Genomic DNA, 247,732 nt, shown 5'->3' on the forward strand with positions numbered 1-247,732 from the left:
GCCGATCTGGAGCCGCATCGCCTTGCCTACATGGAAATCTGCCTGCATCGTTTCTGTGAGCTTTGAATATGCAAAAGGATGCAAATATGAACTTAGTTTAGCTTCTGGTATTGCACCGTGTGCACCCAAGTGTGCATATGCTGAAGACTTTCTCAGGCCGCATGATAAGCTACAATCACTGTTCAATCTATTTTTAATTGTTGCTAATGAATTCTCAAGGCCTAGTTTAAACCTTGTGAATGGGACAGATAAAGCTGCATGGAAGAGAGCCTGTCTTTCACCAGCCTTACCAATTTGTTCTCCGAGAGCTGTAGCTCATGCCATTAACTGTGCGTGCCCAGGCATGCATCTTTTAAAATAATGTCCTTCTATGAATTGTGCTTCATTAGTGGCTGTGGTACAGTGACCACTGAGCTTGGTTAGTGGTCCCAGGGCAAAAGATACCTGGAGGCATGCTCCCTGTGGGTTTAGGAGTTAGGCATTTGCACACAGTCCCGTGAGAGGAACTAGTGGCACTAAAAAGGGGGTGCCAGCAAGGGGTTAGACTGGGAATCAGCACGTGTGGGACAAGGTCCCATGCCAAAATTGTCTGGCCTGCTCTCGAAAGCCACGACTGCAGCTTGAGTAGACCTATCTGAGTCAGCTTTAACCTGAGTACCTGGGGCATCGGCGATGGCATTGCTGTGGCAGTACGGCTTGCAAACCCCTCCGGGCACCCTGGGTCTGTCCTTGGAGGGTAGCTGTCTGTCTGTGCAATGGGCACGCTGTTTATCCCAAGAGGCAGATGTTGAGGTTTCAGCCAAGTGCTTTGAGTCCATTGATGAGGGACTTGATAAATGCTCCATTTGGGGGTGGTATTCCTGCCGCGACCCTGACTGCATGGAAGCACAAAGCTGTTCGTGCTAATCGCTCACTTGGTAAATGAGACCCCAACTCCTGAGCGCTCAGCTGGTGTCAGGGAAGGCAGACGCAGCTTTTGTTAGTTTTGGGGTGTTCAGCACTTTGGGAATCAGGCCTCTGTGTTTAGGCATCTACACATGGGCTCTGGAGCCCAGCTCAAGATACCTGGGTTTGAAAACACTGGTCTCCGTACGTAAGCTTAGCGGGGTTTGCTTCCGAAGGTTTTGTGAGTCTTTGTGCTGTGGCTTTCTGTTCATGGAGACCCAGGGGCCTAACAGGAAGGGCAGGGGAGTGCCATTTAGTTTCTACCAGAGATGTCTCTTATGACCTTGGGTGAATCACTTAACCTCTCAATTCATGGGGCCTGGAAATGTAAGCAAGGTTGGTAAAGCACATCTACCGGTGTAAAGCAAAAGGCAGAGACGTGCAGCTCTCTCTGTTTAGCCATGTGGACTGCAGCGGGAGCACAGGCCACAGCCAGCCTTTCCTCCGACGGACAGGAAAAAGGCACATTTCTTCTTTAGATGTTCTGCTGGATAGATGTCTCACTTGATTAAATCACATCTTGCCAGCAGGGGCCACTGTGCGCATATACATGAAGACAGCCAGCTAAAGCTAAAGAACATGGAAGGATTAAACCTTTTTAAAGGCATCTTTTCCTAAGGTTCGCTGGCAGCATTGAGTGACTGACTCAGCCTGGACATACCTGGACATCCAGAGGTGTGCATGGGTTAAAGATCAAGGAGAATGTTTTTTTTTCCTCCAGGCCCTCCTGAAAAAATAAAATTCTCTTCTTCCCCTTTCCCCCCAACCTGTGCCCTCCAGTACGTGAGCTGCTGCTTGGTGATGGAGAAAAATCAAAGCTCCTGGCTTTTATAAACTTCACTTAACATGCAGCACTTCATGGCGGTGTGATGCTACCAATAGGTTTGACAGACAGCTCACACAGCCCTTCCCCCAGCCTGATTATAACATCAAGTGCCAGATGCATATACCTGCAGAGGAGCAGGGGGAAGGAGCAGGGAGCCTGCATTCTGTATTTCCCTGTTCTGCTTAAATAAAGGCATTTCCCACGACTCTAATCGGGACGTGCAGATACGATGGCCTGAAGAAAGCATTTACCCGAGACTCCAACAAGGGGGACGATCCAACCTTACCCCTGGCACATGAAAAAGATCCATAACATCACTAAAGTTCTGCTGCATGCTGGGCAGGGGTAGGATATGATAATATATGATGCTAGTAAATCGGGGCGGGCAATTATTTTGGGTGGAGGACCGCGTACTGAGTTTTGGCAAACCATCAAGGGATGCATGACAGGCAGCCAAGGGCAGATAAATATTAATTTTTTAAATATTTTAGGGGCCTCATGGGCTGGATAGAATGGCCTGGTGGGCTGCATTCGGCCTGCGGGCCACATTTTGCCCACCCCTGTAGTAGATGATGGCAATTAAGGCTGGAAGAGAAGGGTCCAGCTCAGGCTGGTTAAGGTCTCTCGCCTACTACCCCAAGGAGGGCAGGGGGTTGTGAGCAATGCTACTGTCCCTTGGGAGAGCGGGGAAGGGGAAACATTTCTCTCTGGTGTGGCTGACTGGGTGCTCTGTGGCATTGGGGTGGAGGGGAGGTTTTTCATATCCCAGCTCCTGCTGTTCTGCTTGCTAATGCTCAGCTTTGTGCGGCTATTGAGATTGTCACCTGATGTGAGAATAAGGCAGGGACTTAACATCCTCCTGTATTTAATGAGCTCATGACCTTCTCGTTTTCTCCTCAAGACCATTGTGGGAAGACAGTGACACCTGTGAAATCGGCTTTCTGAAAATTCATGCACTGTAAGGTCGCAGGGGACCATTAGAACAGCTGGTCTGACCTCCTGGGTATTATGGGCTGTTATATTTCACCTTTGCATTGAGCCCTTTCTTTGGCATAGCACAAAGCAAAGTGGCCAGAAGGAGCTCAGCACAGTTATGAGTGCTGTGTCTTCGCTGTCTCTGCATCCTTCCAGTTCTGGGGCTGGTGAGAGGCCAGTTCATATTCTTTATAACGTAGAGCCTCCTAAGGGCTGTTCGGGCACTCAAAGATCATTTATGACTGGGAATACCCTGGCATAAATACTCTCCCTCTGGAATACCCCCTATGGCAGGGCTTAGGGTGTAGGAGTTGCTAGGGTGATGGGTAAGTCAGTTTTCCAGCTGATTTGAGATGTCCAAGTTCCCCAAGAATCCAGGTCCATGCCTAGAACATCATTTAGAAGCATACACATGTAGATCTGTCTCTATGGATGCTGAGGCCTCATCTTCACCACCTGCCACATGTTACCATGTAAAAACCACCAAGAGGAAGAAGTGCTCAGATGGGATCAGCTATGGTAAGCAGCAAGGAAAACATTTTGAGTTCACGGCCATGGGGCAGTCCTTTTGGAGAAAGGCACAAACCCCTGCCTGGTCAGCTCTGTCCTTCATGGCATGTCTACATCACCTTCCTTGTGCTCTTGGAGAATGATGCTCCTGAGCAGACCCTGGCCAACCACTGCACTTGAGCATGGTTGTGCTTCTCTGAGACATATCTGGGTTTGGTGTGTGCATATAGGAGCAGGGGTATGAGGCATACTGGAGCAGGTCCCAGTACAGCCATACCCTTAAGTTCATCTGATGAGGAGTTCTTGCATAGAAGCACCTGTGACAAGGGGAGCTCAAGAGCTAGTCCAGCTGGACTGCTCAAGGGCTCGGCCTGGGACAGTGATGGTGGTGGTGGGCAGATGGGTTCCCTTCCCTGTACTTACTTCCAGGATGGCAGGAAACACCCAGGGGGAATAGGCAGAGAATGGGAAACTGCCTCCTGCTGCCACTACTGCCACTGTCCCAGGCTGAGCCCTGTCCTTACACAGTGACTGGAGTGGTTGCCCTGGGGACACTGGCAATAGCAGGTGGGGGAGCAGGGAATGGGAATGAAGAGGATATGCCTCTGAGCATGAAAGGATATGTCTCTAAGCATGGATTTCTTACATTTTTCAGGGACTTAAAGTCTCTGGCTGCTGGTTCTGCCATGTGGTTAGAAATGCACCCCTTTTGGATGCGCCCTTGTGTACTCAGCATCTCAGGCTACTGCATGTCCATCATACCCATCCTCAGCTGTTTTTATGGAACTTATATAGAATATGCATGGGCCAACCCAGGATTATCGCAGTGAGGGTGCAGCCATATCCCCTTTGGGGGCAGGGAAGAGCATGGACACAGCGAAGAGAGCTCATTGTGTATGTGCCACACAGCTGAAGGGGACATAGCCATAGCCCCTCACAGTGATCCCAGATGCCAATGAGGTCTCAACAGCTCCTTCTGGAGCTCTGCATGGTTTGGGAGCTCTAAGCTCAACACTGTGGGATCTACCTGCACCTCCTGCTTTCCAATGACTCTGGAGCCTGCTGTTTTTTACTCTTCTCCTCCCTCCACCCCTTCCTCCCTTGCTTAATTTGGCAGCAGGGAACGGAGGAGATGTGACATACAGTGGCCACGTGGAGCCTGCAGAACCGATCCCTGGATCCACCCCTGGGAATTTGTCTAGAATAGAGTAGGAAGAAGATGCGTTTATTCCCCTCATTGAAGTACGATCATCAACTTGAGGTAAAATCCAACCGACTACAAGGCAAGTGCCGGTTTGTGGGTGTGTTGGAAAGTTGAGGGAAAGAGTTTGGGGGAGCTTTGTGTTTAAAGAGGCCAAATCCTCATCATAGTTACACTCCTGCAAATCCAGCTTAGCTCAGGGGAGCTGATCTGGATTCACCACACTCTGGCAGACCTTGGCCCGAGGCCCCTTTTCAGGGAACCTCTTGCTGAAATCCGCAGCGAGAACATAAACTGATATAAATGCCGTTGACAGTTTTAAATAATGGTTCTCACCAATAACTTGGTAGCATTCCCAGTTCTTCTTGATGCACCAATAAACCCTTTTGTACTTCTTCCAGCTGTTATTCAAAGAAAGAACAAAGGATGCTGGACTGTTCTCAGCGCATTACTTTTCATTTAAGAAAAAGTAAATATATAGAATGAAGTTTAGACGGATGAGGGCATAAACATCCTCCCTCCCCCCACAAATCAGCATTAATCTACTGGGTGTCGGAGGTCTTTTCTGTTATGTCTAAGAGCCTGCTGGGCTGGGAGTGTAGCTCTAGAAACACCTTTGGTTATTTCGGGGGTTCTCCTTGTCTCGTACTGTAGTCAGCGGTGTAATTTCCCCCATTGCAGGGTCTGGCCTACCTTACACACATTGGTATGGTACATCACATATGTAAACATTTACGGATTCGAACAACTGCAGATCTGCGACTAATGCATCTCGGTGGACTTTGCTGTTTCCACCTACATCAGTAATGTGCCAGCTGTGTTCAAAGCACTCCTCCTCATCATCGGCTGCCGCTCTAGAGATCACAGGGATGGGACAACCTCAGCCTTATGCCGTGCGTTGCTTTCAGAAGTGTGCTGTGCAATATCAAATCATGGCTGAAACTTGATTAATGTGAAGTGGACCATTGTAGCCGTTGGAAGGGAGGAGTAATTCGATGTGATGTGAACAAAGGTGTAGGGTGGAAAGATGATTAAAAAAAAAAATAAACCTGCACATGAGGTAACTTGCTCTGTGTATGGTGGGTTAGTAGGCACCCTAGGGGAACCGTTTGCAAGCCAGAAGAGGGACCTTTGTAATCCAGTTTGAGGAGCTCTCCTTATTCCTGGCCTTTCAGACCTGTGCATTGTTACAGGATTGGCAAGCACTCCAGTGCTTAAAACCTAAGAAGCTGAGGCTAGCAGAATGCAAACTTGGGTGCTCAGATCCATATTTTGAACCTAAACAAGTGGCTTAATGATGACATGTTACATCCTTTAACCACACAGTAGAGGAGCCCTGCAGTTTTCACCTGTCCAATGGGTCTGAAGGGGTTCTTTTTGCACCGGTGATTTGTAACCAACCATCAATTTAAACCAAAAAATTTCTGCCTATAATTGATGTTGTGTTTTGGGTCATGGGAGATGAAGGATAATGACGTTTCTACTCATTTGTAGTTGGGTAATGCACTTGCAGCATGTGCAAACTAATTTCCCAAGGGGTGAAAATTTGTGTTATCCATTGGATCTCCAGTTCTCACAGGGATCAAGATCCAGATAGTCAGCTGCAGATTGGCACAGCTTCGTGGCCATCAGCTGAGTTCTGCTGGTGTAGACTGCCATGCCTTGTTGTTGAAGGTGACTTGCAAAGGGGGCTTGTGTCTTTGGTGCTTCATAACAAAGAAAGCCTGATTTTTTTATTTATTTTTTTAATCCCTCTACCTACAGTCTATGTTTATATTTGCATTTCAGGTCCCGTTTAGGCTGAAGAACTAGTGAGATGGTGACATACCAAGAGCTCAGCATATACGAGTTGAGCCATCTTGAGGGCCAGCCTTTAATCTGACTGCTTAGAAGTCATTAATCTCTGTTTTGCCCATAATCTGTGTATTAAAATACATTATTCAAAGATAATTTGATATTTATGTTATGTATCCTCTTAGCAATAGACCTGGTAGAATCCCAATGCATTTTTTCATTAACTTAACATTGAAAGAGACAGTATACTTAATGGACAGCTGATAAATACCATGCCCACCTAGAGGGGGCCAGTTGCCTGGGAATAGACATGCAGTCTAGGTGCCTATTTCTGCTCTGTCCTTCCTAGGCAAGATTCCTCCTTTTCCGTTTTTTTTTTTTAATTTCTTTCTCCTGAATCATGAAAAAGCAGGGCTGGAAGGGACCTCAGGAGATCTAGTTCAACCCCTGTTCATGGTAGGAACATCCCTGTCTACACTACCCCATACAAGCGATTGTCTAATTTATTCCAAAATGATACAAACAACCCTGTAGCAATCCTACAAGGCAGAGTGCCTTAAACATCATGAGCTCTCTAACCTGCCATAAATAAAGCAGGGGGACAAGGGCACTGTTAATGTCTGGCCACTGCAAAGACTGTTAAAATTCACAGTTGCCTCTGGCAGTAATTCCCCCTCGCTGGTGAAAGGTCCTCGTAGATGTTTCTCTTGTTGTCTGCTAACTTACTGAATCCACAGTAATTGCCTGGTATGAATCAGTGTCATCTAACATTGACTTCCTACAGAAATGGTTCTCTGGTGCATTCAGGCTGGTTTCCTGTTCTAGTCTGGCTGCTAAAATGTTCAGTTTACCTTGCGGGAGGTTGTGGGATTTTTTAATTTTTTTTTTTTAAGATTGCACCGCGCCTTCCTCAGACCTGATGGTCGGAATGAGTGTATAGCTGAGCTGGCACGTTTCTGTTTCCACGAGCGCATCTACACATGCAATGAATGTACGGCAATAAACCCCAGTGCACTTTGTGCCAGAGTTTATTGCTCCTGGGCACCACGTGTATACATGCGCCCAGGACTGCAGGACGTTGAGCCGAGAAGTCCCAAATGTGTGCCTCTGTGCCATGCTGTGACAATTTGATGGCAAACAGTAAGAGTCACCTTACAGATAAGAGACATCTCAGTCCTGGTGGTGGTAAACTCCGTATCAGATCAGACTCCACAACAAAGAAAAAAAGCAGGATAAAAAATGGGATGTCCAGTGAACGCTCCACTGACAGCTTCCTTGGGTAATGCAGGTCATTTGCCCTTTGTGGTCATGATGTGTATTATGGACCGCAGTCACCCTGCACGAAACATGATGGAAAGGGGTGGAGTTGCACCAGGGCTGAACTGGGGTGTTGTCTGTTTTGTATTTCATTGCTTTATTTTCTTCTTTAATGTGTCAAATAAAAATGATTTATCAAGCACTGGCTGTTCCTGTGCTGTGAATTTCTATGGCGTATCCTCAACTAACTTGCATTTAATTTATAATTTGGGAAGCCACGTGAAACTGCAGGAATTGAGAGCATTTTCTCTGAACTGTAGCAGATGGCAGCAGGAGACTCCTTATTACAATCCTATCATCCTCCCATCCCACCTGCCATGAATTCAGCTCCCACTCCTTTCATTAACGTGATTTAGCGTCCTTGGAACTAGCGGGCTTGGTTACATATAGTGGAGCTATACTGTGGAAATTCAATATAGCTTTCCATATGACAACTTTAAATACATTTCACTGTCTGTGACCAAACCAATCAAAACACCTTTGTATAAGAAGAAATGTGATTTTTTTTCTCCCCTTTCTTTTTGCTTCAGTCATTCATTCTTGACTGTGACTCAAGTTCACAGAGCCTGAAATGATTTGTCCCATATCAGAGGAATATATTTTGAAAATAGCCTCAGTGTCCGAAAGGATGGTGTGGTTTGCATTGTTGTAAGGTACCAACTGTGGAGGGATAAACGCTTTGCATGCAAACAAAAGGTGTCCCTCGGTACGTGGCTTAGCACAACATAAACTAGAAAGATGAACCTATTGCGGCTATTGCGGGCCCATGGGTACAACTTCTGCTGCAGCATCCCCCTACTTTAAGGCCACCCTTCCATTCCTCTCTCTTCCCCCCTGAAACCCACAATAAAACTACAATATTTGCTTATGATAGCTACAAGAGCAGCCCATTAGTACTAAACCAGTTCCCTTTACCTTACTGGGGTTGGCCAAGGTAGGTCATTAGCAGGGCACTCCGTGTAAAGTGAACGCAGCGGCTTCTTTTGCCTCTTGTATTTAATTTACTCAGTGTTGGTGTTAATTTGATTGGAAAGATGGCACAATAAGTGAGGGGGCTCAGTAACTCAATCCTGTAGTGGTTTATGATGCTGCTTGCCACTCCAGGTGGAGCTCATCAGAGTGCTTGTTGCCTACCCTGGTCACTATTGTCATGATATCTGGACTGGTCAAAAAAAAAAAATCCATGTAAAATTGAGAGGTGTATCTGTAAGGTGATCCTCACATCATGAATAATGGAGAGGAAATGCAGACCAGTAAGATAAGGTAGCTGGATGGGGTCTCCTTTTTCACTTGCCTGTCTGCCTTATGGTCACATGACCTTAGTAACAGTAGGTAATTTTTCATGAGGTTCCTGAAACTGCTAGCGATCTTGAGGGGGAGAGACATGTAAGGGTTTTTTGTTTCCCTTCTTCTGAGCTTGCATGCATACTAAGGACAAGGAGCAGTTTGACCATGTGCCTCTGCCCTACCTATTTTCCAAGGAGCTCTTACCTTGATTGGCCAGGTCTGATACTGTAGACCCAGATTGTTAAGTGATTCTGATCCAGGGGCCCCAAAGGCATGAAAAAAAGACAGTTCTCGGTACAGACCAATGAATAAATAATATCACCGAAAAAGGAGAAAACCCAAAGGCAAGAAGAGACGGAGGAGGATGAAGAGGAAAGTGCATGGGTCAAAGAAGTGGAAGAAAGGGAGGAGGTGTTAGAGGGAGAGGGCAAATCACTTGCTAATGGTTCAGGAAGGAAAGGCAAGCCTACGCTGCATCAGAGCGTAGCTGGTGAAGCGGAAAGGTGTATAGGCACTGAAGAGTTAGAGGAACCCAATCAGACAAGGAAAAAGAAACAAGGACAATCAACATCAGAAGGAAGATCGAGGGAAGAGTGGCTGTGGTCCAGGACGGACGACAGTTGTGCACCTTGTTAAATGCACTGAAGACAAGACTGATAATGTCATGAAGGAAAAGGCCGAAAAGAACAAAGTGGAGGAGGAGGGAGAGGAGGAAGGGGAGGAGGAAGAGGAGCAGGAGGAGGAGGAGCAGCAGGAGGCAGGAGAGGAAGAAGAGGGGGAGGATGAAGCCGCTGAGAAGGAAGAGATATTGGAGTCCAAAGAGGAGCTGGCTGGTGGCAAGATGAAGAAGAAAAAGCGGACAAAGAGAAATGAAAATGACAGTGAGGAAGAGCACGAGAGGGCAAAGAAGAAGAAGAAGAAGAAGAAAGCCAAGAAGGACAAGAAGGGGAAGGGAGACAGGAAACAAGACGACGAGCCGGATTATGCAGTGCTGTATGAGCAGGAACTTCGGGACTATCACTCTGATTCTGGCAATGAAATGGAAGATGAGTATTACAAGAAGAGAGGTCAGTGGGGTCCTTTCTAATCTCTCCATGGGAGGGGGCTTCTGGTGCTGCCTGTTTGCACTCCTGAGGTCTGGGAAGTCTCCTCTTCAGGTCTGTTCCTAACCACAAGTGTTGGTCTTTCCTGCAGGAGGATGTATAACAGAACCATGTAGCAAGGGTTATGAATGTGGAAGAGTCACCACACTGATGATGTAGTGCTCAGGGTGTGTGTGTGTGTGTGTGTGTGCGTGCGTGTGCATGTCTTTAGCTGGTGGCCATCAGAGTAATTTGCTGTATAATTCCCGGCTCATTGCAATTATAATTGGCATGATAGTAGCACCTGGAAGCCTCAGCTAGAGATCAGATGCCTGTTATGCAAGGCATCACTCATACTTATGACCAAAGATAGGGAGCTCTCTGGAGCACGAGCAGAGTATGCAGTGGGAAACGACAGGCAGTTTCAGCAAATGGATGAATGGGACAATTGGGCTTGATAATACTCACACCATGTGTTTGAGATCCTCAGAACTGCCTTCATTTCATGACTTAATGCTGGCCCGCCTTGGACCTGTGTTGGGCCATTCTGGAAATGGTTGCTGACCACTGCTTTATAGCTATATGACACCACTGAATCTTTGGCTTTACTAGTGTGTTTAAGGGGGTGACAGTGATCACCATGGCGAGTCCGGGAACTGTGGGGGAAGACCCATCCTCTAAAAAATAATTTTCTGACTCCTTTTGGATGTGGATGTGTGAAAGAGAGTAGATGGTGGGGGACCTGGGTTTGCAAACGTGGAACCAACATGGAACTCCAGACTGCATTATTGCACCAGAAAAAGAGAAGAGGTCTTTGGCATCAAGAGTATAAGTACTAGGTTGCTTCTGGATGAATACAGACTGTTTGTATCTCCTCTGAACCAGAATCCCTTTTTTTGCTTGGTTTATGCCGAGCTATATCTTTTCCTTGCATCACATGCATTGCTATTGCTTTTGATTTGCCTTGTTTTAAGCAAGCGTGTTCCTCTAATGCATGATTTAGTGACACCTTCATTACTGCTTTTTGGTGACATTACTATTGACTGAAGCGTGCCCTGTCAAACACCTCAGTGCAGAGATTGTAAGCACTGCAGGAAAACCTCTGGTTCCTCCAAAGTACACTAATGACCCGTAAAGCTAGTAAAAATACAACAGAGCTGGGTGTTTGTGTGCTGATTGCCTTATTTGTTAAAAGAAAAGGCAGCTGCCATAAATGTTTTATAAGCTGGGAGTTGATGGTATCTATTGCACCTAATGTCCTTGATATCTTACTTTATCAGTAACAGGGAGGAGGAATTCCACCCCTTTGGCACATTACAGTGATGAGTGAAGAACAAGGTGAATCTAATTCCAAGGGACAGGAAAACAAAAGACATGAAGTGGTGGGGTGATGTGGTACATGGGGGAATCCCAGCCACGTGTAACTGAATTGCAGCTACCGTCGCTTCTGTCAGCATTAATGTTAACTGAGTTATTCACTACATTTTACAAAGTTATTTGTACAGTGTACGTTTAGGGTTAATAGGTGCAAAATCAATAGGTTTTAAAGTGAGTTTTGGTCAACTCTTCATCTACATTCATACACCCGTTTCTATCTATCTATCTATCTATCTATCTATCTATCTATCTATCTATCTATCTATCTATCTTCTGTACGTGTATATTTAATTCATAAGAGAGCTGAAATTTGAGAGTGCTTCCAAATCCCCTTAAGTGAGCTGATGCAGAAGGGTAGTTGCTTGGAAGTTACTGGGCCAAACTTTGCTCTGTTAATACAGACACATTTTCTCTGACTCCCGTACAGTCTAATCCAGGCCTAGAGCTATACCTGTGCTTCCAGGACCTTGCATTGTAACCCAGACAGCCAATGTGAGTCTATGGACTTAATTCCATGCAAAATGCGGGGTATCCTCAAAAGAAATTGGAAGCCGTTTAGGAGGTGATAAGAAGGCAGACTCTGAAGCTCAGCTTGGAAGTTTGTGTGTATAAAACCCAGTCCTCCAAGGGAGTGCCCCCTGCCTCCCCTTCCCTTTCCCTATCTAGCCTCCTGGCCTTGCCAGCTATAGTCTGCTAAGGAGAAGGCAGACAGTGGCCTCACTCTTCATTTTTCTTGCTCAGTTTTGGGGTAAATTGGCCACTTGGTGTTGCCTCCATGTTCCCACAGCCTTCCAACCCCAGACTAGGCCACCTGCTGAGTGTCCGCTCCTCCTCCCCCAACTTATCCCTGTCTCACACCAAAGCCAATCGGTAGGTAGTACCAGGGCTATTTGCCTCCCTGCCTTTCCTCAGACATACATTTAGAACCGCCAGTGAAATGTTCCCTAAACAGGATGTACCAGTACATCTCATCTCAATGGATAAGGAGCTGCTTATCTCTCCCTTTTTAACCCTAATGATTACAGACTCTTCTGCATACACGTACTATGCTGTCAGTGGAATTAAGTAGCATCCCTTTGACCAGTTGTGAGCTCTCTAGAGGACCTAACTGTCTTCTGCGCGTCAGAACCATATTGCTAGACCTTATATGCATCTAGAAATGTATCTCTAGGGCTGTTATTGCCAGTCATTCAGACACTGTGGTGGTGGCTAGGCCACAAGAACTGAGATGGCAGATAGAATAGCAAGGGCAATGCAGAAGTCTGTGTAGGAAAGTGTCCTCTTGTGCTAATCAGCCAAGTAGGTAAGTGATGGAAGGTCCCAAGCTACACTTTTCTTTGAGGCTGGAGTATACTCTTCCAGTGGCAACCTCTGAGCTGTTTCTATCTCTCTCTGTTTTCTGTGCCTGCCTATTATCCAAACACATGGGAGAGTGAGCTTCTGATGTCTCTAGATATTTTCCCTGACTCACCAAGTCATTGTATGGCTGTGGGCCAATCCTTTAACTGCTCACGGCCACAGTTCCCTGGTCTGGTTAAGTGGATTTCTAAACATAAATACTTACATGGCAGGGGAAACACCATGTATCTGGGTCCATGAAGGCAGTTTTCCTTAAGTGTTCCCGGGGATAACTGTTCTTCTGGTGTGGCTTAGTACCCGCCAAGGTGGTGGAGCTTAAAGCCCTTTTTATGGAAGTGGGAAGCTTCTCCTCAGCTTGCTTCTGCGGCCATATGGCTGAGGGCAGGCAAAACTTGGGGGCGTCTGACCCCCAAGCCTCCGAGCTTGGGCTTGCACATAGGATGCCTGCCAAAAGACTTTGGAAATATCTGAAGCCCCTGGTGGGGGTGGAGGTCGTTTGCCAGTTGTAGGGCCACTTATTGTTCTGGACTCACAGATTTGGACTCGATTTGGCTTGGAACACGAAAAATGTCTTTAAAAAACCCACCAAAAACATAAATGCTTTTGGGAAGATCCTGTTCCATCTATTAGGCATCTACATATGATATAGGAGGGTATGTCCTACCCTTCCTGAGTCCCTAAAATCTTTTAATGCATTGACTTAGCCTTATAGTGAAGTCACAAAAAGCAGAGAGGAGAGGAGGACCCACCCGTCTTTTGCAGGAGCAGTTTTTCAGGGACTTGGATAGGGTGGAATTGGATCGTACTTAGAGCTTCTGTTGACTCAGGGACCGGTGGAAAAGCATCTAGCCTTCAATGTTTAATGTCATTCATTGAGGCATTACTGAGTATCTGTAAACCATGTGGAAATTTTGGTGGGAAGCTGCTCTAGAAATTCATGTGGTTGGCGAAATGGCCACTTGCGAAGTCTTAGTTATAAAAAACCAAGACCCTTAAACTGCAGTCTCTTTGAAGTCAGGCAGTCTGTGGAGCTAGCCAGCTACGGGGCGTCATCTCCTGGTCGATGTGGCTTCTTCAGCCAGATGGCCTGAAGTGAAATGCCTGAGAAATCTTCCCTCCCCATATGGAGAAAGGGATCTCGAGCATTTTTCCTTGGTGAAGACCAGAGTTTAATGCTCTACCAGCACCTCTCCTCCCATTTATAATCCCATAACATCCCTTGAGCATCTACAGCAATTGCTTGTATGGATAAAAACATGAGGCAGGAGTTTGAATGCATGTTTAGCTGTCTTTTTTTCATGTGATTTAGCAGCTACGGTTGAAAAGAAACGCAAGCAATGTGTGACCAACTACATCTTGTCCCATGTGTATGTTTGGAGATAAATGTCACATACCTGTATGATGCACAGGTATTCTGTTCCAAAATTACCTCCTTCCCTCTTTTTCACTGAAGCTTAGATGAGTATTCCCTACCACTCCTACTAAACATGACAAGTTTGAGGTCTTGTATCTCATGGTTTATCGGGACTAGTAATCAGTGCCTCCTGCTAGAAGAAGGAGCCAGACTTTCAGGAACAGTGGAACAGCACATATTTCCAGTGCTGGAAAGCCCTGAGGTGCAAATAAATGACATTTATTTATATACAAGGAAAACTATTTTTGGTAGGGCTGCAGCTAGACACACATGCCTATCTAGGACTCTTCACTTGGGTGCCAGGACTGATGGTAGATGTTGGGCCACAACAGATTTCTCTCAGATCCGGATCCACAAAGATATTTAGGTGCCTCACTCTTGGGGGTTTTGCCCTCAAGCACCAGCCTATTGCAGCATGATGGCATAAGCAGTCTCTCTGGGGAATGAAGTTATGGTAGGTTGAGGCTCTACATAGTAGGGAAGGAAAATTCCCTCGGCCACAGGAGTTATTGGATAAATTCAACTGACTGTGTTATGTGTAGGTGGTAAGACCAAATCAGAGTCTACTGATGTGTAGCATAGGAAGTCATAATCTTAACAGAGATGAGTGTAATTACCTAAGATGTATAGAACAAACACTGTGGAGTTTAGCCAGTCTCAGTGTTTAGGCCCCGTTGTTAAAGTTTTTATGTCCTGTTATTCAAGTTCTTCTGTTGTTAAAGTTTTTATGCACTGTGAATACTTTCTTCACTTCAATGGGCCTAATCATGGTATGCAAAGTTAAGGCTGTGTGCCAGCATTTACAGGCTCTGGCCCTTAAGCTTTTTAAAATCCACAATAATTCAACAGTCAGAATAATATTTAAAAAGAGCACTCGTTGCCCATTAATGCTCCATTTGGCCTGGCTTGGCTCTGATGGCAGCCCCAATACACAGCATCAAAACCCAGCTGTAGTAGCAAGCTGCCAACTGAATTCTACAGCGGATACACCATGGGATATTTTGTCTGACATACGGCCATTGACATGAAGAAGGGCCAGATTTTAAAAAAATGTTTCCCTTCCTTCTCCCCCGTATGCCCACAATATTTGGTTGAAAATAATTGCAGGTAAAACTGCACATGGAATTGCCCGAATGTCTTACAGGTGCATTTTAGGTTATTAAGGTATCTGATTTTCTGACTGCAAGAAAATTGAGGATGCAGAAAAAGATGAGCAGAAAGATGAGCTGAAAGTAAAACTCTTTTTTCAGGAGGGCCTGCCATTCAGTGCCATTCAAGAGAGCTCTCTTTGCATGTCAGGGTAACGTGCTTCAGGAGAGGAGACATTGGAAAGGGGTCAGGGATAGAGAGAGTTTAAATGATCATAACTAATTTTTTTAATTATATATCAAGACTAAGTACAGACAGACAAAAAGCCTGAGGCTGAATCGATTCAATCTTTGCAGGTTAGTTTAAGCTGCGTAGATTGAACTGATAAGCAAGCGAACAGACATTCATTTTGATTCTGGAAATGCAGCTAGATATCTGCAGTGGCCCAGGCAAGAACCTGGGGGATGTGAGAGCACGCCTTCCTGTTTTGCTGGAACAGACCACGTGAGTCAAGCCTAGCCCATTCACCCTGCAAGGGGGGAGGTGTTGTGGAAGAGGTGCAAAGCATCCTGGGATGCTGGGGGACTGTGAGTTAACTTGAATCTGGAAGGGATCTGGGCTGGAAGTTCAATAAACTGATTTAATGTAAACCAATTAAGCCTGATACTACATCCATCATCCAGGTTTATCTTGAGCCAGTTTCAGCCATTTTGAAAGTGGTTTACGTGCACTGAACTTCTGTTGTGTTACAGGTCTGAGCAAGTTTCCAATCACCTAGACCAGTTTATGTGTAACTTCTGCCCCTAGCCTAAAAATCTTGCTCCTCAATATTTTTTGGTTTTGTTTAGGGGTTTTTTTTGCCATCCCCAAGTACATCTCCACAGCATGACATTTCCTCATCGTCGTGTAATTTAAACCATTTGCAATTTGGATTATTTTTCTCCTAGTTGTGAACAAAAAACAGCCTCTTCCTCCCTGTATCAAAGCAACAAAGTACTGGTTTGTTAAGAACTGCACTGGTCTCCAGGAGCCCTGGCAGGGGAGATACTATGATCAAGTGGTTTTCAGCCCAGGTGGTTTTACTTACCTGGCAGGGAAGATTGTGACAGGACACTGTTGGTGTCTGCCACTTTAAGACTGGAGCCAAGCAGCCAGCAGGTGCTTGATTGCGGTGGCCATTTTAGATCTCTGGCCACCTATATAAACAGGGCAGTTTGCTGCTGGCAGGCCAGGCAGTAACATCGCCTGGCTGCAAGGCTCCAAGCAACATCCTAGAGATGAGGGCAGGAGCTGTAGGGGATGGTTTGGAGGCTCCTGGTCCTGGGCATGACCTAAAACTGCACCCTGCCTGGAGTGGGTGGCCTGATGGGGCTCTCAGTAGCATGGGAACCCCTAGGAAATGCCAGGCTAGTTATCACCCCAGTGAAAGGCAGGTAGGGGCGCCTTAACCCTAGCCCTCACCATTGGGTGGGTTATGTAACATTGGAGGCAGTGGGGCCAGGCACAGCTGTGGCCGCCTGAGCCCTGTGGGGTGCAAGACCCCGAGGAGCAAGAGTAGGGAACATGCACAGCTGTGGCCACCTGAGCCCACAAGGGAGGGAAGCCCCGTGGCCCCAGTGAGGGGGTGGAAAGGAGGACCCCAGTGAGGGGATGGCCCCAGTGAGGGGATGGAGATGTGGAGCCCTGGTGAGGGGAGTAGGCCAAGGTATGTCTCCAGACATCTGAGGCTGTAGTTTGGGCCAGAGGCCAAGTAAGGGGGGCTCAGTCCAAGAGAGGGGTGAGTCCTGATCCCAGTAAGTCCTCCACCACTGGGAGGCCGAGTATGGGTTGAAAATGAGACCTATAGCTGAGCACAATGGCTTGCTGCTCTGGGGGGGGGGGTGAGATTCCCCATGAGACCCCAGAACCTCAGTCGTGGTGTGGGTTGAGAACGCCCCGGTGAGACGTGGCCCTAGAAAGGGGGCAGAGAGGAGGGACCCCAGTGGGGGAGAAGAACCAGAGGACTGGGAGCCCAGTATGTATGAGTGTATAGAGTTGCCCTGGGAAGAGGCTGGGGCAAGCTTAGACTCGGCTGGGTAACTGGCTGGCCACTACCCCAGCGAGGGTCACGGGAGAGGCCCAAAAGACGGTATGTCTGCCACCCAAGGTATGAACTAGGTAAAGCCTATGGCCTAAAGGGCCCGCTCCAAGAGGGAGCAAGGCAGTACAAGCTGTCGTTGTGAGAAAGAGACCCTGTGAGAGAGGGTGGAGTGGATGCTTCCCTGGCAAGAATAGGCAGCCTCCCACCTTAATTAATTAACAACTTAATTAATTAACAACAAGGCATGGAAGGAGAGTCAGGTGGGTGGCGTGCCCAAAGGCAAGTGGGGAAACTAGCACTGTGGCTAGTCAGGGAGCCCCACTTTGCTACAAAGATACCCTTCTTCTTGGCTTCAGATGACTTGGTGTAGTTAGAGGGTGAAGGCTTGTCCCTTGCACTGTGGGAAGGCTGACCCCTGTGAGTCTATAAATGCCTCCAAATGCAAGGATCTTGCCTATACAATTTCTTATTTCTCTTGAGCTTTCCCCCTAACTTGCCCCTTTGGCCTTTTGAGGGCATCTTTGAGACTAGGAGGCGTCTTAATTCCAATGCCTTTGGGCTTGTGGCTTGTACTTAGGATGCCTGCCATGGATTTGGAAGTATCTGAAGCCTCAGACGGAAGAGTCTGGGAAAGAGGATACTTGCCAGTGGCAGCACCACACGGACTTGAACGACTGAGCTCTGCTCAGTTGAAAGAGTTCAGAACCAATTTGGCTGATTTGACCCTAAACAAGAAATTAAAACAAATATCCTTTTCTTTGCCACTTATGAATACCTTACTAGCATTTAAGATTACCCATCACCAGGGTCTTTGGATCCTTTCTTTCTGGCTGTTATTTAGTTAAGAACTGAGTAATAAGAATTGGTCTCATTCAGCAAGTAGAAAACCTGGACCACATGGGACTTGCTAGTGGAATAGCCGTAGAGCTGGGCAGAGTGGGGTTTTATTCTGGTTCTGATTAACTTTCCAGACTTGGGCAAGGTAGTTAATTTAGCTGTAGCCCAGGAGAGCAGGGATTTGCAATGGAACTGGTGTGAATGTAATGTATAATAGCATAAAGGAAACTCCTCTAATATATGATGCAGCTTCATTCGTCGAGAGCTAAGGACGTGATTAGCACACACGTTCCAGCTGTGTTCGCAACACATTTTCGGTCCAAATAGGATTTTGCTTTCCTCGAACTCCTGCTTCTTCCAGGAATCCCTGTTTGCTGTTGCTGACCTGTGGGTGAAGTCTTTCTTTAGGCATTTTTGGGTGGAGGTCCTTCAGTTTCTGTTCCTGGTCTGTAACCAGCATCTTCTATTCCTGTTGTAGGAGAGACGAAGTGTCAGGGAGATTAGTCTACGCTAATAGAGTCCAGGGCATCCAGCTGCTGCATATGCTTATGTGTCCAAAGAGACCTAGTGGGGATGCATGCCGTGTAATGCTAATATCACAAATACCTGCAAGGTGATATTTATTTAAAACCAGGCTTTGCACACACAATAATTGAACAAGGGAGAGTATTTTACCAATGAATTCAGGAGTGTAGTACGGCTACAAGGACAGTCATTACAGTGCAGTGGCTCTTTCTGTTTGTCATCTGCTTTAGTAATCCTTTTCTTCACATTCTCCCAGATGCAGGTGCATATTTGTTTTGCTGTCTCTCGGGCATAGGCATTTCATTTCATAGATGCTTACGGTATCTCGGTATCCCGTGGAAAACCTGGTAGTGAGTGCTAATTACATAATGCTTGTAAAGACAGAAAAGGTTGGGGAGGCTCATATTGTATTAAGGTCCTACTTTCTAAAAAAGACATTAAGAGGGCTAATTGGTGATTAGTAGATGTTTTACTAAGCAGTTAAACAATTGTTAAAGATACCGTGCGTATCATCATCATCATCTATAATCTTCCTTAACAGCACCTCTCAGCAATGTGCTTAAAACATACCGCACACTAGTCACATCTGTAATACGGTTATGACACCACTCAATCCTTCTCAGACATTTATACATGAAATGTTAAAGGGCGGCATCAGTTCATGTGGACTGAATGTGGTACATGTAGTGGCAGATGTCAGGTGTAGTACAGGTGTCGGCACTATCCCATGGTTAATTTTTGTTCTAGGTCAGGTCTATCCTAGTGGTGGCCCATGCACTGCATGTGGCCTGCAAGGGGTTAAATTGTAGCCCGTGCAGCTCTGGAAGCCAGGGGGTGAACACCATCACCACTTGCTCCCTTCACTCCCTCGACTGCTGCCAGATTTGGGCTCTTTCTTTGGTCACTTCTGGTGACCCAAACCAGTGGCAGGGGACGGGGGTGGGGATTAGTAGCCATGTTCACCCACTGGTTTGGGAGCTGCACCAAGGCAGAGGCTTGGGCAGTCACATGCCAAAAGCTGCCTCACTGCTGGAATCAAGTCATCCGGCCTGCGAGAAACCTTGCAGGCTGAATCTGACCCATAGGGCCAACTCAGTTGTCCAGCCCTGTTCTCAGCACTGCCTCTAGCTGGGTTGCCTGACACTTCCCACTCGAGGTCTGTCTATATGGCAGCAGCAGCACGCTCCGGTTGGGGTGTTGCTAAGCATGCTCTGCCCACGCGCTCCCAGAAGACGCTCCAAATGGAGAGTGTGCCACGCAAGGTATCCCAAAGTGTCTCTCCTCTCGAGACTGTTGTCTCTGCTGTGCTGGAAAGTGGCTGCTGGGGATAGCTGCAGGGGGGTGTCTTTGATGTATTTCTGAGCTAGGAGCATGTGAGTGGGAGTGGGTGGGCAGAGCTTGCTTATGGCACCCTGCCCCTGGGCCATACCGCCTCAGTGGTGTCCTAAAGGATCCTGGTTTTGTGTGCTCAGAACTTATCCAGTCCCTAAGTGGTTGGAGTAGATGTGCCCATGCTGGCATCTCTGCCTCAGGCTGATTGCTTTTGAAAACTCGCAGCAAAAAAGTACAATTTGGCCACTTCTCAGAGCAAGGTGAGGGGAAAATACATTGGTTTTTCCACTTTAAATAAACCTTTAGGTCGTCTTCCTGCCAAGTCTGTGGAGGCTAAGCAGGGCTTTTCCAGGAGGTTTCTTTCTCCTTGTCCAAGACCATTGAGATCCTAAACAGAGGGGCTGACTTTCCTGAGCTCTTACTGCTCCTGGTACCAGAGCCCAGAAAGCAAAGAGGAGAAACAGGAAGCATGGCCGGGGGCCTTTAGGGTGTGTGGCAGTGCACTATGGGCAACTCAGGGTGAAATACCCCATTTGAATTGGGCAGTGCAGGTTTTGTAGCTGGGTGTACCACAACCCAGGGCAGTGCCCTCACTGCCACACTATTGGCTTCTCTGGAGTGGGTCTTCATCACGTTTTGCCTTCCTCTGCAGTGGAGGGTGTGACCCTCTTCTTTGGATCTCTTGAGTGTATTTATACAACCCTTGTACAACAGGACATTAACCTGTTTTACCCGTGGCAGGTTAGGGTATTAAGTATTGTGGTTGTGTCAAGGTTGACCGTATAGTTTTACTAATAAGTTAGACAATTATTTGTATAGGATGGTTTGGATAGAGGTGATTCTGTCTCTAGCAGGGTTTGGACTAAATGACCTCCGGAGGTCCCTTCCAGCCCTACTTTTCTATGATTCTGTGTTTTGCTTGAAATATTTTGCCAACCTTTGGTTGATTCTGAGCTGGGATGGGAATAGTTTTTGAAGTTTTGAAGGGATGGAAACTTCCTCTGGAATTTTTGCGGAGGAGAAACTTATTTCTGGTTCAGCAACTCTCAATATCCCAGACAGATGAAACCCCAACGATCAGAAAGTCACATATTATGTCCCAAATGCAACTTCTTCCCCAGACAGATCTTGTGGGTATAGGTTTTCAGTGTAGTCTTTGGCCATTCACTGTGTGGCAGTGCACTTGCAATACCTGCCACTTTAAGGGTTGAGTCAAGCAGCCAGCCGGTGCTTGATTGCCATGGCTACTTAAAAACCCTGGCTGCCTATATAAAAAGAGCAGTTCACTGCTGGCAGCCCAGGCAGTAACATCGCCTGGCTGAGCTGCATGGAACATCTAGCAGGCAGGAGCTAGAGGCTCTTAGTCCTAGGCATGACCTAAAACTACACCCTGCTGGGAAAGAGTGACCTGGTGGGGCTCCTGGTGGTATGGGAGTCCCCAGGAAATGCCAGGCCAGTTACTTCCCTGGTGAAAGGTGAAGAGGGACACGGTAACCCCATCTTTGGGTGGGCTTTGGAGGCAGTAGTGGGGCCAGGTACGGCTGCGGCTACCTGAGCCCATGAGGGGGGTGTAAGACCCTCGGGAGTGGGAGCAGTGGGGCCAGGCACGGCAAGCAGAGTTCCACCTGAGCCTATCAGGGATGCGAGATCCCGGAGACCCCAGAGGGAGTAGCATGAAGAGAGTAGAGTGTGGCCCCGCACAGACTAGGGCTGAATGGGAGTTGGCCTGAAGGGCTGTGTGTGATGGGGAGGCTGAGTAGGGTGGACTGAGGAGTAGGCCTGAAGGGCAGTCCCGGGGTGCAGCAAGTTGGGCCGAACTGGGAATAAGCCTGAACAGCAGCACAAGGGCCGACCCTGTGAGTAGTTGATTGAAAAGACAATGAGCAGACCCCAGGGTGGGCTGTGGTGCAGAGGCCCTAGAGAGGGCATGGTAGGAACCCCATGTGAGGGGAGTAGGCTAAGGTATGTCTTCGGATGCCTGAGGCCATAGTTTGGGCCAGAGGCTGAGTAGGGGAGCTCAGCCAGAGTTAGGGGCGAGTCTTGACCCTGGTAAGTCATCTGCTGCAGGGAGGCTGAGTGTGGGTTGAAAGTAAGACCTGTAGTTGAGCTGCTCCAGGGGGGGAGTGAGAGTCTCCATGAGACCCTGGAGCACCAGTAGTGGTGTGGATTAAGAACATCCTGTGGATGCCATCTGCGAGACATGCGCTGCAGTGTAGGGGAGGTCGGAGCCACAGATAGTGCCCCCTGGCATCAGGGCATGTAATGGGCAGTCTTCTGCATTTACCACCCAGTTATGGGAACACCAAAGTCGTGGCAGGTGAGACAGGGTGGATTGCCCCATAGAGACAGATAGGTGGGCTGATATGGGACCGGGCCCCTAGTTTGCCCCCTGTCACATGCTGTAACATCTAACGACAACAAAAAAAAGTTAACCTCACATTTTATCCAGGCTGAACTGCAAAGCTGATTGCATGTTTTCTATCGGGCAGTCATTTCTAAAGTGTCTGGCCAGAGACATGAAGCACAGGGAGCCACATGCTCCAGCAGGCACGTTGCTATCTCCAGCAGACATTGAATGTCATGTAACAGATTTCTCCTGTAGCAAGCCCAGCCAAGCGCCTTATCCCTGCAAGGCACAGTGTTTTCCTGGGTGCGACTTCAACCTCAATAACAAACGTGTCATTTTCTAAGCTAATTCAGCCTCATTGTTCCAGCGCAGTACCAAGATGTTTGTGCTCTGGCACTATGAAGGCAAAAAGCGCTTTTACCTTTTAACTGGAGCACCACACGACCAGAGATTGGCCTCCTGTGGCGCATCAGAAAGAAACACTGACTTTGTAATGGCTGATCAAGCATAACAGACTCCAAACCGTAACAGTCCTCGCAGGTTGGAACAGACAAGATTCTGCTTTGTTTTCAGTTTGTCTGTAAGCACTTACAATAATAGTATTTGTATTAGCACCAAAGGGGATACATGTCTAATATGAGCCTGTGCTGTCTCTCTGAATCTAAGTCATTTGGATATAAATTCTGCAGTTCTTTATATTATCCATTTGTTCTAGTCAAGGATTACAGAGTGCAGCAGGTCCAGAGATTCAAGAGGAAGAAACCCTTCCCTCTTGCTTTGAATAATTAATTTGGCATCCACCACTGGATTCCAAAGCTGCTTTCTCTAGTGCCTGTAAGGGACAGGAAATCTCTCAGGGCTGACACAGGAAAAGTCTGTGCTGAGCTGCACAAGTTTAAATCCAGGTAACTGCCTGGGAATTGGTGGAGTTAGTTGGGATTGATGCCAGAGTAAATGAAAGCAGAACTTGGCTTCTTTTGTATGTGGCACAAAAGTGTCTGCTCAGGATGAAGGCCCAGAGGGCCAGCCTTGCCCAGTAATTTCCAAGGCCAAGTTTGCAGCAACAAAGATGAGAGGGGGTGCTGGGAAATACAGCATTTGTGACTCTTGGACCAATATGTGAAATTATCCTTAGTAGGAACACAGTAGCAGAAGGGGCCTCCTGTCTCATTGCATTTAGTCCCTTACTATTACAGGCAGCTATATCGTAGTACTGCCCTAAAACCTTTACCAGTGCTGTAGATCATTTCTGGAGGGATTCTTCAGTTGATTGTATTTGAACAAATGCTTAATTGCTTTGTTTGATTGGGGCTACAATGATTAGCACCTTGCAAGATTTTGCCCTCAGTCAATATTAGCACTACTCAATGGATTACTGTAATGCTCGAGTAAATATAGTAGCTGCAGTACTATAATACCATATTGGAGGAGCAGCGTGTCGTAGCTGTCATGGTCCAGGGAATATGCTACAAGCAAAGTTTTTTTGGTAATAGCTTTTATTGGACCTTGAAGAAGCACGTTATGGGAAGTGGTTTGAGGAAGGAAGGTGGGTTAACCCATGGCACCCCAGGTCAGAAAGAAGGGGTCTGGATATAGTGTTACTGTTTCCTGCCCATCTACTTCTGAAGTGCAGGCTGGTATCACAGTCATCTGCCTCCTAACCACCTGTGCTCAAGTGCATGTTACAGCTTCGGGGTTCTCCTGGATGGACTCAGGAGCACATGACATCATCCAGGAGAAGACAAAGCAACAGCAGACTCTCCCAGTGCCTGAAGAAAGGTGTTTGTGCCCAAAAGCTTGCAAAGAACAATTTTTTCCATCTTTACTAGTTTATCTAGTAAAAAGAGCACATTTACCCAAAGAATAGTATCTACATGTGTCCTTAGACCAGCACAGCTACAACTAACACCCCTGTTACAGCTTTGTGATCCTTTGGCTGTCCAGGGCCATCAAGATGGTTTGACTAGTAATTCTTTTCTTGCATTGTTAGGTGGACCCATTCAGGCCTGTACTGACTGAGGCTGTTAATTAGCCAGTGTGAAATGAGCTGGCTACTTTATTTTCAATTCAGACTTAAAATCCCACCTCAAAGTTGGTAGTGATGGTTCCCACTCACCCTGGAGATGTTTTCTCCAGGGTTGCAGTTGAGGTAGTGTTAGCTGTCCTGTTCACTAAGGGATTTCCGTTTTCACCAATTTAAACCAGACGTTGTTTCAGAAGTACAGAGATCATATCAGCAAGGACTTTAGGTTTCAGCATTTCTTCCTGTCTGACACCTGAGAATAGTTGGGTTAATAATAACCTCTCTCTTTAGACTAGATTAGTAAACGGATACAAGCTCTTTCTGTGGCTCTGCAGTGTATCTTTCTTCACTTATCCTGCACTGTTTGTGTCCCACTCCTAAAATATCCAGTGTTGGTTGCTGGCCTTTTGACAAAGAGTATGTTGCTTCTTTTCATTATGCACTGTTCAAAAGCTGGACTTGTTTATTCTCATGCAAAGCAGTAATGTGTCTGTAGTTTATAGCAGATCGGTGGGATTCAGTCCTTTTAGCCTACATTATACCTATGAACACCTGTATGCCATGTAGACTGATGCTGCCAACCAACTGTATACATTGGGATTGGCGTGTTTGCCAGACTTTCACCAGGGTTTCTGAAGTCATATCACTGATGGATTTCATAACAGCTTCAGCTGGGGTTCAGTATCTACCAGATGGGGTGGGCTGAGCCAGATTTCACTTGCTATTAATAACATATTCAGTAATAGCTATGGTAATTGGAAGAGAGGCTGAGTGTTTGTAGAGAGAGGTTCTCAGGCTATAGAAAGGCTCTTTTTAGCTAATTTCCCCTAGGGCTGATGTGAGGTCTTAACACCAGACAGAGCAAGGTGCTCCTGAGTTTAACAATGGCTGTGACATTGGTTCCCTTTGTCAACTTGGGCAAGTTACTTAGCACTTAGGCACATGTGCAGTTTTTAGACTCCAAATCTGTAAGAGTGATTCAGTGACCACCTACCCTAGAGGTGCCTAAATTTATCCCATGCCTGCATTCTGGACAGAAAAAGGACTTGGGTATCTAGAGTTAGGCTTCAGCACATACCCAGAACCATGCTGCCCTGAATAGCCAGGAGCCCAGTGTGCTGCTAAGCTCACTTCCTAAGATCCTGAGAGACCTGATCCGTTTGGTATGGTCCGAACACACCAAACTCACACCAATGGCACTGAGTATCACAGGCCGGCTAGGCGCTGTGAGTGTATCAGCCGTGAGGCTGCTCTGTTCAGGATCGAGGAGGCGAGTCAGGGGTGAAGTAAAGGCAAATTGACTTATAGCTTAGCATACAACAGTTAACAGAAAGGTTAATGGAACAAACAGACAGTACAGTAATAAAGAGCTAATAGTGAATGATAACAACAGATAGAATGACAAAGAGTTCCCACATGGGGTTGGCAACTTATCGGCAGTCCCTCTATGCCAGGTGTGCGCCAAGTTGTTCCAGCAAAGTCAGGTGTCCCCAGTCAGCACTGTCTGAGGGGTCACCGGGAAGGTCCCTTGGTCAGGATCTGGTACTCACTCGCACTGGGAGTCTGGGGTCCAGGCATGGTACAGCGATGGTCCTTCTGTCCTGTCCTTCATGCTGGTCACCTGACATACGTGCTTCTTTATACCTTATCTTATGCTAATCTGTTGGCTTTAGAGCCACTCACAAACTTGCCCTCTAGCTGTTACCCTATGGGATCAAAAGGCGTTAGAAATTATCAGGAAAGGTTACCGCCCGAATTCGGGTTCACCCAATAAGCAAATTACACGTTACTTTGAGTTTTGAAATCAGCATTACCCACCTAAGCTCAACTCAGTTTTTTATTCCTGGATTCCTTGGAATTTGCTGATTATATTAGGTGGTCAGATCTTGTTATGGCTTGACCTTTAAAAAACCTGTTAGATCAGCTAATCTTGTAGCTCTGCTTATTTTTGGGGCTCAGTGGTCCCATGATCAGTGGAAACAGTTAGATTCAACACTTTGGTTAAATTGTGACAGCCAAATTCCACTTGCAGGTTGCAAACTGCAGACTTACAAGATTTGCATTAGTTAATCTTAATTTGTTAGACAATTACCAGATGCTTCCAAGAGCATATATTTTTTGATTTAACCCCTCTGGTTCTGGCTACCACAACTGAGCTGAGCATATCCCTGTGCTTAGTGGTTGCCATAGTTTAGCTGTAATCTGTCCCTCGCTCTAAGATGCCCTGTAGAAACCCCTAACTTCTCTCACTGAGGCAGATGGTAAAGTTAAGCTTCTTGAATCACCTCCTGGGGCCTAGATGTGAGTGTTGGACTCACCTAGAGTATCTTTCTGGATCTTGTCCTTGGGACCCAATTCTACATCTCTTTAGTGAATGGCAACATTCAACTCCCCAGCTTCAGTTTTCCCAGCAATAAAATTCAGTATCAGATAGAGCAGTGGTTCTCCAACATTTTTTTTTTCATGGACCACTTGAAAACTGCTGAGGGTCTCGGCGGACCACTTAATAAACTTTTTTGTTCTAGTGCAAGGAACTGGAAAGCAGCCCAGCTAGGCTTCCTCCCGCCCCGGCATGATCTAGCCCTGCGGATGGGAAGTCAGCCCAGCTGGGCTGATTTCCTATCCCCAGTGAAATATCGAAACAGTGTTGAAACAGCCTTTCTGTTTCGACGGAACGGAACAGCTGTTTCGACTCAAAATGAAATTCAAAACAGAACGCTGTTCCATGGAACGGTCGAAACTCAAAGCCATTTCGCGCTGCCCTAGTAGTCTCCCACATTTTCCACCAGTTTATGGAACAGCAAAGTCATGGCAGGCGAGGCTGGGTGGACTGTCCCATAGAGACAGATGGGTGGGCTGGCATGAGACCTAGCCCCGAGCGTGCCCCCTGTCACACAAGCAAAACTCCCAGTGGGATTTGGACAGTTGTAGCTGATTGAATTTCAACATAATGAAGAATTTCTTTCTGTTCCTTTTTCTTGTTACTGGTTACGGGTGAGTTTTATACAGTCTCAGTGTGCAACCTCTATTCCCCCTTGGTTTGTTTTATATGAAACCCCATTACTGCTGCCTATATTTATCTGGAACATTTTAAACAATTGTCCTTCCCCTTGGTATCTGCATGTGTTTAAAATTGTGGACAAATTGATGAGAGTCTTGAGGAGAGCAGCAGAGATAATTAGAGGTCTAGAAACCATAGTGTTTGAGGAAAGGTTTCAAGAACTGGAATTATTTAGTTTAGATTAGGTGGGATTTTATAATAACATTCAAATGTTAAAAGACCTGTGATAAAGAGGATGGTGATCAATTGTTCCTTCAGTCCACAGGGAACAGGAAGAGAAGCAGCAGGCTTGAATGGCAACAGGGAAGATTTAGGTTGGAAACTAGGAGGAACTTTCTAACTTTCAGTGCAGTTCAGAACAAAGTATGTAGACAGGAATTTTCATCTCTGGGAATTTTTAAATTCAGGTTAAACAAATATTTGTCTGCAATAGTTTAGACATGGACTAGCTTGTTATGAGCAGGGAATTAGTGTAGATGACATTTTGAGTCCCTTCTAGCCCCACCTTTCTGTGACTTTGTGTGACTCGCTCTATCCCCCTTCACCGCTGCAATTGCCATTCAACACAGCTATGGAGTCAGCATTTAGATAGGTTGCTTTTTGATTCTATTAACCAGAACACTTAGGAAAAGATACACAGATGATTGGGATATTCTATGGAGCCATAACTACAAGAAGCAGATTGGTTTTGGTCCACCAACAAGGGGTCCTGGGCGTCAGATGAGATCAATCTATAAGCAATTTGGACCCAAATCTTGGGTGGAGCAGAAGGCAGGATGCTGAGGGCATTGTAAGTCATGTGAGCCCCCTCAGGAGAGAGCAGAGGAACTTGGTAGAGAATAACTGAGCTTGATTACATGGGTGTTAAATTCAAGATATTTTCCCTATGTCCTTTGTAGAACTTCATTTTTCTCTTCACCAGCCATGGCACTGAAGTAGGAAAATTGATCCCTGTGGACCAAATTCTACTCTGGGATATCAGTGTGGCTTCCACAGGGATTAAATTTCAAGCTTGTCAGCTAACTGAACTGTTTTGTCCCAAATAGTAAAGGACAGGATATTTATGCTTTGGATTCACCAAGGCAGGGCTTATTTATTCAAAGCCAGACTATCTAATTAGTCAAGACCTATAAGAGAGAAGTTATCGAGTAATTTTGCTTTATAAGAAATAACATTGAGTTGGAGTTTTGCTGCTTTTTACATTCCGTGTTGCCATTTTGTCTGGAGAACGGAAGACCGCGGGGTGATGTGATAAGTCTTCAAATACCTGAAGTGTGATTATAGAGAGGATGAAGACAGATTTTTCTCGGTGGCTGTAGGGGACAGGACTAGCAGCAATGGCTTCAAAGTGCAGCAGAGGAAGTTTAGGCTGGTGTTTAGGAGGAACTTTCTGACGAGGAGGGTGGTCAAGCATTGGCACAGACCAGTGAGAGAAGTCGTGGAATCTCCATCCTTGGAAGTCGTCAACAGCAGGTTAGACAGACATTTGGCTGGGATGGTTTAGTCAGGGATGATCCTGCCCTGAGCAGGAAACTGAACTCGATGAGGTCCCTTCCAGCTCTAAGATCCTGTGATTTATACTTGAGCACTCTTAGTGCAGACTGGATGCAGAAGGCTGCCCCACTGGAACCACAGCCCGCTCTATCTACTTTCCCCTTATTTCACACAAGTGGCGCAAGGCAGTGGAGAATCAAGTCTGCTGATTTTCTTTTTTTTAATTATTTTTTTTTTATAGCCAGTAAGAACAACAGCTTTAAAAAAAAATTCAAAAGACAGTAATGACTGAACAGTACCTGGATCATGAGGTTGCTGAACTTTCTAAAGGGAAATATCTCCTCCTGTCTAATGCACTGTGTTCTTCTCTTTGCCATAAGGATCTGGGATGATAGCATCCTGGCTTCTGGCTTCAAAGGAAGGCATGCGACCTTGTTCTTCTGATGCTTCTGTCCTGATTGACTTACACAAATAGAGGCCCTGGCTATAGAGCAGTGTTCTTCCTTTTTTGTAGTGCACTGTGGGATTTGCCTCAGCAGATCATGAAATGGCATTCTGATATACATTCTTCATGGCTGTGCTCTCTTGTCACTATTTTGTCCCTCTGTCACGTATTAAATGACATGGGCAGCCAGGGTGGGTAGCAGTAGCATTTGTCCTCCAAGCGCAGTTCAGTGCACCAGACTTCTTCCCCTCAATAATTTTCATCTCTGTTTTGCCAAGAAGTGAACTTTGCCTAGACTCTGCTATGTGAGCAAGTCATGGTCTGTGCCATACACGTGTAATACAGACTAGTTAGCATTCACTGAGTTGTACTCGCTTCTACCTGGCTTCCGTTGTAAGAAATATGTCATTTGTTTTTTGACAGCTACCAGTTTCTTTTATTCCACCTTGATGTCCTCTGGTCTAGTTTCTTAGAAGTTATGGAGGGAAAGAGAAATCAGCCTAGACTACATGTGCCACAGAAAAGACCCTCCTCCATTGTGTGGCATGCCAGTTATGTACTTAAGTGAAGATAAAATGTTCATCAGTCCCGCTCAGGAACACAAAAGGAACAGTTGCTTAAGGAGACAGACGTAGGCAAGTATAACTTATCCCTCCTGCAAGGTATAATTTGTGACTATTCTGAACACTGCACCCATTGTAAAGTCATGAAACAACTGTTGAAGTTTTGAAAGAATATATGCTAATCTCTGGTGTAACAGCTGAGAATTTAAGGGGTGAAATATGTGGCTATGGCTGATTTTAAAAGCCAATAGTTCTCCTTTCATAGCATTGCTTTGCAAATCATGGGTGAAGGCACTTTTTATCGGCGTGCTCCCACCGCTACCACAAACAAAGTGTGAAGATAGGCAGGAAGTTTGATGTCGCCCCTAACAGGAAATCGGTGACTAGATGGTCCCTAGCCTCAGCGTGGAGTGGGCGGTCTTCCCCATCTAGCCTTTCTGACTCTTCAGATGACCTGGATGCAAACACTGGTATTGCTCCTGAGCTGCTTCCCCTGGCAGACAGTGGGACATGTCACTGTGCCAGCCTGCAGGCTGCCCAGGCTGACAGTGGGGAGTATCACGACAGAAAGGACAGTACCTGGGACCTCCAGTAGGTATAACCCCCCTGCACACACACGCATGCACACATGGCCCTTGCTAGGTTGATGTGGCTGTGTACAAGTCCTAGTTTACATTTACAAATAACAGCCATGATAAAGCTCCAGGCTTGCCTGGCACTGGGTACCTTGGCCTTCATCTCTGGTTGCAACTGAAGAAAAGCTGGTACGGCTCAGGGGCGGAGGTGTGTGTGCGTGCAGGTGCAGAGACATATTGAAATTTAAAACTTTATTAGTGAATATTAAAAAGCATGGGTATTTACATGGCTTTGTAAAGCTGGAAGAGAATATAGGACCCTGCACATGGCAGCTACATACCACATAGCTGGTGTGTGGACACAAACTAGAAGATGCAGCGAGTCATGCAGCCTGGGTTACATCTGTACATAGCCATGGCTCCCAGTGTCCCCATAACCAGGGCATTCACACTGGGATTGCCCAAGCAGGCTGTAAATCCATTCTGGGGTGGGATTAAGCACCACTTGTTTTAGGGATGACATATTCCATTTTCCTCCTTACAGCTCTCTATGTAGAAACTAGCCCAGTTGCTGTCTCTGCAGTGTGCCCCATGGCCGGAGATAGCATCCTCCGCTGGAACAAATGCATTCCTTTCCCCCTCAAAAGCAATCGGTGGCTTATAAGGGCAAGCTCCTTAATGAAAACAACAACTTCCCCATTGCCCTTACGTGCCCTTTACAAAACAGACAAATTCTTATCGAAGCCACTGAAAGGTAACTGCGCTTTCAAATACATTTTTAATTACATTTCTTCCTTGAGAGACTTCTTGATTTATTGTTGGTTCCACTGTTTGCAACCCAGCGCATGCGATACCGCCGCTACTTCACTTCATCAGCCGCTCGTCTCAGATTCTCGTTGTGATATTATTGCTGTACAACGGGGACCGGCATGTAGCAAGGAGAGTGGTCACGGGGAATCAGGACTCCGGGGTTCTTCCTCCCCCGGCAGCTGTCTCGCCGACTTGGTGCGTGACCACGGCAAACCTTATATTACATTCGATTCTCCTGTTCACCTAGTTGTGAAATGGGGAAATTACAAAGGTTAATTAGCTCATGTTTAAAGAAGCACATGGGGATGTTAAAAGCTATTTCCTGTCAGTGCTAAATATTGCAGGTTGATCTGAGCTCACTGGAGGAATGGCCCTGCACAGGTGTGCAGGACTGCTGTCATTTATTTTAGGAGGCAATTTTGCTATTTTGAAAATAACAGCGTTGAAAATAGGAAAATAATCAGGGGTGAATCACCAGAGCAAGGGGATGATTGGACATAGGTTGCATTTCCATAGGGTGGGAGCGCGGCTAAATGTTCTTTCCATTAGCCAGGCGTTTGCTGTTTGTGTCGGTCACTAACAGCAGGAGGAAGCCGAAAGGGAGGAACTGCTATTTGGTGACAATAAATAAATACATACATAGCCCTTTACATCCTTGTTATACTGCTTCCGTAGAACCTCATTTTCTTTCGGACACGTGTTTTGGACACCTTTAAACCAGGTATTTCTGAAACCATAACCGAGCACAAGAACTACATCTTAATAGACTGACCCGTGCGTGGTCCACTTCCTGTCTAGTCTGTAACTGCAGATCACTCTGGCAAACAGCACCGATTGCCTTCAGGGAAAGGTGATAATAGGAAACTTTGGGTATTTTTAGCAGCATCTTTACCAGCATCATAAGATTTAGACAGAGTCCAGCTAGCGCTTTGCAAACTGATCTGGCCCATTTCGACCACCTTGGTCACCAGCATTTGCTGCCCATAAGGATTTGGTGCTAAACCAGCTGCTGTTTTCTTATTCAACCCCATGTCTCCTTTCTCATGGGCTAAGGCTGTGAAAGCATTGCTTTCCCTTTTTGCAGAGTGATGGCATGTGAATGCTACTGTTGCCCAACATGGGCAGTCTTGATGAAGGCTTCTGTTACTTTTTCTGAACACATGTAAGGCAGCTCAGCAAGTGGGCAATAACAAAATATACACTAATTATTAGACCCACGCCAACATGAACGCACTATTATTACAGCTGAGAAGTCGAGCACTCGGCATCTATAGACTGCAGAGTTAAAGCCTGAAAGCTCAGCCTTTGCTCTGCCTTCTTATGCCTGCTCCTGACGATAATAGTTAATACTGAACATCTCCGCCTTGCAGCTGTTTTAAATCCAGAAAAGACTGTTTGATCTCTTAACCTGTCCGGTGTAACTGAACCCATAGTATGTCATCCTGTCACTCTTGTACTGAGCAATGTGTTTGCCTAAAATATATTATCCAGAAAGGTGCTCAGTCATGATTCAAAGAAGCATAAATGTACAGAATCCTATTCCATTGGTTAATCATCCCCACTGTTAAAATTTGTGTCTAATTTCTCATTTCAATTTGTCTGGCTGTAACTTTCAGTAATTAGTACCTGTCATGTCTTTCTCTGCTAGATTGAAAAAGGCCTCTAGGATCCTGTGTTTTCTTTCTATGAAAGCATTGCTATGCTGTAATGATGTCGATTCGCAGTCTTCTTAAACTAAACAGATCAAGCTCTTCAATATTCCTACAACGTCATTCTTTCCAGCCTTCAAATACTTTTTCTACCTTTTCTTTATGTTCTCTCCATTTTTTTTAGCATCATTTTTTACAATGTGGATACCATGTATAGAGGTAGTCTGCCCACTTTCCCCTATTTTCCCTATTGCATCCAAGCATTGCTGTAGCCTTTTTGCACCAGCATCACCCTGGGTGCACATGTTCGGTTGTTTGTTCTTTCTGACCCCTTAATATTTTTGGCATCATTGATGTCATGGATACAATTTCCCGGTCTCTATGCATGACCTACAGTCTAGGTTCCTAGACACATGACCATGTGTTTGATTGCATTAAAATTAATTTTGTTGGAATGGGTCCAGATCGCTCTGGATGGCTGCCCTGACTTCGGTGCTCTTTGCCGTTTTGACTTGAGTGAAATCAAGTCAAATTTGAATTTTCTGGGTTTAGTTGCTTGTCGGTTAGCCTGATGCAAAGATCTCATTGCACTGCGTGGACCTGCATGTTAATCAAAATGGTTCCATCAGGCTGGCTTAAACACTTCGTGAAAATCCACCTGTTGTATAGCATCTACAAATGACACACATCGAAGTGCACATAATCACAGAGAACTTTTTTGGGGGTGCAAACTCTGTCCTAGTTCAACTGCAGGTAGGTAATTTCAGTCTGACTGTTTCCAGCAATTTTAGTTGGGCACGATATTATTTATTTCTTGGTCTATCCTGCAGTGATGCTCTTCTGCCTGAGAACCGGATTCGTTTCAGTGGTAGGTGAAACGATCCCTGAATGTAGTTTGTATTTTACTTTAGTCTGGTCAAGCCCTGTTGGATCCTTTAAAGGTAAGATAGAGGGATTTTTCTGTTGTCCTGATCTTCCTTTTCTTCTCCCACAGTTTATGAGGTAGTGACTGTGACGGGAGATGTGCGGGGAGCAGGAACCGATGCTAATGTCTTTGTTACTCTCTTTGGAGAGTTAGGGATTACGCCGAAGACTCATCTCACCAGCAAGTGAGTACCAGAGAGAATTTAATAATCCTAAAGCTGAGCTGCATAATTATGTTGCCCTTTTGTTGAAATCATACACTGTTTCGCCAACAGATTCAGGTAGAACAGGGCCAAAGGCATGCAGGCGCTGTCAGGGAAATGCTGGTTTATGCTATGTGAATAGAGACCACCCTATTTATCAGGTGTACCGCACATTAGCCCCGCATCCTCCCAGAGTGCCACGCCGATCCCTTTCTTCTGCTCGATTTGCTGCTTTGCTTTCTGTTCCCTACTCTGTGCACCCTGCCCAAAATCCAGCTCTGCTTTCTGTTTCTTGTCCTGTGCTCCCTGCCTGATCTCCTGCTCCACCGTCCTGCCCTCTCTGCTGCTGTGTTGCACGTCCCTTCCCTGATCTGCGCCATGCTGCGCACCGAGGCTGCCCGAGGCACTCATGCCACAGGTTGGCCACCCCTATGATATATGAGATATTCCTGGCTCTAGTGCCCTACAAACCTTCGTTGCTTGCTATGTGTGAAGTTGTGCAGACCATGCGCTGTAAAACCCATGTGTACTCTCAGCTGTCACCATGCTCCTAAGAAATGAAAGTGCTCAACCAGTTGTACCCATTACCGAGCAGGTTTGGGCCCTGTCTGTGGGCAGTGCCTACAGCTCTTTCACATGCAGATCTGAACAGCCTCCCTTGGCTAGTAAGATATATGCCCTGGCCCTTTCACTACAGTATAAGAGTTGATGAAGTCAACATTAGGCTAAAGTTAGGCTTCTGGCTTTGTGTTTAGATACCTGAGCATCAGTGGCCTAATTTTCAGAGATGTTAATCCTGCCCCCACCCCCAAATGACCAAGGGTTTGAAGCACCTACAGTCATAAAAGGTCTATGCTTTGGGTGCAGGGATGACTGTAGGGTCTGGGCCAGCAATGACAGTGGCCACCATTTGTGGATCCAGGGCTAGTGCCATGGTCACCCACCACTAATTACACTACTGGGTACCCAGCACCCTTGGACACGGAGCCACTTTTATTTAGGAGTCTAAATATGGATAAAGGAGCTTAATTTTACCCACAAAAGTGAAAATATGTTGTCCTGCACATTTTAAAAATGATGGCCCCAAACATGTCTATACAGGCAGGAATGCAAATGCTGAACACCAGGCAAGTTATTTGAATGACACTTGTGACAACTGCAAACTTAGACTTAATGGTTCAGGAAAGTATGGGCCAGACCATCAATGGAGCCAGTTTCTATCAGCCGAGATTTTGGCCTTGTGTCAAAAGCGTTTCTAAAGATGGCTAGTTCTTCGTTTAAAAAATCTGCCTGTTTCTCTTTCTGAGGACCGGCACCAGACTGGGGAAGGCTGGGAGGCATTTTTGAGGAGGTACTAAGAAAAATCAAGGGATGCATCACAGGGCTTCAGATGCCACAACAGGCTGTTATCTTGCAGTAAAAAAGTATACACATTTTTCCTTATGGCACAGGAAGAAAAGAAAAAGCAGCTAACTTGTAACAACGACACTTTATTCTAAATATGTGCTGCTTCCCCTCAGCCTGCCTTGCATCTTAGTGGCTCTTTTTCTGAGAGGAGAAAGAAACCTAGTGTTAGAGAAAATCCAGTGATAGCCTATTGATTTTGAAAATATCTTTGATTGATTTGCATAAGAAAAGAAGGCCGGGCTTGAAAGATGTGTGTTGCCAATGTTGGCCTGTGCATTACAGAACTGCTAGGCAGATTCTTGGTTTTCCACATGCAGATGCACATGGTGTCACAGGCAAAATTGCTCCCAACAACGCAGAGACTATTTATAAAATAAAATAAAAAAATAAAGAAACCATCCTACTACTAGCAGTGGTTATTTGCATTGCTGAATCTCTCCAATTTGACATTAAAGCTCCATTTCTTCTGGATGTTGAACAAGTGTTACAGGCACTATCTTGGGCGTTTATACACGTGCTTTGGGAGTGGGTGGGGGCACTTTAATTAGAGCAGCTCTAATTAAAGCGCCCAGGACGTCTCATGTATCAGCATCCCTGTGCTTAAAAATGGTGGTAGGGTTACTTTAACTAAAGCTCATTTGACGAGCTTTAGTTAAAGCACCCCTGTCACCATTTTTAAGCGCGGGGTTACTGATACACAAGACGCTGGAGTCTGCTGGAGTGTAGTACTTATCACGCTCCAGCAAACTGGATTAATCGAGCCTGCTCTGTTGCACTGGAATTACAGTGCATCGGAGCAGCTTTGCTGCTCTTGTATAGGCGCCCCTTAATTAAAGCCAGGGACCGAACGGGGCCTCGCCAAGCTAGAAGCAAGAGCTGCTACAGCTTGAGCTAAAGAACCGCGGTTCTTGAAGTGGAGCTGTAACAGATCCGTCTCCTTCACCGAGCGGGGGACCAGCAAGCAACACAGGAGTGTAGTGAGTAACAGACCTGTCTCTGAAGAGCTCATACTCTATAAAGAGGTCAAATAAATGGCAGGGGGAAAAAAAAGGAAGCACAGGCCACGTCTACATGAGATGCTGACTGCGCTGTATGTAGCTCATTACTACTGCGCAGTAGCGTTGCATGGCACGAAGCGTGATGTGATGCTATTGCACAGTAGTAATGAGCTACTGCGGTCAGCATCGCCAAAAAGCCGTTCGGCGAAGCTGCTGTGCAGTGACTCTGGTTACCGCACGGTCATTTAGTACTTGTGTATAAAAGTACTAGATGACTGTGCAGTCAGCGTCTCATGTAGACGCGGCCACAGAGGCATAAACCGACTTGTCCAAGGTGATACAGCCCCAGGAACGGAGTCCAGACCTTCTGTCCTCCAGGCTAGAGCAAGGTCTTGGTAGAAAACAATACTAGTTCCCCCTCACCTCTGGAGTCTGCCAGCGCCTCCATCTCTTGTTGTGCTTGTGGTGTTTAAATGTTATTGAAAATGTGCTTCAGAAGATATTAACCCTCTGTTAATGTCATGCGGTAACTTCACATTTTCTCCGTTTCTACAGCACCGACAGGAGGTACCTGCAACTATTTTAAATTTTACCCTCAAAAGAGCTTCTCTTCCCAGTGAAGCAACTCAAACATGAGACTCTGTAAAGAAAATGATATGGGAATGGTAAAGAAAATACATGAAATTTCAGACCTGTTTGCCATATTGGATATTCTAAAATCAGAGCTGGCCCCGAGATTTTTAGTATTGCAACCATCATCACCGACAGCGGTGAGAACTTGCTGCTTATGCATTTATATCAGACAAAACAAACCAACCCCCCCAATTATGTAGCACTTTTATCCATAGACCTCAAAGTACTTCACTCATTAGGGATCATCTCCCCAGTTTACACACAGGGAAACTGAGGCACAGGGTAGCAATGTGACTTTTTCCCAAGATCACACGGCAGATCAGTAGTAGTTCTGGAAACATAACTCATGTCTCTCTATTCCAATCTAAAGCTTTGGCCATTAAGTGCCACCGCTTTAACAGAGCTTCACTCCTATCTGCCTATAATAACTACAAGGCCATTAAAGGCTTTTCATTTTGGTGGTTTTTAGTTGTGGTCAGCATTTAGGTGAAAAAGTCCTTGAGAGGCACCAGAGTGCTGCCCTGCCGGTGACCTTAGCAAGAATAACGCCCCCCTCTTTTTTTAAATGCTGCATCCCCTTTTGAGATGAAATCAGGATATCCTGGTGACTGTTTGTGGCTATTTGTTAATCAGCTGTGATCATAGCTGATTTACAAGTTGCATAGTCCTCTTTGTGGATGCTCTTGTTAATTATTTTTTCCTTCCAGCCACATGAGCACTGTTTCTTGGAAAAAAACCCAAAAACACAATAGCTTATCACAGCAACAGAAGAAACGTATACAAGCATTTTACTGGTTGCTGTTTTCAGCCTTGTCCTCACTATTGAGGAAAGCAGAGGGTTAAAGGGACTTGGAAAGGGAATGCGAATCATAGCAAGCAAGTGCCTCGTGCAATTGGAGGTTTTTAAACTCTGGCCTCCTGAGAGTTGACCATTTCTATCCAGACAATTTTCTACTCATAGTTTCTGAAGCATCAGCTAAAATTTCAGCATCTGTAAGCAAATGCTTACTGCACAGTGGGTAGTTTATCAAACAAATACAAGAGAACGCTATTCAGGACACAGGTTATTGTCCTGTTGTTTAATTGACTGATCTTTTCTTCCCCCCCTAACTATGACGCCAACCAGAGAATACGTGGCCTGTCTCCAAATGTGTTATGCCGCTTTGTGAATATGGCAAAAGGATGGAATCTCATGCATCTTCCAACTAAATGTGTATATAGAGTTCACCAGTGAAATGACTGCAAATGCATGACATTTTATAGGTATTTGCTTCATGGCATATGATAAGAAGATAAAATACCATGCATTTCCTAAAGAAGGTACTACCATTTCAGCTTCTGTTTAGAACAGGTGGTTTTTTTTCTCCTTTTGTGATTGTGTGCTGGTAGTGAAATACATGACATTTCAGAACTTTTTGTCATGTAAAATTATGACAAGGCATGACAAGCTGATGAAATAACATGTGTTTTTAACATTTGCCTGGCAGTAAGGCAATTGTAAAAACACACATGAATTTTCATACTGTCTTGTCATAAGAAACATGCATTCTGGAAACTGAAGCCTGCCAAGTCTAGTGAAAGGGATCTCTTATTTAACCCAGGGATAATCAAGCAGCATCTGCTGTCCTCCATGCATTGGGCTGACTTCTCCTTTGTCTTTTCTGCCAGCCCAAAGCATTAGTCAACCTGGTGGATCTGGGCATTGGGGAAGGCCACCGGCGTATGCAGAATTTTAGGCAGCTTGGACTCAATATAACAGCTCTGAGACCAACAGCCCAAAGCTTCAGCATAAAATAAGCTGTCGCTGGAGTTATGGCAGAACAGTGGTAGGTACCTGAAAGGAGGCTGGAGCACCCATAGCCACCTGGCCGTTCCCAAATGCAAGGACGCTCACAAGGCCACCCATTGAGGAACTGTATGTGTGGCATAGCCAAGGAGTAAGACAAGAGTTATGTTTCTGTGGCTTCCAGACCTGGTTTGCCCACTGGGTCTGCCTGCACAGCTACGGATTCCCAAGGCATTTCTGCGCTGCTGTGAAGTACGCCCTGCTCGCTCAACACATTTCCAGAAGCGAGTGTAGTTGCTGGAGGGCAGCCTTGAGCATACAGCTGGCAGCACTGCAAGGTGCTCCTCTGCCCAAGGTGCCCATTGCCTCCTCTGGTACGGGGCAACAGGAGCGTGTGGGCAGGCCCTACCTCATCATGGCACTTGCCAGAGGCAATATAACATTAGCAGGCCCTCTCCATTGCCTCACAGAAAATCATGGGTTGCTCCTGCCTTTGAGGCCTCTTATGTCTATCTTGCAGATATTGGCCTTGTCCCCAGGGAAGATCTCTGCACCGTGGGTAGATTTGTAAAGGTCCCCCTGAAATTTGAGTCTCAGGTCCTTTTGCTCATGATGTCCTGCTTAGTGGCTTGTACTGCTCATGAACTAAGGTCGATGGGATGGGGTAAATAAAAGAGATGGTTTAACTTGTTGGAAATGCTGTTCTCACTAAAACATTCAACTAGCAATTTTGCCCTTGTTCATAAGATAAACTAATCTGCTTCTCAATGTCAGTCTTATGCAGTCCTGTTTAAGTCAAGCAGAATATCCATCTGTTTCCCCCCCCCCCTAAAAAAATTGGGTTAGCAGTTATTACAACTTAAAAGAAAGCCTTGATAAGTGGTAGTATGGAGTTTGAAGGATTATGCTCTAGACTGATTTTTTTTTTAACATGTTGGGGGTTTTTTTTGTTTTGTTTTGTTTTTCTTTAAATCACCAACCTCTTCTACCTGGTCTTGAATTAGTTTCACAAGGTTTTTCCTCATTCATAATTCAGCTAAACAGAGATCAGTTCAGGAACAGCTACATGTTGGGACAGATCTTCAGCTGATAAAAATCACGGTTGCTCTACAGAAGTTTGTAGGGCTGTGCTGAATTACATTAGCAGAAGAGTCTGAGTTGCCGTCAGCAGGAGTCTATCGGCTAAAGACTTCAAAAGGATCAGGATTTCATTATCATTTTTATTGAGTGACTCTTAAGATAGATAAAGAAATTACAGGGAAAATAGGATTGTTAACTTCAGCAAATATAGTAATCTAGATTGTAAGAAAAAAATCTTTATTATAAGAAAAAAACAAGCTATTTGACATGCTCAGTGGAATGGTTGGATATGGAGAGCCATGGAAGAAGAAGAGTTTTCCAGACTTAGGAGGCCCAGAAACAGTGGTGCAAACAAAGGGCTTTCCACAATGCATTTCTTTTGATAGCATACTCGGGCTAAGTACAGACAGTCAAAAAGCTGGAGGCAGAATCAAGTCAATCTTTCTCTAAGCTCTGTAGATTGGATGGATAACCTCCTGAACTCCTGGTCACTTCTCAATTGGGAAAGGCAGCCAGATGCTTGCAGTGGCCCAGGCCAGAAGACTGGGAGGGCATGGGGGGTGCTAGAGCATGCTCCCCAGCCTGTTGGCCATTGCCAAGCCCAGCCAAGCAGGGGCCATCCCCTGTTGGGCCATCCCCAACTTCCTGCCCACCCCCTTTACCCCATCCTCTCAGCTAATGAGCTGCTACAGATCAATGGTGCTGTAGATCGGTATTTCCCAACCAGTGTACCACAGCACAGAAGTGTGCCATTAGACATGAACAGGTGTGCTGTGGACTTTTGCCATGGCCATAAGCTACAACAGGTATGATGCCTTAACAGGTGTGCCACGGGAAACTTTTATTACTACAAGTGTGCCTTGAGCTGGAAAAGGTTGGGAAACCCTGGTGTAGGAGCATGGTTAGGAGTTGGGGAATAGTCTACATTGGTTAAAAAAAAAAAAAGATTGAAAAAGGAAGTTGTCTTTCTCTAGCCCTAAATGTGTAACCCTATGAAGGGTATCGGGAAGAATGGGGTTTCACTCTCTGGTGATACGGGTGTGCTGTTACTCACAAGCGCATCCTGCTTGGCTCCTGGGGAGAGGAGATGCACACTTCTGCACTTTTACACTGTACTTGTTACTATTTTAAAGTAGAAATATTTTTTTTTAAATATCTCCCTACTCTCCACACCCCACCCCCCTCCAGTCTTTTGTTAACCTAGAGCTAAGATAGCTCAGAAAAACTGGTATCAGTTTGCTTAAAGCTGCAGAGTTAAACACAAACCGCTAGGAAACGTCAGGAGTGAAACGGCCCCTGCAACTTGAATTTGGGCCCATTTTGGGCATGCAATTAAAAAAAGCCTCATAGGCTGCTTACAAATGTGTGCATGGGGGGAAAAACAGTGCTTTACTTTCATCTTGACACTGCACCTCCTTCCCCGGGCACAGTGCATGCTTAGAAGAGAAATTGCATCTGTTTGACCCGATTTGCCCAGTGTCTGTATAACTCACGCCCTTCAGTGGGGCTTTCTGGCGTTTTCATCTAATAACTAAATCGGCTATTAGATAAAAGCTCTGCAGAAGTGTGCGAGCTGTACAGGTGCTAGGTAAACCAGGTCAAATTGACACAATTCCTCTTTTGGAAAAGTGCTGACTTTTTTGGTTCACCCCACCCATGTCTGTCAGCAGCCATAAAGCATGTGAGAAGCAATTGTAAGCAAAACCAATCTCAGTCCTTGAAGGCCTGGGATACTCTCTACAGAAAGACTTGTCACCTACCAAATGAAGTCTTGAAGGAGCACGTGCACAAGGTGCCAAGTGGAGAGGTTTTTCATGGGGTATACTATAAGTCACGCTACCAGTAAAAACAGAGTCCCCCCTTGCCAAAGTTCAAGTCCCTTCTCCAATCAAAGAAGTGCTCAAGCTTCTTATCAAAATGGTTGTAAGGGTATTTAAACATGGGGATAATCACATAGTTTGCAGTAATCTCAAACACCAAAATGACTGCAGCTTTTTTTTTTTTTTTGAAATTGTCTTTTGATGAATCCAGCCTGAGGCTAATGCGCAAAAGGGAAATTTTGGCCCATGCGGTTAAAGTTTGGTACTTATGAGCAATTGATAACATGATCTTATATAATGAAGGTGTTGAGCCACCTCAAGCAGAGGAGTTACCAGATCTACTTATATTTTCTGCTACGAATAATACCAGCGTACTAACGTACAAATCACACAAGACCACCACTATTGACAAATCCCTTCCCCCTTAGAATATGGAAATAATGACCTAGATTTAACACCCAAATATTTTATTTAATTATGTAGTTCACACATCCATTTTATAACAGCCTTGTCAGGAAAATTCATGACAAATATTATAAGAACCTTAACTTTTCCGTGTAAACCTTATGCATATTTAAGCACCAGCTTGTGTGTCATGGTTAAGGTCACTTAAATGCATTTTGCATGTAACTGGTAAATAGGAACTGCTAACTGTAAGAGACATTTGGATGTCTATCTTGCTGGGATCCTATGACCCCTGCTGACTTCCTGCCCTTTGGGCGGGGGGCTGGACTCGATGATCTTCCGAGGTCCTTTCCAGCCCTAATGTCTACGAATCTATGAAACACTTTATATGTTACTTTAAGTCATCATTTCAATGCTTTGGAACTATGATCTCCAACCTTTTTAAGCACAAGATCACTTTTTGAATTAAAGTGCAACCCAGGATATACCTCCACCCCATGCACAGATCAAGGGGGCACATGCCCCCCCAGGCCTCCATCAAGGTGCGCGCAATGGTGGGAGCCTCCCCACACCCCTGAATGAGCCACCTGGGCTCTGATTGTCCCACCAGCAGGCCCAGCTGGGTCCCCACTCTATGAGGGTTACCATATTTCCAGTACCAAAAAAGGGGACACTTGTGGGTGGGAGGGGCAAAAGAGGGCAGCGAGGGCAGGGGAGAGGAGAGGAGGGAGGGGTATAGGATGGCGGGGCAGTGATATGCCTGTGCCCTGCCTCTGCCCCTCACTCCCGACCTGCATCCCCCTGCCCCCCCAGCCCTGCTGGTGCCCCTCACTCCCGACCTGCAGCTGTGTCCCCCCAGACCTGCCATCCGTGTAGCATGCGTGTGCATGGACACACATACAAACATGCACAGAAACAATCAAACCATCTGTATCTCTTACCTGGGAGCAGTTTGCTGGGGCCTGTGTGCAGACCATGTGACCCCCGGCAGCCAATCACCTTGCCTGCTGCTCCCAGCCCCAAGCAGCTAGCCTGGGAAAGCAGAGGCAAAGCAAAACCCCCGACATTTGCTAGCATTTCAAAAATCCACCCGGACACAACAACAGGGGGCTAAAAAAGAGGACATGTCTGGGAAAACCCGGATGGATGGTAATGCTATGCGTGCACGTGCCCACACTCAGGCCCCCCAGACTGAGATCGACCATTAGAGGCTGCGCGATCTACCAGTCAATCTTGATCTACCAGTCGGTGACTACTGCCTTGGACAGCTTAGGTGTAAATGAATCACACTTTTGTGTGCCAGCTCATACCTGCAGCCAGATGGCAATTTGGCCTGGTGGCCCTGTTTCTTTGGCCCGTAGGCCCCGCCATTCCCTTTTAGCACCTGTCAAGTGCTGCAATCATTTCTAAGATCTATTTTGCAGCTGGATTTAGGGCTGAATTCTTGCATTTGTTCTTCTAGGACAGCTTCAGGAGTTGAACTGGCTTTTTAAACTGATCCTTAGCGAGTCCATTGCTGGTGATAAGACAGTATTTGAGCTGTCAGAGATTTGGCCTAGTGCTGAGCTATCATGATTATTACTGATTACTGGTAGCCATCTTCTTTCTATGGACTCACCCAGCTTAAATGCAAGGAATTGCAAGCAATTGAGCGTGCCCATTACATCACTGTGCAAGAGGCAGGCACCGGTGTTTTTATGCTTTGTTTAACCAATTTGCCAGGACCTTGCCATCTGATAGCAGATTACTCAGAGCAAAGGGAATATAATGTCCTTGTTTCATGAACGCTTGCAGTTGGTGTGCTTTTCAGCTGGTAATTTTCCCATCTGGAGTATTTTCCGACGCGTCTCTGCCTTCTGCAGTACTTTCAGCAGATTTCTGATTTGTCGTGATTTTGTCAGCAGAATGACAACAAGCTTGGCAGAAGATCTGAAGGCCAATTTGTCTGGGTTATTTATCCCTCACAGAAGCATATTAATGACAGCACTGTAGGCTACAAGCAGAAAATTGTGTTGGGGGGAAAAGGGTTGGGTTTTTTTAGCCAGCTATTAGCTAAGTCATAGTAACAATCATATATTGCAATTGGAGGAAGCACAGTGCTTACCTGTATCAGCCAACATGTGAGAAAACGACGCCTGCCTTGTCCTCATTAGGATTTCACCGTGTGTTAGCTAACAAATGATTTAAGGAGCACTTTTTCCCCCCTGGCCTTCACTGTGATCAGTCTTATTAGACCCAGGATTTTCTAGCTTCTGTTTCAGGGTCTTCTAAAACATCAATAGCAGCAATAAAAATACTAAAATCCATGTTAAATAGATGTACCACTAAAACAATAACGTCTCAAAGATAATCCTAGCGGAGCATCTTTTTAATCTCCCCCAAATTAATGTTTTTACTGCACTTGCTTGTGACCTTTCAGACATGATCTCCAAATACCTTTACAGATTGTTCAGTGTGGGCATGCCATATGGCTTAGGAATTTCAATGTGCAGCTTGCATTGCCAGGTAACACGCCCCATAAATATTGCCAAAATGATAATTATACGGGTTTGTGCTTTCCCTTCAGAGACAACTTCATTCAGTTTATTTCATTAACACTAAAGACTTGTTAGGCTCTATTCTTAAGCCTACCACTTTTTGCAAACGGTTCCTAAGATTTCCTTATGATCCTAAAGCCTCACCAAATATATCTGGTGAATATATTATTTGTGGTGACTTATCCACTTAGCTCTAGATTGTATAGCCTGCTACCTACAGAAATGCACTGTATTACATATATGACAAACCATAGCCAGAAATGCAACATATAAATGACATGACTCGAAACCTAATCCTATTAGTTCCTCTTAATTCAAGATAAGAATTAACATTTCAAGAGAAATTATGCAAGTCACCATGTCAGATGCTAACCAGTAGGCATATCTAAAACTTCACTATGTTTCAAGCTTTGGGTCTTAGCAAGGTACAGCTGGAGTTTCTAGTTCAGGTGTTTTGTACTTTATTTATCATCAGAGGCTGGGTAGTTCCAGTTCCCCTGTTATCCTGTGATATCAACCTCCTTATAATAACAGGTCCAAAAATGTTCTAGTTTAAATGCATCTATAGCAGACCACCTGTAATTCCCCTCTTCCTTTTTTGGTGCAACCTATGTAAATAGTTCACTGGTTGGATCTCTTTTTACCCTAGTGATTGTGCTGTATTTGAGCAACACCAATAACAAGAACTTGGGTTTTTTCCCCCAAACCATGCAGATTTTCCCCTTTGCTGTCGCATATGCAGTCCAAGACTTTTCATGCTCGTTCAGTTTTGCCTGCAGCTTGCCAAGGACACTCTCCAAAAGTTTGCCTCCTGGGCTGCAGACACAATTGCAAATCCCTTCCCAAACTCACTCGTTCAAGACCCGTAATGCACACACACTGCAGTTGTTCAAGGCAGTGATTGCAGACATGCGCTCTTTGCTGTTTGATTATTGAGTTTTCTCTCTGTGTCTTGAAACCACCGCGTCGTGCCAGTGTTACGAACATAATGCTAGAAATCGAAACCACACGTAAACTTAATACAGTATTCAAACACTTAGAATTGTCATGTGTGCGCCATAAACCAGCAGCACACAAAATTAGTGTACTAAAAGCTTTTGGATAATTACCTGCCGTTAATACTTCTACATCATCCCTGTAGTACTTTGGATAATCTGCAATGGTGCACTGATCTCCAGGGTAAAAGCAGGGAGAAACCACTGTCATTACAATGTTCACTCAAGCTTGGCAAACTAATTGCCTTGCACTTGCTCACTGTTTTTAGTTTGACAGCCAAGTTGCGGATGAGGAAAGCTTGACTGGATTTAATTGCTTCTTGCCAAAGCTTTCTGACAAGGTTAACTGTTTTAGCCTCTTTATGTAGTAACAATTGTTCTAGCACAGTATGAGCAGTGTTGCTTCTCGGGGTGAAAGCTACATGTGTATTTGCACAATATAAAAAGACAAGCTTGAAACAAAGGCAGGAGCATATCGCAAACGCGCAGAAAACAGATCTGAGCAAAGCTGGACACTGGTGCTCACATTATTACTATTCGAGCTGCTTGTTGCTGCAGCATGGCTGTGCTCCTATGTGGTGGCTTCTTGTTTTTGAAATATGACTTCTGTTTTCTGTATACTCTTATTTGTGTTAGTATCTGCAAGTCCTGGTAGAGACTGGGTCTCACCTTTGCCATGACAAGATGTAAGAGAGAAATCTTGCCTGGAAGTTGAAGTGTGGATGAGGGAAACAAGCTCAGAAGGATGAGTGGATTTGGCCGAAGACACGCCATGGCAGAATTGGGAAGAGAACAGGGAACAGAACCCAGTCTGTCTTACACACCCAGTCTATCTTACACACTGGATTATATTGGGCACGTCTACACAAGATGGTTAATGTGCAGAAGACTATTTCTACTGCACTTCAGCATGGCGGGCAAAGCCCGTGCTAATGTGCTAATGTGCAGTAGATTTAGTCTAATGCGCAGTAGTGTCACAAAAAAACCCCAACTTTCATCTGTGCTAATGCACAGTAGCACCGATTACGGCTCATTATGTTAGTACCTGTCATTACAGGTATTAAACTTAATGCACCATAATGACAGCACATTAATGAGTGTGTAGACACCCCCGCTGTATTCTACATATACCTACAAAATGCTAAGGGTACCTAATATTTTAGAAATGACGTGTCCTACAGACTAATTCAGACTCCTATATGGGACAGGAAGGTGGTGCAGGAATGTAGCAGTGGTTACTTCTTTAAAGTCTTTTTATGTCAGAAGAAGTAGGTGGCAAGACTTCCATCTTCCACTTGCATCCTCTCTTATTCCCACCTGAGCTCCAGAATAGCACCATCTGCCAGAGTAGTGTTGGGCCATGGAGTTTATTCAAAACACAATCCTTGCTCCATTCTTGTTCTGATGTAGGAGACGTGTTGAGAAAAGCAGAGGAAACCTTTCAAATAAGGAGCAACCCTCTGCCACGGTGGAACAGAGAAATGAGTCGAGCTTCTACAAGGCAGCCAACAAGGAGGTACAAAGGACTGGGTTCACCAGTGTTGCCTACCTTGTAGAGCAGCAAGGGTGGGGTCGAGTGAGATGCCTTAACAGTCGGAATTTGCACGTTACATAAATGACTACCCAAAGGGCGAGGGAAGGAAGAGCCATGCCCCAGCATCAACAATATAATGGATTCTACATCTGTTCAGGTAGTTTTAGGTGAATTCAAGAACAGGAGAAGAGGAAATGTCCAAAAAAATATTTAAAACACCATCTTCAATGTTATGTCTAAGTGGTGCCTGAGGAAATTATTTTGTGTTATTTCCAAAAGCCATTTGCAAAACATCCCTCAGTACTGCAGCTCTTCATTAATTGATAAAAAGTGGATTTTTGGTTTGGGTTTTTTTTGTGTGTTTTTTTTTTGAAGCAGGGAGGGAGGGCAGTGGGGAAGATATGGAATGTGACCCAAGGTTTGCATCCACTTGGGCTAACATTGCATTTCTTCCAAAGTCCGTATACCAGTTGCTGGGGAAAGGCTGTCAGACCTGTCAAAATGTGAGAGTGGAAAAAGGATCAGTTGGTTTTTAATCCCAGGACATAAGACTGTTCAGAGCTTTTAACAGGAATGAAGACATTGAAAAGCAGGTTAGCTCAATGGCAGACAATGATAATTCTTCATTATTAAACCCAGATCCTCAGTGGATCTCTGGCAGTGCGTTTGCTGACACAATTACTATCTGCTTAATATGGCCTTTGATGTATGTATTTGCAGGAGTAGAAGTGCTTTTGAGAGGACCAAAACAGATGTGTTCCGAATCAAAACCTACAATGTTGGACAAATAAAGAAAATAAGGTATGAACCTAACATGACTGTCTCTAGACAGAGTAGGCGCATCTACACATGCAATTAATGTGAGGAGATAAACTCCAGCACATTTCACACTGGAATTTATTGCTCCCAGGCACTGCTTTTTGCATGTGTGCCCAGGACCACAGCATACTGAGCTGGATTGGAGCAGCCCCAGGTTGCAGGAGGCCCTGGGCATCAGCCTGCCAGCCCAGGTCTGCTCCGACCTGGCTCAGCGTGCTGCAGAGGGGCTGCCTAGGGCACGAGGGTGCTCCAGTGCAGGGCTAGCGGGCAGACAGGCCCCACTCTGAAGCACCCTCATGCCCCAGCCAGCCCCGTCAGCATCTACACGTGCATTGCTGACGAGTCAAGAACTTGTGTTGACAAGTACTATCCTAGTTTACTGTAACCTAATAAGGCCACATGTGTAGACAACTGAAAATTTACTGTGGAGCTAATTAGGCAGCTCTGCAGTGAACGTTTCATGTAGACATGCCTAGTATAGCAAGATGCTTATCTAGTACTGAGCAGGCATGATGGTTGGGATTGAGGATCAGCTTCCAGTTGTGCCACTGCCAGCAGAGACCCTGGGCACAGATTTGCAAGTGCTGGCTATGGGGAGTCGACTGATACCCACTTGGCACCTATGAACCCACAGGCTCCCTGGGTCCTGGTGAACCTTTAAAAGCTATGTGTAGAGCTGGGGGCTGCACACTGAGTTTTTAAAGATCCCAGTGATCCAGGACATTTAAAGCCATATGTGCAGCCCAGTTGCATGTGCATTTTTCTGATGTCCTGGTGCACGGGGACCCAGGGATTAGGAGGCCTCTCCCTGATCCCAGGGTCTTGGCATGCTGGGAACTTTGAAAATCCATGTGTGTAGTTGAGCTGCAAGTGTGGTTTTTAGACATCCATGGCATGTAGGGGCCCTGGGATTAAATATCTTGCCCCACAGCCCCTGCGGGGATTAAAGAACAAGGCAGGGAAGGCGAATGGGAACAGGGATTGCCAGGTTCCCCATGGGATTGCTCCTCAGCTCTGCTCCGCTGTGGAACCCGTAACCTGCTTCTTGACAGCTTATTTTTATCATATATTGTGGAACATCTTTGTAGCACTATAAATCAACCGCACATGTAGCATGTTACTATTTATGGTGTAACTAACACATTAACGTGATAAAACATGTGCCAGGGGGCCTACTTACACTTGTAGCTTTTGTCTCAGTGAAGTAATTGGGTTTGGTGTATGACTTGCTGTAACACAAATAACAGCTATCGTAATAACTATGTTTAATCAATGCCAGAATGATCTGAATGAAATTAAACATTAGGGGGGAAAAAGAATAAGAAATGAAGTGGAAGAAACAGAGATTGATGTAGACAAAGTAAGAAAATGAGAGAGGTGAACGAGGCAGCACAAAAGGGGAAGGAATAACATGGGTGCTAATTATGTAGATAATTTAATTGTTTATATATATGATTACATGTTTCTGTGAACCTCTGTGTGTGTGTGTGGATGGAGGGTTGTAGGGGTGGGTGTATATTTAGATATGGATTTGTATGTGTGTATGTGAATATGTATGTATTTTTTTGTGAGCAGATGTGCATATGTTCGCACACACACACACACACACACACACACACACACACACACACACATGCACATGCACGCAGACAGGCACCTTTTTCTTGAATGGGAGGTTGTGACATCATTAAACAACAAATACAGGGCCATGAAGTGTGAGATTTAAGTACATAGGTCATTGCAATAAGTTCATTTACTCTTAATGTTGCCTCGTGTTGGTCCTTGTGATATATTTTACGTGCCAGAACTTGTCAGAATCAAACCAACCCATCCCAACTGGCCCATGCATTTTGTTCCTCCTTTGTGCCATAGAATTGAGCATGACAACACCGGAATGAATGCAAGCTGGTTCCTTGACCGTGTGATAGTGACTGACATGAACAGACCTCACCTCCGGTTTTACTTTCCTTGCAACAACTGGCTGAGCAAGGATGAGGGAGACCGACAGTTCACCAGAGATCTGGTCGCCACTCTGAACCCTATGGACGTGCCCAAAAGTAAGTGTTTCACGATAAAACTGAGCTACCTGGTTCCTAATTAGTAGAGGACCAAGTCCAACCCAACCCAAGTATGTCTTATCTGAAGAGAGAAAGCGGTCTCAGTTCTGTGTCTGAATGCTAAATATTTCCAGATGATGGTAGCATTGTATATTAGGATCCCAGCCCATTCTCTCAGACTTGACACCAGCGCTCCAATGCTTTGTGAAGTACTGTGTATGATATCATTACTCAACTGGTGCCTGTTTTGCAGAGTGTTTTAAGCTAATGATGTTGAAAGGGAGGCAGCAAAGCTTGCAAATCAGACGTGTACTCCTGGTGCACAAACCATGCGATGATGCATATCAGTAACATGAGTGGAAATATGACCTGGTATCAGGATGTAAAAGCTGAGCCTGGAAATAAACTTGCATTTCATTTCAGGTAGCTCAATGGTAACAAACCTGAGTTTTCCTATCCCACCCCAGGAATATACCAACGCTGTTAATGATCCAGTTTGGGGCATGTAGAATACAAAGTAGTTGTTCATCATCACACACTGCTTAGAGGGAAGGCAAATTAGTTGGGTAGTGTCTGTGTGGGCTGGGAAGGGAATCATGTACTTCTGTTACCTGGCATATTTCTTCCGTGGATAATGAGAGGATTTGTTGCATCAGTGCTTTCAGTGTGGCTTCTGTGTTGGTTTCCTGATATAAAAAACTGGCATAATTCTTACACTTAACAAGTGTTTTGAGATCCTCTGTTGATAGAGGGTGTATAATGGCAAAGTATTATTGTTAAGATTTTACCTGGCCTGTGCTGATGAAGGTAACATTTTTCATGCCATTGTCAGGATACTAGTCTCAAATTGTTTTCTTCATTTGTTTTACTATTAATGAGGTGTCTCTATCTAAGGCAGTTTTTATGAATAGAAGATATAGAAGGTATCCTTTAATACTCTTTTTGGTGTATGTGTATATTAAAAAAATTCACATGAAGCATGAGTTGTCCTAGGAATGAGGCTACCTCTGGAGGTGCTCAGCCAGAAATCCCTCCAACCAGTCCATTGTTGGACTGTTTTATTCTTTCTGTATCCCATTTAGCCTGTGACACAGAAGAGTTAATGATACTTCTGAGGGACTGGGGGAAAGTATTATATAATTCACTGCTGTACACTGTCAAAGCTAGGTCCCTCAATGGGAAAACCCACTGGTCAAATGATTTCTCAGTGGATCTTTTAAATGGCACACCTGCTTTTGGGGTTGGTTTTTTGTTTGTTTTTAACTGTTATTGCTTCTTTCTGGATGAGTTGATTCAATTTGCTTTGTATTGTATCGCATCCTTTTTAGAGACCTGTTTCCCACTATGTGTTGTCTCACACACCCAACAGGGAAATAAGGTCATGGTCCAGATCCTCAGCTGCTGTGAATTAACATAGCTTCACTTGGTTGGAAGGAATTTCAAGGGTTTTCTAGTCCAAGCTCCTATATAGATGTAGTAGTCACTATTCTTAAATTAGCTAAGACTCATTACTTGACCAACATTGCTTTTCACTGGATAAAGAGGCTGGCCCTATGCCCTTGTCATTCTAATGAAGCAGTTTTGAATACTGGACCGGCCAATGACATCGTGTTGGCACTGTAAGTGGAGAAAGAATCGTAGGATGATAGAAAATAGAGCCGGAAGGGATCTCACAGATTCATCTTGTCCATCCTCCTGCTCAAGGCAGGATCATCCATGACTAAACCATCCCAGCCAAGTGTCTGTCTTCTCAACTCTGCTCTTGAAAACTTCCAGTGCTTGGCCACCCTCATAGTCAGAAAGTTCCTCCTAATCTCCAGCCTAAGTTTTCCCTGCCGCAGCTTGAGGACAATGCGCCTAGTTTTGTCCCTTACAGGCACAGAGAAAAGCTCATCTCCATCCTCTCTGTAATATCCCTTTAGGTATTTCTGAAGACTCTTATCAAATCCCCCTCAGTCTTCTCTTTTCCAGACTAAATAACCGTATTTCTTTGAGCCATTCCTTATAAGTCATGACTCCCAGGCCCCTAATCATTTTTGTTGATCTGGGCTAGACGGTTTCTAAACTGTCCGCATCCTTCTTGAAGTGTGGGACCCAAAACTGGACATAGTACTCCAGATGAGGCTCACCAGTACTGCAGCCTAGCCACTCATTCCCTAGTCTGCATTTGTGCATGCCATTATGTCCCAAGTGCAGGACTTTGCACTTGTCCTCATTGAGTCTCATCTAATAATTACAGACAATTTCTCCAGTCTGTCAAGGTCATTGTGGATCCTAGCCCTGCCCTCCAGAGTGTCTGCAGCTCCACGCAGCTCAGTGTCATCTGCAAATTTGCTAAGTGTGTTTGTGATCCCATTATCCAAATAATTAATTCATAGATTTCATAGACGTTAGGGCTGGAAGGGGCCTTGAAGATCATCAAGTCCAGCCCCCTGCCCCAGGGGCAGGAAGTCAGCTAGAGTCAAAGGATCCCAGCAAGATAAGCATCCAAATGCTTCCTGAATGAGCCCAGAGTGGGTGCCTGCACCACTTCTGGAGGGAGTCTATTCCAGACCTTGGGGGCTTGGACAGTAAAGAAGTTTTTCCTTACGTCCAGCCTAAAACAGTCATGGAGGAGTTTATGACTGTTGGCCCTTGTTATCCCTTGGGGCGCTCTGGTGAACAGATGTTCCCCCAGATCCTGATGCACACCCTTTACATACTTACATAATTATAATATTAAACAATACTGGACCCAGGAGAGACTGCTAGAGAGCCCCACTTGACATCTTCTGCCAATTAGACATTAAGTCATTGAAGACTGCTTATTAAGCATGATGATCCAGCCAGTTATTTATCCATCTTACAGTGGTCTAGCCCAGTACTTCTAAACTTCATTGGACTCAAGGCGCCTCTCCATAACATTTATGAATCGAGCAGCACCTAGTTTCAAAACATAATATATATATTACAGTGCTTACTTACTTGCAGAGGGGTTGGGCAGCGGGGTGGAGGATCATTCAGGTAGAGATAAGCCTGAGACTGCATTTATCTGTTTAGCTTATCTGCTTATCTCCTTACCCTTCACTTATCTCCTCAACACCCCCCCCCCCAAGCACCCTTGCAAGGATCTGATGGCACCTCAGGATGCTGTCCCCCAGGTTGAGAGTCATTGTTTTAGTTCAGCGGCTCCCAAACTCTGACATTGCCCACCACCAATTTAAAAAGATGCAACCTTAAGTACCACCAGCAAATGTTTCACACACATAGGTGACAGACTACGTATTAAACCAACGTCAAAACCTTTTGCAATCATAAAACATTGTTTTAGCAGTTACAGTAGCCACATAAAACAACTGTAAATTGGAAAAAAGGCCATGTAAACTTACCCATCCAGAGATGCTTTTGGGGATGTCTTCAGTGGGTCTGACTGCCGAGTCCCACAGCCCACATGTGAGGCAGAGGAACAGAAAAGGCAGCATCTCAGGGTGAAGCAAACTAAGGCACTTGGGGAGCCCTGGACAGCACTGGGAACTGAGGCAGGTCCCGTGAGCCTCACTCAGACCTGGCACCATCTGCCGTTCCCCTCTCCTTTCCCCACCCCATGTCCAGGGAGAAGACAGCCCTGGCCCTGGTCGATCCCAACATCTGTCCAGCTTCTCCCGGGCTCTGCCCTCTCCCATTCCTGCAGCTGCCTATGACATTTAGTACTGGCCCAATGCAGCTTAGGAAGGTCTCTGCAGGTGCCGCTTTCTGGGGACCCCCAATTGCGCACCCCAAATCCCTGTGGGACTGAACTGCCCTGGCAGTATGGGAGGGACCATGGAGCTCCTCTTTCCCGAGGCTGTGCAAGAGGTGGGGCTGGGAGGTGGTTTGCTGTGGAGCTTCACAGTTTGAAAAACTCCTGGGCTTCAAAATCAGGGCCCTGTTAACATGTACCGCTGATAAGTTGTCTGCGTACCACTGGTGGTACGCGTACCACAGATTGGGAACTGCTGGTCTAGTCTGTATTTTCTTAGCTTCTTGATGAGTTCAAGATCCTCAAGATTCAAGACCTCAGACCTTACTAAAGTCAAGTTATGTCACATCCGCTGCTCTTCCTCGTCCACAGAACCTGTCAATTTATCACAAAAGGCAATCAGGTTGATCAGGCATAACTGATCCTGGTGAGTCCACACTGGCTGTTCCTGATCCCCTTGTTCTCCACTACGTGCTGTTTGTCCCCTTCCCTATCTCTGCTACCAACTGTACTTGTCATCTGGTAGCTGCCCCTGTTTGTGAAGGCTAAAGTAAAAAAGTAGCTTTTTAATACTGCAGCCTCCTTTGCATCATCCCTAACTAGACTGTCTTCTGCATTTCATAAGGGACCTGTGGTTTCTCTGGTCTTCTTCTTTTTGACATACTTGTAGAAAACTTTTTCATTGCTTTTTATGTCCGTGGCCAGATTATTCCCTGGCCTTCCTAATTTTCTCCTTGCATGCCCATTCAGTTCTCTTATACTCTACTATTATATCTACTCTATTCCAATTTTTATTGGATCCTTGTTTGAGTATGAGTGTACTGAAGAGCTTGCTGTCTAACCAGGCAGGTCAACTTCCCATTCTTCTGTTGTATCAGGATAGCTTACCCCTGGACCCTTAAGAGGGTCTCCTTAAAGTACAGCCAGCTCTCCTGGACTCCTTTTCCCTTCAGACTTGCCTCCCAGTAGATCCTGTCCATTGGGTTCCTGAGTTTGTTAAAGTCTGCTTTCCTGAAGTCCTGTGTCCTTCTGTTGTTCTCCTTCTTCATCATTTTAGGGCAACTTCCACCCAAGATATTTTCCACCTGCACATTCTCAGGGTGTGAATGCCATGTTCCCTTTCCTAAAGAATTCGCAATGAAAACGGAAGGAAAGATGCGTCTTCCAAAATCCTTGCCGTTGTCTCCTCTATTTAGCTTGCTTTATCTGCTAGAAAGCTATTTTTTGACATTCTGCAGCAGGGAAGCTACACAATTGTCTGGACAAATGTGGGGAACTGGCTGTCCTCCAGAGACATGGGTGAAGGGCTGGATGTCTGCCAGGCGCCAGGTATGAATTTGTAACAGAAGAGGACCCGCTCCGCTGTCTTAAGTTGCGGCTCCCCTTGAACCATAATTAATGAAAGAGAAACATTCACAGACTGCTGAGGTGAACTGTCAACCACAAATGTAAATTTACCTGAATGTATTTTGCTCCCTCTGAATCCATAATGGTCTGAAATGAGATTGTGATAGGACTTTCCTGGTACATGCAAGCTGCTTGCCCTAAAGGTCTCTCCTCCCCCTGCCCCTCTTTGCAACTCTTAAATGGATTAAACAGGCATTTCACCTTGGCACACTCATGTTTTCCACGCTGTTAGGCAAATGAATAATTGTGTGCTCAGGTGATTTTGGGGGTGTTGGTTGTGCTCAGGTGATTTTGGGGGGTTTTGGTTGTGCTCAGGTGATTTTGTGTACCTGTGCTTAAAGATTAATGATTCCCAAATCTGTGTTCTGATTGGCTGCGTTCAAAATCGGCATTCTTGTTTCCCTTGTGGTCTTGTTTCTTGTCAGACTTGGTATCTGAATGCCCATCCTCTCTTTCTCTCTGTTTGCTTTTGCACAATTGGATGTCTCCACTAGTCTTCGGAGGCTGCTAGCTGCTTCCCATTCTCATGATTAATTTTCCCATCATGAATACATAAATGACTGCTAAGAGGTTCAGGTTTTTTATGGAGTGTGAGAGACCTGGAACGGTGATGGAGAGATGGTGACTTTTGCAGATGGGGTGATTGTGATTTGTCTTTCTGTAGAGGCTTTGCCCTTCACCTGACTCCTCTGTGCTTTATGTCATCTGCTTGTTACAGCCTTAACCCACACATGCTATTCCTTGACTTGTGGAGCTGTTACTTCTGGACTGAACTCACTCTCAGGCAGAGATTTGTACACCATTTCATCCTCAGAACAGGACTGGCCAAATCAGTTGGCAGGCCATATTGCCCATCAGCTCCCAAGGGGTTAATGCTGCTGCTATTCACACCAGTCATTAACTGCAGCTGATTGAAAACACTAAATTTAGCAGCAGGAAAAGGCTGTGTGAGAGGGTACCTACCTACAACAGCTGTGTTAATGCACCGGGTGCTGGCTGGGCGGACCCAGCAGCTCTGACAGCTGTGGTAAGAAAACCCACAAGCTTAATGACCCACCTCCATGGGCTACATGTTACCCATGGGCCATGTGTTTGATACGCTTGTATTTGATGAGTACAAAAATGATTAACAACAGATCTCAAAATGTAAACAATGGGGAGACATCAGTAAATGGAGCCATTACTGGCAGGATCCTTCAAGGATCACTTCTTCGTCCAATACAGTTTAGCACATTGATCGATAGCCTGGATGATCTTTGCTTGTACAGGTGCAGATAGTATCAAGATCGACAGCGTAGAAACGCTGAGGAGGAACATTAAAAAAGGGATGTGGATTGATGGATAAATGGCCATTATTCTCAAAATGTGTTTTAATACAGTCACATGCAAGCTAATACATCTGGAAACTGCAAATACAGAATATGCCTACAGGATGAGAGCCTGTACCTTGGAAAGCAGTGATACAGAAAAGGATGTAGCAGTCATCAGAAATGTTACTTTGACCTGAGCTCCCATTGCAATATATCTAAAAGGGCTAAAAAGATTGCTGGATGCATAGAAAGGAGCAAAGCAAGTGAAAATAGGAGAGTGATGTTGACTTTGTACACTGTATTGATTTAAGACTACCACTAGCGTGCTGATGTCCGCACTCCAAGAGAGATGGACAAATGCTGGAGTGATTGAGGGGTAGTCATAAAAGTCATGCAGGGGCCTAGAAAAAAAGATTTATCACGTGATGGTTAAGTGGTTGATCTATTCAGCATGTCAAAGAAAAGATTGAGATGTACCTGTGGATAGGCACATATTGATAAGTGGAAGGCAGTGGGGTGGGACTACAAAATTGCAGACAAAGATTTCACAGATTTCATAGACATTAGGGTTGGAAGAGACCTTGAAGATCATCAAGTCCAGCCCCTGCCCCAGGGGCAGGAAGTCAGCTAGGGTCAAAGGATCCCAGCAAGATAGACATCCAAACATTTCTTGAATGAGTCCAGAGTAGGTGCCTGCACCACTTCTGGAGGGAGCCTATTCCAGGCCTTGGGGGCTTGGACAGCAAAGAAGTTTTTCCTAATGTGCAGCCTAAAATGGTCATGGAGGAGTTTATGACTGTTGCTTCTTGTTATCCCTTGGGATGCTCTGGTGAACAGATGTTCCCCCAGATCCTGATGCACACCCCTTACGTACTTACAGGCAGTAAGGATTAAGGCTCAAGCCCTGCCAGCTGGTCAGGTGACAGGAAGAGGAAGGCCAGGACCCTACAAATGGCAAGTGGAGAAGACCCCAAGATCCAGGTCTACCGTCCAGTCATTGTTGCCACTCTCCTTTACAGATGTGAAACGTGGGTGACCTACCATTGTCATCTCAAGAATCCTTCACATCAAACAGGAAGATCGCTACAAAGACTAGCATTCTCTCTGAAGCCAATGTTACCAGCATTGAGTCGGTGATATTTAAGCACCAATTTCACTGGACTGGACATTGTGTGCAGATGCCTGACTCTCAAGCTCCAAAAACAAGTGCTCTACTCCCAGCTTAGTAATGGCCTGAGATCTTGTGGTGGCCAGAGGAAATGCTACAAGGATACATTGAAGGTATCCCTCAGGAAAATGGATGTTGACATCAAGAGATGGGAGGAGATGGCTACTGACTGACTCCAATGGCAGTGCCACCTCAACCAAACAGCAGCCTGTTTTGAAGTAATGTGTCTTACCCTTGAAGCAGAGAAGAGAGAGCAGAGGAAGAAAAAGGAGGGGAAGCCCAGCCTGCAGCCTCCTCTTTCCTGTGGAAAGACCTGCAACTTCTATGGACAGATCTGTGACTCAAAAGTTGGACTGGCAAGTCACCTCGAGACCCATCAATGAGCTGTAGTAGGGATCATCCTCAAATTGAGGGATTGCCGACAGTAACAATATGGAGTTTGCAGAAGTTCCTTCAGTGTGGGTGCTGGGTCATGCTAAGGATTGGGTTCAGGAGGAAGAGGAGGTTAGTAAGTTGGGAAAGTTTATTATCGGAGCCATTTGGTTGAGCTGGAGGTCATTTTTAGGAGTAGCGCATCCTTTCCTTTTTTTTGCAGAGGGGCTTGGACTAGATGTTTCTGGAGGTCCCTCCCTTTCAACCCTATGGTTCTGTGTTTCAGCCTATGTTAAAAACTGGCTTGTAGAAAGAAGGTTATGAACATTGGAGAGGACCGTTTGAAGAAACAAAACCAATCTAATCAATGGCAAAAAAGGACAGAAATTCACAGTTGCTTCCCCCCCCATATCAAAATTCAACATGTAATTGTGAACTTCAGAAAACAGTTTTGAGCAGCTCTAATGATTAACGGTGTAAAATCTTGGAAGAGATAGTAGCACTTACTGACTGTAAATAGCTTAATCACTGTACTTAGAAGGGTTCGTTTCACTGAATGACACAATGTTCTCAAGGATGGACTAACATTTCAGATGTCTTCATCAGGCCGATTGTTTTAACTCTCTCTGAGACCCTGATTCATATACACTACAGTATACCAATGGTATTTTGACAACTATGGTACCACTGATTCTTACTGGCAGCTAGGAGTAACTTTCCATTATCAGTACTAATGACAAGGAAGGGATCTTTTTTAACCTTATGCTGCTTCCCTTGCCCTTCTGAAATCTTAGGTTGGCTGTGAATGAACCTTTGCCCAGAGGGCCTGATCTAAGCTGAAGTCTACAGGAGGCTTTCCATTCACCTTGGCAGGCTTTGGAGCAGGCCAGCTCTGAGCAAGGAAGCAATTGCCAGAGCCTCTAGTTTTAGCGGGTAGAGAATAGCAAGGCTGATGCCTCAGAGATAGCTCCAGGTGCACTTTTAAAGTTACCGGTGTTGGGAACTCTGTGACAGAGAGTATAAGTAATGCCATCCAGAGGGTAGCAACTGAGTCCAACATTATCAAGTCTGTACCTTGCCTTGTAAAATAATAATAATTTACTCTGAATACAAAATAATGAATGACGGAGATGAAACTCCATTGAACTCTCCTCCCCCTGCAATCCTTTGCTGGTCTTGCTTCTTTAGACTGCAAGGTCTTTGGGTCCTGGGCTGTCTCTCTGACTATGTATCAGTACAATGCCTGGCACAACAGGTCTTTGATCTAGGTCACCGTGCCAAATAATAAATGACAAACATGATGATGAGTACTGGATGATGATGGAGCACCACATCCAGTTCTGGGCTCTGCACTTCAAGGATATGGAGAAGCTTGAGAGAGTCCAAAGGAGGCCCACGCGCATGCTTAGAGGCCTAGAGACCGGGTCATACGAGGAGAGGCTCGGGATTGTTCAGCCTGCAGAAGAGAAGACTCGGAGGGACTTGGTGGCAGCTTATAAGTATATCAAGGGTGTACATCAGGGCTTGGGTGAGCAAAAGAAGTAATGGGCACAAACTGATTGCAGATCGCTTCAGGCCAGACATAAGGCAAAACATCTTTACAAGTCGAGTACCGAGGGTTTTTTATAGGCTCCCCCCAGAGGTGATATAGTTACCCACCCTGGTGATCTTCAAAAAGCATCTTGGCACCCATCTTGCTGGGGTTTTCTGATCCCAGCCATCTTTCCTGCCCAAGTGCAGGGCAGCTGGACCCGATGAGGTCCCTTTCAGCCCCTAACAACTATGAAGTGATGAGTCTATAGTTGAAGTTTATTGATATGATAAATAATTTGTTCGTGTCCTTCTGGCTTGATCTTTGTCCCTCACGGGGTGCCCGTACACAGTTTCATGCACACTCCTGTGAACTTTCTGGTATTTCAGCTCCCTTTACACAATGTTGGCAGCACCCAAGTGTTTGGTTTCTCCCCTCCTCAAAAATGAATCAGTAGTGTCATTGTGGTCTCAGCCCAGTTTGGCTGAGCATTGTTACCATCTGATGGTTTTTCATTAGCCCACATAAAAATGAATGAAAGTCTGGTGTGGTTCATAGTATGTCCACATCAAAAAAACCAGCCCCAAATTTGGGACTGATTGGCCCCTTGATGTTTGTGTGAACAGAAAGTCAGGGACTGAATTAGGCACTGGTCCTACCTCTTATGACGAGGAGTGGTCCATCTAGATCAGGGCTGAGAAATATTGGTAAGGGAGAAGCTTGTATTGGTACTGTGTTTATTATGTAGTTTAATAGCCTTTGTAGTATGGGGGGTCAGGCCAAAGTGTTTTGTCAGCATTAACTTTACCATGACTTGAGTTGGATTAAGAAAAGAAATTGAGGTGTGGTTGGGATTAAATAACCTCCTAGCTGAATATAAGACATTTCCCATTGGACACCAACTGGATAATACTTTTATCTTGCTATAACAGGCTGAAGGCTGGCTCTGTACTGGGAGAAAAGGCAGTGGACAGGTCAGGGTTCACCAGTATATTAGTTTATCGTGACCTAACTTCAACCTGTTTTCCAAATCTAGACAAATGCTATAAGAACATCCTGTAAGAACAAGAAAATCAATTTTCAAAGGGGCCTTTTACTTTTGTAGCCCTTCAAACTAATAGTGTAGCATAAATACCTGGATATAAACGTAGAATTTCTTGTGGTTCAATTAATGATGAAAGATAAGCCATTACATTTTCACAAAGTCCTGCCAACTTGGCTATTACAGCCAGGTTCAGAGCCAAGGACTTATCTCCAGCTGGCTCCTTGGCTGTTAACTCTGCAGAGTTGTTAAAGATCAAACACAATGGGCTATAAAGGTTTCAGATAATAGTTTATGTGAAACTCAGACAAGGCCGCATATTCAAAATAGGACAACACTGTGACCATACACTGTGTGTGACCTCAAATTGTGTCACTGTTCCATTCACTTAATTAGTAATAACTCTTTTTCTGGGTAACGTTTAATCTTATCTAGCGTATTAATAATAAATATGATTACAGCTGTGCAGCTGTATTAAGCACTAGAAAGCTAAAGAGCTATTGAGCAAACATTTCATTCTTCTTGTTAGGATGCAGACACAATGCATTGTTCATCAGGAACTTGAGGCAGGAAGCAGCCAGTGTAATTGCATGGTATTTATTACCCACAAACTTATAAGTGCCAAAAGTTGCTTGTTGATTATTTTTATTACTATTAGTGTTTTGGCAACAATGGAACATCAGAAACAAAGGTTATATATAGCTGTGGGTGTATCATGGTAATACAGGTAAGTTGTATACCCTGGAAGGTCACAATGGGCAGCCAGAAATTGAATCTTTTTGAATAGGAATTAGAGACAAGCCCTGTGTGTGCGTGTCTGTGTGAATACAGAGGGTATAATGTGTGAAGAGTGTATTCAATATTCCTGTGATAGGAAATTATTGAAATTCAGCTGATCAGCTGATAACGACCTGTTTGTTAGCACTGGTAGGCACATGCACCCTTGCATAATCTGAAGATAGTGGGATCATTTACGGTGAATGGGATGGTTTTCTTGAACATGTGTTCAAAGGAAAATGAAGTAGTAAAAACCCAGAATGCATTTCTCCAAATGTTGGTGTGCCTAGTGCTGATCAACACAAAGAGACCAAACCACCCGCAACTTGTATGTCTAGGGCCATGGTGCTGGTTGGCTGCATGAGTGGCATGAGGTGGTCCACGGTCTGGATCCTGTGTGTGGGGTTGCTCCGCAGGCCTGATCCAGTGTAGGGTTGGCATGGGGATCAGTCTGCAGGTGTGATCCAGTATGCTGGGCTGGCCCCACATGGCGAGTCTGGCTGCTGACCTCCTTGATACACTGGTGTAATTGGTGCACAGGGCCATGTCATCTGCCCTGTGAGGCTCCCCAAGGGTCTAGACATTTGGCAAGGAGGAGCGGGGCAGTATTAATTGCTGTGGGTCCCAGAGTATGGCACAATTAATGGTGCCACTACCTCCCTCGCTGCAAAATTTTTGGACCCAGGGGGAAGCCCCACAGGCCAGATGACACAGCTCCATGGGCTGGATCCAGTCCATGGGCTTAGGCTGAGCACCACTGGTCTAGGGTGCGTATCATCTAAGATGAACTTACCTTAACTCACGTTTGAATTTGGGTCTAGTTTAGAGCCCGTCTAAGGTATTCATAGATTAAGAATGAGGATTCCCTGCTTTGGTTTTTGCTGTGATGACGCAGGTCACAATTCACTTCACAATTCACTTTCACTATTTTTTAATATTGGCCAAACTAAGATATTGTGTTTGGTTGACACAGGGGCTTGACACAGCCAATCACTTTAGCAAGTAACTTAGGCAGATGCTTACCTTTAAGTACACCTTGGCTAGGTACAGACATTCAACAAATCCATGGCAGAATTGATCTAATTTATGTGGTTTTCTGTAAGTGGCATAGTTTAGATCAGTAGTAAACATTTGTCATTGGGGTGGGGGTGGGGGTGGAGAGGGAAAATCTTAAACCAGGTTTCACTATTTTTACACCAATCTGTGTGTGCCAAACTTCTGTTCCGTTCTGGGTATAGACCAGTTTCCAATCACTTATGCAATAAGTAAAAATGTAATGTCTGTACCTGGCTTTTAAATCCATCCTGATCCAATGAGGCATAGACACATGTTTACTTGCTTGTTTTGCTGAATTAGGACTTGCCTCTGGCCCACATTTTTTAATAATGGTTATTGCACTATTGGCTTTTCTAATAATGGGTATTGGCTGTGAAAAAGCAAAGCTCTTTGGATTTGGGACCCAACTGAATGAGATCCTGCTAAATTTTGAGCCTGATTTTTCAAACCCTGTGTGCAGTGCCATAGCAAGGGTGGGGGCACGAGTGGGTGAGTGCCCTGGGTGCCGAAGCCAGCAGGGTGCAAGATGGAGCCGTGAGCGACTCGCTTGGGGGGGTGCGGGGATGGGGGGAGGGTGGCTTCTGCTGCCGTGTGCACTCCCAGGCAAGCATGGGGGATCATGTGCCCCCCCCCAGATCCATGTGTGGGGCAAGGGTGGGCTGCCACTGCAGGCTTTGCCCCAGGCACCAAACTTCCTTGCCATGGCACTGCCTATGCATGCGATTTTCCCATTGCATTTAATGAGCACTGGCAAAAACTGGGTTTCACAAAGTGGGACTTCAAGTAAGCTGAACCCATGAAAAACAACAAAAAAAGGCTCTTTAAGAGCTGTGAAAATCAAATGAAACTAGGAATCGGCCCAGACCGCAGTCACAATATGAAGCAGCAAGGTAAATGAGTCCCTACTGAGTTCTGCGCTGCTGCAGCTCAACAGCTGCTGGCATTTGAGCTAGGCAGTGTAAACCTGCAATACAGAATAGTCACTTCCGTGGCAGCAACAGAGAGACACCTGAAAGGAAAAGTCTCTTGTACAGCAGCGTGGCATCTCTCGATTGCCTTTGATGGTTTATGGGCCGTCCATTTTAGGCTTCCTGTCTGCTTAGCATTTCGATGTGTGTTTGAATTTCAAACCAAGGCTACATCTCACCGGGGCTTGCTCTGGTGGTCTCTGGGTAGCACCATGCTGAAACGAACTGCTGACTTCAGCAGAAGACAGTATTAGGTGAAACATCAGAGCAATCACAATATTCAGTGGAAGAAATGCAGTCATTCTCCTTTCCTCTCTTTCTTGCCATTATACTTTACTGCATAATAGTCACCACCTATTTCCCTCCCTGTTCTTTGGGGCATCGTATCCATAGCAGAAAAGCTTTGCAAATGGATTCAGCTTTGTTTCACACTCGACAGCTGTCTCTAAATGCCAGTCCTGCAAGGCAATATAAGCACTCTCTGGAGTTTTTTCCCTGGTAATGCTGCATTTTGATCTCTGCACTTGTGGCCAAATTCAGTTATTATGAAAGCAATATTAAATTCTTCATAAACATCCCTGATCTCCAAATGCTCTTGTACCTTGAGCGACTACCCAAAGCAATCTGGATTTCCAATTCGAGCACTCAATTTCGGAAGCTATTCATGGACTGTGAAAGGTGCAGTTCATTACCAAGGATGGTTGTTGGTTCCTCTGGAAAGAAAGTAATTATTCAGGGGCTCAGTAATGATCTGCTGAACTGATGAATCCCGTGTTTTTCTTGAGGGGGGAGGAAAAGATCTTTTATACTACAGTGTGCAGTTGCTTTAAGCAGCAAAAAGCCAAGCTGATTCCTTGAAAGCCAGAGCTAACTTCTGTTAAACTCAATTGGAGTCCTTCCAGTGACTTTAATGAGAGCTGATTGTGGCTCCTGTTATCGGCCGTTCTTATTTTACTTATGTACCTGTAGGCCCTTATCATTGTAATAGGCAGGGAGGTATAATCATTAGAAACAGGCAGGAAATGCCTTTCCTGTCCCACAGAGCTGGCAGAGACTTCAAAATGTTTCCGTGCCTTAGCAGGATGAAACAAAACCTTTTGAAGTCTTTTTATTTTATGTGGTTGGGAGAGAGTCAGAGAGAGAGAACTATCCCCCAGAAGAGCCAGTCATCTGATAGTCAAGACACTCTGCTGGGATGTAGAAGATTTAGATTCACGTCTCTGCTATGAATCAGGCAGAGCAGAGACTTGACCCGGGTTTCCCCCATGCCATCCAAATGCTTCAACCACCTACCTGTTGGCTCTGCAGAGCGGGGAGTCGCTAGAGGCATAACGGGGCAGTTCTGCACCCTGGGCGGGCGCAGCACATGAACCAGCAGCAGGGCAGCTGCTAGTTTTGTGCCACCCTAGGTTGGTTCTTGGGGCTAGTGCTTTAGTCACCCCCATTATGCTACTGCAGTGTTTCACAAACTTTTGATACCTGGAGCTCCTTCCTTCCTTCAAACTGGCAGCACACTTCACTCTGACACCCAACAAGGCGTGTGCATATGTCTGTGTGTGTGCATGTATTATTTTTTTTCAAAACACGTAACCTACTCCATTCCCCTGGCAGAGGAAATCAGACTCGTGCTAAGACATACTGTTAAAAATGACTCCATAACTTTGCTGAATTTTGTGGCACCCCAGTTGAAAATCCCAGACCTAGATCTAAATCCAGAAGAGATATGGAGGGGGACCTGTAGGCCAAAAGTGTGGGGAATCTCTGATGTAGCTGATGCCACTTAAGGGTGGCAGGGGCAGGACTTCATGCTGCTGTGCCCTGCTCTTTCCACTGTCTGTCCCCCGCCTTGGCCTGTACCTCAGGGGCAAGGGCATCCCCCACTGCTGAGGCTGCTCCTGCAGGGTCCCACACAGGGACCTCTGAAGGTCGTCTGGGCCGACCCCCGTCCCGAGTCAGGACTGCTGTGGTTGGGAGCTCTCTTCTCCCTCTAGCCACACACAAGGGAAAGGCTGATGTTCACTGCAGAGGGACAACTAAATATATTGAGTCGGTGTCTAGTCCAGTTACAAAGGATTGTGATTTACATGGAAACAGACATTCACGTTCGTACTCAGCTCATTTTTGTCTCCATTTGGGCAGTTCACGTATATCATGTAGCAGCTCGTACACACACACACACACACACACACACACACACACACACACACACAGTTAGTCCCATTGGCTCTTAGAAGACTAAGTGTTTGAGTAAAGACTACTTGTACACTTAGTCTTATTGTGCTACTGTGCGTCACCCCAGGTTTTGACCAGAAATATCATCCTGGAGCCCAAGAAAACATTTCCAGCAAGTTTCTTCTTTTGGTCAAGAATAGTTATGTTCTTACCAAAAAACAAAAAATAAAAAATTAAGTTTTGATAAAACTGGCATTTTCCAAGGGGAAACTTTGTCAAGACATCCCCAGCCAGTTCATCCTCATCTGACAATTGGGAACAGGGCACCATGAGAGGAAATGACTTTGCTGAGGTTATGCAAGAGGGTTGTAGCAAAGCCAGGACCTGAACACAGATCTCCCGAATACCAGGCCAGTGCCCTGCACACAAAGCCATCCCTCCCTCCTGCTACTTCTAGTATTGAGTATACTGCTTCTCAAACCAGTTATGCTGTCATTTCTATGGAAGAGGTGAAGCTGGAGTGCCACTAATTCGGGGGGCAGTGGGGATGGCTCTTTTCTACCTGTGGATCGCTCATGGATCCCAAATGCTCAGTGAAATCACAGTACCAGTGTTCATTGACACAGTGATACACTTTAAAAGTCAGGTCCAGGTATCCAGGTTATAGATGTATTGGTCTAGTGGCAAAAGGAATCGGGACTTGTGGTAGAGGTGATATCTTTTATTAGACCAACTAGATTTGGGGGGGAAAAGTCTTTAATTGCAAGCTTCTGGGCACAAACACCCTTCTAAAGGCATAGGAGAAAAGATGGTAAAAGTTCTCCTGGATAGAAATGAAAGTAGTTGGTCTAATAATAGATATCACCTCTACCACAAGTCCTGGTACCAGTACCCACGGGTGTACTTGTAAAATGGCATGACTAGAACTCACCTAGATGGGGAGCTCAGTGCTGCCCAGACCAAGCGCTCTTGCTTTTCCCCCGGTACGCTGTGTTTCAGACAGCTCTGACATTGCTCAGTTCGATGCCCAGCTGGGAACCTGCTACATTGCAGGTCATGCACAAGGGAGCTACTGAGGCATTTAAAATGGAGAACTTCACTGAGCCCAGCGGGAGACCATAGTTTTAAGTAATGGAGCGTGGTCCACTTTGCATCCTTCAGCACATGAGCTGGTGTCCTGCTGTTTGGTATTGTGTGCTTGAGGGAGCCATCTAGTGATGGAAATAGGATTAGCCAAAAACCCAAGACCGGGTCACAGTTAGAAACGTGCCAACAGGATCCCCCTTTTCAAGGAATTTCAGGAGAGAGGCACGGTCCATCCAGTGACGGCCTGAAAGCGAAATAAGCCGCAATCCACAGGAGAATGCCTTCTGGCTGATAAGACATCGGGTCAACACTGATTTCTGAGACAGAAGGAAGAACTGAATTAAAGCAGACAGGAAAATACCAAAGTGGTTTGCAGGTGTCTGGCTGTGCTGGGATGAGTCCATATGTTTTCTACTGTCTGAGTTGCTTGGAAGGAAGGGGCACTGAGAACAAATAAATGTGGTGTGAACTAAATGGCCACGGGCTGGGAAATGCAGGACTTATTTGAATTACTGCAGTGTCTAGAAACCCCTGGAACAAGGCTTCGTTCCATAGGACTCCGCATCTATTCCATTTTAAGGGCCTGGCCCGACACCAAATAGCATACACTTTAAATAGAGAAGAGAGGCAAAGACGGTAATTGCACCCTCGCTTTGTATAGAGGAGCTGTTACCTGAAAAGATTAAGGAGCTTGTCCCAGGGAGTCTATGGCACACCTTAGAAATGAGCCTGTATCTCCTGAGTCTCAGCCCACTGCCTAAGTCACACAACTCTCCTTCCTCACAACACACAAGAAAGCCCACCCTGTGCTCTTAAGGAAATCAAACCAAATCTAGCACTGGGAGGGATGGTAGTCAGTGCTCTCAGCTGCCAGCAGCTAAATTAATTTGTCAGGAACAATAAATCACTGAGCTGTCCCGTTCCCCACTTCCTCACTTCAGCTGAGTCCATTAGTGCCACCCCGTTACTGCCTATAGATGGTATCTTTGTAACATCTTTCCAAAGTCTTCTCGGGGACTGGGTCATGAATGTCCCTTTGAGCATCTAGATGAGCTATGGCAGTGGAAGCTGAAATATCTCTGAGTGCACGGCATACACGATTGCTCAGGAACTTAAGGTGCCTCATACATAGATTATAATATATCCCCTTGCACATCACACAGGCTGAACAGTGCCATGAAATGAAGAGACATCATAAAACAGTTTAAGATGCAGAGATTAATATGTGTGTTAGCCAGTGTGATTTTGGTTGTGCCCTGCATTCTGGCTCAGATATCAATAACTTCAGTACTGGGAAAATTAATTCCAGCTCTGTGCACCAATCAGGATGCTCACGTACAGCTACACTAAGTCCCAGCTATCATCAGCAATTAACTAGCCCCCTTGACGTTCATGGTGCAGGTAGAAACATCCTGAAATATTCTTCAGTCAGCATAATTGATCTCTTTACTAGAGTGAATTCTGAGCGACCAAGAACCAGGAAGATATTATGAAATGAAAATGCTGCTTTTTCTAAATGCTACAATATTATGAGCTTTCCTGAATCACTAATACTGCATAGAAGGGCCTGCACCCTCTATTTAAAATCCAAGGGAAGCTGACATTTGCTTCCCTGTAGACCAGGCCCACGTCATTCTCATTCCTGCTCAAACCAAGAAGGACGCAAAGAACCAGTAGTATAGCTAGGGGTGGATGAGCCTGGCACCAGCCCCATGTGCCAGCTTACTGAGGTGCCAGAACGGTGGGTGTCTGCACAGAAAGTCTGCAGTGTGGTGACAGCAGCTGTAGCTGGGTGCAGGGCCACCATGTCAGCAGCAGTTGGGGGTGAGCAGACCACACTGTGGCAGTGTCAGCCAGGACCTTCGAGTCCCCGGGGGCAGGTCAGACTGACCCCCACACCAACACACACTCTTCAGCAGGGTTTTGCCCAGGGTGCAACACTTGCTAGTTATGCCTCTATACAGAACTACTATATATGATGTTAACCTGAGCTACTTCCAAAACTAAAATAGTGAGGCCCTTAATGTGCTTGACTTGACTGCCATGATTGAGATAAGTGAGCCTGCTCCTGGAAATAACCTTATCTAAAGCTTTGCATGAGGTGGGGCCTATCCTTTTTGGTTGTGAAAGTGGTTCCCTTTGCTATTTTAAAAGTGTTTTATCTCCCCCTTTCTCTTGGTGCAGCCTGGCACTTGATAGCTGATCAACAAAGTCAGTGAAACCTGCAGAATATGAGGTCTGTCAAGGATCTCTGCAAACCTTTCTTCCCCTGCTTAGTCCTGCTCCTGGGGAGTCGGAGTAATAGCTGCTGACTAAATATAAATAGATATATATATCAATATATATCTATATAAATAAATATATATGCATTATGGAAAGATAGAGATAGAGAGATCTCTATCTCTATCTCTCTATATAAATATATATATATATATATATATATATATAGTCTATATATAAATATATATAGAGATAGAGATATCTCTATCTCTACCTCTATCTCTATATAGAGATAGAGATATCAAGATATCTCTCTATATATAGATACATCTATATATAGATACAGATATAGAGATATATAGATATCTATATCTATATAAATAGATATAAATATAGGCTGTGGCTTAAAGAAGTCCCTTCTTTATTGCCTTATGCCCTGATCCTGAAAATGCCCCAGTGCAGGTACTCTGTGGTACTCGGTATAGATGCAGGAATCACCCCTCAGCATGGGGTTTTAAAGGCCAATTCTGCAGCTGGCAGCACATGGGCACAACAGTTCGAGACTGTAGCTTTAAACCACACTGCCTCCATCCTTGGCTGACAGAAGTGAGAGCTCTGGGGGGTCTGCCTCTCTCCAAGAACTGTTTTGGCAGAGCAAGAATTCCTGAGCAGTTCTTCCCCGTTGCGAGCCAGGCTTGTCCCCTTTCTTGTTTGTTCAATATGTATCATTATTACTGTATTTACTTGAATCCAAGATGAGATCCACCCCCCTCCAATATGGGGGGGAAAGTCTGTCGTCTGGGATTTGAGTACAAGGTGGCGGGGTGCAGGCAGCTGCTGTGGCTCTGACTCTGGCCCTGAGCTTGCCCCTCTCCCCTTCCACCTGCCCCCTGCAGCTCCTACATCCCTGTCTACCCGCCACAGCCTCTGCCTCCTTTCCCACCCCCACCCTACTCCTTACTGTCAGGTGCAGCTCTGGCTCCGTTCCCTCCCTGGTATGGCGCACACAAAAGCTCTGACCCGTGCCTAGCCGTGCAGCAACAGCGGTAGCTCTGGCCGCAAGATGCTGCTGTGTGGCCAGGCAGGGGCTTACTGCCATGTGCTCTATGCCCCAGGAGCTTTGTTTGACAGTAAGAGGGGCACCAGGTCAAAGACTTTGGGGAGCAGATGGGGACGCATGGGCTGGAAGGTCAAGGGTTGTGGGTGGCAGGCAGGATGCACTTGCTTTGGGGTGCAGGGAGGGCTAATGGCAAGGGGATGCAGTCACTGTGGGAAGAGCAGATTGCAGGGGGACCTAGGGGACGAGGGGGCCACCTACCTCCCCCACTATATTACCCCCTGCCACTGTTTTCCTTGCTGTAACCGTGGGTGGGTGGAGATTTATAGCAACCCTCTGCACGTTAGATTCTATATATGGAAAATTATAACAAATGTATAATTTTCCCATAAATAGCATCTAATTATTGGAGGGTCTTCTTAAATCGGAAGTCACCTGGGATTCAGGTAAATATGGCATTTTGTAATGATAACAATATATCGATGGGCAGCTTCTTACCTGTCAAGCTGAGTTTTAGTTCCTTTAAAGAAAATGAATTCAAAGCTGTGTCCAGTACTGTCTTATTCCTGGTAGGTTCTTACTCTATGCTCATCACCACCATAGCTGAGCATCTTCTCATAATGCATTAAGTGATATAACTAGTCTCTCTTGTAATGTTGTTTTCTCATCCTCTCTTCAGGGGCAGAAGCATGTACAAGAGTGTGTCTTGTTTTTACACTTTTGAAAAAAAAGACTTCAGGCTACATACTGCTTTGTATATATGTTAAAGCAGGCAAGGTCAAAAACACAGGACTTGAAGCAGAAGGTGGTAGGGCTTATGATGGAAATGTTCCTCCCACACTAGCCCCAGAGAAATTTGTCTCCTGAACAAGCTTTATTTTTACGGTAGAGAGTCTTGCTGGGTCAGATGTGTGAAGATGTATACCAGGATCATCATCTCCGAGCGCTAGCCAAGATTTTCTGTTCTGGGCTCAGGCTATGTAGCACATCTACAATAGTAGAAAAGACCTTGAACCTGACTTAGTATCTTCTAGGAAGCCAATGTAGAGAGTGGAAAATAAGTCTGATGCATCTGCAGTAGTTTGTGTTGCATTGGTTGATACTGGTTTGATATCGCATTGGTTGCTGCTAAGAGATGCACTGCAGCCTTCCTTACTGACTAGCAGTCTTAAGTGCTGAAGGCTTCATTCCCAGGTGTACCACACTGGTCTAGTCCAGATAAGAAGTGATGAAGCCCTCATTATTTGTCAGAGTGGAATGGAGTCGTTTAGGTAGCAGACAGGGACAGAAAACTTCTCTTGGGTGCTGCTATAATAGAGCTTAGCATCCATTATTCAGGAAGGCTGTACTGTGGACTGGATCGACCACTTCTAGGTTTATACCTTCACACAAAGAAGGCTACAACATGGCTGTGAATTCTTGGGAAGGCTCTCCACTGTTCACCAACATCGTTTCTCCTTCTTGGGTTCAACAACATCCTGCTGTTCTTCATCCATGAGCTGATCCGGTTTGAGGAATGTGACACTGCTCTTGATACTTGTTCTTGATGCTATCGAGGTTGCCAAAAGTGAAGACTAAAAAGGGATGCATTTCAGCAATAGCATTCCTTTCAGTCCGTTGTCGGACCACATCATTTATTGACTGCGTATAGACACTGAGAAGGACTGGAGGAGAATTGATCCTTGTGGGGTCCTGTGAGCAAGGGAACGAGTTGTAGAAGTGCAGTTGCCCATCATTCTTTCTCTTTGAAGGAAGAACCCAAACCATCAGTTTAGTGCATTTCCATGGATCCCTTCCACCTTTCTTAGGACAGCATATCATATCAAAAGTGTGTAATGCCGAGAGAGGTCCAGGGGCATGAGAATGAGTTTTATTCTCTACATCTTGACAGAAGGGGATAATTTATTAGTCCTGGTCTGAACCCAGAAGCTACCAAGTCTAGAGTAGATGATTTTGTATTTGGTCTTTGCCCAACTTCTCTATGAATTTACTCAGGAATGGGTGAGTGAAACCTGGCTCGATCATGTATTCGTTCAGTCTTGGTCACATTAGTGCATGCTAGAAGGAGGACGGAGAGATTTCTTCCCTGAACGACATGTTTGCCTATTTTAGTTAGGAGTGACACTGCTTGTTCATGACTCTTGTAAGCCAGGAAAGATACCTCCTGGTATACAACTTCATTCCTTTGGCCCAGTGAGACTCTGTACAATAAAAATAAAGTTAGGATATAGTTGGCAGAGGATTTTAAAGCAAGAAATGTGTACAAGGAATTGTAGGCTTTTCATGGACAGAAAAAAGTTGAATGAACTGAATGCCTTATCTGCTACACATTGCTCAGCCTAGTCTAAACGTATGCGGAACCTGCCACCTGGTATAGAAAAAGACAAATTCTGCATCTATATGCTCTGTCGACTAAGCACGTAGGGTGGGATTTTTAAATATGCTCGTGTCCTGTACTCAAGTCATGTCTCTATGATCCCACTGAAGTCTAGGCCAGTTCTGTCATTGACTTTGGAGGCCAAGGAGTTATGCCTACCATAACCATGTCAAAACTCCTACCCCTGGCATTTATGGATGTGGACAATTGGACTATTTGTATTTGTTACTCACGTAAGTGATTTGGGGTCCTTTAGTGCCCTACAGATGTAACGTGGGAGTTTTTAGCATAGCTTCTGTGCTTGATTGCTTTACCCACTTACCGCTTTTTGATAATATGGAAAGAATTTTTAAACTAGGTCAGACAGGGAGCCAGGACACGCTCCAGCTTCTGTGCCTCTGCACTTGACTGATGTTTTTTCAAAAGATTTGACATCCTGTTCCCAGGCAGTGTGAGCTAAGCTGCAGAGATAGCTATAATCGACTGGTGCTGATAAGAAGGTTACACAAATCACTGATGTTTCAAGAAAGCAAGGCTGGCTTGGTTCACTTAACGGCATGTGCCGGCATCACAGTTTGCACCGTTTGCCTTGTGTGATTGAACCTTTAGCGAAGAGTCAAGAACGGAATGATCTGCTCTTTGTGCTGTGAGAAATGGGCACCTTGCGCATTAAACTGTGTTTATAGAAAAGGACCTTCTATTAATGGATCATTTCTTTCCTATGGAGAGAAGAAAGATCATCCAGTGGTTACTCTGCAAGTATGCGCTATGGGGAGGACGACCTAGGGTTAAGAGCGTTCCCAGGACATATTGCAATTTAATGGCAGCTCTGGTTTGTATCAGTCTGTTTTCTGCTTATCTATGTCTTGTACTGTTAATATGCTAAGTATTTCTGCCTCTTTCTTTGCAGTGAACAAGTATGTGGTCAGAGTGTTTACTGGTGATCTTAGCGGCAGTGGAACAGATGCTGATGTTTACATTAATATTTTCGGCAAGCACGGAGACACAGGTATTCATATGCAAATCGTTTCCTAAAATACTTCTTCCTGCTCTGCAGGCCTGATAGCTGAATAACAAACAGCAGCACTCTGGAAAAATTCAGAATGATTTGGCTCGGTGAAAGGGACAGCAAATGGCTTTGTCTACTGTAGGATTTCTCAGACCCATAATTCCCAGCAGGTGCAGCTGCAAAGCAGCAGTGGAGGCTGGAATGCAGACAAAGCTCGAGCATTTCTATCACTGTATCATCGCGCGCTCTCTCTCTCACACACACACACACACACACACACACACACACACACACACACACGCACACTCACACATGCTCACACACTCACGCACACAATGAGTGAGAAATATAAACCAGTGCAACGGGGAAACAATCCACACACGTACCTGTACAAGTACAGAGGACGGGATGTTGGAGAGCCTTTTCGTATAGCTGGGAGGAAAATTTTATCTACATGATGTATTTGACGTCAAAATTGTGAACTATGGTTGGATCTCTGTGTTCAGTTAAAATTCTTGACTCAGTTAACACTTTATCAGGTGATTTGAATTAAATGGGGATAAGTTGCAGTTTAGGAGACAGAGGTTGTATCAAAGTATAAGTGGCAGGTACTTGATTTTCAGTAATCATTATTTTACTTTAGCTGAATAATAACTAGAGGTGAATCCAAACCAAACCCCTAGATCTACCTCTATGGAAAAGTCCTAAAAACTGTGGTGGAAAATGATGCCCTTTCTACAGTTTAACTTTCCTATTGAATTTAATAGAAAATGGCCTTGCTTTTGTTGAAATCTCCAGAATTCTTCATTAAAACTATGGAAAGTAGAAAATATAGACTTTTAGTAGAACGCACAGGGAGCACTACTGGTTTCGTCCCTTCTCAGTTCCTTAAAACTTAAGGCAATAATATTTGATATTCAAACCTGGATCCTAAATCCATAGCTAGTTTAAGATGTTTCCCTTTCTTTATAATAATTGGAAGGCCATACCTGCCTTCACATTTCCCTAGGATTTGGCATTCTGCCGTGTGTGTTCACACCTCTGACTTCTGAAAGCAGACCTGTTTGAAAGGCTGCAGTGGACTACAGCATAGGAGCCTTCCAACCATGCACCATACCTTTTCCCACACCACACATAAGGCATGTACCTCATCTTGGGGAAGGCAGAATTAAAAAACAGCAGAATTGTCTAGCATTATGGTCTCAGAGGGTGCATCTATATAGCACCCTGCAGGACGTGCTGGGGAATGCCGTGCTCCAGGTGCACAACCCCCTGCAGTAGTGATGGGGTTTCACACCTTGGGCTTATCCCAGTGCAACAGGACCCTGGATGGGACCCACTTCCCCATCACCTGCCCGCCCCACAGTGACCGCCTCTACTACAGCTGGTGAGGCTTTCACTCTGTTGGGCCCCAGGCTGTTGTCAGCCACTGTGGCAACTTCACCAACGTGAGTGCCGGCTAGGTGGGCAGCACCCATGATGCCTGCATCTTCCACAACTCTGCCCTGCCAGCCCTGGTGGAGAGCGGGGCACTTTGCATGGGGGGGTGCCAGACCTCTAGCTGTGCACATTGAGTCTTGTCCCTTCTCAAGGACCCTGCCTACCCTTCCTCCCCTGACTCATGTAGCTTTACACCGGCCAGCTGTACTCCTAGCAGGCACACTTCAATTGGTGCCTGGGCCGGACCCACACGGCCCTCAAGGGACGCTGGTGCACCCTCACTGCCCACTTCAAGTTCACTGAGGCCAACATTGCCTGGGTCATTGCAGCCTCCATGCTGCATGACATCTGTGAGGCCCGGGGGAAGATCTTCCATTAGACCTGGGTGGAGGAGGCACAGTGGGTGGAGGACACCTGGTAGCGGGAGTACCAGCCGCAGCGGCAGTGACAGCAACAGGTCCTTCCCATCAAGGCCCCAGGTGAGCTGCTCACTCAGCAGTGGGGGCCAGGGCACTGGGTGCAAGACGCACTGGCCAACCACCTCCTTCTGCACTCCCTGGTGTAGGCTACCTGGACAGCTGCCCACAAACCCCAGCCCTACTGCAGTACGCACCCCCAGCACCACACTCACTGCAGACAGCTCTCAGAAAAGCACTTTATGCCCCTCCACCAGCACAGAGCCACCCCCGTCTTCCCTCCCTCCCCAACAACAGAGCCCCTCCTGGCCTGTGGTGTCAGGGATGGCACCAGCATGAATGGTCCACAGGGCCTCCATGCGACAGTCCAGGAGCTGCCAGGCTTGGGCAGATGCCTGCAGCACCCAGCACAGGGGCATGGCACAGGACAGGCAAGCAGGTAGCAGTGCTATGCCAGGGACCAGTGCCGGTGTTTGGGCAGCTGCTGTGGTTGCCTGGGGGCCTCTGCTGCATGACTTGGTGGCCAGAGGCTGGTTGCAGGTGGCTCAGGGTCCTGCCAGGCCTTGGCGGGTACCTGCAGCACCCATTGGAGCGAGACGGCACAGAACAGGCAGGTACGCAGCGATGCTGTGACGGGGACCAGCACTGGGGTCCAGACAGGCTGCTATGGCTGCCTGGGGGCCTCTGCTGTGGGATCAGAGGGCCAGAAGTTGCAGGTGGCCCAGGGCACAGGTATCCCTGCAGCCTTTTAAGGGCCAGGGGCTGGGCAGGCAAAAAGCTGCCCCAGCCCTGGGGCTGGAGAACGTCTCAGCCCTGTAGTCCTGAGGTTTGCCCAAGGGTGGTTCCCTGGTGGTGGGGCTGACTAGGAGCAATTTGCTCCTGGTCAGTGTCTACAAGTGCATTAGTGTACAGTAACTACTTCGCAGTTAATTTGCTACCTGCATTTGCTGGCACCGGAGAGTAGACCAAATTACTGTGCAATAAAGCATCTTGTGTAGATGCACCCAGAGAGCATGGAAAGGCATAATCTTCAGTTCATTCACCCTCCCTTTCCTTTTGAGAAAAAAATCCCTTTCTTTTTGAACGGAGTTGTCAGTAGCTCTTGGTAGCTCTGCCAAAAACTGAAACTGAAGCTGCTGCTGAAGACCTCAGATCTAGGATTTTGTGGCCACCTACAAATTCATCCAGGGGTGGGGGGAGACAGAAAGGAATAGGGGATAATCTGTTTACCAGAGTACCCCTTGGGGTTACTAGGAACAACGTCCATAAACTGACGGATAGCAAATTTAGATTAGACATTAGGAAAAAATTCTTTATGGTAAGGGTTGCTAAAATCTGGAATGGGCTTCCAAGTGAGGTGATGATCTCCTCTACCTTGGAGGTCTTTAAGAGGAGACTGGACAAGCACCTAGCTTGGATCATCTGACCCCAGTGCTCTTTCCTGCCCAGGGCAGGAGGTCGGACTTGTTGATTTACTGAGGTCCCTTCTGACCCTAAAAATCTATGAAATCTATGAAATCTATGAGAAGAGCTACAAATGGTCTACAGGGCTGTGAAATAGGAAAAGAGAGACCAGGAGTACCTAATGTGCAAATTCTTCAGCAACATTTCCAAAGAAAGAAAAGCTTGATTGGTGGAACATCAAGACCATTGAAAAGGAGAGTGGGTCATTTTAGCAGGTTTGGCACTACGATGCCAAGTCTGGGGCCTCTTGTAGTCAGCCCTAATTGCTATGCCCTCTGATCTCTTAGATAGCTCCCCTTTATCCTTCCTGTTCCATCTTTTGCTGTTGTTTGTTATTGTAATATGGGAGTCTGCACTCAGTCACCAGAGTGGCACCTTTGATGCCTTCCACCACCCTGAACATCGTGGATGGCCTATCTGGCTCAATCAGCCATCTTTCTAGCAGGACCCTGCCAACCGCTGCCTACTGGCCTCCCAGGTTCCCTTCTCTCTGTTGGTTTTCTACAACCTGCGTAGGCCCAGCTGAACTGTGGACCTCTTGGCTTGTAACTGCACCCCAATTGCTGTCAAGCCCACCTCTTGGTTTCAGGGTCTGGACAAGACCTTGTAGCCAGTCTCAGTCCCAGGGCTTCTCACCTGGAATCCACCCTTAATCAGGACTTCAAGGCTTCCAGTCTTGAAGCCATCCCAGCTTCCACTAGTTCTGCTCACTTTGTTCCCTAGGCTCTCTGCTGCTACTTGCAAGCCTCCTCCACAGGGTGCTTAGCTCAGGTATTGGCCCTCAGCTCGGGTATCGGCCTCTCCATCAGGCACTCGGCTGGATATTGGCCCTCTCCACAAAGTGCTCAGCTTCGGTATCGACTCTCTTGCCCTCTCCATTATGCACTTGACTCAGGTGTCAGCCCTCTTGCCCTTTCTGCTGGGTGCTTGGCTTGGGTATCAGCCTTCTCTGCCAGGCACTCAGCTCGGATATTAACCCTCTCACCCTCTCCACCAGGCTCTCAGCTCAGATATCAGCCTTCTCACCTTCTCTTCCAGGCACTTGGCTCAGGTATTGACCCTCTCCGCCAGGTGCTCGGCTTGGGTATTGACCCTCTCTGCCAGGCACTTGGCTTGGGTATCAGCTGTCTCTGCAGAGTGCTCAGCTTGGGCATCAGCCCTCTCACCTTCTCTGCCAGGCGCTTGGCTCAGGTATCAGCCCTCTTGCCCTTTCCCCCACGTGCTCGGCTTGGGTATTGGCTCTCTCCCTAGGTGTGCTTGCACACACTCTCCTCTGCATGCTGAACCACTCTGCCTCTCCCAGACGGTCTACCATGTCACTCCTAGAGTGCCTTCCAGAGCAGCTTACTCTTTCCTTAGCATATAATTGCCCTGTATCCTCTCTGTCCTGGACAGAGCATCCATAGTGTCCTCTCTAGGTGTCCCTAGTGTCCTCAAGGGGCCAATGTCCTCTGAAAACCAGCCTTCAGAAGGCAACTGTTAGTAGCCGCTATGTTCCTCTGAGGAGCCCATGCTTCCCCTCATTTTGGAAGACTGAATTGTGGGGAGGAAGATATGCATGGTACAAAAGTAAATCCCAGCGCAGTATTTTGGACTGTTTGAGGGCCACATTGGAGAGAGAATCCTGCCTTTTTCTTTCAAAAGGGGAGGAGTTTTCTATTTAGAGTCTAAAGTTGATACCTTTATGCCTTCTCCTTTCCACGGAGAATCACTGCTTGGCTTAATGGCTATTTCAGGGTGGCTCTGCTAAATGCAGAATTTGTATGTAGAAGTATTTACTGATGCTCTGAACTACCATTTCCATTTCGTTCACCATTTTTGTTTAACCTTGTTTTTCTTTAGGGGAGAGGAAATTGGACAATGACAAGGACAACTTTGAAAAGGGAGCTGAGGACAAGTTCACCCTGGATGCCCCAAACTTAGGAAAATTAAGAAAAATTTCCATAGGCCATAACAACAAGGGGGGCTCTGCTGGCTGGTTCCTTGCCAAGGTTTGTTATTCATTAGAGATACAACAGGATCACAATATCTAACTGTGCAACTGCTCACTGGTCTGATACCAAGAGATCAAAATACTTGCTGGTAATTGGGTATTTCAGATTCTCTGTGACTCAGAGCAGCGTGGGTCAAATATTTGGTTCTCAAAGCAAATACTGGGAACCACATCCACGTCCTCTGGTATAACTGATTTTTGTGCCTGAGTTTGGTACTTGGGAAGGGGAGCAAAGGGCTAGCACACTGGCAGAAGTTGAGTGCATCCTGGGATGGCAAACACTTCCCTTACCTGCCTTCCCAGTGCTCCTCCTCAGTCATGTCCTGTAACATCCTAGTCCTGAGTCTATTCTAAATGTTGGCTTTCTTTCATGTGGCCCCAGGTAGGAGCCAGGATTTAATTAACTGTCAACATTTGTCCTAAGTCAACACTTGCATCCTAGAGTATGGAGGTGTAAATTTAGGGCCAGGCAAAGTGGATTTAAGCACCTAAATGCAATCCTTTTCCCAGTCCTTTAGAAAGCAGCGATGTACCAATGTCAGTAACATGTCTTCATCTTAGCCTTAAGGCTAAGTCACCAAAATCTGCAAAGAGAAGGAGGACCTACTGACTTCTGTGTTAGCACTTTTTCAGGGACTCAAGGAAGATGGAATATGATTTCTTTTAGGTACCTAAGTCTACCTAGGTGCCCAAAAGGTGGAATAGGATCCAATCCTAGGTGAACTGCCCCTTCTGTTTTCAGCTCCCCACATGTCCTGCTCTCTTCATTGATTCTTCCAGGGAACAGAAGAAGTAGTCATGTTCATGACAAACACCTACAGTTTGGGTCAATACACATTCGTCACCACTTAGCTCCCATGCAAGCCCCCAGAATTGCTTAGTGGCTCTTCTAATTGCTTAGGTTTCTTAGTGGCCTTCTACAAACCCCATTCGGGCTCACCCCTAATCCTGTCCTCATTTGTTTATGCATTAGGAGCAAGGTGCTAGTTACAGGATGCAAACCAGACTTTGCTGCTTGCTCAGTTAATGCTCTGAATGCAGAGGTATTCATTCCTTCATAGGCTTTTTCTACTAGGCTCATAACTATGGTACCTGAGTGTTTCGCCTGTGTTCATGAATTCATCCCCACTGCACCCTGGTGTTGCAAGAGGGCAATATTATCCGCGTTTGACAAACAGGTAACTGAGGCACAGAGAGACTGAGGGCAAAAGCATCCACTAGTTTTGGGTGTACAAATTTAGGATCTCATTTTTAAGAGTGCTCGGCATTTCTTTAATATACTGCATGTTCAAAGCACTGCTCCTCGGTTCCACTTGCAGTTAGGAGCGTTCAAAACTTCTGTAACTCACACCGCCGGGTCTCAAGATGGGCCCCCACAGCAGTCGTGCCCTTGTGGGCAGGGGGCACAAACCGGGGCAGCAGCCCTAGGTGCTGCCTTTGGGGTGGGGTGCAAAAATAGTCTTGACCACAGCTGATCACATCACTGCAATTGGTAACCAGACCGATCCCAGGTATCACGTGGTTACCCAGGGTGCAGAGCTGCCTGGCTATGCCTCTGCCCTAGAGCATGAGGACAGAGGACTCTCCTCTTCTCCTAGGTCATGATGGTGAGTTGCTACCCTAGAAATGCAAGTAGTGCATCGGGATTGTTTCTGTGGTTGACATTAAAGCTTATCACTTAAAATGCCCGGGGGCAACAGAGATGGAAAAGAGAGCTCCTGGGGAGTCTCTCTGATAACTGGGAGCAGTCCACAGAAGAGGAGTGTCACTTTGTCACTATATAAATAGTTTCTGCGTGACAGACTTTAGACCCACTTAGATCAGGTCGATTGTGTCACGGACTCCAGGGAGAGGAGAAAAGGCAGCTGAAAGCTAATCTTATGCCTTTCAGCTGCAATCAGTAAGATGTGTGAATGTAAGTGAAGCTGTTTCTATGCTGGGGGCTTGACTTCTGCTGAACAAGTGTAAGGGAGCCCATGTTTCAAGAGGTGCCACAGTCTAGCTTTATCGTGGCTAGTGAAGCAAACGCTGCCATATCTGGGTGAATGTATTAAACGGTCGTCCCGCTCAGGCATCCAGAGATTTGGATGGTGCTTTCTAGTTGTTAATGCCCACAGTCACCTCACCAGCTCTAACCTCTTTATTCAAATGCTCTTTTATATTTCATGTGAGTCTCAAGAGACTTAGTTTATCACGGGTTTCTCTTCACCATTGATATTTCTACCACTGCTGCTCTGGGAATTACTACAATGGATACTCATAACCCATAGGTACTTAAATGCAGTCTTTATAAGGCTCCAGCACACCCACAGCAGCCCCATTTCTAGTCCCATATGCCCTTCTACAATTGTCTTGCACACCAAGGAGAAGCTCTGATTTCAATGTGAGGACGTGCAGGTGGGACCTGGAGCAGCGACAGGCAAGTTCTTAGATGAGTGATAAATCGGGAACTTCTGGTGTCCGGCTTCCAGAATAAATACACTTCCAGCCTCTGCACCGCTGGCATTGACAGCTAGAGGAAAGTGAGAGGAAAGAAAATCCTGCCTGTCTAAGATATTCTGGATGTAAGTGGAAATTTCACATCTAGGTGAAAAATAGAATATTCCCCTCACTAATAGCTTGAAATAGTGGTGAGCTAGAGGGGTTTTGAGCATACATAGAAACTGCCTGACCTGCTCGTATCCAGTAATCCCTCTCCGGTGGTTAGGGATATTTGAACTGAAGGTGCAAGAAACTCCAAAGTAGATAACAATGCACTAATCTGGCCATGCAGGGCAAGTTCTTTGCTTGGCTTAAATCACTGTGAAGCATCTACCGGGGGACTGAAAGCCATGTTCTCCCTAATTTGCAGCTCTCTCTAAGTGAAATTAGAACTTGTGGCTTTGCACAGTAGAGAGGGGCCGGGATGCCCATAGAGCTGAGAAGGAAGGAAATGGCTAGCATAATATAGGAATCAGTGGGTAGGATTTTAGGACCTCTGTTATACATTAGTATCGGCCTCACTGATCTGTTCAATCAGAAAGAGGCCTCTGGTGATAACCATCCAAACCCTGTAACTGCAAGAAGAAAACCCAGCCCCAAATGAGAACAAAAGGTTTCCATCCAGCTGGAGGATGGAGAGACGCCAGCAAGCTGACTCAAGAGAGAAGCAAAGCAGGCCGGCCAGATGGTCTTGCTTGCAGAGGCAGCTGGCCTTGCATAGGAGGCAGATCCTGACAGCGCTCACTAGACAAAATAGCCAGTTTTACTAGGCAATTGTCTGGCACTTCATCAGTAACTGTCAGGGATGGGGGTCTTGATTTCTATTAGATCCATCCAAAGCCTGATGAAACCGAATACTCCAAATGATGCTGCATCTCTGCTGTGCTCTTTGCTCTCCTCTCTGTGTAACACCCCCTCAGCTGTACTTTTTGTCTCCGGTATAAATTGGCTCTCCTCTTCTCCTAGGTCATCATTGAAGACATAGGCAATAAAGCTGAGTATGAATTCCCATGCAACCGTTGGTTTGCATTAGATGAAGATGATGGGAAAATTCAACGGGACATTCTCGTGGGAGGCATGGAGGCCACAGGTAAAGGTGGTGGGCCCGGTCCAAAGTGGGATGGGAAAGGTGCAAAGCCCGGGTAAGAGGGTTTGCTTGTAGTAAAATAGAATCTATTGAATGGAGCTGGGGATGGGAATGTCACTCACATAGCTAAATACTGGCTTTTTTCTCTTTGTATATGTGGGGTTGCACTATAGGCCGTGTGTAGATGAAACAAGGGGCATGTGTGCATGACACTTTAAAGCTGGCTAAATGCTTTTGCACTGCTATAACGGCATCGGAGTTTGCATGCGTTGGTGACATATTGCACATTAATTCAAGCCGCTGTAGGAAATTCGGCGGGGTAGTGCACCTTAAATGACTTGGGGCACAGCAAACTAAAACTCCTTCGAGGAGTTTTAGTTTGCTGCCCTTATAGCCGCAGAGTGAAGCACCGGGCTCCGTGCAGCTCAGGGGCTTTGCAGGAAGCCCTGCAGGCAGCCTGGTAGCAGCCTGGGAGGGCAGGCTCCCCACAAGAAAAGTGGCAAGCCTGATCTATTTTTTTTCTTTTCCCCTTGAAGCCTGCCTGCCTGAGCTGTGCGGGAGCTTGGTGCTTCCCTCCACGGCTGCAGTGCCCTCCAGGACCCCCTGAGCTGGGTGCCTGTGGTCAGAAGCTGCCTGCGGGGGGGCCACTGCTGCCATGGAGGGAAGCACCAGCTCCCTCCGCAGCCCAGGGACTGCTCTGCCCACTGGCCGCTTGCCCTCCCCTCCCCACTGCCAGAGAGGCAGGTAAGTGCGAGGTGTGTGCATGACATGGGGGTTTAAAGGGCCCTAAATTGAAGTAGTAGGTTTAAAAACCCACCGCTTCCATTTAGGGCCCCTGTTTTGTCTATGCACACAGGTGGATGGCAGTCTCTAGGCATGTCCTGCTTAGAAGGTAAAATGGTATTTCTGTGACCCCCTTAGGGACACCCACTGTGGATTATACATCTTCAGTACCTAGCTGTGTGCACAGACCCCATCAGATGCCATGCGTTTTCTCCAATGCCTGGCTCACCCGCACAGCAGGTTCAGTGCACGCCTGTTGTCTTAGGCCGTGGTGCACCTGCCTAAGTGGGGCACAGGCTGGCAGCTGGTAGAAGAAGAATCCGATAGATGCTTCAGTGGGTTGAACGCTGGCCTTCAGAACGTGGGTTCCTATTTCCAAGCAGATGATTTATTTGAGTAAGCGATGAAATGACTGCCAGCATGCTGCGCCGCAATCAATTTTGTACTTCAGACTGCTGGCCAGGAAGAAGCGTCTCCTTTTAGCGCACATGAAGTTTAGTTTCAAACACTAATATTGACTTTATGACTGCCTGACTTAATTAGAGCACAGACAAACAAATGCTTCATCATTGAGAAAATCTGAGCTCAAGTCAGTGCAGCAATTTTCTTGCCAGGCTGGTTTGGATTCTGCTGCTGCTTGCTTTGCCTCTCTGCAGGCGCATCTACATGAAATGCTACTGTTACCTTGCAGTGACTATACTGCACGGTCACTTAATACTTGCTTATGCTAGTACTGTGCAGAAAGTAGTAGATGTGGTGCAGTAGGAGATGTGGCCTGTGTTTGAGAGCATGGCTAGTATAGGTACCACACATTACAAGTGCGCTTCACTAACTTCGATGTCTACAACCACTTGTGAGCTTGGGATTCCTCTCACTGCAAACCTCGCTCAGATGTGGAATGACAGGTGTGTTTCTCATGTTGTGAAAAAGATAGGGGGAAAAGGCCTATCTTTCTTCTGTAATACCCTCTTAATTCTTGGCCGATAGTTCTTGTACCCAATCATTCTTGTGTATGATATCTTTTATTGGACCAATTGTATGGTTGGTGTAGACGTAGGCAAGCTTTTGGGTATAATAGTACCCTTCCTCAGGCATCAGTGGTTCAAAGACATCACCCACAAGAATTTTTGCCCTTTCCATATCTTCTGGACCATCATGGCAGCAACATCACCTCAACAAAGCCTGCATGGCTACCTTCGACTCATTCAGCCTGTGCTCATAGGTTTGCTAGGGATCCGCTGTCTGCATTGAATGGGGTGGGGGAATGCTCAAGTTTGGGGGTATCACTGGGGGAATCTCTTGTTGTTTCATGCCTTGTGAGTTGTTTTGCCTTTTATTGGAAGCCTCCCTGAGCTTCTGCTGGGCGAGGGCTAGATAAATCCAATGAACAAAAAAAATAAAAAATAAAATTGTGAATGCTGATGTCAAGTTTTAAAAAAGCCATGATTGGTCCGTACATAGGCTAAAGTCTTCATGAAGATATAGCCTGAGTAGGACCTGCAAGACTGATCCCGCTATTTTTATACATGCCCTTATAGGATTAGCTCCTTATTCTGTAATGAAGTGAGGTCTGAACATACCTGTGGGAGCCAGGAATCTCTAAGTTTGAATAATCCCAGCTCTGCTTCTGACTCCTTCTGCACCACTGCCATTTATGAGGTCCAAGTTTTCAGAGTGTTTGGGGAGACCAACCCATGGCACACATAGCATAGGTGACATGGGCAGCCTCCGTGTGTGGCATGTGCCAGGTCAGGCAGCGCCATGGCAGATAGAACAAGAAGCAGAAAGCAGAGCAGCACATTGGGGAGGAAGCACAGGGCAGGGAGCAGAAAGCAGAGTAGCAGATTTCATAGGCGAAGGGTATAGGAGTGGCACTTGGGGATGGTGAGGGGCTTATTTCTGGCACACCTATTGGTTAGCCTCTATTGGTTTAAGAAAGATTGGGCCCTATTGGTTGAAGTTGACAGATATTGCAGTTCTGGATGAGGCCAGATATTCATTCAACCCAGTATCTTAAGGCTGGTTTTCAGCCATTCTGATGGTGCACAGCTTCCATTAACTTCATTTTGGAGCTTTTGGTTTTCAATACCTCTGAATAATCAGACCACTCTTATTAAGATGTCCAAGGGTGGGATGAAAGGGCTTAACTTTACATTTGAAAAGGTTGGTGTTGCTATCTATATCCTAGTCTCCTCATGTGAGATAATATCTGGGTATCTTTTAAAAACTCTGAGAACTCTGCAATAAAAAGTATCGTGTACCTCTATGAAGATTTTTTTGTTGAACTTAATGGTTATTATTAGAAGAATATCAGGAAGCCTAGACTTACAACTCTTTTCCTGGGACTTTGCTATGGAAAACCTATGACCACAAGAATGCACCCATAGGATTATATGAAGTTACATAAGATTTAGCAATGTTTTTTGCTGGAGTTTCAGACACCATGGAACAAAAAAGGAAAATTTTTTATACTGCATTGCATGTAGGTCAAAAACAAAACACCCCCTGGGAAATTGAGTGTAGCACCAAACTATGCTCTACATCAAATCAGAAATGGTTACTTTCACACCTTGCTAACTAAACTCCCATGTCTTTGTGAATCCCTCAGGTCTCGTTTACACCGTTGCTGTCGTGACAGGGGACATCAGAGGTGCCGGCACTAACTCTAAGATCCATGTCACCCTGCATGGCTCAAAAGGTTTAAAGAATAGTGGAAAGATTTTCTTGGAAGGAGGCGAATTTGAACGTGCCAGGACAGATGTATTTCATATTGAGATAGCAGCTCTTCTCAGCCCTCTGAGCAGAGTCACCATCGGGCATGATAACTGTGGTGTCAGTTCTGGTTGGTATTGTGAGAAGGTGAGAACAGGTCATTTGTCTTTGGGCGGCAGTCACATTGCTTTCTGTTCAAAACCTGCCCTGCAAAAGTAAATCATTTGAAAAACTCTGGTTTCATTTGCATCAAGGTGTCCTCAATTTAGCACGTCAATAATATACCTAATGCGTGCTATGCAACTGATTGCCTTGGAGGCACGTTAGATACATAAATAAAATGCACTTTAATTGGGTTGATTGCTCCTTTGCAGACACAGAGCTAGGGATTATTTTCTGCTTGGCATTAAAACACCATCTGATGTTTGCATAAGGGGCATTGCAGAAATGCAGTTTTGTCTTTATAGCTTCAAAGTTAGGATCCAAGTATTTCAGATACTGTTTTGATCATGGCTCCAGAGTAAGCAGAGTGGCTGGTTAGGGGTCCAAGTTTGGGCTGGTTTCTCTCTAACCGTGGCAGGATGTACAGTTTTCTGGGGAACTAATGTGGTTTATCTGGGAGACACTGGAATTGTTTTATCACTGGGGTCTCCTGAGAAGCACCAAAGGGTTCTGCAACCGGTCCATTGGCATCACTTCATTTAAAGTGAAGGGGAGACAGAACGGGTCCTTGCCATAAAGCAGGTGTCAGTATTACATTGTTCACTGACTCTAGTGGCCATTGGTACTTGTTTTAACTCTACTCCCCGTACCAGTGAACTATTCCTCCTCCCTTCCCCTCTCCCATCCTATATCTAGGCTTGGCAGGGTTCAATTTTTATTTTTTAATAATTTTGACAGATAATATCAATTTTATTTTTAAGCATTTACTTTCATTTTTAGTTATTTTTTTTTCAGGATTGCATGAAATTAGAGGTGTGGGGGGAGAACATTTATTAATGACAGTATACTATTATTATAGTGGAGTTTAACTGCTAGCCACTATAGGACTGCCACCAGCTGAGTGGCAGAGCTGGCATCTGTCCCAGCTCTGCTCACCCCTAGCTCTTTCATCTGCGTTGTCACTTCCTTTTCCTTTGTTCCCAGTCCCCTGGGGTTTCTGGGAGTTGCAGTCTGAACCAGTCAGCACACTTCTGTAGGACTATTCCCCCTATGTTCACACACTCCAACAGCCATCACTTTTTTTTACGTCCCCTTTCTATACATTTTGATTATTAATGATGGAAATATGTTTTGTTGGGCTGTGTGAGGTGGAATCAACATTTATCAATGTTTAATGATAAAAATGAAATCCTGCTCAGCCTACCTATGTCTTGCTGCAGCCTCTAACTGTGACGCTTTGCCTCTGCTTGGCCAGCCCACTTCAGTCCATCCCAAGAGGGGTCTTCTGGGGAATAGGGGTGGAGGGAAGAGGGCCACCCGTTGTACCCATAACTGGGAGCAGAAAAGACCTTGCCTTACTGCTTGACTCCAAAAATTCCTTGCTTATTTGTCACCTAGGTTAGTGCTGAGGCCACTGTGAAAGGATATTGGATATCTAGATTTATTCTCTTGGGCTTTTTTCCCTAGGTGGTGGTTTATTGCCCATTCACTGGTATTGAACAAACCTTCCCCTGTGCGAAATGGCTGGATGAAGATGAAGGAGACGGCCTGGTGGAACGGGAGCTCTACGAAATGGTCTCCCTGCGTCAGAAGAGACTAAAAAGTATGTTCAGGGGATGGAAGAGAACGACAGACTTTTCCTGTCCTCTTTAACCTTGCAGTGTTTTGCATGCTGCTTACTCTGACACAACACAAGCAGATTCTTCTGCAAGGCAGAGACGTCAGTGCAGTGATTAAGGCTCTCGGCTGTAGACTCTAACTTCAGCTTTGAGACAATGAGGTGAACAGGGACTTGGGGAGTTCAGGAAATTCAAGCAATTTGAGGCTTCAGGTCCATTACATCTAGAGCTCTTCCCACTGTACCGTTAAATCCTACCTTGATTGCAGAGTTGAATATCTTTGTAAAACAGAACAAAAAGCCCCAAGAAAATGTAACATCCAGTAAAAGAAGAGGTAGGAAGAATAAAGAATAAACAAACTTTTGGGGAGCTTTTTTTGTTCTTGAATTTACAAAGAAGATTTTTTTTCCTGGTATGTGGGCCAAGAGTAAAGAAAGTATGAGAGTATTTTGCAATCCTGGGTAACTGCAGAATGCATCTCCTTGGGTGCATCTACATGTGCATATTAAGGTGAAACAATAAACTCCTGAGCTTATTGCTCCAGAGTTTATTGCACTGGGCGTGTCTTTCGCAGACGTGCCCGGGACCTCAGCACATTGAGCTGGGTCAGAGCAGCCCTAGCTGGCAGGAGAGCATGCCAGCCCGGGGCTGTTCACCTCTGCTCAGCATGGTGTGGATGGGCTGGTTGGGGCACAAGGGCGCTTCAGCATGGGGTTACCTGGGATGCAGTCCCTGCAATGAAGCACTCTCATGCAGCATCTACACATGTGCTGCTGTGGAGTAAATAACTCTGCAGCAGACTAGTACTGTATTTTCAAATACTATCCTGCTGCAGGGTAGATTAGTTTACTCCAGCCTAATAGGGGTGCACATGTAAATGTGCAATATTTACTACACAACTAATTAGTCTACTGCACAGTAAATGTCTTGCATAGATGGGCCCCTTGAGTGCCAAAGTTAAGCATCAAAGGGAGGAATGCTCACATGGATTTGGTTAAGTAAGTCCAGTGGAGTGTAGGACACTAGCAAGGGCATTGCACTCACCAGCCACTTGCATGTCTAAATCTGTCGGGGGGTTTTTGCAATGTGCAGCAAATTCCTCTACCACATCTGCATCAATAGAGACAGGTCAGCAGAAAGATTTAATTAACTGAATAGATGCTGTGTGAGGGGGTGAAGTGGCTGTTATGGGGATTCCTTGGGGTTAAAAATTCCCTGAGAACACGGGCCCGGACTCGATAGCCCAGGAAGCCTCTTCCAGTCCCCTGCTCCTAATTAGGATGTCTCAGTGGGTTCCTCCTTCTCCATGGAAGGAGCATTTCCTTGTAAGCAAAGTGCGTTTAATAGCACTTGATACCATCACCGCCTCGGGTGTTCGACTTGGTCTGGACTCTAGCTTGCTAAAGCATGTATAATTGCTATCCCTGTTTTATCAACTGTGATTAATATAGGAAGGGGGGACTCCCTTGTTGCTCTCCTGTGGAAGGAGGTCAGAAAATGCTTTTGCTGAGAACTCGGGGACAGTGAAGTGTTCATATTTATGGAACGGTTAAACCTAGAGACAAGAAGGGCCTCTTATATCACCTTCCCTTCTCGTAACTGTGCGAGATTGTTCCCTACTGAACAGTTCATAGAGTTTTGTCCAACCCATTTTTAATTTCCATAGCTAAAAGCCTCTTGCACAGCATTAGGAAGGAGACTCCTTGGGTGGCCACCCAAAGGTTTCTGTCCTAGTGAGCCACCAAGCTCAGTGAAAATGATGGCAAATGCTTGGGTGCATCCTAATCTCCTCTGTTAACCGTAGAGAAGCTCCTGCAGGGCTCTTGGCTTGGTTCCTTCTTTGCTCCCTTTACTACTTTGGCTGCATTCACTCCTATGGTTCTAGTTGCTCTATATATATATGTATAGATCCCTAGTCTAGCTCTCCTCCCTTGCCATATCCCCCTGCCGGCTCTTACCTCCCTTACTGCCCCTTTCATAGGGGGGGACTTTCCATAATTGAGCTTCTTATCTTCCCCCAACCTCTGCTTCCTCCTCTCCTATCTCATCTAGAACCACTGCTATTTTTTATGCCTCACAGGCTCATGGCCTCCACGTAATCTCTGACTTTTTGTCCCCACAGCATACCTGATAAATGTTATTTCTCAGTATAAGCCATAATCTCTCCTTTCCATACTGTCCCAATAGTTAAATCCCTGACTTCTCTCCAGTTTCACTGACACCCATGTCCTTCTTTTGGTCCTTCTAAGATCCCTTCACTGAAGCCACTCACCTCACCAACCAGTGTCTCCTTCTAATATCATATCACTGGCCTCCCATCCCTTTCTCCATTTAAACTTTAGCTCAGATTCAAGACTCTCTATCATCTTACCTCTGCTTGACTTGTCTGCTTGCAGAGCTGGTTGATTTTTTAAAAATTTTAATTAAAAATTGGAAGGGGAGGGAGGAGTTGAAAATATTTAATGAATCCCGCCCCCCCCCAAAACCCCTTTTTGTTTGACCAGCTCTCTCCATTATAATTCTTCCAACTCCCTACTGGGTAGGTCAATGAGAAGTTAATTTATATGCACATCATGGTATTTTCATACGCAGCCTGGGATCTGTAGGTCAAGCTGTGCTCGTTCTGGCTCAGGCATCATCAGAAGGTGGAAGGCTTCTATAATTAGAGCTTCATTAATAATTCTGTTGCCGCCTCCACCAGGAAAGCATCCCATCCCATCTCCCATAGGGGTAGAGTCTGCAGGACCTCTAGAAGAGAGAGCACAAAACCATCACTGAAGTGAACAGCTTCTGCTCACACACAAGGAACAGCCGCTTGGGGGAAGTTGGGTCACTTTTATGACAGCAACTGCCCTTTCATGTGAGCAACCAAGTTGCTGTGTGCATGCAGGGTGGCAAAATAGATGCTGAGACTCGGGAGGGTGGAGTTCATTTTGCATCTCCTTCATGGCTTTTTGGGTACTTTATCTATGATAAAAATTTCCCAAACACCTACTTGAAAGTCTATGGGATTTTGACCGCTAAATCACATGAATGCTGCAAAAATGTAACCTTCACCTCTCACTTTGTCTGTTCCCCAACTATAAAAATGGAGTCAATACTACTTCCCAGCTTTACAGTGGCACTTTGAGGATAAATCCACAAGTACAGGGGATGGATGTATGAATGCAAATATGTATCCAAAACTTTCAACACTATGGCTGCAGAAAGCCATAGTGGTACCTAGGTAGATGGCATAGTTCACATAACAATATTTCTCATCTAGAAGACAGTGAGTTACATTTTTCCATTATAATTTAAAGGGGCATGTGTATGGTATCTCCCTCTCCATGTCCCATACCTCACATTCAGAACAGGCATGTCATTCCCCGTAGCATCGTATAGCTATGTCTATGAAGGTCACAGTATATATGCATTATGTATATGCCTAAGAGGACAAAAGACTCCAGCTTTCCTCCACATAAATATCCAGCCTCCTCCTGGGCTAGTGAAGTTAAAAGAATGGGGTTTTTTTTGTTTATTTGCTGCTTTGTTCAAAACCATTTTGTTTGTCCTCCGTAGAAAACCCCTGGTCTCTTTGGATCTGGACAAGTGACATTAAGAATGCGGGGACAGATGCCACCGTCTTTCTCCAGGTTTATGGGGACAAGGGGAAGTCAGATACAATTAAACTGGACAGCAAATCAGATGACTTTGAATGTGGACGGACTGACAAATTTGTGGTAGGAGCTTTGTGGGTGTGGTGGAAGGGCTTGGCTGTGGTTAATCTGGGGGCTACTATCACTCCTATGCAGAGGGGAACAGCATCTTTTAAAGGTGTAAACAGACACGGTAAATGAAGCAGATTGCCCGTGCCAGGATTTGTCCCAGCACAGCTGATCCACTTGACTGGGTGGAATACATGCCATGGTCCCACATTGGGCAGGGCCCTGATCCTGTGGGACAACACACAGCATGTTCTTTTTGTGCAGATGCACGCCTCGGAGATTCCCTGGGCATCTCTCCAAGGGGTACCCCAGCTTTCCCTACTTAGAAACATGCTTCCCCAGGGTGCACCTGGAAGGGGGAACCATGGCTTTCTCCACTCAGAGACATGCCCTAGGGAATCTCTAAGGCTCATCTCTGGAAGTGGGGAAAGTTGGGCAGGTGCTTCTGGGGCGTGATGGACCCAGTTTTGCTTGGGAATTTCCAGGGCATGCAGACTGCCTACACTCTTGTGCCATAAAGCAAGCAGATGTCTACTGCAATAAAGCAGCAGAAACTATTACCACCCTTGTCACAGCCACAAACATAGGGCATTCATGGATGTCTGTTTGCTGGGCCTTTGAGCGTATATTAACTATCTTTGTAGCAATAGGGTGTGGGCCACGGTGGTCCCCCTGCTTTCCCTATGGGAGGTTAAGGTGTTATGTCTTGTGTTGTGTTAGAATTAATGGTAGTTTTACTAAGAGTTTGTAAAGGATATGTAAAGGATGATTGAGTAGGGGTGATCTGGCCTCAGGCAGGGGGCTGGACTAGACCTCTGGAGGTCTGTTCCAGCCTGGCTTCTCTATGATTCACATCCTCAGCTGGCAAAAATAGACCCAGTGAAGACACAAAGGGCCCAGCCTGATTCTCAAAATAAAGCTTAAGTAGGGCTTAGGGCAGATTAAGTGATGATGCCTTGAAGGCATGGCGGCTGGCTGTTCTGTTCCTATTTTGCTGGTAGACTGGCTTGCAGTCTCAGCTGTAGAGCAGCACGGCCCTGCTCATCTCAGTGAGAGCTGTTGCAACCAATTCAGCCAGATGAGGACCTGAACCAGTGCACCTGGGCAAGCCAAGGACAAGCCTAATGCTTCTGAGAGTGCTGGTGAGAAGAGTGAATGAGCAATGAAAACAGCTCTTGCTTGTAGATTTTGGTCTTGTTTGAAGCCTTTCACCTTGCATTTTGGTGGTTGTACAGCACCTGTAGTTTAAAAGGTACTAGGGTCATAGGTGAGAGAACTTTCTCACAAAGGCAAATACTGTCGTAGGACACCCAGGTTGTAATTAGGAGTGCAAGTCAGCAGGCTCCAGCTTGATCACAGTGGGCCACAAGAGCACCTTCTTCCTGATCATATTCACTGTGGTTTTGATCAAGTAATGTTATAGCCTGTGTTGAGGAGGCGGGCAGCAAGAGTGCCAGCACTTTTAAGATATATTCCTCCTGTACCTGTCGCTGAGATGTTCTGAGACTCCCACGCCTCTTAGTACTTAGGACAGGTACAGACATTATAAACACTTTTACCCATATAAGCAATCGGAAGCTGGTCTATACCCCTACCAGAACAGAAGTTCAGCACACAAGACTGAGTTATAACCAGAACAGAAGTTCAGCGCACAGACTGGCATAAAAGTGGCAGAACCCAGTCTAAGATTTGCCCCATCCCTGCAACCAAAGGGCAAATATGTGTCCTGTTGGCTACCAATCTAAACTATACCTCTTACAGAAAACTGCATAACCTAGCTTGATTCTGCCTCAGGCTTCTTGAATGTCTCTACCTAGCCTTATAGTCTCTGAATTTGGGTTAGATCCTCCTATTGGCTACCTGTCGGGAACGATTAGGATTTTCGGATTTAGAGATGCTAAGTTATCAGGCTGCTCATGTTCAGTAAACTGCTAAGTATCAGATTGGGGAAATATATCTAGCTACATCTGTGGATGCATTATCTGAACTGCATTATCCTTTATTTGCCAGCAATATTCAGAGTTGGAGAGTTCTAATAAAGTTGTCTGTGTGCTTACTTCCTTAGCAAAATGAATCCTTTGAGAACAGGGACTGGCAAAAGCAACTCTTAGGCCCCTGGATCTCCTGGGAAAAGGGAGGCATCAATATATTATTGTCTTGGAAAGAAGAGTGTTGCCATACCCCAAGCAGTGCTTGGGTCTTGATTGCTCATCGGTGCTTGGGTTCAGTGTATTAGTCCTCTTAGGAGAAATAGCAGCAATGTATTTATTTCTCCAGTGCCCCAGTGTGTTTTAGCTCTTTAGAAGAAGGTAGGAGGCATGGTATCCATGTGCATCAGACTTTCTGCAGTGTGGAGATTGTTACCTTTCTGATAGGACGAATTCTGAACACCTGTTCTTTCTGCTTCTCAGCCTTCATAGAAATTTTGGGTCACGGGTGGTTTGAGGAGCCGTGTGCATGAATTGCTGAGTTGCCATAACGTGCCATGTCGGGTATGTTTGCTTTTCTTTATGTAGATTGAGCTCCCTGACCTGGGCCCAATTTATAAGGTTCGGATATGGCATGAGAAGAAGACTCCCTTCTCTGGCTGGCATCTACACAAGGTGAGAAGGCAAGCTTTCAGGCACAACCTTCCTTCCACTTCCAGTTGCAAATGACTGCTGTCCCCAAGCAGGTCATAATACGAACTGCTTAGAGTATTAATGGGTTAGCAGTAGTCTGGTAATAGAAGTCAGCAGTGCGATCTCCATTTACAGACTGCTCAGGGTGAGAGAGTCTCCATTGCAGGTGGATGCATATCCCTTAGCACAACACAGCACAGCTACACTGGGGTCACTGCAGGCATTTGTCCTACCCTGAAGAAGATAGAGGTAGCCCATGGCAGAGTTAGTGGACAAGCTATTGATCCACTGCTTGATCCTCTCACATGAAGCAGAGGTGCAGGCTTTGTTGTAGGTACCAGGAGAATGATACCCCTGCTCTTCCCTGGCTTTTCTTTGCTTCTCAGCAAGTCCTCCAGTGTGGAGCCCAGACACTTGCATTGTTCATTTGCAAGAAAACTTACCCTTTCAAACCATCCCTCCCTGAATCAAAAGTGGTTATTGAGGTGCTGTGCTCAGGCCTTGACTGTGCATCAAAAGTGGAGGGGGGTTGCACAGAAAAGTTCCCCTTGTTGTCCATTAAGGAAGCAGCTAGGCCATTGACTGTCCCTGCATTGAGCCCTCTCCAGTTTGTGCTCTACCAGGAGGATGATTTCCCTGACACCAGGACTCTGAACTAAGGGAAGAGCATGCTGTGTGTGCTGGGGCGGGTGTCACAATCCCAAGGCCTCCCTACTGGCAGAAAGCCGATGTTACCCCCAGCAGTTAAAGCTCTTGGATTTTGCTTGCCATCAGACCACTCCGAGGTACATAAACTGCTCCAACCTCTACCTGAGCCTATTTAGCATATAATGAACTTTTCCAACCATGAGATCTTACACCACCTTTCAGCTGTCCTGTGAAATACAAATTTTCATTTCCACCTGTGAGAATTTTACTGTCTTTGCACCCTCCTATGCCTGGGGAAGGGCGCGTGCGCGCAGAAGTTTGCAAGTAAAGAATTTTTTTTGCAACTATCTAGTTGGTCTAATAAAAGAGATCACCTCCCCAAGACCTCTGATTACTTTACGTTTCATATAGAGTTATTACTTCACTCTGAAGTAAGTAGTCCAGCCTCCACTGCAGGACACTGGGATTTGAGGATTGAGCTGAGTCCTCTGCTGTTTTTTGAATGTGGATGTTGGATAGCAATGGGCAGGCAGGGGACCCTGATTACCCCTTGTAGCTCTTAATGTGGTGGGTAAGCCATGGAAGAATGGTGATGGCCAGAAGCCAGCAGTCTTTGCGTGCGGCAGTAGGTGGCAGTGCCCTACAGCCTAGACTTGATGTGGAAGGGGTACCTTTCTCCATCCCCTCTTCCACAGACACGTATATCCCCTTTACCTGCTGCATTCCTTTAGGTTTTTTTCCTGGGGCTTTCAGACACAAGTCTTTTAAGTAGCAGGATTAGCAAACACCTCCCCTGCCTATTCAGGCTGCATCATAAAGGGAAAAAAAAATCCTAACAAGGGGATGAAGTTGGAGTGTAGCGCAGTTTAGAAAGGCAACTTGCTGGAAGCCCTGTCCCTAGAGTCACGTACCTCTTGATGGAGAGGCTGCGCTGCACTCCACATCACTGAGCCATCTGGGAGAGAGACGTCTCTTGACTCGTCTCTTATTTCTCTCATTCAGCCAGTGCCACTGCTGCTCATTGGTTAGCCAGCAGGAAGATATTCATTCAGGGAAGTATCAAGCTCGTTCCCCCATGACTTCAACACTGATTACAAAGCAGTCGACCTTTACTAGCTATGAAGACTTGGAGCTTCATCCTCCCAACGGAGTAAAGCAGCCTGGTGTCGCTGCATCTTCAGACCTGCTTTGGAAGGCTTGGAAGTCTGTCTTTGTGCTTCAGAAAATACTCCGTGGTGCTTTCTCCATTATGAAGACCTGCTCTTTACAGTTTTCTTTCAGGTCTTCATAATGGAGAGAGCATTACTTTCTTAATGTGACGTGGCAAGTGCTGTCCTTTTTGACTCTGAAGATACTGTAGAGCCACATGCAAGCTCCAGTTGAGCTATTGAGCAGTAAAGCATTAGTTGTACACACTCCTGAGCAACCATCTCTGCTTGTTCATACTCCATTCGCCTTTGTTGGCTGTTGCTTTCCCTCTTGAAGGGAAGGGAGCATTGTCCTGCAGATCTCCAGCTCCTGCTTTGACAGTCGGAAGGGCCCCATTGTACCCTCCACTGCCTGCTGCAGGGCAGACAGGAATGTATTGTCCTTGTACTGACAAAAAGCAAGGCCAGTGTGAGACAGGGAGTGTGATTCTGTGGTCCCGTGGTTATGACATCCCTTGGCAAGAGAGGGGCGTGGGTTTTGATCTCTGCTACCAAGACTTTTGTGTAAAAATCAGGAAGTCATTGGTTAAAAAAACACCCACAAAATAAGCCCAGTAATGAGGACTGCAACCCTGGACTTCCCAGCGGCCAGCTTCAACAGGAGGGATGCTCCCCTCCAGCCCCCAGCCTAAGGTATCACTTGGTAATTAGGTATCCAGGTTGTAGCTGTATTGATCTAAAAAGGAATCAGAACTCGTGGTAGAGGTGATATCTTTTATTAGACCAACTAGATTTTTGCAAAAAAACATTTTTTTAATTGCAAGCTTTCAGCCGTAAGTACCCTTCTTCAGGCATCAGAGAAAAGATTGTAAAAGTCCTCCTGGGTAGAAACGGAAGTTCATATTCCAGAGGAGAGTTGAAGGTGGTAAAATCGCCTGTTTGGAGCAGTTCATTTTCTGTGCAGATTAGACTTGGAGAAAAGTTGGAATAGTCTGCTTATCTGGAAGTTGTTAGGTGGCAACCAGGATGTAGTCGTATTTCCTTCTGGTCATGGTGTTTCATATTTCACAGAGGAGTAAAAAGGTGGAATGCTGTTTTGGGCAGACTATTCCAACTTTTCTCTGAGCCTAATCTAATATTTAATGAACTGTTTCAAACAGGAGACTTCTCTGATGCCTGAAGAAGCAGGGTGCTTGTGCCTGAAAGCTTGCAATTGAAGATGTTTGGGGTTTTTTTTGCAAAAATCTAGTTGGTCTAATAGAAGAAATCTCCTCTACCATGAGTTCTAATCCCTACTTGGTAATTAGGGCAACCTTCTGGGAAGCAGGAGATGTGGATCCAAAACCTCCTCAAGCTGAGCTGAGCCTGGAGCCCCAGGACTCCCTAAATGATTTGGTCCAAAGTGGACAGCCCCGCTGCAGCTGTTCGGGAGTGAATAGGTGTTGTCAGTGCTCCTGCCAGGTACTGGCACCTCACTTTTGAACCACCTGGATACCACAAGTGCCTTTCTCACCGCTGTGGGTCTGACACCTCTGTCCCGAAGAGGAAGAGGTCAAACCTACCCTTGTATGTAGCCTTTGCAGCTGAGTGATGGGGGGATCTGGGGGATCTGGATTGCTGTTGCAAGGCCCGTAAGTCTCCCCATACGCAGTACAGACAGCTTCAGCATCTTAAGCTGTCAGATAGGGGCAGGGCGGCTACATTTTAGGTGTTGCGATTCCTAAAATGAGGAGGTGCCTTAGAGGTCAATTAGGATCTTATTCCCTGCATCTTTTTTGTCTAGGGCTGTAATCTTTTCAGGCCATGCATAGCCCTTCAGACACAGCGTTTTGCCTGGCTCAATAACAGAAACATCATGGGCACATACTTCATTAATGATAAATAGCTATGAAAACAAAATTTTCCCAATTTTCCCCAAATCCCCCCCTCCTCCCTCCTGTTTGGGGAGCAGGGGGGGATGGGGTGATTGGCCAAACAGCTTTGCCTGGGAAGCGGGAATGGGAAGGTTGGAGAAGGAAAAGGATGAAAAGGAGTCTGATTGACAGACATTAATCTCCTTTATTCTGGATGATCTTCAGACAGCAGCGTGATAAATGCAATGTAAGAATAGGGTTTCTAATGTTTAACATGTATTCTTTCATTGTTATGACCTACCCTTCCTTCCCAGGCAAAGTGTATCAGAAACTAGGGGTGTTTTTTTTGTCTTTACATCTGTGAACTCATGTGGTGTTTCGGTTTAATTAAGGTGACTCTGCTGAAAACGCTGACAAAAGAGAAATATACATTCAAATGCGACCGCTGGCTAGATATAAATGAAGACGACAATGAGATCGTGAGGGAGCTCCCTGCAGAGGGACCGCTGGTGACTGAAGTCATGCCATGTAAGAATGAAGAACTCTTTCTGACGGCTTGCTTAGTGACTGAATAGAAATAAGTCTTCTTTGTCTAAGAGACACACAGATAGACCTGGGCAATTCAATTAGTTGCTTTTTCTGGCTCCGGTTCTACAGTATTTTGTGTGTGCATCATTAACTGCATAACACATTAGAAATGCTAGGCTTGGTTTTGAGCAGACTTATCTTTAGCTGGAGATGGGAAAGATGAGGCCAGAGCCTTGCGGTTCCTAAAATACCTTTTTCTACTCATGCTTTTCCCGGTGCATCTTAACATGCAAAGCACAAGGCTGGAATAAACAGACACGCGTGTGCGTGCATGCACATCCACACACACACGCACGCACAACGTATGCCTACTGGAAATGGGCTCTAAAACATAATCATGATTTTTCAGTTTCATGGTTTAAGGTTTATAATTGTGTGTATATGGGCAAAAACGCTACACAACACAGTGGGCACCTTCCCCAGTGCATGCAACAATTCATATAAGTGGTTACCATCTAGCTTTAGTGAAGGAGCCTGAAAGGACTGCTTCTATTCACAAAGGATTGCTGCCTCCTGCTTTTAGTAGCAAAGCATTCAATACCCTCTCTCCCAGGGATGTGAGAAGATTTACTTGCACATGCAGGGACACTTTCCTGGGGAGTGGATTAGCCTGGACCTGCCTGCTGGGGAGGCTTCTGCCCCTTTCTCTGCGGTATCTTGTGCTGCCTGCTGGCAGAGATGCGGTCCTGTGCTCAACAGACCATGACTCTGTTATGGAAATTCCCATGAACTCCATGATCTGTATGCAGCCGAGTTGCTCCTCTGATGATGAGGAATAATTGTAATTGCAAATGTTATTAAAATGTAAATAAACTTTTTAAAAATATATTTTTAATCAACGAAGAAGAGGTCGCTCATGTTTGAAAATGCAGGCATTTTCCTCTGAGGGAGCAACTTGTACTGGGCACCAGCAAGTCGTGATAAACCCGAGGAAGGCGTTTTGCTTCCGCTGTTCACCCAAGTGCCAAGATGGACAGTGGCTCTCAATGTTTTTAGACTTAGGGCACCTGTTGAATAATGCCAGCTCTTAGGTTTCACTCATTGTTTGACTTTGGAAAATGAATAGAGCAATTCTTCTGTTGCAAAGAGCTCAGAAGGATCACAGCAGGTTAACAGTATGGCTTCCTATTTGAAATCTCTGGGTTTATCTTGTGATGCATGTTTACACACTTTGCACTGGCAACATTGTGCGGCATCCCACCTCACCCTGGTTGAGAATCCCTGATCTAACAGGCTGCATGTAGGTGTCTAAGGATTTCTGATTCAGGCACTGCCCTAGGGAAGGGGCTGTGGGTTAGCTGCACCAACCCCCAGACAGCCCCCGGAGTCATATTTCATTCCCTGTGTCCTCCTTGATCCTGGGAGGCAGCAGTGTATTGTTGGGTTTTGGCAGCCAGCAGACATATCTCTAAAGGCCCTGCTTTAATCCTATTCCTGGGAAAAATCCTACAGTCTTTGTGTATGGAAGGTCAGACTAGAAATGATCATTGCAGTCCTTTCTGGTCTTTGTGTCCATGAATCTATGAATAAGCAGTGAATCATTACCTGATTTAGCTACTTAGGCCTGTGTATTACAGGCATAGGAAATAGCCCACTTATTATTTGCAAGTTCTCTACCTTTTCCCATCTGCCTAAGGGAATAGGTGGCATGGTGGTGGCCCTCTCTGGATCCAAGGCTGTGGTAGCTTCTGTTAGGGTTTATGAGGAGTAAATATACTGCTCGTTCCCTTGCAGATGCACCTACTCTAAGTCACAGTTTGTCACTAATTGGGCACTTAGTTGCATAAGTGCCCATTGATTGACTTCATCTGCATTAACATTATTTGGGAGACCTTGGCCAAATCACTTATCCCCTCTGCCTTATCTTTTCCTTTTTGTGACACCAAGCTGAGGTCATTTTTACCTCAATGGGGCACAGAGGCTTAATTCATTCATACATATAAAACACTTAAGAGATCATCGGGTGCAAGATACTGCAGGAGTGTCTCTTATGATTGCTACTACTTCTCATGTAGCACATGTGAGGATTATGGGCATTAGCTGGGCTTTATTAATGTGAGGTATTTATAACATATGTGTATAGATATGTGGTGTATGTGCAGACCCCTGTGGGCTGGGTGAATACCAGGGATTCAGGTTTTCCGTTTCCCATGGAAAACCAGAAAGAAAACATGGATTTTCCCTTTTAACCAAGAAAAATGTGGATTTTTCATTTTAAGAGAGAAACACATGGATTTTCCACTTTTGCAAAGAGCGCTTTGCAGGTGGGCAGAGCTCCAGCCTGCGAGGGGCTGGGGGGAGCAGGAGGAGGGTGGTCAGGCAGGCGGTGCCATGTGCATGTGCGCGCTCACACATGCACATGGCTGCCAGGCAGCCTGGAGAGCATCTCCTGCAGGTCAGTCTGGAGGGGGAGAGGAGGGTTGAGGCCCCCATAGGGAGGGAGGGAGTGAGCTGGGCAGGGCTGGGGCTGTGGCTGCTGCCCAGCTCAGGTGGTGCATGGGGCTTAGGGCTTGCAACTGTGTGTGGCCACAGGGCCCAGGCAGGGAGTGGGACAGCGCTGTAGGAGGCTTGTCTGGGGGTTGGGGAGGGCTGGCTCCCTGCTGCTGTGTGCACTCCCATGGTGCGGGGGGGGGGGGGGCATGTACCCCCCAGATCTGTGTGGAGCAGGGGCAGGTGCAGGCTGCCTGCTGCAGGCTTGGGCTTCCCATTTTGCTGCCCTCCCACCCTCCGGGGCATCCACAGCCCTGGCATAGCAAGACAGAGCAAGGTGGAGAAACTCCTTGCTGCCACTGGGAGCTCTGTGCCACGCTGGCAAGATACCCCATGCCCTCCCAGCAGCAGTGGGGGTGGCAGTGCAGAGTTGTGCCCCTTGCTGCTGCTGGGCGGTCAGGGGGCACCTCACCGTGGCGGCATTGAGCTTCCCCACCCAGCCCCACTATGCCCTGCTGCACCAGGTCCTGCTTGCTGGGTTGTGGAGGCCCTATGGGGAGGGCAACAGGGCAGGAAGCCTGAGTCCAAAGCAGGCAGCCTGCCCCCACTCCCCCATACAGGATCTGCTCCTGCCATGCCACCCATGGGGGAGGGGGAGCCGGGCTCTATGCTGTGCTCCATCATAGCAGCTGCTGCCTCCAACAGGCAACAGCTGGGGCTTGGGTGCTGCTGTGGGGGGCAGGGGATGGCAGAGCCGGGTCCCTGGCTTCATAGCTCTGGTAGCTGGGGGCCCCCTCCAGCAGGGCTGGGAGGTCTGGGGGCTGTGGGTGGGGATTGAGGGGCACCAGCAGGGCTGGGGGTTTGTGGCTTAGGAGTGAGGGGTCTGGAATAGCGTCCTGATGAGCAAAGGGGGCCGGGGGAGCTCTGATTTTCCATAATAAAAAACCCAAAGTCAACTACAGGCAGTCCTTGGACTTACAATACAATTGGTTCCTGAAAACCGCATCTTGAGTCGAAACATTGTCATTCGGAAACGATTTTTCCATAAGCAACAATGTTATAAATGTGGGATTAGTTCCTGAACCAAGGCCTGATCCCCTATTATTACCAAAAATACCCCAGAATTTTGTACTCATTCAATTATAGATGAGGAATATGGGTACATTAATGTATTTATATTGTAAATGGCAATTATATTGATTTGGAAGGACTTCTTTGAGGTGACTTTGCTGGACTTTTTGGAGGACAATTGGCTGGAGTCTTCTAAGGAGTCTCTGCTGCTGGTTTTTCTGGAGTCTTGTCTGCTTTCTTAAAGAAAGTGTCCAAGGAAGTTTGGACAGATGTTCTCCAGGGAGATGGGTGATGCAGCCAACTTGTTTGCTGGCGTGGCGTCGCATTGGATCAAGTGTCAAGTAAAGTCAAAACTGACCTCAGAAAGTTGAAACAGGGTGTCAATTTATAAACCTTGTAAACGCGAAATGTTGTAACATTGAAACATTGTAAGTTGAGGACTGTCTGTACCAAAATTTATAGGTCCTTAGAATTTATTTTATTATAGTGATCGAGGCACTTGTAGGCTTCCAACCTGCTTTAAAATTGTAAATATATCAATAAAACATTGAAGTCAAGTGATACCTATGTATATAGTGGCATTTCATTTTAATCATGGATTTGGAGGCTTTAATCAGAAAATTTGTGATTTTTAAGCAGAAAAAACCAGGATCCCCTGGCAATTACTGTGTTGCTAGCAAAAGAGGTAAATTGAACATTATTATCTTTTAATTAAATACAGACCAATAGCTGTAGACCCCTTGATGGCCTGGGCTCAGCCAGGCAATGGAGGAGACCATTCTTTTAAGGCTTACTTCTCCTAATATGAAATCTTTGTGTGTGCCTGGTGTTCAGACCAAAGGAGTGGGCAGATTCCACCTTAACGCTCGAGAGGCTTTCAGGTGGGACTTCTCCAACAAAGAGCTCAACAGCCATTTAAAAACATGTCTTTGAGGAGAAATGGGAAGAAGGTTGTAGTTTGGTCTTGAGAAGAACAGGAAGCAGAGGATGCCAACACCAAGTCCTGCCCTTGTATTTGCATGAGGCAAATGCTACGTTTAAGTTAGACTGTGTAAATGAAAGAGTAGGGATTTGAAGCTGGGATTCCCAGGTTAATTGTCTAACCCAGTGCTTCTCACCCCTGTTTAGATTCAGGGCACCCTTCTGTAACCTTGAGAGCCACTTCCCTAACTCTGGGACATGCTTCCTCTCTAAAGTGGTATAACGCAAGACTGTAAGTGGGAGATTGAAAGCCCCCTGCATAACCCGATGCTGCAGATTTATAATATCTAGTACAGGCGTTCAGGATCCTCATCTTCTAGGAACTTAACTTGAAGAGTCCATTTTATTTTTTTAACTCTTCCTCTGCTGCTCCTGTTTTCATGGAGGAATACATATGACTTTAGTTTGACGAGCTGTCCTCAGACACTGCATGTTCACCCAGGCCCCTGCTTCTAGGGTCTATGGCAGGGCACAGGTTGTATAGGTTGGTGCTGATGATGCACCCTAGAATCAGGATGAACCCTGGGAGTCCAAACCAAGAGAGGTGCTGGGTGCATGTGGAAAAAGGGCTTAGGGGATAGCACTCAAAACTCTGGCTCACCCCTGAAGTAACAGGGCTAAGTATGGCTTGGGTTTTCAGCAAGGGGCAGAACCATGGGATAGACTGTGTCTTTGAGAGAGTCCAAGGTACATCTATGCCCATGGGCAGGTCTAGGAATTTGAAAAGCGGGGTGCAGGAGATGCCACCAGTGCTGCAGAAGTGGATGAAGCCCTCGACCCCGGCAGGCAGACTCCATGTGGCAGCAGCTGCCAAGGACTTTTCTGAGTCCCTGTAGCAGGTTCGACTCCTTCCCCCCTCAGCTCTGGGCACCCACTTCCCTTCCCTCCTATTCCCCACCTTCTCCTCTGCAGCAGAGTTTTTTCTCCTGGCTCAGAAGGGGGAACCTGCCCACTGATGCCATTGTCCCTGGCTGACCTGGGAGTAAGGGAAGTCCCAGGGCTGCTCCTGCCCCACTCATGCTAGGGCTTCTGTGAGTGGCAGCATGAAGTACTGGGTTTTCAGGGCCAGTGGCAGCAGTAGGTGGGTCCCCCCTTCCAGGACCTGCTTGCTGCAGAGATCCACAGTTCCAACTGGGAGCAGATGCTGGAGGGGACCATCCAGCACTACTGCCATTGCTGTCCCAGCCCAGCACCCTGCAGAGCCGCTCCCTTCATTTGGAGCCCTTGGGCCAGTGGGGGAAGCATAGTGGAAAGGAGGGGAGCCGGGACCCTGCTGCTGCTGCAGCCACAATGCCCAGCCCAGCCAGTGGGAGACACCCCAGGGGGCTGTGGCAGAAAGGCACAGGAAGGGGGAACCTGCTTGTTGCTGCTGCTGTCCCCAGCTGAGCCTAACACCCCATGCAGTCAATCACTGCAGCCCTCAGCTGGAGCAGGGCAGGAGCAGTCCTGAGGCTTGCCCTGCCCCTGGGTCAGCTGGGGACAGAAGGTCTGGCAGGCAGACCTTTCCTTACCTGCTCCCTGTTTGGTTCCCCCAGGTGTCCCATGCCAGCCACAGGAGACCCACACACCTAGAGTGGGAATAGGAAATTTTGGCCTGTGACTGGCACTGTGGACAGGGAGTGCAACTGTGTCAGTACACTCCCCCCGCCCCTGCACCCCCCTCACTGCCCTGGATCTGTGCCTGTCCGCATCTTGGCAGCAAAATGTTAGGTTTCACTGGGAGCGTCTACATGTGCGTATTAGTGTGAAGCAATAAACTATGGAGCTTATTGCTCTGGGTGTGCTCTTTGAACATTGCTCCCCCCAAATCCATGCGTTGCAGAGGGGCTGGCTGGGGCATGAGGGTGCTTCAGCACAGGGCTAGCTGGCAGGCAGCCCCGGTACACGTGTGCTGCTGCTAAGTCAAAAACTCTGCAGTACGGTAGTACTTGCATTTACAAGTACTACCCCACTGCAGAGTGAATTAGTTTACTCCCGCCTAATAGAGGCTTATGTATAGACGTGCAATGTCTCATTGTAGACACTCCCACCATTGGGGCAATAAGTCCCATTCACTGGCTTTTGCTCTGCATGTGTCAGCCCTGGTAATGTGGTGGGGACAAATGCTTGGGATAGGTGACCTCAGGGGTCACTTTATCCAACCCCCTCAGATATGCAGGATGGCGTATTCCAAAAACCATCCCAAACATATATCTTATGGCCTATTTGTAGGCCATTCCTGTGACTGGGTGACTGATTTGCAAAGAACAGGAAAAACATGCTACTAAGGAAACCTCACGCTCACCTCTATCTTTCTAAAAGGTATAGACTTGTGCATTTGGTGCATTCAACATCTCCAAGCCCTGAGGCTCTTTTTGTGAGTTTGCAAGCATATTTCCCACCTGAATTCTTTGGGAACTACAGGTTTCCCATTCCAGCAAAAGTGATTGAAGAGTTGGTCTGCAGTTTTTAACCAAAAGGACGAACAGTTGCGTGTGCTTGCTTCGATGCACAATGTTTCTTTCCCTTTGCAGGTCTTTCTGTTATTTGTGCTTTTGGGGTTTGCCGTTTTTAAAAACTGATAACCTGACTGGTGACATTAGAAATGTAAATGTCCATACATAAGCAAAATTACCTGCAGGAAGGTTGGGCTGTGAAGTTGAACACTTTCCAACTAATCGCAAATCTATGGGAAAGGCGCTAAACTTTAGGGACAATGAATTATATTGAAATTGCTTCATAATTTGTGTCTTCGCAGTGATAAAATACCGAGTGACCGTCTGCACTGGAACGTTAAGTGGGAGTGGGACAGATGCCAATGTCTATGTCTGCCTCATTGGGGACCAAGGAGACACAGGGGACCGTTTCCTCCAGAACAGCATTAACACCACGAATAAATTTGAGAAGGGCAATGTAAGTTGGCACAACTGTCTCTTCAACTTGACTGAATGGGTCGATTGTTCTGTGTGATGGTTTGCTGCTTCTTGAAGCACTGTCAGCTCCATGGGACATGGGGTTCACGGGAGTTGTTCCCAGGACGGTTTAAAATATCTTTGATGGTATCTTGAGGTACATATTACACTGAGAGGTGAGAGCCATGACAGCTGTGAAAGTTTCAGCTGCATCCCAGTGCACAATTAGGATGCCTTGAGGGAATGGGGCTAAAAGAAAATGGTGAGCGTGGCAGAAGCATCTTGAGTGGTTTTAAGTCAAGGGAGGGCTAAGTGAGGAAAAGGAGGAGGAGAAAGAGATGCACTTTGTTTGGCAATAGATGGGGGGGCTTTCATAGCATGCTTCAAGAAAGAGATGCCCATTAGGTCTCTGGCTAATGACTCTTGGGAAGGTGGTTTCTTGGAGAGGAGGAGCTCTAGGAAACTCCTCAGTCTGCTAAGAAGGAGAGGGAGAGCGCCCCATGACACCTGGCAGTAGCCTTAACTTGGGGAAGGGGGCTACTTGGGGCACCAGCCCTGGGTGCTGATTTGGAGGGGGCATCATAATGGCAACCCCCAGTGAGCCAGTGCCACCACCACAGCCCATGTTGGGGGAGCTTGCACTAAAGGAGAAGTAGTGCATGCCACCACTGGCTCCACAGACCGTGCAAGAAGGTAAGCATTTCCTCCCCTCGCCCCCTACCTCCACCTTGCAACACCCTGGGCATCAACATTTAAAGTTACACCTCTGAAAGCTGGTAGCTGGGCAGGAGAGGGCAGACCAGCCCAGCCTGCTGCAGATGAAAATGAGAACCAGGTCCTTCATGTGTTTAGCTTGCATTTTCCCTCTGTCCCACAAAGTTTCACACAGTTTTCACATCATCTTCATTCACACTGTTCTTTCCAGACAATGGTACAGGGTAGGTCCGTGGGCCTGCTTTGGTGCATGGAGCTACATCTCCTGGCCCCGGGGCTTCCCACAGGTCTGGATATTTGGCGGCATGATGAATGGTGGCATCATTAATTGCGGTGGCTCTGGGAGCAATTAATGCTGTGAAAGTGTGTCCTGTGACTGCTTCCCTACCTCGAAATTTCCAGACCGGTGGGGAGATAACATGGCTCCATGGGCCGCAGATCAGATCTTGGTCACCCCTGGTTTAAACTGTTAGCACCTGGGACAGGATCAGACCCCGGGGTGGCCACGATGTGCCCTGGCAGCCACTTGGCTCCTGCCCCAATCCGGTTCCTTGGGTAACCTCCCATCCCTTGGGTTCTCATTCCCTTAATTGTCAGCCAACCTCTTAAAGTGACATTAGTCTCCAGGTTTCTCTGCCCATTCCAGCTGCTTCAATCCCCATGCCCCTCTCACATATTTCTCTCCCAGTCCCCTGCGGGATGCTGTCTGTCTGCTCTCCCCCACTTCTCTAGCCTGCTTTGGCATGGCCTGGGGGCACTGATCGAGTCCTCCTCCCCTCCCCTGTGTCAAAGTAACAGGGTTCAGGTCCCCTGTTACAAACCCAATTAGGCATCCTATAGAGAATTATTTGCAAAGCTGGTCACAGGATCACTCAGATCCCCATTTAGTGTCATTATAGATATGAAAGTTTTCTAAGTGGAAAGAAGATGAGAATTAAAAAAAAACAATTTCCAAAACTGGCCCCTTACATTGCACTTGTGAAATCTGCTTCAGCACATGGGACCTGATCCTGCATTCCCAGGACTTCCAAGCTCCCACTGATATTCCTGGGACTGTCCAGTGCCCTGAAGTCAAGTTTTTCTTGCGTCCATCGAACCTGTGTTCCTGGACATAAGGCGGCATTTTCACACAGCAAAGCAAGCAGTCCTTGCAAACTGTGTGTTTGTTCACTTGTGCCATTTATTTTTTTGCACTGCAGAGGTTTGTAAGCAGAATATGTTCACAAAATAATTTTGCAAACACTCTTTACAGGCTCAGTTCAGAAAAGTAGACCCAAAATATAAAGGGAAGCTTTAAAAATAAATGTGACGGGCTGTTCCAAGGGGTGCAGAATGTGTCAAATTTTTAAATTCAAGGAAAACTGCCTTTTTGAGATCAAACAGCAAGCTGAATCTTTTTTTTTTTTTTTTTTTACTATTAGTCTTGAAGTATGTTTTTGTGATGTTCCAGGAAAAAAAAAAGATGCTTGGTTCATGTCAGACAGAAAAATATGTTAAACAGATGATCACTAGGTTTTTCTTTCTTTTTTTTTCCTGCTAAAAATGAGCTATACAGTAATTTGCATGGAATAAACAAGGAAAAATAGCAAAACTAAACTGGGAAATCAAATCATGCTGTAGGTGATTAATAACAGCCAGATGATGTAAACTAAAATGGAAACCATTAATGCATAATTGTTCTTTTGGCAGGAGGAACTGAAAGCTGGTGAGTGAAACAGAAAGATATAGAGAGCTTGATTCTAGCAAAACTTAGAGCTTTCCTATTCCAAAAATGAACACCAGTTTAATTAAATCTATTTAATCCATTAATCAGTTATAAGTGCATTGAACTGAACCAGTGCAAATCTCTGACCTAGACCCCTTTTCTGCTTTTGCTTAAACGGGAAGCTTGTTGCTGCAGCTAAAACTAGGTAAAGCAAGAGTTAAGCCTATTTAAGTGCTTCTGTTTGAGGGGTCTGCCCTGGTGTATCTCCGTGATTTCACTGGAGTTATCTGTGGATTGGAGGCTTGATGAGTAGGAATAAGGCCCAGTGTTGAACCATGACTTCATTTGGTTTTCATAGAATTATAATTTTCATTGAAAATTAGGGCTAAAAAGGACCTCAGGAGGTCACCTAGTCCAGCGCCTCGCTCAAAGCAGGACCAGCCCCAACTAAATCGTTCCAACCAGGGCTTTGTTAAGTCAGTCCTTAAAAATCTCCAAGGACAGACTTCCATGTTTTGGCCCAACCCTGTTGGGGCTTGAACAGTGGAGAGAGATTGATGGCTAGATCCTGCTGCTCTGTTGGATCTCACCCAAGCACTCCAATTCTGCTTTAATAGCTGAACATTTAGACATACATTTTGGTTGCCTTTTTTCTTTGAAAGGTTATGTTGTTTGTTGTTATTATTTTAAATAAGTGCTGGAAGCAATGGTCGATACGTTAATCATGACTGAATGACTTGTCACCCTATCAGCCTGTCAGTGGGCTTACTTCCGTAAGGAGGTACGTCCCTGTGCTTCCTGGTGACAGTGGAGAACTGCTCTCTTATCCCCCATTTCCCCCTACCTGAGAAGGCATTAAAAGCAAGGATTATTGGTAATGGTATTGGGCACATAGTAAGCCACAAAGGTGTGTGTATCTCTACTTTAGGTGCACATCCAACCCTGGTTATCATGGGAGCACCTCGGGACCTTTTAATGGTTTTAACCTCTTAGCATCTCACTGTGGTAGAGGTGGATGAACCCTGTTCTACATCTCAGTAACTGATGGGGAAGGCTCAGATCAATAAAAGTATCAATCAATGAGCCAGGTACCTAAATACCTTTGTGAATCTGGCCCTAAGAAACTGGCCTGAAGCCACTATGGGAGTTAGTGACAGAGCAGGGATTTGAACCTGGGATTCCCAGGTTCATTCCTTGACTTAGTGGACTGCTCAGCCTTTTTTGATTCAGGACACCCTTCCATAACGTTGAGATGTGCTGCCCTAACTCCTCCACAAACTTCCTCTCCGCTGTGGTATAACACAAGACTGTAGGTGAGAGATTTAAGGCCCCCTTCATAACCCAACAATGCAGATTTGTAACACCTAGCACAAGTGTTTGGGCTTCTCATCCCCTGGGAAATTCACTTGAATGGAGTGGGAGCATCTTTTGTGGGGTCTCTTGCTTCTCCCTGAGAATGGCTTGATTGCAATAATACACGTTGGATCTGTGTTGGCGTTTATGGCAGCGGTTTTGCCTCACTTGTTTCTTTTTTCTCTCCACCAAAGGCTGATGAGTTCTACCTTGAAGCTGTGAATCTGAAGCAGGTGAGGAGGGTCAGGATAGGGCATGATGGCAAAGGAGGAAGCAGTGGCTGGTACCTTGCCAAAGTGATAGTGAGGGAAGAAGGACAGCCAGAAAGTGATGCTGTGGAATTTCCCTGTAACAGGTACTGACAACGATGCTCTCGAATCAAGCATTGGCTTAGATAGTCCTTGTCAGCCTCGGAGGAACCGAATTATTGTTCCAGGGCTTGAGTTGTCTGAGAGCATCTGAACTCTTTTATCTTAGCCTGAGTGCAAAATGCTAAGGATTTCCCTGAGACAAAATACAACCTGCTAGTGTTGCTGCAGTCGCTTGCTGCAGCAGCACACTCATCGTTACTGCCGCCTCCTGGTTTTGTGGCATATGGGGGGCACTGTTCCACTCTCATATGCACATCCCATCTTCCCAGGAGCTATGGGATGCAATTCTGTGTTTGAGAGTACGCAGAGCCGATACGCTGCCATCATGCACCCTTCATGAGAATGAAGGGGGAAGCACATCGCCTCTAAATGGTGTCGGGTCCATAGGAGAAAAGAGTGTAACTCTGCCCTGTGGGCAAGTTACAGATGTATTCTTCTCTTTACCCAATCAAGTGGCCAAAAAGAGCATGGAGGAAGCTAGAGCTGTGCTCTTTTACACACTACACACCTCTTTACCCAGTATCTGTCTCAACATTGTGGAGAGAACAAATTAGCCATGCCTAGGCAAAACCACAGGAGACACAGCTTTCACAAAGAATCCCGGTTCCTTAAAATCCCATTTTTCTTTAATGTCTTTCTCGGTGAATTCCAGTAAATAACACTAAGGCCCTGGGGGTTTTTTTTAAAGATGTCTTTTCCTATAGGACATGTGGAGTGTTAAATGGAAATGTGATTAATTGTTGAATTACCAACATAAGTTGAACCCTTGGGTTTTATTTTGGTGTTGCATCTCATAGAAATCTGGAACGACTCCACAGAGGTCAGCGGAGTTAGCTTAGTGTAAGATGCCGTGGGCACGTCTCCACGTGCATTAATGCGCTGTGGGTACTGCGCATTCATTTTAGTATCTGTAATAACAGGTAGTAACTGAGTGTGCGGTAACCAGCACTACTGTGCAGTAGCACCGGCGCATGCTTTTTTAGTGACGCAAATGCTCTGTAGACTGACTCTGCAGCACGTTAGTACAATAGCCTGGCTTTTGCCGTGATGCGCTAGTGTGCAGTCGAATTGATCTACTGCACATTTAGCATCTCGTGTAGACGCGTCCTGTTCATTCAGAGTCAGGCCCGCTGAATTCCAAGGTCACATCGCCGAGCAGGAGCGCAGCCAGTGCGCTAAGGACTCAGAGCTGAACACGAGATGCAATGTTACGTTCACGGTGAAAACCAAGCCAGGTGCCACATTATCAGTACCTCCTCTTCACAAAATAAACCCACTCTTGTATTACATTGTCACCCTTTGACACTCATTTAGCAACTGTACATTTTGCCTAGTCGAAACACGGTGCAGTAACCAGACAGGCAATATCCTGGACATCAGGTTTCCATGTAATAATGGTTCTTCTGAGCCTCTTCAGAGACTCTCATATTTCTAAACTCATTAGGCACCTCGCTGTCATTAAAGTCTGCTTCTGAATCACCTTCTGGCTAGACACATTTAACAATGGCCTTAGCTCACCTTGTGGGAAAGGTCCCATTCTGGGATGATTGTACTTGTCACGCTGTTCAGATGTGAAATAAAAGGACATTTCATTGACCATTAAAAACAGCAGCCACAAACAAGAAGCTGGAAATCGGGTGGGGGGGGAAATCCACCTGCCCTACTCAGACATCCCATCCACATGTTCAGTCTGCATGCTATGAGTCCCTGGACTCTGCTCTGCTTGCATTTCCCGCAGTCTCTTGCCCATCTGAGACCGTTGTCACCGAACAAGTGCCTTGTTTTGCTGTCCTTGTGCCACCATTATCCAGTCCTTTCAGATGGAAAAAGTTCCCATGACAGATAGTGGAACTCTGCTCCCTGCCACCGTCTCTGGTACCTGCGCTGTCTGCAGGATCACGAGGACGTGGACCCCAATGTGGAGCGCAATCAGCACTTGTTGTCATGGAAGTTGAAGATATCAGAAGGCAAAGGTGCTTACCCACTGCATCCTCCATGTGAACGAGTCAGCTCCTCCCAGACCCGCAGCGTTTGGATGTTTCCTCTCCAGTCCTGCTGGCCAGGGATGCTTTGTATTTCTTGGCTAGTTTGGCCATCACTCAGAGGGGGTCCACTCCTACCACAGCAATGCAAACAAGATTAGGAGGAGCAGTCCCTCCCTTGGTGAGAGATTAGGAGACTCCAAATGAGACAGGCCAGAGGAAGCCTCCATTTCCGCCTTGGCCAGTCTGTTGCCGGCTGGTGGATATGCTGATGTACAATCTCCCATCACTTCAGTAGGCAGCCAGCTTCTGCTGCTCTGTCCAACATGCTGATGGAGTCCAAGAAAATCATTTTCTTGCTGCCGTGCCTTATTATCTGGCCAGTGACATGCTGTCACTCAGCTGCGACTACTCCACCGCAGCCAGAGGACAAGCTACCTTTTTCCAACGGAAACAGATCTTCCCAGGGACAGATGATTTTAGACAAATCTGCTTACATAGAACAGGATGCACTGACATACAGGGAAATAATTACACTCCGGGGTGCAAGGATCGCAGCTCAAACAATCTCTGACAGCACCCGGCTGCCAACATGGATTTCGCTTGCATGTATCTCAGTGATTTCTGTCCTTTTTATTTATACATATGTAAACATGTAGCTAAGATTTTTTTTATTTAACAGGGTTGGTTTTTTTTTTTTTAAATAAGCATTTATACAGCACCAGAGGGACATCTACTAATTAATAGTCACAACAGCCTTATGAGGAGAATTATCCCTGTTTTACAAGGGAGCAAAATGAGGAACAGAGATGTTAAGTGGATTAACAGCGAGTTTGTGGCAGAGCCAGGAAGAGAAGCCAGGAGTAATGACTCCCAGTCCTGTGCTTGAAACTATTAAAATAGTCACTGTGAAGAGGATGTAATAGCTTATAGCTGCTCGCAGTCAATGTTTTTAAAATGGTCACTTGAACCACACTTCCAGGGAGGAAGTGTAATTAATGTACCTGAGCGTTCATTATGGAGTAGTGGTTTGTTTTGTGGATACGCTCAAAACGTAATGGTTCCTGCGGACTATCTGACATTAGAAGCATTTATTTTATTTTTTTCAAAATGAACCACTGTCATCCAGTCCTGCGATTGCTACCATCTATGCCTAATAAAAACCTAATGCAGTGTAAGTGAGGCCAGTATGCAGCTGACTGGTGATAAAAGTTAAAGCGTAAAGGGTTGGAGAGGATGAGAGCTGCCTTTCTGAAAAAAATGGATGACCAGATTTTTTGGAGCTTCAAAATGTAGTTCTTTAGAGGTCATACAGTATTGCTGTATATCTGATACAGTGTGTGCAACTCAGCTTTCTTAGTGCATTAGAAATCATAGACTCATAGAAAATGAGGGGTGGAAGGGAGCTCAGGAGGTCACATCTAGTCCAACCCCCTGCTCCAAGCAGGACCAGCCCCAACTAGATCGTCCCAGCCAAAGCATTGTCTAGCGGGGTTTTGAAAACCTCCCAGGATGGAGAGAGTCCACATCATTTCTGGGTAACTTGTTCCAGTGCCTTACTACCAAGAGGCATGTGGCTAGCATTGAGAGGGTCCAGAGGAGGGCCACTCGCATGGTCAGGGGGCAGCGGGGCAGGCGCTACGAAGATAGACTAAAGGGCCTGAATCTATTTAGCCTCTACAAGAGAGGACTGAGAGGGGATTTGGTGGCCACCTATAAACTCACTAAAGGGGACCAGCAGAAGATAGGTGAGGCTCTGCTCCCCCGGGCACCACCTAGGGTAACAAGGAATAACAGCCACAAATTAATTGAGAGTAGGTTCAGGCTTGATATCAGGAGACATTACTTTACAGTTAGGGCTGCCAGGCTCTGGAACGGGCTCCCAAGGGAGGTGGTGCTCTCCCCTATCTTGGGGGTCTTCAAGAGGAGGTTGGATAGATGTCTGGCTGGGGTATTATGATCCCAGCACTAGTTCCTGCCCAGGGCAGGGGGTCGGACTTGATCTGTTCAGGTCCCTTCCGACCCTACCAACTATGAAACTACCCTCCTAGTGAGAAAATTCTTCCTAACATCCAATCTCAACCTCCCTTGCTGCAACTTGAGCCCATTGCTCCTTGTTCTGTCATCTGCCCCCACTGAGAACGGCTCAGTTCCATCCTCTCTGTACCACCCTTCAGGTAGTTGGAGGCTGCTATTAAATCCCCTCTCAGTCTTCTCTTCTCTAAACTAAATAAGCCCAGTTCCCTCAGCCTCTTCTCATAAGTCATGTCCCCCAACCCAAACCATTTTTGTTGCCCTCCACTGAACTCTCTCCAATTTGTCCACATCCTTTCTGTAGTGGGGCACAAAACTGGACACAGTACTCCAGATGTGGCCTCACCAGTGCTGAGTAGAGGGGAATAATCACTTCCCTTGGCCTACTGGCAACACCCTTACCAATACAGCCCAATATGCCATTAGCTTTCTTGGCAACAAGTGCACGCTGCTGGTTCATATCCAGCTTTTTGTCCACTGTCACCCCCAGGTGCTTTTCTGCAGAGCTCCTGCCCAGCAAGTCAGCCCCCAGCCTGTCCCAGTGCATGGGGTTGTTCCCTCCTCAGGGCAGGACTTTGCATTTGTCCTCATGAGATGTCTTTTGGCCCAATCCTCCAATTTCTCTAAGAGACCCTGATCCTAGCCCTATTCCCCAGAGTATCTACTACTCCCCCCAGCTTGGTGTCATCAGCAAACTTGCTGAGGGTGCAATTTGTGCCATCTTCCAAGTCGCTGATGAAGATATTAAACAAAACCAGCCCCAGGACCGACCCCTGGGGCACTCCACTTGATACTGGCTGCCAACTAGACATCAAGCCATTGATTACTACCCTCTGAGCCCGATGCTTCAGCCAGTTTTCTGTCCACCTGACAATCCATTCATCCAGCCTGCACTTCCTTAGCTTGCCTACGCGAATGCTGCGAGCGACTGTATCAAAAGCCTTGCGAAAATCAAGGTACACCACATCCACTGGTCTCCCCGCATCCACAGAGCCACATGTTTAGACAAATACATTTATTTGTCAACAAATAGGAGATTATATTTTTACAAAACAGAAAATGCTTATATAGGCTCCTTATGCAACAAATACTTGGCCCTTCATTTGAATGCACGCAGCGATTTGCATCCGTTGCTGCAATATAACGTGTCAGTTTTGTGGTTCTCATTACATCACTGCTGCCACTATCTACCTTTGTGGCCATTCCTACTATTATAATGTGTATCTCGCCTCCAGACAAAAGCGTTTTTTATAAAACGTATCATGACACATCGTGAGAAGAATCACGTGAAGAAGAATTTACACTTGTTGTAACCTCTCATCCAGTAGCAACAGAGGGCTGGGTTTATATATATTGATAACTTAGTTGATATCATTTGAAACCTCATTCATTAAAAACAGAATGATGTATTCCTTCAGAATTTGTATAAAGCCTGCTGCTGGGCAGGTGAGGTGTACATTGATTTTGATACACAAGGAGCTCATAGGCAAATAGAATAGGTACTGTATGACATCCCCTAGGGTGTTGGAGCAGATGCGCTGAAGAAAGAGGAACCAGAATGTGTTGCTAATGCAAATCACACTATTACATAAAGTCTTTGTCTCGATCTGCCTGTGGGGATAATGCCCTTGGCTTAAGCAAAGTGAGGGGAGAGTAAGAGCCATAAGCTGTTTCTATTGATTATCTGCCCCTATCTACTTCTTTTTTTCCAGTCTGGCAAGCTTTCCTTACCTCCTTCTTGCCTTCAGATGAGGATGTAGGGAAGCTGTTTATTCAGACACAAGCCTTTTTTCATGCTGAGCCCTTTTCACAAAGGAAAGAGTATTTGCCCTTGTGTGCCTAAAGATCTGTTTCTTGAGGAACCCAGGTTGTTTCTTCCTTCTTGGCCCAGAAGGAGCTCGTGGCTTCACTCCTTAGGGAGTGAGCATGCCAGCAGCAGTGAAGTCCACAAAAGCATGAGCATAAGCACCAGCGGCAAGAGCTTCCAAGACGGTGGAAGGTAGATTAATACCAGCAGAGCAGGCACTGAAGTCACCTTGCTCTTCCTGTAGGGCATGCTGACTTCAGAGGGTTGGGAGCGGGCAGAAGTGAAGGTATATTTCCAGGGACCGCCCCTGTGAAGTGCCATGTATACACAGAAGTGGCTTGAGTCTTGTGATGACCCAATCCCCCAGTCATCGGATACATGTCCAAGGATGGAAACCCTGAGCCAACACCAAGGACTGCCTGACACACAGGTACTAAGGACCCGTTCCAACAGGTAAAAGTAACCACCCAAGCCAGGGGCTAATACATTAGACTTGCTTTCTTCAAACATGCAGTGCCCTGGTGCGCGCTACGTCTGCACATCTTACGTCCTGCACTGGGCTCTGCTCTTTGCAGCAGTCTCACGCTCGGCAGCACAGATGCTTCTGCTGTATCCCTACGATACCTCCCACCCACCACTGAGGAGCAACATCACACCTCAGGACCTCACAGGGTGTTAAACTTATGTTTCCTCATGCCGATATAATTCACTTTTAACCCTTCCCAAGGAGTCTGCACATGGCCACATGTTTTATAGAGTGAAAGCGAAGAATACTGGGTAGATTACTTACCCGACAACCGGCGAAAGTTTAATGGGGAGGTGGGAAGGGGGACGAGGGGATGGCATTGCATATGCTTCTCTTCTGCATGCTGCCTTGGCTGCTGTGTGCTCAGGATGGTTGCAAAAGCCTGGTGTTTCTTCATCTTTCCTGTAAGATTATGGACTACAGCAGCTTTCTAGTGCTTTTTTTTCGGCTCCCAGTTCTACTTCACAGTTGGCATGCCTTGACGCTGCTTTTTCTTCTGCATGATTCCTGTGCATAGCCCATTTCCCTGTGTGTGTTGGAAATCAGAAAGGAGCCCTTTACCTCATGGGTTTGAAATAATCTTCATGCAAGATCACAACCTGCCTATTTGTTCTCTGTCCCTCCGTCTGTCCATCCCCCCCACACCCGCCAACTTGTTTCCAACAAAGAGACAGCAGAGCCGAATAATCATCTGGGTAATTGCAAACAACTTCCTGATGGCTTGTTTGTGAAGTGGCCTCATGTAAAAAGGTTGAAATGGCCTGGTTGTGCCTGTCTGGAAGAAATGCATTCAGGCTAATACTTTGAGTAATGTCTGACACCAAAATCATTTGGATTAAAGTCTGCTAATGCTAAGAAGTGAAAGATCACCATCAGTACATCAAACCATCAATCCTGGGGTTCGAGGAACAGCTCTTCCTTTTAAACAATGTTGGCCTGTTTCTCTTTCCTAGCCCATCCCCTTGAGAGGTAAAGCCACCATTTTGTTTGAACCAGAACTTGTATCAGTGAAAATCCTGGAAGGCTCTCCTTAATTTCCCTAATTCACCTGTAGCACTAATGGTTAGCAACAAGGAAGTTCCTGCTTATGCCAGACATCCAGGATTTAAGCATGTGACCTCCATGGCAATCTAGCCCTGGAATGGAGAGGCCAGGTCCAATAATATAATTCAGCAGCTGGCTGATGGAGATGAGGGGCTCTCTGGTTATTCAAAGAAAAGGAGAATGGCATAAAAACCTAGAGATATAAGAAGTTGATAGAAAAGACATCTCAGTAGCCCTGATGTGCTATTATTGTCAGAAGAAAAGCTGGCAAGAATCTTTGGACAATAGGCAAGATTTTCAAAAGGCTTGAGTTTTGCATCTGCAGGAGTTTTGTACCTGCTGAATTTTGCACCTTCATTTTAAAGGCAGATGCAAGATGCATCCCTGTTCATGCTGCAAGCAGGTAAGACCAGCCTTCTGAATAATCCTGGCTCTTAGAGAATTTAGCTCAGCAGGAGACTTCTGCAGGGCAGGTTCACATTTCTGCAAGCAAGGATGTTTTTTTCCTGATGCGTAGATCCACCTAGAAATGTCACCTCAGTGACCCTGTCTTCTATACTCTACCTGGTTGGACTTTAGAAGACCCTTAAAAATTGGGTGACAACTTATTTTTATTTGCACACCAGATGGCTTGACAAAAATGAGGATGACGGTCAGATTGTTCGAGAATTGGTGCCCACTACGTTCTCACCGCTGCTGAAAAGTGAGTTTGATCTGGGATGGAGAAGACTTTGGGGTGGGCTGTTTACTAATTTTTAAATCAACAGGAAATCTGAAGTTTTTTTGCCAGTAGTATCTAGCAGCGTGCACAGGGCCAGCGTGGACAAAAATTCTCTGACCCTTGGATCCTTGCTTATGAATGGGATTAATTCTCATACAAGAACGTACTGTATTTGCTCCATATCACCTTTTCACCCCAAATCAGCTCTCCAGAATTGGGATGTATGTCTTAAATGGGGAAGCTGATTTTTCTTCTCTAGAAAAGAAACGTGGAAAAATAGAAGCTTGCTGGTGCTGTGCTATCATGGGAGCCAAAAGGGCTGCTGCTTCTGCCTGGGTGAGCAAGAAGCAGGGGCAGCGTTCAGTGTTAATCCTTCCACGGCGGCTGTTTGATGACCTTTTTATGGCTACTATAAGACATTCCCAGTCTGTGTATATATCTGCTATGGTTTTCACTTCTTCTCCAGCTGTTGATTCCATCTCATAAGCTTATCAGTTCCTTCTATGGTGCTCCTCTTCCAGTCTTCCTGTCTTCCTCTGTTAACATTTCCCAGGCTCTCTTACCTACAACTTACACTCTGCTTGAGCTGATAATCAGACAAAATGATTCATGATGAGCTTTGGAAGTGCATCGTCCTTCTATATTGTGTACATTGATACTTCTTTAGATGTCAACTACCACATCAGTGTGAAGACAGGAGATGTCCCTGGTGCCAGCTCAGATTCTAAAGTTTTCATCAAGCTCTACGGTGAAAAGGCAGACACTAGCAAGGAGTTTCTGTTAGTTTCTGATAATGACCTAGGCAATTACTTTGAACGTGGACGAGTGGATGAATTTACTGTAGAAACAATGGATATCGGCAAGGTAAGAATGAATCTGATGGGGACTGAGTTCATACTTGTCCTGGTACTAGGAGAGTTGCTGTACTACATGAACATCTGACCATTGGATGGGACATTAAGAATCCTGTTCATCAATGGGGAGCCACTGTTCCAATCCAGGGATACCTGATTGCATATCCAAGTTGATGTTTCCACATACAGGGTGGCTTTTTTGCCTGCCTAACTGTCTATATGCATGTTTAAGTGCACATTTTATGTTCAGAACCAGGTGCGCACAGTTTAATTCGCATGTTTGTTATAGACTGCCAGGGAAATAGATATTTGTGTTATTAAGTAGACATTGTCTTTTTTTCCCCTTCCAAGATCAACAGAATTCTTATTGGACATGATAACGTAGGTCTCCGATCTGGGTGGTTCCTGTCTAGTGTTCAGATCACAGTTCCTGTCCAAGGGAGGCAATACATGTTTCCTTGCAACCGATGGCTTGACAAAGATGAGGCGGATGGGAAAGTAGAGGTGGAGGTCTACCCAAGTGAAATCCTGCCCATTGAGAAATGTGAGGGCAAGAATATTCTTTAGTATTATTGCTTCTGTCATTGTTCTTTCTGCTGCTGTAATTCTTTGGGATCATTCTTTTGGATAAGGAGCTTCCATTTCTAAGGTCCTAATTTAGCAACCCTCTGGCTGAGCTTTGGGAATTCATTTGATCTGACAGTTCAGCGGCCAGAGTGAGAATATTTTTCTCTTATGCTACCAGAGCAGAACAGGTTACTGTTACTTTTTAAGAGTAAAAGAAAACTCCATCTCTAGTACATGATTCCTTTTCCTACCTTCTCCACCAAACTATTCCCTTTATTAGAAATTGTTAGAAAACTCCAAGGAAATGTTTTTCCCCATCAGAGTTCGCTGATTCACTGAAATAGCCATCTGGAGATGGGCTGATTTTTGACATAGTTCTGACAAAACTCTTCTGCTTGGCAGGTGTCAGCCTGCTTTCCTGCCAGCAATCTTGCCTGGCTTCTGGGTGGCCTGACCAACAGTATGTCCCAACATGAGGGACCCTGTGGCTCTGAGGATGCCTAGTTGTAAAGCTGCCCATAAGGCTGATTACCCGTGGGGCAGGGATCCTCTGGACAACCTTGGAACCAGAAGTCTATTCCCTTCGGTGGAGAAATAAGAAACTTTTTGGTTTTGTTGCAAATAGGAACAAAGATGAGTTCAAAATACTGAAGCTCTTTGTGAGATGGGATTACATTTCATCACATAGCACGGCCCTTCAGTCAGGGCGAATGCATGCACAGTCATTTTCCAGATGGCGTAACTAGGGAACAGAGCTTCTGAGTGACTTGCCATGTGTTATATGGGAAATTGGGAGACTTGTGTCAGCAGTTGCACCATTCAGGTTGTTCAGATCCATGGACTGAGTTTGGATAACTATAAAATGGAACTAATAATAATGCTTAGTGAGCCAAAGACGTTAAAATGCTAAGTAAGTGCAAAGCTGTATTTAATTTGAAGAGACACTGGGGGACAGATCCTAGTCTATCTATTAGGTATCTAAATGTTTCTCAGGGACTTGCGCAGGGTGAGCAGAATTACACTTAGGTGTCTAATTGATGGGACAGGGCATTTTTAGACCGTTACCAAATCAAAATGTAACAGAGACATTATTGAGGGAAAGCCTGGCCAGTTGTGATTGTCACTGGCTGGGATCCTATCCATGGGATTGAGTTAAAGGTGCTATAATGAAATATGCATTTCCTTAGACTTAGTAAAGTTATTTTGTTTGTATTGAAGTCAATGCCTCTTTTTTCTTTTCCAAGTAGTTTCATTTACTTCTCTGCTATTAAGATCAGCCCAGAAATAAGCAAAGTAGCACTGTATATTAATTATTGATGGTGTGTTCTCTTTTGGAATAGTGGTAAACTATGAAGTAACTGTAGTCACGGGGAGCATGCGGTCAGCAGGCACCAACGCCAATGTTTTCATGCAGATGTATGGCAAGGCTGGTAAAACCGAGTTGATCACCTTGTCAAACAGATCAAACAACTTTGAGAGGGGAGCGAAGGAGATTTTTAAGGTATGTTGAGGGCTGCTCTTGCTACTTATCAGAAGGAGAGGGAATGACCAAGGGAAATAAGGTGCTTTCATGAAATAGCAAGGCATATTTCATACTTGTGGGCCAACTTTCCTGCTTGTTTGACTTTTGCACTTCATACAGCTTGATTTTGCTATTTTTACACTCTAGAAGAAGATGTAAATCCAGCCTACAAAATTGCTCTCCTTGCCCTTCCTTCTTGCCTATTCTGTTTAGTTGCTACCCGTGAAACACAAGGGAATACTACTGGCACATCAGGCCATGGGAGGGGGGAGAAGAGTCAGGGCTGAGCTGCAACAAGGAATGGTATCATCTAGCACGGACTCTTTTGAGCCCACTTGCTGTGACTTTGAAGGCCCAAATTTGGGAATGCGAACCATATTGCATTGCTGTCATGCATAAGGGGAGCCACACTTGTGGTGTTTTAACTGCTTGGAAAAAAAACAGAATCCACATCCCAAGGAGCTTGCAAGTCCATGCAATGCAAAGCACAGCAGTTTCACAGCAGCATGGAGGTAAAGCTGGTGAGGAGACTGGAACTCAGTAGATCTGAATTCAGCACCTATTTCCATCCCAGACGGCCTGTGTGACCATGCAAGTCACTCACCTTGCTGAGATGAGATTGAATGTGCATGCACTACCCAGCTGTTTAGAAGAGGGAGTGAACTGGAATCCCCAACCATGGGGAGTATAGGCCGGAGGAGGGAATTAGCTGAACAGAATTTCTGTATCTTCACATCTGTTGGTTGAAGCCATGGTGAGGTTACTGTTTTGGGTTTGTGTTGATTTTTAAGTACAGAGACATCTCCAGGTAAAAAAGGTTGGCCTTTTAAATTGTGTCAATGATGCTAGTCATTTCCCAAATCCCTTTGCTCTCCATATTAAAGGCACCACCCTGACTGATTTAAGCATGCCTGCTAATTCATGTGGAGCAGCCTGAGGTCAGCTGTTTGCACCTCATTAAGGCTGCTTATATTGATACTCAGAATCTTTGCTCAGAAGGTCTCACACCCCACTGAGTCTCCTTATGTTATGACACAGAGGCTAGGAACAGATGTTGCATTTATCCCTGGAAAATTGTGCCTGTGTTTGTCCTGGAACAGAAGTATTCTGGAATTGGTGTGTATAGGCATTGCCCTTCTAATCACAGTTTAGTAAGCAGGGGGGACCAGCGGGAATTGGGGGAGGCTCTGTTCCCCTGGGCACCACCCGGGGTTACTAGGAATAATGGCCACAAATTGTTAGAGAAAAAGTTCAGGCGGGACATCAGGAAACATTACTGTACAGTTAGGGCTGCCAGGCTCTGGAATGGGCTCCCAAGTGAGGTGGTGCTCTCTCCTACCTTGGGGGTCTTCAAGAGGAGGCTGGACAGATATTTGGCTGTGATGTTATGACCCCGGCACTCATTTCTGCCCAGGGCAGGGGGTCAGACCTGATGATCTGTTTAGGTCCCTTCTGACCCTAAGCACTATGAAACTATGAAACTATAATTAAGTGCAAAGCTTAATTGAAGAGATACTTGGGGCTAGATCCTATTCTAGGAATCAGTCATGCAATCCCAGGATAATTGTTCAGAAGCACTTTGTGATATCTCAGGATAAATTGTTGGTACTTATTACCCCATGAACCTTTTTAGGTTTTATCCTGGGACAGCAGACTTGGATGTCTGAATGATTGCACTTTTTCCCAGGATAAAATGTGTTCACCTGAGACAAATGTGGCACCTTTTTGTACCCAAAGAGCAAGACTTGCCTCTAATAGTACCATCAAATAGACAGAATTTGGTCAGACTTAGGGCTGCTACCAGTTCACACTACCTATGTTTGAGATTTTTTTCTTTGGTGGCAGGTAGAGGCTGCAGAGATTGGCTCGATCTACAAGATCCGAATTGGTCATGATGCGAAGGGCATTGGGGACGGCTGGTACCTGGAGAATGTCACAATTAAACGGATGGTAAAAAAGGTTCAGGATAATGAGTGGAAAAGGAAGAAAAAAAAGAAATCTGGTGAGGAAGAAGACGAGGAGTCTGTGCCAGAAGAAGAAATGGAAGTCTATAACTTTGTGGCCCAGCGTTGGCTGGCTAAAGATGAAGGGGATAAGGAGATAGTTGTGGAGCTGGTACCAGAGGAAGGATCTGAACTTGAGGGTAAACATCAGAAAGGAAATGTTTGTGTGTCAGACCTTTTGAGTATGGTTGGTTATGGTCGGATAGCAGAAGTGGGTGAGATTACACATTAGAGTTAGCAAGTGCTAATTCTGAACACTGTTAGTCTGCATTAAGGTTAATTAATGGTAGTGATCAGTCACATGTTCGGGGTTAATACCCTCTCTAATGTGCACTGCTCAGACATGCCAATAGAGGGCTGGCAAGCAGGGGCATGATTAGGGGCTGCAAGTCCACTCCATGCCTTTCCTGCTCACCGGCTGTCTAGTCACAGCATAGGCCAAGGGAAGAGGGGGAAAAGGTGACTTGGATCACCCCCTCCACCTCCAAAATCATTGCCTTGCCACCCCAAATCACTGGCTTGCCACCATAATCAGCCTGATAGCAGCTGCAGTGGCAGCAGAGCAGGGGGATCACCTTCCCTGCCTGCTTCCGGGCTCCCTGAAGCCCATGCTACCCCATGCACCCAAATCCAGCCTCCACCAGGCCCCACAGCTTTCTGGAAGCACCTTGCTCCCTCTGTCCCCTTCTCTTTTGCCTCCCCTTCAGTTGTATCACCTGGCAGGGGCTGGATCTGAGTGTGGAGGGGTGGCATGGTCTGTAAGGACCCCAAGAGCAGGCAGGGAGGGGGAAACCTGCCCACTGGCACCTCTGCCACTCTTGAGCTGATCGGAGCAGCAGGACAATGACCAGAGGTAGATGGGCCAATGCAGGGCAGAGGAGGCAATTGGGATGACAGAGGACTGATCTGGGAGTGGAAAGGGTAATTTGGGGTCTGGGGATTTTGGGGGCCAGAGTGGGCAGCAGGTCCCCACCCTCCCACTTCCCTCTTTTCTCTACCCCATCCTGATTCCTCCCTCCAGTCTTGCCCCCCTACCCTTTCCCATGCCCCACTCCCCCTGGATCCTCTTCCCCCCGCTTACTCCTTTTTCCTCCCTCCCCATCACCCCATCCCCGCCCACTTGTTGTCCTGCTGTTCCCAGATGTCAGTCCAGGGCTGTAGAATCCTGAATGATAGCTAGTCCACCTGTGTGCTGTGCCTCCTGGGATACTGGAGGACTACAAATTGGTGGTTTTATCTCAGAGGAACACCCACAAATTAATTTAACTCAAGCTCAGCAGCACAGATCAAATATAATCCTGGCCCAAAGTAGCATAACTTTAAATCACCTAAAGGGCACTTAGTACTAGTTAATAAGCTTCGGAGTGTGATCATTCATGTTTTAGGTGCTCTTAACATGATCTAACTGTAATGTGTAATTTCACCCAGTGATGGTGTCAGATACCACTCCCACCAAAACACTAAGACTTTATTAATGGTCAGATGAAATATGTTTTCCTACAATGAAACATTTCACCCGGTGATGGTGTCAGACACCACTCCCACCAAAACACTAAGACTTTATTAATGGTCAGATGAAATATGTTTTCCTACAGTGTGTAATGAACCTGTGGAAGTCATTGCTTCAAGACCTCTTTGAGGCCACAGGTTTAGTAAAGTGTTAAAAAAAATCTACTTTTATAGGGAGGTGAGAATGGCTGTCTTTAAATTAGGCAGGACAAAAATGAGAGAGAAGCTGTCACGCTCAGGGGTCGAAACAAATTTCTAAGAAAAGGAGATTGGGATAAATTTTTTCCCTATGGCCTGCTATGTGGTGAACCTTTATTCCCACCAAATACATGGATTAATGGAACTGGCTATGACAGCACTGACCTACTGTGTAACTCAATGATCTGTCTTCTCTGCAACGTCCCATACAGAGAATTCTTATGAAGTCCATGTCTTCACTGGGACTGTATGGGGAGCTGGGACTGATGCTAATGTCTACGTGAACATATATGGTGAAGAAAAAGGTGATACCGGGGAGCGTCATCTGAAAAGATCCAATAACATGAACAAGTTTGAGAAGGGCCAGGTAATGCATGCACTCAGGCAGACAAAAGGCTGGCATAAGCCTCTGTTCTCGATCATGGGCAGGTGGTTGTGCATTACTCCCTCTTCCCAGTAAGCCTCCTTGAATGAAATATTTGGAAATGTCACTTCTGTATCTTAAACACAAAAAGCAGGGAGTTTTTCCCCCCAAAACATGTTGCAAGGAATATTCACTTGGAAAAAAACCCCTGAATTTGCCTCTCCTACATGTCAGCCCCACATTGCATTTGGTTCCTGGAAATGTTCTGGTAATTGAGGTTATTGGCAAAAATTCCTAAAAGCCACAAATATTACATGAATATTAGGATGTAACTGCACTTCAAAGTGGATTCCAAAAGTAGCACTCATCCAATCAGGGGATGAAAACAACACCACGCTACCTTTATGCTCAGTTACAATTCAACAATGTGGATTGTAAATTGAATCCTTGCAACAAATTGTTCATGAGCTATCAACATAATAACCATGACAGGGCAGAATTGTTCAAGGAATAACTTTGAGTGCTGAAAAAGATTGAGAGAACAGTAATCTGGTTGTGGACAGCTTGCGCATAGAAGAAGAGGTTGAATTTGTCAAATTATTGCAAAATGATTTATTAGCTCAGCTCCAGTCAAATGGTAATGAGAGCATCGGTCTTTAGTAAGTGGGAGGAATTCGAAGTAATAGACATAATACCTTCTGCTTTGCTGGGAAGATGAACCCAAACTTTACCAAGAAACTAATTTCATGAAGGCTTAAAAAAAAAAATGGTGACAAGGCCTGCGTTGTCAAAATGATGCTGTTAATAGGTGAACTCCACGGCTGTCGTGAATGACACGAGGGGAAACGCTTCAGTGATCTGAACCAACGGTTCCATAGGAACCTTTCCACCGACTTAAATAGCCTTTGCATCTTGTCCCAAATGCCAAAGTACAATGTGGATTTTAATAAGGGAAGAAAACTTTGACCCTGAAAAAATAAGAATTACAAGGGACAAGTAAAAGGTGGTAGCAGTAGCAACATAGGATCACGGGATTGGAAAGGACCTCCTGGGCCACTGAATCCAGTCCCTTGCATTTGCAGGCAATCGTTAACCCAGGGAATCTACAAGGCACAATACCACAAACACCAACACGGCTCCATAGCAGATCATTAGTAAGAGCAGGGGAGATGAGGGCACTGCCTGATGCCTTGCCATAGCAATTTCATGGGAGTACTTGGTTAATATTTATCAGAAGATCCTAGAAAAAAGCCTGTGCCCCACACTGCAGGGGAAAGCAGATGTCCCTCCCACCCCCCAGTCTGTGCCAGTCTGATCCAGGGGAAAAATTTCTTCCTGACCCTAAATGTGGGTATCAGCATGACCCTGAACAGAAGAGCTAAACCCCTTAGCCAAGTCTCTCTGTGTCTTCTCCGTACCAGCAGGAGCATCAGCATACCCCGCTCAGAAACCTCCAGCCTTTGTTGTAGAGGCAAAAGCACTGTTCCCCCACAGAAGGCAGGTAGTAGCATTCACAACCAGTGCCCAGCATCCCTGAAGCATGCGATTATCGGATACCTTCCTTATTACAGGAGCTACCTGTATACCCCAACCCTGGGGTGCAAACATGACTACTCTTTGCCAAGCCACAACTGCTTATCCTGTCCTACCACTCCTGCCATAAACTTATCCAGGAATAAGATTAGTATCTTCTGGAGAGAGCCAGACAGACTTTGCACTTTCCTAGCAGAAATGAGTTCCCTGTCCAGAGCCCTGCCCCCCTCAATACTTGTGTGTGAAACACGCTCATCTCATTGTGCTTCTATGTTGGCAGGAGGATATATTCACTATCAAGGCCATTGATTTGGGACCACTGAAGAAAATCCGGATCCGTCACGACAACTCTGGTACAAACCCAAGCTGGTACTTGGAGAGGGTGGATGTTGTCGATCTCAATGAAAGCACCACGTGAGTTAATTTGTTGCGTTCAGTTAACCTGACTGGAAGATGGGATATGGTTTTCTGATCAGAAAAACAGAGGCTTTAAAGTATAAAAAGGCAGAAGGATGTAACAATTGTAGTTTCATAATCAGCTCAGCCAGTCTGGAGAATTATCCTGGAAACCTAAAATACTGGTGCTCACAGCTTGGAGATTAGGGAGTGCTCTAGGATCCTGTGCAAAGGATCCCTGACTCTGTGTGTGGAGCAGGGTGGGGATCTAGAGACGTCCCTGAAGGATGTATATCGATTCTTGCTACCATCACCCATACACAGCTCCACTGAAAAGGTAGCATAGCTCCAGACTGTTTCCTTTTCTGTGACCCCCCAACATCATGAGAGTGCCTTAGGGAAGTTGCCAAGGTGAGGGACCTTCAACACCCAGCTATTATGGACTCAGGCTGACAGGGGGGATAGCATAGCTAGAGCCCTCATGAGGACAAGTCTTCTGTGCTGATAGGGCTGGCAAATCCCCCAGGTCTCTTGGGATCAGAGTGGAGTTTGTGGAAGAGTTTGGAAACCGAACCCACCTTTTTTATTTCCAGGAGAACCAACCTCCATTCAGAAAAGTCTGATGCAAGCTCTCCTCCACTTATGGGCCTCCTTCTACAAGCTTTCCTCGGAAGCTTGTTGCCCGCTTGTGGCTTGCTATTAATATACAAGGGACAAATCAAAACTATGAGCCTGATCCAAAGGTGCTGATCTGGCAAACTCCCACTAATTTCAGAGGGAAATGGCTGAGTAAAACTTGAGTTGCCCATTGATCGTAGCTCTGAGATACATGCTTAACTATGGGCGTGTGAGAAGCTCCACGGGCTGCAATGGGGCCAAATATGTCTTGTAGCTGGATGGGAGGTGGATTATGTCTCTGGTAGCATACCTGCCGCTGAGATGCGAAACCAAAAGGAGTTGGGTAGGACTGAGAGGTTGGCCTTAGTCAGTGGACCTTAACATCTGAGCTTGAGTAAAGTCCACACTAGCTTCTTCCCTTTGCTAATTGCTGTTCCTCATGCCTATGAAATGCTTTGAAGAGAAGTCCTGTGTAAGTGCAGGGCACTGCTGTTGTTCTTGTAGGTACTATTTCCCATGCCAGCGGTGGTTGGCAGTTGAGGAAGACGATGGGCAGATTGTGAGGGAACTGGTTCCAGTGGCTGAAGCGTTTGTAAAGAAAGATGTGAGCAGCGAAGACCAGTCTCCTACATCATTGGGCCTGGAGCAGAAAGGTCTGTCTTTTTATTTCATCTGATAAGTAATTAAAAACAATTCATCTTATTAATAGTGCAAAGAGCATTAGCAATTAGAGGGTTCATTAGAGCAACAAAAATTCAGCTCCTGGGTCAGGTATGAGAAAATAGCAAGGTGTATACTGGCCTAAGAGGAGTCTGAGACCCCCTCATCTCCCATGCACTTCAATTATCTTGTAGACTGAAGCAATATATTGTAGCCATGTTGTAGCACGGAATAGCAATAGGCAAAGGTTTGATCATGGAGCTGACCAGGAATATCAGTGATTGTTGCCATCAAAGGTAGACACCCACGCTTGTTGAATGTGGTGCCCTGTTGTATTATTTTTCCAAAACAACCTTGCCTCTGTTGTGTTTGATTTCCAGCACTGACCACTCAATAATGAAGCCAGAAAGCAGGGGTAGATATGCACCTTACAGGCCAACTAAATAAGATCAAGAGATAGCACAGGCTTTCATGAGCTCACGCTTGCTTTATCAGATGCTGTGAAAGGACACGCATCGCTCAGTGTATGAAGGGAAATGTGTAATTTGAACATAAAAGGTGGCAAGGGAGGAGGGGATGAGTGTGGAGATCCTGGGAGAGGCAAATAAGCAAAGAACCCATTGGAACAAAGGGGTCACAAAAGCTAACCCAGTTAATAGAATAAGATCCACAGCCCTGGTTTCATACTGCGAGTCTAACTTTAGGGGCTCAGTCTTGAAAATACTGGCCTATAACTTTGTAGTTTGGGGAACTGTAGATATTCCCATACTTTGCATGAGCTTTGCTGTAGTTTTCAGGTGCTGGCGCTAGTGCTGGGAAAGACTCTAAGGATGATACTGAGAAGGGCTAGTGTGTGTGTGTGCATGTGTGTGTGTTTGCACATGCACGCACACACAAAAATGTAAGCGCCACTGTTCACATCTGTTTTATACATGTGAGAACATGCATACACATACACACAATGGTGCTATCAGAACAAAAGAATAAAGTGTTTTAGACTGCAGCAAGAAGCAGTAGTTAGAAAAAACTGGGACTCCCAGGGTGCATCTACATGTGCCAATTTAATGCTCATTAAAGCATCTGAAAAAACCATGATCTTTAGCTAATGCACATTAAAATAGGCTAATGCACCTTTTTCTGGTATCTCACAATGGAGATACTCAGTTTAATGTGCACTATCTAAATCTCATTAATGAACGTCTAGATGTGCCCCCACAAAGCTAATAGGAAGTCTGAGCACCTCTATTCTGTAGAGATGAAGAAAGCATTAGTGGATGACAGAGCAGAGGATCATACATCCCAACAGTCCTGTTTCACCCCAGTAAGCATCACTGCAAATAACAGGAATTACTCTCAGAGCTTTCTCAGTATGAAGAAGGGCAGAGAGGAAACCCAACAAATCATTTGTGCGACGAAACAAGAAAAATACTAGAATGAATAGCTGCTCAGAGTTCACACCCTCAAATCAAAATATGCTGTTTGACAGCTAAATCGACGACGTATATTGTGAGAGTCAAAACCGGGGACAGGAAGCATTCTGGGACAGATGCCAATGTCTTCATAATACTCTATGGGACAAAAGATGACACAGGTGAGAACCAAGTACAGCTGCTTTATGACTGAAAGGTCTGTGATCCTCACTGTTGATATAAGCCACTGCAATGATTGACGGTTTTCTTTTGTTTTCCTCAGTACCGTATCTATTTTTATAGGATTTCACATTTGCACTGAAAACCTGCTGCTCATCAGAACACATAGGAGGTTAATTTTGTTTCAGTGCTTTTTAAAAATTAATATTAAGGAGCAGACCCTCAACTGCCATCAATCGGTGTAGTTCATTAGAAGTACGCTCCTTTACACTAGAATCAGAGTCGTTGACAGCAGAGATTAGATCGTGGACCCGCAATAGTGTACATGGGGTTGTCTTGCAAGGAGACGTCCGCCCACTCTACAAACCCAGCTCGTCCTCAGGAGCGTGGATGTCACAAACACATTTGATCTGCTGACAAGACAGCTGTGTTGGGGCTGACTGTGTGTGTAGTGATTTATAGTGTTTGCGAATGAGACGAACAAGAAGCATGTAGGGCCAGTTGCCTTATGGCACCCAAAGCACAACTTGCACAGCACCGGGGCTGCAGGATTGATGGCTCCTCTATCAGGAGTGATGTGACTTGTTTGAGGGGTTTTGACATAGGTGAGAGTTTTGAGTGAGAGGATGGATTTGAACGCAACTCTCAAGCTGTGAAAGGCTGTTATTGCTATTTTAGATATGTCCCTTACTGCCCTGTTGACCATCCCAAATGATTGGTTTTTATCAACCAACCAATGACTCTGTGTTTAAATAAAACAGGAATAATGAGCCTCAAGGCCTCAAAGACTTACAAGAACAAATTTGAGCGAGGGCAGATTGATGAGTTTACACTGGAAGCTGTGGACCTTGGACACTTGAAGAAAATAAAGACTGGCCATGACAATAAAGGTAGGGCGGGATGGCATGCTACAGCTTTTCTTGCTCCACTAGGTGCTTGTATTTGAAAATATTCATGCTCTAATTGTTACCACCCTTGACATTATAATCATCATGTGTCTGGTGCTTTAGGAACAGACCGACAGATTCCTGCCCCAGGGAGCCTAGAATTTGAGTTAGATATAGTACCGCATATATTGGAGGGCACGCAAGGTGAAAGTTGTTTATGAGGTTTTCAGCACCGCAGCTTTTAAAGAGATTGTATAAAATCAATCCTAGGAAGCAGAAGGAGGGAAGAGAGATCTAAAATATTTCTGGCTGAAAGGGAAGGTACTGATGCAGCATTCAATACTGTCGGCACCTTCCGTTACATAATCAGGGCATATGCTCCTGGTGGATAAGCTTTCAAATGATCTGATTCCAAGTGGGATTTCTAGATAATAAAATGCAGGTCTGGCATTCAAACAAATAACCTGGGTATTCAAGAGTGGCTAGTCGATCTGACCACCCTGTTAATTAGTCAAAAATGGAGATACCTAAAACTACTAGTTGCTTTTGAGAATTTTGGTCTAAGACTCTGGCAAAAGAGCTCAGGGTAAGAGAGAGAGTCTAGAAGTCAGAATATGGTGCTGCCTGTCTAAAGAAATCCCCTCGTGCTCTGATTATGGTCTTTTCTTTACAGTGAGGGTTGCCAAAATATGGAATAAGCTTCCAAGGGAGGTGGTGCTGTCCCCTTCCTTGGAGGTATTTAAAAGGACATTGGGCAGACACCTGGCTGGGGTCATCTGATCCCAGCACTCATTCCTGCCCAGGGCAGGGGGTCGGACTTGATGATCTAATAGGTCCCTTCCGACCCTCCCAACTATGAAACTATAAGTGCCTCTGAACTTTGGGAAAGTCAGCAATTGGTACCTTGACTAGTATAACTCCCCATCTGTAAAAGGCGATGACCCTTATTTCACAGAGACTTTGAAGAGGATAATTAATCTGTGATTGGCTGTAAAGCTCTGTGCTGGTGGTACGTTATTCACTATAATTGCCTGTAGGTAACTGCACTGGATGGTTTCTGGAATGGGTGGAAATCGATGCCCCATCACTTGGAAAATGCCTGATGTTCCCTAGTGGTCGCTGGCTGGATAAACTGGAGGATGATGGACGCACTGAGAGAATTATCTTCCCTGCACCGCTGCAGACGAGGGAATATGTGCCATGTACGTAAAGGACTGATTCTCTAAGGTCTCCTGGGTCCTTTTTTGCTTGTTTTTGCAGGGTAGCAAGGCATTTTGCCCATATGGTTCAGTGCTCACTTAATAAGAGGACAGTTGGAAGCCATCTGCATTTTTCTGGATGGGGAAAACACTTCCTCCTCTGTCCATGAGCCCTTCTAAGTTTCTTCTTTGTCTCTAAGTTTCTTTAGGGGGCTGTCCATTCCCAAGTCAAACAGCCAAGTGGCTAAGGGAGCCCCTAAGAGCTAGCCAAAAGGATGCCCAAAGCACTGGGGTGTATCTGAAGTTGTACCTCTCTCCAGACAGGCAGGTCCCTGAAGTAAGGCCTCATGTGACACTTCTCCATCCTCTTGGATCCAGAGTGCAGAATGCACTTCTGAGGGCATGCAGTGGTGGTGGTGCTATTGCCTTTGCTTTGCATAGTAGGATGTGGACACATGTAACAACTCAAATATTTCCAAGGGACAGCTGCATGCACATTTTAGAATTTGAAATCTTCTAAAAGTGGCCGAAACACCCCAGAATAGCACAGCTTGAAATGCAGTGTTTATTCTGGAGTTTCTCTTCTGGTTATGTCTAAGTGGGAGGGTGGACAACCTGCCTGCTGTCCAGCTGCTGGTTCCTGCTCTAGGTCCTAGGGCTCTGCCAGGTCCGCACAAGGAACTCCTCAGGTCCTGCTGGCACCTCTCCCCCCAAAGCTGGGCTTACCCATCGCACACGACTCCTCTTCCAGACCCCTTCCAACCGCCAGGGTCCCTGCTGGCACTGGAGCTGGGCCTTTCCACTTCAGTCCTCTTACCTGTCGGCTGTGCTGAAAGGGGGAACGGAGAGACAGAGGGATTGGAGCGGGAGTGTCAGGGTCCTGTGGAGGCCGCGTTCCCTTAGCTGCATCTAGGCCACTGTGCAGGCAAGAATGCAAGAGTCTCAGCTGGGAGAGGCAATCCTGGATGACAGTCTGCGTTTTCCGGGATTATTTCTTTTTTTTTTTTATCTAATGACTGTTGAATATGAAGTGCACAAGCAGTCCTGGGCTTGTGACCTGTGCGCTCTTGGCAGCCCTGTGGCCCAGCTGCTATAAGGGGGTGGAGGGAACCCAACCCAGGCTCTTCTAGATCAGCGGGGCCAACTTTCTGGGCAGGTGTGCCACAAATTAAGCCCTGCACCTCTCCAGGTGCCACTCCCCTTCCCCTGCCTGATCTCTGCTTTCTTCTCCCTGCCCTATCTGCCACTGTGCTGCCTTGCCCTTCCCCATTTTGCCACATCCTGCACAGAGGATGCCCGTGCCACTTATGGCATGTGTCTCGCATGTTGGCCACCCCTGTTCTAGAGCCTGAGGGTTAAGGTGCTCTCCTGGGATGTAGGAAATGTGAGTTTGGATTCCCACAAGCTGAGGTGGGCCAAGGACACAGATCTCCTACTTCCTGACCAAGTACTACCAGGGTATTCTGTAAAAGGTCGGTGACACCCACAGCGACTGAAGCACCTACGTTCGGCCGAAGTCCCATTTAGGTGATTTATTTACCAGTCCCTGTGTCTCAATTCTCAATTTTTATAATAAGGACAATAGCACTTTCCTTCCTCACAGCACTGTTGGGAAGAGGTGTATGTTAAAGGTAGTGAGGTGCTCAGAGAGCGGTGAGGAACCATGTAACTACCATAGATCCTTCCTACAGTCCCTCCCTGTGTCTGCAGGTGATACACGGCTTCATGCCAGGAGTCTCTCCCTCTTGTCTGCAAGCCGTCCGGCCTTCAGCTGCTAAAATACCTTATTTTCTTGCACACGACATGCCCCAGACTGTAATGCCTACCTTGTTTTTGAAAGTCGGAATGAAAAAAAAAACAGATCATTCGTTGCAGTAAGTAACTGAGTAGCAGCAATGAGGGGGCTGGGCTTGATCATTGTTCTGCTATATGTGGATCTCTGAAGATTTTGCTTTTGCTTTTGCTTGATAAGTGGCAGGACCCCTTCTTACCGTATTTCTCGTATTATGTGCAGTCCAGTTTTCTGCATCTGGCTTTTGGCAAAAAAGGTTCATGTTGTATGCAGGAATATATGGTAATCTTCCTGTTCTAATGCCATCCCCTTCATGCCATCATCACCACTGCTCTGGCCATCCCTCAGTTGCATTTTCCCAGTAAAACATGGGGATGCTCCTTGCCCACCACCATCTCATGCTTAGTGTGTTGCAAGACAGAGCTGACCCTGCATTTGGAAGAATAAATACATAGACAGGTGTGGTGAACTTGCAGTGCCCGTCCTCCACTGAAGTCACTCCCGGGGCAGAGGTGGAACCTCATTACTGTGTAGCCCTTGTGCCTGCTCTCCGCATGGGAATGAATGTTGTGCACAAAACCTTGCATTTGCTTTCCACAATGGTTTCCCAGTGTGTTTCAGGTGTGGCATTGACGCCTTGATGCATAAGTTGCTTATATTGTTCATTAAATGCTCTAGTGTATGACATGACATAAGGGCTTGTGGAATGCTGTGCCTTTATGTGCAATGTATACAGAGCTAATCTGTGTCAGCAGCCTTTATGCAGCATCTGGAACCAGTAATCAGGTCCACCTGGCAGAAGTGTTGCACATTGCTAAAACTAAGCCCAGGCAGCGCCCCACTTAAATGCACACCTTGTGCTCTTAACAATATTCTAGCTTCCCAGCCGTTAACCCAGCAATTTCAGTTTGCCAGAGGTGACTGAAATGATCTGATCTGTTTTCATGATGGCTTATGCCAAAATTATTTCACAAAGCATGGACGACAAAAACAGGCCATCGTTATGCCAATTAAAATCATGCCTGTGGGTATACAACTTTAAAAGCACCATGTAAATGAAAGGGGAGTCTGACAGCTGAAAGTTGGGCTGCTTGTGACCTTGTTACAGCGCTGCTTTGCTGATTCAGTTCGAAGCTGATGTTAATATTCAGGTAACAAGAACAAGCATAGCGAACTCGAGCAGAGCAAATAATTTTTAATTCAGAACACATAGCGTGTGATTTTTTGTTTTGGTTTTTTTGTCTTCAGGATTTTTTTTTTTTAACATATTGCAGGAAACTATTTCAGTTTACATGCAGCACAAGGGAACAGGTTTCATTGGCTCTGTCAACAAGAATATCAAGTAGCTTTGGGCTGTCTGTCTCTAGAAAAAAAGAATACTTCATCTCTATTCTCCAGAGATCTGTGTTTAGAAAGCTTAGACATTTAATGAATGATTATCTCTGATATGCCTAATCACAGTTACTCCAGTGCTAACAGAAATGATGCAAGAAACATTCCATCTGTTCTGAACAGAAACGCTGAGCTCAACCTGAGCAACAAAGAACAGCAACAAATGTTAGAACGGCTTCACTGTGGGAGAGCCAAGGAGTAGGAGCAGATAAGAAGAGGGGGAAGAAATGGTTGAAATGGGACTTGATGCATATAGGGCAGGTAAAGAGAAGAAGGTGACAGTGATGAGAGCCAAGGGACTGATGAAATGATGGGCCAAATTCTTGCTGAGAGTGGTGTGTGAGAGTCAACACAGACACTGTCTCCCCATAGAGCTCAAGGAAGGCCTTATGTCAATCGAAACCAATAATAATGATAATACAATAATGCACAGCTCTTACCTGGCAGTTTCCATCCATACTTCTCAGAAACATGGCATGAAAGAGAACAGGTTTCATGTGGAAGGAGAGGCACTGGGAGGAAAGGGACTTGCCCAAGTCATATACCGGTTCAGTGGCACAGCCAAGAACAGAATCCAGGTCTCTGGAGTCGCAGTCGAGCCCTTTATCCTTGGGATCAGTCCCCCTTGAGATCACCGAGAAAGTGGAAAGGAGACTCATGGGACAGAGGAGAGATGTAGACAACAGGGAGTTAGAGGCACCAGGCAGGCTAAGGGAACAGCAATGAGGTAGAAGGACCCTAGAAGGATTAAAAGGCCTATCTCATCATTGCCCTGCACCTTGTTCAGCCATACACCACTCGGATTTGGTAGCATTTTACACCCACTTGCTCTGGTAGAAATGTGCACGGGCTGCGAAAAGCCCTGGCACCAGAGACCCCTCAGTGGAAGAAGGAGATAGAAGCCAAGCTTCAATAAGTTTGCAAAGCAGATATTTCTCTCACTTTAGGACTCCTGCGATGAAGTGCAATGAACCAGATTCCTACATCAGTCTGATCTCAGATTCCAAGAAAGAGTGGTACTGTTGGCTTCACTCATAGAAATAGCACCTCTCCAGAGCTCTCCCAACAGAACTGAATTGGGATCTGGCCCGACAATTTGCAATGTGATGTAACAATTAGCTGTTTATGGCTTCCACGTGTCGAATGCCTAACAATTCTCTTTAACATTGCTAGTCTAGGTGTGATTGCTTTGCCTACTAAAAGAGTTGTAGGTTTTTGTAGCCTCCTAGACCAGGGGTGGCCAACCTGTGGCTCCGGAGCCACATGCAGCTCTTCAGAAGTTAATATGCATCTCCTTGAATCTTTGCACAAGCACACGGTGACCAGCATCCAAATGCTTCCAAATTCTTGTTGACAAAGCCAATGAAATCCAAATGGAAGCTGATCACCGTGCGCTTGTGCAAAGATTCAAGAAGTTGCGTATTAACTCCTGAAGAGCCGCGTGTGGCTCCAGAGCTGCAGGTTGTCCACCTGTGGCCTAGACTTTTGCTCATAGTTCATTGTTTTTTCTCTGCTTGACTTAGTTGTCCCTTACGAGATCACAGTCTATACCAGTGACATCTTTGGAGCTGGCACTGATGCTGATGTCTTCATTGTTCTGTATGGAAATACCGGGATCTCCACTCGACAGAAGTCCCTGTGCCTCAACAAGAGGGAGCGAAAGATGTACTTTGAGAGGAACTCAGTGAACCAGTTCATTGTGGAGGTAAAATCCAAGATGTTTGCTGTTTTTCTGGAGCAATAATTTAGGGCATATCACAGGGCTGTTACGAAGATCAATATATTTAAAAGACTGTGCGTTTGATGTTCATATACAATAATAGGGGCCGCATGATTGTCTAAAATAGACATTGACCTACGTTACCGATTGTGGTAAGCACTCATCTCATGGAGAAGCATTACAGAAACAAGTGTGTGCTGCCCTGTTGTCATAGCCCTTTTTGGAAAAGACCTTTTTTATTTTGATCTGTTTAAGATGTGTGCTACACTAGGGTGATTCTCACATGAATCAATAGCTTCTCAGAAAGCCTAAGGGCTCTGAGACTACATAGCTGAAGATATTAGGAATGGGACAGAAAGGTTTTCATCCTAGGGTGCTGGTTCTCATTCAGCCGCAATTAGTTGTTACCAGCAAAGCTTATCGTGTGGTCTCTCGCATTAAGCACTGGCACATGCAAGTGGGCAGGAGCAGAATAGACATGCAGTCTTACCCCTCTTAGCTGATCCTTCCAGGGTAGGGTGAAGACATGAGGGCAGGACATTGTGTAGAAGCTTGCACTTATGTCATTTCATGTGACACGTCTGTTTTTTGGATAAAGAAAGGACTTTGGTCTTCAGGAAAGTCACCCAGCACTTGTTGCCAGGTAAAATGTCTTTACTGCTCTCTGACACACAGAGGCTTTCAGATGCAAGGTCTGGAATTACGTACAGGAACGTAAGATCTCCACATACCATTTTGTGGGTGCAGTTTCAGAAGACACTTTTGCACTGTTGGGCCATAATATGTAGCTGTGTATCTAGGAGGGATAGTCTAAACCAGTAGTGCTCAACCTTTTTGCCCTTTGGGCCTGATAGGCAGTGCCCAGTACATCTGGGGGCCCCATCCAGCTGTGGTAGTAGAAGGAGAGGGGGGAGGTAGGCAGGCAGCTCTGCCCCATGGCAGGGAAAGGGGCTTGAACTAGCCCTGCCGAAGGAGGAGGCATGGCCTGGCCCCAACCCACCGTGTGGGGCTTAGGGTTTGGGAATTTGGCAGTGTGGGAGGGTGCCAGTATTACTTGCCGCTGCTCCCCTGCCGCCAAATTTCCCGAGCCCTGGGGAGCCCCACAGGCCGAATACCATTGACTCCGCAGGGTGCATTTGGCCTACGGGCTGGAGCTTGAGCACCCCTGGTCTAAACCTTTGTTGTAACATCATGGCCTCGTTATTATCAGTCTCTTCCCCTGTCTATTCGGATGTAGGGACTATTATTACCGTATTATAGGATATATGATTTTTAAATAGGACCAAGTTTTCAAAGAACTTCATTACATTATTATAGGATATATGATTTTTTAAAATAGACTGGACTTAGTTTTTAAAAGACCTCATTACATTGTTTCTGAAGTACTTGCAGACACATACCTTTAGTGAATCAAGGAATATATTCATGCAGGTAGATCAGCTAATTATGTACCCAGTTCTGCACTTACATAAGCAATACTGGATTCAGCAGTTCCTGTTCCCACTGTGTCCAGTGTAGTCTGAGCTTATATATGTGCAAATACTGCAGGCACAAGATGAAGAGGTCCTGCTCTGGCTCTCTGGCTCTCTGGTGTGCTATTTGATATCTTCATCCCCAGGATATAATACAGAGACTGACAGTCCAGAGTATCATATCACCTTTAATGAATGTCTTTTCATAAGGCAAAATGTTGCCTGTCCCAGATGTTCTCCTGGGGCATGAGACAGAAAAGATTCACAATGTGACAGCTTAAGAAACCAGAACTTACCTTTGTTGGACTTTTCCCAGATTTGTTCCTAACACCCTTTGCCATTAACTACTGTGTATACAACTAGAATAGGGTATTATTTTATTTTTCTTGTCCTTCTAATTGACTTGTCCCTCTGGAAGAACCACAAACATCCGTGCTTTTCTCAGATGAAGCAAATGAAAATGTGGTTTGATCTGCAGATTTGCATCAGCAAATTAACTGGCCTCCAAAATTTAATTTGTTCTTGATCAGGTCCTCTTCCAGGGGAAGAGCAGCAAAGAGCTAGAATATATTCTTTTATCACCTACTTGTGAGGAGCCATAATTCGAAGCTCAATAGACCTTGAAAGTAATTTTGGGATTTTAGAAAATAAAAAGCAGAGAATTGCCTTTTTGTTCTAGTGTTTTTATTGTTGGCGCTGTTTTGTGTTCTGCGGAAAGCACTGAAGAAAATGCTGTCAGCAGTGGTGTTTTCTCAGAGATGCCTATAGAGTGCAGTAAACACAGGTTTTCCTTAACAGCCCTCTTTACAGTCATGTGACACTTCCTTACTGTGTCACACACCTGACTTGAGGAGGATTATTCAGGCTGGGCAGAGAAGAAATTGCATCATGTTCCTTTATATCCAAATATACAAGTGCATGCATGAGCATGGATAAGGGCATGCATTTTGGGGTGAATTTAGATGACTTTAATGCTCAGGCTAGTGAGTAAGTGACAGTCTTGTTTATATAGGGGTGAGAGATAATGCTTGCTAACCCCATGCCATTAGCACAAGGAGTGGGCAGCAAGGGCATCAACCCCTAGGCACCTACTTAAAGTGGGTGCAAGACCCAACCTCTGCCGCCGGGGTGCAGACCCTAGTAGTTACACCTCGGCCCCATCCTGTTGGGACCCTGAACCACAAGATGCAATAGAAGCTGGATGCTTTGCAGGGTTAGATTCCTTACTCTCCTGTGAGTATGAGGGTTTATGATGTGTCCAGGGGTATTTCTAAGTGCACCCAACAGCTGAATGGCATTGCTGAGGCACTCCAGCGGTTTGCTGCCCCTTTGAGTTCAAAGAGCTCTGCTTCTCTGCTAATGAGCTGCAGCTGAGTGGAGAAACAGCTCAGTTTGTGAAGGCAAAGCACTAGTGAAGCTGGCCCATCCCACTTGAAAAGCAGGCATTAGGTCCTCTGTTTTCAAAGGCTGGCCTTCACGTACTAGCTGGCACCAAAGTAACCTAGACACGTGAATCCAACCCAGTTTCATTATTTGAGTGCAACCCATTCTTTTGGGATATAAGTGGCTTAGATGACATCCAGCAAGTGAGAACCACGGATAAGTGGCCACTTCTTAAGATGTTGCTTTGTGCGACTTGCTCGGAGCGGCGCTTGGTTTCTGTGGTAAAGCAAAAATGAAAACACGTGTTTCCCAGCTCTTCATCTTGTGCTTTAAGCTCAAAACCCTCCCTCCCCTTTTTATAATTGTGTATCAACAGTCTAGCACAAAGCTGGTAAAAATAATTCCAGCTCCGGTAACCTTGCGACTTCTGTGGAGAAACTCAGCTTTTATTGCCATGGAGAAGTGTAAAGAAATGCATTTTAGAGCAACTCTGCACATGGACTTTTGAACCCACATCAGTGAATCTGTTGCCTAAACTGAACTGATTATTTTTGGTGCATTTCCATTCTTATTTCAGACCAGACAGGGGTGGAGGAAGCCCTGTCTTCCAAAGACGTGGACCAAGAGCTTTGTTAATATTTGCCCCTGTAGGAACTTTAATCAGAGTAGAAATGGGAAATTTGCTACAGAAGCGGTGCCTTTAGACTGCAGCTATAAAACAGTTGAGACCACCCCCAATTGCTCATATGACTTTTGTTTCCCCTATTGCTGTAACTTTTGTTTCTGCAGCTGGAGGACGTTGGCGACTTTATCGAGAAGATACGGATAGGGCACAATGGCGCTGGGATTAATCCCGGCTGGCATTTAGATCGAGTGGATATTCGGAGACTTCTGCCGAATGCAAAGGTAGGCATTGATTCGTTACATTTGGTAGCACGTTTCCTCTGGCAGCAGCTCCTGCTTTCCAAGATAGAGCTTCGACGGGCAAAGAGGGATTAAGAGTGAAAAATGACTCCCTGAAGAACAGTGCTGACTAATGAAGGAGCTGGAGCTTGGGGAACCTGAGGACATCGGGTTTTGGTCTTCAACTGGTGGTTTTAAAACACTGCAGGTATAAGAATCCCGTTCTCTGTAGTGCAAAGCTAAGAGTTTACAGCAGAGCGTTTTCAGACTGAAGCCGTGTTTATTCAATAAACTTGCTGTGCCGGCAGTGGCACCAACAAGCATGCTGGACAGCTCAAGGCAGGCTATCCCTCTCTACCTCCAGCCATGTCTGCACAGGTGCTGTAATGAACCTGGCGGGGAGGCTAATTGGTTCTGTTACTCAGGGTGCTAATTAGCCCAACCCAAGCACAACACGGAAGCGCCCTGCTTGGTGCAATGCAGTGTGTTTAAGGGCACTGGAGCTGGAGCTGGAGCTGGTACATACAGCATCTACACCAGATGCCATCTAGACCGGTGACTCTCAGCCAGAGTACCATGGGGTCCTTTCAAGGGCGCTGCAGGGTGTCACACAGGGTTAGCACTGTTAGGTGTGCAAACGTGCTTCACAAGATAAACCTAGAGAGATTTCAAATAGGAATCCACAGTGGTAAAGACATTCGACCCTGCTGTGGCCTTTCTGAGTTCTTTTCAATGAAAGAATTGCTCTATTATTTTTCTGTAGTTAAAAATAAGTGGAAACTAGGAAGTGGAATTTCTGGGAAGTGTCTTCAGCCTAACGAGGGGTGCCTTGAGCCTACGAAGCTTGAGAACCACCGGTCTAGACATCGCTTAAGGTTCACAACAGATTGATGGAGTCAACCGTGCATCAGATGAATTGCTTTTGTCTTCTGACTTCAGAATCTCCTCTCCATACGTGCAATAAAGATCTCACGGTTATTTTTGTAAGAGAAGATATTTCCCAAGGAATCTTGGCAAAATGTGCCCTTCCAACACTGCTGTGCAATGCGTGCTAATTGCTGACCAGCTGGCGACTCTCTCCCATCACAGTGGGCTGCTTTTCACTGTGGAGAAATGACTCCTCTCTGTCCAGCTTGGCTACATCTGTACAGTAAACTTGCAGTCCCTGGAATCACTGCCCTCAAGCACGCTGCCCTGCTCTGGGTGAGCTGCTTCCTAAGCTGGAAGTAGGATAGCCATTGACATGCATCACTTGGGGCAGGCTAATTAGCATCATTTCATAGATTTCATAGAAATCCATGGAGTGATGGAAACAGTTAGACTGCCCAGGGCTAATTAACCTGCCCATGGGGATGCAGGTACACTCCCCTGGGCTGCCTGTCATGCGGCCCTCGATGGCTTGCCGAAACTCAGTAAGCGGCCCTCTGCCCAAAATAATTGCCCACCCCTGCCCTAGCTTCTGTTGGAGCATAGGGACTATTACTGATCTGCAAAGGCCCGGGGAGCATTCCCTGTGATGCAGGTTTAGTACAGGCCCACCACAATCAGTCCTGTTTAGCCGCCTCATATGGAGCATCTCAGGAGGGAATCATCACACAGAGGAGCACAATGGAAACTGCAGGGTGTTCTGGGCTCTGAATCAACCCACTGGCTGTGCTGCATATTTGAGCAGACATCCAAGCTACCTAATTTATGCTAGGAGGCACCCCCAGATCTCAAAAACCCACTATACCTAGGCTGCGTCCTTGAAAGTGCCCTTTCTGTCTGGAGAACATTTCAGTTTTGACCCAACTTATTCCTGGGCCAGGCAGCAACTTCTCACGAGTAAATGACCTACCCTGGGAGATGGCAATGGGGTGTGACTGCTATAGAGGGAACAGAGATGTGTGAATCGGGAATATACACCTGTGGGACCCTAAAAGCAGTGGGTTCTTAGACTGGGTTTACAGGGAACCCAGCTGCCAAGTGAACAAAACCAGGTGAATATGGTGGTACAATGATATTATTGTTAGTACTGCTATTGCAGCAGATACCGCAGTAATATTCATATTAGAACTTTTAAGAAGTGCCCCCGTGATACAGCCAACTTTCTATTAAAACTGCAGGATGGATTTCAATTATTATTTTTCTTGATTGGTCTTCTCCTTTCACTTTTTCATCACCTGAATTCCTCACCCATCTCTTTCCGATCCAGGAGGTAGTCCTGAACATCCCCCAAAGATACAAACTTTCTGTGACTCCCATCTGAGCGTTAGAAAAATCTGGATCCAGGTCTGATTTTGCAGACCTGCAAAATCTCTAGTGTCCATCGAATTATATTTAGTGATTAAAGAAAAAAAGAAAAACAGGATGTTAGAATTACAGAGATTAATGCAGATATTTTCCTAAGTGAAATATTTTTCACAGTTTTCTGAGAGGCAACATCAGCTCTGCAAGGGGTGTTAGAAAAATGCCTTGCTTAGAAATCGCTATGCACACACATTTCAACGTTTCTGAGACATGGGACTTTTTCTGAGACATGGCACTTGAATCTCTGAATCAAATCACTGTCCTCCAAATCGGCTGTACCCAAATCTGAAGCGAATACTTGTCACTTCTCACAGACCTAGAGGAGACTGCCCATTAAAGAAATGAGTACTGTTTCTGTATTGTGTCCTGGCCTGACCTAGGTTGAGATATATAAAACAGGTGGTAGCTTGTGCAGGTAACTGGACAGATATCTTTCCAGGCACCTCTTAATGTCCTTTTTAACAAACCGTTTCTTCTCAATGGTAGTTTCTACTTCTTTCTTTCCCCCAAGGACTGGGCCCAAATCTGACAGAGGTCAGCAGGCAGAGCCTTCCAAAAAAAAAAAGTCTTGGCAGCTGGGTTCCCTATAAATCCAGTCTAAGAACCCACTTCTTTTAGGGTCACACCGGTGTATTTTCCCTATTCACACATCTCTGTTCCCTCTATAGCAGTCATACCCCATTGCTTCGAATCGATTCAGAGCTTTTAATTGGTCTCCCAATTCAATTCGGATTCGGAGATTCATTTCCCGAATTGGGCCAAATCTCCTCCGAATCAAATCAGCACCCGAAGCTACACACAGCCCTAGTCTCCTCGTGGCAGTGGATAGAAGTGGAATAGCAGTGCTATTACACAGTCTCTTTGCTGCCTTTGACACTGTCGTCCCAGGGTGCTGCTGGTCTGGCTGGGTCCTAGCGGGTGCAGCTGAATCATGCTAAGACTGTTTCTCTCTCAGTTCCAGTGCGCTGCACAGCGCTGTCATGATGCATGTCTTCGGGGGGCTTCCTAACTTGCAGTCCTGGGTAACCTGCTGCCAGTTCTGACTGAACATTTTGCAACTTCCCGTTCTCTCCCTTGAGCGTCACCTTCCAGTTCTCTCTCTCCTACCCCTTTTCCATGCTTACAGCCTCACTGTCATGCTTTGACATGCATGTCATGACACACATGGCTTTCCTGAACCCTACTCATCAAGGTCAAGGCTGCACCCTCATCATTAGGCCGCTACATCTCTCCATCCTTGTCTTAACCTTCCAAATCTCTTCAGCTGCCAGTGTTTCTTCCACTCAACACCCATTTGTTTCCTTTGCCTAATAGGGCCATGGCTGACTGGTGCCTCTTGAGTCGGGTGTGGGGGGTACATGCCCCCCCCCAATACCAGTCAGCGAGTGGGTGGGGGAAATCCCCCATGGTCAATCATGCTGACCAAGGAGGGGGACCCCATGGCCAATTGCGCTGACCGGTGCGGGGGGGGGTCTCCTGGCGGCTGATCTCACTGGTGCTCCTGCTTGTCCCTGTGCCTGTCACTTAAACAGGGAGTGTGGCCTGACAGGGGGTGCACCAGTGCTCTCAGGGGGTGCACATGCACCCCCGTGCACCCCCTATGCATCACCACTGAATAGGGCTGTGTGAAATTTCGACGGGTGTTTTATTTCGAAGGTGTTTCAACATGTTTCAAGCTTGAAACAGCAAAATTGAAATGAAATGAAAGACTTCAAAACAGCCCCAAAACGAAACGAGGGCAGTCGAAATGTTTCGAAACTTTCAAAACATTTCAAGTTTTGAAGCCGGGCTTGCTTGCAGGGAAACAGAAGCTAAGGAGAGGGAGGGGGAAGAGGGGGCAGGACTGCTCTCATATTGACTGTGTAGCTGGCCAGTGACTGTCATCCTTCCCTGAGGTCCCTGCCAATCCTAGTGCTCTGGGGGAGGGACAGAAAAACAGTATAAAAAGCATTGTTTGAACTGATCTTTCTCTGTGCCTTGGGGTCAGCTTACTGAGCACCTATCTCCTCTCAGCTTACCTATGCACCTATTTCCTTGAAACCTGGCAGGCTTCATTGCCTTAGCAGAGGCCACCATTCCTGCAGTTTTCACCCTGCTGCGCCTTAACACACATACAACATGAGTTTGCTTGTCAGCACCTTGAGGTGCAGTTTCCCAGAAGCCCCTGCACCTCCTTCCTTGAAACTTGGCAGACTTTGTGGGCTTAGCAGGGGCTAGCATCCCTGCATTTGTCACCCCCCCCCCCCCCCCCCCGGGGCCTTCACACTTGCAAGTGCCACGAGTTTTGCTCTGAACTGTTTGAGGTGCAGTTTCCCAGAAACCCCTGCACCTATCTCCTTAAAACTTGACAGATTTTGTGGCCTCAGAAGGGGCTACCATCTCTGCTGTTTTCAGTCAAATCAGAAAAGAAATGACAAAGTTTTAGGCATTTTCATGATTCCCCATTATAGCCTATGGGTGAAACGTTGAAATGTGTTGAAACAGCGAAACGGTTTCGATGAAACGAAAAGGAACAGTGCTTTGAAACAGCAAAATGAAACACTGACCCTTTGAAACGATGAAACGGAAGTCGAAACAAAACAGTGCTGTTTTGCACAGCCCTATTGCCTAATGCTGTGCTTGCTCCTTCCTCCAGCCTCCCCATTGTGTCTCAGTCAGCCATGGGCACCTGGTCTGAAAGGCCTGGTTAATACCTCGAATTAGGCCACCATTACTGGTGTGATGACTCTGTAAGACTCCCGTGGGCACGTCGTTGGTGCCATACCCTTTGGTGTGAGACTTTCCAAACTCTTGTACTTTCTGCAGCAGTTCCCTGCTTCACCCTGCTCGGACCAGGTCTGTGCTAGAAACGTTGGCTGTGATAGTCATGTGGATTCGGGAGGTAACATGTTTATGGAATTTTTACTATGGAAAAATCTTAGTACAGAAGCACTTCTGTTGGCCTATAAGTACTTTTCTTGCTATACCTTATTTTACTCAGAAATCAGTCTAACTCTGAAAGCAAATGCACTTTTTTCTTGATATGAGTTACATTTTGCATAAAGAAGGCTTGCTGGTGTTGCTACACTGGCAAACCTTTTACTGTAGTGTAGAGGAGACATCCAGTATTGGCTCAGCATTTTCTTAAATGGAGGAGCCCCCCTAAACTTGAACAGTCAGTCATTTTCTATAGACCCCAGGTGTTCTTTAAACATTTGTTAATCAAAAATTCACCCAAACTGATCCTGTTTAACCTAGCTGGGTCAAAGAACAAAGCAACATAATTGCCAGTTCTTGGCACTTGAAGAAGTGAATTTCCAGGGTACAAAACCCAAGGGAAAACACAGTACTGGACTGCCAGCCTCTGTTGTACCACTGTTTGAGCCAGAACTGTGACGAGCTCCAGTTTCCCAGTGCTTGTTGCTTTGTCTTCAGGTACAGAAGTGGGCCTAAACCTGAGGCCAGCCCGCAATGAAACCCAGCATATCAATAATGGACTGTGAGAAGACTGTGGGAAAAACTAAAGTCAATGTTGCTTTAAAAACGGAGTGATCCACAGTTTTGCTGATCTTTTGATTCTGGCACGTCAAAAAGAAGAAACAGAGCACTGCATGATGCTGCTGTAATCAGCCGCAGGATATTATGACCTGCCACAGGATAGCAATATGCTGCCAAAGCTTTTAAAAGCTGAGCTGCCTGATTAGACTGCTAAGTTGTGCCTAGATGTTTCTGTACATTGCAAATGAAAAATGAGGTCAGTAACTTCTCAGATTAAATTGAAAGCACATGGGTAGGAAACTAAACTCACTGCCCACCAAGGAAGTGCTGCCAAGGTGGGCCAATTATATCTGATAATTATATTTCACTCGTTACAGCTCAGAATAGGGTAAAGTGTTGGCTTTTAGCAGACTGTCATACTGCTTATAGCTTAGAGCCCAACTCAAACCCTAATGAAACAAGATTGTAGCTACAACAAGATTTTACAGCCATTAACGTAAAATAACATACCTTGTGTCGCTGTAATGAGAATATGGTCACTGAGAAGGTGACTCCAGTAGAAAGTGTCCATGACATGGGAATTAATAACGATGGTACAGTTAACTCTTATAGATTCATAGATGTTAGGGTTGGAAGGGACCTCAATAGATCATCAAGTCCGACCCCCCGCATAAGCAGGAAAGAGTGCTGGGTCTAGATGACCCCAGCTAGATACTCACCTAACCTCCTCTTGAAGACCTCCAGGGTAGGGGAGAGCACCACCTCCCTTGGGAGCCCGTTCCAGACCTTGGCCACTCTAACTGGGAAGAAGTTCTTCCTAATGTCCAGTCTAACTCTGCTCTCTGCTAGCTTGTGGCCATTGTTTCTTGTAACCCCCGGGGGCACCTTGGTGAATAAATCCTCACCAATTCCCTTCTGTGCCCCCGTGATGAACTTATAGGCAGCCACAAGGTCGCCTCTCAACCTTCTCTTGCGGAGGCTGAAAAGGTCCAGTTTCTCTAGTCTCTCCTCGTAGGGCTTGGTCTGCAGGCCCTTGACCATACGAGTTGCCCTTCTCTGGACCCTCTCCAGGTTATCCGCATCCTTCTTGAAGTGCGGCACCCAGAATTGCACGCAGCACTCCAACTGCGGTCTGACCAGCGCCCGATAGAGGGGAAGTATCACCTCCTTGGACCTATTCGTCATGCATCTGCTGATGCACAATAAAGTGCCATTGGCTTTTCTGATGGCTTCGTCACACTGCCAGCTCATGTTCATCTTGGAGTCCACTAGGACTCTAAGATCCCTTTCCACCTCTGTGCCACCCAGCAGGTCATTCCCTAGGCTGTAGGTGTGCTGGACATTTTTCCTCCCTTGTGATGACTCTCTCCTATTACCCATTACGCAGACATTCAATTTGGAGTCCTCAAAGTACCATGGAGAAGGTAGAGCAAGGTGGCACCATAGAGACTGGTGGGTTCAGAGAGGCATAAGCTTTCATAGGCAACAATCTGTTTGTCAGATGCAGCATCTGATGAAGTAGGTTATTGTCTACAAAAATGTCATGCCTCTCTGAAACAATTAGTATCAGAGGGTGCCATCCTGCCCTATTTTATGGTAGATTTCAGACAAACATGGCTAACCACTTCGCTGCCCAAAGCACCGTGTATCTGAGCACACGGTGTTCATAGCAATGACATGTGGTTGGTGTACAAGCAACCATGATATCATTACTTGCATTTATAATTTTTTTTTTAAAGCGAGAGCACCCTCCGTCATGACCTAAATGACAAGGCATGTTAGGAATAGCTAATGGTAATAGAGAATTTAGTTACCAAATATCATGTCTTCCCATTGACACAAGATTTTAAATGGCTGTGGGTGAAGGGGTGGGTGGCGGGGGTAAAGTCAATGGATGGTTTTGATTATAACAAATAGTTTGGAACATTCAGAGAGAAAGCTGGTTACGCTGTTTGGACACAATCATTGTACGGGAACCAATACAAAGATTTGTAAAGTAAGGGTAATAGCTACCGGGATGTTAGTAAGCATCTGAGATATTGTGTTCAGTCTAGGCAGTACCCTAGAGAGAACACAAATAAGAACTCCTGGAAATAAAGATTTGCAACAATCAGAAACCCCATTTGATGATTTTGTCTGGAGCCTTTATCATACAAACCATATTCCGCATATTTTACATAATTATTGAAAGTACAGGATGCAGAACAGCAGTGCCAGGAACAGCTGATAAGAATTCAGAATGATAAGCGAGACAGAAATTGTATTTCTGGCTCAGATTTGGAATCAGAAGAAGGTCGTATTAAATGTCCTGAGCTGCTGGTGAGAAGCGTGCTGCGGGGTGGCAGGGTGAGGGTAGGGGGAAGTCAAAAACGAGAAGGGTGGTGTGACAGCAGAGTGAATGGAGACAGGGTAAAAGGGGGAAGATAGCAGCAGAGGCAAGTCCATGGAGGGCTTCAGAAATGGGGGTCACTATTCTGGACAGGATCTTGGAGTGCGTGGGAGTCCCCGTGGAGTGATTGGGATTATGGATGAAATTATGAATGACAGTGTAAGGATGATAAGTGTAGGCCACTGCTTAGGGCAGTAACATGATTTGGGTAACCTGAATTCAAGTGCCATCCCTTCCACCAACTTTCTCTATAACCTTGAGCAAGGCTCTTAGGGCCAGATCTGTAAGGTAGGTAGGTGCCCACTGATTGCAATGGGAGTTGATTGCATAGTATGTGATGGCAGTGGGAATTTGGAGGACAATTTAAGGCAGCTACAGCAGTGCAAGTGAGGAGAGCGGAAGACCTTGGTGAGGATCTCACGAGAGGTAGAATCAAGGCAAGGGTGTATGCAAGCACCTTTTATGCCATATAGTGGGTGCAGCTTTGTGGGACTTGCAGGTTAAAGGATGATCGTACTATTTCATAAGAAGGTCCAAATTTGGCACTTCCTCAGAGAGAGAACTTCCCTGCCTAGCAGTGTTTAAGCCCTTAAAGAAATATTTTAATATCCTTAGGAAGTGGTCTGGCATTGATTTTTATTTTTTTTTAATCTGCTGAGTGGAAAACATGTTTTTTGTTTTCATTTCTTCCATGGTAGAAACCATGCTTGTTTCCTTCACATAAAGTCAGAACAAAGGTTAAAAAATAAGATGGGGGGGGGGCGGTGGAGAGAAGCAGGGGGGCGTTTCTCTTAAAATACATGTGGGAATGATCTGACAGTCATCTCGAGTCATAGAATTATAGGGCCAAATCCTGAAGTATTGACGCCAGAGAAACCATTGACTTGGAAGGGAGCAGTGCTTGAAGAAGGGAGATTGAGAGAGGGTTTCAAAAGTCTGCCTACCCTTCATGAAACACAGCTTCAGTGGGAAGTGTTGTAGGATTAGGCATTGGATCCCACTGGCAATGGAGAATGAAAAGTCCTATTGGACCACACCAGCAATCCTTATGGAGTATTTTGGGGAGTTTATTTTTTTTAGTTTGCCTACCATGCAATATCTGTTGCTTTTTCAGTTGCATTTGAATGAGGGTAAATTTGGGTACTGAATAACCAGAAGGTTGTTGTTTTTTTAGTTAAAGGTATGCTTTGTTTTGTTTTGCTCCATATGTGCATGTCTTGGTTGTTACAATTAGCAGTTTTTAATCTGTGTATGTGCATACATATGTGTGTACAGATTCATTAGACTTGCCAATCTGTGACTGTGCCCAGGCTGTTATGCCATCTCCATGTAACAAGAGAACGCCTTTCTCCTGTGACTCCAGGGTTCAGAAACCATTACGTTTCCATGCGAAAGGTGGCTTGCAAAATCCGAAGATGATGGTGAGACCATAAGAGAACTGGTACCATCTGATATCTTCACTGAAAAGCTCACAAAAGATGGGAAACTCAAGCAGATAGAACAGGAAGTGGAAGAACCACTGGAGGGTAAGTGAAATCCCTTCTTCCCGTCTCCGCCATGCGGCTATGTAGTTCAAATAAATGCAGTGCTACTAAAGACTGCTTACTTGCAAGTATGTTTCTAGACAAAAAAAAGATCATAGTAAAAAAAAAAAAATCAATCCTAGAAGTGGCTATATTTTAAGAGGGAAAATACTTCTAGTGGGTTACTGCAAATGCCTTTTCTCTGGCTTCCTTAACTCAGCTGTGAGACCATCCTCCTTTCCTGTTGCTAGGACCGTGTCGTACACTTACGCTTTTTGAATTACTCCTTGGCTCTGCTCTTTACCCTTGTACAGTACTTTCCAATTTCTTGTCTGTAGCTTCCAGGCCTTGCAAACCTCTCTCCTCATTTGCCCTCAGTGCCTCTTACTGCCATTGACTGCTTCTGGTCTTCCCATACTATCAGCTTCAGTCCTACATTTTTTCCCCACAGTGGGCTTTGTACTCTCTTCATGCTGCTCTCCAAGCATGTAACATAGATTGGCCTGTAGACTCCTTTCCCCATTTAAATCCCTCTTTGAGTAGGTTGAGTTACTTGCTGTACAGACTCTAACTGTCATCCCTTCTTGGCATTTGACTTTATTAATTAATTTATGTAACAGCAACAGAATAAATAATTCTCTCAAGAGCTTGGCTACTGCTAAGGCTTTCTTTGTCTCAAGGCCAAAGTTACTTCTATACTTGAAAGGTTTTCTACAACCTCTTATAGCCTGGATGGAGCTGACTGAATCCAGCTGTTCCTTTTACTCACCGTTTTCAGTCAGGGTTCAGGCACCTGGTGATGTGCTGATTCAGTGAAGGAAATTATCCCTGTTTTTTGGGGTTTTTTCTCTTTCAAGATCTGATTTGCATTTATGCTGCAGTATTTTGTCGGTGTGCATAAATTGCACCTGCTTTAAAGATCTTCTCATTTCCAGAATGGTACCCAAAAGAGAGCTGGGTCTTCATGTTGTGCCTTAGAAAACAGTGTCTTTTGACCTCATGTCGACTAACCTGCGGTCACTTTCAAAAGGCAAAATCGTGCTGAGGGCAGGACAATTGTAGTTTTAATGTGAGTTAACAAGTCAAAATAAATTCTAAATGCTTTGATCTGCAAACTCAACGTGCAGTAATTCTCTCCTGAAATGACATGCATGGAGTCAGTTTTAACAAACCAATGATGCAAACCATCTCGGTAGGTTTTTGCTCCACTCATTATTAAAGTGCAATCATCTCTCAGCTGAAAAACCCCAGTTTAACAGATCACAGCAGCAAGATGCAGCACCTTAGGACATAATATAAAGGCAAAAATACGTTATGAGTTTGGAATTGCAGAGGGGAATGGGGTGGGTGCAACCTAATTCATTCGCCAACTAGAAATAGAGCCAGCACTTGTGAAAAACATCAGGGCATCCGTAATGAGCACAAGTGATCAGAATTGCTCATTTCTTTTTTTACTTCTTCACAAGTGATCAGAATTGCTTGTTTCTTATTTTACTTCTTCTAACAAAGAAGCAAAGCAGAGCAGAATGAAACGGCAGCAACCCAAATGGGTATTTCCAGAGCAACCTGCCTGCCCCTCTCCCTTGGAAGTCAATGGGGACTCTTTCACAGATTGCAAGCTTGGGCAGGCCCTGTTTTATTATGAGTGCTCGGTATAGAAGGGCTGAAAAAAAGCAATATACTCCTTTTGTTTGACGCTATTAACAGACTAGCAAACCTGGCAATTCTCTATACTTAAGATGTTGCGCCTCCCACAAAGCATGCAGCTGTTTTCTCCTTCTCGTGTTTGAATCATGTGGGAGTAATATAGAAAGCTGCCAGAGAGAGACCCTCTCGAGGGTTTCCATCACCCTAATGCGAGCACAAACCTATTCAACGACTAATTGTTTTTACCTGGGAGCGTCTATTCAGGAACCATTTGTTTTCCCCATGTAAATGGGAAGGGAGCAGAGATACAGGAACAGCAGCATTCAGCAGATGAGAAAACCACATTACTAAAGACTGGAAGAGACTTTATAGGCTCATTATTGAGCAAACAAAACACAAATAGCTTCTTAACTGGTACAACTCCAGCCTGTCAGTAATTAAATATTGCCTGAGCAAGAAGATTCGGGAGACCATTCTCTTTTCTCGGTACAGGGAATTTAAACAGCCAAGTCTCATCAACTCTGGTGATCATTGTGAACCCAAATCCCTGCTGGTTGTTTGCGGACAATGGAGCATTAAGAGTTCACAGCTTTAGATCCCTCATCCTGCTGATGCAAAGCACAATGGAGGGTGTTTGCTTTTTTACATGCTTCTGGGCCTTTGCTAGTTGCCACATGTTTTCCCCTCCTGTTACTGCAGGTATTTGTGGGGCGTTTTCTACCTTCCTCAGAAGCTTTGGGTGTTAGCTGCAAGCCAAGACTGGGGGTTGTGATTGGGGTGTGCCAGTCCTTCTTCTGGGACTAAAACAAGATGTTCCTGGTTAGAGGGTCTTGCCCCCCCACTCAGGGTCAGCCCGATTGCCCCATTTGGAGTCAAGAGGAATTTTACCCTTTGGTCACATTGGTATAGACTTGGGGGAGAAGGGGAAGGGATGCCTTCTTCTGTAGCGGAGGTATGGCCTTCTTCCTTGTATCTCTTGAGGACATATTAACAACCCTGGCAGAAGCAGGACAATGCCAGCCCTTGTTCCCCTGCTTTGTCTGTGGCAGTTAGGGTGGTTTTGGTGTCTTTGGGCAACATGCCTTGTAGTTGTGCAACAGGGCTGATTGTGCAGTATTAGGATTGATTAGACAACGAGTTGCATGGTGTGACTGGGATGAGGATGATTCTGCCTTGAGCCGGGGGTCGGACTGGATGACCTCTGGAAGGCCCTGAAAAATGTTAAACTCAAATGTAGTACTATGAAATCAGTGATAAGCATGGGCAGATCCAGGATTTGCTAAAAGGAGGTATGACATATTTCAGATGGTGTGGGGTATGGAGTGAGGCATGTCTGGAGTGCCCAGGTTGGTGGGAGACATGGGGGACCTGGGCAAGGAGTAGAAAACCTGCCTGTGATGGCCACCACCACTTTTCTTAACAGGCCCCCATTTCCCCGTTGGGTCGGAGTAGGCGCTGGTAGGAGGAACCTGTGAACTGCTGGAATGTGGCTCCTTATGCAGCTGTTCCCGGCAGCCCACAGCTGGAGCAGGGCAGGAGCAACTCTGGGGCTTCCCCTCCACCCGGGTGAGCCGGAGACAGTGGTGGGGGGAAGGGGTGTGTAACCTCACTGCCAGCCCCATTCCCACTTCCCTCCCCACCCCCCATGCCCCCAGCTGTCCTGGTGACAACTAATGTTATGTTGCATTTTTATAGAAATCATAGAAAATTAGGGTTGGGTGGGAACTCAGGAGGCCATCCAGTCCAACCCCCTGCTCAAAGCAGGACCAGCCCCAACTAGATCATCTCAGACAAAACTTTGTCTAGCCAGGTCTTCAAAACCTCCAAGGATGGAGATTGTACCACCTCTCTGGGTAACCTATTCCAGTGTTTTACTACCCTTCTAGTGAGAGAGTTTTTCCTCATATCTAACCTCAACTTCCCTTGCAGTAACTTGAGGCCATTGTTCCTTGTTCTGTCATCTGCTACTACTGAGAACAGACCAGCCCTATCCTCTTTTGACCCCCGCTTCAGGAAGTTGAAGGCTCCTATTAAATCCCCTCTTAATCTTCTCTTCTTCAGACTAAATAAGTCCAGTTCCCTCAGCCTCCCCTCATAAGCTCCAGCTTGCTAACCATTTTCATTGCCCTCCACTAGACTGTCTCCAATTTGTCCACATCCTGTCTGTAGTAGTGGCCTCAAAACTGGACTTCTGCGTTATCTGTGCAAAGCAGATTGCAGACTTCATCTGGACAGGAGGTGATGGAAAGCCAGTGTTTTTAGGTAAACCTCAGGAGAGCAACTCTGAATATCCCTGTGCTCTGAAACCATGTATTTGTATGTCTGTCTTTATGCAGTTCATACATACGGGATAAGCGTTTTCACTGGAGACGTGTACGGTGCTGGGACGGATGCAAATGTTTACCTGACTATGTATGGAGACCTAGGGGACACTGGAGAGAGGAAACTCAGCAAGTCTGAAACAAACATGAACAAATTTGAAAGAGGCCAGGTACAAATAGCATCAATCCGTTATGTCTTCTATGTTGCACTCCTTAAACACAGGGATGAGCAGTTGAATAACTGAGCTTCCTGTTTGGAAGAGACCATCCATAAGGATGAACAAACCTGGCAGATGACAGTCCTGATGGAAAAAAAAATGATGCTTATTGCTTTTTAAATATTATTACATATTTTATATGCACAGTATATTACAGTGCAACATTGGTACTTATGAACTATGCTCATGGATGCCACATCAGACCCTGAGATATTTTTTTGCTTGAAGCCAATGATTTGGACTAAATTTTCAGCTTGACCTTATATCGAGCCTTTTTTTTTCAGTCACAAAATTGGGAGAACATGTAATTGAAGTCAACCATTAACAGCTTCCGAGCCTCTAAGTAGCTCGTTTGAATCTTCAAAATGGGAGGTCAGCTGTGGTAAATCTGACCCATAGCATTCATTATACTTTATCTCGGGACCTCATCAAGTAATACCGTTTTTTTATAAGCTCTTCAGTTGTGATCTTTGAAAAATGGTCAGATTAAATGTTCTCATTTAAAAGTTAATTAAAAGGACTTCTTACAAGAGGCAGCTTTGTAGACTTAATATTGAGCCTAAGAAACTGGATGGGTTTCTTTCCTACCCACTTCACTAGTAGATGTGCATGAGTAGCCAGTTGGATTTGTTGCCTCCAGCTGGTTTAAGTAAACTAGAACTTGGAGGTTTAACTGCAATTTAGTTCACACTTCCATTGATGTGCTAATCATAAGAAAAAGCAATTCCCTCCCTGCTAGCTGTATGATCCCTGATGAGCAAACGGGAGTAAATAGTAGAATCTTATTTAGTCACAAAGCTCAGCAGATACAACTCTAGGTACTCCATATCCTGTCCTTGCCGGATAAGCATGTGCCATTTTTGTACTATCCGTTTCAGAGTAGAACTAAGCATTTTAAACCTTTTCTTCCCTCTTTGGACAGAAATAACGGACAGAGAACCATTCATAGACTATTCCCCTACAGCTTTTAATCAAATACTGTCCAGTGAGGCTGGCTATATACATTTAGTGTATTCCATGGTGAACACATGTGTTCAACCAGTAGAGAAGCCATTAAAAAGCCACCATTAACAGAATCTATATTGCTCTTGAACATCCTGTAGGAGGACGTGTTCACAGTGCAGGCGGTGGACCTCGGCCTTGTGTACAAGATCAAGATCCGTCATGACAATGCCATGCTGAATCCAGAGTGGTACCTGGACAAAGTGGAGATTACAGACGAAGATACAGAAGAAGTGTTTGTGTTTCTGTGTGAACGCTGGCTCTCTAAAAAGAGGGAGGACAAGAAGATAGAGCGGATACTTTACGAGCAGGTACAATCATGGCAAGTGGTATAGTCCTGCCTCCTGTCTGTGGGTGTTGTTGTAGAGCTACCAATGAAATAAGATTCATACCCTTTCATGTAGTTGGAATCCAGCACAGCACTCCAGTGATCTAAATTGGCGAACATCTGAAGGCTGTTCTTTGACTTATTCAAAAAGAATAGGTGATTCTCAGTTGGGAAGCCAAGAACGGATCAGGCAGTGGAGTTGACGCTCTTCAAAGCACAGGGCAAGCTTCTTTTCCACTCTGTTTGTGTCCTTATGAAGGAGGTGGAATAGGGCATGGCCAGGGCATTGTACACGATGCTACACAACTGCTGCCCAGGCTGTCTCTTCCCAGTGGGGAACAAACAGGTTTGAGTTCTCAATGCAAAATACCGGGCCCTGTTGCCCCTTTCCCAAGGGGCAGGTGTTTCATCTGGGAGGCTGACCATAGATTCATAGATTCATAGATGTTAGGGTCGGAAGGGACCTCAATAGATCATCGAGTCTGATCCCCTGCATGGCAGGAAAGAGTGCTGGGTTTAGATGACCCCAGCTAGATGCCTATCTAACCTCCCCAACCCCAGTCATTAATAGACCAGCACTAAACATGCATCCACAATAAAAATGCATGCTCTTTCGTAATGAAACGCTCCCTGTACCGTTCCCTTCTACATGCGGAACATCTCCATATGTATTACTTAATCAGACTAATGTAGCTAATTAGTATTCCAGGTACACGTGTTAATTAAAATTAGCAAACAAGATTAAGTTAATAGACCCCTCTTGCCTTTATGCAGCAAGGCAGAGCACTGAAGCTGATTAAAGCCCATTGTATTTAAAGGGCTTGCTTTACAAAACACAGTGACATTTTAATTGAAAGTTGCCACTAAAATGATCCTTAACGAACAGGGCCAAACTCATATCAAGTGTGACATCACGGAGGTAAGCAGTTACACCAGGGCTGCTTGTTGGTCCTCGGCATCTAATATCATTGCAGTTCCTAGCAAACAGTTCTGTGAATTGTTATGGTCACACCCACTAGATTGCTCATATTAATTCCCTGCTAGGAAGAGAAAATCAATTAGTTTTTTAAAAATTGCAGAATTGTGGGGAGGGATTCTCAACTTAAGTGGATTCGGTCACTGAACACTTCCCTGTAATTGTTTTAAAACAATATAATATGTTTGACATTTAGGATAATTCAAGTCTGTAGCAAGTTTTCCATTGACCTTTTGCGGAGTTTGGGTCGTAATAGTATATGGGTATGGACTGACTTACACATACCCTGATATAATTTACATCAGTTTTGTATATCTATATACATTGCAATAGGATCAGGGACAGATAAGTACTGTTTTTCCAGGTTAGTTCATAGGCAATGGACAACTATTACGGCACGTTGCCATTAGGTAGTGGGGAACAGCTAATAGCCTGTTGTTTGCTGTAATAAATAAATCGATGCATACAGAGGAAACTTAAACTGGCATAACTTCTATCAGGAGAATTTTACCCCTGATTCCTTCAGGGCTAATTCCCTACCAGAGTGGAGAAAGTTTGCTAACTAAGGAGTTTGGGTCATCTGTCTGCTACTTTTTTATACCAACGTAATGCCAATTCCACTAGCGTAAATGTTTCTTCTCTCAAGGGCTTATGTCTTGTCAAGCAATTTTGGTGCAACTTGACGTGCTTGCATTGTGCGTGGTTATTGCACTTACATGCAGTGCAGAAAAGGCACAACATGTTTCTTGCTAAGCCCATTAAGCCCATTACAGTTACCGTTTTATAGCACTCCTAGTCAAATGGCAGAGTTCAGGTTATTGCAGCGCGGTAAATAAATGAGCTGAAATAAATTATGAGGAGTCACATTTATGAGAGCAGCATTGAGCAAAAGCTGCTCAGGGAACTAGAGGGATGTCTTGTATTGCTGTTCTTTGAGGCATACAGGAACAGCTGGCTGCATTGTGAGCACTCAACCTGATTATGCTCCCGTGCGTGTGTTTTAATTAGAACTACGAAGGCAAACGGGGCAGTCTGGATGGTGCCGATCTCAGCCTGAGCAGCCAAGACAGCAACGCAAACATGAAGGAGACGAAGAAACCCAGCTTGGTCGAGAGCATACAGGAAGGGTTATGTAAGAGAAGCAGGGTGTGGGTCAGGGCACATGTGCATGCTCTTGGCTTCTTGGAGGGGATGTTTTTGTGCTGGGGAAGACCAAAGTGGGGTAGAAAGGCCACATTTTCTTACTGACCTGCTTCTTCCTGGGTCTTGAGCTCTGCAGATCTGAGATGGAGCATTGCTCGGATTTATTTGTCCTGTTGCTGTAGCACTCTTTCCCAGAGCAACTGAGCAACCAACATGAAAGGCAGAATTAAATGTTTGTATCTCCAGAGCTCTTCTTTCCCTCTCACCTCAATCTCTGCATTGTTAGGGCCTGAGCAGGTTGGAGCTAGGGGCAGCACTAGGGGAGGGCTTGGGGGGGGTATTGCTACCCCAAAATTCACTTTAGCCCCCCTGTAGCAACCCCTTTCAGTGCCCCACCTCACCCCAGGGCTGGTGCTGCCCACCCCGCCCAGCTGAGCCTGCCCCACTCCTGCCCGCAGCCTGCAGAGGCACGGCGCTCCTGGCCCAGCCAAATAAGTATGTTTAACCAGAAGATGTATAGCGCAGCCCCCCACCCCGCAATTTTCTGTCCCCCACCGGGAAGAGGCTGATGCCTCCCCTGGTTGGAGTTGTTAACACAAATACATAGGGCTAAATTCTAGTCTGTATGTAAGTAGATGTATGCAAGAGGCCAGGATTTTTTTAGGGTGATATCTTTTATTGGACCAACTGTATAGTTGGGATAGAGTTACACAAGCTTTCAAATGCAACTCAGTGTTCATCAGGTCTCCTAAGTAGATTTAGGCACCTAAGCGCAATTTGTTCCATCCATCTTATGTCCCTGAAAAACTGTCGGTTCAGAAGGTGGATGAGTCTGCTTATACTTTGCTGCTTTTTTGTGACAAAAATAGATGCATTAATGGATTTTCAGGACTTGAATGGAGCAGGTAGAATCACACTTGAGTGTCTCAGTCTGCTTAGGTGTCTAATAAGTGGAATGGAGTGGCACTATGTTGGCATTGGATTTACGACCTGGGTACCTTATTCCAGGTGGGCCCAAACCCTCAGACTGACCACAGCCTCTTCCATTCAAAAACAGGCAAATTGTATTGATATGCAGTGATACCAGATAAGAGTAATGCAGGTGAGGCAAACAAAATACCCGCTCCTTCCCAGTTCTGTATCAGCCCTAGGACTATCACAAAGGGAAGGTACATGTGGCCAGTACGTGAGCTTCACCCTGTAGCTCTTTCTTGAATATCAGAAGTCTTGAAGATCGAAGGCCGAGGCCCATCCTCCCCCAGTTGGGTGGGTGAGATAGGCTGATGGTGTGCCTTCTGTCCATGGTGGCCTTGGGGTCTCACCGTTGGGGACCCTTTGCTGCTCTGAAATCCCTCCTTTTGTTTTGTTTTCCCTCCTCTGATGACCAGGGATCCTGGTTTTCTCTGATAAAAAAAAATCCCCAATTTTCAGATTTAAAAAAGTAACCCAAAATCCACATGTTTCTGTGATTAAAATGAAACACCACTGACTGATAGAATGTGGATAGTATGATGACCACAGGGAAGCCAATCAACGATGCCCGGGAATGAAGTCATCAGCAGGGATCCTGCAGGGACCACCATATATATATATATATATATATATATATATATATATATATATTCTGTTTTGGGAGCATATGCCTTTTTTTCCCCATCACATACACATTTCTTAATTTGGTCATTTATTAGTTTCTTAATTTGGGTGTGTCCTGATCTCCTACTTTGGTCCATCAACCAAAACTGGAAATCCCAAGGGCTCTGCAGCTGGTCACTGTGACTTAATGCTACTGTATCTCATGGTATGGGTACACTGTTCAAATTTCCCAGCTTATTTATGCCTGCTTGTCCATTGGCCTCTAACACGGTGTTTGCCTTGAAGGTAACTGTCACAAAAAGGCTTTTTGAAACCAATTAACCCTTGCCAGTCCCCTGGACCATTGTTTTAATGCAATATCTACTTTATCTATGAGCCAGCTCCTAGAAGCAAATATCTAAATATCATTTTCTAGCCATCAGTCTATAGCTCCTGAGCAAGCTGTACTGCTGATTCAGTAGAGAGAGGGGGGGCTCACCTAAAAACTGTTCGACTCAATGCTTGTCTGGAGTTCCTAAATGTATTGTCTCTTTCATGAGAAATCCTGACCACTTGTGGGCACTGAAAAAGCCCATCATATGTTTCATCAGGGTCATGCTGCTAACCTGGCCTCCAGGCCAGAATTCAGCTTGCACAATTATATTCTGTCTCCATAAACATCACACCTGCATTTTGAGTTGGAAAAGGTGTTTCTCACCTCCTCTGCAAATATGCTGGGTAGTTTGGCTGGGAGCTGCTAAACACATTCTGTGTTTCATGTGCATTTCAGTGACAGATAAAACGCAGCTCTGGTGTACACTAGTTATCATTTGTTAAGAATTAATTATGTGCTTATCCTTGAATAAAACACAGCAGAAGGGAGATAACAGCCACAGAACTCCTTTCTCTCCCCAGGACTGCCTCAATATAGCATGATATATGGGATGATAATGCCCTGTGCTTCTCCAGGTCATAGGGAGAATCCCCCTCCTCCTGCCCAAGGCTTTGAGAAGGGCCATTCCCCACTAGAAACATGGGATTTTGTGGGGCTGACCAGTGCTCTAGACAAAGGGTACATGAGGTTTGAAGGGAAGATGACTGTTTCCCAGGCACACCGATAGTGCTTTCCTTCCCTTCTCCACCAACAACTTGAAGACCATCAGGAATTCAGAAAGCAAGAGGAAGGGCAGCTGCCCGAATAGACAGGAACTGGTAGCATTAGTGGGAGATTCTGTATTAGGCATATGTAGTGTACTGTATCCATTCAAGTATGTAAAGGATCCTTGGAAGTGAAAGGGACCGTATCTTTGTATGAAGTTATAGTTGTTACTGCCAAGTTAACAGCCTCCTCTGTGAAAGTCTAAGGCCTATTGTCCCCAAGATCCCATGGCAGAGGACTTTACTTGCTGCTGGAGTCCACTGTTCTTTGAAACCTTCGCTGTCTTCTCTGATCTGTTCAAGCTTTCATGTGTTAGACCCTAACTACAAAAGAGAGGTTCTGAAATTCGGAGGTGCTGTTTGCTATACTTTGGCCACCTACCACTCAAGGCCATTTCCCGAACCCAGGGCAGTCCTTGTTTAATTTGACTTTGAACTCAGTTTATATTACTGTGCTGCAGATTGTCCATATGCTGCAGGTTTTGTGCCCCCCAGAGTGTAGCTGCACTGCACAAGCTGTCAGGCCAGTGGGTTAGTAGAGACAGAGGGCACAGGATACCGAAAGAGGGATGAAAAATAGCTTGGGCTTTTGGCACGCAGAGATATCAGCAAGGGGGTACTCTTGTTCTTTTCTGGCATGGAGATAACTTTGTACTTGGGGGGAGGCGGAGGTTATGAATCATATAATCACAGAATTGAAAGCCTGAAAGGGGCCTCAAGAGACCATCTAGTCTAACTATTTGCACGGAGGCAGGGTCAAGCATACCTAATCTTGACCCTGCCCCAGCCAGTACAGCCTGAGGACCAACTGGCTAAGCAGCAGCTCTGCAGAAAAGGACCTGGGGGTTATAGTGGGCAGTAAGCTGAATATAAGCCAGCAGTATGCATTTGTTGCCAAGAAGGCTAACAGCATACTGGGCTACATTAGTAGGAGTGTTGCCAGCAGATAGAGGGAAGTGATTATTCCGTTCTATTCACTGGTGAGGCCACATCTGGAGTACTGTGTCCAGTTTTGGGCCCCCCACTACAGAAAGCATGTGGACAAATTGGAGAGAGTCCAGCGGAGGGCAGTGAAAATGGTGAGGGGGCTAGGGTACATGACTTCTGAGGAGAGGCTGAAGGAACCGGGCTTATTTAGCCCAGAGAAAAGATGACCGAGAGGCGATTTAATAGCAACCTTCAACTCCCTGCAGGGTGGTTACAAAGAGATGGAGCTGGACTGTTCTCAGTGGTAGCAGGTGACAGAACAAGGAACAATGGGTGTTTTTACATGTTTCGGGGGTGGGAGGGTGCTTTAATTAGAAAGGCTCTGAGAGCTGCTCTAATTAAAGTTCCCAGAGCATCTCATGTACCAGCATCCCCGCACTTCAAAATGGCACCAGGGCACTTTATCTAAAGCTCGTCAAATAAGCTTGAGTTAAAGTGCCCCCTCTGCCATTATGAAGTGCGGGGATGCTGATATACGAGACACAAAGGCTGGTTGGAGCACAGTAATTACCATGCTCCAGCAGATTTAATTAATCACAGAATCATAGAAAATTAGGGTTGGAAGGGGTGTCAGGAGGTTATCGAGTCTGGGGTTTCTCACCCAGTGGGACGCGCCCCACTGGTGGGACTCAGGTCGTGGCAGCAAAACCGGAAGTGCCACGGCAGGACTGCCGGTTTTGCTTTTGTGCTCTTCGACTCACTTCTGGGCCCCCCACCATGTGGGACCACAATTTATTGACCTCTAATAGGTGCAAAAGGTTGAGAACCACTGATCTAGTCCAACCCTCTGCTCAAAGCAAGACCATCCCCAGCTAGATCATCCAAGCCAAGGCTTTATTTACCTGGAACTAAACCTCCAAGGATGGCGCTTCCACTACCTCTCTGGGTAACCTGCTCCAGTGCTTTACTACCCTCCTCATGAGAAAGTTTACTCAATTAATTGAGTCTGCTCTGATGTACTGTAATTACCCAATGGTCTTAAGTTGCAGCAAGGCATGTTTAGGTTAGATATTAGGAAAAACTCTCACGATGAGGCTAGTAAAGCACTGGGACAAGTTACCCAGAGGGGTTGTGCAATCTCCATCCTTGGAAGTTTTTAAGTCACAGGTAGACAAAGGTTTGGCTGGGATGGTCTTACTTTGAGCAGGGGATTGGAATAGATGGCCTCCTGAGGTCCCTCCCAACCCTCATTTTCTACGATAGTATGATTCTAGCCCATCCCAAAGAGATGTTTGTCTGAACTGTTCTTAAAGCCCTCCAGCGAAGGAGTTCATAACCTCCCTAAATAGCCTGTTCCAGTGTTTCACAATCCTAATGGCTAGACATTTTTTCCTAGTACTCAGCCTAAATCTTCTTTGTAGCAAACCATGCTGATTTCTTCTTGGCCTCTCTCAATGGCCACAGAGAATAAATGATTGTAATCTTCCTCATCAACATTTAAGTATCATAAGTCCGTCATCATCCCCTGTCCCATCTTCTCTTTTTGAGACTAAGCAAATCCAATTCCTTCACCTTTTCCTCCTATGTCATGTTTTACAAACCTTCTTATAATTTCCATTGCTCTCCTCTGATCTCTTTCCCATGTCTCTCTCTTTCTCAAAGCACAAAAGTAGACATAGTATTTCAGCTAAATAGCATTGCTCAGGAGCTCTCTGTCATGATGCTCCCTGACCCAGTACCAGCAGCTACATTCAGTAACAACAAATAAGCAGACCAGCTGGAGGGTTTCTGTTAAAATGGTCAGCAATAAAAGAACTGATAGGGGAATTGTTATCACTGAGCTTTTTCAATACCCTTGAGGAATACATATGAGTGAACACAAGTTATATAATAAGGGCAAGGCCAATCAAAGCAATGGAATTGGGTTCATTCTCAGTGAAGTTTTACAGTAGTGATGCTTGGTGATGAAAAGAGTCAGTGGCAGATTGATAACAGTGAAAAACGACAGGGATGAGAATGTAATCTATATCATCAGTGCCCGTGCTCCACATATGGACTGTGACCAAGCAAAGCTGACTTTAGAATGGCAGTAGCTACAAATATAGCAGCTCTGTCATCTAAAGGAAGGACCTGTATATCTGGGTAAATATTGCAGAATCCAGGGGCTTAGGGATATGGACAAAAGGATGGAGACATGCATAAACTGACATAGGTGAAAATATTTTTCAGGAAGAAGAATGGGTGCTTAATCACCTTCAAAAGTAGCAAACATAGTACAAAAGGCCTAGAAGTGAAAGACAGCGTCGTAAAGGGATCCCTTATGAGAGCATAGTAGCCCAGTATTGGGTACTAGTTCTTGACTTTAGGTTATTGCCGAAGGCTACAACAAGGAAACAGTATGGGTGAAAGATTAAATGGTGGAAGCCAGATCATGACAGTAAACCCAGCATTTTATAACGACAACCTGTAACGATGCAAAGCACGATACAAATTCCCTTTGGAATAAGAGAATGGAGTAATGGGTGGAAAACCTGGTAGAGGAATAGTGAGGTCTAACAAACAATCAACGAGAGAGGTACTTCAATGTATTAGTCTAAAGTTAGGCAGAAGGCAGGCCCTGGCGGCACCTTAGAGGTTAACTTTTTCAGACAGGTATGAGATTTCATTGATTGCAGCCGACTTTGGCAGTCATGACACAGAAGTAAGCTGTAGCCTACTAAAGCTCATGCTTCTCCAAGTGACTTAATTCATAAAGTGCCACCCTGCTCTGCCTTCTGCCAAACAGTCCAAGGAAAGAAGCATCCAAGAAGTGGCAAAATTAAAAAAAAAGAAAAAAAAAAAAGATGTGAACCTTGTAGTTTGTCTAAAGGAGAAAAAAGCTGTAAAAAGGAAGTCACAAAAGCAAATCAAGCAGCACTGAATAACTTGATTGAGAAACTGAACAGTGGTGGAGATGAAAAACTTATTTCTAAACTGGCTAAAAGATGACAGGTGAAAACCCACATTGCTAGTGATGGGAAAAGTGGATTAGCAGCTGATCCCAAAGAAATTTTGCATGCCTGGAAGACATATTTTGAGAAATTACTGAACACAGAATTTCCTAAGAATTTACCACATCTGTTGGCACTATAAATCAAGATGAAATTCCAGCAGTTAGCACAGATGAAATCAGGAAAGCTCTAAATAAATTGAAAAATGGAAAGCAACGAAACCAGATGAGCATTAGGAGTTGCAGGTACAGGGTGGCTCTTCCATTTAATCCAGGAAGTCATACTGGAATTCGTATTCCAGATGAACGGCAACCCAGTCAAATATCACCCACCCCAGAGAGCAGTGAATGTAGATGCTCCAACCACAAAAAGTAACCTCAGCACTCCTTGAAAATACATAAGACTATTGAAGTTGGAAGCACCACAGAAACCAGTGATAATTAGTTTGATTTGAAGAAAAGAGCACAGTAGAAAAGAGCACAGTAGAATCACTACCAAAAAACAGAGAGAAGAATACACTGCTGTACATGGTCTTAATCAACCCAGAAAAGGCATTTGAGCAGGTCCCAAGACAAGCTGTGCAGTGGAACTTAAGGAAAAGGAAAATACCAGAAAAGTGCATCACACTAATAAGGTCTAATCAAACGGCCACACAAGTTGGAACAGGTACCTTTTGCAGCGGTGTATTCAGGACCCTGCACTTAGTCTGCTTCTCTTAATTGCAATGGATATCATCAGTGAAGAAGATAAAAGATCTGCACCATGGCATATGATGTTTTCAGATGATATCATGCTATGTAGAAAGACTTTTGAAGAAGTATAAGAAAACTTCATAGACTGAGGTTGCACTTCAGATCAAGGTTCTTAAAACTAATGCAACTAAGACAGAATTTGTGGGCTGTAGAAATGCAACTCGAGGTACAATAGAAGATATGAGCAGAAACTTAGTGAGAATCATTGTTAGAAATACCTGGGTCCCATTATAAATGAAGAGAGGCCACTAGATGAGTTGCAAAAAAAACCAATGCACAGAATAAATGGAAGGAAGTATGGGGCATGATGCATTTAAAAAGGATGTCATCTGGATTTACAAGATTTGTACTAATTTATGATTCGGAAGGGTAGGTCTTAACCCAAAGGATCAAAGAGATTAAACACCACCAAAGTGTACATGCTGACCATGTGCATGGTTAAAAGGATGGACAAAGTATGATAGGAAACAGAAGGAACAACCATGATTTCCCAAGTAACAGCTAAAGGAGCATATGAAAATAAGACGCATATGCCCAGATTGATGGTTATATATATATTCACAGTTATGAAGGGTAGAGGCCTGAAGACATTGATTCTGGACTACAACTATAAATCAACTCTTTTAAAATGGGATATTATGAGTCCATTTATTCGTGCTCCATCATCTCATTACAACATGGGCCATGACACTGTTCTGCTGTGTTTATAAAGCAACCCAGTGCCACGTTTTTGGTGTCCTTGTATGCATTCACACTTTGAACAACAAAAAGTCCTTACTGGTTCTCCTCCCATGCATGGTCTATGTTCAGACTTAGGTTACAAACCTGGCTATATATTGTGTCAACTCACTGGCTAACCTGTTTGCCTCTGTGTCATTAAAGCCTTTATTTTCTTCTTCACTCTTTCCTGGAGGTGCAGATACAGTGTTGTTCTCATATGAGGAGTCAGAAGGCTGCTCTGTAAATCTCCCATTCCTCCTGTTATGCCTTCCTTGGCAGGACAGTGAGTATGAACATCCCACTCGACATTCCTGATGTGTCAAACATGTGAAATGGTGTGTGAAATCTCAGTCTCTTCCATTAGGGCCTATCTCCAATAGAACTGGAATAGCTCCAGCATTCCTTTGCATTTCGACAGAGAGGTCGATCCTCTTTAAAAAGTACTGGGGCTTGCAGCCAGTCCCCTGCATGAAATGGCCCCTGTAGGGGAATCGATCATTGAAGGAGCAGTGGACTTGCTGGAAAAAAATGTGGATGTTCATTTAATAGCTATCGCTTCACTGGGGAGAAGAAACCTAGCTGTTAACTGGTCCAGGAAGCCCTGTGAGAATGTCCTTCATTGGAGACTTTCTAGCAGCTGCATAGGCATTTTTCTGCAAAGGTTTAGGGTCAGTGCCTTCCTTCTCTGTGTAGAGGTCATCTGTAGGTGACTCTTGAGGTCCTTTCCTGCCCTGCCATTCTATAAATTGCGATCCAGGTGTTCTTGTGGTCCTGGTCTTGTGAAGTGTCTTAAGAAGCCTTGACCCCGGGGACGCAGCCTTGTTACCTCAAGCACTCTGAGCTTAGTCTCAAGTATTGGAAGCTCACAAAAAGACTAAAGGAGGGCCATAATGTGGTGTGTCTTTGCAACCCATTTCACTCACGTGTGTTCATTTCTACACCTCTGAAGCTCTCAATGTCTAGAGGATTTCCACAGGTCCAATGAGCAAGGGAGGTTGTGCAGTAGTGCAGAGGGAAGCTAAATAAGGAAAGGTAGGATTTGGTGGTTGTTACAGCACTAGATTGCAAACCTAGGTTCCTCTGATGATGCACTGAGTGCCCCAAAACAAGCCACCTGAGCTCTCAGGGCCTCAGTTTACCCATAGATGGAGTGATAGGAGTTTTTGAGTTCATGTGTATACTCTGGGACTTCATGCTTATAAAGGGATTTGAGAACTTTGGCTCAAAAAAGCCATGAGAAATCTGTCTGTTATTGGCAGTAATTTAACCTGCCACAACGGGATAGAATAAGAAACCCTTTAACAGAAATTATTTTTTTTCCTTGCTCAGAATACTCTTCAGTGAAGTTGGGAGCGGCATCCTTTTCCAAATCATAGAAATCATAGAAAGTTAGGGTTGGGAGGGACATCAGGAGGTCACATCTAGTCCAACCCCCTGCTCAAAGCAGGATCAGCCCCAACTAGATCATCCCAGCCAAAGATTTATCTAGATGGGGTCTCAAAAACCTCCAAGGATGGAGATTGCACCACCTCTCTGAGTAACCTGTTCCAGTGTTTTACTAGTCTCCTAGTGAGAAACTTCTTCCTAATATGTAACCTAAACTTCTCTTTCTGCAACTTGAGACCATTGCTTCTTGCTCTGTCATCTGTCACCACTGAGAACAGTCCAGCTCCATCCTCTTTACAACACTCCTTCAGGTAGTTGAAGGCTGCTATTAAGTCCCCTCTCAGTCTTCTCTTCTTTAAAGTAAATAAGCCCAGATCCCTCAGCCTCTCCTCATAAGTCATGTCCCCCAGCCCCCAAAACATTTTTATTACCCTCCATTGCATGGGCAACTGGTGCAGCCTTAGTGGGGGGGGGTGGTATATGCCCCCCCTGCGATCAGTGCTGCCAACGGGGGTGGGGGGCCCTGCATCCAATCTCATGGCTCGGGGGGAACCCTCGCAGCTGATCCAAGCACAGCCAGTCAGGGGGTGCAGCGGCACTTTCAGGGGGTGCACATACACCCCCGTGCATCCCCTATGCATTGCCACTGCTCCACTGGACTCTCTCCAATTCGTCCACATCCTTTCTGTAGTGGGGGCCCAAAACTGGACACAGGACTCCAGATGTGGCTTCACCAGTGCTGAATAGGGGAGAAAAAACACTTCTCTTGACCTACCGGTAACACTCCTATCAGTGCAGCCAAGTATGCCATTAGCCTTCTTGGCAACAAGGGCACGATGCTGGCTTGTATTCAGCTTATTGTCCACAGTAACCCCCAGGTCCTTTTCTGCAGAGCTGCTGCCCAGCCAGCCAGCCCCCAGCATGCACCGGTGCATGGGGTTGTTCTGTCCTAAGTGCAGGACTTTGCACTTGTCCTTGTTGAACCTCATGAAATTCCTTTTAGTCCAATCCTCCTATCTGACATCTCATCTTGTTGACCCTATTAAAATGCATGTAGCACACCACATAACCGTTACTGTGAAGAAGCACCACTGCTGGAATGATAACATGGCAATGAATTCATGGCACGTTCATTACACTGATGTGCACAATTAAGCATAAGTTGTACCAGATAGTGGAGAATAATTCTTCCCTAATGCTTAATTCACTTCTGTGCTGTTAAATTCAATTGGAGAAGCCTAAAATTAGGGCTGTGTGAAACCCATTGGTCTCAGTTCACAGGGATAAGAGCAGATTTGATTTGCATGAATTCATACCCCCTGAGTTTTGCTGTGAGTTTTGAGTAGAACCTAAAATCAAAACTTCCTCAGCCATCACAAAGCAAAACCCTAAATCAATCCCAGATGACTTGAAAATAGGCCAGGTTTTATTCAAAAAGTTTGTGAACTTATTATAAAGGGAATAGAACTGCAATGAGATGAATATAGGTTGAGTTTGGAATTTGTGCTGAAGTGGGTTTCAGAGTTTTGTTGTGAACATTTTGCATAGCTCTGCATGAAATGTTCTGAGAAAGCAAATGCATATGCATCACTGAATTCTTCACTGTCCATCAGGCCTACCCAGATGGACTCCTGGAAAACACTTGAGAAGCAGTCTTGCATTGGATAAGCGGCTCTTCCTATCTAGCAGCTGAACTGAATGTTTTTAAAGCCACTATAAAACTATCTAAGCAAGGTCCAAAACCTTCTTCTTAATATATATAGCAAATACAATGTATAAATAGTATTCCCAGACCAACCTTTAATATTGGTTTTTTAGTTTATATTTTGCCTTGATCTTATAAAAGGTCACTGGGTTCATAAAAAGACTACATAGATCAGCGTGATCCTTGAATAAAGAACAAGGGAGAACACTGTTTGCCTTAGAGTCAGGAGAGATTTATACGGCATCATTCAACTATGAGCCTGTGATCTCTGGTATAATAGCCTATTTATTATTTAGGGTCTGATTCTTATTTCCACTAAGGTCTTGTGATATGAATAGGAATCAGACTCCTAGGCTTTCCCTTAAATATTTGGGACAATTCTGCACTGGCTTATAGCCTTTAGAGCTGTACTGAAGTGAATGGGGTTGCCTGGAAGAGGTAGATTTTGCTGCTCACATTCAAGCCCAATCCTGCATGAAGCTGTGTACCCTCAATGGGGGTTGAGTTTACTCGGTATCCATCAGGCACCACTCTGCCCCTTGCAGGATTAGACCCTTGTTATCTGCAGTGGTGGTACACAGTAATGAGGACCTGGGATATCTTGGTTCATGCTTTCTGATTAACAGCCCTCTCTCTGTTGCAGCGATTCCATATCATGTCACACTCACGACTGGCATAGAGCCCGGCGCGAGCACTGACAGCCGAGTTTACATCATCATTATGGGGCCGCAGAAAGTGCAAACAGACAGGCTGTGGCTGGATCTTACAGAAGATAAGGATGAGTTCGCAGATGGCTCCGTAGAGAAATTCTCTGTTTGGGGAGCAGATGTTGGGGAGATTAAAAACGTGGAGGTACGGTATGAAGGAAATGTGCCTACTGGAGGCATAAGGGACACCAGGCTGGAAGGATGGGATGTGTTTGTGTGTGTGTGCAGTAGAATAATTATGGGGGGTAAGTAGGACACCAGCCCTGGGTGCCAATGTAGAGAGGCCACCAGCTGCTGGCCCAGCAACCACCTCCATCCCACACCACTGCTCCCCAGGGTGCAGAAATTGCTAGTAACGTTTGTGTGTGCATAAGCACATGCTCTTTTAGTTGGAGGTGGGCAAAAGCGGAGCTGCTGATATGCAGAATGAATTGAAACTGGGGCTTTCCAAGCAGACAAAAAGTCCATCCAAGCCAGAAGCAGAAGATTAGCCCCTTCTGGAAGGATTCTGGAGCCGAGGGCCCAGTCCGTCCCATTGCTAATTGTGCGAAAAATCATCCATTGTTTTTCCATGAAATGGCTGTCTTAACATCTTCAAAAATGAATTCTCTTTTATCAGGCCCACTCTTAATTTCCTGACAGGTGTGGTAAATTTGCTGGGGGCACAATTCTGTTCCAGTCATTTCCCCTGTTGATTTTCACAGCACTTCCATTTGGGTTTCATAAACTGCCTGCAGCAGGAAAAGCTTCTTGTATAATCTAGCTAAACATGGACATTATTCTTTCAGCTTGGAAGACCTAAACTCACTGAAGGAAATTCATCATGGCTCATAAGTAATGTTCACAGATAGTGTTAAAACCATTTTTACTGTGGCTCAGAGCGACCGAATTTTCATAGAAACTCCATCACTCCGCTCAAACTTAGCACGAGTCTTCAGACCCTCTCTATGTATCATTGCTGCATTGCAGGGCCTCTGCTGTCTCCTAAAGTCTTTCTCTGAGCCTGTGAACATCACAGCTCATAGGATCTGAGGACTTCCTTACTCAGTCTGCTCCCAGCTGCTGCTCTGGACTTTCCAGACATGTGGCAAAACCAGCTTTTTGTCCAGAAGGAGAGGAATGCAAGAATATGAAAAGAGTGAGACATGCTAAATAGACTGAGAAATCACTCTGTAGCGGCAGGTGATATGGTTAGAGGGAAATTGTTCCATTAACTTTCATTCAAGTGATGCTTTCTGATACCTTGAACCATCCCTCTAATAGATTTGAGTTTATTACCCAGCCATTTTCCTAATGCAGTCCAAGTGCCTCGTTCTGATGAATGCAAGCGGTGCTTAGTAGACGAGCATCTCAGGGTCTGATTGTGACCATCCAGCACATGCATAAATCTTTCTTGTTACTCCAAAGTCTGTGAGCATGCAAATGTCCTCCCAATTTGGGCAGATGAATTAGGGCATGCAAATATTTGCAGTTACCAAGTGTTTCAAGGGGAAAGGAGAGATGTCTGGGAAGGAAGGGAGCAGAACGTGGAGACAGATGAGAGAAGGGAGAGAGAGATGGAGAAAGAGAAGGGGGAGACACGACTAGAAGGGGGATCCTGGGCTATTTAGTCCTGGGTCTTCACAGGCACTCATTAATCAAAGTTATCCCCAAAATCACCTCTTCAGACTCTCACCGACAGCTACAGGGAATGACATCTGAAGCAGGAGAACACCCTACAACAGGCTGCCAAGGACCTGCCACAGCAATGACAGGGAATTGGTTGGTTAATATATGCCCAAAAGATCCTAGGAAAGAAAAGGATCGTGCTCCATGTTACAGAGGAAGGCAGAAGCTCCTGCAGTTCACCACAAAGAAATGGAGGAAAAATAGAAAGGAGCAGAATGAAAGGGAATAAGGTGAAGATGAAAGTGAGAGAAAAAAAGACAAATAATAGCGCACAGCTTTACAGCCAGAGAAGCCTGTTGGTCTCTCTAACCTCAGTAGGACCTGCTGCGGTCCTGTCCGTCCTTCTCTTCACTCTTGATGGTCTGTCTTGGGTCCAGTGCTGTTCAAAGTGCTTATTAATGATTTGGAGCTAACAAGATGAAGTTCAATACTGACAAATGCTAGGTGCTACACCCTTGGGAGGAATAATAAAGCATACAAATACAAAATGGGTGACACCTGGAGGGATGGCAGCACCACAGAGAAGGATCTAGGAGTCTTGGTGGATCACAGCCTCAACAGGAGTCTGCAATGGGATGTAGCTGCACAAAAAGTGAATGTGATTTTGGGCTGTATCAATAGGAGAATTAGGTGCAAGTCCTGGGAGGTGATAGTGCTACTTTACTCAGCCCTGATTAGGCCTCATTTAGAGTATTGGTTGCTGTTTTGGGCTCCATATTTTAAAAAGGACATGAAAAAGTTGAGTTTGTCCAGAGACTGGTGACAAAAATGACAAAGGGCTTGGAAAACAAGTCATAGGAAGAGAGGTTAACAGAAATGGGCATGTTCAGCTCGTGCAAAAAGCACTGAAGAGGGCACATGATAAGTCTTCAAATACATAAAGGGCTGCCATAAAGAAGTGGGAAGAGACCCTTTTTCTCTTGCTGCAGAAAGCCGAACATGGACCAATGGCATGAAGTTGCAATAGAGCACTTTTAGGTTGGATATGAGGAAAAACTTCCCTGTGAGAACAGGGAAGCAGTGAAATACTGCCTAGGAAAGTTGTCGAATCTCCATCCCTGGAGGTGTTCAGGAAGAGACTGGATAAACATGGGTCAAGAGTGATCTAGGAGTATGCTATGGGTATTTCCCATGTTTCTGAGTGTTGCTGCTTGCCACATGGAGCTGGAAAAGAATATGTTTTCCTCTCCTGTTGCTACATGTGTCAGGGTTTTTGTAGACCTTTTTGGACCCAGAAGTACTGGGTGTTCGCTGACACCAAGGTTGGGAATTTTGATTCGGGTGTACTAATGCTCCCGCTGGGACTAAAACCTGGATGTTCTTGGCTAGATGGTCTTGCTCCTCCACTTGAAATCAGACTAATTGCCACATTTAGGGTCAGGAAGGAATTTTACCCCACTGTCAGATTTGTACAAATTGTGGGTATTACTATTTTGCCTTTCCTCTGTAGTGGGGGACATGGCCCTTGAGCATATTTTAGTAACCTTCACAGTGTCAGGACATTAGCTGCCATGGTCCTGTTGCTTTGCTGTGGCAGGTTAGGGTGCTGTGCCTTGTGGTTGTGTGACAGGGTGGGTTGTGAAGTTTTCTTAATAGGTTAGACGAAAATTTGCATGGAATGATTATCCTGTCTCAGGTGGGGGATTGAACCAGATGACCTCTGGAAGCCCCTTCCTGCCCTGCTTTTCTATGACTCTAGGTTAGACACCCCCGTGCCTTTGAAATACAACTTCTTTAGGTTCCTGAAACATGCCTGCTAGAAGGAACCTGATCTGGCTGCATGTTCAGGCTACCTTACAGCTGTGGAGTGACTCAAGACCGGGCGCCACAATGGCATCGTTTATAGCACTCCCTATTTTGCAACAAAATTTGCTATTAAAATCAGCTATTTATTATTGCATGCTGAGAAAATCTCAAAAGGTTTTATGTTATAAATGCTCTATGCATGCAGGGGGTTGCACTGCCCTGAACTAAATTTTAACTCGGACATCGTCCTGAAAAATCTTCTCCTGGTCTTCTGCTTGGTGGTTGCTTCTAGAAATCAGGGTTCCCCTTTTGGCACACCTTGATATTAATAGGAGTTTATAGTTGCTTTGAAATGGAGGTGTCCCCTGGTTTCCCAGAGTTATCCCTCCAGGGACATTGACAATGAATCCAAAAAAGCTGCATGCTTCCAGAAGAGCCACAGCAGACTTTTCCTTTCTAGGTCTTCCGTCTGTCCCTGAGTGCAGAGTGGCTTCTTAAAACTTTCCCCAGCTCCTTCATACCTGCCATCCCACTGCAGATTTAAAAAAAAGAGTTTACATCTCAAAGAGGCTCAGCAGCTGATTTGGCATGGAGGGAGCTGAAAAACAAGTGTTGTATTCCCATTCACCTCACACCCCAGGAATCCAAGAATTAATGCATCCATTGTAGACTTGAATTTCCCTAGTGGTTAACTCTAATTTTCTGCAGCTGCACAGACATTAGTATTGTAATAATACTCCTAATAGCAGTGATGGCTGAGGCAGTCAGATAAAAACGATCATTTGTTTTTGGGTGGGGAAGATACTGTAGATCCATCACGTAAGATGGAGCTGTTATTGCAAGAAAAAAACCAAACAAATGATGAGGCTATTTAGAGTTGCTCAGGAAATAATTTTTAAAAATGGAGAGCTCAGGGCTCTGTGTTTCTGTTAATAACTAGCAACTTTGGCTGTGAAAATAATGACCTGTCGACTGTTCTTATTTCCAGCCCTTTGTGAACAGCTTGTTCATTAGAACGACCGACTGAAAGAGTGTTTCTCTCTGGTGATTGGGATACATAATTATGCTGATAAGAATGTGCTCCGATGAATCTCCCAAGTTATGAACAGGGACACACAGATGCTCTCAGAAGTTTAAACCCTTAGTGATTGTGTGTGGCTGTACCCTCTCTAGCTTAGAAGGGTCTGGCTCATTTGGTGCCTATTTGGGAGACCTCCCAGAAAAGTCCTTGCTGGTGCTGGTGACTGGGAACAAGGCTTTTTTCACCTGGAGGAAGGACTGTGAACCAATGCCCAGCATAATGCTGGAGTTACAGTATTGCTTCAGATACCAGCTCTTGGCTGAGGTTCTGAACACAGGTGGTCAATAAAAATCCCATTAGTATTTTTAGCGTTGTAGAAAGGCTGATTAAGATTGGCACCCCACTGCGCCGGGTGCCTTACAAAGAAGCAAACACATTTTCTGCCCTTAGGAAGTAACAATTTAAGATGATGAGCAATGCACTGTGGTTGGGGAAGAGGAAATCACATCCAGTATATGTGATGTTGGTGTATCTAGACTTGCATTGGCAGGAGGTGGATATTGTATGTTATAGACTTGCATTGGCAGGGTGTGGATATTCAATATTTCCTCAATTGTCCCTCATTCTGGCATCTAGGTTTGGGATGATTTCTTCTACGTGTCACTGCAGAGCTGGGTCTGAGGGAGGGTTTTGGCTGATGAAAGGGTTTGGCCTTATCGCTCAATTCAATAAAGCCATAAGAGGTGGCTGGGATGTAAAGTAGGAGGAGTCACCAATGGATGGCTGTACACATCATAATTGGTGTGGAGTGAGGAAGAGTGATGTAATGAGGCGTCATCCAGCTTACACCAATAGGAGTGTTTCTTCTGTTTCCATATAGGCAATAGTCTTCTGCCTACTTAATATCCTTATTTCCATGTGGGTATGGTCTAGATTTTAAAAGCATGCCCAGAAGTGGGATGTGGAACTTCCCAACCATATTATCTCCAACAGATACTGAAAGCTTTTCATCTGTATAGGAATGTACTCTCATTCTCTGTCCTATCCTGGAGGTGGCTGCCTTGGAGAGGTACACATAACAGCACGTCTCTCCCATTACCAGTCAAAATACCTCCTCTGATCTGCTTCTCTCAGGATCCCTGGATCTGTCCCTGTTTCCTTTAACAGCTCTTCCTATGTCTGGCTGTCACAGGTGGGGCACGATGGTGGCACACCAGAAAGCGCTTGGCTGGTGGAGGAATTGGCACTGGTTGTGCCCACAAAGGGTGTCATGTATAACTTCATCTGCAACTGTTGGTTGGCCAGAGATAAAGGGGATGGGCGCACATCACGGGTTTTCAACATAGTGGATGCCGACTGCATTAACATTGGCCTCAAGGTACGTTCTCAAATCTTTTAGATCTTGTTAACAATTACATTAAAAGCTTCATCTACATATATGCATGCACTCTATATCATACCAGATCCTACCCTGCCAACTCTAGCTTTGAAAATGGCTGTATTGTAGCATCTCCAGGAAGCTGAAATGTCTACTTACAAAGTGAACTTATGTATTTTGGGGATTTCCTTCATCTCATTACCTATTACAAAGCACTGCAAATATTTACTAATGCTTAAATAGCCTATAATAATATGTAAATCGGCTGTGTATTCCTAGGAGATAATTTCAAAGATAATAAATGAAGATATTTTTGTATGTGCAAAGTTTGGGTGGGGGGAGGTTGTGTGCAAATTGTTTTTCAAAATTCAGCTGCCTTTTCTGAAACAAGTACCAAAATGTTTCAAGTCAAATATAACAAAGACAGGAAACAGGACAGCCCCAAACCACTCTGTGTATGCATCAATTTGAGGCAAGATGTTCTGTTTCATATTCCAACCCAAATTAAAAAGACCGGATTACACAACCCTTAAATATATGATTCATCGTAGAAATATGTAGTAATACGTACGAGTGGACAATTAAACACAGGCCGTATTTAATGTCTTTGTGCTGTTTCAGATCCGGACAGGTAAATTTAGAGTTGCTGCTGGATCACACTGCTGGTTACACATTAATTTCATGTATATGGCTCCTGACTTCAAAGTAAATTAAGTATTTTATGTATCCCGGGGAAATAAAAAGTGGTAAGATTTTTAGGGACTGAACGACTCTTAACGATGAATAATGTCCAACAGAACCTCTGTCAGAGCAAGAGGGCAGGACACTGAGGTTAAGACAGACTCTCTTTGAAACATCCCCCCAGGTCTTTAATAGCCACCTGGACAACTTTTAAAGGCTTGTATCAGTGACCTAATGTCTTGTCCATAATCCATATTTACATTAAGGTTTAAGCTCAGTTTTCCTTTAAAAACCAAATTCTGACCGCTGCTTCTTTAAGTGAATTCATCGACCTGAATTATTTTCTGGAAGGCTTGATGGAAACCAGGGGAAGTGCCTTGCACACACTATGAGAAGAGTATGTTTCATGTTCTGAGCAGTTTCAAAACCTATTTTTGCCAATTTTCCCTTAGATTAGATTACAAATCCCAAATGAGTTTAATTAGTTAGCACTGATGGGAATGAGGGCTTTTAGCTAGATTAGGAAAGTTAATGGCTAATTTTCCTTCTGGTCTTGCACAGTCACCACATAACTTGAATGCATCTATTTGAATTTGTTGCTCTTTGATTTATTTCTCTCATTTGGATTCTTGACATTGAGACAGACACGGGATAACAAGCTACTGTGCCATTACTGAGATTAAAACGACTCTAAAACACTTGCAAAATAGAGGGGGAGGTTGGGGGGGCATTCTTCCTCTTCAATATATGGTATAAACAGGATCCAGGATAGTGTATCAAGGTTTAAAAATGTCTGTTTTTATGAGATTGGAAGGGGAACATTACTCAAAAGCAAATGAACATTTTGAAAGCAGTCTTTCCTTAAAGTTATTTCTGCTCTGCTCTTGAGAAATGCAGTACCTACAATTCATACTGATAAAACTTACCTCGTGCATCACAGCATTAAGTCGTGTCTGGTGTTGGAACTGCTTTCAATATCTTTCCACCGACAAACCCAGCTGCCTTTGTTACTAGGGGTAAATATGTGAAAGTCAACTATAAGGACCTAGGAGCCTTAATTCCCCTGAAAGTTGAGATTTAGGTATTTTGGAAATAGTCTACCTGATAAGTCCAGGTATTCACACTTCAGAGGAAGACGATTGAAAATAAGCCAAACTGCTTTCCAGTACAAAGACTGGCCTACCTTGCAGACCCCAGAGCAAATGTATATCCCATTGGGAAACTGGGAATAGTTGCTATTCAGAGCTCCCCATTACCACTGAGCACTCTGGGGATACATCCTGTATTTGAGAAAAAGGAACGAGCCTTTCTCTGGGAATCTTATTTTTTTAATGGCAAACTTTTGAAGCTGCCCAGAGGTTTGTAATATTGGGATCCATCTGGAGGGAGGTGTATTTGTCAGCAAAGCAGATAAGGCTGCATGAGAGCAGCCACTTATTACATGACACTGCTGCTTATCAGGTGCCCAGCACTCCCCAAGTGCACATATGTATGACGAGAGGATCTCTCACTCAAATGCATTATGTGGGCTGTCAGAAGATGCTATAGCTGCTGAAAAGGTTAGATGATGAAAAGGGAAACATGCCATAGTAACTTTTGCCAGTATCTTAGTACTGGGATACACTGGAATTAGGAGACCAGGAACGGTATCTTTCTGATTAGTGCACTTAAAAAGCAGACAAGGTACAGATCCTAATCAGCTCTTTGCTCAGGCTTTTGTTTGAGTTAAGAATAGCCGTGTGCAATGTGACATCACCTGACAGCCTCCACTCCTGCTAGGTTCTCTATGAAGTTACAGTTGTGACTGGAGACCAACAAGGCGCTGGCACTGACACCAGTATTTATATGACTGTTTTTGGATCGAATGGGAGCACTGAGGAGATGCAGCTGGACAAAAATGGAGACAGGTAAGGTACCTGGCCAACTTTGTCCTTAAAAGTAGGCAAGAGCAGACCTCCCGTTTCAAATCTAAAGGTGGTGCATTAGGATTGTGCTCTTGCTTCCTGGGAAATAAATGACAAACCTTTTAGTAACTTAAATGACTTAGGATCAGGCTCCTTTTGTGGTGGGACAGAAGGGGGCTACTGTGCTGAGCCACCCATCTCACTGTGCCACACCCAAAATCACGCTTCGGGAGTCTCCCTTGGGGAGCCTACATCTGGCCGTCCCCCTTCCTAGAGACCTCACGCAAGCCTGGGGTAATGCTGCCACCACCTGGGCACTGGTCTCTGCTAGGGTTTTGTGCAGCCTGGGGTACACAGACCCAGCCAGCCTTGGGGGTGCTTTGCCGACTGGTAGTATTTCTGGGTGCTCCTTGTAGTCTGGAGCCTCTCAGGATGTTCTCAGGTAGGACTGAATTAGTTGATAAACAGCTGAGCGCTGCTAGGAGTGAAACACATCTCTGACCCCTCTCCCCTCAGGCATTTACAGCTAGGCGTGCTGTGCCAGATAGCCTTGTATTGATCAGAGAGAGAGAGAATGGGGCAGAAGAGTAGAACAAGGGAAGTTTAAGAGAACACAAAACATTTTGAGCAATACAGAATAAATTGAGCCTTTCATCAAATTTGGGTTCGGGGACCCTTTTAATATATAATAATCTAATCTACTAGCTAATTTTCAGACATACTCACTGGTTCATCCATAGAGAGACTCACTCTGGAGGTTCACTGCTTGAGTCTGTTCCAAGATGCCCACTGGAGGAAGAGAGAGCCCCCTCCCCCCTTCCCCTCCCCCCGACTAGGTGACCTGACCCTTAAATAACTTTTCTGACCTCACCACTTGGTTCCAACCAGAAATAGGCATTACTTGAACACTGCTGATGCAGACCAGTCATTTCAATAGTGGTCAGCACCCCTCCACTCCCGGTGAAGTAGCCAGAGTCACCAAACTGGTTCAACTAGTTCCTTGGAGGGAAACTTAAGACAAAGGCTCTAGACACAATAAGGGGGATGGGAGGTGGTCCTCTCCAGTCCTAGAGGAAGCAAAATATACAGCACAAACAAGATACACAGCAAAATAAATCCAAACACACTTGACCATACACAATCCCAAGTGTATATGAGTGATACATTCTCCCCCAAGCCTGAAATGTCCCAGTCCAGAGACAGACAGAGGGAGATTTCTTCACACCCTTGAACAAGACAGGAGGATGGAATATACTGTACAACCAATGGTATAATCCTTTGTTGTTTGTACAAAGGTTGTTTCTATGTAGTTTTAAAGCTGTACGCTGTGAGGGAATCTGCAGATATTGTAGTATCCTGTCACCAGAGGTTGAGGCCTTGTATGCTATGCAGATTTTGCTGTGGAATCCATGTTTGTTGGAGAAGGTAAGGCTAGTCCACGCTCCCTCCCTGCTGGGTCTGGGATGGCCACTAAGAAGTAAGCCCTCTCTTCCCTTCTACTCCACCTGACAGATTCTTTGGAGAGCATGCTCAGGATGCATCTTAGCTGTCTGAGCGCTGCCTGCCAGGCTGGGGGGCAAGTGGTGAGATTTGGCAGGAGGTAATGTAGACATGGCCTACGATTTCTTTTTCCCTTAAAAAACAAACAAAAAAACCCTTAAAAAACCCAAAGTAAATGTAGGCCAAAACAACCATGTCTGCCTGAGCCTGCAGAGAGCCTGGTCTAGGAGCAATGTGAACCTCCCCAGGATTTATATCCAGCTGTTGTGTACTGTGAATGCACCTACATGTGGAATTAACACATAGCAATGAACTGTGGAGCAGTTGCTGGATGTTATTTTTCCCAGGTGCAGCATTTACATGTGCGCCCAGGGCTGCAGCATGTTGAGCCAGGTTGGAGCAGCCCCAGCTGGCAGAAGGCCTGTGGGGTTAGCCTGCCAGTCTGGGGCTGCTCTGCCCCAGCTCCATGTGTTGCAGAGGAGCTGGCTGGAGCACGAGGGCTCTCGAGTGTGGGGCTAGCTGGCAGGCAGCCCCCACACCATAGCAGCCTTGTGCCTCAGCTGGCCCTGGTCACTGTCTACTCATGTGTTTCGGCTCATGTAACTACTCTGTTGTAGGATAGTACTTGTCCCAGACAGTACTATTCTACAGCGGAGTTAGTTTCCTGCACCCTAATATGGGTGCATGTGTAAATGGTGATGCTTTACTGCAGAGCTAATTAGTCAGCTCCACAATAAAGCGCACGTGTACATGCACCCTGTGAAACCTAAAGATGAGGAGTAAAAGTTATGGTTTGTAACTACTCCACTTCTGGTATCATTTCATCCAGAGCAGCCAGTTAATATACCTAGTCTGTAAACTGATCCTGACTCCAGTATCTTCTTGGGTGTCAGAAGTCCTACCTGCCACCTAAAACCACCCATTTTCTCCCTTAGAGCATCTACAATACAGTTAGACATTCTCAAAACAAGAATCTGTGTGTACTGAAAAAGCAAAGATAGCCTAAGCTAAGTCTCAAAGGCCCACATATGACTTATTTTCTAATGTTAAAAATGTAGGATTTCTAATATTTAAATTAAATATGTCCTTCTACGTCATTTCCGGAGTGCTGTAGACTAGAAGGATCTAGAATTTAGAATAGAATTCAGGTCCAGTTTGTGGTAGGGATACCATATGTAGCCTACAGCCTCACAGCACATTAACTTGGGGAACTGTGACCCTGTGACTGGTGTCATAACAGGTAAGAGTTCTGCGTTCAATAGGATGAAGAGACCTTTGGATCTTCCAATAGGAAGATGTTCTATTTGCAGATGTCATTACTAAACGCTTCCTTGGGTGAGCCTGTTCAAATGATCTTGAATCATTCTTGTTCTCCATTATGTAAAGAGAACGGTGTCCTTTGTTAAGGATATCCCTGCTTAAAATCTCTACGTTGTCTTCAAAGGACTCAAACCAGCATAGTGGATTCAGTCCTTTCTGAACCAGGCAGGCTCCAGAAAGCTACAGCTGCTGGTGCCATCTTCCCCTCTCTCCCCCTCTCTCCTATTAGAGATACCCAGGTGCGCTTGTACACATGACGGGGGTTTCATTCTTAGGGCTGCATTCTGTTCCCCCTAAAATGAAACAGTGGGTTTTTTAATTGAAATGGTAGGGTTTTATTTTTCTGTCACTGTTACAGTGAGGGAACTGATCCTTTTTTTTTTTTTGACGGAGCCTGCCCATGGCCGGGGGATGAGCTCCCAGCAGGCTGAGTAGCCCCTGAATTGCAGGGAGCCCTGATCTTTCCCTCTGCAGTGGCAGCTGGAGGGCCACCCAGGTGGGCTGCTAGCTGGCTGGGTGCTGCCTCTGAGCTGGGATGCCTCCGGATCCAACTCTTCCCCGACCCTCCGAGCTGGGGCAGCACCCAGTGCACAAGCAGCCTTTCTGGGCAGCCCTGGGGGGTGCCGCCACCGCGGAGGGAAGGACTGGGGTCCCCCACAGCTTGGGGGCCACTTGGCCTGCCAGCAGCTTGTCAGGCACCTGCTGAAGTCAGAAGTGGTGAGGGGCCTGATACTTTTTTTCTGCAGAGCCTGCCCACCTCTCCTACAGCCAGGGAATGAGCTGACTAATGCCTGCAATGCATCGTTGCAGACTAAACTACATCAGGATATAATTTAGTTTGCAATGATGCAAACTCATTTGAAACCCCCAAAATGTTTGAACGTGTACAGTGTGACATCACTAAGCCACACAAAGTGACATTTTTGTCATGTGTACATGGTAATAGCCTCATGTGTACAAATGCCCCAAAAGACCGGTTAGAAGCCATGGAGTGCCTGAGTGCTGATGAACTTGTTCTTCATGGTGCCCTTCCCATCTCTGTAGCTCATCTGCTTTCCCAGTGCATTAAGTCCAATGGGCAACCCCAACTAGTGTGGAGATGAGACATTGGTTTTGTTTCTAAGACAGAAAAACAACTCCATGCCAGCACTGGTCGTCTGCGGAAATATTGAAGGGATGCCTCTTACTTCCAGGCACTGCTGGGGCAGACCTTCAAGGTAGCTCTAAATGAACAGCTAGATACAGGTGAAATCTTTGGACTGAATGGCCTTGCCAGGCAAAAACATAACTTCTTCTTTAATTGGTTAAAAAGTTGGGAAGTAACTTATGTTATAACGACATTAGGACACGATGAGGGAGATCCACACAGTTTGTGCTATCAGTCACCAAAGGTATCTTCAGACAGGATCCCTCACAACATAGTGAAAACATAGTTGCTGCACACAGAGCTACTCATAAAGGTTCACTTCTAATTTATGCACTGGATAAAGCAGCTTTTACATGCTGTAGCTCTGGCTCAGAAATGCTGGTGTCCTTGCTCTGTTCAAGTTGCAGTGGTCTTAATTTCATTGGAATAAATGGGCTCATTGAGTCAAAGGCGTTGACATAACCCTGTCGCCATACAGCATTATGCAGTTAAACATGGTTGAGGAGTTTGTGAACAGAGACATTTACACACACGTTGGAAAATGCATGCCAAAATTCACAAATATATTGAAGAAAAAGAATCAAAACCAAAACATAAACCATTTTTGAAGCTGCGTGGTGAGACCAGGCAACCTAAATGAAACCCATCAGAGCCCCTTTACCAGAGAGAGGATGTTGATTAGTCTTTTATTTTGTCAAGCTATCTTTTTTAGTAGGGAAGGAAGGGTTCATTCTGGGAACTGAATCTTGAGGTGTTCACAGCAGGGATGGCCATTACTCCTGCGTTTGATGAACAGGACTCAGAGAGGGAGGAGAACATGGTTAGTAAAAGGTAGGGGATTCATACCTTCATTGATAATCTCAGCACACAAGGTAGTCAGTCATAGATTTACACCCTGCCCTAGCAGATTGGCCACAACAGCTATTGCTTTGCATTGTGGTTCATTTCTCTGGAATGGGATTATCTGGCCGGCTCCCTCTCCTTCACTGGTCGTTTGGCTGGCACTGCTGCCGCAGTTGCCTCCCGAACAGATGAAAACTGAGAGAAAGAGTTACAACTGGAAGAATGCATTGAAAAGACAGCAAGGGAGACAGGAGTGGAGGGATTATTAAATTAGGGTCCTTGAAGGCAGAGCCGTAACAGTCAGGTGTCCTTTGCAAAACACTGGACATGAAGTCCCGATAATCTGGGCTCGCTGACACGGGACAGAATCTCTGGAGTAAAATAGCGGCCTGTCTGCCTTTCCCTAGGAAATCTCCCAGGAGCCATTTCTACTATTTTACTTCTTAAAGCCGCCCTTTTTAAACATCTAGGAACAAGGGTAGTGAGTGGACAAATCTTAGTGTTTCCTTCCCCCATTCACCTAATTTCCAACACATCCATTTTTATGTTAATTTTCAGTTCCATCCTCTACCCGCTTAGCATTCGTGGCCCAGGCACAGCCCTGGAGTTGCTCGACAAGCCCGTCCTTGGGGAGCAATCCAGTCTCTGCCTCCTGTTCACACTCCCGTCTGTCCTTGTTGATTGTCACAAGCTATTGGAACATTTTATAAACTCTCACTGACTTCCCACACCTGAGCTTGCAATGAGGAGAGCTCTATCAGCTCCAATTATTACAACAGTGTTTTATCCCTTTCTTACCAAGTAGCTGGGCCCGGTGCCAACCACCTGTTCATGGCCCTATTAAGGAAGGAAAGGTTAAGGGAGCAGCAGACAAGCTGGGGATAGGGAGCTAGGTGTTAATCAGCTATATCCTGAGCATGCTAAAACCCAGTTGGCAGCTGAGAAAGTGCAAACAACCTGGAAAGGGATGGGGATGCTTGCCTGGATCCCACCAGGAATACTGCTGGGGTACTGAGAGAAATTTAAAGGCCCAATACATCCTGGTAGGGGGCCCCACACCTCCCTTTTTGGAAACAGGATATAGAGGGATCTGATTTTAGGGACTGCCCAAGCCTGGGGACCAATATAACTACCCCCATTCCTCGCCTCTTATAGGCTCTGGCTGTGAAATATCTGAAGAAGGTGAAAAGGAGCAGAGGCTGCCAGGCTGGCATGGGGATACAGCCCTAGGAAGGAGAACTGTGCAGCACTTTAATCCCATATTTTGTAAAGACTGAACTAATCAGACCCCAAAGAAGGAGAATATCACCTTAAATATTTTAGGCAAGGCTGTATCTGGCCACAAAGGGGTACACCCTGGGACAGCATCCTGCCACACATGGCTTCAGTGTGCATGTTGCCAGTTTGTCTGACACTCCTGCTGCCTCTTAGTCCAACAGTTCCCCTGAGTCACGGAGATGTCTGTAGTCAGCATGTAAGTAGGAGTGTGAGGGAGGAGAAGCACTGTAGACAAAACTGCTAAAAAACTTCCGTCTTCGCTGCTGCCAGCCAGTACCAGCTCACTCACAGGAGCCTGCCACCTTATTAAGAAATAGCGGTCTAATCTCCCACAGATTTAAGGCATTATTAATTGCTTTATTGCTAGTACCCTGAGCTCTGAACAATAAAAATATTAATAAGTACTGGCATGGGGAAGAAAGCTTAATGCAATCCTGCACATCAGTGGTTCTCAACCTTTTTTGGACTAGTACCATTTGGAAACATTGATGGCCAGGCCTGGCCCAGTGCCCCTCACTCCCAACCCACTACCCCCAGGCCCCAGGCCCCCAATGTGTGGGGCAGGGGCAGGGTGTATGGGGCAGGGGGGCCACAAGCAGCCCCTTGCATGCTGGAAATCTGCCAGCCTGCAAGGGAAAAGCCATGGCTTCCCACATTTTTCTTCCATAAAGGAGCATCCCTTTTTAAAGTATGTTTGCGACCCTTTCATATATTCTTGCAACCCACTTTTGGGTCGTGACCTACGGGTTGAGAAACGCTGCTGTAGATAAATGGTTCGGCATCCTAGAAAAGGCATAGTACCAAATAGTTGGTCTTTAGTGCTCTTCCCTTCCCTCTTCAGTTTTTGCTCAGACTTGTAGCCTTTATCCTGTGTGTTCATGTAAATTGGAGGTAGAAGAGAGAAGAGACCTACTTGGGCCATCCATTTCTTCTGCATAGGGCAGACGGCTCTTGGAAGTAACAGATGGGGATATTCGGATGAGGATAGTTCCTGTAGAGAGGAGGATATAGGTACAGAATAATAGGAGACTCCTGAAGCTAGACTTCTTTGGCCTGGAAAGGACAAAAATGAGACAGGGACATAAAGCTTTAAAAACAACGATGAGATGATGAAAATTGGTCGTTTACTCCTTCTCCTTTTGTCTTTACCAAGTTAGAAACAGGAATGGATCTTCAAAAAGCATAAAAGCAAATGCAAAGTCCCTGTTGGAATTCACTACCACAGAAAAGTGTTGTGGCAGGCACAGAGATAGGTTTTGCAAAGGAATAAGCACTGGGTAAACTTAGCCATGACTAACTAGAAATAGGGCAGTACCGTAACCTCACATCTGAATGCCTCTGGGAATCTATGGAAGTGAACACCTCAGTGTTCATGCCAACTTCTGTTGCTAACATCTGCAGCTATACAGGCTGAGATAACAGTGTGACGATATCAGATTCATGCTCAGAGGTGTAATCTGAGCATAGGTTGTAAGGCAGTATTTTCCCTTCATGACACAGCCTTGCACAACTGGGAGCAGGTACACTGCCAGGGAAGGGTAGTATTATTATTTATTCTCCTGCCTGTGGTAATGCTCAAAGTGTGTGTGGCTCTCCCCAAACACATGAAGAGCTGTAGCTCTGCTCCATGCAAAGTTCTCAGCGGGTGCATCTACACAAGCACCCAACTAAATGACCTGACCCTAATGACCCAAGTCATTTAGTACTTGCTTTAACTGCCAGAATTGCACAGTCCCATTGCTGCACAGGTTATTTCTGACACTACTGCACAGTACCAACAGCATCACGGTTTGTGCCCACTGATACTATGTCACTGTAGCTCAGTGATGTAGTGTCTCACGTAGATGGATGCATGGCCAGTGTCTCATGCCCAGTGGATGCGTCTATACGCAATATTAGTGTGACGCAATAAACTCCAGCACAGTTTGCACTAGAGTTTATGGCTCCTGGGCACAGCATTCACACATGTGCCTGGGACCGTAGCACATTGAGGTCAGCCTGCCAGCCCAGGGCTGCTTTGTCCCAGCTCAGTGTGCTGCAGAGGGGCTGGCTGGGGCACAAAGGTGCTTTAGTGTGAGGTCTAGCTGTCAGGCAGCCCCTGCCCTGAAGCACCCTCATGCCCCCATCGGCATCTACAGCCTGCCCCATCAGCATCTACATGTGCATTGTATCAGAGTAAGTAACTCCACTGTATGACAGTTTATACAAGGAAAGAGAACTGTGCAGCATCTGATTCTGGGCTCAAACTTGCAGGCCTTGGGGAGGGCAACCTGTTTAGGTGGGGATTTTAGCTTGAACCCCTCTCTAACAGTACTACAATTTGCACACAAGCTGTAAAGAGAGATATAGCAGTTACAACCAGAATAGCAAGCTATGCTATGGAGTATCTGAGGCAAATTTATACTAGGGTTTGTACTGGCTTGATACTCGGGAAAAATAATCCCCACCCAAACTGCTTGCTTGCAACAGCTATGATGGCTTACAACTGGACAGGAAAGCTCAATTCCAGCTTGGTGTAGTTAGAACTGTGATTGATGATCATTGTCTTAGTGGTTGTGCTGGTGTGGCTTGAGTCACAGTGTGGACAGGGTCTGGTGACTGTCAGCCTGAAATAGCCAATGGATGTTGCAAACTCTGAGTGACCTTTCCATTTCTCCAGATTTGAGAGGGCCCAGGAGGACAGTTTTGTCATGGAGATCAATGATATTGCACCGCTTCGGAAGATGAGGATTCGAACTGATGGAAACGGGAGTCGCCCAGACTGGTTCCTAGAGAAGGTATTGCAGTCACTTAACACAAGACAGCTAATTAGCTCTGCGGTGTAGAGGCTTTCTGGCATGGCCAGATGTAATGAGGAAGCACTGCCGTTCCCGTTCTAGCCATCACGTTTCCTCTTAGGAGCTTTCCTCCCTTTCACACTTTCCAAATTCTTGTCCTGCAGAAATGAAGACCAAGGAGATGGGAAGGGGGGGAGGAGGGGGAAGTAAATGTAACGTGTAACTTTAAGTCAATGGTTAGACCTCGTGTTTCCCTTCTACGGAAAGAACAGTGGCTCGGTGCCAAGACATTACAAACTCAGTGGTGTTACGTGAGCTCCTAGAAAGCCTAGCTGGACTCTGAAGATGAAAGCATCATGCACTAACATGTGGTAGTAGAGGGTGTGGGGCAGAGTTTAAAAAGATATTTTCAAGTAACTGTAAATCCTTCAAAACAATATATCTCCTTCCCTTGGCTGGTGTTTTTTCCTTCTCCCTATATCAAATATTAAAGAGTTTCCTCTTGCATTTCTAGTGGTGTTAATAATATGGCTTTAACCGCTCTTATCTACTGCTCGTGCAGTAGCGGTCTCTATGGAACCAGCAGATCTCGGCAAACTGCTAATGCTCATCCAGTAAAGAATGAGGCAAATATTATGTCCTTCTCGTAGGCCCCAAAGCAATCGTTTTGGACCAGAATACTTGCATCTGGAGCAAAAGAAAGCTATCACCTTTCAGTCCTGCCATGCTACTTCCTGTGATGGCTTCTACATTGTGTTGCTGCAACGTAACTATTATATCAGGACAGGTTGTGTTGGTCTAGTGGCCAGACTGGGAAACCAGTGGACTGCTTCTGAGCTGGTCCCTGTCCTTTGACTGGGTTGTGCCTGCCCCCTATTTCCTCATACTGAATGAAATCAAGTCATGTATCTCTAGCCCTGTCTCTGCCATATAGACACATCTATACAGTTGTCTGGTTTGACTCAGTGATCTGTATCAGTACCCTACCAGAACCCCCTCCTGGGCTTTGTGAATTAGCACCTTGAGCCACATATCATAGGTGACTGGTAGAGGGGGCATGTGCCCCCTCCTGACAGGGCTGTCTCCCACCGCCAACACTGCTGGTGGCTTCTGCAGGTGCTCGCCAGCCCCAGCCCCACTGCTGACACCACTGCTGACTTCTGCAGGTGCTCGCCAGCCCCATCCCCACCGCCAGCTTCTGCAGGTGCACCCCCAGACTCAGGTGGCACCAGTTGCCCATGCCACATATATTCCTGATCCTGCAGGACTGAGTTATAAATAACAAGTAATTGTGTCTTAATAGAGAGGGCAAGCTCCACCAACTTCTATCCACTTGATCCTTCTGAACAACCAGTGGCTGCAACAGTCCAGTCACACAAATATGCCACTGGCTTTCAATAAGGCCATCTGAGAAATATGAACAAACACACCTCAGTCTCACCTGGCTGTCCAGGGGCTCAACACCCCAGTCCCAGAGCTGTTGCAGGGAAAGGTAGACAAATAACAAATGGGTCAAACCCGCTCTTTTGAAACACACTCCTAAAAATGAGACTTAGCTGCTTTTGAACATGCATCAACTCCATTCTCAGGATAGAAAGGAAGGTGAGAAGAAGGAAGTTAAGCAAGCAGAACTTCCCTATTAGCTGTATTGAAATGTTTGGAACAGTACAGTCCTACCGCCCTCCCCTCCCCCAAGGTAAAAATACTACACTACATTCACAGCTTGTGAGTCAGAACCGGAGCGAAATGGAAAATGAAGGGAGGGAGCCGTTGTAAGCTCTGATTTGTATTCCAAATTTGAAGACTTGTGTAGCTTGGTGTGACATGAAAACTGATCAGAGCCCATTTCCATTTCTGTCAAAAGTGCATATTAAAACTGCATAATGAAATACATGTGGGGGTAGCGCTAAAATCTCAGACAGATGGTTCACAGTACTAACTAGCATGGTAAAATGAGAAGCTAGATTAAACCATCAACCCTGTAATTAACCATTTGCTGGTCTGTTTATTCACAGGATATTCTCCATGTTTTTCTCCTAGTGAAATAACAATAAGTGTTTCTTATTTTATGTTCTCCTTAGTCTTTTTGCCAACCGTTTGCTGGTCATAATGTATGCTGCCTTTAGTTTACCAGAAGTAGGAGTGTATAAATACTAATTAAAATGCATAGATTATCAATGGGGTGATACACAGCCAAATCACTCAATTCACAAGCAGAGAAACGTTCATAGTGTTGACTTTGCCTGCATGAGATTCATTGCAGCTCCATTCAGAATCTCAGAGGGGCATCTAACCTGATGTTCAGACCCAAACTGCATTTCAAAAGGCAACAGATTTAAAATATCAACATGGAAAAGTATTATTGGGATCAAAATCTTGATGTGGAGCATGGTGGGGAGGGGCCAACCGTATTGATGGTTACGATGATGCTTATTACTCGCCTGTCCTCATACACCGATGTGACAGTTTACTAATATACGTCCCAAACCTGCAAACAGAAAATCAGCCTGTGGGGTATGGGTGCAAAAGGTGCACATTGACAGCCCAGAGGTCCCGAGCTCAAGGCCATAGCAGAAGTGCTCGTGGTGCAGCTCTGTCACATCCCAGCAAATCTGTGAATTCTTCTAAATACCTTGACACAAGGATACAAAAAGGAGTTTTTAGGCGGCCGAAAACTGGCGGCCAGTTTTTAAAATGTGTGCTTTCATATCTTCATGCCTGCCCCGTGGCATCTTTATAGGTGCTGTGATGGTTATATAGTTGTCCTGTGCTAATTATTCCTGCTACTTGACAAGAGCCTTCCAGGAACCCTGCTAGTAGCGGTCAAGTAACTCAGTAAGCTGAGAGTTAAAATGGAAAGGTTGGGGGGACTTTTTGAGTGGAAGAATACAAAATTGTTCTTCTCCAACAGAGACAGACTCACCCACACGGCCAAGCTTTGTTTTTACTGTCAAGAGTGGCAAAGTTGTCCGATTCCTCCTTTGCATTTTCCATCCAAACACCTGCACAGAGCTGAACAGAAAAGATTGCCTCCCACCTGCCTAGCGGGTGCTGCAAGTGTTAGCTACAAGCAAGTGCTCAAGAGTAGTGCTTCCCTTACCTCAATGGAGCCATCACGATACTAGTGTGTCTAAGGACTGGTGCCGTGAACAGGCCAAAGTCTGTACAGGTCTTTGGCTGATCGTCCTATTGATTCTCAGCTCCGTCCTGCTCTTTCTCAGCTCCATCTTCACCCTCATTAACACTGTGACTGAAATCCTTTTGTTTGTTTGACTCTTCCCCAGATCCTCATGAAGAACCTGACTAATCAAGAAGTGACCACATTTACGTACAGTGAATGGCTGTCAAAGGTCCACCATCCTAAAGGAGCTCTCGTGTGTGAGATGCCAGGTGTGATAGATGATGAGCAGATGATGGAGGATACAACCTACACTGTTCAGGTTAAAACCAGTGATGTTATAGGTAGGTGGCTGTCTCAGTCTTTTCTAGAACCAGGCGCAACTTTTACAAACATATCAGTTTTCCTTTCCTTTCCTTTCCTTTCCTTTCCTTCATTTGCTTTCCTTTTCTTTTCCTTTTTTCTTTGCTTTTCTTTTCCCCTTCCCTTTCCCCTTTTGGAACTTATTAACATTAGTATTACCCTACAGCAGGGGCAGGAAAAATGCGGCCCGGGGGCTGGATGCAGCCCACCAGGCCATTCTATCCAGACCACAGGGCCCCTAAAAAATGTAGGAAGTTAATATTTTTCTGCCCCTGGCTGCCTGTCATGCAGCCCTCAATGGCTTGCCAAAACTCAGTAAGCAGCCCTCTGCCCAAAATAATTGCCCGCCCGTGCCCTACAAGGTCAGACAAAAGGTCTATCTAGTCTAGTATCTTGTCTCCAACAGTGGCAAGAAGCAGATGCTTTGGATGAATAGTGAAAGAAACAGAAAAAAAATGTCTGAGAACAGAATTAGCCTGAAATCTTGAAATTCCTGGAGGCTAGAAACTTGATTCTTCAGGAGAGCCAGCTTTATTTAGTGGGATTTGTCCTTTAGGTCAAGAAACTTGGTACAGAGCAAGGGGAATTTTAAAGTGCCAGGACTTCATTTGACAGTAGCTGTTGCTGCTTGAAAAAGAAAAATTAGGGTTGTTTTTTTTTTAATACAATACAAATATCAGAAAACATGAATATCAACTGTACATGTAAAACCAAAGCATGTCACTAACAATAAGCAATACAATGAAAAAGAAAAAAAAGGAGGAGGGAAGAGGAAGGGATAGAAAAAGGAAAGAGAAGTGCGCAAAGAGCAACAATCCAGCTACCAAAATATTCCAGGAATTGTTTTCAGATTGCACCAAACTTTTCAAAGCAGTTAAGCCTGCCAAACATGACTCTGTCCATAGATGCCAGCTCCACCATCTCATTGTGCTAGATTTCAACCTTTGAAGATGCCCTGCTTTTCCAGTGTAGCAATATAAACCTGTGTATACTAATAAGGCCTGCTGTAAAGAGTGCAATCTGGAATGGATTCTGTTTGAATTATACCCAGGCGGACATATATTTGCCAAAGGTATCAGTTAAACCATGTTAACCATGATTGCAATGCATCACATCTCCAGCATGTGTCTACTGGCAGTATAGTAAGTCTTTCTTCTTCAGAAGAATGAGTTGGAAGCTATCACTAGACATGCTGCTATTGCCACTGGACCTCTTATGATCAGGTCCTGCTACTGCCTGCAGGAGAAGGCTGGTCTTGTGGTTAAGAGTTGGAGGCTGTGGGTTTTATTCCTTGCTCTGCATGGATTTCCTGTGTGACCTTGGGCATCTCTTCTAGCTTCTCAAAGTTTGGGTGATTTCTTTGGTACGTGGAGTGGATAAAGCTCACCTTCCTTTGGAAATTGCTTGGAGAGTTTCACATAAAGTATAAAGAATGAATGATGTAGCATTCACATAAAGAATATAGGACATGGCAAGCCATCGCAAAGGTAAAGGGATGGCTTCAGGAAAGCTCAGTTAATGGCAGAGAAAAGCTGCAGAGCTTTGAAAAGCCCCGTGCCATGGGTTTGCCACGTCATGTTCTGGGATCACTGCCTATTTCCACGAGAGCCTTTCTCCAGCTGCTCTGAGAAGGCTATGCTCATTTTGCACAACCACTTAATGCCAAGTCAGTGCAAGGTACATGTTACCACTTCTACACGTTTTCTGACAGATTTATCTCTGCTGATGGCATATCCCTATCCCTCTCTGTGGAGCATTGCTCAGTCTTTGTCTCTCTTCCACGTTACTGTTTCCAGCATTCCTATTTACACCAGAGGTTGAGATTTGCATTTCTAATATAAAAATCTTCCCTGACAAGGTGCCTCAGTGACCTCTGACCATTTTGCAGCCTCTGTACCCACTGCCTGTCATAAAAATCTGTAGCAAAGTATTCAAAGCAAAAAAAAAGAGGAGACTTGTTTGTGTGCCTGACAGTCCATCTGGTTTATATGGTGTGATTAGACTCTGGACTTTGTGTGAAACTCAGCCCTGGCTCACAAGGGCCGTGACCATAGGAGCAGGAGAAGAATGGCCGATGACAGCAGTAGCAGACACATCTCCCCTTCACATTGAATGAAGGGCGACAGGTATTAATGGGGAAGCATTTTATTTCATTATGGGCTGCAACAGCCGGGAGGAGAGAACAGATTACAAATGAGATTTGAGACTGCAAAGACTTTGTTGTGATTAGCACGCGGGGCAGGCTGACATTAATGCGGCACCTTCTGTAGCACATCTGGGAGAGGTGCAGTGAGCTCCCCACCAGTTGGGTTTGTTCTGTACTTCATGGATACTGCAGGTTGCATCTCTTCAGGAAAAGATCTTCTATTCTGGTGATAAACAGCTTGGCAGAATATATAGAGCATGATGCATCCACCTGCTGTTAGGCTTATGTAAACCAGAAGTAACCATGCTTGAGTGAATGGGGTTGCACGGGTAGAAGTGGAAGATGAATCAGGCTCATTTATTTCTATTCCTGGGGTTATTTCCCATGTCTTCTCCATAACCTCCAAGTGCATTTGAGTCATGTTAAGGCTACCCAAGTGAACATACTTCCCAACTGTCTTGCTGACTAACTCTTCCCATTACTTGGAAATACTCCTATTTTGCTCAAGATTAAGAAAATGCTTCAGTGACAGATGGGCCTTCTGCTATATTCTTAGAGTCAGCAGACTTGGGCAATAGTGGAACAAGAGAGATGATGTTAGAGCCAGGGATCCTCTATTGCTCATGACCTGACTTCATTCTTCCAAAGATCCAACCTAGAGGGTATCGGAAACACCTCTGACCTCAGCAAGCAGTATAGTGGATAGGAAAAGAGAAGTTCTGTACAGTAGCCAGATCCCTATTAAGGCATTTTCAGTGAAAACCAACACCATGAGTTGCACCCTAACAAAGACAGAAAGCTAGTGCCCAACATAAACTGGGAAGCAATAATTTTGCAAGAGTCTGTTTAGGAGCCTTAGACTCCCGATCCTATCCGACGAGCTCTGGATGCCACCTCAGCCTAAAATAACAGTCTTTAGGAAGATGTGGATGACTTTATGGTGAAGAGTAGATTGAATCACAGAAAAGTGTTCAAAATAGAGCACCGTGAGGGCCCAAGTTCTCATTTGGGTGTCTAAATTGATGTCTTGGTTTTCAGAAATGCTGATTTTCTTAAAATTGGTCTGTTGATACACTCAGTTTCAGCTGCTGTTAATGGGGTTCTTTTTTCCAAGTCTCCACAACTGGAAGTATTCATATTTGTTGATAAGTAGCTTGCCCTGTAAGTGTGTCTGGTTGAACAGTGCAAGAGTGGGCATATATAATATTGACTTGAAAAAATGAGTGCAGAAGTCTAGGGAAGGGAATCAGCAAGGAAGAAAGGAGAGACACATTGTGAGAGCCATCCCGGTTCTGTGAGTTAACTTAAATGCAGGATATATTTTAAACCCATGTCATTCCAGATACATAGCTGAGTCATCCGGTGCTCAGGCTTGTATCACTCAAGTGTCCTCTCCTCCTTTTAATCTTACGTTCAATAAAGTCGCTGTATTTTATTTGTAGCCATCAAGCACATGGCGCTGCAATAAATATCTGGAGATCATAATAAATATTGCCTTCTGCATCTTCAAAATACATTCAGCGGCTTTTGATGCCTGTTTGTTACAAGATTCATGACTGTGTTATAAGCTTAGCCACGGTTCACAATTCACCTTTTAGTTGTAACCAGCATTAAAGGTTTGATCGGAAGCCTGGTTCATGAAAGGCAAGATTCCCATTGATCTCAGTGGACTTCAAACTAGGCCCAAAGTCTGGTTGATAGGTTGCATTGCTCAAAAAAAGCCAGGGGCCTGCTCTAGTTTACACCTGCCTAGGCATAATGGGCACAGCATCACACTGACTTCACCCCTTCATTTCGTCCATCAGTTGCCCATCACATGTGCAGCAGCTCGGAAATGTGCCTGAGTATTTCATGCGAGCCAAACGAGAGACAGCTAGGTGACATGCACATTGATCCCACAATTGCTGCTCTTTTCTTTCACATCTCCTGCTAATTGCAGGCAAGGTAAATGTCATGGCGTGAGGCCTTCATAAGCGTCTTCCTGCCAGGCAGATTTAGCTAACAAGCAGTTGGTCCCGTGCTTTCAAGACCTTGCATTAGTTGGGAGCCTGCTTCTTAGAAGGAAGTGCTTTGTTCCTCCTCTCAGCAAGCTGGAGGGACGTAAAAGGTACTGCCGGCTGAACGGCACAAATTCCTGCTGCTTTGCCTCCTTTGCAAGTTTATTCTCCACCCCCCCTTCAGGGAACAGTGGAAAATTAGCCCCATTTTCACTAGACAATTTGTCAAGTGGCGATGGGCCTTGTTGTGTGACCTTGCCTTTCCTCTGCACATATGCAGGTTTCTGATTTTACTCTGTCTGCCTTTGTTTCAAGATGTTCTTGGTTTAAATTATCCCTAGATTGGCATTGTTTCAGATGCTCATCCTGCAGTGAAGCATATTTTTTCTTCAGCCTTTCAGATCCCTGGTATTTTCTCCTTGTGTCTGGACCAGAGCGTTACAAAAATCCTGGCAAGATGGGTTCAAAGTAGGTTGTGTGAGAACCTTTGAGGTCTCAAAAGCAAGGATTTCTGCTTTAAGGCAGCAGAAGCTGGGTTTCTTTGGGAACCAGATTTAGATCTGATGATCTCAGTTTCATTTGTGAGAAGCAGAGGCTTGGCTTTGAGCCGCAAATCTGATCGTGTGCTACTGGGCATGTTGATGTTGTCAAAAATATAAAACAATGAAGAAAAGGGTTCCCAGTTCCTAAGGATAATTATAAAAGGTGCCAGGCAAAAATGACACGAAGTTTGCATCTGCACAAAGGGACTGGACTACATGACCCTGTCCTATGATTTTCCTATGATACTCAGTTAAAATGCTTGTATTTCATAATTGTGCGCCCTCGCGCTGGTGCAGTGTCACATAGCTATTGTCTACAGTGAATAAAACAAGCAAGTACTTGCGTCTCATGGAGTCCAGCCTCCTGTAACCACAGGCGCCCATGCCTGTCCAAAGAGCATCCATTTTCAAGCTCTTTGTGCACCAGTGGTCACCTATTCTGTAATAGGCAGCAGATTGGATAGACGGCCTCTTAGAAATGCCTCCTCCTGTGACTGTTAGACAGCGAGGGGTTGGGGCTAGGGAGTGGTAGGGAAAGGAAACAAGTGGTATTTCCAACTACTGGGGTAACGCGGTTCTCACTGAAGTCAGTGGGCACTTCACCACGGGCTTCAGTGGAGAAGAATTTGGCCAGTGCTAAATGCTTCTGCACACCTGATCCACGCTGTTTCTATTAGAAGAGCGAGCTCATGCCCAGACACCTTGTGGATGGAAGAGAAGGAAGAGGAGACAGACAGGAGGATGCTAATGACAGTGTGGGAATGAGGAGCATGGAGCTGCTGGAGAAGAGACTAAGGGCACTTTAATGAGGCATAGGATGGATAATGGGCTGTGGAAGGTGGTGCTTGTCCAGTCCTTGGGGGTTTTTAAGAGGACACTGGACAGGCACCTGGCTGGGATCACATGATCCCGGGTTTGGTGATCTTCTTCTAGCCTGCCAGGGGCAGGAGGTCGGACTAGACCATGAATGAGAGAATGGAAAGCAGATGCACTAGGAGACCAGCAATTAGGCCAGATCAGCGATACACTCCCCATGATCTTTAAGTTCCTGCTCCGCAGAGGAGGGAAGGCATTACAAGATGGGCAGCAGCTGAAGTGTCTGGCCATGGGGCAGGGTTAGCTCTGGGAGTGCTAGTGCAATGCTTTGAGGATCAATTTGTGGGGTCACCACAGATCCAGAGAGGGAGATGGCAATATGGATGGGGGCCAGGGCAACCTTGTGCAAAGGCTCCCTGCCACATGACAAGCCCAGGACAGAACTGTCCTGCACACACTAACTCCTTGACCACATCTTTTGGTGTCATATTTTTAAACAAACTGCTTTGCAAACCACTTACTCTAGGCTTCACCCTCCTTCTGTCATGAGTCTCTGGGCTCATGTGGCTGCCAGTGGTCCCTCTTATTCAAAGGTAGGTCTTCCTGCTTGCATGAGTTGAAATCCAGTGTTGCTCTCACGATACTCATGCTTTGGGAGACCACAGGATGCTTCCTAAGTTAAAACATGCACAGCAGAATCTCAGGCTGGGGACACTGGCTGATAAAACCAGCTTCTTACTTCTGGTTGAGAAGTGATGGTTTCCAAAACTATGGGATGAAGCACTGCACTAGGACATGGGAGCTCCAGATCCTGCTCTCTGCTTTGCTACTGGATTGCTGTATGACCTTGCTCAAGATACTTCAACTTCTCCAGCTGCAAAATGGGGACTGGGTAACACTGATATTTGTGCACTGCTCTGAGATCTATGGATGAAAAGGTTTGCATAAGAGGAGATCATCATTATTATGATGATAGCTCGAGGAGAAGGGCTGGCCATTTCTGTGATATTTGTGGGGGCAAGTTAAAAGGATTCACATTACCTGTTGTGGCCACTCTCTTTGCTGATCCAGCAGAGTTGTGCAAGACGCTTATGATCCAGCTGCTCTGCCTTGAGGGACCTACATGTTATTGCAAGAATTCCAGCCCCTTTTTGCCTGCCCTTGCGATATCCATTTTGGCTAGTTTAGCAATCTTTTGTCCACACTATGAGACACATGGGCACTTACTGAATTATGTCTTGCTGCCTCTTTCTAGGAGCTGGTACAGATGCCAATATCTACTTGATTATCTTTGGAGAGAATGGGGACACTGGGACCCTTCCACTGAAGGAATCTAATAAGTCTAACAAGTTTGAAAGGAACCAGATGGATATCTTTGAGTTTAATGACATGCTGAGCCTGGGAGAGCTCTGTAAGGTGCGAGTCTGGCATGACAACAAAGGTAAGACCAACGCCAGTGGCTGGATAAAGGGGGATGTGCGCAATCTAGTGTATTTGGCAGGGATGTGGGAGACCTGTTCCCAGCTCTGTCATTGTCTGATTGTGTGACCTCAGTCAGATCTTTTCATCTGTCTAAACTTTTGTTTCATCCTTTGTCTATCGTGTCTAAATAGACAGAGTCTGAAGAAAAGGAACTGTCTGTTACTATAGGTTTGTACAGTATCGAATGCAACACATTCACAATTTAAGTTGGAGCGCGTTGCACTACAAAAAGCCATAACCCCAATAACAGTCCTTGTACTCTGCAAAGTGTCAGGCACCCAGGGTCAGCTCATGCTCTACTTATTAGACATCTAAGAGGTTGGTGGTTTCTCAGAGATTTAAGCAGGGTAGAGCAGAATTACACTGAGGTCCACTTAATCATCCAATAAGTGGAATGGGATCTGGGGCCTTAGCCTCTATCCTTCTAGCAAAATGACTCTGCAAATATAATTCTTTAATTGTAGGACAATACCATACTCTAGTATAGGGGCGGGCAATTATTTTGGACAGAGGGTCGCCTACTGAGTTTTGGCAAGTCGTCGAGGGCCGCATGACAGGCAGCCCAGAGCAGATTAATATTAATTTTCTAAAATTTTGAGAGGCCCCGCAGGCCGGATAGAATGGCTTGGTGGGCCGCATCCGGCCCGTGGGCCACATTTTGCCCACCCCTGCTCTAGTAATTTAACTCTACCAAACTGATTCTGAGAGTCAACAAAGTAACATAGTTTCATATAATGGTTTGATCTACATACATATAGTTTGATCTATACACATGCTTGTTCCCGTTTTAATTAGAGTGCTCCAGTGCTGCCTCTCCGTCATGTGTATTACGCCCCATATATGTTAAAATGGCCTCAAGAGCACTTTGTCTAAACCTTTTTAAATGAGCTTTAGATAAAGCATCCCACAGCCATTTTAAAATGCATGGGGACTTAATAGATGTGATGGTGAGATGTTTTAATTAGAGTGGCTGTCCAGGAACCACTCTAATTAAAACGCCATCCCCCTCCCGAGCACATGTATAAGCAGCCAATGTGCTGACATTTAGAAGGTAAAAACAGGTACATATCTGTCTCTCTCTATTATAATGGCTATATTATATGTAGAGTTTGTGTGCTCTGCAAAAGAGATTGTGGTGCTCTTCTCTTCAAAACCATACAGGAGTTACATAGTTCAGCGCTCTGCACTGTTTATATTCTTTGGAGAGATTACTCAGATACCACATTGCACGGTAGCAAATTCAAACAATACATTTCCCTGGCCATTGTAGCTACAACTGTAGTTGTAACTGCAGTTACAGTTGTACTATTAGAACTTGTATTGTGCCTACTATCTAAGTTGTTCATTTGAAAAAGGTGATGTAGCATTAGCAACTGGTTTTTTTGTTGGCAACGAATGGATGAACCAAATGTGAAAAGTGTGTCTATAGCATAATCCAAAGGCATGGTTACAGCTCATGTAGGCATAGAGAGGCGGATGCAGATTGCAGTGTAGCCGCAGCGGCCTGGTCTAGCCCCCTGAGTACTCACTGAGTCCTAAGTAGATTTTGTAGCCATGTAAAACCCAGTATTGCAGTACCTATTTACTTATCAGGACCTCAGCCAGCTAATTTAAAGCACCCTCGGGTCCATCTACACAAGATGCAGTGATGTTTTTGGATAGTAGTATGGCTGCATGCTCAGAATCAGCTTGTTTTACTTCTCTTAAAGACAAAATAGAGACAAAGGCGGGAGGGTGGAGGTGGAGGGGAAGCACACAAACTGAATGTACTATGATCCCGTGGGACTAAGTTTCAAACTGAAAACTTGTTTCCTGCCAGCCTCCAAATAACCTCTGTGTACTTAGACTTGTGGTGAAGCAGAAGAGTGAAGTATAGGACAGATGAATGTTCATGCTCTGTGGCCTCCATGTTTGTGTACCCAGGCCATTGCAAGCATAACTGTGTCCTCACAGTTTTTGGCACTCGCTGGCAGTAGCATCATACGGAGCAGGCAACAAAGACCCCAGCTCAGGCATTAACAGAGGGTGCATTAACAGCTGTTGCACTTCCAGCTCAGCTGAGAAGAGCTGGGCAAGCCCCTACCACCGCTTCTGCCACCCAGGATATGGATCCTGTCTGTTAAACCTCTGCTTACTCATTAGGTCATTTGGACAGGAAATCGGTGTCTGTAAATTGGGGATTTAGAAGCCTAAAGTCTCATTTAGGTGAAAATGAGATGTGCTATAAGAATACCTCATGGGGCTTTGGCTGTGCAAAAAGTGTGCAACCAGTCTCACTACAATCGTAGAATCATAGACAATGAAGGTTGGAAAGGACCTCAGGAGGTCACATCTAGTCCAACCCCTGCTCAAAGCAGGACCAGCCCCAACTACATCATCCCAGCCAAGGCTTTGTCTGGCTGGGTTTTGAAAACCCGCATGGATGGAGATTGCATCACCTTTTCGGGTAACCTGTTCCAGTGCTTTACTACCCTCCTAGTGAGAGAGCTTTTCCTAATACCTAATCTAAACCTCCCTTGCTGCAACTTGAGCCCATTTCTCCTTCTTCTGTTATCTGCCACCGCTGAGAACAGTCCAGCTCCACAATGTTTTTGGAGCGGAGACTGATTCACATGGACTTGCCGCCTGGCTTTGACAGAGGTTAACAATTGAACTACCTCCTTAAGAGAACTTCCCGCTCCCCTAGTGATCAACCGTGCTACCAGAATGGAACGGATCTGTCCGAGTCACGTTGTCAGTACTTATTCATATTGCATGCACTGAAATCTCACCTTCCTTTTTCTCCATATTCCCCTAATATATGTGTGTCTCCTTTAAAAAATACCCTATATTTATTAGGAGTTTTTCCAGAACTAGAGACTCTAGGACTAAGCCTAGGGCAAAATATAACTCAGATTTGTCCAGTATAAATTAACCTGGTTTACTTTCTTGTAAGAAACAGAATTGTGGCTTAAGCCCTAGCATAGGTTGCCTTCATTGCGTTGCATTGTAAAAGGAATATCCTATCACAACCCTGTAGTAATGAGCCATGGCAGTTAGTTTTGGGGGTAGAGTATTTATTACTATTGGTATCCCACACTGACTAGCTTTTTATGTCTGCTCAGGCATGTCTTTTATATACAAAGTAGTCAAGATACCAGTATATATCCAGTTTGGGTTTTATCCTGGGGGCAGGGAGGGTGTGGTGGGGTTATCACATGCTTGGAGGACTTTTCTTTTTAGATGAGTTTACATGTATTTATGCCACTCCTGTTCATCTCTTAGGGAATCTTTCATATTTTTTTGTTCTCAGTGCCTACTAAACACCCCCTTTTACTGCCATTAATACACAAATTCTCATTTTGCCACCATTGTACTAGAGTGTGGTATTGTCCTATTACTCAAGCATTGCATTTGGACTGCCTTCTTTTAAAAACTTTTAAATGTTGGGTGCAATGGTCTTGGCATCAGCATGCTATAAATCAGGGTGCTCAACCTCCAGCCCATGGGCCAAATGTGGTCTGTAGAGCCATAACTATCCAGTCTGCAGGGTTGCCCATGGACTGGGAAACTTGGCAGCAGGGGATTAGTGGCAATAAATATAGCCACCCTTCTCCATTGCCCTATTCCCAACCCCTGAGCCCCACACAGCGGGTTGGGGCTGGGTCATGCCTCCTCCCTCTGGCAGCTGAATGAAGCCAGGCCACACTCCTCCTCCCAGATTGGACGAGGTTGGGCCATGCTCCTTCTCCCCTGTGGGCCAGGTTGGAGCTGGGCCACCCCGTGCAGGGCCAGGCTGGAACTGGGATACCAGCTGGATGGGGTCCTGCTGTGACCACTCCATACTGGATTGGGACACCAGCTGGATCTGGTCCATGGACAGCCTGGGCCCTGTCTATCTAGCCCAAAAGATTGAGCACCACTGCTCCAAATGCATGAGAAACTTGTAGAGTCGCCTGTAGGTAGGCAGGCTCGTGAATGTAATGGTCAGCCTTTAGATGTCTTATTCTGCTAGGGTCTGATCCAGCAGTAAATCAACCAGCCTGTCTCTCTCTTTCCATTTTTAGGCTCAAATTCTAAATTACAATCTAATTCCACGAGATCTTTTCTATCTGAGGGCACGACACTGGCAGCCTCCCTTGCTTTGATTACTAGCACAGCTAACTCCCTGAGAAACCCCACTGATTTAAATAGGACTGGCTGAAAGGTAAAGCACCGTTAAAGAGGAGTAGGAAACACAGCACTGGGCCCCAAGTAGACTTTGTGTTGTCACTTTACATCCATAAATCCCTAAAATCCAAAGACTGAAGCCAACCTGTTTGCACAGTTTTGCTGGAGCAGGTGAAGGGGGACGTACAACTTGATGAGTTCTGCAATTGTGATGAGAGTGCAAGCCTAGTACAAATGCTGCCATTCTAAATTCGGGGTGTTGTAGTCTGAGATATTAAGTGCATCTTTCTAAATCAAAACGAATTAAATGTTGTGCCGGAGAAACTGAGCTACGCATCAGTTAAGTGACTTGTCCTAAATCCCCTAGCATGTCAATGGAAAGCAGTAGTTGCTCTCTGGCACCGAGGTTTGGACTGTAGTCCCATGAGCAAATGATGCCTAGTAAGGGTTAAATTGTCAGCTGCCATCAGCAGAGTCATGCCAGGAGAGAATTTGCCCCTAGTCTTATTGGAGCTGTTGTCGTCGTTGTTCCATTTTTTCTGCTGGAGCCTTTTTTGTGTAGAAGAGAAATGTAAGTGGAATGAAACTTGTCACCGCAGAGTGACAGGGGCAGCAGCTCCTATAGGACGGATTGTCAAATTCTATTTAACTCTGAATAATGAGACTTCCTGAAGTTTCTAGACTTTCTCTCTCTCTCTCCCTCATTTTTTTTTTGGCCCTAAAATGTTTTGGAACTTGTTTTCCCCATAAAAATAAATTGCCAGCTGTCTTCTTTCTATCCGTCCTTTAAAAATAGGGTCCAAATGTAGCCCTCCTCTAATTCCATTCAGGGTGTCAGCAAATTTGGTTAGGGATTAATTTTGCATGCACATGAATTCAGGAGGTTTTGAGATTGCCTAGCTACTATACTTCCTAATGAGTTGCCAGCTAGAACCTCTGCTTTAAATATTTAGGAGTCACTGAAAGAAAAGTCTTTAACAATGAATGTGTGTTGTTGAAAGTCAGGTTAAGCACAGCTTCATGTCTGTGGATCATGATCCTGTGAGACACTGTTGTGTGACCAAATCTGTCTTGGATTTGTGAGTGAGTTTCCCCCTGGTCCACCTCCCCAAAGTAGTATCAGGACATCACCTCTCTTGCTAGGTCATCTAGTTCAACCCCTTGTTCATGGCAGGGTCATCCCTGTCTCAACCATGCCATCCAAGTGTTTCTCTAACCGGCTGTTAAAAACTTTCCGCAACCTCTCTACATAATCTGTTCTGGTCTCATATAGTTAACTAGGTAATCTGTCCCCCCATCATTAGAAAGTTCTTCTTAATATCCAGCCTTAATTACCCTTCTTACATTTAAAACAGCTACTTCTTGTCTTGTCTAATGAGTCCACAGAGGTTAGTCTAGCACCATCCCCTTTATAGCCGCACCTTTTCATGTATTTGAAGACTCTTATATTTCGACAGATCCTGATTCATTTGATTCTGCATTTACACAAACAAAAGCATTGGATCAATAGCAAGGAGTTCATACAAATTCTAGTTTAAATACAGGTTTCAAATCCCTTCATAGTTTGGGGATTAGTTACCAATATGAAAGAATCAAGTTTGAATGTTTTCCAGCTCTGTGGTTCCCAGGATTTCAGAGAACAGAACACCCTCGTGTCTGAGATTATTTTCCCATAGGAGAATTACTTGTTTTACTTACCTCTGTTTCCAGCCTCCTTCTTACATAGGGAGGATCTGTATAATCATTTTAGAGCTGACAATTTCAAATGCTGGATTTTCTTAATGCCCATTTTTCAAAGATATCCAGGAAGAAACCAGGTTCTTCTATATAGTACCAAAGAAGTAAAGGATAGAAGAGTGTCATTAGGTCACTCAGCCCCCACCCTTCACCACCCTCACTTCCCACCATTGCAAGTACTTAGCGCCTGGTCTGAACTTCTGTTTTAATTACCCTGCATGTTGTGACTGGACGATGTCTCCCCACTCCCCTTCCTTGAGATAGACAGAACTGCAGAATATCATTGTGCCCTTTTCTTCAAGGAGCCATCTGTAATGGCCATCAGCCATGGTCAACCCATGGCAGGTCTTAGCCTGCCCAGAAGTTGCACTTGCTACATCTAGTATTTCCAAAGGCCTGTGTTTGCAGTATCTTGGCACCAACCCAGCTCCAGTCTGGTGAGACAATAATAAAGCAGTTATTAAAAGAAAATGAAGGAATTGCTTCCTACAGCCATAGGAAGGATTTATTCTGGGATCTGACTCCAGAACAGTCCATCGGAGCACCCCTTGCTCTTTTTTTTTGTGGTTGTTCACATAGCATGTAAAACTTCTGGCTTACTTTCCATCTTCCTTCTATCTGTCCAGTCCCCCAGATAGGACTGAAGTCACAAGAAGAGTATGGGAGAGTTACTCATTTCTGCTTGCTGTAGCTTCTTTTAAATCAAAATGCTTTGCTCAGGCCCCACCACACCATTACAGAGCTCCCTGGGCCATCCAGTTAGCTGTAAAGTTACCTGTTCTTTAAAAGCTTATCTTTACTGTGAGCTTCATTTGCCATACTCAGCTACAAATTACTTCGCACCCAGACTAAGTGCTTTTGCATCGTGTGCCTCAATAAAACATGAAATACTCTTCAATCACAAGAATATCTTTAGCATCCTCAAAGCAACTGCTACGTATTCACCCTGAGCCATGCAGTGGCTTTACAAACAAGTCTTCTAGTGGCAAGATTTTTGTCTGAGTGCCCATTCTCTTTGACCTGAGTCAAAACCTGTGGTGATCAGCTTGCACAGATGGTGGAAGGGGCGAAGGGGGGTGGAGGAAATCCTATTTCTAAAAGCAACACAAGCATTAAGCTCAGCGTTTGTCAAAACTTATTAGACACATTGGATTACCCATCCACCTCAGTGAGAAGCCCTGTGACTGGACCTGATGAGACCTACTGGCCTGCTTGAATGAGTCACTTCACCTCCCCACACTTAGTTGCCCAATCTGTAAAATGGGGCTAATGATACTGAACTGTCTAAAGCAGTGTTTCTCAACCTTTTAAGTAGCAAGTACCTCCCAGCTTCTGAAAATTTTAGTAAGTACCCCAACACTCAGTTTTCCAGGGGATTTTATGTTTACAGACTAATGTTGGAATATGTTGGAAGAAGGGCTGTGTATATGAGGCCGTGATATGACAGATGCCTGATCTGGTGTGGGTAGGGTTGCCACCTTTTGCGCCGGGGGTGCACATCTCAAGTATGTACCTGGGCTAGAGGTGATGTTGGCCAAAACTAGGATGGCTGAATCCAGTGCCACGCAAAATGCAGCGCGCCAAATTATTACTGGGGAATTTAATTTTTTTAATTACACCAAATTTTTTGCCATAGTTTTGAAAGGAAAAGAGGGCAAGAGAGAAAGAGGAAAAGAGGGCGAGAGAGAGAGAGGAAAAGAGGGCGAGAGAGAGAGAGGAAAAGAGGGCGAGAGAGTGTTGGGGTACCCGCATACCCCCTGCCTGTGTCTGGGGGTACGCGTACCACAGGCTGAGAAACTATGGTCTAAAGTGCTCTGCAATCTCCTGCTGGCAAATACCATAAAAAAGCTAGATGATGTTTTGTCGTTGTTGCTGTCATACCTCCACCCTGGTGGTCTTGCCCATTCCTTCTGCATTTCCTGTCACTATATTGTATTTGTATGGGCTGTGTAGACTGAAAGTCCCATTATGTAGATCCAGGGTGTCACAAGATATGGCTTGTGAGCTGGATCTGAACTGAACAGCCATTTTACCTGTCCGGTGGAGCTCCTTGAGGGGCCAGGAAGTCAGGATGGGACAAGTCAAGGGTGGGTCTGCCAGTGAATTTCTGGGTGTGAAGCCCCACTGGGGACAGGTGTCAGTGGAGGGAGTACAAGTGCATTAACCCCTGCACCGTTGCCACTTACCCTAATGTCACTGTGACTTGCCCTGTCACCAGAAGTGGATCCAGACCCAGCTCACAGGGCCGGATCATTTGGACACCCCTAGGAGAGAGGATGATGCACCGCAGAGTAGAGCAGAAGGGTTAGGACTAAGCAGGAGATGAGCAGGAGTAGTACAGCAGCACAGCATGCACAATTGTGTGCGGTGGTTTTAGGGTTACCCCACTGACAGCTATATCTCGGGTAGTGGCTGTTACCTGATGTTTCAAAGGACAACTCTAGCTAGAAAATAACCATAATGTACCCAGCCCGTTACACAGTACTGCGCACTGGGTTGGGAAGTGGTGGGCAATATAATTCTTTACTGACCACCGAAACAAGCAGCTGAAGCCCAACAGTTTTAATCCCCCTCTTGTCCAGTACCAGTGATTACAAATGTTATTTTTTTTGCTCAACGCATTAAAAAATAAAATGGAAAAAAGAGCAAGCCAGCTCCGGCCTGTGTGACCTTCTGCTGCAGTGATGTCCCCAAACAGACTGCACACCACATGGAGCAGTACTTCCTCTTAGTGGGCGCACTGCTTGCAGAAGCTGGAAAGCTGGGCATTTTTCTTTTCTGTCAAATGTTCCCTGAAACATGCAGATTCGGTCGTCCTCAGATTTAAGGAGAATCCAGCCAAAAGTTTCAGCAGGCGAAAAAGCCCCTCAAAAAGCCAGTCACCAGACTGCCAGAGGAGAATGTAGTGTCCTTGTTCTCCTCTTATCAAAGAGCCCAGGGCTTGGGAGGCATGGGATCAATTCCCCTCTTTGCCCAGGGTGGCTTGAACCCACGTCTCCCAAGCAGATACCCTCAGCAGCATGATACGATATGTTCTGGGGATGCTCCTTGTCATGCCTATGGGTCTTCTTCCACCCAGGAAGAGTCAAAGTGTCTTTCCTCCCACATGAGGGTCTGAACCACCAGGCTAGAGAGTCATTATCACAGGCTCAATGTTTATTTTCAGTTCAGTCCTAAGTGATTAATTTTTGAATTTCCAGTTCATCTGGAAACCAAAATATCAGTGATTTACTCAATCCTAAGAAGGCTCATGGGGTATTGCCCTCTAGCAGTTCACCCACCAACAAGACAACTGACATACTACCAACTGCAATCTTCCTGCTTTCATGGCCGAGCCCTGTAGTTTTGGAAGTCAAGGACTACAGTGCTAGTCCCAACTCCTTGAGCATGCATGATTCAGTCAATAATTATGCCTACTGACCGACACGGAGTCATTTCAGATTGCTATGCCACCATTAGACACGAACTCCTGTACAATCAAGGGCTCAGGGTAAGGGCTATCAGATGTGCCGGCAGAGGGCAGAAATGCCTGTACACAAGCACAGAGGCTGGTCCAGTGCACTGTAATTACAGCATGTCGGAGCAGACTTGATTAATCGAGTCTGCTGGAGCGTGGTAATTACCACCAGCCTCCCGTGTCTTGTGTACCAGCATCCTCGTGCTTCAAAACGATGGCGGGGGGTGCTTGAACTAATGCTCGCCGAATGAGTTTTAGTTCAAGTGCCCCCACCACTATTTTGAAGCGCAGGGATGCTGATACATGAGACTTTGCAGGCTTTAATTAGAGCAGCTCTCAAAGCTGCTCTAATGAAGGTGCCGCCCTCCCCACCCCCAGAGCCCGTGTAAAAGTACCTCTATTGTGAGGTACTAGAAAAATGCTCATTAGCCTAGTTTAATGCACATTAACTAAAGAGCAGGCTTTTAAAGCGACGCTTAATGTGCATTAGCCTATTTTAATGTGCATTAAGTAAAAAGCATGTTTTTATGTGATGCTGTAATGCGCATTAAAATAGGCTAATGCACATTAAAGCTCACAGGTGCCAAAGGTCCCCTTCAGATATGTCTGCAGAGCCCAGCCCACTGTGCAGGCTGGGCTGAGGATTTTGCTCGTAAAAGGCTACATATATTTTGGTGCGGCCCCTTTTCAAGCTAGTGGAATTACAGCAGGGATGAATCTGGCCCGATGTGTTCAAAGTGCATCGAGACAGAAATGTGACTGTGCAAACAAAGCCCCTCACTTGCAGATCTGCACCTAGCCACGTGCAGTCAGGGAAACCCAAGAAAAATGCCAGAATTCAGGCCGAGTAATTGATTTTTTCCCCATTCAGTCTGGAATGAAGTGAAATGACAAATCTTTTGCTTTTCTCCCTGAAATGAAAAGAAAAATTCAATCTAGGTCAAAGGAAACATTTTGCTCCCCTCAAAGTGTTTCATTTCCAGTGTAGGTGTTTTTAAGAGAAAACAAATCAAGAAAATGCAAGGTTAGAGTTAAGTATCATGGACAAAAGGAGTTAGGCCCCATCAGTTATAGGGGCAGTCACTTGAGAGAAGGACTTGGTTCAGATCTGTTCTATAGACATGCAAAATATTGTTAGCGTTACTACTGCTTTCAGGTTTCTGTTTGTTGCTGTGATTTAAGCCTCTTCATAAAAGGAGAAGGAAAAAAAAATGAAAATGAGAAAAATTGAACTTTGTGGGACTGAGCTTCGGAGACGGCCAGTCACCTGGTGGCTTTGGAATCCACTTAGGACGTGGGAGACTCCAGGGCTAGAAATTAGGGCTGTCATTTAATCCCAGTTAATTTATGTAATTAACACAAAAACAAATTAACACATTAATTTTTTTAACTGTGCACATCATTTTGACCAGCGGAGTGGACCAGCTTGGACCTGCCAGAACCTGTGCCTACAGCCGGGACCCTGGCTTGCCCCGCGCCTGCTCCAGACTCACCCGCCCACGCTGAGCAGTGGCAGCAGCCGGGCAGAAGTTGCTACTTGGCATGGGGGAAAAGTGGCTCCTCTTCCTCATCACTGCCAGGCCTTTCTTCCTGCAGTTGCCCCAACCCTGTGCCTTGGCTACCTTGCAGCTCCTCTCCACTGCCATCACTGCCGCCTCCGGGCCTCCCAGCCAGCCAGCAATGGCAGTGAAGAGGAGCCGCAGGGCAGCCCGGGCGTGGGCCCCGGGCAGCTGCAGCAAGAAGGGCCCAGCAGCAATGAGGAGGAGCTGCTTTTCCTCCACGCTGAGCAGGAGCTTCTGCCTGGCCACTGCCTCCGCTCAGCGTGGGCAGGTGAGTCTGGAGCAGGTGTGGGGCAAGCCAGGGTCGAGGCTGTTTGCATGGGTTCCAGCTGGCCCGCTCTGGCCAGGGCAAGTCCGGAGCAGACGTGGAGCAGGCGGGGGTTGGGGCTGGGGCTGTGCACTGTTGCTGGTGGTGGGGAGGAGCCACAGGGCACACAGGTTGCAGGCTGTTGCGTGGTGGGGTGCTGACTATTGTTTAACTGTGCAATAAAATTGCAATTAATTGCGACTATTTTTTAAAATCCCACAATTAATTGCGATTAATTTTTTGAATCGTTTGTCAGCCCTACTAGAAATTAAAAGTTGTCTCTAGCCATCAAAGAGCATAGTTAACTTGTGGAATTCATTGCCACAGGAGGTGGTGGAGGCACATAGCATAGCCAGGTTTGAAAAGGGATGGCTGAATTCATGGATGATAGATCTATTGAACTATTAAACTGTTGAACACAATGGTTGGAGACGTTTCCTCTGGCGTCTCTAAAGCAATAATGGTGGATGCCAGGGAGGGTATTGAATAGGGGATAGATCACTCTCTATATATCCAGTTCAGTGCTCTCCCTCTGTAGGATCCGTTTCTTCCACTGTCAGCGACAGAATACCGGGATAGATGGATCGCTGCTCTCCGCCTGTTTGGCACTTCTTCTGTTCTTATGCTTTGCAATAAAACTGGCAGGGACAACAAAACCCAGCTACTTATAGGATAGGACTTGACAAGTTTGTGAAAGGGATTATCTGATGTGGTGACCTGCAGGGAACTTCACTCAGTGACCCAGGAGTTCCCTTCCTATCCTTTGTTCATACGTCCCTGTATGAGTCAGGCAGAGCAAGAACATACAGCTGGGCCCCCACAGTCCAGCCCTGGTCCCTGGGGTATTAGTTATTCTAAGATGGGAGAAATCCCAGTCTCTGTGGCCACAAATTTCATCCTGCACTTGAGCATCCTATCTGAAAGAAAGTTGCATTAAAACTGGCATGTGTCTATGGAAATTTTTGCCCTGGTGAATTGGGATTTTTCCTATGAAAACTTTCACTGTAAAATCCTTGGCCTCTTGTAGCATAGTTGGTATGGGTTCTGCTCCATTCCTACCCCGGTCCAGTTCCTGGTAGACCTCTCTCCACATCACAGAAATGCAGTGAGCCAACGTGTGTCCCTTTTGGCAATCTTTGCAAACAGCCCGAAAACTATGCCTCTTCTTAATAAGTGAGCTATCTTCTGCGGTGAGGAAGAGCACTATTGAGACAAACACAGAGCTTTGTGACTAGCAACATTATTTGCCACCACCTGCCTATGTGCTCTTTAGCTGATCAGCACAACTTGGTTGTAAGATCTGGCTTGAATGACTTTTATGAGAAGATCTCTCCCAAGGATACGTCAGAAAGCCTAGGAAACAAGGGAGGGTGTTCCCTTTGCCGCTCACTAGTAAAAGAGAGAGGAGGCTGCAATTTCACTCTGAGGTTCTGCACACAAGGGAGCTCTTTGAACTGAGAGAAGCAGGTTTTAGGCACTTGCCATGCCGAGTTAAAATGGCACGAGTGCAGAACTGGTCCGCTTTCCCCCAGGGCAGAGGAGTATGCTATCTGAGCTGGGGCTGCCTGTATTCAAACAGTGACCAGTCCAGCCTCCATCATCTACCCACGGTGAAAGACGCAGAACATTTCCTCATTTGTTATGTTTGGCTTTTCAGCATTAAAAAACAGCTTGCCCTTCAAACATCCTATACCCAAGAGGTCACAACTATTGCATAGTTGGCTCGGAAGACCTGCATTTTGTAGCTCCTCTGCTCTCTTCTTCTACCTCAACTTCTACATGGTCCAAGGACTTGCCTGACGGATCACTCCGTGTTACTAACAAATAAAGGTTGTCCTTCAAAGTAGCCTTTTCATGGTCTCTAGGCAAGAGCTGGCTTATCCTCTTCATGTCAAATAGCCTTATCCACCTCCACATCAAACACTTGATGTAAATAGTTTGTGGCATGAAGAACTATATGGACCTAGTAATGTATTAAAACAAATACCTGACCCTGACATGAACATTTTCTTGAGATGAAGTATGAAAATGTAGTCTTGTCCTAGTGAAACCAGCCCTATCAGTATGTACCACGTGGGCTGGGGCAGTTCCCAGCACTGCTTTGCCAAAATTTTTCACCTTGCTTTAGCCTACCCACCTTTGCTCTGTCTGGGTGATGGCCTGCAGAGATTAGCTCTGTGCTGGGGGGAGTCTAGGCCTTATTTCTGTGCTGAGATCTCCAGTTAGGGCCTGGCTAAGCTGCCTCCAACTGTCCTAGGGAGCACTATGTCTCTTGCACCTCAAATGCTGAAAATATGTCATGTAGCTGCTGTTTGATACACTCCCAAGAAGCAGCCAAGCTTTGTTCTCAGGCTTATGGGTCCAGAGCCAGTCTAATCATGGCTGCATGGAGCAGGAGTGAGTAGCAACATGCAAAAATAGGGCTGGAAGACACTTCAGGAGGTCGAAGCTCAATCCCTTGCCAAGATAGGGTCATTTCTGTCTAAACCACCTCATTTGAGTATTTGTCTAATCTGCATTTAAAAGCTTCCAAGGGTGGAGAGTCCACAGCCTCCCTAGGTCATCTGTTCCAGTGCTTCCCCACCTTCACAGTTAGAAAATTCCTCCTGATAACCATCCTAAATGTCCCTTCTTGCTTTTTAAGTGCATTACTTGTCATCCCCTGCAGCCACAGAGAACAGTCTGTCACCAGCTTCTTTATGCCACTCTTTCTGTATTTGAAGGCTGTTATTAACTCCCTCCACAGTCATCTCCTCTTCTCTGGACTAAATAGTCCCAAGGATTTCCTTGTATGTCATGTTTTCCAGGCCTCTAACTCTTTAATGGCTCTCCTCAGGATTCTTCATAATGAGCCCACATTTTTCTTGGAGTGGTGCCCCAAATCAAGCAAAATACTCCAGGTGAGGCCTCACAGCACCGAATGGATTAGATGAATCATTTCCGATGATTTGCACGGACACTCCTGCAGGGGAGGTCTTCACAATAGCACGCCTTTGCAAAGTCGGAGGCAATGAATGCACACGTACTAGGGTTTGCATAACGGAGACCCTTCTCCAGTGGGAACAGATCTAGCCGCTCATTTATTACAACAGTCATTAGATTCTAGTCATTGATATACTTGGCTGGAGGAAGAGCAAAAATGTATTTTTTTCCTGTGGCCTGTTTTAACTAAGTCTTGACAAAAAGGAGAGCAGTCTCTTGGATATTGAATATTCTATAGATACATTCATTGAGCCTTAAATGGAAATGAGCCAGGAAGCAAGATTAACAGGGTGACCCTGCCAGCAGGTTTAGAATAAATTTCCAAGCAACTCGGGATAGAGAGTGGCTCTTGTGAGAACATGGCTAGAGTCCCAGAGATGTATGCTTTAGATGAAGAACATATGAAGACCATCGCTGCCCTGTGCTCACCCACCCCAAAGACAAGCCTGTGGCATTTTATTCTGTAACTGAGTCATGAACAGAACTATTCTGGTGTAACACCCTGCAGTCCCACCTCCAGGAGCAATGAGGTTATAATTGATCTGCCTTTGGTATGTGTATGGTGTTTGTCATCAATGTGCAACACCGCTTTGAAGTGAAAAGAGCCAATATCTTTCTCCTTCATGCTACAGTAGGTAATCCCTTGTGCAAAGCATGTCATAAGCAAACAGCTAATGAAGAACTGACTTAACTGGTCTTGCTCTGTGCTTTGTAAGAGAAGGATCCCTGATGTCTCTGTGAAGCTCTGCAAGGCCACGGCCTGCAGGAATGACAACGATGATGTTCCTAAGGACCCTTGACTTTACTTTGTTACATGTGGTACAACATGGCACAGCTCCCAGCACTATCCCAGAGGCGGTGGGGTGACGTGTTGACATTGCAGCTCATCAGGGAGCTGTGCCCTTTTTCAGGAGTGCAAAGATGATTTGTTTCAAAATGAAGAAAGCTTTAGGCAACAGACAGGTAGCCACCAATCCTGGGAGGAGACAAAAGCCATTTAGATGACTCTTAGGTCTGGATAACAGCATGGCGGAGGGATCTTGCCGTGATCATGGCACTCCTTTTGTTTGAACAGTAACAAACCTCATCAAGTAGAGCTGTTGGAGAAACACCAGTGTGGAAGGGATCTCCTCCTACCTGCTTTAGTGGGTAACTCTGGGCTGGTCGCAAGCTGCGCATGGGTTATTCATAGATTCATATTCATAGATTCATAGATGTTAGGGTCGGAAGGGACCTCAATAGATCATCGAGTCTGACCCCCTACATAAGCAGGAAAGAGTGCTGGGTCTAGATGACCCCAGCTAGATGCTCATCTAACCTCCTCTTGAAGACCCCCAGGGTAGGGGAGAGCACCACCTCCCTTGGGAGCCCGTTCCAGACCTTGGCCACTCGAACTGTGAAGAAGTTCTTCCTAATGTCCAATCTAAATCTGCTCTCTGCTAGCTTGTGGCCATTGTTTCTTGTAACCCCCGGGGGCGGCTTGGTGAATAAATGCTCACCAATTCCCTTCTGTGCCCCCGTGATGAACTCATAGGCAGCCACAAGGTCACCTCTCAACCTTCTCTTGCGGAGGCTGAAAAGATCCAGTTTCTCTAGTCTCTCCTCGTAGGGCTTGGTCTGCAGGCCCTTGACCATACGAGTTGCCCTTCTCTGGACCCTCTCCAGGTTATCCGCATCCTTCTTGAAGTGTGGCGCCCAGAATTGCATGCAGTACTCCAACTGCGGTCTGACCAGCGCCCGATAGAGGGGAAGTATCACCTCCTTGGACCTATTTGTCATGCATCTGCTGATGCACGATAAAGTGCCGTTAGCTTTTCTGATGGCTTCGTCACACTGCCGGCTCATGTTCATCTTGGAGTCCACTAGGACTCCAAGATCCCTTTCCACTTCTGTGCCACCCAGCAGGTCATTCCCTGGGCTGTAGGTGTGCTGGACATTTTTCCTCCCGAGGTGCAGCACTTTGCATTTCTCCTTGTTGAACTGCATCCTGTTGTTTTCTGCCCACTTGTCCAACCTATCCAGGTCTGCCTGCAGCTGTTCCCTGCCCTCCGGCGTGTCCACTTCTCCCCATAGCTTTGTGTCATCTGCAAACTTGGACAGAGTACACTTCACTCCCTCGTCCAAGTCGCTGATGAAGACATTAAAGAGTATCGGTCCAAGGACCGAGCCCTGCGGGACCCCACTGCCCACACCCTTCCAGGTCGAGACCGACCCATCCACCATGACTCTTTGGGTGCGACCCTCCAGCCAATTCGCCACCCACCGGACTGTGTAGTCATCCACATCACAGCCTCTTAGCTTGTTCACCAGTATGGGGTGGGATACCGTATCGAAGGCCTTCCTGAAATCTAAGTATACGACATCCACCCCTCCTCCTGTGTCCAGGCGTTTTGTAACCTGGTCATAGAAAGAGACTAGATTGGTCAGGCACGATCTGCCCGCCACAAACCCATGCTGGTTTCCCCTCAGCATAATTTGCCCTGCCGGGCTCTCACAAACGTGAGCCTTGATAATTTTTTCAAAGACTTTACCAAGGATGGAGGTGAGACTGACCAGCCTATAGTTGCCCGGGTCCTCCTTCCTCCCCTTTTTGAAAATGGGGACCACGTTAGCCCTTTTCCAGTCCTCCAGGACTTGGCCCGTGCGCCACGAGCGTTCGAATATTCCCGCCAGTGGCTCTGCAATGATGTCGGCCAGTGCCTTCAGCACCCTCGGATGGAGCCCATCTGGGCCTGCTGATTTAAAGGCATCCAGTTCATCCAAATGACTCTGCACCACCTCAGGGTCTACGTATGGAAGTCTGACGCCTTGCTGCTGACTCTGTACAACCCCAGTGAGAGACTTGTCGTGCCCCTCGCTTAGGAACACTGAGGCAAAGAACTCGTTGAGGAGTTCAGCCTTGTCCCCCCTGTCTGTCACCAATTGTTTTTGCCCATTTAGCAGTGGTCCTATTCCTCCCTGGGCCTTCCTTTTACTCCCTACATATCTAAAAAACAATTTCTTGTTGTCTTTTACTTGGGTTGCCATCCTCAGCTCCATGGTAGCTTTGGCCTGCCTAATTGCGTCCCTACAAGCACGAGCAGAGGAGGTATATTCATCTTTAGTGATCTCACCCTGTTTCCACTTTTTATGTGCTCCCCTTTTGGCCCTTAGGCTGCCCTGGATTTCTCTGGTCAGCCATGGAAATAAGATAATGACATGGAGATAAGCCATGACTTATCTACTAAGTCAAATAGGATTCTGCACCAATTTAGCTGCCTCAGGGAAATGAAGAAGAAAGCTGGACTCGCTGCATGTCTCTACTGCAGTGATCATAGTTATATTAGGTGCTCTGGTATAACATGGGATTTTTGCACTATCTATTGAGGAGCTTCCTGTGATAACGTTGCTCAATGGCAGCACACTGTGAGTGCAGTGCCAGCAGCATCAAACATCAGGTGCCACCATTAAGAAGGACACATTATAAAAGTTCTTCAGAGCATCAGATCCAAATGGAGCTTTCCGATTGCCTGCCACTGAGATCTTCCTTTTAAACCTCACCTCCTAAAGACATATCTGAGGGTGGTTGCTCCCATCCCACACCTCTTCCTGTTGAAGTGTTTGTCAGCATAGCCTTAAACAGCTCTGGGCAATGTATTTCTGAGGGGTATTTTATTTCTCAGGGGCAGATGGTACTCAAACCACCATTGAGGCCAGTCCCCAGTGCAGGCAGTAATCCCCAGCAGTGTGCTCATAGCTATGTCTGGTCAAAGAATTAAGATGGGGAAACCATAATGATGTATTTGCCTCCCTAGCAGGGTCCCTTAATCCCCAGTACTTAGTCAATAAGAAGGCAGCATAACAAGTCTGCAATCTGGAGTAGGCAGTTGAGGTAGGGAGAGCTGCACGAGAATAAGCAGCCAGAGGAAGCCAAAAGATAGGGGCTACAGGCTGCAAGGTAACTGCAGGTAACTACTGGGGAGCCAGCTGCAAGACAAAAGGGCAGACAAGTAGAGAGGCAAGCTGCAGCAGATGAGGGCAGGGTGCTCAGTAAGCTGAGGGAAGACTCCTATAGCTAGTCAGAGGGGTCATCTGAGCAGAAGAGATGTAGCCTGGGGAGATATATGCTCAGCTCCTGAGCCAGAGCCCACAGTTTGGCCCAGGGCAGTGAGGCACTTGGAACAGCGAGTAGGGCCAGGAGGGCCAGCACTGGGAGATGCCAGCCAAACAGGGTAGGCAGTGGGGAGAGCATGGAGAGAGGCACCCTGCCTCAGCTGCTGATGGCTGTGGTTCTTATTATTGTGAGCTGTTAAACACTGGGGTTGTGCCTGGAGGGGGAAACAGGAGGCCATGCAGCAGGTGCCTGGGCACACTGGGTTTTGAGCCCTGCACTGAGCAGCAGTGCAGCTGGGCTGAGGCCAAAGCCAGGATGGAGCGGAAGTGGAAGCCAAAATGGCCAAAGGTCTGAGACCGAGAAGCCAGGCTGGAATGAGTGGTCCAGCTACAGGAAAGGGGCCAAGGTTGTAAATGGCTGAACAAAAAGAGATGAGGGCCTGAGGGGCTGGAATTACTAGCTGATGGTGATTGACACCCATGAGGCCTGGGTGACCTCTGGGGGAAGCTGGAGGCCATTATTAATGCCCTTGAGGCAGTTTGCCCTGTGGCATGGAAAAAGCCAGGGGTGGTGCCTGAAGGGCAAGATATGGGCATAAAATAATTGTGTGGCAGCCTAAGGGTCCAGAGAGGAACCAGTAGGACCCAGAGTCTGGTTAGGTCAATTAAAGGCAATCAGGATCACTCCAGCACTCAGGGAAAGCCTCCCAATTCACATACATCAAGGCATGGCAGGCAAGCTAGTGGGGGGCTACACTGAGGAGCTGGAGTGGGGCAGGTTTTCTGTGGCAATGAGGGAACACCATGGCCACCCTTAGAGCCAGACCTTGCTACAGTCTCAAAATGCATATTTTTCATTGAACCATGGAAATGGTAGGTGAAGGCCATCTGCTAGGGCAGGAGTTACCTGTGATAAGAGATTGCAAGAGCCCCAAAAAAGACCTAGAATGAAAGTAGCCTAAGAGAGCTGTATGAAGGGTGTGAGTGTGTGTATGGAGGGTCTGCTGCTCAGCCCCTCTTCTCTGCAAATGGCGCATGGGAAGTGCCTTTGGGAAAGCTCTCCCCAGCTATACTATTAGGACCTGCTCAGAAACATTGCAGATCCCCAGAAATGCTGCGTCCCTGCAATTGCTCTGGGTCTAGCAGCAAGTTCCACCAAAGCCTGGCTGTCCTGGTTTCTCAATGGCATTTTGTGGGGCTTTATTAGTCCTACACTGTATTATCACTTCTTTCTGAGAACCTCAATGCAGCTGGTAGAAGTACAATAATAAAGAACAATAATGGCCTGCTGGTCATTATTGTTATTACTGGTATTTATATTTCAGAAGCTTCTCTGCCTCCCAGTTACAGCCCAGAAGCCCACTGTGCTGGGGACAGTGCAAACACAGGACAAAAGGATCCCCCCAAAATCTCTCCCTTCCCCAACCAACTTATTCCCATGTACCTTATACCCATGGAGAGCCCTCCTCGGGGCCCCAAGAAGGAACGGTGTTGCCCTGTGGCTGGCTGCCCTGGTTCTTTCCATACTCAGGCCTGTCTTAGGAGCAGTGCCATAATTGAATCAATAATATTGCTTATAATACCTGTTCTAGCATGGTACGAAGTCCATATCCACTTGTCCTGTTTAGAAGCCATTGGGTCTACTCAGGAGGTAAGATATCACTAACGAGGGCAAGAACATCAAACCTATCTGTGATCCACTTCTCAGAGCAGTGACCTCTTTTCTCTGCATCTGTACAGTGCCATATGATATAATTTCTTGTGCTTTTTTACGACCCAGGGATTGCACCGGGGTGGCACTTGGAATATATTGAGGTCATCGATTCTGCCATGGATGAGACCTTCCGCTTCCAGTGTGATCGCTGGATGGCGAAGAGTGAAGACGATGGGCAGCTCATCAGAGAACTGGCTTGTGCCAACAACGACATCCTGGAGGAGAAGGAACGTACCAGTAAGTTTGAAGCAGGCCGTGGCAGACTCTAAAGGTCATTAGAGACCTGCCTCTCTTGACACCATTCAGTTGAGCATTGTCAGCACTTAGTAATGGAGCGTCTCGAGATATAAGTACTAAAGGCTGAGTTTACTTCTATGCCTGCAGAAACAGGGCACTAGGGTTCCATGAGAAAGGCATAAAGCAGGATTTATGAGTGAGAAAAACACTAAATCCCACTCTCGACTGAAAGTTAAGAGGGTACCAGAAGCAGCTGTTGATCCTGGCAACAAGCCAGAATGATACGTGGTGATGTCCTCATTAGAAATAATGGGCTCAAATCTCTGAGGTGGAAAATAAGTCCCATCTCCAAAAGCTTATAAGTAACATTGCCCTGACTCCCTGCTGGAAACACCCCAGGGCTACTAGCTCTCGTGTCCCAGTTGACCTTAATTGCAAAGTTTAATACTCCCTCCCCGATCCTGTTCACAGATACACAGGTGTCAAATCCAGAGTAGTTCCACTAAAGCTAATGAAATCACACTGGTGTAGAAAGTGATGAGAGAGGGCTAGAGACCATTGCTTTTTAAGAGCACCAGCTAATGTGCTCAGCCCATCACGGAGCACACTTCAGGTGAGATCCCAGCCCTAGAGAGCACGAAGAATTAAGAATTGCATTCCATGACACCGAGAAACCCTTCGGCGTACTTCTGCTCCGGCTTCACATCATTTGCCCTCTATCAGAGATACTTGCATGCCTCCCATTACCACAGGCTCAGAGTGCCCTGCAGGCTATAATGCATTTCTCCTCCCAATGCCCCTGTGAAACAGAATAATAATACATAGAAGGGTTAGCCTCGCTTTGCAGGTGGAGAACAGAGACACATAGAGCTTAATCCTGTTTCACTCTGTGCTTCAGTGGCCTGTACATGGCTGCGTGACGGCAGTTTTTGGCACTCGCACCCAGATTGTGATTCAGCTTTAGGCACAGAAGTGTGCACATCCCCACTGAACAAGCTCACTTGCAGAGAAGAGGGCTGTGCGGAGGCTGGGCAGGGAGCTGGCGGTACATGCTCACACAGGTGCACGCATAAGGCTGGGAAGTCATGAGGTTGTCACTGGGCAAAATCCTATGAAGAGCACACTTTAGCCTGGTGAATACTTGCTCTGGGGACATGCATCATGGGCACTAGGCCCTTAACCTACGGGGGTGTTGAACTGACAACTCCTGCTTCCTAGCAAGGGGCTCTAACCACTAGGCAACAACTTCCAGTCCCCTTATGAAGCTGATGTGATGGATCACCAAGGGAGGGAGCTAGCAGGCCCAGGAGGAAATGCACAAGCCAAAGAGTGTGTGGCTCAGTGAGATGGCTGCTGTCCTGGATGGGAGGGGGGGAAATGCCCCGCTGCTCTCCATCTATTTTAGCTGATGAATATTAAAGCAGCAGTGGCTCAGCTTCAAGAGCACATCTGGAGATGGCCTGGGCAGTGCCTAACCCAGGGGGTGGTGGTCGGCCCTCTTTGCTGGGCAGTAGGTGAGGCCGGTTCAAACCTCCTTTGGGAGAGGGGGTGAAGAAATGATGTTTTCTGCTTTCTTAGCAAGGGTCCTAACTGCTAGGCTGTTGGGCTAAAACATGGGAGGGCCTCACTTGTTCTCCTCCTCTGCTTTCCTGCTTGCAGGTACAGGCACAGGGTGATTCTGTTTTGCCATACGGTGAAATGGACTCTGTAAACCATCCTGCCATGACTAGACACATCAAGTGAAGGAGAATTTAGCCCCAAGGGGTTTGGTCCTGTTCAAATGGGAAGTCTATGGCCATGTAGGGAATTCAGCTCCTGTCTCCCAAGTCCCAGGCTGGTAGTCCAACCACTGGACCATTCTCCATCTTTGCCAGTGGCTCATTTGTGAAATTGGCCTATTCAACAGCCTGACCCCAGTAAATGACAACACTTCATTATTTTACGTTCTTCAAATATTTCAAATCTATCCAGAGAGGCGCTCCATGCAAACATGGCTTGTAAAGTAAAACAACAGCACACAAACAGACAAAGGACTACCCCAAAATATATTTGCATCAGTCCCCATCTCCTTCAACAAGCTGAACAAAGGATTAAACACCCGTGAGCTTGGCTGCATGCTCAGAGCGTTAACATAGCTGGTTTCTGGTTTCAGAGTCCAGGGCCCCTAACCAAGTACTTGTTGGCAGCAGACAGACCTCTTGTCTCTCCTAAGGGAGCTTCAGCTGCTGATTTTACCTGGGGTCATTTCCATGGGGAGAGAAGTGAACCTGGCTGCAAACAGTTTAGGGCTTCATAGGTTAAAATGGACACCTCGAATCCTGTTGGGAGCCCGTGTAGACCCCAGACCTCTGGTCCAATGTAAACCTGGCAGAAACTCCATCTAGTAAGTGGGCTACAGCTTAGTGCATGTACTCATGTTTTCCAGTGCTCCCAAAGTGCTGCCTCCTGTAAAGCACACTCCAGCAGCTAATTATGAGGTGACCATGGGTAATGGTAGTTGGGGTTCACAATTAATGGAAAGAACACACTGAATCCTGCTAGGTGCAGATGGGGGGAAAAAAGCCATTCTTGGCTATAGCCATGGACCAGAGCCGTGTAGGGCCTAACTCCGCCGCACATCTGTGCACATCTGTTCTGCAAATAGTGCTTGCTGTCCCTCTGTGAGGAGCACCAACAAGTCCCACCAGCTCTCCCAGGTGCATTCTCCACCCAACAGTGTTATTTCAGTCTTGACTGAGGCATATCCAACCAGCTGTCACACAAGCCCCGTATTTATCTAGGCGCGATATAATTAGATCCACTGCACTAGCATGGAAACATAAATATCTGTCTTTTGCCTATTGATGACATTGTGGCCTCCTGTCTCCTCATACCCCCTCCTGAGCAAAAGGGGACAAGATTATCCTCTGTACCCCATCTCTAGAGAGCCGCTGAGAAAGAGGAACGCCCCAAACAACTGCCCTCTGAATTCTTTGAAAGATAAGAAAACTTTAATTCCAGAAAGCAGCATCCAGCCCTGGTAGTTGAACACCATAAGCCTTTTGTTATGTTTTCTGTTTGTGCCATGCCTGGGGTGAAATCCTGACTCAGAAGCCCAGGGTAAAAGCCACATCACTTTCAGTAGATCCCAGTCTCCATCCTTGGTTTAGCTTACAGGTGCTTTATAGTCTAGCGTGACCAATATTAAGAGAAGTTATCTATACACCAGAGAGACAGTCAATTAGACAAGACTCTGGCCATAGTCCTAGATGCACCTGCTCTGACTGCTATGGGAACTGTGTGCTTTTTCTGCATTTAAAGCGTACGAGATTGTCACCGTAACAAGCAACAAAGAGAATTCAGAAACCAAAGAAGATGTCTGGATCATCTTAGAAGGAAGGAAGTGTCGCTCAAAAGAATTTGTCTTGGAAAATTCTCCGAAGAAAAAGAGATTTGGAAGGTATGAAAGGGAGCTCTCAATGGCCAAGAAAACAAAGCCCTCTCCCCTCCAGAGGATCCAAATCAGCTTTGTTCAAGCAGTGCCAAAGGAGATACCACCGGTGCCAAAGGAGAAGGAGGGGTGGGGGTTAATGTTTGGTTTGTCCGTGGTGACCAGATGCTAAAGCAGCTTTCAGAATTAACAGAAACAGTCATCTGGTGAGAGGGAGAGAGTCCTTCCCATAATTACATCTGAGAATCACCAGAACTGTAATACTTCTCGGGCTTGCCTGGTGAAGCAAAGGGGACCCCCAGGTAGCTGAGTTGGGAGGAGTGGCAGGAAGCTTATCTTAGCAAGAGGTGTTTTTAGCCTAGCCTCCAAAAAGGTTGATGGGGTGGGGAAGCAGAGAAAGAATAAGTGTAATTCCAACCTACGTGTTCAGTCTGGCCTAACAAGTCCAGTCTTTGGTTTAGAGTAAGAGAGCTCTCATTATAAACAGTGAATCGTGCACCTATGGAGAGAGTTGGACTGGGTAACCCTTAAGGTCCCTTCCAAGATATGACTCTTTTTTGAGACTCTCCTAAAAGAGAGAGAGAGAACTTTATACTGAAAATGTGAATGGGAGCTGGTATGTGTAATGAATAAGCTTCCTTCTTTCCCTGTTTGCAACTGAGCACACCCGTGGGCCAAACCGTGCCAGTTGTAACTACACATGAAATGAGATTTTGGTTGAGTTTTGTTTGTGGATACTATATTCAGCGCATACCCACCTATAGACCATAAGGCAAAGAAGATCTATACTAAGACCATCAGGATATATGATTCGATGTCTGTCTGTTGTGTAGGGAGGGCATGTCTTTCTTTCAGGATCTCACGAGTCCCTTGCAAGACAGGCTCTCTTCTAAGTTACCTCGATCCGAAGGTCAGGGGCTACAGTACATAAATGCCTATTTGAAATATCAAAGGTCAGAAAGAACAGGTCAGTTAGGGCTGGTCCTGCTTTGATCAGGGGGTTGGACTAGATGTGACCTCCTGAGGTCCCTTCCAACCCTTGTTTTCTATGATTTTATGGAAGCTCTTGCTTTTGCAATAGTTGGGTACAATGGAGTTCAGAGGAAACAACTTCCTCTGAAGAATGAATCATTGGCCAACCCTTGAGGACTGGATATTGAATAGACTTATGGTTTAAAAAGGCAACTGTAAAAACTATGTAGGATACCCTAGAGAGGAAACAGCAACATTTGCCAGAGACCAGTTGTTTGTCTAAGCTGTTTTCAAGATGGTCTTCTAAAATTGGGCTGAGTTAGCAAATTTAAAGTCACTATGATTGCTAGATGTATAACAGATAAAGAGTCTGTCAAGAAAAACGAATGCTATAGGGGAAATTAGTCATTCTTTAGCTTTATCTATAACAAGGCAAATTGATTTCTTATGTGAAGCAGCTCAAGTTTATCCTGGAAAGTCCTAGTGGCAGTAATTTAAAGCATCACCCTAATCAGGAAAAATACCGAATTTAAATACAGAAATTATACTTTGTGATAAATAATTGCAGGTTAAATCAAATGACTTTAAATGAAAGCTTATCTTCTATCTTCTCTAGCCATGTGCAAATTACTTAATGTCCATATGAGACAAGTTATTGCCTGTCTCCGAGAGAGTAATTGAAGCTGTTCTGTGTTTCCTGCAGAGGAGCAACAGACAATTTTCAGTTTTCTTCAAAGAACGTTGGTAGCATCGCCGCCATCTGTGTTGGTCACTGTCCAAAAGATGGAAAAAAGTCGAGTGCAAAAGCTGATGTGTACTGGCATGTCGAAGAGATAATCATAACAGAGATGGAGCTTTGCAACAAGTAAGTATCTTCCATCAAAAATGGCTGGACCACATAGAGGAAAGATACCGAGGCTTAAAGGCAGAAAGGCATAGGGAACTTGAATAGTACTGCAGCCCTCTGGTGAGGTACTATGTAATCAACCTTTCCCAGCCACACATATTAAGATTGAGAATATTTTTTAAACTAAAGGCAAGAGAGTCAAAGTGTTTAGGGATGCAGCGTGCCTGGCTATTCTGTATGAATCTCTCTCCATTTATCTGAGATACTTGCATGTCCAGTGCTGTGCACTAGCATGCTAACTAACTGGCATCTATTTTGCAGTCACTGCACACCTAATATTAAAAATGCAGACCCCAGTCGGATTTTTGCAGGCCAGTGTGCAAAGATTTCCCTTTGACAAACTGCTGCAAAAGTGATGTTCAGAGATGAAAATGCTGAACAAACACCCGGCTGGCGATTGGACAAACACCTGGCTGGGATCATATGACCCCAGCACTCTTTCCTGCCCAGGGCAGGGGATCGGACTCCATGATCTAATAGATCCCCTCCGACCCTAAAATCTATGAATGTATGAATTCTATGAACAAGGGCCAAACACTGAGATTCAGATTCCTTCTCACGTGTCATCATCAGTTGAAGGTGAGTCCTTGACATATGTCCACTATGTTTTGGGGGCCATCCACAAAAAAGTGTTTTTTAGCATCTGGTTTCTGTACCATCTAGTTGGCACTATGCAAGCCCAGGACCCTACTTCCAGCTTCTGCAGCCACCTCTATATGTAAAACCAGCATTTATTCCAAACCCTGAGGACAGATTTCACAGCAGGGGTACAGTTTCAGAACTGCTAACTCCAAATACCCCAAATTCATAAGCTTGGCTTAATAATTATAGGGTTTTTTTTCCTCAAGAGGATTTTTGTACTCTCTGCCTGTTGGTTTTAAGCCATTAGCATACAGATGGGCCACGTTTCTGGGCCTCTCCATTGCAACTCTGATGGCCAGAAAATTAGTCTTTTTTAAGAAGAGCTCAGATTCTCATCTAATCACAATTCGGCAACCTGGGGCTTTCAGGAAAATGCTACATAGCACAACAATGTGCCCTTGTTGCCAAGAAAGCTAAAGGCATATGAGCTGCATCAGTAGGAGGATTGCCAATATGAAGGGAATGAAGGGAAGTGATTATTCCCCTCTATTCAGCACTGGTGAGGCCACATCTGGAGTACTGTGTCCAGTTGTGGCCCCCACTACAGAAAGGATGTGCACAAATTGAAGAGAGTTCAGCGAAGCACAACAAAAATGGTTCAGGGGCTGGGGGACATGACTTATGAGGAGAGGCTGAGGGAACTGGGCTTATTTAGTCTAGAAAAGAGAAGCCTGAGTGGAGATTAAATAGCAGCCTTCAACTACCTGCAGGGGGGGTTCAGAAGAGGATGGAGCAGGACTGTTCTCAGTGGGGGCAGACGACAGAAAAAGGAGCAGCGGTCTCAAGTTGCAGCAAGGGAAGTTTAGGTTGATATTAGGAAAAACTTTCTCACAAGGAGGGTAGTAAAACACTGGAACAGGTTCCCCAGAGAGGTGGTGCAATCTTCATCTTTGGACATTTTTAAGACCCAACTAGACAAAACTTTGGCTGGCACGATCTGGTTGGGGATGATCCTGCTTTGAGCAGGGGTTTGGGCTAGATAACCACCTGAGGTCCCTTCCAATCCTAATTTTCTATGATTCTATGATTCTTGGGAAAAAATGCAACTTTGAGTAACCTTATAGTTTGGATAGAGTTAATCTGTCTTGTTGGGAAGTATAGTCCCACCCCTGAGTATAGGCTGCAGAATGCAATCTCATTGGAATTTCTCATGTGCAGCATTTCTTTCCAAAGGAGAGAGAGTATTTCTTTGGCTTCAGAAGCTATTTGGAACATCATGAAGTTTGAAATATAGTGCTAGAACTGCAACAGCTCATCTCTTTTTATTTCATACACACACTGCAATCCAGCTGAATTCCTTCAGGGAGGACCTGCTGCAGCTTGGAGAAGGGGCAGGGGAGGAGAAAGAAAGGGGACTCATTTGGAAATGATTTGCATCATTGGAAGTGAAATCCATCATTAAAAACACAATGCTCCAACCTCTGGCTGATTGCCAGATACACGGTGATTTGTGAATATTTTACGTGCTTCCTGGACATCACCAGAGGCAGCACAATGGAGCAAAAGGCTTTTTTGGGGGGGTGGTGTTTCTTAGCATCTGGTCTATATCATTTCAGTGCTTTCTCCTTTATTTGTCTTCTCACAATGGTCTGGGAGTGTTAAGGGAACACAACAGGGGCTCCCCATCTCCTCTCATTTCCTGGTCTCCCTAACTTCTTCCCGCTTTCTTCCTTTCCCCAGTAATGGCAATAATTGATGAATTTTGACATGATATATGCAATGGCATGTGCAACAACACAGCTTTGACAAACCTAACCTCAGGATTCATTAAAGTCTTGAGGGGCAGGGAGCAGCCTCCCCTGCTATGCAATTTGATCGCAGCCATTTAGTTCTGGCAGGGTTCAGACTCCTTTGTAGACAAATGAGATGACAAAAGGCCCAAATTCACCTTTGCCATGACCTGGAGGAGGTCAGCTTCCTCAGGAGATACTGGCTTCTCTGTCATTCAGCTCATTAGATGAAGATCTTCTGAAAGAGATGCTGTAGCTCAAACAGAAGTCAAGACCATTGGCGACGCATAGGGGGTGCACACAGGTGCATGTACACCTGCTGAGCTTGGCGGTGCACCCCCTGCAAAAAGCGCCGCCGACGCTGCCGGTGGTGCCTGTGGGCATTTGCCGCTTGCTGCTGGCTGCTGCCAATGCGGCCCGCGGCATCTGCATGTGGTCGCTGACTGCTGGTCAGCACTTGCCACCCCTCTCCCCGCCGCCGCCACCGCTGACTGCGGGAGCTCGCCATGCCCCCCCAGCCTCCGGGGGCATGCAGCATTCATGGTCAAGAGCTGCTGGTTGAGGTCCTGTGGCCTCTTGTAGGCAGGAGGCCAGGTTCCTCCTGGCCTTAAAGTTCCTCCTGGCCTTAAAGTTTACGAAAGCATGATTTCAAAATTACTTTGGTGGGCCCTGCTGACACCAGGGTTGAATTTGGCCCAAGGCCTCTGCCTGGAGGAGCTGTTCTGGGCAGAGGGAGCAGCACGGTATGAGAGCTTTGACCCTACTGCCCAGCTAGTCGGGCTATGGTGACTTTAGGATCATAGGAAAGTAGGGCTGGAAGGGACCTCACAAGGTCATCTAGTCCAGTCTCCTGCTCAAGCCAGGATCATCCCTGACTAAACCGTTCCAGCCAAGTGTCTGTCTAACCTGCTCTTGAAAATTGCCAGGAATGAAGATTTCACAAGCTCTCTAGGTAGCTTCCTCCAATGCTTGATCACCCTCAGCATCAGAAACTTCTTCCTAACCTCAGCCGAAATGTCCATTGCTGCAGCCTGAAGTCATTGCTCCCAGTCCTGGCCCCTACAGCCACAGAGGAAGTTTATCTCCATTCCCTCTATAATTGCCCTTCGGGGCTTTGAAGGCTGTTATCAAACCCACCCTCAGTCTTTGCTTCTCCAGGCACAGCACGACACAGTGTTGTGCCCCAAGGTCTCTGGAGGTCCCTTGTTTCGCTGAACCTGCAGCTGCCTCAGCAGAGGGGTTTAAGGCTTGAGACTTGTTCAGGCAGGAAGCGCCCCCAACCCCCTTCCAGTGTGATACTACATGTAAGAGACAGCAAATCTCCAAGCACTGCTTAAAAAAGAAGGAAGCAATTTCCATCCTCTCCTGGCAAGGCCAAGTGTTTTAGCTGCTTGTTGAAAATAATGTTCAGCAAAGCGTTGGGTCTTCTGTTCAGCCAGAATTGCTTACGCCTAAAATGCCATTGGGAATAAAGGCACAGCATCCTAAAAAGCCCATCAAAAATGCAAGTAAAATCAGAGTGTGTAGCTGGTGTGCCAGAGCCATGCAGGGATTTGTTACTATCTGGGAGAATTCAGATGTCACAGGACTGCTGACCTCCAAAGAAGTGTAAGGATTGATACCACGTGGCACAAGCAAAAGCCGCTCTTGGCTCCGCTTAGGATATTAAAAGTATTGCTCAGTAAGGTTGCAACTCAGGAGGGAGCTGAAGAGCTGGCAGGATAAAGAGCAGAGTTGATCCAGCTGTGACTTGAGCTTGTTTTTCATGGGGTGTAAGTATGTTAAACTAGCTAATTGGCTTCTTCCTCTAGCTAATGTCCTGCAGCACAGCTGTTTGTGGAGATTCAGAAACCTTTGGCTTACGACCCAGCAGGGATAGATTCCTTTTGTTCCCGTTACAAGGTGGGGCAGTGTTGCAAGGACATCATTACTATGAAGTAGATGACTAACTCCCCTTCCCCTACTATCTGAGCACTTGCTGAGCAGTGCCAACGCTTGCACTGTTAACACACTCTTATCTTCCCTCTGGCAGATTCTTTTTCAGATGCAATGCAAAAATCCCGCTGCGTCACAAGAAGAGCGACTACAGAGTCTTTGAGTGTGTCAAGACCGTAGAGAGTTTCGCCAGCAAGACCCGGAGTTTGGTGCCAGTCAAATACGAGGTCATCGTGACGACCGGGTTTGAAAAAGGAGCTGGCACCGATGCCAACGTCTTTGTTACCGTCTTTGGCGTCAATGGAGATTCGGGCAAGCGGGCGCTCAAAAACAAGCTCTGGAACCTCTTTGAACGTGGCAGAACCAATAGGTTTTACCTGGAAACCCTGGACTTGGGAGAGCTGAAAAAAGTCCGGATTGAGCATGACAACAGCGGCATGGCGAGCAGCGGCTGGTTGCTGGAGCGGGTGGAGATCACCAACTCAGCTACTGGAGTCAGCACAATATTCCCTTGTGGGAAGTGGCTGGATGAAAATCGAGGAGATGGTTTAATCTGGAGGGATCTGTTTCCCAGACAGTAGGCGTACGGCTGGGTAGGCAAGCGGGGCATGAGCCTTGGGTGCTGCCTTAGGAGAGGGGTGCTGGCATGGAGCTAGGGGGGAACCTCACCCTCCCATGCCTCTCCTGCTGTCCCTGCTCCCTTGCACCCTTCACCATCCGGCTTCAGCAGCAGTAAGGGCATACTGACAGCAATGACATCTTTCCCACAGCAGCAAACCTCCAGCTGCTGCTGCTGCACCAACTGCCTCTGCCATCACCATCCAGGGCTTAGCACCAGCCAGTTACTCCTCTCTTCCCCAGTATGAACAGGGCCGAGCCTGCAGCCTTTGAAAGGAGCTGCAAAGAAGACTTTTCATGCTTCCCTGCAGATGCATTTTCTTATTCGTTTGTTCCACACATTTATATTATGTTTAAATTTGTAAACCACTGTATTTTATATTTAAAGGTTTTCATTGGGAATATATGTACTGCTTGGCTTCATGTTTTATAAAGCTAATGGCACTTTTTTTATGCATAGCTAAAACCACAAACGGCACATTTTTTTCCTGCTTTGTGAGTATAAGATGTGAGTAGTATCTCAGTTTCCAGCCTCCTAGAAGGTGTCCTCTCCTGCACCACAGCTACCAAGGCTAAGAACAAGACTTGGACCCTGAAAAAATCAGGCTGGCTCCTTTTTTTCAAGTAATAAAGAAACTGGAAGAGAAAAGTAAGCTGCCACCTATGAGAATCTCAGTTTTGACCCACTTCTGAGTATATAATAGTATGTATGTGTTTTATCTGGGTATACACAGGTGCATAAATACATAAAATGAAGAAGCAAAAGCAACCCCACAGAGGGTTTCCAAGGAGAGTTTCCAGAGGGCAAGCTAACCTTGTAGCCCGGTTCTCAGTGGGTGTAAATTGGCCTAGTGATGTTGACTTTGGTGCATGAAGCAATTTACCCCAGCTGTGACGCTGGCCTCAGGCCTCAGACATTAAGCAGAAGACAAGCTCAGCGGCTCGTACTGAAGAGCGCGATGCTTTTTGTGCAGTTCAAACGCATACATTAGCCAAACACCTTGTCAATAATCAATTCCGCTCCAGGGGAGCTGGGCCGAGCGCAATCTGAAAGCTGTCTCCGGATAATTCTGCCCTCGCTGGCCTGCACGTCAAGCCCTTTCCATGGCAGCTGCCATTGATTTTTGCTCCTCTTAAGCATCTGCTTTTCTCAGTTTTTTTGTTTTTGAAGCAAGAGTCACAAGCACAGAATAAGAACTGATATGCCGGTGTCTGAGTTTCACGGATACTCTTCCATGTGCCTTATGCAGGAAAACTGCCTTTCTAAAACCCTCCAGGGAACTCTCTCCCTTCCCAGAGGAGTGATCTTAGCTCCACTGAAGTCTGTGGCAAACTCCCTCCGGGGCCAGGCTTTCACTTCTAGAGTTTGCTTCAGTCGGGTGGAGGGGGCTCCTGCTTCTCCAGTTGTTTGGGGGCAAGCAGTGAGGAGACAAATTTGCTACTTTAAGGGAGCAGGGAGGGCCCTAGGCAATAGCCCATGTCCCAGAGACTGAGTCACACTACAGCACCCAGCAGGGAAGAGGTTGTATCCCACAGGCTTCTCTACCACGAGGTCCATCTCCGGTACCACCTCAGACTGGGGCTCCTACCCTTAGCATACTCAACTGTGACACTTCTCTTGGAGGTGGGTGCCCAAGCCAGGCCACCTGCTCAGGCAGGCATTATTCATAAAAGGCATTATTCATAAGGGCATAGCGTGCAAAACTCCCGACTTGGCCCTGGGTAATTACAAGAGCAGGACCCAGCCAAGGGGCATTCAGCCCAGGGTCTCATGGGGCTTTCACAAGGCCAGGGCTTTGCAGAGGCAGCAGCCTTCACTTCCATGCCCTTCCAACCAAAACCAGGTAGCTTAGGCACGTCTCCCCCACCTCTGCGCCGGGCAAAACCAACCACATCAAACGCCTTCCTGCCCTTTCCAATGGACCGTCATGTCGGTTGGCTCAGCTGGTCCTTGCAGGCAGACATCTCCGGTGTTACACTCCTATGCTCTGCTCTTCCTCCTGACCGGGCAGGGGGGATAAGGAGGTAAATTAGCAGAAATTCCAGGGTTAATGAGCAGTGCTTCATATGCGGCAAGGAACCACGTGGGTTTGGTTTGCATCGAATTGCTGATCACGGATGAGAAAATATGAGTGGCACCTGAGGCCTGGCATCTCTTCAGATGTCACTCTGGGCTTGGGCACTTTCCCAAGCTCCCAACATTGTCTTCATTTTAACTGCGAGTGACCACAATCACATTGTGGTGCAAGAGCTTGGTGCTGAGCTGTCTCACAGCCCAGGTAAGTACTGGGTGGACCCAGTCAGTCCCTCTCTGGCTCTGCTGAATGGAAAAGCTTCAATAGAGCTTCATCCCTGTCCCCGCCATCCCCCAAAATATAATCCAGTGATTAGGGCACTGATCTGGATTTGGACATGTGTTCAACCCTGAACTCACCCATGCCAGGTGAACACGCTATCCTGCAGGCTGTGAGCTATTCTGGGGTGCAGGGTTTTTATGAATAATGCCTGCCTGAGCAGGTGGCCTGGCTTGGGCACCCACCTCCAAGAGAAGTGTCACAGTCGAGTATCCTAAGGGTAGGAGCACCCAGTGTTGCACCATGTCCAATAGACATCATAGCCCTTTCCTCTGCTTTTCACTCCCGGCTAGCTTAGAGAGCTCCCTGCTTAGGTTGGCAGGCTGCTAAAGATCCCTTAAGGATCCCCGTTTCTCCCTGCATTGTTTGGGGCACCTGAGCGCCTAGCTCAGGGCAGAAAATTTCACTGCATGTCAGGGCACTGATGTATCCGGCACTGTGTTGCCTACGTTCACCAGGAAGTCTAGGGCAAAGCTGGGATGGGAAGCCAGATATCGCAATCTCTAGGGCATGCCATGACCACTGAACCTTCCTTGCTATTAAAGGAGGTGCTGCTTGCACTATATTAACTGTCTAGGGAATTGCCTGGGTCTGTATCAATGAGGTATTTTGCTTCCTGCAGTCCAGGGAGGAAGCTTGCATTTGCAATCTGCAGATATGGGCATAAAAAAAAGTCAGAGCCAAGTAAACAAGGGTGGAGATTTATAGCACATCAGCTGTTGCACACTAATGGCCTGTGTGTACGCTCTTAACTTGCAGTCTATTAGAGCAAACTCTGGCTAGTTTAGCCTGAAGAGAAAGAGGATAAATAGTGAGCCCTACATCATCATTTGCTCCAGCAGAAACCTGTGTGAATCCTAGCATGCACTAGCCCTGTCTCTGCTGTCTGTGTCAGTTTATGGGTAATTGCTTAAAATTAATTCATTTAAAAACCCTTTATGGTAAATGATGGCTTTGGAGTAGAGTGAGTTACTGAAAGCTACCTAGTAATCAACTTCATAACGGAGCAAATACTCACTTTGGGGAATAAGACTAGTAATTAACTCCTAAAAACTGTGTCTGATTGTCAGTATTCCCCAGCTACAGGCCTGTTGCTGCAAAGTGCTGAGCACTGAAAGCAGTGGGAGCTAAGAGCTCACAAGAGGTTCAGATCCTGTGCTAGGAGTACTTGAGTCCAGAGTCTGTGCTTAATGAACACACTGTGCACTTCCCAGGACATTACATGGGGCTACAACTGGCTAGGGAACAGTTCTGCATCCACAAATTCAATTGGAAAACTGATTTCCCTTCTACACTGAATCAAAAATCAAACACTTCCTAATGATTTCACAAGACAGAGCGGTATCTAGCCATCCGGTTTTGTATTCAGCAGGTCGGGTGTTCAAATCTCTCTTGCTCTGTCTAATGCCATGTGGACATAGTCATGGAGAATAGATCTATCGGAGAGTATTAAACACAACAGCTGGGGGCTCAACTTCAGAATTTGGATTTTCTAGGCCTTTGAACACTGGAAGCTGAAGGAGGATGGGGTAGGGAGTTGATCAAGTGAGATATGCCCTCACTCTCTGCCACGGTGAGAGCCAGGGTACCTAGATGGATTTCTGGTCTGACTCTCAAGGACATCTCTTGTGTGACAACCTTCCTCTCAAGCATTTTATCAAACTCTGTATGTTTTTTGCCAGTCATTTTTTGTTTCAAGGAACTGTCCATTTTTGATCCCCACCAAAAAAGTTTCCAGCCATCTGTGCTTGGGGCACAGTGGGCAGCCTGCAGCAGTAGCTGCCTTGTCCCGGGCACAGGCCAGTGTGGGGGAAAGGCAGAGGTCACGGGCTGCCAGGGCCTACACCAGGCTGCACCCATGCGAGTGGCCCTCCTCTGGACCCTCTCCATGTTGCCCACATCCCTCCTGAAGTGCAGGACCCAGAACTGGACGCAGTACTCCCACTGCAGCCTGACCAGTGTCGCATAGAGGGGGAGCATCACCTCCTTGGACCTGCTCGTGATACATTTGTGGATGCATGACAAGGTGCGGCTAGGCTTCCTGACCGCGTCCCCACATTGGTGGCCCATGTTCATCTTGGAATCAATAATGACACCAAGACCCTTTTCTGCCTCTGCACTGACAAGAAGGGAGTTCTGCAGCCTGTAGGTATGCTGCTGGTTCTTTCTCCCCAGGTGCAGCACCTTGCACTTGTCAGTGTTGAAACCCATCCTGTTCTCATCCACCCACCCCTGTAACCTGTCTAGATCTGACACCCAGCCTGTCCCTCTCCTCCAGCATGCCCACTTCTCCCCACATCTTAGTGTCATCTGCAAATTTGAACAAGGTGCTTTTCACCCCCTTGTCCAAATCACCAATGAAGATGTTGAACAGTGCGGGCCTGAGGACCGAGCCCTGGGGGACCCCACTGCCCACATCCCTCCAGGTCGAAAATGACCCGTCCGCCACCGCTCTCTGTGTGCAGCCCTCCAGCCAATTTGCGACCCATCTGACTGCGCAGGCATCGACACCACGGTCGCCTAGCTTTTTAATGAGGATGGGGTGAGAGACAGTGTTGAAGGTCTTCCTGAAGTCCAGAAAGATTATGTCCACCACGACACCTGCATCCAAGGCTTTTGTGACCTGGTCATAGAAGGCCACCAGGTTGGTCTGACAGGACCTGCCTTGAATGAACCTGTGTTGGTTGCCCCTGAGCATGATCTCCCCTGCTGGCCCTTGCAGATGTGCTCCTGGATAATTTTCTCAAAGAGCTTCACCAGGACCGAGGTAAGACTAACAGGCCTATAGTTTCCTGGGTCCTCCTTCCTCCCTTTTTTGAAAATGGGGACCACATTGGTCCTTTTTCAGTCCTCCGGCACCACGCCAGAGCACCATGAGCGCTTGTAAAGCCATGCCAGGGGTCCCGCAATGACCTCTGCTAATTCCCTCAGCACTCTGGGGTGGAGATTGTCAGGACCTGCTGATTTGAACACATCCAGTCCCTCCAGAAGTTCCCTGACTAGATCCTCACTGACCCTAGGCCTGGGTGCACCTCCCCTGGGTCCGTCGGGGATCCCAGTCAGGGGATGTCCTGGTCCCTGCTTAAGAAGATGGAGGCAAAAAAAATTGTTAAATTTCTCCTTACAAACACTCGAGTGCTCCCTGGGACCGTCTTCATCTCTCCCAGTGAAAGCTTCAAATACTCCTTTTGCCTTTAATCTGCCTTTCCTGGATACATGGACATTGCCAGCTACCTCTTCTGCCTTTCAAAGGCCACTACCCCCATCATGGTTTCACATGTGTATAGATGAACTGATCCAGCAGAGGTTGCAGAAAGTGTTTATCCAAATTATGATGGAGGAAATGTTATGCCCTGTGTAGTATTGATAACCAGACTAGGCCTTCATATCGGTCCCTTAGGGCCTTCATATGTATGTGTCCACCCTCGTAGGAAGTTCTTCCTAATCTCCAACCTGTTTCACTTGCTGCAGCTTGCGCCCATTTCTCCTTGTCCTGCCTCCTACAGTCACGGAGAAAAGCCCATTTTCATCCTCTTTATAATCACCCTTCATTTATTTGAAGACTGCTATCAAATCCCCCTTCAGTCTTCTCTTTTTCAGACTAAATAATGCTGGTTCTCTCAGTCTTTCTTCCTAAATCGCATCTCCCAGGCCCCTAATCATTTGTGTTGCCATTGGACTCTTTCCAAACTGCCCATGTCCTTCTTGAAGTCTGGGGCCCAGCACTGGACACAGTACTCCACGTGAAGCACTCAAATAGTGGAAGGACTGACATTGTGTCATCTCCTTCACTGGAGATTTTCAAGAAGAAGGTGGACAAGCATTGAAGAAGGAGACTGTAGGAGTCACATTCTTACATATAAGCAGAGAGTTGGACCAGATGACCCTTGAGGTCCCATCAAATTCTATGGCGCCACAATCAGTTAAAACCTATGAAATTGGCCTCCAACTGAGAGGCCAATTTCACCTCCATTGTCCTGCCAGGTGAGAAATGTACCCTCAAAGCACGAATTCTAACTATAAAAAGGATGGGGGGAAAAGGTTATTTAAAAAAATGGGGCGTTTAATATGTCAGCTATTTAAGTAACTTGCTCAAGATCACCCACGTAGACAGTAATAAAGCCAGGAATGGGACCAGCTCCCCTAAGTCTTGGAGAACATTGCTGGTACCAGCTCATGACAAACTGTGAGTTATCTGGAGGTGCTCACAGGGGTAGAAGCATGATATCTCCCCTACCACTCACCTTCTCAATTTTTTAACGAGTTCCCTCTAGAAGCAACCAGCCAGGGAGCATTGATTTAAAAACAAAAGCCACTTGGTGTTACAGAAGCCCCCGTGATCTCTCTCTGCTGAAAGATCTCGCAGAGCTATTGGGAGCAAATGTTCTTTTAGGCACTACTGTATTAACCAGAAAGTCCTCAGTAAAAGTGACATTTTCCTTTGCACTCGGAGTTTTAATAGATTTCACAATGCCTTTTCTTGGGTTTGGTAATAGAGCTTATACTCTCCTTCTGTTTTTACAGTATTTTAAGGCTGTCAGTGGTAACCTAGAAAAAGAGACAAAATCTGCCCAATCAGCCTATGAAATGGGAGGAGAGAGACCGGAGCTCCAGCACCTGCCTCTAGCTTTGGCTCCATTTTATCTAGTAATTGTTCGATTTCAAAGCATGGTAGGTCCAGGCGGGTGCCCTAACCACTAGGCTATGGACCCATGTTGCATCTTGTATCCTCTCTCTGGTCTAATGAATCTTGAAGGCTCAGTGACTTGACATCAGCAGAAGGGTCAGAGAGTGCCTCAACCTAGAACAGCTTTACCAACTTTGGCCCTTGATCTAATTAGCAAATTCTCTCTTCAGCTATAAAGGAGCCATTGGTACCATATAAACATATAGCATAAATAAAATACTTTGTTTGCAAATATCTAGTTGATCTGATAAAATATGTCACCTTTTCCATGAGTTTTGATTCCATTGGTACCATCACACTAGTCAACTTCATGTTACCAATGAAAAAGGTTTTTTTTTTCTCCATTGCAATTTCCATCGCTGTAAGGATTGCAAACTTCCCAAGAGCTGTGGAAGAGTCCCATCTTCATATATCCAGGTAGGAACTGAGCTCCAATCACCAGTGAATTACGGTGCAGAAAATACTTACCTTGCAAAGGACAATTAGAGGCTGACCTGTCCCTAGGCAATCTTCCACCTTTCTTTGAAGCATCTAGCACTGTCTCACCATCAGTGGGACAGTGTGGGCTTTCTAGAGCACTGAAAATCCATAGCTTATGTGATCCTTTCCTAGCACCCAAAGATACTTCTCCAAACCATTCATCTATCATTCCCCTTTGCTTATGAAAAGCCCAAGCTCAGAACTGCAGGGGAACTGGCAATTGGGAGTGAAGTATATGAAGGAACTGGTACAGCACTTTTCCCTTCACCCCTCAGCCACCCATTCATTATGCCTGGTTCTAGCCCAGGCCAGTCTGTCCACACCATGATGACCTCTAGATTAGTCCAAAGACTTGGGGAAGAAAATGTCTCATTAGGTCACCGACCACAAAAATTCACCAGTAGTTCTTACACTTCCATTTTAGCACATTGATCAGAAATGGGGTCCATGCTACACTGCTGTTGACACGCAATGCATCCCTCCTGCTCCTGTGGACAGAAAGGATCACATTCAGGTTTTGTCTGTGTCAAGCCAGGGTCACAGCAACTACAAACTCCTGACAATATTTCTCCAATAAAGAGCCAATGGGGACTACACTAATACCTCTGGTCACCAATTGTGCTCTGCCCAAGGGAGATAATTGTTAGGGAGAAGGGTGGAACGTAACATTTCTTGCTTGATTTCTATCAAACAAAACTCTGCCTCTTCTCCAGGGAGCCATTCTGTTGCTACAATAATGAATGCTATGAAAGTAATAAGGTTAAGTGGGATTTGCATTATGCTGCTAATGTGAATGCATCGTTGGCATAGCGGATATGTTATAGGAACAGATCCTGAGCTGGCCAAGCCTGCCAGAGCTCCACTGACTTCAACAGAGCTGCATCAGTTTATACCAGATGAGAATCTGCCGTCTGGAGCTGTAAATCCAGCAGACATGTACCTTTTGCTCACAGCGGTCACCATTTTGAATTCTAATGATTTGCTACTTACTACTGACTGGCAGTCGAACTACTGCATATTTTGACTCTGGAACCTGAGCAGCTGAATATTACAGATTCAATGCCCACGTTGCTAGTTACTTAGCAATGAAAGAAATCTACCCAATTTGTCCCAAGCTAGCATTGCTTGCGTTCTGTGCAGCTAATACATCCTCGGTGGTACTCGGGTTTGGAATGGTGCAAGTCTTTGGAAATGAAAATCAGTTTAAATTTTAAAAAATCATTGCACCTGACAGGTTCTTTAGGCTACCTCCAGGGTTGGAGTGGTTGCAACTACTTGCTCTGCTACTCAGACAAAAGGACCATAATTAACCTTAAACATCTATGGAAATGGGTGCAAAAATGTTATGCTAAGTTTTCTTTGTGATTACTTTTTATACTGGTGCAAGAGCATAGACGAAGCCAAAAACCGGGCAGAATCTGTGTTCATACTGACATTGTGTGAACTGGCCCCTTTCATCAGCAACATTTTAAAAAATGGTGACTTAAAGGCCCAAACTCATCTTAGATACCAACTCAAAAGATTTCATAGACTCTACGTTTGAGTTATGGATTGGGTGACAATAGTTACTATTCAACATGAAGAAGGGTTACTGTACAAGAAGCCATAGTGAAATCAAAGCTGCTAATGAGAGCGAATGTGGATACTGGAATTCGCCCTACCTCTGAGAACAGAACGAGCTGCGACACTTTCCCCCAGACCACGTGCTTGTTACTATATGCTGCTATCAAGCAGCAGCATATTATCAGATCTCCAGTTAAAAGCAGCATAGCCTATGTTTGGTTACCGAGGTTTCAAAGAGAGAACGATTGTGATCTAGAGCTCTCCCCGTTCTATTACCCTTTTGAAGGACATCAGCAAGATCTCTGTAGAGCAAGTGAGACTTCCAGCATGGGCACCAGGAGACTGTTTCAGCTACTTTCTGGTAGCAAGCTTAAAAATCACCTCTGGTGAAAGCTGTGGGCTTCGTATAGCTTGAAAATCCTCATGCTTCTAGGAAAAACTGACAGCCCAGGGACAGAAAGAGGGAAGAGATCAGTAGTCCCAGGTAATACAAGAATGGATCCATGGAGACACACAGCTGCTTCTTTCCATGATAAACTCAGAATAGTAATGCAGTCAGTAGAGCTGTGACTGGGCATAGTTCTGGGGTCAAAGCTGTAAGCAGAGGTGATTTCCTCTTGTAAATAAACCATAAACCCTATCTTTAGCTCCCACAGTCTTCCCCTTTAGAGCAGGAGGATTCTCTAACCAGAAGGTGATATGTGCTGCAATCTGTTCAACCTGTTTGGGTTTGGTGACCTGTTGTTATCAGATGATACATTTTTAATAGCTCCTATCAAGATCTGTGAGCTATTCACTCCTCAGCAAAAGGCAGACAGATTATATACCATTTAAACTAATTTATCTGGTAAATTATACCCTACTGAATACCATAGAGAGGCACACATGCCTTGTTTGAGTTAGGGTCCCTCCTTTTTTCATACATACCTGTGCCAGTTCTTGTGAAGTGGTCTGCATATCCTTGCTGCAGGGAAGCTAGTAGAAAATAATGGCCTTCAGCTGCAAGGTGAGATACCGTGGGGGTCTAGGCTCTGGAAGTCAAGCTGAGGTTAGCTACCTGCACTTTGCTAGGAGACACAGATGCTCATGTTGTCTGGGGTGGGCCCCTCCACTTCTAATCCCCTTTGCTGCCTTCTCGATAGGAAGGGATTCTCTCAATAGCACTTGCTGAAGGCTCCACCAGGAGATCTGATTGGCTACTGTGAGTTTGTGCTATTACAGAGTTAAGCTTGTGTAGTGCTTCTTCACAGGCCCAGATCCGGGGGTGTGGAGGTGCAGTGGTGCAGTTGTGCCCCTGCCCCTTTGATTCCTGGCCTAGCCAAAGTTTAAAACCAACTGTCTAGCTATGACAGCAGCATTTCTATTCAGGCAGCAGCGAGGGAGTCAACTGTCCTCATGACTCATTATCAGCTACCCAATTCCTTCTGAACTCTTCGGCTAGGAACAAACATTCAAAAAGCCTGAGCCTGAATTGATTTTATCTTTTCAGGTTAGTCTAACCTGGCTAGGTTGAACCACTTTGTAACCATGAAGACATCCCCTCTGGACTGAAGAAATACCAGCACATCTCTGCAGTGACTCAGGCTAGAAGCCAGGAGGTGCTAAAGCAGCCCCCCCCTTCCCTTCCACAATGCTGAGCTGAGGGGTGTGTGGCCAGGCCCTGGCAGGATGCTCTCATTAGGGAGAGGTTCCCCCACATCCCGACCAGCCCAGCAGGGAATTGATAACAGTGTTTATCACCCCTAACTCAGTGCTTATCACCCCATTAAGAGGGGGCCAGCCCTGTTGTGGAGCAGAGAGCCCCACCAGCTCAGAGAGCATGCCAGGATGCTGGGGGAGTCTGATTTAACTTAAACCAGCAAGGGGTCTGGGACAGACATTGTATAATGACTCAAATCAGTTAAGTCTGATACTACATCCAACCAGGTTTATCTCAAACCGGTTTCAACCATTTTCAAACTGGTTTACGTGCATTGAACATCTGCTCTGTTATGGGTTTAAACAAGTTTCTGATCTCTTAAACTAGTTTATGTGTAACGTCTGTCCCTAACCTTCATTACTCAGGCGATAATGGCCTTTCTCCTTTTTAAGGGTCTTGAAGTTCCACTTGTAATGTACTGTGAAAGTTAATTGCAATATAAATGTTTGACAGTGGGAAGAGGTGCTTTGCTATCTGAACTGAACTGTAAAAACTGTGCTGGCTGTATGAAAACTACAGCTCCTGGATACCTTGGGAGATGAGAGACAGGAGAAGAAAACCAGAAGCAGCAGAAAGTGCAGGAGCAGTGGCTGAATGCCGGGGAAGCTGCAGCAGAACAGGCACGGCGACAGAGGATAGTGCAGCCAGAGACTCGGGAGAAGTCGCCGAACCAGGACTGCTGAACTGTAGCAGCAGAACTTGGACGTGCACATGGCAGTTGCACGCTCTCAGGACTGGAGGCTGGTTTGGGGCACCTCCAGAGGTTCGGGAGGGTACCAGGGTCTTTGAGTGAAGGTGCCACAGTGTTAGTGCTTGTTATCTGTTATTTAGCTGTTCAGTGTATGTACTTTAATGTTAATGCGTATCTATTTGTATTTGTTTATCTCTTCCTAACCTATTGGCTTCTGACCCTGATCCCCAATATTTTCTGTATAAAATTGGGAATTCGTCTTTTGGCTTCCTGTGCCAGTGTCCAGGGTTGCGGGGTGCAGTACATACTAATCAAGCTATCCTCTCTTCTGCAATTCAGCTGTCTATTAGTGGCTCGTGGGAACGTAGCTCTTATTTCACAGCCCTGCAGACTATCTTTAACTCGAGCTAAAAACATTAACTCAGGCATGGAAATGTTACTCAGGTGTGAAAATAGCTTTCAGTGAAGCATTTGATGCGCTGTCAAGATGCTCAAGAAGGCTAGATTTTGTTTTACGAATCTCAAAAGGAGATGTACACCTAATTTTAATGACTACAGGACTTATCAAAATATCTTTTGATTTTTTTTTTTGGTCTGGTTTGTTGTGTTTTTAATATCTGATATAGCAAATTAATATACATTCCAATAAAGTTCTATTTGGTTTTGCTTCGGTATTAAACTGACTAATAGCCCTAGACCCCCCTAGTATATTAGTAAAACTTCTAGTTTCTTTTTAACTGGAGAAAAGTATATATTATGGTATATGTAACGATACCCCATGCTACCTGCACCCTTTTCAAAATCCTAGATCCGCCCATGTTTCATCACCAGCCTTGATGTCTCTCTAGCCCTTTCACAAGGCAAGAGTAAGGTGCGGTAGGCAGAAGGGAGATCAAGAAGCTTTAGGAGACATGGGACAGTGCTGAGTACCACCTGCCTGCCAGGACCCAAGAGTTGGCTAGTTCTTCAGATGAAAGAAGCACATTGCCTAAATAGCCATGTTGTGATTTGGACAGGACTAGAGTAGTACCAGCAAGCTTTTTAATGTGGCCTGCGAAGGAAACAAAGTTGAGTGCATGACCCCCTCTGAGTCTGCAGCACTCCTCAGTGGGCTGAAAATGTAAAGAAATTTTGTCTCAGAAGTATTAGGAAAGTCATCTTCTCTGGATCAGCCAAAGGCTAATGTGTAGGCACCCTACGTGATGCAGAGGGAGAATGAGATCAGCGCATTGAGTGGGGAGGCGCCTATAATTGCCAGCTGGAAACGTTGAGGACAATTTTGTCTGAAATCCTACTCTATGACACAGGCACCATGCTCCGGGCTGCAGGAAAGTGCCTTCTTTTATGTTGAGCAGGTGGGGCTGCATCTTCAAAAGGACTGGGATGCCTAAGTGCTACCCAAATCCAGAATTTCAATCCTAAATGTGCTAAAAGGACCCCATACACTTGGTGCTTGATGAGACCAGGGTACCCCCCCAACACCCTGTTGAAGCTGAGAGACAGGGCAGCTTAGACTGCAAGATTCATGGGGTAGCCAGAGAGCACATAATGATGCTATAGCCCAGTGGGAAGGGCAGCCCCCCAGCCCTGGCTGCGTGGGCTATTAGCATTTTGCATTAAATGGATCAAGTGACCAGTGGTCCCGACACTAAGCTTTCCACTCTATAGGACCTGGAAATACTCAACTGTCATAAAAGGATATGCAGAATTGGAGCCTCATCCAGAACTTATTGACTTCACTGCAAAGTCTCCCAAGAATTTGCTTCACTGGGCTTTGGCCCAGGACTCAAATGCAGAGATAATATTAGTTGCCAGTAGAAATATAGCAGCTGTTTAACAGAGTGCAAAAGTCTTCACTGTTGTAGGAGAGAAATTAAAGCTACAGCACCAGGGGGCTAAAAAACCCTTAAGAAACTCTATTGCCCTAGATAACCATAAAAACAAGAAGTTGCACTTGGATCAGGGTTGTAGTTAGCAATGCAATTCATTTTATTAGTTATAAATAAAGTACAAAAAATCCACCAAAAGTGAATCTAAGCATTTACACAATTTCTAATGTCTCTTCATTTCTCCGATGCACTATTGCTTTAATATTAATAATAAATATTTTTCTAGCTTTCTTCTATAAAATAGTCTATGTAGCAAAATGTTGCACAGCACAACAGAACAGCAGTAGGATTACAAAAACGTGGATAATCCTTTCACTTGCCCATGCCATTAAAGGACAGGGTTTTGTTTTTTGTTTGCCAGCTTTTTTTTTTTTTTTTTTTTCTCTTTTAGTTTTCCCCATGATGTTGGTGCCTTTAGAGGAAAAGAAAACAATCAACCAAGCTCACACCACATATCCACATTCCAGTAGCAAGCATTAAAGAGCAGTGAGAAAGAGATAGACACGTCTTAATCACATACAAGACAAAAACCAGCCAGCTAAGCAGCACCTTAAGAGGACAAGAAAAAAAAAAAGGAGCAGAATAAGGTATCTCATGTTTGCGCTCTCCTGTCTAAATTAAAGCTACATCTGAATTATTATTAGGAAAAGGTTGACTGTAGATCCCATTTACCCATTTGTTTCTCGCTGACATATTTCAGCCCCTTTTCCTGTGGCTGTAGCAGCCCAATGTTACCGTTTTGCACCAATTCTTTTCGTCGTCTTGAGCAATAAGTGCACTCACTGCTGTAGCCCCCTTCCCAACCACCGTTCATGGCCCTGCTGTGGCAGCTGAACTGTCCCGTAAGCACAGGCTGTTCATGGCTTTGCTGAGTCCTCCTCTGGACAGTCTGCAGGGCTGGAGCAGGTCGAGCTGCACCGAATCCTTATCAGGGAAAGGAAAGTGCTACTGGTTTCGACGGGCGATTGTGCAGGGGACGGGAAGGGGGTGTGGGTGCATTTCACAGCAGGCTTAGACACGGGGTAGCCTCCCCAAGGCAGATCCATCATTCCTAATTCGAATGGGGAAGAGCTTCTTAGCAAACAAATACATTTGCCGAAAAAAAAAACCATATCAGTTCCATCAGGACTGACACCATTCATGAATCTGGCAAAAACTTTTAGCTGAAGAAAAAGAATGGAAAAGAATCCAAAATTTAAAAAGGTGAAGCATTTTGTTTTTGAAACAAAGTGTTTTGACATCTCATGTGGAAATGGGCAACTTTTCGTTGAAATACTGCTCTACGTTTTTTAAAAAGCTTCTAAAAAGGGTTAAATCCTCCCCAAACATCACAACCTGGGTCCAACAAAACATTTCAGGTTGATCTGAAACACCATTTCTCAGGGTTTCTGTTTTGAGTTCAGCCCAAAAGCATTTCTCTTTCCTGAACCAAAGAGTCCAGTCCTGATTTCATGAGCATCCAGTGTGGGCAGGGGTCTCAAGAGCACAATCCTAAGCCAAACTTTCAACCCCAAAATAGCTGAACTGATTAGGCTGAGTTATCCCTAAGGAATACAGGTCTCAAATGCCTTCAAGAAAGCCCCTAATTATCTTTAATGCAGCTGGTAGGTGTGAGGTTTTTTCCCCTACTGGCTCCCATTGAAGAGTCAATGTTTGTCAGCATTTACTACCATTCCCTTCTCTGCACAGACCAAGAGGGATGTGGTGAAACTGCTGGCAATTTTTCCCCATTTAACAGCTTGCATTCTGCATCTGTTTTCTGGCTGAACTGTATCCAATGTTTCTGGCTAATGTTTTTGGATGTAAAGGTTTCTCTTTTGCCCTAGCAAAATTGGCACTTACTGTAATTAAGTGAATTGTGGCTCTTGAGCCACCTGAATCTGGATGCAAATATTCTTTCCAACGTTTAAGGTATGGGGGCAGATCTCAGCCCAAGTGCAGGGGGACTGGCCCTGATGATCTGCAAGGTCTCTTCCAGTGCCTAACAGCTACGAAACTATGAAAAAAAGTCATCCAGTTTGGGCTAAGCAGACAATGGTTTTAGCACTGGTTTTTATTCAGCCTCTTTTGTCAAGAGACTCAACCACTTGAGCTATGATAGCACTGTCCAATGTTTGAAGAGCCGTAATAAAAGTCTTTATTAGATGCCTAATGTGGATGAAATTTTCAAGAAAACTGCCATTAAGCTACAAAACCACTGGGTCCTTTTCTCCCAAACCCAAGCTCTGCTGAAGCTAACTGCAAAACACTCACTGACTTTCTTTAACGGGACACTGATGTCAGGGGCTTGGAGAATGTGGCTGAGGAAAAGCATTGTGAAAATGCCTGCTGGAATTGTGGTTTGAGGACACACCCAGGATGCTTTTGATAGGGAGAAAATAAAATGGGAAGGGGACTGTGAATACACCCTGGCCCCATTTCATTTTATGCCTATGCTGCTTTTGGCACAAAGGTGCTTGCCTCCAGCTTGGTTGCTAAGGGCTATGGTAATACAGAACATAATCATCATTTTTATAGTATTAGGGACTAATCATTCCCTGGGGTCTACAGGCAATATATAACTGTGTTGGGCTCTGAGCTCATAAGCCGCAGCTCTGCTCTGAACAATAATACAGTAAAATTACAGGGGGAAAGTTTACCTTCTACTCCCGTTCTTTTCTACATTCGGCATAGAAACAGCTGATGTTTCTGTGCAATGGTCCTTCCACCCAGTCCAGCTTGCCCAGTGCCCTAGTCTGTTTGGCAGACTGGGGCACAGTCGACGAAGGGGCTCCAGCCCCAGAGTGCCTTCAGGACTTCATCAGCAGCCTGATGCCACAGCAAAACCACCAAGTGGTACGTTCAAAAAGCATCCATAATAAATAAGCACTCCAATTCCACCTACAAGTTCAGCTGGGAAATAATGGAAATACGGACAGAGCATCTCCTGTTATGGGTCAGGTCTCAGGCCCATTGCTATTCTGCTCCCCATGATGACCTCTAGCTGAAGTCATCAACTTCAAGAAACTCCCACATGTGGGATTCACCAAAAGATTAGAGCCTGCCCTTAAATACCTGGTTTTACCACCTTGGAGAGAGAAACTGAGCAACTTGCCTTATTTGTCCCCTCTGAAATGCTTAGCAGGTCAGATCCATAGCATGCTGGACAGACGACCACCCACAAATGCAGATATACCTCATACAGGAGAGAGAGAGAAAGAGAAGGCCACAAAAGGTTAGCTTACAGGGAAGGGTATAGCCAAGGCCAGACTGATCGCTCAGAAAGTGGTCGCTATGAAAAAACAATCTCTGTGCCCATTTCCCCTCCCAGCATCTCTTACCAATTTAGAGCTTAAGCAATTTGGACCAGAGTGTCTTCCACTATACGTATGTACAGCTCCAGACACAACTGAAGTCCGATTTCCATTGGGGGCTACCATGAGACACCACCACCATGCAGATAATGCCAGCAGCCTCCATACCACTGCACCGGAGACAGAGCTCTCTCCGTTCAGCAGTGCTGTTCTTACTCCTTCAAGCATTACCGCACCTTCAACAGGTCCATCCATGAGAAAAAGGGCTGCAGAAATGGCTGGTGGCTCAGATACACGTGTGTAATTACGTGTAAGGGCACATACCGACTTTTAATAACGACCACTTGGGATGAATATGGACTGTACAGGCTCATTTGCTAAAGGGGATAATTGCACCAAGGTGATTTGCTCTCAAATCCTAGGTCTACATTTTGTTACAATAGTCCCAAACCAGCCAGCCTTCTGAGCAGGGAACTCACAATTCATTACTTAGTCGGGTTTGTGGCATCAAACCCTATTTTTTTGGTTCTCTAGAGTGCTATTCACACCTCCTCCAATGCATAAAGGCATGAGTGAAAGGATCACCAGAGTTTGCTTATGAGTGCAAATAATATTTATATATATGTGCTAAACACAGTCACTATATTGCAGTTTTCCACTATGTCACAGCATACAGAATCAAAGGTTTGCATTTTTATGGAATGTATCCAAGGTAACAGCACCACAGTAATACAGTTTGTAATCACACACCCTGATTTTTTTTTGACAAGATAAGCGTTTTTCCCCCACACCCCAAGTTTAAGTTTTTTTAAAGTACCAACGCATGCAAAGCATTCCATTCCCAGAAACAATGCAAAAATGAGGTAATAGGAGTAATAAAAAAAATTAGTATTAATTTCTAAATAAATAAATTATAATTAAAAATGCAAAAAACAACTATAAAAATAATTAAATAAGAACCCACAATATCTACAAGTTAGTCATAAATTATGATTGTTAAATATAAGGCATTTAAACTCACAAAACCCTGTAAACTATCAATGTCTTGTTTCTAGAGATATTTCTGTTTTGTTTTTAAATCAAATCTCATTCTACGCATAGAAATTATTTAAAACTGGAGGGAACCTGACACACCAAATGCAACTTCAAGCATTACAAGCTCTCGCGCGCGACTACATCACTCATTCACACAAGACCACGGGAGTTTGGTGCTTACTTCACCATTTTAAAAACTGTGCTTGTTCATTAGGCAAATAATAATACTTTCGCATAGGCTTAAAACACGTGGTTCGGAAGAGCAGCCTTCCTCCCCACTGAATGGTTTGTTCCAAGCAATTTCTCCATGCCGATTGGGTTGTTCCAAGCAAGGGCAAGAATTGCTCCTTTCCTTCCTGTTGAATGGTCTATTCCGAGAAAGACTCCGGCCCCGATAGGTCCTGAGCACCCTGCCAGGTGCTGGAGACCTTCGCCCCTCCCCGGGAATGCCCAGCCCCATGCCGGATCAGACTCAACCTGCAGGATGGATCGAGTGGATTACAGCGTATCTTCCGAGCAACATCCTGTTCGGCTTGTTGGCCTTACTTTTTGATGATGGATGAATCTGCTGCTGCTGGAGCATTTGCCAGGCAGTTTATTGCCCCAAGGCACTCAGCCCTTCTAATTTTCGGGCTCGTCAAGTCCAACAAGATAAAAGAGGTACAACCACAAAGGTCTTGTCCCCTTGAGGCCAGCGTGAATGGCGCTCGAGTTTTCCCAAGCAGAGGTCGGAAGGCGCAGCTGTCCGCGCCCGTTCTCGACCACCCCCAGCACATGCATGACCAGATGGTTCAAAATAAATGGGTTTAAATGGCATCTTCTTTGCCTGCCATCAGAAGGATTCAGCTTTCCTTCCTTCCCACACCTCTGCCTGTACCTAGCAAGACAGGTGAAGCAATGGTGCCCCTGGCTGAAGACAGTATTACAACGAACTGGAGAGCATTTGCTGTGCAAAGGCTGAAGCAGTCACTCCCCCTGGGTCTCACCATTAACACTAGTGGAGCTGGAAAAAAGATATCCTGGGCATCTGGGAGCTCCTCATTTTTCAATTACAGCTCACAGGAATTCGGTGATCTCTCAAACTGTAATTTATGTTCATCTCCACTTACAGAACAGCTCTTGGCTCTTACAAAAAAGCCACTCTTGCGGACAAGAAAGCACCCTCCATTTTTTGCATCCTTATATACAAGCTCCTGATTTAAAAATGCCCCCCCCCCCCCTTTCCCCAAAACCAAACCTTTAGTTACTTTGCTACTCTACTCCCCTACAACATAAAAATGATTAAAAGCCTGGCAGTCTTGGTTGCTGATTCCAACCCTCCAGGGCAGCATGAGATAGAGGAGACTGAGTAGAGTCAACATGCACTTAATTCAGCATCTCTCGTGGCAAGTAATCAAATATTTAGTCTGGAGGGAATGTGGATCAGGAAAGCTCCATTACTTGGGCGCTTCGCTGATTAATTCCAACTTTTATTTTTCTCATTAATATAATTGAGCCTGACACATTCGTATCCATTTCATTTTAGTAATCGCTCTGTACATACACACATGCCTGTGTGCGCACAGGTACATATATTTACATATTTTCAAAATTCAGCATAGCTAGTAAACTCTGATCAATTGAAATTCCCTTCCTCGACTGAAATCCCATTCCTGGTCCTAAGTAAAAATAGGACCAAATCAGCCTGGTTATTTTTTCCTCCCATCTGTAATCAAAACAACCACTTAAGATTTTTTCTCCCTAGCACCTGCCAAAAAATGGGCTTTTTGGAAAAAAGACTTCAGAATTCCACCTGAGCTGTAATCTCCTCTCCTATTCTTTCTCTCTGCTGCTTTTGCTTGTAAATCGCAAAGCAAGGAGCAGAAGAAAAGAATTTGGTGCATGATGTAACCTGATCAAACCCCCTCCTCCTTCCCACCCCCCGGGATCCTGAAAAGAAGGTGAGATGGAAACACAGCTCAGTGGGGCTTAATGAGATCATCGGAAATCTCCTGGCCTGCCATCCAAAGAGGGCCATGAGATTAGGAGTTTCACAGTAAGCTAGTGGGGTCCGATTTTTTTCCATTCTGAATGCCTCGTCTTTAGCATGAGAACGGCTTTTGTGCTCGTGAGAGGAGGAGGAATGCAATGCGTATCTCGTCGCATTCCCGGCTAATTGTTCTCCAAAGCACAACTGCAGGGTCTAGCTCCTAAGACCAGCTTAGTAAATGCTCTTTGGCTAATAGGCAGACAATAGATTTTTCACCGCAAGCCTGGTGTCAGGTTAACGCCTGATTTCCACCCCCACTGGGGGATCCTGGGCCTCATCTGGAAAA

The 247,732-nt window shown here is 45.8% G+C and overlaps 1 protein-coding gene across 1 annotated transcript; it reads left to right on the forward strand.

The window, feature by feature from the left end:
- Positions 1-9,696: 9,696 nt before the first annotated feature.
- Positions 9,697-228,481, forward strand: LOXHD1 (lipoxygenase homology PLAT domains 1). Its single transcript, XM_019496142.2, has 41 exons — positions 9,697-9,922; positions 33,912-34,026; positions 47,960-48,040; positions 49,931-50,115; positions 73,287-73,385; positions 78,548-78,696; positions 82,146-82,269; positions 85,658-85,908; positions 87,391-87,526; positions 91,104-91,264; positions 93,766-93,852; positions 97,912-98,047; positions 105,327-105,481; positions 109,447-109,607; positions 117,643-117,719; positions 118,405-118,601; positions 118,943-119,135; positions 120,499-120,659; positions 122,526-122,823; positions 124,603-124,757; positions 126,568-126,701; positions 127,806-127,954; positions 129,448-129,552; positions 130,312-130,440; positions 131,475-131,639; positions 136,344-136,525; positions 140,185-140,301; positions 149,817-149,979; positions 153,960-154,114; positions 155,266-155,475; positions 157,477-157,600; positions 169,468-169,676; positions 175,159-175,344; positions 177,805-177,932; positions 186,677-186,794; positions 190,079-190,256; positions 197,032-197,217; positions 217,322-217,492; positions 220,793-220,931; positions 222,598-222,759; positions 227,206-228,481. The coding sequence occupies exons 1-41, from the start codon at positions 9,697-9,699 to the stop codon at positions 227,687-227,689; spliced, it is 6,741 nt and encodes a 2,246-aa protein (XP_019351687.2). The 3' UTR covers positions 227,690-228,481.
- The last annotated feature ends 19,251 nt before the right edge of the window (positions 228,482-247,732 follow it).

This window comes from Alligator mississippiensis, chromosome 3 (genome assembly GCF_030867095.1).
Source record: "Alligator mississippiensis isolate rAllMis1 chromosome 3, rAllMis1, whole genome shotgun sequence".
NCBI lineage: Eukaryota > Metazoa > Chordata > Crocodylia > Alligatoridae > Alligator > Alligator mississippiensis.

Excerpts from the sequence above, each read along its gene's own strand:
- LOXHD1 (XM_019496142.2), top strand. The coding sequence starts at position 9,697 with ATGAAGAAGAAAAAGCGGACAAAGAGAAATGAAAATGACAGTGAGGAA. Across the intron at positions 73,386-78,547 it reads CGGCAAGCACGGAGACACAG|GGGAGAGGAAATTGGACAAT; the intron begins GTATTCATATGC and ends GTTTTTCTTTAG. Across the intron at positions 190,257-197,031 it reads TAAAACCAGTGATGTTATAG|GAGCTGGTACAGATGCCAAT; the intron begins GTAGGTGGCTGT and ends GCCTCTTTCTAG.